Source organism: Rhineura floridana, chromosome 12 (assembly GCF_030035675.1).
Source record: "Rhineura floridana isolate rRhiFlo1 chromosome 12, rRhiFlo1.hap2, whole genome shotgun sequence".
Taxonomy (NCBI): Eukaryota; Metazoa; Chordata; class Lepidosauria; order Squamata; family Rhineuridae; genus Rhineura; species Rhineura floridana.
Genome location: NC_084491.1, coordinates 42,862,856 through 43,149,064, shown reverse-complemented (window position 1 = coordinate 43,149,064; position 286,209 = coordinate 42,862,856). Strand labels below are relative to the sequence as shown.

General features: G+C 45.4%; 5 protein-coding genes across 9 annotated transcripts; 2 read left to right on the top strand and 3 right to left on the bottom strand.

Annotated features, from left to right (window-relative positions):
- Positions 1-8,978: 8,978 nt before the first annotated feature.
- On the bottom strand, positions 8,979-20,780 carry HTR3A (5-hydroxytryptamine receptor 3A). Its single transcript, XM_061592490.1, has 8 exons — positions 20,625-20,780; positions 18,733-18,777; positions 17,072-17,181; positions 14,465-14,634; positions 13,319-13,479; positions 11,550-11,760; positions 10,428-10,661; positions 8,979-10,183 (listed from the first exon to the last, which is right to left on the bottom strand). Exons 1-8 carry the CDS (start codon positions 20,778-20,780, stop codon positions 9,894-9,896), a joined length of 1,377 nt encoding a protein of 458 aa, XP_061448474.1. The 3' UTR covers positions 8,979-9,893.
- A 23,963-nt stretch (positions 20,781-44,743) lies between these two features.
- HTR3B (5-hydroxytryptamine receptor 3B) lies at positions 44,744-63,755 on the bottom strand. Its single transcript, XM_061592488.1, has 9 exons — positions 63,719-63,755; positions 62,946-63,106; positions 57,058-57,102; positions 54,758-54,867; positions 53,579-53,748; positions 52,765-52,922; positions 47,292-47,502; positions 46,630-46,830; positions 44,744-45,474 (listed from the first exon to the last, which is right to left on the bottom strand). The coding sequence occupies exons 1-9, from the start codon at positions 63,753-63,755 to the stop codon at positions 45,215-45,217; spliced, it is 1,353 nt and encodes a 450-aa protein (XP_061448472.1). The 3' UTR covers positions 44,744-45,214.
- A 16,588-nt stretch (positions 63,756-80,343) lies between these two features.
- On the top strand, positions 80,344-120,985 carry USP28 (ubiquitin specific peptidase 28). 4 transcript variants are annotated; one of them, XM_061593282.1, is made up of 26 exons: positions 80,344-80,505; positions 87,182-87,259; positions 88,401-88,533; positions 89,329-89,446; positions 90,288-90,450; positions 91,685-91,771; positions 92,290-92,427; positions 93,151-93,224; positions 94,268-94,347; positions 95,155-95,303; positions 97,069-97,196; positions 97,686-97,781; positions 98,806-98,970; positions 102,557-102,768; positions 105,514-105,584; positions 106,598-106,826; positions 108,326-108,517; positions 110,532-110,680; positions 110,841-111,026; positions 112,406-112,501; positions 114,343-114,521; positions 114,906-114,984; positions 116,237-116,316; positions 117,042-117,165; positions 117,668-117,863; positions 119,636-120,985. In XM_061593282.1, the coding sequence occupies exons 1-26, from the start codon at positions 80,443-80,445 to the stop codon at positions 119,809-119,811; spliced, it is 3,441 nt and encodes a 1,146-aa protein (XP_061449266.1). In that variant the 5' UTR covers positions 80,344-80,442; the 3' UTR covers positions 119,812-120,985. The 4 variants fall into 4 exon arrangements, with proteins under 4 accessions (XP_061449266.1, XP_061449267.1, XP_061449268.1 ...); XM_061593283.1 differs by lacking the exon at positions 110,841-111,026; XM_061593284.1 differs by lacking the exons at positions 110,841-111,026; positions 112,406-112,501.
- Positions 120,986-123,094: 2,109 nt separating this feature from the next.
- On the bottom strand, positions 123,095-123,784 carry CLDN25 (claudin 25). The gene has a single exon (XM_061592487.1). It carries the CDS (start codon positions 123,782-123,784, stop codon positions 123,095-123,097), a length of 690 nt encoding a protein of 229 aa, XP_061448471.1.
- A 10,358-nt stretch (positions 123,785-134,142) lies between these two features.
- Positions 134,143-157,213, top strand: ZW10 (zw10 kinetochore protein). Of its 2 annotated transcripts, none has more exons than XM_061592749.1 (16): positions 134,143-134,436; positions 135,846-135,980; positions 140,143-140,244; positions 140,347-140,424; positions 140,573-140,732; positions 145,713-145,811; positions 146,974-147,165; positions 147,498-147,667; positions 148,082-148,264; positions 149,597-149,835; positions 151,212-151,283; positions 152,033-152,190; positions 152,859-152,989; positions 153,784-153,915; positions 154,886-155,088; positions 155,597-157,213. In XM_061592749.1, exons 1-16 carry the CDS (start codon positions 134,272-134,274, stop codon positions 155,715-155,717), a joined length of 2,340 nt encoding a protein of 779 aa, XP_061448733.1. In that variant the 5' UTR covers positions 134,143-134,271; the 3' UTR covers positions 155,718-157,213. The 2 variants fall into 2 exon arrangements, with proteins under 2 accessions (XP_061448733.1, XP_061448732.1); XM_061592748.1 differs by having other exon boundaries at positions 145,662-145,811.
- The last annotated feature ends 128,996 nt before the right edge of the window (positions 157,214-286,209 follow it).

The following is a 286,209-nucleotide window of genomic DNA, read 5'->3' as shown; positions in this document are numbered from 1 at the left end:
TTATTGTACCACTCTAACAGTTAGGAAGTTTTTTCTGATGTTCAGCCAAAATCCGGCTTCCTGCAGCTTGAGTCCATGATTCCATGTCCTGCACTCTGGGATGATTGAGAAGAGATCCTGGCCCTCCTCTGTGTACTTTACAAGTACTTGAACAGTGCAATCCTATCTCCCCTCAGTCTTCTCTTCTCCAGGCTAAACATGCCCAGTTCTTTCAGACTCTCCTCATAAGGCTTTGTTTCCAGTCCCCTCAGGAAGGTGGTCTAATTGGGATGCCCATGTAATGTGAAGGTTTCCAGCTCCTCTTCCTTGCTAGCCTCCATCCAGATAAGCAAGAGATGTTATCAGCATTCAAAGACACATTTCAGCCAGGCAAAAACACTGCCAAAAAGGGGTATGGAATGGGGACAGTTCTGAGGGCCTGATAGAGAGGTTTCAGGGGCCACATTTGCTCCCCCCAGGTACTCCCCTGATGTACAAGCACAGCTGTTGCCCACCTGAGACACTGAGCTTCTGCAGGCACAGAAACTGCTGATGGGGAAAGGCTCAGTCACATAATGTTGGCAAACGTAGCAGCCGAGGTGGGACAGAGCTGGCCAGGATGGCAAGATGTAATGTTGAGGAGCACAGAGTGCAGAATTCCATGGGCTGCTTCAAAATAAACCGCCTCTATTTAGCAAAGGAATTCTAGAAGAACCATTCTGGGCTCGAGAGGCAAGGGAGGTGGTTCGGTGGGCCTGATCTGGACCCATACGTGCCTCCACCCGGTGCCTTTTGCCGATTCTTCCCGGGTGTTTTTTCCTTCTTCTCCCCAGGGAGCTGAGCAAGTTTGCCTCAATGAAAGTGAACTCCTTCATTTAAACCTGACTATAGGCTGCTTCGACCCCCTGCTGGGTTAATTATCCTGTAGTTCTAAACTGATTGCTGTACCCTCAGCTTAAAGCCCTCCGTTATTTATTTACTGACTACATTAACCGCAGCGCTTGCGCTCCTTTTATTTAGATACACACTGTACAGCCCTTTGCTGGTGTTATGCGCGTGTTATGCCAACTCCATGGCTGGCTTGGCTCAAAGGAAAGCTTTAAGGTCCTTAGGTGGCTTCTGTTCGTCACAAGGAGATTTGTGCAAGAGAACGTCCTAGTGGATTGCGCCCAGTTTTTAAATACTGGACAGGGAAGGTGTCATTAGGACTTTCTACTGGCCCCAAGCTACCCTGGGCCAGCCTTGGGCATGCAGAATTCAGTTGCTTCCATAAATATCAGCTTTATACAGTCACAACCTTCTGGAGAGAGAGGGGCACCTTCCTTTGTGAGGGGCAATGCCTGGAAAATGTAGACCCAGTGAGCATTTGAGTACTAGCCATGCTGTTTGGAGGGGGGGGTGCCAAGCCAGGCTGCATAATCCCATAAAAATTAAAATGCAGTTAAAAGTAATTATGTGGGATCTACAGGGGTAATTAGTGTCGCTTAATGTAAAGTGTTGTTTACCCTTTAAATTATTGATGAGCTATATAGACATGATTGGCAGCTCTATCCAATAGAAATGGCTCTTGGTTTCGAAACAGCTGAGAGCCTTACAGGGGTGCAGAGGCCTGTCCAACCAAGCATTCCCTGCAAAAGTATGATTGAGGGATGGACCTCAGTAGCCTTTCTTTCTTTCTTTCTTTCTTTCTTTCTTTCTTTCTTTCTTTCTTTCTTTCTTTCTTTCTTTCTTTCTTTCTTTCTTTCTTTCTACTTTCTACGAGAAGACATGCACTCACAGTCCTAACTTTCCCCCATGCCCTTTCCTTGCCCAGAACCACAGGTCTTTCCTGACTTATGGCTTGCCTCTGTGGTTGCAGTGCAGAAACCTACAAGGAAGTAAGCTCCATTCTACCCATTTTGGATCCTCTTCAGAGTAAACCCCACTTTTTGCACATATTTCCAGTCAAACATTTGGCAAACCTAGAGGAAGCATGGTGTGTTTAGAGTTGGCCTTTGGCCTTTGGATCCACAGGATTCAGAGTACCACCACTAAAGTTATGTACTTAATAACTTAATAAGAATAGCCCTGTAGCTGGATCAGGCCAATAGCCCAACTAGTCCAACATTCTGTTCTCATAGTGGTCAAGCAGAGGCCCATAGGAAGCCCGCAAGCAGGACTTGAGCACAACAGCACTCTCCTTTCCTGCGCTTTTCAGCAAACAGTATTTGGAAGCAAGCTGCCTCCATCCATGGGGCCAGAGCACAGCCATTATTATTATTATTATTATTATTATTATTATTATTAGAATTAGGATTAGGATTAGAATTAGGATTAGAATTAGGATTAGAATTAGGATTAGAATTAGGATTAGAATTAGGATTAGAATTAGGATTAGAATTTATTACCTGCCCTTCACCCAGAAGTCCCAGGGCGGGTTACAACAATTTTAAAGCACATAAAGAACGCGGCTGCCAGACTAATGACGAGGACCAGTCGGTCTTCGCATATAACACCTATTCTGGCGCATCTGCACTGGCTCCCTATTTGCTTCCGGGTGAGATTCAAGGTGCTGGTTTTGACCTATAAAGCCTTACACGGCGTGGGACCTCAATACCTTGTGGAACGCCTCTCTCGCTATGAACCTACCCGTTCACTTCGTTCAGAATCTAAGGCCCTCCTCCGGGTACCAACCATCGGGAAGCCCGGAGGGTGGTTACTAGATCTAGGGCCTTTTCTGTGGTGGCCCCTGAGTTGTGGAACAGCCTCCCCGAAGAGGTACGCCTGGCGCCTACACTTCTATCTTTCCGGCGCCAGGTAAAGACCTTTTTATGCTCCCAGGCATTTTAATCTTTTAATTTTCTTAATCTTTCTATTTTTAATATGTATCCTTCTTAATTTGTGTTGTATTTGTTTTTGTTGTGCTTTCTGTTGTTTGTTTGTACATGTTTTTGTGATTTTTTACCATGATATATTGTATTTTACCTTGTTTGTTCACCGCCCTGAGAGCTATTCTGCTAAGGGCGGTATATAAATTGAAATAATAAATAATAAATAAATAAATAATTAAGACAGTTAAAAACAACCTACTCAACATCACAAAAATTAGGATTCTTAAAAATATACAGGTGTTGAAAGGCCAGGGTAAAGAAGTGTGTCTTCAGCATTCAGCAAAAGATGTACAATGAGTTTCCAGGTGCATCTCGGTGGGGAGGGAATTCCACAACTTAGGGGCTGCCACAGAGAAGGCCCTCTCCTAGGCCACCACCCTCTGCGCTTCCAAGGGTGGTGGAACTACCAAAATGGCCCCCTCTGCTGATCTCAACACCCAAGAAGGTCTGTAGGGAAGGAGGCACCTAATCATTTCGGGCTTTCCATGCTAACTTGAACTGAGCCCGGAAACAAACTGGCAACCACCTGGCAATGGCACTTGTAGCCTTCTCCTCCACGAATCTGGCTACTCCTCTTTTGAAGCCCTCTGGGTTGGTGGTCATCACTGCCTCCTGTGGGAGCAGATTCTATAGTTTAACTATGCACTGTGCAAATAAATACTTCCTTTTGTTTGTTCTGTCAATTTTCTCATTGATATGGCTACAGTCACTTTACACCTTTCAAATTGAGATAAACTCCATTCCAAGCTTCCTGTCAGTCATCTGGTGGCAGCAAGGCTGATCTTCGTGTCAGTCAGCTTGATTTTAGTGTGCTGAAGCCCCCTTAGTAACTCTCAGAATCAAATGAAGGTACTTACTTAAGCATTATCACTTCAATATATCTTCATAATATCATTGCAGCCTTCTGAGCTAGAGAAGGAAAACATAGTAGCCTTAGTGACTACAACTGACCATGCCCTGGTACAGATTCTGCTAATAACCAGTCCCTCCATACCTAGCAATATAACTTGTCCACAAAACCCACTTGTGGATTTTGCCTGACAGCTCCTTAGCTGGCCTTCCTGTGCAGGCTCCTGAGATCAAAAGCCCTCCTGTCCTCATCCTCCCTACTATGCTCTGTGGGGTATGAGTGGAGTGAGGTGGGAAGATATGAAACCTGCTGTGGAAAATCTATACCCTCTTCTCTGTTTGGAAGCTTGCATGCTGTGGAATCAGTGGGCTACGCTGCCACCGTGTGGACAGCCCACAAAATGTTTGTGCCTTGTTGAAGGTGCCAAGCCACATCCTCTTTTGAGTTTCGTTTCTCGAGGAAGGTATTTGTAGAGACAGAGGGGGTCAATTCATCACACCCATCCAAGCCCTCCTGTGCAGTCTGCATTCTGGCAGCAATCTGAGATGCAGTTCCATGAAGGATGCAGCACATCATCTGGGTTCTTTGTGGCCACCACGATCAGTGGTTTCTGCATATGTGGCTGTACTTTGCAGCTGTGCCTGTCAACAGGATAAAGGCCACCCTGCATTCTCCACACAAATACACTCCCAAGATTGGTCAGGGAATATCATGCATGGGAGGATTTAAGTGTGCAAACAGTCTGCTGAACAGACCAGTCAGAAAGAACCAACAAACCCTTCCATCCTTGGACCTCTAGCTCCAAGGCAAGGCTTTCAATTTGCCAGTTCCTCACAGCTCAGCTGATATGGTCCATCTCACAGTGTGTACAAGCAGAAAACAGATGAGCAAGGGGTGCAAAAGAAGTTAGGGGACCCAGGGACCAAGCTGCATATTACAACTGGGGTTATCCAGACAGTTGCAAAAGCTTAACATGCCAAGGGGCCTGAAGTGAGATAGGAGGCTGGATCCACTTTCAGAACTGTTAGAGAGAGAGAAACATCATATCCAGGCTGATAGCTGGCAAACTAAGCTGTGGGAGAAGGCAAACAGCAACAGCAACCCAAACCCATTATCATCACCGGCCAAGGGGGGGGAAATCTCAAATCTGTGAAGTCATCCAAAAAATACTGTATTAAGGTGGAACTTCATACCACCCAACGCACCTTTCTTTTAATGTGTCCTTAATGGCGTTACAATGAAAATAAGGTTTAGATCCAAAATCACTGTCTTCAGATTTCCATTGAGGGAGATTATTAGAACTAAATCATAACATGCAATATTGCAGTAGTGTATTAAAGTGCCACATCCAGTACACCTTTTATTTGATGGAGGTGTTGAACCCTCCTCACTTGGAATTCATTTCAGTCCCAGCTCTTAGCTCTTAGGCACTGGATCTTTATGTTTTGCTACAAGAGTCTTCTAGGGGCCAGGCAAATTGGATGCTAGCAACATCTAATTAATCTAGCCCTACCACCAAATGAACCCATTCAAATCCCCGTTGCTAAATATACACCACAAGGGATAACCCCAAATCCAGAGCTGGCCTCAATGACAGAGTGATCAATGGCAGTGCTTGGGGGTGGGGTACAGCCAAAGTGATAGAAACAAATATAGCCCATCCATATCTACATGCAGAAGGAAATCCAGTTTTTGCTATCCTTAGTAGTAAGCATTGATAATAGCCCCCAATCATTTGACTAAAAAGGTGAACAGCCCACAAAACAAAGACAGCTGGATCTTTCCCTAAAATTAGATGCAGAATGGCATGGAAAGAGTAGGCCCCAAAATTTGAGCCGCCTTTTTAGCTGTAGCCATTATCCACCCATGGTAGAACTCAGCCTACCCACGGAGGCAGAGACCATCAAGTGGGATGAGAATGGGTGTGTCCCTCATGCCCTAGGGTGCCCATGCATCCTCCACTCCAGCACTTGCCTCCTGAATGTACACATGGAACACACACACACATATACACACACACACCCCTTGTCACAGCACCAGGAAGAGCCAGATCAATGTGCGGATTGGATTTGTCTGTTGAAGCATTTGATGTTACATGAAGGCAGCTCATTCCAGTGGTTGTTAATTGCTCGTTGCAGTGATCAGGTCTGTAGCACCATCGATCTCGCTAGGATCAATGGGGCTGATTTAGTGTCTTACTAACTCTTTAGCTGGACACCTCATCAATAGCCAGCCACTTACAGATCATCAGCACATTATTGCCAGCCTTGCTACCAAGATCTCACATGGGCACCATGCTGGTTACCACCTGCCAGTCATCCTGAATTTTTCTTGCAGGTGCAGATGAGATGGTCACTATCCTAGCCCGATACTCAACAGTCTTGGAAAAGACTTAGAGGTTTCATTTTAATCTAAATTGATCCAAAGACCATGTTGACTTTTGTCAGTGTTGTGCATTGTGGTCTTGTTGGGACTATCTCATCTCCAGTGGGTTTAAATCCATACTAGTCCTGTACAAAATCGTTGGATCTGGAGTCCAACCTGTGTAGAACCCCCTTGAACAAACTAGTGCTACTTGATGGCCAGTGTGTGAAGACTGTAATGTGATCCATTAATGGAGGAAAGACTCTTCATCCAGAGCCTAGGGAAGGGTGTTGGGGGTCTCTGTGTTGCTAGTCTACCTGGCAGTGGAGGCCGGGGGGCTCCGACATCAGTGGGGCAGTGAACCTGCTCTGGGGTTTAGCTCAAATTTTCAGTGAGCTGTCCAAGGTTACAGAGAGTTTCCTGGTATGTGTAACTATGGGATGTATGTTTTTTGGAGATATTGGGTGTATGCAGAAGCCATCATGGGTGTCCCTCATCATATAGCCCTCAGACCTATAACCCAACTATCTCAACAGACTGACAGTAGCCAGCTGTACACCAAGGGGCTGTCAGGATGGGTATTAATATCATATTGTCAGAGCCAGAGCTCATTTAGATACAGAGGTTGTAATTTTAGGTTAAACACCATGTAAACTTGTCAGTATTCAACTGACACAATATTTATGCAAGTGGATAATCCTGCATTCTGTGGCCACATACTCTATTTTATTTTATTTTATTACATTAATATCCCACCTTTCCTCCAAGCAACTCAAGGTGGCACACGTGGTTCTCCTCCCTCTGCATTTTATCCATACAACCACCCTGTGAGGTAGGTTAGGCTATGACTGGCCCAAGCTCATCCAGCAGGCTGAGTGGTGATTTTAGCCCTGGTCTCCCAGGTCCTAGTCCAACACTCTAACCATTACACCACACTGGCTCTCATATGTGATGTACAGAGTGTGTGGAGGAAATCCTTTGTCACCACAAAATGCATCCACATCTTACATCTGCCTCTCAGGGCTTTGATGTGAGGTTTTGGCAGGGTGCAGGTCCATGCAAAGCAACTATGCTTTGTCAGTTGCTGCAGTTGGAGTTCTGAGCTGGTGGTGATATGCAAGGAGGTGTTGATGCCATCAGGCCAGAGCTTTCGAAGAGCTGGCTTTGAGGAATGGTTGAATGGGATCCTCATCTATTCCATGAAACAGACAGAAGCTTTGATGCAATATTCTTCTAGGCCTTGCTTTGAGTTTTGTTCTTGTCACATTTTATAAGACAACCACCCAACAACTTTCTCTACCTTCCACCCACATATAAATTCTGATAAGTCCTTGTCTTGTGGTAATATTAGACTGACATTGCCAGTATTCAACTCCTTTTGGATAGACTCACTGGGAGAAAAAGTTTGTGCACGCTCACAGAGCCCACCAGACCTCAGAGGAAGCTAGTCTGGATAGAAGTGATGTGCTCATTATTATTTCTTGCAAAAGGAGGAGTCAAGGATGAATGCCCTTCTGCAGCAACAGAGACCCAGAGAGGTTTGAGTGAGGCACCATAAGATCTGCAACATCCTTGCCAAGTGGCAGATGGCCAGGAGTGTAAGTGGTGAATAGTTACTGACACCAGCTACTGTTTGGTATTTGCAACTCTGTGCAAAGAGCTTTTTCCCCTTTTTCTTTGTTTCTTTGCTTCTCCTTCCTTTGGGCTTTGTTGTGGACTTGTGGTGAGAAGCACCCATGCTGTTGCATGTGCATGCATGCACACACTAACACATGCACACACAGCTTAGCAATTTTATGAGGGGAAATTTCTTGACTGTCCTACCAGAATTTGCCGGCTGATTTGAGTAGAACGGACAGAAGAGACACCTTCTAGAAGCCACACTGCAAAGCTTGGAGCTCTGTCCATGGTGCTGAAATATCCCCTCTGAACAAGGTTTGCTCTGGATTTCTAATATGAACCCAGAACATGAATGAGAAAAGAAATAGTAATATGATCCTTTTTTTATTGAATCAATGTTATGACCTTGTAAGAGTGTGGACATTTGCAGGTTACACAGATTGGCTTGGCAGGCAGAATGGGAAGGTAACTAGTTCTTCACTGTATACACAGAGAGATGGCCATGGAACCGAAGAGATCCCTCTGTATGCCACATTCGCTTTATATGCAATAAATGATTGAGTTGTAATTCTCTGCAATTAATGTACACCAAAAGGAAGGGGCTGTGCAACTTTGTAGTGCTTTGTGTAGATCCCACAAATAAATAGCTATTAAGTAACAATACTAGACTGACCTTTTAAGCAATTCTGCTGATGTCCTTTCAGGACATGGTCTTAAAAAGCCAAAGATGATGTATTCTTTAGTTGTCAAATACAATCTAAAGAAAATTAGTCCTCCTTAAATTTCATTGAAAGCAATGGGATTTACAGTAAATTGGATGGGACTAACATGTCCCACTAATTTCAATGAGATTTACGTGCAACTATCTTCCCATAGATTAGGGTGAAAGCTCGCCCATTCCCATGCTAACAGAAACTGATCCAGTGGAAGCCTCCACTTTATCTTCTCTATACCTCCAGTGTCTATCACATGAGATAGTGCTACATTTTTCCTGAGCCTGGGCTGTTTTCAATTAGTGTTTTATTCCCAAATGAATCAATGTTGAGTTAATGTTGTTTTGTTTTTTTAACATACAGTTTTAATGGCTTACGTTATCCAGATATTTAACCCAAGGTTCTTCCATGCCCTTTCATTAATCATTCATAGGGCCTCCCCCCATTTTAGTTGTAATGAGTCACTCCAGCATCTTCAGTTTAATGTAAGAAACACCCAATTTATTGCACAATGAATGGATGAACCACAAGAAAATAATCTACCTGCTTCACAGATGGTTTTCAGGTGAAAAGATGAATTGCAAGTTGCCATGTACTGTACAGAGGGGGTAGATTGTCATTTACAAAATGGGAAAACAGTCTCGAGCATCATGCATCCCTCAGAGTGAATGTCTGGGAAATATTTCAAGGTGACTGGAAAACATAGTCCCAGTGAGAACTGACTTCAGAAGTGAGGATAAGAGTAAAGGAGAGAAAATGCCGATGGAGCATGGTTCTGAGCAACACCTGGCCCCAAACCCAGTAAGGTAATGGGATAGGACTGCAGTAAGTGACAAATTGTGATACTGATCTGGTTGTAGGTCTCACTGAAAAAACTTCCTTTCATAAGTTCTTAACATAAAACCTCTGCTAAATAAAATATGCAAAGGCAGTCTCAGTTACAGGATTTCCATCCATATCCTGACTTTATGGCTTATCCTCAAGATACCACATATATAAAAAGCAGGCTTGATTGCCAGGATGAAGCTCCTTCACTCCAAGCTGGGGTGAGAAAGGTGTTTATTTATTCATTAGATTTATATCCCACCCTTCTTCCCAGTAGAAGCCCAAGATGCCAATGAAAGGATTGAATAGGATGGAAGGCAAGAAGACTGGATTTAAGGTTACATAAAAGATTAATCCCATGCAACTCATGTTCGCCTCCCCTTTTTTACCCATCCAGTTTGGAACCTAGAACTGGAAATATTTTTGCTAGCATGCATCATAAGGCTGTTATTTTTAGGATGTTTACATGCTGCACCTCAATAATAAAATAGACACACACTGACTAGACTTAAGAGACACTTGAAGACAGCAGTCTTAAGATGCATGCCCATGAGCGGTACCTCAGAGCCTGGATCTTAGTTCACCATATCAATGAGTCCAAAGACCTCAGAGAGACAAATTAAGCACAACTGTTTGATGACAAACCCATTTGTATGGTTGTGTAGGTGTGTCTCAGGCATATTGCCAAATGGACCACAGAGTGCCCAATGTGATGCTGTAGGCCAGCACGGCTACCAGGTAGGCCCGGAAGAGGAGGACGTCCAGGACGTAGCCGACCTGCAGCCATTCACGAGCTATGTCACGGAATTCATCTCGCTTCTCCAGAAACTGGCGGATGGCCACAATCTCCTGCAGGATATTTTCAACCACCAGGGAGCTCTCCCCTTGTGGCTGGGTCATTGTATCACTTGCTCCTCCTTCAAAGTCACGTGTGCTTTCACAGCTGTAGTGGTTCAGTTTGGCTGGAAAGAGATAACAGAGATGGTCAATAAAGCTAAAACAAATATGGGGGGCACACTGGGAACCTGTGTCCCACCTGAGTGCCAGAGCCAAGGATCAATTCACACCAGCTCCCCATTTTGCCCATCACAGTCATTTCCATGAGCCATCCATCTTCATAAGAAAACATTCAGTCTGGACAGCCCTATGCATGAAGAGTTGGTTGCATGCTTGGATTCTGATTTGGGATTTTGGTCTTCCTTTTACCTGTGCTGTCATTGTTCTCCATGTTCCTGGAGATGTCGGAGCTCTGAGTGTGGACTGGAGAGAATGCATTCCTGTCTCGGATGCAGAACAAGATGGTGGCACGCTCCAGCACCCAGTATTTCACCCAGTCAGGGACGTGAGGCTGCAGGTCCTGCTTGTGCACTAGCCGTACAATGAGGATGGTCTCAGTCAAGCTGATGACCAGCAAAGCCATACAGACCACAAAATAGACCCCTGTAGGAGGGAAGTTGGGGCCTTCAGCAAAGTCAATGTCTTAGCTAGGTAAATATGCCGCATTAAAGAACCATGCCCCCTCCCCATTCTCCCCAACCCCTCATATCCAGCCACAGCTCTGTTTGGGGGGGTTTGCTCCCCCAGTTTCCCTGCTGCTCTCATCAAGCATCTGTTGGGCTTCCTGCCTTCTGTTGATCCTCCCCCAGTGAGGGCGCCTCTCACATTTCCCACCCCAGATTCCTTACCCCATTCCCCGAGCCTGGATTTGCACTTCAACCACACCTTCCCACACATGGAATGATGTTCAGATACCTCCATGTAGTCTGGGATGTGCCCTGCGTGTGCCACCCATTGGTTTTAACCAACATCCCAGGACCACTTGGCCAAATGAAAACAGGAAGGCTCACCTAGCAAACTTGCCAACAGTCCCCATGGAGTGCATCAGACTGTTGCATTTCCTGATGTGTTTGCTTTTATATTTTTGTAAGCTTGCTGTTTTTATGGATCCATAAGTAACTTTGAGACTTTTTTTGTGTGGAAAGTGACAAATAAATGAAAATCATAACAACAACATCAGAAGATAAGAAGAGCCTGTTGGGTCAGGCCAGTGGCCCACCTAGTCCAGCATCCTGTTCTCACAGTGGCCAACCAGATGCCCATTATGGGAAGCCTAAAAGCATGATCTGAGCGCAAGAGCAACTCTCCGCTCCTGAGGTTTCCATCAAGGGATGATGCTGGTGCAGGGTGATCTCACAAACAAACATCTTCACTATTTTTGTTTCTCTCCTTCAGCTGACTGAAGGCAAAGCACCACCAGCCATCGTGCACATTCCTCCCTTCATGCTTTTGGCCCCTCAGTGAATGTCAGTGAGGCTACTGGGATCTTACCTATCAGTGGCGTCCCGATGGCGGTGGCTGGCAATGTGTCGGACACAATGATCAGGAAAACAGAGTAACCCAGGAGCAGGGTGATCTTGAAGGAGACCCTCTCTCCACTGTCGGGGGGCAGGTAGAACCCCACAATGTCCATGACCATCAGGAAGATGCTGGGGAGCAGGAGGCTGACTGCATAAAAGAGGGGGCGTCTCCGGATGACCACCTGCCAGGGCACAAAGAGGCATGCAGAGGCCTTGGGTCTTGGCAGGATGGAGGGGGGCTTGCCTAGTTGAGACACACACTTCCAAGGCTGGCTGGCTGGCTCTCCCCCAAATCCACTGTCTCATTTAATGCTGCCTCAGCCAGTCCAAAGTGACACCAGCCAAGAGCTCCATTGGCACCAAGGCATCTAGTTAAGCTGGGAAGGGGCATCACAGCCTCCCTTGGGATGTGGATTACTGCCCACTCTTTTCTGTGGCTGCTGAAATATTTATGCCTTTTGCTTGCTGGAAATGTGCCTGTCAGGCCAGGTTACCCCTTTCTCGCCTAGAAGGGGCCTGAATGCTTTCCGTGCCCATATTTTCACAACACAGAATGGGCAGGCAAATGGCCCTGGAAGGCTCTCCTTTGTAATCTCAGAAAAGCACAAGGGCAAGATGCAGGGATTTCAGGAAAAGTCTGATAGGGTTTGCAAGAGATCTCAAATCTGAGTGAGGTACTTCAAATCCCCAGCCGTTAACAGCCATCTGGTAGAGACGGAGGAGAAATTCGATTCAGTTTGCATTTAAAGCTGAATTTATCTAATTCTCACTTTCCAAAACAGTAAGAGAACCAAAACACAGATATGCTTCGAAATTTAAATGTATCTGAATTTTGCGATCCAGTTCTCCAACCAACCAATGTTTATGAAAATGCATCAGTGAAAATAACATACAAGAATGCATTATATTCGGAGAAATTGCTTGAATACAAAAGTGTGTTTAGTAGGAGAAAATCACTCTAAAATGCAGAAGAATTTTCATTTTTTTAAAAAGCCACAAAATGTTGCAGAACCAAATTTAAGATTGGAAAAATGAGAATCTGAGAGAACCGAAATGGACCAATCTAGCCATCCTTAGCATCTGGTAACATAATTTTTTAAACGTAAGTCATGAGAGATATTCTTTTGAAGAGGCCATGTTTTTCCTGAACATGCATTAAGAAAAAGGCGTGCTCAGAAAAAGCTGGGAAAGAAAATTGGTAAAACGTAGAGATTCAGAAGTCATCAACTGTTGAGTGGGATGTTCTGAAGCCCTAAAGCAAAGAGCGTAACTGAGCGTGAGGATGAGTGAGGGCAAAGTAAATGAAATGGGGGGGGTGCAAGTTGTGCCAAAACCCACACAAAATGGGAGATGCCTTTTGGCTTTTCTGAAAACAAATTGTTTCTGCTGAGCTGCAGCTTCTGTGTTTCTGTAAAGTACAGATTACAATGTGCAAGAGCCTTCATCTACTTTTGTTTCTTTTAATGACTTTTCAGCTATTGTCCTTCTGCCATTGTGCTATCTCTTTCTTTTGATTCAAGGAGATCCAATTTAGAGGAGTTTCTCCTTCCTCCTTTCTCCTCCTCCTCCTCCTTGTCCTCTTAAAAACTAGCATGAAAGCTGGAGCAGCTGCTTCTCATCATCAGAGCTTTGCACCATCCTGCCAGCTCCAGCCTCCTTCCACTAATCCTCTGCAGTCACACTGATGATTCTGTTTCCTGCTCCCGCCCAAGCCACACACACAATCTGCCCAGGCCTTACGAAGAACTTCATCTCGGCATAGAAGTCACTGTCACCAACGCTGAACTCTCGGAACTGGCTGAGCACATGCAGAAGCTCCCACTCCCCCTGGTTCATGAAGACACTCTTGTCGTGTTTTACTTCTTCTGGGCTCCGCCATAAGGAGATGTTAATGTCCCGGACTAAGGAACAGTAAATGGGAAGAAGATTAGGACAGGAGTGCCAAAGATGCCTCTTCCCTCCCCCTGTCCAAGAAACCCCTCCCCTCTCGGTGCTATGCCCATCTCCAAGTGATTGGTCGACCCTTCTATGTGTCACATCAAATGCATAACATTGGATTGGCGGCCAAACACAAAAGCCCCATTGCAGGGGGCTCAGAATGAAAGGCATACAGTTGGCCCATGGTACGCATCATGGAATGCCAGATGAACATTTTTATTTATTTATTTGATTTATATTCCACCCTTCCTCCCAGAAGGAACCCAGGGTAGCAAACAAAAACACTAAAAGCAGTCTAGAACTTCTTAAAAACAAAAGATTTTAAAACATACTAAAACAAAACATCTTTAAAAGCTTATTAAAACAGAACATATCAAAAACATATTAAAACAAAAATCTTAAAAACATTTTTTTAAAGCTTTAAAAACATCTTAAAAAGCAGTTCCACCACAGACACAGAGGCTGGGTATATAAGGAGAGACTAGGTATATAAGGAGTTAAGACCATTTTTCAACTCAACCAGTTAAGATGTTTGCTTGTCCAGTCATTTCAATGGACCTAAGGGCATGCCCAACTCTTGTTGAAATGTGTCCATGGTGAAAATCAGGGCCATTAAAAGGGTGATCTGCCTATGTTGGATTACACCAAAGGTCTGTCTAAGTCCAGCACTCTGTCCGTGGGAGACACATACCCCTTATAGTCTTCTCCAGGATCTGCTAATTGGAGGTGCAAAGGATGTAAATATGAAGCTATCACAATAAGCCGCCATTTATAGACATAACCTCTGTGGCAAGAGCTTAAAACAGAACATTGGAAAATGGAGATCCTTGGCATCCAGGGACACTGGAGAGTACAAACCCCCCTCCCCATTTAGACAGCTCAGTCAGCCTCTTCTCCCCACTTGGAACAAGCCACAGGGTGAAGCCAACACAACTCATCATCACGTACTGTTATGCAGCCAGCTGGTGAAGGTCAGAGAGCAGTTCTGCACATCAAAGGGGAAGTTATAGATGTCCAGGCTGCAGGCAGTGACCACCTGGACAGGCTTGAGGTTCCGTACTTCCCCGTGATGGAGGATGTAAACATAGGGAATGTTGGGGGATTTGCCCACATCCACGCTGCAGGAAATGGAGCAGGGAGAAAAGGCAAAGTTGAGGGGAAATGACATCAACCGTTTGGGCGGCAGTCGAAACCCGCAGAGTGTGGAACTCCACATTCCAGACTCCAAATGCTGGGACACAATGTGGCTGTGGGGAGCCCTCTCTGTCGAAGAGCATAGCCAGTAGCAGTGGCCAGCGCGGAGGAGCAGGTGGAGCTGCATTGCTGACCTGGCTTCCCAATGCCATGCACCGCTCCTGGTTCCTGAGAGAAGGAGGGGCACGGCAGCGGGGAACTTGGCATGGCACAAGGGTATTGTCGGAACTGGCTCCACTGCGGCACCCACACCATGCCAAGCTCCTGCTGGTGTGCCCAATAATTGACAGTGGCCCATGGCATTGGGAAGTCATGTCAGCAGCAGAGTCCCGCTCACACCTCCCTGACGGCCACTGCTGAGTACAGCTGCTCCTCTCCTACTCTAGTTTTCCATTTGTACCAACTAAGAGTCAGTGTTCCATGGCCACTGGGCATACTCAGCCCCCATTAGGCTGTTTTGGGGATTTACACCCATATGATCCACCCATAGGATTTTTTTCCCTAAAGGGTCTTTTTTTAACAGCTGCCAACTTTGGGGTTGCCCCAAACCTGCTCATACAGATATTTGCTTCTTGTGCATGGATGGAAACACAGTCAGCAACCCTCACCACCTAAACACTGGAAACAGGGGAACAATGACTTTGCAGATCTTTGCAAATGCTTCTCAGCACCTTCAAACTGGGAATTCTGTGCCAGCTTCGTCTTCTTTCTTTCTTCCTTGAACTTATATCCTGCCCTTCCTCCCGAAGAAGCCCAGGGCGGCTTCTCCCAAAGGAGCCACTTCTTAACCCCATACCGACATCACCCCAAAGTTTGCACTTTAGTTCTTGAAAGCCGCAGAAGATTCATGTTTCCATGGAAGAAAACCAAACACCCTGAATGGTGTGTGTGTGTGTGTGTGTGTGTGTGTGTGTGTGTGTGAGAGAGAGAGAGAGAGAGAGAGAGAGAGAGAGAGAGAGAGAGAGAATTCTAAATGACTTTTGAAATGGCTCCAGGTTATCATGACCTGGGATCAGATTCTCAATTTTCAAGAGATGGGTTGTGGCTTAGTTGGCCACAAATGTGGCTCCTTTGACTCAGACAACATTAGAACATTAGAAGAGCCCTGCTGGTTCAGCGAAAGGGAGCCCATCTAGTCCAGCATCCTGTTTTCACAGTGGCCAGCCAGGTGCCTCCTGTGGGAAGTCCCCAAAGCAGGACTTAAGAGCAACAGCGGCCTCCCCACTTGTGAATCCCAGCAACTGGCAAGCAGACATATACTGCCTCCAACAGTGAAGAGTGAACAAAGCTGCTGTGGCTGGGAGTCAGCGATAGCCTTGTCCTCCATGAATTTGTCTACTCCTCTTTTAGAGCCACCTACATAAGTGGCCATCCCCACACCTTGCGGTAACAAAATCCATCGTTCAGCAGCGTGCTGTGTTAATAAGTGCTGCAGTTTGCCCATCCTGAATCTTCTAATATTCAGCTTCATTGGATGACCCCACTGGGTTCTAGTCACAGGAGAGAGGACTCTGCTTCCTCCATCCCAGTCTGACCCCATGGTGGGTTAAATGTCTAGCTTGCTCTCAACCTTTTCTCCTTCTCAGCTTTGCATGCAGAAGGCCTCGGCTTCAATCCCTGATGGCATCTCCAGGTAGGGCCGAGAGAGACTCCTGCCTGAAATCCTGGAGAGCTGCTGCCAGTCAGTGTAGACAAAACTAACTGAGGTAGACGGATTGAAGGCAGACCATCCTCCTCTTGCATGAACCTGGTAGCCCTCTTTTCCTCTTCTGAAATGGCATCCCTCTTCTGACATATCATAAAAAAACCCCACAACCAGCCATTTCCCAATGAAGTTGTTTAGCTTCCAGAAATGAGTATGGAAAGGGATATTTTTTTCTCCCCTCCTGAAAGGGGCATTCTGGTATTTGCTAAAGCCTTCCAGTGGCCTCAACAGAAGGATGGTTTAGAACAATAGCTCCATGCCCCCCCCTGCACTTTCTTTTTCTGTCTTCCAAGTATGGGCTGATGGTTCTGCAGCTGCCCCTTCATTCTCTCTCTCTCTCTCTCTCTCTCTCTCTCTCTCTCTTCCCTCAGAATATTTGAATCCCACACCCAACACAGCAAGGGTAATTATGAGTGTTTATAGTTTTCCACTACTGGAACCATCCCAATTTCTCAGCCCTCTCCCCATCTGCAATATACAGTACACAGAGGGCAGAGCCAGCTTTGAGCCAAAAAGCATTGTCAAGAATACGAAGTGAAAAGAGAGGATGGGAAGGGAAGGGAAGGGAGGGGAGGGGAGGGGAGGACAGGGCAGGACTAAATCCTCACATTTCCTTCCAGCCCATCTTTTCAGCAAAAGGAGGACGCTGCACTTACAATTCATTGATAAGAATGTCGGGGACCCAGATGTCCTCAGTAGGGACAGACATCTGTGTGATGTTGTCAAAGTCTGCCGGATTCCATTGCAGAAACTCATCAATCCAGTGCTACAACATAAAGAGGGGGGGGGAGGATTCGACCCAGTGTCTGACTAAAATAAGTGGACTGGGCTCTGCTGAACCCTTTCTGAATGGGGCACTGTTGACCAGCAAAACTATAGTTTTCCCCTCTCTCCATATAACATTGCCCGGACAGGGTCACCTGTCTACTCTAGGGTCTAGGGTTGCCATGTTCGGGGCCTGAGACTGATCCTGTATCTTTAGGAGAAGAGAAAGTCAGCCAAGTGCAGGTGTTCTTGCAAGCCTGTAATGGGAAAAACCACAAGGTGGAATTCTCCCTTCCCCCTGCACAACTTTTAAAGATACAGAAGACTTCTTGGTTGCCAGGCCTGGCCTCCCAGAGGTCTTCTGTATCTTTAAAAGTTGTGCAGGGGGAAGGGAGAATTCCACCTTGTGGGTTTTCCCATTACAGGGTTGCAAGAACACCTGCCCTTGGCTGAATTTTCTCTTCTCTTCAAGATACAGAATCATTCCCAGGCCCTGAGCCTGGCACCCCTAGTCCCCACCCACTTAGGCTGTCTTGGATCCTCCTCACCAGGACAGAATTTAAAGGCATTAGACATGTAGGAGGATATACAATCAATACGGGTTTTTTTGACTGAGTCAAAGTCTGACAGTCAGGGATGGGGCCAATGAGCCCACTCCCCAACTCCACACATCAACCCTACTAGGATTGGATCTAGGGGAAGAGTGCTCCTGGGGAGTTGCTGCTCTCCTGGACAGCCAGAATCCACATCAACAGAACTATATAAATGTGTTATAAGCACTCTAACTTTAAGAACTTGTGCTTGACTTTACTTCTTCTGTCCTTTTTCCTTTTTGTGCCACGTCTTTTTCGGTGGCGGCTGGTGGCTCCATGTCAGTGGGGGAGTGGAATCCAGTCCAGGTTTTAGTCCAAACTTCCAAGGAGCTGTCCAAGGTCTTTTTCAAAGAGGTTAAAATGCAGCTTCCTTACCTGCCTGTCCCCCTGAGGGCAGGGCCTGCCTTTATTACAGATATGTGTAAGCCACTGCAGGAGCCATTTTCACTAGAATGGCAAGGCATAAAATGCCTTACAAAAGTAAATAAAAAAAGAAACCTCATTCACTCCCACCCTCCACTCTACCTGACTCGGTCGCTCAAATATGCTGCAGCGCAAGATGCATTATTCCTCCACTGCTATGAATGTGGTAGGCTTGGTTCCCTTGTCTTGTGCATAGCCAGAACACCAGGAGGGAGACTAGAGTTTATGCACCGGAAAACTGTGGCTGAATTGATTCACCACCCTACACTGTTGAGAGTGCTTGGCGTGATGGTGAATGCGGCTCACCTTGCCAATAGCCAGAGTTGGAATAAGACAGCAAAGCAGAGGGGACCATGGAGCCCAGTGAATGGAGCGCTGCACACAGACCTGAACATCCTGGGGATCAAGTGGCCAATGTAGCATCAGAGGTGACAAGCACTTGTGCTAGGCCAAAGGTGGCAGTGGGAGCCAGGAGAGAGCTCCTGGCTCCAGAAAAGGTGTCTGGTTCCATGGGCCAAAGGATGCCGCCTTCTTACCTGCCTGTACCAGATATATGTTGTCAGGACTTGGTTTTTCTCATCCTGTTGGAAAGAGAGAAGCAGAGATCAGGCTGATGAAGGGCCGGCACCTGAAAGGATTTACAGGGAGCCTCCTACACATACACACACATGATAGGAACCTACGAAGCTGCCTTATAGTGAGTCAGACCATTGGTTCATCTAGCTCAGTATTGTCTACACTGACTGGCAGTAGCTCTCCAGGGCTTCAGACTCAGAACTCTCCCGGTACTACCAGGAGATGCCTGGAATTGAACCTGGGACTTTCCGCATGCAAGGCAGATGATCAGACCACTGCTTGCTTGCTTATTTATTTATTTGCTTTATATCCCCCCCTTCCTCCCAGTAGCAGCCCGGGGCAGCAAACAACAGCACTAAAAGCACTCTGAAACATCATAAAGACAGACTTTAAAATATATTACAACAAAACATACCACACAACTAAAGCACATGATCTCCCACAAAGGATACTGTAGTCTGCTAAGAGTGCTGGGAGTTGTAGCTCGGTACCTAGGATTCTGCGGGAGAAGTCGTGTGTTTTTAAATGTGCTTTAAATGTATGTATGCAGCCTCAGTGGTAGTGGACCTGCTTTGAATGCAGTAGGTCCCAGATTTAAATTAAACTCTGGCATGAGCAGCTAAACAAATCTTGGGTAGCAGGACTGGGGGGCAGGGAAGGGACTCCTCATGAGGCCTCGGTGAACCCCACCCACTTAGTTCTGAGCTGGATGGCCCAGTGGTTTGGGTCAATATAAGGCAGCTATATATGCTCAAATCATGCAGCAACCAACACAGTACATGCATGCGTGCACACCGAGAAAGGCGCAGCAGTCAATCCCAGCTCTGTGCTTGCAATATGTATATGTTGTTCGTTGTATGCACCCTTTACATGTTTATGAGTACAATTGTTTTTAAAAAGCAGCAACCACCCCCACCTGATATGTGCCCATCTAAAAAAAACCCAGGGCCAACAATCTCCATCCATTAGCACAAGGGCTCAGCAGGGGAATACAATGCTATGGTTGCACTAGCAGAAATTTGTTGCACAACAGATTTTATTTATTTATTTCATTTCATTTCTATCCCACTTTTCCTCCAAGGAGCTCAAAGTGGCATACTAACATGGATTTCCCCCTCTCCATTTTATCCTCATGACAACCCTGTGAGGTAGGTTAGGCTGAGACACAGTGACTGGCCCAAGGTCACCCAGTGAACTTCATGGCCGAGTGGGAATTTGAACCCTGGTCTCTCAGGTCCCAGTCCAGCACTCTAACCACTACACCACACTGGCTTAATCTACTGTGCAACAAAGTTACCGGAACCTACTTATTCATTCTCTTGCACAACAACATTTCGCTGGCACAAAACATTTCATCAATGGAACAAGCAACTTTAGCTTAATGCTAACTTGGAATCAACCCCTAGCAAGTGAAAGGGTCCTAAGTGATGCTTTAGAACTGAACGACCCCTCTGCAGTTAGTCACTGCAGCTGAAATTCACAGATAAACCAAATTCCAATTCCATTCTGTAAAAGAGGGATGGAAATATCTGTGCCCAAACCCCAGATATTCCTGGGCTCAAACTCTCATCAGCCTCCCAACTCTCATAGCCAACCTGGCTAGTTTATCAGAGATGATGAGAGGGGCACTCCTGCAACATATGGAGGACCACAGATATTCCCTGTCTCTGATATAAAAGATTCTGGAGACCAACGTCTTTAAATCTCTTGACCAGGAAAACTAGAAAGGGAGTAACTACTCTGCAGAAGGGGAGGGCTTCTCTTATCCTTGTGGATCATGCCTGCAGTCTCATCCACATTGCACCATGGGAGCAGCAGAGTCAGACCATTTGAGAAGGAAAAGGGGACTTACCACACTCAGTATGGCGTAGATCATGACATCGATGGCCACGTTGGTGGTCTTCCTCCAGTTCCGAACAGGCCGGACACCTTTCTTGTAGTTGGTCAATAAATACTCAGAGAGCAAGCGCAGAGCTGGCTTAGTCAAGTTTGCTGGTATGCTGGACATTTTCCGAGAAGCTGAGAAACAAAATGAATGCGTCATTGGGCGTATTTTGTTGGCAACTAACTCTCCCTGGTGGTGAATTTCTGCCTGCAGAAAATTATATTATAAATTTGATCTTTTTTCCAAGCAACAATGTCTAGCAGAGGAGGCTGGTCCATGAAGGCAAATGGGGCCCTGCCCCACCAGCCTCAGCCTGCCCTCGGCCAGCCCACACCTGCCTATTTCCTTGCTTGCAACCAGTCCAGGAGTGGCACTGCCAGTCCTCCTCCTCCTCAGTCTCAGGGCTCATCTACACTGTGGCTTACTGTGTGTTTGGTGCTATTCACATCTCCTTTAAATTTGCATGGTTTTTGTTTTAATGATCCTGAACAATTTAGCAGTAGCATCAAACTTGGCCACTTCATTACTCATCCCTAACTCTAGTTAATTTATGAACAAGTTAAAAAGCACCGATCCCAGTCCTGATCCTTGGGGGACTCCACTTTCTACAACCCTCCATTGGGAGAACTGTCCATTTATTCCTGCTCTCTGCTTCCTGCTGATTAACCAGTTCCTGATCCACCAGAGGACCTCTCCTCTTATTACATGACTGCTGAGCTTACACAGGAGTATTTGGTGAGGTACCTTGTTGAAAGTCCAAGTACACTATGTCACCCGGATCCCCTCTATTTACTGTATACGCTTGTTGACATTCTTGAAGAACTCTAACAGGTTAGAGACAGGACTTACCCTTGCAGAAGCCATGCTGGTTCTGCTTCAACAAAGCTTGTTCTTCTATAGATACAGTCCATAGGGCCTCCCATCCAGCCTGCAGCTTCCCCCCTCCCCTAGCATCACAATTAGGCTCAGAAAATCATCCTGTTGAAGTGAATATGAGGGGTTTTTTTTCTCAAGCCTAAATGCAGTACAAGGGTTGTTTCTGGGAATCACAGCTGGGCAGGGCAGGGTTAACCTTCCCCTCGCCATGCATTGTGACACCCCCAACAAAAACACCCTATATGCCACTTTGACGCTTGGGGTGGGGGAATCCTCCCATGGGCTCTGTCTGAGACTGTAAACTTCTTAGGGCAAAGGCATGTGGTTTTTTTTTCGATGACAATGTATGTCCATGGTGCTATATAATCAAACTATTATAGGTGGTCTGCGCATCTCTGCTGAATCTGTGTCAGGAGCATGAGTGGAATCTTTCCTATGAACCTCTTGATCCTTTCCACCAGAGCACCATTTGTTCTGTAGTCAAATGGAGAACCTTCTGAATACGAAGATTTGCTAGCAGCCTGAAAGTTACATCCTCAGCCCCTGCCCCAAACTTTCCCAGCACGGTGATTTGCCTGTGATGCAACCTTATCTTGCAAGGCAGCTCGTGTCGAAAAAAGACAAGTCAAAGCACCAGAGCTGTGGCTACTGCTGCGACCTGCAACGTGTCTCCCTGAACATGACTCCCTACGACTGGGACACAATTCACACTTCCCAGCAGCCCCTAATTGGAATAGATCTGCAGGTGCTTGGGGGAAAACATCCTTAGAGGAGGCTTTTCAAGCAGTCCCCTCTGCCTTTTCACACCCTCTATAATTCCTCCAAGCTAGCTGGGCTCACGAGCTTCAGGCAGCTGGAGGGTGAACACAGGGAGGGGAGAGCTCAGAGAAGAAAACAAATTAGGGGAATCTGCAGAAAGCAGGCTAGCTGGGTAATTCAACTGTGGGCTTTGTCTCTTCCAAATGACCCTTAAAGATCCAACTGGCATGTGACAAGGCCTACAGCTGGCCAGGATGGGCTCCAGGATTGGCTCTTAGCCTTTTTGCCTCGGGTATTAAGATTGCAGAGGGGGCGGGGAATATGTATCCTTGCTACAAAGACAGAGAGAAAAAGTGATGGGCTGTTTACAGTCCAGCTCTTGAGTGATAAAAGAAGCCCTCAGGATGCATAGAGTCATGGAGATCTTAAAAACATCACACCAAAGAACTCAGACCTTGAGATTCTCTTGGATTCTGCAAACTTAGTGCATGAAGATGGCTGGGCCAAGGGCTAGCTGACCTGGGTCCCCAGCTAGGGATGGGGGAGAAATTACAGCCTTTAATGCTGAATCCATCAAATTTGTACTCTCCAAAACAATATGAAAACCAAAGCACATCTGTCCTTCAAAATTAGCACATCCAAAATTTGCGATGCAGGTGTTCAACCACCCAATATTTACAAAAAATGCCTTTATTAGAGGGAAGTGTGCATAAAATGAACGTATTCATGAAAAGAACATACAAAAATAACATGTAAGGGGAAATTGCTTGCAAAATGTGTACATTAGTCAAAATTGCATACAAAAATGTGTTTATTAGGAGAAATTCACACCAATATGCTGAAAAATCACAAATTGCTCCAGAAATGTGGAGAACTGAATTTAAGACTGGAAAAATTAGGCAATGAGAGCATGGAAATTGAGAGGTCCTTTCATCCCTCCTCCCAATCGATGGTCTCTGGGGAACTGTAGTTTTAGGAAGGAGCTCGGGGGGGTCTGAGACAAATTTATCAGGCCTTTCAAAAGGTACAGCTCCCAAGAGTAAAATGAACCCTCCAATCTCTGCCACCCCCATATTTCCTGCAGGCAGCAGATGGGAGTAGGATCTGTAAAGAGCCATTGGGGGTTTGTTAGTTTTTCACATACCAGGAACACAAAGAATGTTGTTTTCACCTAGAAAGGGCAAGGAGGGAGATCACGTGGCACTTGGAGCAGCCCTGGGCTGACTCACGTCTGGCAGGGATTCTTTCTGAGATAAGCAGGGCACCCTCTGCAAGAATGGAAGGAACCCATTTAACTCTTTGGGACAAGTGGCTGTCATTCGAGGGGGCTGAGCAATTCGGAGTCTAGGGTGTCTCTGTGGCTGATGGCTCTCTCCAGCTCAGGGGTAGCCAACATGGTGCCCTCCACATGTTGTGGACTACATAGTCCATCATCCTGACCACCGGCCATGTTAGCTAGGGCTGAAGGGAGTTGGAGTCCCCATCTAGAGGACACGGCATTGGCCACTCCTGTCCTGGATTCTGCCTCAGTGGCTGTGCCTTACGTGTGTGCAGAAAGTCTCCAGTATAATCTCTGACACTCCCCACTACAAAGGTTCTCTAGTTGCAGGGCTAAGAAAAGTCCTTATATATCTGAGACTAGGGACTTAGTTTGCATCTGAAGCCGAATCTATCAAATTCTCACTTTCCGAAACAATATGAGAACCAAAACACGACCATCCTTCGAAATTCCCACTTATTCAAATTGTGCAATGCGGTTCGCCAACCAAACACTGTTTACCAAAATGCATACGTGAGGGGACAATGTGCATAAAAATGGATCCATGAGTGAAAATAACACACAAAAATGCATTATGTGATGAGGAAGTACTTGCAAAAATGTGTACATTAGTCAAATCTGCCTACAAAAATGTTGTTTATTAAGAGAAATTTGCACTGAAATGCTAGAGAATTTTCATGAGGTTTTTTTTAACAAGATTGCTGATTGCTGCAGAAATATGGAGAACTGAATATAAGGTTGGAAAATTGAGCAATTTCGAAATGGACAGGATTTTCCATCCCTATCTGAGTGCCTGGAAAGTTGTTGCCAGCCAAGGAGGCCATCGTGATCTGGAGTAGCCTTCTCCAACCTAGTACCCTCCAGATGTCCTGGAATGCCACTCCCACCAGCCCCAGCGAGCATGGCCAATGATCGGGGTGATGGGAGTTGTAGTCCCTGCAGGCTGAGCTACAGGGACCAATGACCTAAGCCAGCATAAAGCAGCTTCATGTGCCTTTTCACGGCATTGATATTGACAACTATGAACTCTGTGTGGTCTGTTTATAAAGTCACTTTGGGCCAAATGCAACCATTGGAAGCAGAAGCCCTGTAGAGATAGTACTGCCTGAAGCCTTGAAGAGAGAGTACGGTGCTAAATGGACCAATGATCTGACTCACCATAAGGCAGCTTCCTTCCTATGTTCCAACAGAGGGTGGAGCATCATCCCTGCAAGGAAAGGCTTAAAAGCATTTGGGGCTTTTTAATTTGGGGGGGCGGGAGAGAGACACCTTGGTGAGGGTGGGGAACACGATAGAGGTGTGGAGAAAGTGGATAAAAGCCTTTCACACCCACACCCTCCATTCTCCGAATGCAAGAACTCAGGGTCGTCCAATTGACTGGCAGTGAGTTCAGGACAGATAAGAAAGTGCTTTTTTGCACCATGTGCAATTAATGTGTGGGATTCTCTGCCCCAAAATGGAGAGATGGCTACTTGCAGAGATTCCTTTAGAAAGAGGAGATGAGGCCAATTCATGAGGATGGATTCATCAACTCACCTGTGATGGTTGCATGAAACCCCCATGTTCAGAGGCATTCTATCTCTGAGTACCAGCTACTGGGTGAGCAACAGCAGGAGAGAGCTGTTTTCTTGCCCTGCTTGTGGACCTCTTAGAAGCTCCTGGATGGCTGCTGTAGGAAACAAAATGCTAGACTAGATGGACCTTTGGTCTGACCAAGCAGGGCTCCTCTTATGTTCTTATGGATGATTTATCCCTAGTAATAATAATCATTCTGGCCACTGCCTCACTGAAAATGTGTCCTAACCAGGCTCCACTGGAAGAAGAGTGCTGTGAGCGGAGTGCACCGAGGCTTCTTTTCAGTGGAATTTGGAGAGAAGTTTCTGCCACCAATCCTGGAACTTCATGTGGGGTTTTCAAGCCCTGGCAAAGGGATGGGGAAACTGTGTCCCTCCAGATGTTGCTGTACTACAACTCCCAGGAGCCCCCATGGCCAAAGGTCAGGGATTATGGGAGCTGTAGTCCAGCAACATCTGGAGGGACACATCCTTGCCCAAACATCACCTGTGATTTGGTCACTTTTCCAGAATAATAAGAACATCAGAAGAGCCTGCTGGATCAGGCCAATGGCCCATCTCTGGTCCAGCATCCTGTTCTCACTGTGGCCAACCATATGCCCATTATGGGAAGCAGAACCTCCACACAAGACCCCTCTCCCCTCCTGCGTATTCTAGTACGCAACCGGTATCCAGAAGCATACTGCCTCTGATAATGTTGTGCTAGTGTATGGCAAAGGAGGGGGTGTCTTCCAAATGGTTCCCAAATGAAAGTCATGCTCAAGCCTGTCTTAGGATGGCAACAAAACAACAGCAGATGTCCACTTGTCAGCATTTCCCAGCTACTCTCAATTCTGTTCCCATCGTTTATCAAACCAAAGTTCTCCAAATGAACAGATGATCATTAGCTAACCCAGCGTGCTGTGTTATCAGGAACAGGAAGCATGAACAGCAACGCAATCATCTCTTCTCTGCACCGTTGGTGTCGTCCAAGGATTTCAGCCCCCGCCGTTCTGAGCAACAACAGGCACACGGAACTGGGTTTTCCAAGATCACTTGGCTCAGGCAACTGGTTCTCAAATGGTGATCCTCTGTGTGTGTGTTTGTGTGTGTTTAATGCTTTATTGTACTCAGTAGATCTATGAATAAATGTCACTTTTCCATCTCTCACTCCCCCCCCCAAATTAATTTAAATGGCAAGAAACCTGAGGTTGGAAGAAAAGGCCATAAAATGTTAAAATTCTCTTCCCAAATCTTGGGCATTTTTTTCCTAGTAGGCAGCAAAGTCTGATGATTCAACCACACAAGTGTCTTAAAGATTGCTCGTACGCTCCCTTAATGAAAAACACCCTTCCATCTAGATCCGTCACCTTCTGCTTAAAGGATGCTTTGAATATAAGAACACCAGGACCAGGGGTGCTGTGCTGTCAGGGGAGGCTGGATGGCAGATGTCCAGGGCCCCAGCGAACAGAGTGAGGAGGAGGGCCCACAAAGGCGACAGGACAGGCTTACCACATTTTGAAGTGAAGTACTAACATATTACCAGTGGATATGGGTGGCCCTGATATCAGTGGGGCAGTGAATCTGCTCCGTGTTTTAGTCTGAACTTTCAAGGAGCTGTCCAACGTGCTTTCAGCCCCAACCCCCAGCGTGGCCAATGGTTAGCAAAGATGGGGGCTGCAGTCCAACAATATCTAGATAGCCACCGGTTGGGGGAGGCTGGTCTAAATGTAGCTAGCTGCTCCGCTAACTAGAAAAGACCCCTGCTGAACTGAGGACCGATTTAATTGATCATTTTGTTTCCAGCAGTGGACAGCCAGGTGTCCTGAGCAGCTCACATGCAGGGCACGAAAGCAACTTTTGTTTGTCCCCTGCAGCTGATATTTGGAGGTAGACTGTCTCCGAACCCGAAGGTTCCATTCATTAGCCATCAGTAGACCTCCCATTCTCCTCCATCAATGTGCCTAACTCCCTTTTAAAGTCACCCAAGCCACTATGGCTGCCTTTGCACCTCGTGGCAGCAAATTACCCAGTCACCTTTGATAACAAGGCTTTCTTTTTTCTTTTCACCTTTTCCAACTGTGCAACCCTTCCCCTCCCCACACTCACCTCAAACCCGGCACTGCCCTTGAGCAACCCATTATCACAGAACAAAGGCTTTCCATTAGTGTTCTCTTACATAAACACATGACATGATTGCTGCTGTCCTGATGGGTCAAGATGGGCCACTGGCTTTAAAAATAAACATTCAGCAATCTCCCAAATGCCAACGGAATCCCCCTTGCAAAATCTCCGGTCCACAGCCACAAAAAGAGCAGCCCAGCTCTTTCAAACTTTTGCTCAAGTTCCCTTACCTTTGCATTGCAGCACAGAAGGGAACAGCAGCAGGAGAAGAGAGAGCCACAGGGCAGAGGGCGCCATGGACCCCTTTGGAAGTGTGGTGGAAGGCACTTTCTTTCCTCAGTTCCTCCTCCGATTGCCTTGACACAGCATAAGTCTTCACCCCTTTCTTCTACTCTGTCTTTGCCTCTGCAGAGAAATTAAATGTAATTAAGGAGGCAGAGCGTCCTCTATTCCCCTCCTTTCTTCCTTTCCCTTAACTCTTGGATTTTTAAAAAATGCATAATTAATGCTGCAATCAGCCAGTCCCTCTGCTGCCTCAAGTTTCAGGCAGAGAGGACTCAAAGATATTCACCCACCCACCCAAGCTGATGTCATGCAAAAAGGATCAGGGACTGATGCTCATAGCTGCTGCATCTCTTCAGGCACAGGGCGGGCAGGGTAGCGCTGCCTGAGATGTCTGTGCCAGGCTGAACCTGAGAGGCCGTGTGGAACCTGAGATCCACCGGAGCGCCGGCCTGACAAATGGATGAGGATGTTTTAGCGATAATTTCTGCATTAACGTATCAAGTGTTGTGATAGGGGTGTGTGACCAGGATCAGATAACATTAGCGCCAACCCTGACCAGACTGAAATGCAGAGCCTTGTGTTACGTAGCACAGGAGTTCAAGCCAGAGACCCACAGACTTCTCTCTGTAGAACAAAAGTTATTGATGCGTGCGGGAAGCCTAGCAAGCCCTGGAATGGCTGCCACTTACAATTCACTGGCTATCATTTGTGCAAACCAAGCCCCCCACCTACATGTGGGAGGGGCTTGGGGTGAATTAAGAAAGGCCAGAGGGCAAGCTCTGAGGCCCTTGGGCCACTCTCCTTCCCCTCTGTTTGAGCGCTCGTCCTGTTGTGTGGGGAAGCTGAGCCCCAGGTAACCCAAAAGGGAGGAAGACGGCTATGGGAGAAACCCGTGCGGTGAACTCCAAGGCGTTCTGGGTCTCTAAAGCTGCAGTCTGGAGTATCCTGGCCTTGAGGCGATGTCTGCCAGGAGCAGAATGGATGGATAAGTTCTGAGGCAGCAGAATGGACTGGAGCACTGCAAACAGCCGGTGGAGGTCTGCATCCTTGAGTGCTCCCATCTGTCAAAAACAAAGGCCTTGCAAGCAGAAAATGGGCTGCAACCTCTCTCTGATGTGCTCGTTTTTTACTTGTAGGAGTCATGTGGGGTGGCGTTCAAAAGCAGGCACGTTCCCCCCCCCACTGAAGTGATAGTCCATCCTGATGCTGCAGACCCACCTCCTTCTGCTGCTGCCTGCGGCCCATACATTTTTTTCATTGTTTCTTATCTACCCTTCACCATAAAAATACACACAAAAATAAAAGCAAATACAATCTCCCTATTAGCCAGGGCTGGCCTGAGATATTTCACTGGTCAAGATGGGCCCCCCTCCATCCCACAACTGATCTAGAAGCTGAAGCTTACTTCAACGTTGAAGAAAGCACAGCATCTTCCCCTGCATCAGGCGACAGCAGGCTAGCTTCGAGGATGTACCCAGATGGCAGCAGGCTAGGCTCAGGGACAGAGGGCAGGGTAGCCTAGGAAGCACAGGGAAGATGGTGAGGTATCTGCTACCCCCCTCGCCCCAGCATCTGCCCGTGAGGCAGCAGCCAAATGGCAGAGCCAGCCCTGTTCTGATCACTGTCCCAAGGGAATTCTCCCTATTTGTTGCCTCTTAGAGCCAGTGTAGTATAGTGGTTAAGGTGTTGGACTACGACCTGGGAGACCAGGGTTCGAATCCCCACACAGCCATGAAGCTCACTGGGTGACCTTGGGCCAGTCACTGCCTCTCAGCCTCAGAGGAAAGCAATGGTAAACCCCCTCTGAATACCGCTTACCATGAAAACCCTCTTCATAGGGTCGCCCCTAAGTCGGGATCGACTGGAAGGCAGTCCATTTCATTTTTTTTTTCATTTTTTTTTTTGCCTGGGGGGGGAAATGCCTCATGAAGAACAGGTTAGTGTGGGTTGCTAGAGTTGGCATTCTTTAGGATTCAACTCCTTCTACAGGGTCTCTTGAAGTTATATTTCAGGGTGGGGCACAGATGCCCCTTATTTCCAACGCATACCCATATAAATGCACGCACACCAACACTACAAATGTACACAAACATCCAGTGTTAGTAAGTAGGGCAGCCTGATGGGACCATGTGTGTCACTAGTCCTGAAAGCTCTGCATGGGCTGCCACATCCAATTCATGTTAGTATTAGCATATAAAGCCCTAATGGCTTAGGACCCAAATATCTAAAGATAATATCCTTTCCCACTGTCAATCATCTCAGACCCTTTGGATCAGCATGTGAGGCCTTCTTGGTGGTGCCACCGCCAAGGGTTGCCTGGTTGGCATTGACCCATGACAGGGCTTTATTCAGTGGTAGCTCCCTGTTTGTGGAATGCCCTCCCTAATGAGGTGCATTTGTCTCCATCACTATTGACTTTTAGGAGAAATTTGAAAACATTCCTGTTTACTGAAGCTATTTCTGGCAACCCGGAGGATCACTGGATGAAATAGTGCTTTTAACTGTAATTGTGTTTTTGGAGAGTTTTAGCTCCTTTTAGAATGCTTTTCTTTTTGTTGTTAAACTGTTTTATCGATTTGTTTGCCACCCTAGGCTCTTTCAAGAAGAAGGGCGGGATATAAATTCAATAAATAAATCATGCACAGCCTGCCAATTCACCATTGTTATTGCAGAGACATATTTTGATATCATATTATAGAACCATTTTTCCCCTAGAGCATTCTTAACCAATGCAATGAAAAACCCGCCTGTCTTTTAAGTCAATGGGAGGCAGGTGATTATAGAGACAATGAATACAGAACGTGGGGTTCAGCCTTCAGTGATGGGTGCCAGGGGAAATGAAAGAAATTGGGCACTGATGTTTGCAACACCCCAGTTCATATTTTTACCTGCAAAACGTTGGAAAGGATGCTATTCTACACAAGCAGCGTAAACTGTCTGGAAGTGGTAGACTGGACTCAGCTCTGGCTGCATATTTAAAAAATTCTTATTGCTCCACTTGGAGGAAGAAGGCAAATGAAGCTAAACAGTGTTGGTGGTTGCTTTATCTAAGGCTACCATACGGTTTTTTTAAAACCCTCCTTGCAAGTAAAACAACTAGTGCAAGAGGGAGAGAGGTGACAGCCAAGCCTTTCCTCTTTGCTGTGCTAGTTTTCTTCTGGGTTGGATTCTGAACTCCAAACCACCTCCACCCCCACACAGCAGAATATTCAGAAACGTGGCTTTCTCCTTCACCTGCACTGTAAAGTGACTCACTCTGTTCCACCACGCCATTCTGCTGCTTGTGTAGTCCTGGGCTTCTTCTAAGTCCCATAAAGAACAATTGGGTCCACAATAGGACTGTAAAGATGCTCTTCTCTTCCAGACAGAACAGGAATCAAGTTCTATTTTTAAAAACCTCTCCCCACCATCCTGCCTGACCCCAAACACACATTTCCTATTAATGGAACTGATGGGGAAACGGGCAGAAATTGGAGCCCTTGGGCACTTGCACGGGGGCAAATCGCATCAGATGGCAGCATGGAGTCACTTAAACAAGATAAGAAATTAGTGTGGAGCCCTGATGAACTCAGCCCTTGGCTGCCAATACTTGTGTCATGGAGAAAGTGAGCGTAAAGCCAGCGCTAATTTGATTTCTTGACTCTGTTAGCAGATGGGAACCTCCTCCCGGGGAAGTGGAAACCACGGCTCAGAGCCGTTTGTGCTTATTGAATCTTGTTGCGAATAGAAAGCAGGGAGTGGGTGAGTGCAGGGCAGGGTCCTAGGAGGCTGGCTGCCACTCATACTGGAGAAGCTGCCATTACTTTGGCAAGCAGAACAAACTCCTTCTTTGGTGGGCCGTTGACCAAGGTAGAGAGACGTGGGCTTCTCTAAAATAACACAGGGCTGGCTTATTAAACCAACATACAGCAAAGTGATGCTCCTAGTGAGGGCAGCAAACAATGCTCACCACTTCCACAGTCCCTGCAATGTTGAAGAGGCCAGTCTGAGGGGCTTCTGTCCAAGGAACTCTCTCAAGATGCTCCACATCAAACCTCCACAGCATCGAAGCGTGAAGAATCTGTGCTGATTTCTTGAACTTCAGGACAAGGCTGTGTACGCTTAATAGCACATTGTTTTCCCCAAAGAATCCTGCAAACAGTGGTGACTGGTGGGTCCATGTGAGTGGGGCAGTGGAATCCACTCTGGGTTTTACTCTGAACTTTCAAGGAAAGTTTGGACTGAAACCCGGAGCAGATTCCTCTGCCCCACTGACATGGACCCACCGGCCACCACTGGCTCTTTCCCAAGTGTTGTCAAATCAGCACCATTTGCACCATTCCTTGCTGGCTGTTTCTTTGAGTGACCTCCATCTCTTAACTATGTTTATGTTGCTCCTTAGCGAATCACCATCTTTTCCTAAGATCATCTTGTTGCCAGCTCTATGCCCTCAGTCCATCCTGTGACCCACAACACAACAGCCCATTTCCTTCCCCTTTAGTCAATCTTTATCCCTTGGGCCTCATTACTAATCCAGGCATTGTCATCGCAGACTTCTGTATCAGCAAAATGGGCCATGCAAGTTTTCCAAACAGGACTCAGATCACCCCTCTACGAACCACCTCATGAGACAGGCCCACCAAAGGGTACACCTCTGCTAATGTTTGTAGTAGCCCCACCCCTCTATGAAAATTGGGGAAATCTGCCACTTGCATTGAATTTGTGGAGTGACACATTTTTCACAAACATTGTTACACTGGTGTGGGTTTGCTAGCTCAAGTAAAGCAAGAGGTACTGGTGAGAAGAAGCCAGGAGTAGAGACAGGGAGAAATTTGATTCAGTTTGCATTTAAAAGTGAACCTTCCTAATCTGCACTTTCCAAAACAATATGTGTGTCATGAACCCTGCTGGGAGGGGGTGGACAAACGAGAGAGACACACAGGATGACTTGGACTGGGATGAACAATCTGGGGAGGGGCCATGTGGTGAAACGGACTTAGAAGGTGCCCCAGCTCCAGTCCTTGACAGCTCAGCCCCCACAACTCTGGACACTCCTGTGCGAGCTCAACTTGGCCCATCAGATGCTCCCCAGCCGGGCGCCCTCCCACTCTCCATGCCCAGACTGTCAGCAGTCCCCCTCCGTCAGAGGGGGGAGATGAGATGGTGGCCAAGGCCCTGCCTTCGCCTCGCACGAGGAGACGACTGAGGCGGGAGATTCAATAGACTCAGTTAAGGTGGAGCCTTTGCTTACACGTGTGCTCTCAGCATTGATAGTTGGCACACGCAAGTGAGAAGCCCACCCAGCCTTACTTAAGCTAACTCGGGAGGGGGGAGAGGTTGCTGAGTCAATGCCTTAGAGCAGCCTTTCCCAACCAGTGTGCCTCCAGATGTTGTTGGACCACAACTCCCATCAGCCTCAGCCAGCATTGCCAATGGCTGAGGCTGATGGGAGTTGTAGTCCAACAACATCTGGATGCACACCGGTTGGGAAAGACTGCCTTAGAGTCTCAAAGTCACATTTAGCTAGTTCTAGATAGATGCCGATTTCTGAGTAAGCACAGTTCATGAAGATTCATGAAGCACACTGAATTGAAACAGTCTCTTACTACAATAAAAGAAAAAAACACAACCGTGTCTGAGTCTGAGTTCTTCAACTTTGGGCAGGACTACATGTGCTGAAACACAACCAACCCTTTGAAATTTGCACTTCTCTGAATTTTGCAGTGCAGTTCTGCGGCCAAGTAATATGTACGACAATGCACATATCAGGGTGAAGTGTGCATAAAAAATGCACACATTGGTGAAAATAACATTAAAAAAAGAATTATATTACAGGAAACTTCTTGGCAAAAATACACATTTTTCCCTTCCTAGGCAACCTTTCCAGGGCCACAAGCTGGTAGTGGATGGGGCCGGAAGCAACAGTCGGTGCAGCAGCTAACTAAACATTACCTTTGTGCAGGAGAATAATTCTACACACAGGCACACCCCACACCCCCTATGATATCCTCCATGCAGGAATTGTTAGGAGAGTTCATGGACGCATTCCAGCCAGGAGAAAGCACTCTTGGTGCAAAGCAGGGCCAACAAGGGGTGCAGGCCTGGGAAGGGGTTTGAGGGTTAGAGAGAGGACTGGAGGGCAGCATTTGGTCCCACTCCCGTACTAAATGTTAAGGGGGAGAGAAGAGGAGGAGGAAGAGGAGGAGAGGGGGAGATGATACTTTCTGGCTGAAGCTGGAGACATCATGAAAGCTGATGAGGCTTCTGAAAAGGAGGTATTTTTTCCTTCTTCCTGGCTCTGCTTGCTTTGGATATCTAATTAGTCCAATGGACTGCCGTTTCGTATTACCCTCGCGTCCACGCCTTTGCCCCATCCATCTAGAGCTGTTAACAGGATGCCCGGCAGAATGGATGCCTTCTTTGTGGGCCATCAAAGATAAATTGGCAGCATCCTGATCAGATTTACTTTCTGAAAATGGTATAATGGGATTTTATTAGCTCTCTAATCTGCTGTTCAGTAATTGGTTTTTCTGGGAAATCAAAGGAACTTGGTACCTAGAGACTGCCAAGCTTAGAGAAAAAGGAGCCCCCCTTGAGCCAAGGCAAACTTTGCTCTTTCGGAGCAAACAAGCCAAGCACCCAGCAGCATGTCTGAGACGAGGTCTCTCGTGACTCAGTTTTGGGTTTTTGGAGAACCATTGGCCTCTCCGTCCCCAGAGTTCTGTCTCTCCCCCCTCATCTACAATTAACAGGGGAAAGAAGCAGTAGCTGATGGGGAGATGGCCACAGGGAAGACAGACAGAGCCCAGAGGCAGAGCACATCCTTGTTTGCATGCAGAAGATCTCAGGTGCAAAATGTGGATGATACCTGACTCCACCACAAGAAAGCCAATAAACTGAAGCTCAGTTCAGACAAGACGGGGGTACTCTATGAAGGCAGTTCACCTTCCCAAGGTGGTGGTGCTCATCCTATGCTAGATGAGAATGTACTCTCCCCCCCACCCGAACGAACAGGTTCAGTGCCTGGGGGGGAGTGCTTCTTGATCCATCTGCTTCGGTGGTGTGTGGTGCTTTTGACCAGCTCACCCTTATGCCAGCAGTGACCCTACCTAGATAGAGATAAGTTGGCCTCAGTTAGCTATTTCCAGGTTAGACTACTGTAATGCAATCTCTCTGGAGAAGGCTTTGAAGACTGTGAAAACTGCAGTTAGTACAGAAAGCTAGATTGCTAACTGAGGCTTGGTGTTGCGGTCATTGGACATATGGCCTCCATATGAGCCAAAATCCAAAGCAGGACCTCAGCTGCAGATTTGAAGACTCCTGTGGGAAGAGACATTCCTTGAGATGATCAGATAATCTGAATGCTCTCCCAACAAACAGAAAATGAGCACACCAGAGGCAAAGGTAGCCCAGGCTGCCCCCTGCTGTGTGCTAGCCCCCCCCCATTTTCAGTGGGTTTCTTTGTACAAGAGTGGATTTAAAGTGGCACTCCTATCCTTCCCTGCTTCCTGGACTGATCTGGTCCTATCTATCAGCTCTTCTCAGGACTCTACCACCTTGTTCTGATGCAGGGGGTGGCCAGGGTAGTACCCATGTTTTTTTTAGGCATTTTCCTCCTATACTGCCTTGTCTTCCACAGGGGAAAAAATAAAGAACAAGTAAAAAGATGTTTGCATATTGGCCAGCTATCGTTTAAAATGCTAGCACAGGCAAGTCCTTGGGTTCCACAAAAATACTAACTGAAGCAAATTATTTGAGAATCAGAGACAGGGTTGGTTGGTTGGTTGGTTTTATCCCTAACCATTTTTGTTTTGGAGGGCTGTTGATTTCCTTGTCCCAAGATGCAGCGACATTTTTCTGTGTGATGCAGGAGGGAGGGGTTCGACCTGATTACACACAGAGACAGACTCAAATGCACAGACACACACGTATATATACGCACGTAGACTTAAACATGCTTCTTTTATTTTCTCCAGCATTCTTAAGGACTCTGTTTCAAACCCTGCTCCAGCCCCCCACCTGGCACTCATTCAAGAGCGGCAGGCGAAAATATGCTCCTTGCTTTGAATATTGTTTCAGAAATGACCCTCTTGATTATTTTATTTTTTTAAAACCCTGGCTGTACTTCTAATCAACAAGAGAGAGAATGAGAGAGAAAGAGAAAATTGCAGATGAAGATTAGTGAAAACATCGATCTAATTTTGCTGCCATCATCACTTTCCTCTCAATATTTCCTTGCAAATGTGCTCCATACCTTGTGGCAAAACCAAGCAAGATACGGGAGCTAATCTTTTTTGGCCCAAATTTCAGCCAACTGCCCAGGAGCTGCATGCCAGCAATGGGCTTGGCACACTCACAGACACAGGACACACAACACAAGGGACACACAATATATATCACATGTCCTTTTTGGTCCGACGTTATTATTATTATTATTTATTAAATTTATATACCGCCCGACTAGCAATAGCTCTCTGGGCGGTGAACATAAAATAGCATAAAAATACAATGAATAACAAAATAATACTAAAATACAATCAACAATCCAATACAATAAACATTTTTAAAAGTAAATCAGTGTAACTTCAAATGCTTCAGAGAATAGGAAGGTTTTGACCTGGCGCCGGAAGGAGAGCAGAGTCGGCGCCAGGCGTACTTCCTCGGGGAGCCTGTTCCATAGTTCGGGGGCCACCACTGAGAAGGCCCTAGATCTTGTCATCACCCTCCGGGCCTCCCTGTGAGTTGGAACCCGGAGGAGGGCCTTCGTAGCAGAACGTAGTGCACGGGCCGGTTCATATCGGAAGAGGCGTTCCGCAAGGTATCGTGGTCCCGCACCGTATAAGGCTTTATAGGTTAATACCAACACTTTGAATCTAGCCCGGAAACATATTGGCAACCAGTGCAAGCTGGCCAGAACAGGTGTTATATGCTCAGACCGCTTGGTCCTTGTCAGCAATCTGGCCGCCGCATTTTGCACTAGTTGTAGCTTCCGAACTGTCTTCAAAGGTAGCCCTACGTAAAGCGCATTACAGTAATCCAAACGTGAGGTTACCAGAGCATGTACCACATGGTTTGAACTTCTCCACCCACCCCAGGGCTCTGTCTAATTGTTTCCCTTTTAGCCGCCACTACAAAAATTGGCGGAGTTGTAAAGGGCCAGAAAAAAATTGCTTGGGGGCCATATCACACACACACACACACACACACACACCTGCTTTGGAGGAATCTGATCCCAGGAAAAGTAAGGGAGAAGGAACGCGGTTACCCCTTGGGTCTCCCTCTACTGCCCATTGTCAGCAGAGCACGAGTGACCCCCATGCTGGTGCCACCTGATGGGTGTCAAAAACAGGACCCCCTGTGGCTGCACTCCAACCTGCATCACCAACGTGCCTGAGGTGAAACAGAGGCTTGTAAATGGCAGTGCGGCAAGCTATTCCTTTCTTTGACTGAGACAAGGTTCCCATAAAGGCTAATGGGTTTTTGAAGGATATCAGGCAGGAGAGGATATGCTGGGCTGGCCAGCCTTCAATGTTATGGAAATTTACACAGCCTGGGGCTTAAATTTCCACAAGGCTGCAATGATCCGCCATTCTGGAGCCGTCAGATAGTCAACAGGCTTGGTTGGGCTGAAGGCCAAAGTAGATGGGGTGCAGGTGATGCAAGAGAAACAGACTCTCAAGGGAGATTTTAACAACAAAACAAAACCCTGAAATGCAGCTATGGGGAGGGGGGGTGAACATTTGATCAGAGGCACAGTTAGAAGGGTGGGTGGCTAGATTTCCTAATCCTATCATTCATAATCCCTCCCCCTCCAAGGTTCTTACAGAGGGAAGAGGTGGAAAACCCTGTAACAGATTTTTTCCTACAGGTAGAAAAGTAGCTGGGGAGGGGGCATTTTTGATTGAGAAGTTAGAAGGGAAAGCACCCCTTCCCCATAGCTGCTTCCATCAGATTTGGTTAGAGTGTTGGACTATGACCTGGGAGACCAGGGTTCGAATCCCCACACAGCCATTAAGCTCACAGGGTGACCTTGGGCCAGTCACTGCCTCTCAGCCTCAGAGGGAGGCAATGGTAAACTACCTCTGAATACCGCTTACCATGAAAGCCCTATTCATGGGGTCGCCATAAGTCGGGATCAACCTGAAGGCAGTCCATTTCCACTTTCCATTTCAAAAGAAAACTTCTCACATTCTCTTCTAGATTGGCCCTGAGGGACCCTTTACATCTGCACTAGCAGTATATTTCAGTTATTTATTCTTATTTATGACACGTATATACCGCTTAATCATTCACATTTCTAAGCAGTGGGAGAGCTATTTCCCATGACTTTGCCCCACAGTGCTACTCTTAACAGTTAAAAGCTCACAATGGCCACATGGGCAGAGACAGTTGCCTGGACCCTGCCTGCCCACTTGCCCGTCTCTTCCTGTCTCAGAGGGGCAATGATCTCCTGGGGGGGTGTTCAAAGAAGTCCTGCTCAGAGTAGACCCACTGAAATGAATGAACCTAAGTTGGTCATGTCCATGAACTTCAACGGGTGGGGAGGACTAGCACTGAATGCCATGCATGGCAAGGTGGATTTGCCCATATGAAGTTGATTCCCACGCTGGTTCTACAAATATGTAAAGGGTAGCTCATTCCTACTGCCAGGATTGACTTTACCCACCTGTAAGATGCCAGACGATTTGAACTAGGGGCTCAGGTAGCAGGTCCCAAGTTAGATTACTACAATGTGCTCTGTGTGGGACTGCCTTTGAAGATGGTTCAGAAACTGCAGCTTGTGCACAATGCAGCGGCCAGATTGGTAACAGGGACCAGACGGTTCGAACACATAAAACCAATTCTGGCCCGCTTGCATTGGCTGCCTGTATGTTTCCGAGCTCGATTCAAGGTGCTGGTTTTAACCTATAAAGCCTTACATGGCTTAGGACCATGTGACCAGGTGATGGGCTCCCCAACCCTGGAGGAATTCCAAAGACAGCTGGACAATGACATGTCGAGGATGCTTTAATTTGGATTCCTGCACTGAGCGGGGGGTTGAATTTGATGGCCTCATAGGCCCCTTTCAACTCTGCTGTTCTATGATTCTATGACCTCTCATGCAGGGAACAAGACTGTGACCAAGTGAGCTACGTGCCTGCTCAGGCTGCCATCCAGGCACTCACTGCTGAGAGGAGACGTCAAGGCCCGACTGCCTCCCTTCTTAAGGTACTTTAACTTGGAGTTGGACCAAGTTAGCTTCAGTGGCGGATGGTGGCTCCATATCAATAGGGCAGTGGAATCCACTCCAGGTTTTAGTCCAAAATTCCAAGGAGCTCCTTGAAAGTTCAGATGAAAACCTGGAGTGGATTCACTGGCCCACTGACATGGAGCCACCAGTCTCCACTGAGTGGCCTGTGGGGTGGGGTGCAGCTGTGGAGCTGCCCTCCTAGCGTCAGCAGCACTGCAGTTTACCTGGACAAGGCTGGGTGGGGCAGAGCAGCACTGAGGTCAGGGCTGTGGGTGGACACACGACACTGGCACAGCCAGTCCAGCACTCCCACCTGTATCCTCCACATAGCTTTGCCCTCTCCGCCATCCTGCCCCATTACTCGATCTAGGGCCTTTTCTGTAGTGGCCCCCGAACTGTGGAACAGCCTCCCCGAAGAAGTACGCCTGGCGCCTACGCTTCTATCTTTTCGGCGCCGGGTTAAGACCTGGCTATGCTCCCGGGCATTTTAAGCGTTTATGTTATAATTTAAATTTTTTATTTTTTCTTTTTTTCTTTAGTTGCTGCTTGTGTTTATTGTTTGTTGTCTGATTTTATTGTTGATATTTTGTATTTTAACCTTTTTGTACACTGCCCAGAGAGCCACTCGCTATGGGCGGTCTATAAATGAAACAAATAAATAAAATATAAATAAATCAGCAGCACTGGCATCAGGAGAGTGTCTGCCCCCCGACTCTTCCCCACCACATGAGCTGCTGTTGCCAGACAGCTCTTCAAAAAGATGACAACTTCAAGCAGAGAACTCAAGTGGACATCCCTTCCTGTAGGGGACTGGCTGAAGATGTTGCTGACCCAACCTTTCCTAGGCTTTATAATGGCCAGAGGGCTCAACCAGGTAACCCGAGGAGCCAATGGGGGCCTGGGTGGCTCCCTGTGGCCTGGGTGGCTCTATAGGACTGCTGCTCTGGGCTTGGAGCCTCAGCCCAAGGAAAACATCTCTTTGAAAAAGCCACACAGATTTGGCCGTGCCTGCTTCATCCAGAACAGACCCACCCTCCGTCCTTCTCCAGCCTCAGAGTTGGCCTGGGGCCCTTTGCAGGGCAGCCTGCCTGTGCCTCAGCCAGACTCCCAACAATGCTCAATCTCAAGGCGAGACCAAACGCACAGAGCGGTCTCTCACACCAGGGAGTTGGGGAAGAGCAGCCCTTCAGATTCAGTACCCAAAGCTGTGTGGAAAAGCTCTCCGTGCCATCATGAAGAGTGGCGATATCACAGGAAGCTGCTCAGGCCTAGAGGCACTCCCAGCAAGAGAAAATGAACAAGAACTCCTAGAAAACTGAGCAACTGATGGCACTTTTCCCTGCTCCTGTGCATCTTAATTCTTTCCTGCTTCTTTCCCACTGCGGCCTCTCCTTTAATGTGTCTCATTTGGGGAGGCAGAGAGCAACTCTCAGTGGGCTATTAAACGTGGCGCCATATCACTGGTACGGAGAGGCAGACAGCTCCCCCTCCAACGCTGGGGATTCCTCCCCTCTCTCTTGTCCCATGGCCCCTGGGTACGGTGGGCTGTAATTCAGTTTTATGGCGCTGCCAAATGAAGCACAAATTTAAGTGTGGGTTGCTCCCCCCACCCCTGGTGCGCACGGGCAATCCGATCAGCAGAAACCTAGGAGGCCTTTGCCAGCAGGGGTGTGAGCCAGAGGTAGGGTGGGGTGCTCTGTTACACATTGTGCTAATCTAATTGCTGTCATGGGTCATTTCAGACACTGATGGGTTTTTGCTCCCTCGCTAAGAGGCAGGCCATTGCCAGCTTCTCGGGCAATGCGTCGCCTGGCTAATTATGAAGCCATAAATGTCTCTTTAGGTAAATAACTCACCATAAATAGAGGTGGACTGAGAGGTGAGGAGAAAAGTGGGGGCTGCTTTAAGGCGGTCACAGTCCAGCACTTTGGTATGTCAAAGGAACCTGTGGCAGAAAAGGTCCAGGTGTGTAAATGATGCAAAGGGATGGAAGGAGCTGGGTGTGGCAGAGCCAACCACCTTGTGGGTGGAAGGAACCAACCCAGAGACCAGTTTTTGTGCCAGAGCTCAGTGCTTTGTCCACATGATTCAAAGAAATCACAGAGAGAGAGAGAGAGAGAGATTTACGTGGCTAGGGACCACAATACCTGATGAAATGCCTCTCCTGACACGAACCCACCCATACAGTACACTCAGCATCTAAGGCCCTCCTCCAGGTGCCTACTCCGAGGGAAGCTCAGAGGATGGCAACAAGGGAGAGGGCTTTCTCAGTGGTGGCCCCCAAATTATGGAATGATCTGTCTGATGAGGTGCGCCTGGCGACAACACTGTTATCTTTTCGGCGCCTCTTCTCTTCTCCTTTTCCTCTTCTCCCAGGGATTTTAGTATGTGTTTTCAATTTTTTTTAAGTGTTTTTAAATTTGTATATTTGTTTTTACTGTTTTTAATTGTTGTAAATCACCCAGAGAGCTTCAGCTATGGGGCAGTATACAAATATAATAATAATAATAATAATAATTTCAGTTTTAGGAAACTTAAGCCTGTGATTTGCCCAAAATGCATAAGTAGGAATAGGCGAGCCTGTCCATTTTGGGTTCCCTCCATTTCTCTCCACATTTCCACATCAGTTTGCATTTCTTTTAAAAATGTCCTCATGAAAATTCATCTGCATGTTTCTCCAGCATGTTGGCCAGATGTTCCTAGAGCTCCCACAATATGCCTGAAAGTATCACCCCCCTATCTTTTGCCCCACTATAATTGGTAATTCAGAGGTATACTGCTTCTGGTTCTGGAAGTTCTGCTCCACTATCATGGGTGCAATCAAGGACATATCTTAAATCAAGCACATAACTGGAAGTAAAATGTGCCATCCCATCTCCCCAGATGTTACTGATCTATAAAACTTGTCTTGGTTTTAACAGTTTTTTGTGACTGCAGTGCTGGAACAGTCTCCACTGGGGGGGGGGAGGCATATGGAGAGAGACAATGGTGAAAGCGTGTGCCACCTATAGGAGAGGAGAGCTCATTGCACCAGAAGCCCAGTGCGACCAAGAATTACATGCTGACTTGTTTGTGTCTATTGTCACCTCACCAAAATTAATAAAATTTAATGTAAAAACAAATAATGCTGAGATCGTTGATATGTTCCTGGTCTGCCAAAATTCTGCTAGGATGGGACTCCTCGTGATATAAGCATTTGCTGGAAAGACCAAGGACATTTGAATGAATGGCTGTGGGATGGGAGCTGAACATGATTGTGCTACATTTCATTGTTTAATTATCAACTGCAGCAGAACTAGGTTTGGGGCATTGAAGCCATTGCTGATTTTCTTTGTTGGAAAACTGCTCTAGAGCAGCCTTCGCCAACCTGGTGCCCTCCAAGTGTTTTGGACTACAGCTCCCATCAGCTCTAGGCAGCATGGGCAACAGTCAGGGATGATGGAAGCTGTAGTCTAAGAGGGCCCAAGGTCATCACAGCTTCCCCATCTGAGGGTCTCAGCCCATCACCTGTTACCTTTTTAACTGGAGAGGTGGACATGAACCTGGAACCTTCTGCATGCAACGCTGGTTCTCAAAATTGGATGCTGCCTTATTCAGAGCCAGGCCATTAGTTCATCTAGCTCAGTACTGCCTACACAGGCTGGCAGTGGCTCTCCAGGGTTTCAGGCAGGGGACGCTCCCAGCCCTACCTGAAGATGCCACAGACTTCCCCATCCATGAGATGTGTCAGTGATCTCTATAAGGTAGGGATGGGCGAGAATTTCAGTTCAGTTCACATTTCAAGCCAAACCTATCAAATTCGCCATTTCCGAAACAATATGAGAGCCGAAACACAGCCACCCTTCCAAATTTGCACTTGTTCAAATTTTGAGATGCAGTTCACCAACAAATGTTTACGAAAATGCAAATATTAGATGAAGTGTGCATAAAAATTGATATAGGAGTGAAAATAACAAGCAAAAACGCATTGCATGATGAGAAATGGCTTGCAAAAATGTGTACATTAGTCAAAACTTCCTACTAAATTGTGTTTATTAGGAGAAATGTGCACTAATAGGCAGGAGCATTTGTGACAGGAAACATGAGAAATTGAGAGAACAGAAATGGACAGATCTTTTCATCCCTACTATAAGGCAGATTCATCGACCGGGCTGCCACCTCTAAGAGCATGCTAGTTTAATGAAATTGTCCAGCAACCCTAGACCAGCCAGCTCTTGTCTATGCCGGTGGCTCTGTGCTGACAGTGGCATCTCCATCTACCATGTATTTCACTAACCCCCCCCCCCCAGCAAAACAACAACATCAACCTAGGCATATGCACAAGATTACCAACAAAAAAAGTCAGTGCACTTAAACATCCTACGTCTGTCGCCTTTTTTTGTTAAATTGTGCATGCAAAGCATATCTAAAACTAATAGTCACAAATGAGCCACCATCAGTTGCCTGAAGCAGCATGAAAATATATGGGGGGGGCATAATGTAGCTGACAGGTGAGGGCAGGGAGGCAGATTCAGGAGAGCTGGATGTGGCCCCCACTGCTTACCTCCTGAGGAAGTGGGGCCTGCAGCAAGTCACCCCATGTTGATGGAGTGAATCTGACAGTAGCTACCGATGAATACAGAGGATAGGCAAAAGTTCTAAGCCATCTTCCCCCTGGCCTCATGGCAGCTGCTGGATCTGTAGTTCAAAATAGCTGGAGGATACCAAGCTGTGGAGGACTATTCTAAAGGTGCTCCCTCTCCCCAGCCTTTGGAGTCGAGGCCTGTCAAGGCAGCACCTCCCACTCAGCTAAATTCACTTTGCAAAACGGCCAGTCCAGAGAGACTCTTTTTACCTGCTGCTGCCGCCTCCATTAGTGCTTAGCACTAATTGCCCATGAAATGCTCCCACCACCACTAATGAAACGATGAGAGTCAGGCGGTTTTCAAATCACCTCCTCCTCCAAAGAATCCTCCCCCCCCTCCAACTCTGGAAAAGGAGGCAAAGCAGCAGCCACAGTGCGGCCTTGGAAACACCTCTCGGGGCCACACTTTTCCATCTCAGCCTGGCAATGTGGGCCTCCTTGTTCCTCGCGCTTAGCCTCTGAGAATCCTTGGTGCCCAAAAGTATCCAGCAACCTATGTGTGCTGAAAACGGGGTGGGTGGGGTGGGGTGGGGTGGGGTGGGGTGGGGTTTTTTGTGTGTGTGTCCATCATTCTGTAGCAAAATATGCAGCTGATCTCTTACACGCAAGTTTCCTGTGGGATCTCATACTTCGTAGATTGGTCACCACTAACCCCCCCTTTTTTTTGGCCTGACAGCTACGTTCACCCATGAATAATGAATGATTTTTCTGTTCCTTTTGGTTGTCTGAAAAGCAGGCAGGCTTTGAGTGCTCAAGGGGCACCTGCTGCTTTTGCATCCAATAATGCTCGCTTCTCATTCCCTCATTGATGTCGCTTCACTCAAACTCTCACATTGCCCTTTCTAATAGCCATATCTTTCCTTCTTTCACCATATCCCGATCCTTGGCCCCAGGCAAGTTATCTCACATACCATGTTCTGAATGAAATATAGAAAACTGGACAGCTGTGATCCCAACGGCATCAGCTGGGGCTCGTAGGAGTTGTAGGCCAAAACGTCTGGATGGCATCAGGTTGAGGAAGGCTGCCCTATGGAAATCAGTGGGGCAGATGACTCATGACTAACTGAAGCCTCACTGATTTTGGAACCAGGACGTTTATTGCTGTAAACTTATTACAACCAATTTCCATACATCATTCGTGTAAACTCCCCATGCCAGGAATGGCAGGGGAGGGTAGAAGGGAACCGCTGCTCAAAGAGCTTCAGTTTTTCTTGCTGTTCTTTGTCTTAAGTGGGGTGGGGGCCAAACAAAGCCTAGAAGAGGCCTTTCCATCACCCAAAATGCATTTGCATGGATCTTCTGAGTGAACTAAGCACTGGAGATGAGGTTGGTGATGCACTGATTGGATTGGGTTTGGAGATAATACTGCAATCATGGTTTCATGGAGACAGAGGTTTAATAGGAGAGGAGAGACATTCAATAAAGCATGAAAGTGGAGTCAAAGGGATGGTGCCCACTTTGCCCATCCCATCATGTTTTCTGCTGGAGCCCCTGAAGGCCTGCTAGGAAAAAAAACCCTCCCAGAAGCTGCAAAGCGATGATGCTATTTTGCCAGAGCACTGAAGGCAATACAGTCAAAGAGGAATCGTTACCTACAGTCAGTGCCTTAATGCAGGGGCAGCCAATGTGGTGCCCTCTGGATGTTCTTGGACTACAGCTCCCAAATCCCTGACCATTGGCCCAGCTGAGAGAATGCTTGAGTGCCGAAGTAACACCCACATTTTTAATTTGTGCTGTCCAATGTTAGAAGGAATAAGGATGCGCATAACAGTATGACTGGGAATGCCACCTAAGATGCCTACACGGCAACTCCCTGGTACCATGTTGGCCAGCCCCTGGGAGCTGTCCTTACTGCAAGCTCCATGCTCCCCACAGAGAACCCATTGTGACTGCATACACAGCCAGCACTAGGAGGTAGGCCCGGAACAAGAGTTTGTCCAGCTTGTTTGTGAGAGAAAGCCAGTCGTCTTCTGCTTGGACAGCCTTGTCCAGGGCATGGAGGTGGGAGCGGATGGGGAGGAGTCCTCTTTGGATCTTCTCCATTGAGGGTGTGGCTGTTCCAGTGTGGCGGCATTTCACAAATGAGTCTTCCCTAGTCAGGGGGATCCCTGCAAAAAGGCAAAAGCACCTTTACCATGATGGAAGGAGGGGTGAATGAGGAGTTGCTTCATTTTCATTCCTAACTTAACCCAACCCATCCTTATATCCCAGCCCAGGGCAGGTATAATTGCTGCTGCTGCTGCTATAGTGATGATGATGAGTATTTAAATTTATGTCCCTCCCAAAAGGAGCGCAGGGCAGCAAACAAATGATAAAACAATAAAAAACATATATATATATTTTAAAAAACACCAGTTCCAGTACAGATGCAGACTGTGATAAAGGTCTCTGTTTAAAAGGCTTGTTGGAAGATGAAGATCTTCAGTAGATGCCAAAAAGACAACAGAGGCAGTGCCTGTCTAACATTTATGGGGAGTGAATTCGAAAGGGTCGGTGCCACAACACTAAGGCCTGATTCCTATATTGTGTGGAATGGACCTCCTGATAAGATGGAGCGCAGAGATCGACTGGGTATGTAAGGGGTGAGACGTAGCTTTATTCCTTGTTGACATGCAGCATGATTCATGAGGTTTGTGCTTGGCTAGTCCTTAAGAACCCAAAAATTTTGGACTGCTGGATCAGACCAAAAGTCCACCTAGTGCAGCCTTCCCTAGCCTAGTACCGTCCATGTGTTTTGGGACAACAGCTCCCATCAGCTCCAGCCTGTGCACCTGGGGCTGATGGGAGTTGCAGTGCAAAACATCTGGAGGGTCCCAGGCTGGGGAACGCTGTTCTAGATTCTAGCCAGTTCCCACACTGGCCAACCAGATGCCTCCAAGAATCCCACAAGCAGGGCATGAAGGCCAGAGCCACCTACCCTCCATCATCGCTCCTCCATGATGTTCAAGACATAGACTAGCCTCCATGCCTAATCGCTGTTGGTAGACCTATCCTCTTCCTTGAATTTGCCTAGTCCTCTTTTAAAGCCATCTAAGCCAGAGGCCATTGCCCCATCTTGTGGCAGTGAGTTCTGCAAGTTAAGGATGCATATGTGGAGATGGACATTTGCCTGCCTTGAATCCAGTGTCAATCAGTTTCATTGGCTCGCCGCCAGCATCATGAGAGACGGCAGGAAAAAAACTTCTTTCTAACCACTTCCTTTACACTGTGCATCATTGAATAAATTTGTTTCCTATCTCCCCTCACCCTTTGGCCTTTTGTACCTGCAACACAGCCGGATTTTTCTGCTGTGCTCCTAACAGCCTTGGAGTTCTCACCCACAGTGTCATCAACGCTCCTGCGGCAGCAAGAAGCCAAGAGTTTCCCCCGTACAGGGTCATTACCCAAATAGAGGAACTTGATGAGAAAGATGGATTTGGATAAGCTGAGGACCAACAGAGCCATGCAGATGGTGAAGAAGATGCCTGAGGCAGGGAAGAGAAGAAGGGGATATTTGTGAGCCAGGGCATTGGGCCTGCAGAAGACTTGTTTTCTGCTATGAATTTTCTTGGTGCAATCACAACCCACTTTTCATTGTTCTGGTAATAGTGCAGTGGCCTAGAGACTGGGCTTCACACATCACAGCATCCCATTTAGAATCTTGCCCCTACCACGGTGGCTTTAGGCAATCCATAATCTCTCTGCCTCAGTTCTTCCACCTCCAGTATGGGTATAATATTGTACCTTACATTATAATTTTAAGGATTCCCACATTACACATGTGAACCAATGTGATTCCCTTGCACTATTCAGACTTAATTATTTCCTTAATTCTTAACTGAGACTGCCGCCCTGGGCTCCTACTGGGAGGAAGGGCGGGATATAAATTTAATAAATAATAATAAATAAATAATAATACCATTTGTGCTACCCTGGCTCCACTCACTGATCAGAGATGTGCAGACTCCTGTGCTTGGCAGCTCATCTGACATGTTGACTTTGAAAAGAGTGTAACCAACCAGCACGCTGGTTTTGAACGTTATCCTTGTTCCAGAGTTCGGGGGCAGGTAGAAACTACCTAGGTCGACAACTAGCAAGAAGACGCTGGGGACCAGCAAGCTGACCACGTAGAGCAGAGGTCGTCTGCAGATAACAATCTGGGGGAATCAGGTAAGGAAAGAGGGCTATCGGTTAGCACAGACTCAGATACTTATGCTGTCTCTGGAGCACTGACCTCTCTTTCTATGCAGTTCCACCTTAGCTGACCTTCTGGGCCATGATAGTGACCCCAATCCTTATGGACATAAGAAGAGGTCCAGCAAGTCCAGGGGCTTCTGGGAAGTCCCTTCCTGCTACTGCTCCATAGCAACTGACATTCAGAGACCTCTGAACTTGCAAGGTCCATGTAATAGCCATTCCACTCATTTTCAGGGCTAACAGTAACAGTCTGATGTGGCCTTCAGAAGAGACAGCTTGTTATAAATGCTTCCAATACGCACTGTTCTGTTGGTAACTTCAATAGCTTACACTGACATGCCAAAGTTCATGGTGAAGTTATTCCAGAGAGTTCTCTTCATGATGCTGATGTTGATTAATAGTTCCTGCTTCGATAGTGAAGGGGGGAACAGCTCATTCATAAAATTTAAAAGGAACTAAAGTTTATGTACTGTAGAAACCCCCCCCAATAAGCCTTGCTGTGAAATGGAAATGAACTGCATTCAAGTTGATCCCGACTTATGGCTACTCTGTGAATAGGGTTTTCATGGTAAGCGGTATTCAGAGGGGGGTTACCATTGCCTCCCTCTGAGGCTAGTCCTCCCCAGCTGGCTAGGGCCTGCTCAGCTTGCCACAGCTGCACAAGCCAGCCCCTTCCTTGTCCGGAACTGCCAGATGGGGGGCAACTGGGCTCCTTGGGACTCTGCAGCTAGCTGTACAAGTGGCAGGGCATGTAACCCCTGAGCCACTCCCTGTGGGGGTGATCTTCAGCTGGCCCTTGACACCCAGGAGACATGAGTGGCGATTTAAACTCACAGACTCTGGACTCCCAGCCAGGCTCTCCTCCCCACTGTACCTCACATTATATACCGCTGTGAGTAGGATACTGAGCTCATTGAGGGCCATAATAATTTCCACAAATGAAAACCCATCATATTTGTCCAATGCTCATAAATGTGTGAGGACCCCACTTTACAAATAAGGTATATGGGATGTGCACTCCTAAATAAGCTTTGGGCCACCCAACAATACATCCTCACTGGCAACTAGTAGCAGCCAACTTCAGCATCATGCACAGTCCAGTATGTTCATCTCCTTCCTGGCCAGATCCTTGTGGAGCTGTCCAGGGTCTTGAATTGGCACCTGCGACTCTCGTCAGCCAAATATTTTTCTTCCTGTCCCATCTAACAGGCAAGGAAACTCATTGCCTTTAAATTCCCCAACAAAAGGAAGAAAGCAAAAGAGGAGAGCACTTTCGATTTAGTTGCGCTTGCCATTAGACACCCTTCAGGTGCTAGCAATATTATGCCACCATTTCAATATCCATTAGCGCCAGGTAATAATAAGTACACAAAAGTATTTGCAGCCCATTGGCGCTAATGAAGGGAATCAATCTCATTCGGTGCCCGTTCAGCAGCTGCATGCTGGAGATGGAATATTGTCCAAGGTTTGGTGCCAACAGTCTTGTCATCAGAGGACCCCACCAGCACTCAGTCTTGCCTAGCTGCCTCTAGTAGGCAAGTGGAGACTTGACAGTCAGACCCAGGCTTGCAGCTGGAGTTGGCTTCCCTTTCTCATTCCTTCAGCAAAGAAGCTCCAAAACTGTGGGGCTTACAGACTGCACAAAGGAAAAGGAAGCATTTCTAGCCACCCCCCACCCCAGTGCTAGAGTGAGGAGGATGGAAATGCTGAATGAGTGTGTTTGTGTACGACAGTATGTGACTGTGTGTGAGAGAGAGGGAGAGCACTGTGTGCCTGCATGTCTGATGAGTGTGTGTGCTGTATGTGTGTGGTTGTGAGTGCTGCATATGTGGTGACAGTACATGTGTGCTGAGTGTATATGTCTGTGTGGACTATATGTGTGCTGTATGTGGGTGGGTGTGCATTCACATTGGATATGGCCATTGCTGGCATGTGGCCCTTGCAGGTGGGGCTGACTGTTTTTGCGGCCCTTGTGCCACCCCCATTATAGAGCATAGAGGAGGGGGAAGGAGACGTATGTAGCACTTATATCTGGTTCCTGGACAGGTCTGGAAATTGCAAGCATGCAAAACTTAACATCCATGGGAGTGAGACATGTCTATTACTTTTTCAGATAAGCTATTTGTGTTTACTGGAGGTGTGCAGCTGATTTACAAATTTTCAGAGATCAAAGGCAAGAGCAGTTTAGTGATCTACCTGTAAAGCAGATGTCCTAGGGCAGGGATATGGAACCTGTGGCCCTCCCAATGCTGTTGAACTACAACTCCCATCAGCCCCAGCTAATATGGCCAAAGGTCAGGAACAATAGGAGTTGCAGTGCAACAGCATCTGCAGGGCCACTAGTTCCTCACCGCTGTCGGGGAACAGTGAAAAATCTTCCTTTTCAGCGGTCTAGAGCCCAGCAAAGCTCTGGTGAGGAGCAAACAGATCCAAGAACAGCCTACCAGCCCCACACATCTGGTCTCTTGCCTTCTAAAATTTCTTTTTAAAAAGTCCTCAGGAAAATTCATCAGCAATTTTGTATGCAATTTTGCCTAATGTACACATTTTTACAAAGCAATGTTCCCTAATATAATGCATTTTGTACAGTATTTTCAAAAGTATATACATTTTTATGCACATTTTGTCCTATTTTATGCATTTTTGTACACACTATTTGACTGGAGAACTGCACTGCAAAATTCAGGGAAGTGCACATTTCAAGGGATGGCTGAGTTTCAGTTTCTGTATTGTTTTGGAAGGTGCAAATTTGGTCAGTTCGCCTTTAAATGAGAACTGAATCGAATTTCTCCTGTATCCCTATCATCCCATCCTATAGATGCTGCTTCCCTTTAAATGCCCGTCATTATTCGCTCCAGCATTAATAAAGTTTGCGGGCTCATATCTTTAAAATTAATGAGGTGTTTACTTTCCGTCAAGAAGCTCATCAAAACAAGAAGCACATCCCTCCCCCACCAGCCCTTCAGTGAATGGCATAGAGAAATCGGTTCCCTCCATTCCCCGTCCCTTGAGAAGAAGCTGAAAAAGCTTTCAAAAGGTCTGCACAATTTGCCTGCCATGTTGTTGACTTTTACCCACAAAGAAACCAAGCACATTTCCTTCCCATTAACAAGCTAGATCTTCTTGACTGGGGTGCATGGGAAGGAGATTTTCCAGGGCATTTGAGAACAATTCCTGACCTGCCCCTATCCACTTTATTCATGCCCATCTCAGTGCTAGTCTAAGGGCAAGTTTAAATTGGCACCCCTATGAGTTGATTAATTTATGAAGAATGGCTGGATTCCCCCTGCCTCCTGGAGAAGTGATAACTACAACAGGTGAGTCAGGAGGGCAGGAGGGAGGGGATTTAGTAGCCATGCAATCCTATGCATGTTTACCCAGAAGTAAAACCTAATGTATTCAACAGAACTCACTCCCTTGTAAGTTTGCATAGGATTGCAACTTAATGATTAGTGGTGTGTGTTATGTGCTTAAAAGGACTGTCTCCTTCCATATGATTCTTCATGTCCACTGAGGCCAACAGGAGAGGTCCGTCTGCTTTCCCAATCACCATCAGAAGCATTAGAACATCGGAAATTGCCTTATATTGAGCCGGGCTATTGGTCCCTTGGGCTCAGTATTGTTGATATTGACTGGGAGGAGCTCTCCAGGGTTTCAGGCAGCAAACATTCCCAGCCCTACCTGGAGACAGTGTGGGCAACAGGATGCTGGTCTAGATGGGCCCTTGGCAGTGGCAGCTGGTTGTTTCAGCACCTTGGACAGCTCCTTGAAAGTTTGGGCTAAAGCCTGGCACGGATTCCACTGCCCCACAGACATGGAGCCCCCACTCGCCACTGGCCCTTGGCCTGATCCATGCAGAAGGCAGTGCAGGAGATGCTGAGGGACTAGAAGGGAGGAGAAAGAAACGGATGACAGAGCAGGGCGGGAAGCTAAGGAAACAGGTGGTGAAAGTGAGGGAATGTGCAAGAAGGCTGGGAAAATCTACTCACAAACAGCACAGGCAGTGAAGATGGGGGAAATTTAGGAAGCTGCTATGCACCAGGTGAGATGGTTCGTCCATTCGGCCAATGCTGTCATCTCTGGCTGGCAGCAACTTTCCAGGGTCACCAACAAGAGATCTTTGCCATAACTTGCTTCCAGATCCTTTCAACTGGGGATGCCATCATGGACTAAACCTGGGACCTTCTGCATGCAAAGCAGGTGTTCCCGCACAGAGGTGGATAATTCTGTCAGTCCCCATGGAAAAGTACATGGCAGCAGCATCCGCTCACAAGGGAGCCATGCCCTAAACAGTCCTTCATGCAGAAGCATGGGCCGTGGCCTCTTCTGATGACCCCCCCACTCTTGGACCTGCTAAAGACAATTTAGTTCAGGCATAGGTATGAAGGAAGCATAGCACCTTTCCGGGGGTGGGCATTAAGAATGTGCTTCTTTTATCACAAACTTGGGGAAACTCTTAGGTCAGAGGTGGGGCACCTCAGGCCTGGGGGCCAAATGAAGCCCTCCCAGCTTTTCTCTCTGGCCTTGCTTTGCACCCTCCTTTAATATGTTTCCTTGGCTGGAATGCATCTCTGAACTCGGATAATGTCTCTTGGTTGCCTGGTTGGAGAATAGGAAAGAGCATCTGAGTGTGTGTGGAAACATTTTTATACACATTTTTGTTGTTGTTAGATAACTGTATTGCAAAATTTGGAGAAGTGTGAATTTTGAGGAATAGTGGCTTGTCAGTTTGCCTATCATTCCGGGAAGTGTGAATTAGGAAGGTCTGCATTCAAATGCAAAGCAAAGCAAATTTCTCCTTAACCCAAAGATTAAGCCCTGATGATTTCACATCAGTTCTGATTGCAGAAAAGTAATGTTTTTTTATACTCCACTTTTTGGCCCATAGGCCACTCAGTGCAGCTTCACAAGGAATTATATATATATATATAAAGCAGAAGCACTTTTTTTTTAAAGACAGCTATAAATAAATGACAAGCAGGCATCTAATCAACAATACAAAAACCTGACAACAGTAAAATTTTAGCCATGTAAAGCCCGTTGAAAAGGGCTGTGCTGTTAACCGTTTCTTCCTTGCAACATCTAGAGGGGCCTAAATGACAAGGTTTAGCCAGAAAGCCTTTGCATTAGTTGATGCAATTAACAGAAGAGAAAGGAAGACAAAGAATGGAAGGGAACAAGGTGCCCAGGTCACAAAAGAAAACGATGTCCCTGATACTCACATGAAACCGAATCTGGGCAAAGCCTCCAGTTTGAGTTTGCAGAACACGCTGTTCAGAGAGCACAGAGACCAGCTCCCATTCTCCATTGCTTAGAAACAGCGGCTGGTCACTCTTGATCTCTTCATATCTTCTCCACAAAGCAAGATCCACATCCTGAACTGAGAAGGATGCAAGGGGAAAAAATATTACCCCCAAAATGAGTCATGGTCATGGCACGTTCAAGATTAAGTCCACTAGGGAATGGAATGTTTGCTAGCAATGTGGAGAACTCAGAAGGAGCAAACGGAGTTAGGGAGTCCGTTGCTGTGGTGGAGAGAAGCCAGCCAGCGCGTGGCCATCTGTCATGCCAAGGTATGTCTGCCAGCCCTTTCCCAATCAGACCCAACTCATGTCCTGCAGAGTGAGGCAAATGTGAAGCAAAGTTCAGGCAGCTTGTGTCAATATCAGAGCAGAATCTCTGAGTTGCTAAGAAGAGCAAACAAGTCTGCCCCAAAGCCTGTTTTAGGGGCTTTGATTTTCTCTGGGCCACTGAGAGGCTTCTGCTCCGCTCTGCTCTGGTTAACTAGAGCTGGATAGTGGTGTTGCACAAGCAATCATGGAAACATAGAAATCTGCCTTATACTGAGTCAGACCATTGGTCCATCTAGCTCAGTAATGACTAGATCTCTCCCAGCCCTGCTTGGAGATCTTGGGGATTGAACCTGAGACCATCTGCATGCAGAGTAGCTGCTCTGCCGCTAAGCGACATCCCTTTCTCTATTAACTCTCAGGTCTTGGGTTCAGAACTCTCGAGATGCCACAGGGCCCACCTCACCTGTGTGCAAAGCACTACTGAAGGTCAGGCTGCAGTTCTGAGTGTCAAACGGGAAGGCGTACATTCCCAGGATACATGCTGACACCACCTGCATGGGCTTGTAGTTCTTGATCACTCCACTGGCATTCAAATAAACGTATGGGAGATCAGGGGTTCTGCTAGCATCCACACTACACCAGGAAGGGGGGAGGAGGGAGAGAGAGAGAGAGAGAGAGAGAGAGGCTGGATACAGCAGAGGGGCAGCCCACAATGCCTTGCACATTACCTGGAACGCTATTTTCCTTTCTAAATCTGTAGTCCTTTGTTCAGACATGAGTGACTTTTGCAGCCTCTGAGCCTGTAGGAAATAGGTCTCAGCACAAATTGGCTGAGGTATAAAGCAAGCAGGGTCAGGTCCAAGGAAAAAGGTGAGGCAGGGCTGGGTCTGGGAACACTAGAGTCGAGGAAACAGGTGAGACAGCAAAGGAATTCAGAACAAGCATCAAAACTTAGGTGGGAAGGTTCACAAGGCACAGGGAAGCCAGCATTCAATCAAAGGTTAAGCTTGGGGAAAGATAGTTTGCCCTCCTTGATGCATGGTGCTGTAGGTCTAGGAAAAGAACTCTTGAGCAGCCTGCCCAGAATCTTGTCATACTTCCTTTTGCAGAGGCTACTGGCAAACTTGCCAACAATGCAACATTAATCCCAGTCTCCTTTCTTGGTCAGTAGAAGAGCTCCTGGCCACTTAGTATTTCTTATCTCAGTAGAGTACTCTTAACTGCGAGCACAAAAGGAAGGAAACCATATTTACATGAGTATGTGTGCACAGGTATGTACGTGTACATGTGTACAGACCACAATCGAGCTTGCATGTGAATTTGTTTGTCTGCAAGGCTTCTTTCTTTCTTTCTTTCTTTCTTTCTTTCTTTCTTTCTTTCTTTCTTTCTTTCTTTCTTTCTTTCTTTCTTTCTTTCTTTCTTTCTTTCTTTCTTTCTTTCTTTCTTTCTTTCTTTCTGCATAGGGCCTCCAAGGTGGTGAATAACAATAAAGCTTTTTAACTTTTTTATAATACAATGAAATGGCATCTAAAAACAACAAGATCAAAACAGCTTAACAATTGCATCCTGAGGTGGAACTCACATGAGAGCTGGATGAGACCTTGAGTCACCATCTGCCCAACCCAACCAGGTCCAAACTTACGATTCACTAATGATAATATCCGGAGCCCAGATGGAGTTGATGGGCAAAGAAATTTCTTGGATCCCATCGTAACGACTGGAATTCCAAGTGAGATATTCATCCCTCCAAATCTGCAAAAGAGAGAAGGGATACATTTATCTGTTTCCAAACAGTACAGAAGGTGAATGCATCATGGTGGAATCTGAGAACAATCTGTTTAATTCTTGTTTATAGGAATGGAGGAAACCTGGGGCTGAATTTAAAAGTGTGAGGGTGAAGAGGGGGGTACATGGGTTACTAGTAAGACCTTACTTACTAACAATTAACAGCGTGGAACACCACCTTTTATTATTATTATTATTATTATTATCCCGCCCTTCCTCCAGCAGGAGCCCAGGGCAGCAAACAAAAGCACTAAAAACAATTTAAAATATCATAAAAACAGACTTTAAAATGCATTAAAACATCTTTAAAAACATTTTTTTAAAAAGCTTTCAAGACATCTTTTTTTAAAAAAGGTTAAAAACATCTGTTTTTTTAAAAAAAGGTTTAAAAACATATTAAAAAGCAATTCTAACAGACGCAGACTGGGATAAGGTCTCAACTTACAAGGCTTGTTGAAAGAGGAAGGTCTTCAGTAGGTGCCAAAAAGATAATAGCGATGGTGCCTGTTTAATATTTAAGGGGAGGGAATTCCACAGGGTAGGTGCCACCACGCTAAAGGTCCATTTCCTTTATTGTACAGAACGGACCTCCTGCTAAGATGGTATCTGCAGGAGGCCCTCACCTTGTAGACCAAGTGTGGGGGACCTGTGGCCCTCCAGATGTTATTGGACTCCGACCCTGTTGGGTATGCTTTAATTTGGATTCCTGCATTGAGCAAGGGGTTGGTGGCTTTATAGGCCCCTTTCAACTCAACTATTCTATGACTCCATCAGTCTCAATCACTATGGCCAATGGTCAGGGTTCATGGAATTGTAGTCCATCAACACCTGGAGGGCCATGGGTTCCGCATTCCTGTTGTGAACCAAAGCTTTCAAAGAAGGGCTCCCTCATTAGTCAGGATTAAGTTATATTGTCTTTTCACTGCTGTGAAACACTTCTCGGGCTTAGTGAGCTGCCCGAGCACTCAGGGAACTCAAGATCTCCATGATGCCTGTGTTCTACCTCCACTGTCAGAGTCTGGGAACTGCAGTTGGGGAGAGTAATGATGCGCTCTGATCCTGTTTGCGGGCTTCCCATAGGCATCTGTTTGGCTCCTGTGAGAACAGAATGCTGGAACTAGATGGCCTAATCCAGCAGGCTCTATATATATTCTTAAGATGCACAGGTCTGCATCTAGGAATCTAGTGATCATTCTGGCAGGCTACGTTGGACTCATGGGGCTGCCCTAGCTCTGCCCAAGGGGTGCAGACAGGCTTCTTCTACTCAGTTGCTTTGCCTGGACTACTAGACACATTAACAGCCCTGTGCTCTCCCCTCGGAAAGAATCTGCTCGCCCCATCCCTCGCTGACAGGAAGGCTGCCATAAACTTCCCATCACTCCATGAAGTGGAATTGAATTGTGGGCATGAAGGGAACATACAGGGCAAAATAGGCTATGTGGAGGACCGGGTGAGAGTTATTTTATTTATTTAAATTATTTAATGTGGAACAAGCTACAGGGCAGTTTACAACAGGCAAGTATATATTTTTAAATCCATAAAATAACACAATCCTTAAAAACTCATAGCAAATCCCTAAAAAAAAAGGATTAATAGCAGGAGCAGCAGGAGCAATCAGGTCTCTCTCCTCTTCCAAATGCATTGAGGACTGCAAATGTCAAAGTAAGCAGCTTGAATTGGTCCCAGAAGATAACCAGCAACCAGTGCAGCTGTTTTGAGTTAGGGGTAATATGCTTGCTGCGTCTACCAGCATTCTTGTCACAATGTTTTGCACTAGTTGCAATTTCCAGACCATCTTCAAGGGCAGCCCTGTGTAGAGTGCATTACAGCAGTCTAGCCCAAAGCATGTTTAACCATGTCCAAGCTACTCCATCCAGAAATGTCCACAGTTGGCACACCAGCTACATCTGGGCATAGGTTATCTTAGCGACTAAGGTCACCTAGGCCTCTAGTGACAAGGATGGTTCCAGGTGCACCCCGAAACTATACATCTACTCCTTCAAGGGGAGTACAGCAACCCCATTAAGAACAGGCAGTTCTTCCAATTTCCAGACATGGGAACCACCCACCCATAGCACTTCCATCTTTTCGATTCAGCTTCAAGATGAAGTTTCCCTCAACTCACAAAGGTCCTCTCTCCATCTTCCTCTGCCTTACCTGCCGATACCAGATGCTTGTTGTTAGCTTCTGATTCTGGGCGTCCTGAAGAAGAAGAAAACATAAATTGTACAAATCATGCAAACAACAATGACGATTAGGGTGTACAAGTCTAGAATGAAGAAAATATATTTGATGCAGTTCTACTTAGAAAGGCTGTACTGCCTATGGTTAAACAGGGCATTTACACATCCCTTCCAACTATTCCACCCCCACCCACCCCCATTTGTAAATTCAAACAGAAGAACCTGCAAAGACTTGGATCCTCCCAGTTGTTCTAGGTCCATGACTCCAACACCCAGCTGGTATTGAACACGAGAACCAAGCAACAGGCGTATGCAACTTATATGCCTCCACCTGTCTCTGACCAAAGATGGGGACTGCCGGGAAACCAGCCAAGGGTCCGATTATACTTCCTGGCCTTTCTACAGAGGGAATGAGGAACCTATGGCTCTCCAGGTGTTGTTACACTGCAGCTCCCAGCAGCCAGCATGACCAGGGATGATGGGAGTAGTAGTCCAACAGTATTCAGAGGGACACAGATGTTCCCAAGCCTAACTCCAAAGGCTTCTGGGTCAGGCTTGCATGCTAGTTTGAGCAATCAGGACACCACTTCTCCTGTGTGTTGTGCTGCCTAGAATTCTTCTGCCTTATTTCTTCTCTGCCTTGGTTGGCAGGAGTTGCGTCTGACACTGACTTAAATAAGAAAAAGGGGAACTGACCAATTTGTCCAGAACTGAATGCAGAGTTCTCTGGAGTCCCTGCTCCACCATGGTCATCTCCTTCACCTGGCTGTGCCATCTTGTTGGTCCTCACCTCTCAGGTATCCATGTCTGCCTGATGCTCCTTACAGTAAATTATCATTGACAAAATGGCACGCTGCTGGCACTTGACACTCTAACCAAATCACCCATTTCTCTCTCTTATCTTTCTTTCGCTTCCACTCTAATTAGTTACTCTGACATTAATCAGGTTGCTAAGAATAATGCATATTCTCTGCAAATGCAGGGCTTAAAACTAGAAACTGGAGACTATATTCCTTACTGGAAGGCTCACAGTCCGGAAGCTTTTCCACCCCCCAAACAGAATGACAGAGCAATCCCATATCGCATTTAAGGGGCAGGTATGTTGCCCCTCTGCTGGTGGAACAGCCACCATATCCTGTGTGTGCCCAGCCCAGGAGGAGAGGGGGGAAAACACAGCTTAGAAAGTGCAAAAATTGTGTTAAAACAGTAGGCACATCTCCCTCATGCCTAGGAACCCCCGGACCAGAAATGAGGACCAAGACTTCTCCAGGGAGGCAATGGCCAGGCCACACCCACAGAGCAACTCACATGTTCATAGAGTTCAAGTATACCAAGGGACCATAAACCTATTCAGATGTTATTCACCAAAGTAGTAAAAACAGGTCTGCAGGGTCCTGGTTCTTCCTAGCCCTCACATGTTTCGGATAAAAGTCTGCATAGGGGAGCCTTTTGTAAGCTATGGAGGCTCCCCGTATGACGGGAAGTTGTATCCAATGTAGCACTGGATACCTCGTTCCATTAGTGTGAGGATTTATACTTGCACAATGGAACTTCCCCCCTCTCCTCCCCCCGTGCACCCCCTAAATCCCCAAACCTCCAAAGCAGATTTGGGGAGGGTGCCGGGCACATGCAAGGGGGGGGGAATTCCATTGCACAAGCATAAATCCTTGCACTAATGGAAGAACTGTGACAGATACCACCCTGAGAATTCTGATCTTCTACCTTAAACATGCCAGGGTCTGAAAGGACCTGCACAACCTCAAGGGCACATTTAAAAATACAGCCCTCCATCCTCACTGTATCCACACCCTTTTTTCAGTGAGCAATGGTGCCTGAGTAGAAGGGTTACCAGCTTCAGATTCAGAACTCTTGGCCCCAAAGATGTCACTCGTTAATGTGAGTTTGGAATAATTCAGGGGAAAGCAGGAATCTCTCATCCTGTTTCCCTTCTTATCTACAACCCTTTCTTAAAATCCAGGGGCAGGGAACTTTTTTCAGCCTGAGCCCAAAATTTCCTTGAGGGGAACCTTGCAGGGTCCACATGCTAGTGATGGGTGGGCCAGATGCAAAAGCCATAGGTGAAGCAACTAGGGTTGACAGGTCTCCACTATTTGCCCAGTGACTCCAGACCTCTCCAGGTCTCTGGATGAGTCACCTTAATCTCTAAACTCTCAGCTTTCATTTGTTTTCAAAAAATTAAGTTTCTAGGTGGTCTGGTTCATGAAATATACACCAGAATATCAGCTGCCACCACCCCTGCAACTTTTGTTAAATGAGCTAGTAGCTGGTTGCTCTAACCCTGCCCTTTCAAGTTTGTAGCCAATAAGTGAAGGCAGGGTTGGGATTGACAAGGGATTTTTTGAGCTCCAGGCAGTAGCTTGACCCCATTGCAAGGCCAGAAAACTCTTTTCTCCTGCTTGTCTGAAAATCTCATAAATTGAGTAACTATATAGTTTTCAACAGTAGCAAGTATTTTTCTCTCTTGTGTGCAGAAGCAATGGATGCGACCCACCTACTCAAAAGCCAGAGATTTACTCTCTCTTTCTCACTCTCTCCATTCTGGCAAGCAAGAGGAAGCTTATCACAATTCAAGACACATCCCAGGCAGCAGCACTCAAGGAGAGCATGAAACAAGGCTCGTGAGAGGGTGTGGCCCTAGGAAGAGTGGGTGCAGCTTGGGGAGAATCCTGGGGGCCAGAAAGAGAGGTCTGGAGGGCTGCTTTTCACCTACAGGCCTGGGTTTCGCCATCCTTATCACAACCCTTCATGTGTACAACCCCTTGTTGTATGAGGATCCAATTCTTGCCTGCACCTCCACTTACACCACCATTCATGCTTATCGCTGCTGGAACTGCTCCCTTTGATTTTGGCAGCCCACCGGTGGTTGAAGTCCCCTCCACTCCTTGTACCGGAGCTGGTGGTGGGGTGGCAGAGGGAAAGTCTGAAAGTAAAACTTGATTCTCTTCAGAGTTTTCCTCCATGCCAGCTGGCCAATATAATTACTTCCCTCTCACTTTGTGTGAGCATGTACAGAACCCTTCCATCTTGCTTGTTAAAAACAGAGGGTATTTGGGAGAATTGGAATTCATTAGTCTTCCTAACATAGGAAGCCTACTTTAGTCTTAAATTGGTGGTTAGCAAACATACAGATAATTCCTCCACATTCTTATTTATCTTTCCCCAGTTCGGCATCCTGTTGGAACAGATGCCTCGGCGTCTGTCTGGGAGGCTCTAGTCAGCGGAGTGGAATACGAAGGTGCGTGGAATTCTGCACTGACGAAACTCAATCTAAACAAATTGGAACACTTTCTCCGTTGACTAGATTATCCGTCTAATCAGATTTCCCCAAGGTCCTCCTAATAACTGGAGATTCTCAAACTGCTCCCTGCTTTTTATGTGCAGGAACAGGAGGCAAGAGATCAACAAAAGAAGTCGCAGGCAACAGCAATGACGGGGCGGGAGCACTTCATATGCCGCAATGGCTGTCAAATGGTTCATCTATTACTGTGCACACCTGCCAAGGCCTTGGCTGCATCAACCGCTCGACGGCTTCTGACAACGGTGATTACACAGCCAAATCTCTTCTCTGATCACTGGGTGGTACAAATGAGGTTGTCTTCAGTGTAAGTTCATTATGCAAAACAAAATGAGCAAAACCCATCCCTCGCATCACAATGGCAAAATACTGGCCTTGTACAGTCACAGTGCCTTCCATCTTAGGAAAACAAGGCGCAACCTAACACTGAATCAGACCACAGGCCTACCTTCTTCGGTACTTGCAACTCAGATGGACAGCAGCTCCCCATGGTTTCAGGCAGAGGCCCCTCGAGTCCCTGCCTTATCTGGAGGTGCTAAAGCTGGGACTTCCTGTGTGCAAGGCCGATGCTCTGCTATTGGACTATGGCCTTTCCCCCTCACATATACGTGTTCAGTGGACAAAGGAAGGTTGTGGGGCCATATGAAGGTGCCTTTTATGTCCAACTATTTTGTCCCCCTAGCCCAGTATTGCCGACTGATCGGCAGCAGCTCCCCAGGGTCTCCCCAGGGTTTCACGTCATGGTTACTTGGCCATTTAACTGGAGATGCCAGAGACTGAACATAGGACCCTGTGCATGCAGAGCATGTGCTCTTCCACTGAACAGTGCCCCTTCCCCAATAAGTAGATGCATCAAACGGAATGTTTATATTTTGCTCGTTAGACCATGTGCGAAGTGTGCCTAAAGGCTAAGTCTTACACCGAGCTGGGGTGCAGCAACAGAGCCTGCTGTGAGTGCCAGCAGGGAAGGGCTGTAGCTCAGTAGCAGAGCGTCTGGTTGCATTCAGAAGGCCCCAGGTTCAACCCCCAACTTCTTCTGGTACAGACAGGGAAAACGTCTGCCTGAAGCCCTGGATAGCGGCTGCCAGTCAATGTAGGCAATACTGAGCCAGATGGGCCAACGCTCCGACTCAGTGTAAATTAGCTCCCTATGTTCCTAAATCAGGGTTTAATCCAGAAGTGTACAGAACAATAACAGATCAGAAAGCACGTGCAGAGGGCTGCTCTTTCACTACTGCAAAAACACAGCCTGCTCCCATACATGTAGAAAACAGCTTCTGGCAGGGTTGAGTCCCTGCAGCTAACTCTCTCTTTTAAGAGAAATTCAACACTGATCCAAAGAGAGGATCCATCCCTTCATTGCCTGCAAGTCTTTTCCATTCTTCTTCATCAGATCCCGATTCCCAGTGCAACAGCAATGGAACATCCATGGCAAAATCAATCAATTATTTGGGCATATTTTATGCAAAAACGGCTTCTCCAAAAAATGAGAAAAATTCACGTCCTCTTCAGCACCTGAACATCAGGAAGGGAAGGGTGAACCTGTCAGTTTTGGTTTCTCTCAGTTTCTCATTTTTCCAATCTCAAGGTAAATTCTCCACGTCAGTTTGTGATTTATTTATTAAAAGTCCTCATGAAAATTCATCAGTATTTGAGTGTGAATTTCTCCTAATATACACATTTCTGTGGAGTCTACATGCTTTTGTATTGTAATTTTTATAAGGCTGAGAGGGACAGGCTGCTGTATCCATTTTGGAACGGTTTCCTGGTCAAGCTGATGGAGTTGGTTTGAAAGTATGTTTAAACTGTAACAGTACCTAAGTCATTTTAAATGTTGCCCTATTTTTAAGCATTATTGACAAAATGCTTGCTGATTAGCAGTTTATAGAGCAACTGGTTTTAATGTGTGTTCAGTTGTTTGTAATGTTTACTGGATAAAAAATATATATTTGATCAATTTATTTATTTAAAAGTCCTCATGAAAATTCATCAGCATTTGAGTGTGAATTTCTCCTAATATACAAATTTCTATATGCAATTTTGCCTAATGTACACATTTTTGCAAAGCAATTTCCCTTAATGTAATGGGTTTTTGAATGTTATTTTCACTAACATATGCATTTTTGTACATGTTGCATGGCTGGAGAACTGCATTGCAAAATTCGGAGCACTGTGAATTTCAAAGGATGTCTATGTTTTGCTTCATGTGTTGTTTTAGAAAGTGTAAATTAGGCAGCTTTGCCTTTAAAATGTAAAGTGAATCAAATTTCTCCCCCATCCTTACCACCCGGTCTCTGGAATATTCTCCGCTGTAGATCTTCCAAAACAGCAATTTCAAAGCAGATAATTGCAGGGTTTGCTATTGTTTGCTACATGATTTGATGCAGAATTACTTTCACCCGACCCACATTTATACTTCATTAAGTACAGGAATGCATCACACGTGGGGTCTAGTCCCTGTTTAAAGCCATTTCCCCGCACAGAGAGTGCTGTGCTATTCCACCCTGCAGGCCAACAGCTTTAAATGAGTTAGAAGCTCTCTTTACCACGTCTAGTACTGCATGGACAAAGAGGTCGAGATAGACAGTGGTGGACCCGGCCCAGTTTCTGACAGGTCTCACTCCCTTGCTGTAGTTCTTCAGAAGCCGCCGGGTCAGACGGTGCAGTGTAGAGTTCCTGGGTCGTTGAGTGGCTGCAGCCAAGGCTCCTGAGAAGCAAAGAAACTCCAGTAATTAGGTAATTCTGACAGAAACATCAGGAAAAACTACTAACCCTTTTCTTGGAAAGAGCTGATCCTCCTGAAGGGGTTGGCCCCTTCTTGGTAGGATACAGGGCTTGGCAGAAGCATGAACTTAAATCATGGCATGGGCCAGCCAACACTCTGCCCTACCACCCTTCATGACCCCTGAATCTAGCAGGGATCCAGACATGGAGTCAGAGGTTGTTGGAGCACCAGTTGGGGGACCGAGTCAGGTTCAGGGCTCAGAGCCAACTGCTGAACATAAGGCGACCATTGAGCCCGAGGCTGTTGGATGGGGGCCCACTGAGGAACCTCCCGGACCACCAAGGCCAGAGCCCAGACCCTCCTGGGCACCTTCCCCTGAGCCTGAAGAGCCAGATGGCTCCCACTGCACATCACCAGTCTGGTGGCACAGGGAGTGCACCAGGAGGGAGGCTATGGGACAGAGGAGGAGTGTCTTCAGGCCAAAAGCGTTGGCATTTCAAGGCTCTGAAGCTCTCTACAGTGGAGGTGGGGGTGCAGCCCAGAGGAGGTAGCTGGAGACAGAGGCATAAAAGGCCTGTCTGCTCTGCTCCCAACCTTTGTTGCAGGAGGTTGCTCCCTTGGAGCTGTCCATGGTCCAGCTTTGCCTCCTTCTCCATGGGCTCTGGCATCAGACCAGAATGCGACACCACCCCATAGGGTCCTATCCTCTTTCCCGTCTCAGCCAGTAGTGGCCGGTGCCCATTAGGACTGGAAGGGCAGAAAGCAGAGGAACCAACAGAAGGCCAATGGCCAGCACAGCCAACTAATTCTAGTGTCCTCCTCCCTACAGAGGCAACATTGAGACTAAGGAGGAGGAAGAGGCTGACAGCCAGGGCCACCCCTGGAGGGGTTGTTAACTGAGAAGGCAGACAAGTAGAGGCTGGCTGAGGACAAACTGAGTTTGATGGGACAGAGCTCCATTGACCCTAATGGAACAGCCTCCACTGGTCTCAGCTGATGCTCAGTTCTTGCCGCCATCTTTCCTTTCCTTCACCCTCCGTAAACGCAGTTACCCTTTACTGCTGTTGCATTTTGATGCAAGGAACAAAACAAACAAGTCTGAAGAGTGTTCCTCGTATGTCAACCGTAGTCCTGACAGCATGAAAAATTACAAACTGTGATTGCATTCAGATTCTACGAAAGGGTCAATCCTGAAAGACAGATGGTGAAGAATATCCAGTAGTATCTGTACACCCCCAGGCCAGCCTTCCCTAACTTGGTGTCCTACAGATGCTTTGGACTCCTACTCTCAAGGGCAGGCTAGGTAACGGATGGGCACAATGTTTTATGAATGAGCAGAAGAGCATCAGAAGAGCCCTGTTGGGTCTGACCAAAGGCCTATCAAGTCTAGCACCCGGTTCTCACAGTGGACAGCCAGATGCCCATGGAGAGTCAGCAAGCAGAACCCGAGCATTAACAGCACTCTCCCCACTCATGCTCACCAGCAACTGGTACACAGAGGCAACAGTGGAGGCAGAGCATAGCCATTGTGGCTAGGAGCCGTTGGTAGCCTTATTCTCCATGATTTTGTCTAATCCCCTTTTAAAGCCGTGCAAGCTGGTGGCCATCTTGTGCCCTGTATTTCTGTGTTGTAATTCTATGCATACTTACTTATTTGGGTCCAATAAGCCCCACTGAACACAATGAGCTTACTTCTGAATAAATATGCTTTGAATCAGGCTGTAAGATGCTCAAGGCTTCTGTTCCTACAGTGGGATGGAGGAAGGGTAAAGCTCAGATTGGTCATTGGACAGATTTGCCATCAGTTGCCTGTGGGCAGCCAGGAGAGCAAAGGAGGTTTGGCTTTGCACCGCCTGTCTGGGCTGGCCTTCCTCCTCTGACAGATCATGTCACAGGGCTACCAGTTTGTCCCAAAGTCAGTTTAATTTTTTGGATAATAGACTGTGTTTCCTGTTAATGGGCTTTTTCATTCTGTCTTCTGCGGATCTCATTCAAAAATCTAGACTAAGAAAGTGAATGTGGAATAGGATATTGTGAGCCCAGAAAGCCATGTGGTTTGGGAGCTAATGAGATTGAGTCTGCTCCTGTACACATATACTTCAGTCTTTTCCCCTCCCCACTCTTACCTTCCCCCCCGAACGAGCTCTTCTTGGAACTAAAAAAACAAACACAAAACTGTTTGCATGGTGGCAAGTCTATAAGGAGAGAAAAGATCCAGGGATGCCGAGTATTTGGGCGGAGGGAAGGGAGAGGAAGATATGGAGACCCAAAATTGCAAGTGACACATTCCTGAGTGGCCCCTCAGAAATGCAAAAAGATTCCACTCCCCCCCCCCCGCTCACCATTCCGGCAGGCCCTTAGGGAGCTGAGCCTCACCAACTCATTGGGCTGAAGCAAATTGGCAACGTGTGTGAGCAAAATCTAATCTGCAGCGTCCGAGATGTGCGTTTGCTCCCACTCGCCGAGTCCCTGATAGCTGTTTTGATGAGCTGCTGAAGGTACCAGAGTTCCAGCAGGAAACTGTAAATGAGATGTCCTCTCTCAGCACGCCAGGGCTGCTTATGCCCATTTTTTATGAAGGATGCCATGTCAGGCGCCAGTCTAGGAAGCAATCCCGGTCTTTGATCAGTATCACAGCAACTAGAACACTAAGGAGGGGGCTGCAGGTGTTATCCCCAGCGGAGTCTGTGGAAGGGCTAACTTTGATCTCATCACAGCCAGGAGGCAAAAACGTATTTCCCTCCCTAGCTGGCATCAGAATGGGAAAAGGAGCACCCTGGCAATACTGTGAAGGCAAAACCAGAATCAACGCCTTCTGAAGAATAAACTTACTTTTTAAACTTCAGGCAATAGTCCCTAGAAACGTGGCTATGTTAATGTGAAATGATGTGAGGGCATAGAGCAATATGCTGTACTTGGTGCCACAGGGTAGTTTTAAATGTGCATGCATTTATTGGAGGGGGCATGGGGAGAGCCAGAAAGGAAAAATTCTCAAAGTGCCAAAATGTTTTATTATGCCCAACGCATTTTGGAATTAAGACATTCTTCCCTCATGGGCAATGCTTCTTGCTAAAAACCTGCGCAGATAAACTTCTCTAGCTTTCTCCTTTGATGATTTCTATTGCATTTCAAGAAGCATGCATTTGAGCAGATGCAATTCCATGCTCCAATTCCATGCTGCAGCAATCTTGGTTCAAATCCGAGTTGCAGCACCAAAATTGTGGAAGGAAAACTCCTCAGATATTTGAGGTGCTCCAAAGGACAGAGTTTATTGATATTGGTGATATTGGTGACCCCTCTCCCAATGGTCCATTGGTTTATGTATCTATCAATAAACTCTGTCCTTTGCAAAAATGGACTGCCTTCAAGTTGCTCCCGACTTATGGTGTCCCCATGAACAGGGTTTTCATGGTAAGCGGTATCCAGAGGGGGTTTACCATTGCTGCCATCTGAGGCTGAGAGGCAGTGACTGGCCCAAGGTCACCCAGCGAGCTTCATGGCTGCGTGGGGATTCGAACCCTGGTCCCTCAGGTCATAGTCCAGCCCCACCCCCCAGATCTAGGAGACAGCCTGAGAGTTGTAGTTCAGAGAGAATGGGAGTCAACCCAGGGAGTATCCAATTTGTATCTCCGCTTGGTCATGATCTAACCTGGATGACCCTGAGCCAGTCACAGACTTTCAGCCCGACCTGCCTCGCTGCATTGTGGTGGTGATGACCCAATGTGGGGTTGCCAGGTTCAGGGCCTGAGACTGATCCTGTATCTTTAGGAGAAGAGAAAGTCAGCCAAGGGCAGGTGTTCTTGCAACGCTGTAATGGGAAAAGCCACAAGGTGGAATTCTCCCTTTTCCCACTCAACTTTTAAAGATACAGAAGCCTTCTTGGTTGGCAGGCCCGGCCTCCCAGAGGTCTTCTGTATCTTTAAAAGTTGAGTGGGAAAAGGGAGGATTCCACCTTGTGGTTTTTCCCATTACATTGTTGCAAGAACGCCTGCACTTGGCTGACTTTCTCTTCTCCTAAAGATACAGGATCAGTCTCAGGCCCTGAGCCTGGCAACCTTAGGCCCAGTGGTGCTTTTTAAGAACAGGCGAGATATGTTCCCAGTGATTGGCTCCAGTTAGTAACCTAGCAGCTGTATTTTGTACTAATTGCAGTTCCCAAGCAGTTTTCAAAGGTCAGCCCTGTGTATTACATGCTGCAGTAGTCTTAGGTTACCAGACATCTCTGCCCAAAAAGGGCTGCAGCTGATACACCAGCCTTTCCCAACCAGGGTGCCTCCAGATGTTGTTGGACCACAACACCCATCTTTCCTGACCATTGGCAATGCTGGCTGATGGGAGTTGTGGTCCAACAACATCTGGAGGCACCCTGGTTGGGAAAGGTTGCGATCCTCAGCTGGTGAAAGGCACTCCGGACCACTGAAGTCATCTGGGCCTTCATGACAAAACTGGATTTTGGAACACCCCCAGATTGTGAACCTGATCCTTTAGGGAAGGGATGGGGGAACTGTAACCCTCTACATGTTGTTGAACTACAACCCCCCATCATCCCTAACCATTGGCCATGCTGGCTGGGACAGATGGGAGATGGAGTCCAACAACATTTATAAGGCCACAGGTTGTCCAACTCTGCTTCAGGGGAGGTGCCATTCAAAAATATGGGTTTGTGTCTGTTGCCTGTTTTAATCTTGATGCAGTCCAGAAAACAGTGAAGTGTGCCTATGTCCTGCTGAAGAACCAGCGCTCTCTGGCCTGTGCTCAGAATGGAACTAAGGCAGAGATTTTAACCTGCTACACCGATTCAGAAGTCAAAACCGGATGTTTCCATGGGGATAGTGATGCTCAATGGAGTTAATGATGGTGCTAAAAATAGCCCTAATAATGATCCATTGTTGGCTGTGGAGCAATATGATTTCAGGCTGTGTGCCCACCTGTCCCCATTGTGGCTACCACCAAGGAATGTGATGCTTCTGGGCTCCATTCCAGCAAGAACTCTGGAAACGAACAACGCGCTCGAGCTGATATCAGGGACAGAGCTGTGTATTTCTTTCAGCAGCCTGAAATCGTTGCAAGCGAGACTCCTGAAACTCAACTGTCAATGGAGCTAAATGAATAGTCTTGCTGATAATAACACCCTCCCTGTGTGGTAGTACACAGGAAAAGTAAGGCTGAAGTGGCTGTGTTTCAAACATGCCAACATGTTAATTTCCTTTATCAAACATTAACATACCTTAATCCTGTATTCTTTGGGACTGTTGCAAACATTCCTCACTGACTCTGTCACAGTTCAGGGACTTTGTGCAGTTCCCACTCATTTCAGCGTGGCTTTGGGTTGTGATGGAAGAGGGAGGGACCAGCAGAAATGTGATGCATCAAGGGCAGGGACCAGTTCGGACAAGGCATTCGCCAAGCGACTCAGCCAGAGAGGGCAAAGACCTGCTCATCAAAAATCAGGAACATCTGCTTGGAACCTCATCCCTGAGAATTATGCATTTAGGTAACTGACTTCTGCACCCAAGACTCCCAATTCTCTGCAGTTGTGCAAAATCACTGTTAACAGTCATGCTCACAGGGAATGTCCTTTCCTTAATGGGCTCACATAGGGCAACTCTACACTTGTTCCACCTCATCCAACTACACACAAGGGGTGAGTTCACCTCGGTTTGCTTTTACACGTGCACATAAACCAAGTGACAAACTTTCCCCTAGGCTGTGCCACTTCAGACTGCAGGAGGAGGCTGGCCTATTCGGGTGCCCCCCTGAAGAAAACAATGACCCCACTGATTTGTGTGTGTGTTTGTTTGCTTGCTTGCAAATGCTTGCAGTTGTACGCTGCCCAATAACATTGCTTCCTGGATGGCTCACAAGCATAAAACCCATAACATGCAAGATTGAAATATCAAAATTTTAAATATAAAACCCAGCAAATTGCAGCATAAATATTTTATCAGCAGAGAAGAGCAAAAAAAACCCCAGTTTCACAGCTTAAGTAAGGGCACATGGCAATAAAGAGCAGATTACAGTTGAGATATTAAAACAACAGATTTTAAAAGGGGAGAACAAAAACAAAAAGTCTTCAACCGGCACTGACATAACCAGAGAAAAGGCTCCAGGCGAGGCCCATAGCAACAGGGTTGCGGTGGTTCACAATGACCAAAAATGCCCTCTTCCTACTACTCATCACCAAAAAGAGGGCATGCAACACAAAAAAAGAAGACTAAAAGAGGGTACAGATTTGCATATGATTTTCATGTGCTAATGTATATGTACAGAGAAGCATTTAGAGATCATTACTTTACCTGAAATAGAATTACAGTACATCTCTCCTGAGTGGGGAAGGCTGTGAACAGGTGTCTGCTCAGTGTGCTATCTAGGTGCTGCAAACAGTTGATGAGCAACTTCAAGGTTCCTGCAAGTGTCGCTACTTATGATTCTTTACATTAAACTGGATTTAGACTGGACAGCCCTTCAAACAGAGGGCATCTTCAAACAGGACTGTCTTCTGGCACCCCCTCCCTATTGACAGGGCACCCAGTGTAGGGCCTCTGAAGAGGGTCTTGAGGGTTGGGTGTAGGTCTCGATGGGAGAAGGTGATCTTTCAGGTATCCTGGCCCCAAAGCCATTGGGCTTTAAAGGGCAAAAACATTAGCTTGAACTGGGCCCGGAGGTGGACTGCAAGTTAATGCAGCTGGTAAAGCCAGAGTCATGCGATCAAATCAGTTAACAATCTTGCAGCTTTATTTTGAACCAGCTGCAGTCCCCAGACATTGAGAAAGCCAGCACATCAGAAAGAAAAGGTCATCCAAACCTTCTCACCAGCTGCCTATTTTTCTGGATTCCCCCCCCCCCCACTTTGTGTTGGTAGAGTCCAAGTCAAGCATTCATTGGCGATCACTCGTGGCCAAGTAAGATTGTCTTCCAAGATAAAATCTTTAACGGTGGGTCCGTAAGTGACTGTGCAGGCCAATTCTGGATCCATACAGCCTCCCACAGTGAGGACACGACGATCAACACACAATCTTGACAGAAAAAGGCTTTGATCCAATGGCATGGATACCATGACGATTGGAAGTCTTTTATCTGCTGCAGCCTTCGTCCGCCTTCACAGCCGTTGTAACCCAGATTGTTATCCTCCGCCTATTCTGCCGTTGAAGACTTTCTTGGATCGTTCTTTGTCTGGTTCCTCTCCCTTGACCTTACTGCCATGGGTGACCCTGCTGGGAGTACATGACTCCCGACGGCATCGCTCACAGGGTTTATTGGAACACGCAAGCCCACTCACCACTGCAAGGTGACGATCCAGCGAGGGGAGGTCAAGCATTATTCCCACTTGGTTCTGCTGTATGCGTGAAATGGGGCCTTAGCAGCTGTAACATCAAGCAAAGTTTACCCTCCTTATTGTCTTTCAGGAAGGGCTGCAAGGCTTTTAAGTTTTGCCAGTTAATTTGTGGGCTCTTTTTCGATAGCATTGTTTGTTTTGCTTGTATGTCTTTTATTCTGTGTTTTAACCTTTCTGATTCATCAGCAAAAGCTGCCTTGAGCTGTAGAAAGCTGGCTAAGAAATGCTTTAAATGAATTAGCGGTAACTTAGTAGTTATATTCAACTTAAAGTCATCAGGTGAAAAGTTACTGAGCACTGTGTGTGATTGATGGACTCTTTCTATTGTATGAATCAACACAACAATCATACCTTTCCCTTCCTTTCCTTTTGCTCTCTCCCCTCCCTTCTATTGAAATCAAAACTGTAACCTCCTCAGGGCAAAGACCTGCTTATGTTATCCTGCCAGATACTGTGTACATAGATGGTAACGTAATAATAAAATACCTGGAATCTTACCTGCAACAAAAATGAGGAGGAGGAGGAGGAGTGTCATTGTCTTATTCATCATCATCATCATAGCTGCCATCTGGTCGCTCACAGAATCAGAAGGTCTGCTTCTGCAGCATCTCATCAGAGGAGCAGGTAATTTCTGAAGCAGGAAGTGCACCCTCTCTCCTTGCCTGTTTCTCCATTGTACGTCAATGAAATGCCCAGCGCAGTGACTATTTCAAGACCAGCTATGGCTCCGACAGCGTTTTCTGTGCTCCCACAAGGTCTAAGGCTCGCCACCTCTTCAACCTGGGAAAGTGATCACAGATGGCATTTTAATTCCACTGATGTGCTGGTGCTAAGTGGCTGATGGAATCCAATGCACTTGATCTGGGAATGGAGGGCTGAGGTTGTGGTGGAAGATATACGACTCCTAACAGGATTCCATATCATGCTTTTACCTGAGAGGCTGTCTTACGCAATGGTCTTTGCAATAACAATAATTGCATCCCAAATAGTTCCTCTACATCAGACTTATGCATTGGCATCTCTGGTGTTTGACAGCAATTAACCACACTGTCTTGAATTACCTTGGGTAATGGAAGCTTTCTATTGTCTAATGAAGAACAATCACTAACACTGTAAGCCAGGGAGGGGGAACCGAGTGTCAGAATATCCAGGCTGGGCCTGCCATCTTCCTGTCTCAACCCCCCTTAATTAAAAGACATGCTACGCTGTGATGAATGGGAGCATTCTGGCAGGCTCATCTCAGAAGGTAGAAAGCCCCTTTTCCAGCAAGATTGTTCCAGGCTACTGGCCTGGCACTGAGGCTTGGCTAGCAAACAATATTTCTTTTAACAAGTGCCATAAAATCATAGAATAGCAGAGTTGGAAGGGGCCTATAAGGCTATCAAGTCCAACCCCCTGCTCGATGGGGGAATCCAAGTTAAAGCATACCTGACAAGGTGCTGTCCAGATGCCTCTTGAATGCCTCCAGCGTTGCAGAACCCATCACCTTCCTAGGTCACTGGTTCCATTGTCGTACCGCTCTAACAGTTAGGATTCAAAGGAACTCTTAGACTGAGCCAGCTCAGATTCTTGGTGCAAATGGGCCTTACATGGTGTTTTTCCTCTGAGCTCCTTTTTTTGGCCCAAAGAACAGGTCAAGGGAAGTTCAGCAGATCTCTTTCTGCTTTTTGTGTTCAAACAAAATGTGGTCCAGCAAAATAAAGCAGAAACTAATATTTGCATAATGGTCTAACATTTCATTGCCATTTGGATTTGGCATGCAGGATTTTGAATTTGGGTTGTAACTTATGCCTCAAAATTGCAAGGGATCCTGGGGCACCCCTCCGGATCATCTGGTGTCGCCATTTGGAGCAGTGAATTCTCTGAAGCCTGGGATAAAGTACTAAAATGGAGAGGTGACACCTTACTGAAGGCCCAAAAGGATTTGAACCAGCTTTATACTGAGTCAGATCATTGGTCTACCTCGCTCCTTATTGTCTACACTGACTGGCAGCAGATTTCCAGGATTTCTGATCGGGGTCTCTCCCAGCCCTAACTGGGGATTGAACCTGGGACCTTCTGCAAGCAAAGGAGGTTCTGCACCCTTCCTTAAATTCCTCCTTGATATCCTAGAGGTTGAAGCCAGGAAGAGATTGGATAATCTCTTTCCATTCCATTCCAGAACCTTCTGAGCTCCTTTCCACTCTCTTTCCCTCTGCCGCACCCTGCGTTCTGCTCGGTAGGAAAGCAGCAATCTAGCCACAGCCTCTCCGGAATGGCCGTCTGAATTATCGAGATGGTGAAAGGTTTATTATGCAAACATAATAAATGTAATAAGGGATGTGTTTATTATGCAAACAGCAACTGAGTTATGTGTCCTTTAAGACTACTAAATAGTTTTTAATTACTGCTATATCAGTAAATCCCATAAATATGCAAATGCAATTAGTTCACAAAATAGGCTCTAAATATCTTTATTCCTCTCCAACAAAGTTCTTTGAAGTTAATCGCCATCTCCCTTTGTTCACTCCCTTGGCAGTGGAGCCAGAAATGATGAGAGTTATGACAGATGTACAAATTTGGTGGGGGGGAAAGCATGCTTTTCTCCCCTCCTTCATCCGAATGCCACATCTGGACAGGCAAAGAAGAGCTGGATGAAGAGCCACTCCCTCTTCCTAATAAAAGCTTCATTGTTTTGCTAGCAGCTGCACCAGAGTGCTCTGTGCTGTACATGACAAAAGTATAACGGCAAGTGGATCTTGCAACACAATGCTGCTATGTGGAGGGTTCCTTTTCAGGATTCTAGACACTCAGACTGCATACACACAATACCTTTAAAGTCCATTCCCCACCCACCCCCACAAAAAATCCTGGGAACTGTAGTTTGTTAAGAGGTGTGCCTGGCGCCAACACTGTTATCTTTTCAGCTCCAGGTCAAGACTTTCCTCTTCTCTCAGGCATTTTAGCATGTATTTTTAAATTGTTTTTTTTAAAATGTGTTTTTAAATTTGTATATTTGTTTTAAATGTTTTTAATTGTTGTAAACCGCCCAGAGAGCTTCGGCTATGGGGCGGTATACAAATGCAATAAATAAACAAGTGTCTGGGAACTATCTCTGTGGGGAATAAACTACAGTCCCAGGATTTATTTATTTATTTATTTGTGTGTGTGTATTTCTAAATACCAGCTGCTGGAAGCTGCAGAAGGGGAGAGTGCTCTTGTGCTCAGGTCCTGCTTGCAGGCATCCCATAATGGGCATCTGGTTGGCCACTATGAGAACAGGATACTGGACTAAATGGGCCACTGGCCTGATCCAGCAGGCTCTTCCTATTAAGTTTTATGCTTTTAAGGTGCTTTAAAGATATGGTACGTATGGTGTACGTGGAGCCTCAGTTTAATTTCCCCTTCCCCAGTGCAACAATCTCAGTATTTCTTGTACTTCTGCAAACCTTGGCTTCCCTTCCGCCACCCGCAGTCTCCTCATATCTCCCATGTGTGGTGGGTGCTGATTTGTCTACAAAAAGGCCAACATTTAGGCTGCATACACACCATGCAATGTGGTTCTAGTGCGAGGTGTCACCACCATGCATACTTCTACAGAATTAGATCAGCCCCACTCCAACCTGGGGGCACTCAGCTCCAATCAGTCCTAGCCATTGTGGCTGTGCATCAATCCCAGCATCACATGGCTATGCTGGCTGGGGCTGGTGAGAGTTGTAGTCAAAAGCATCTGGAGGTCATCACGTTGGAGAAAGCTGATTTAGAGAAATGAGCTTAACACAGCTCATATTGAGCAAATTCAAAAACTGCATTTGTTTTAAGGAGAAAAACCTTCTGGCCTGTTTATTTATTTATGAATTTTCTACTCAAGCTTTCACCATAAAACAACCTCAAGGTGGCTTACAATAAGAAGACACAATAATAGAGGCAGCTCTAAAGCAAGACAAACAGAAAACTGCTAGACGATAAGTTAACATACTAAACCTGCAGATAAAAGCCATTAGAAGATCTAGAGTGGCCATGTACCCTGCTTTACAGAGGGCAGTCCTCTGTTCGAAGGGCTGCCCTCAGTTTTGTTTAGTCCCTTTAAAGATTAAAAAACCCGAAGGAAAGGAGGAGAGGCCTTGCAGTTGCCCATCAACAGCACCTGGACGATGGACTGAGCAGGCACCATATGCCATGAAAACCCTGAGAAAACCAGGAGGACTCCATTGGCTCCTGAAGGGTGAGAGTTGGCACATGGTGGACCTCTTTGCAAAGGAATTCCATAATTTGGGTGTCACCAGAAAAGTACCCACCTTACTTTAACAGGTTGAGGCACATGGAAAAGGCCTTCTCTTGAACAAACTTAACATATGGATAGTTTCTTTTGAACAAAGCCAGTCCTTTAAGATACAAAGAGTATTAAAGGTCAAACCCAGCACTTTGAATTCAGCTTGGAAACAAATTGGGACTCCATGCAAGTCTGCTCCAAGGCTCATAGAAGAGGTGAGTCAGTGAGCAGAAGCCATCTACTGGCCCTCCAGCCCCTTTACAAATTCACAATATATCCCTGCCCTGTTCAAAATTTGTTTGCACAACAGCTCAAAAAGTTCTTCTAAAAGTTTTGCTATTGTGCACATTTTGTATAGTCAGAGTGCCATCTGGAGGCCAAGTTGGATTTTTCTGGCCTAGATGGTTTGTCTTCTGATAAACATAAACAAAACATTTTGCCAGCACGACAAGTATACTGCTAAGTAAATTTAGCAATACGGCCCAACAGTCCTGTACCTTTGGCCTTTCATGCCCATTAGATCCCACTGTTTACAATAATCACCCCCCCATCTATTTATCTCTCCTTATGTACCTATCTGAACTGAGAATAACACTTCAGGCATTTGATGAAGCGGACTCTAGCCCATGAAACCTCATGCCAAAATAAATGTTAGTATTTTACCCGACACCACAAGACTCTTGGTTGTTCATTTTGTCTGTTTTTTGCTGTAACACAACTTCACATGACCAAGCAATTAAAGAGAGTATGAGCAAAAGCGGCTCAGTTGACAAGGGGAAAATTTGTGCCCATCCAGTAAGACAGAGCCAGGAAGATCCCTAAGAGATGAGCAAGCTTATAGACGACTAGGAATGGGGGACAAGTTCAATTTTGTTTGCGTTTTAATGAGAAACTACCTAATTTGCACTTTTCAAAACAGTATGTGAGCTGAAATACAGGTACCCTGCAAAATTTGCACTTCTCTGAATTTTATGATGCAGATCTCCAACTAATATGTACAAAAATACATATATTAAAGGAAAGTGTGCATAAAATGCATATATTTGTGACAATAACATTAAAATTGAATTATATTAGGGAAAATTGCTTGCAAAAATGTGCATAATAGTAAAACCTGCATACACAAATGTGTTTATTAGGATAAATTTTGCATTATTATGCTGATGAATGTTTATGAGGATTTTTTAAAATCAGAGCCAGTGTGGTGTAGTGGTTAAGGTGTTGGACTACGACCTGGGAGACCAGGGTTCAAATCCTCACAGCCATGAAGCTCACTGGGTGACCTTGGGCCAGTCACTGCCTCTCAGCCTCATGAAAACCCTATTCATATAAGTCGGAATCGACTTGAAGGCAGTACATTTACATTTTTACATTGTTATGGAAATGTGGAGAATTGAATTTAAGACTGGAAAAATGAGAATGTGAGACAAACCAAAACTGACTGATTTATCCATGCCTACAGATGACCATTCGTAGACTTGACTGGCTCTCAGAAATTGCTACATTTGGGGGACCAATGTATGAAGCACTGATACCATCTCCAGTCAGTGGGTAGCAAAACTTACTGTGCAATCCTGTCCTTGTACATTTGGAAGTAAGTCTCACTCTGTTTAAAGAATCATACTCTTTATTAAACATGCCTAGGATTGCAGCTTTAGCTAAGCTGCACTTACAGCAGTTCTGTGTGTGTCGCAGTCTGAACAGGATGTCTCAGCTGACTCATTGAGTACTCTGCTGGTGCAATGGTTGCAAAAGTTATTTATCTATCCACACAGTTATACATATCTAAACATATGTTTTAGAAACCATAACTTCACTTTTTTTGGGGGGGGGGATGGAACAACCAGTTGCAAGGCACTTTAGATTAGGGATGGGGGAGAAATAAATTTGATTCAGTATGTATTTCAAGCCAAATTTGCACTTTCTAAAACAATATGAGAACCATAACACAGCCATCCTTTGAAATTCACACTTATTTGAATTTTGCAATGCAGTTTGCCAACCAAATAATGTTTACAAAAATGCATCTATTGGGGGAAAGTGTGCATGAAAAATGAATGCATGAGTGAAAATAACATACAAAAATGCATTATATGATGAGAAATTGCTTGCAAAAATGGGTACAAAATGTGTTTATTAGGAGAAATTTGCATTAAAATGCTGGAGAATTTTGATGAGGGTTTTTAAAAAAAACAAAGCCGCCAATTGCTGCAGAAATGTGGAGAACTTAAATTTAAGACTGGGAAAATGACTAACAGAGAGAACTGAAATTGACAGAAATTTCCATCCCTAGATCAGATTATCAGAGCCTCTCAGGGTGTATCAGTTATTGTAACATGGATGCCATCTGATCTGAGAATACTAAGACAAGAGAAAATATCTGGGATCCACAGACTTGACACCTTATCATCAGGCCTCAACCTGGATGCTAATAATACCTGACAACACTCAGCTACAGCAGATATCCTATTTCTGAATATCCCAACCTCAGCTTTCTGTAGCTACCACTCTATCGCTACCACCTTGGCCACAGCATCCTTTGATTCGCAGCTGAAGAAGGCAGAAGCGGAAATATTTTGCTGAAAGATGCTACTATTATTGTTTTGTTAGTCACTGCAACACACACACACACTTGTCAGCTGCCAAGGTAACACTCAACAGCTCAAATCCTATGCACAGGTACTTAAGAATGAGGGTATGCACACACTCTGTGATAATGTGCATTCAGTGCTTGATGCAAGCACCTTTTTGAGGGTGCTGTACACATGACATCATCCCCATATCGTTCCTGTCCTGCACTCTTTGTTGATCTAAACAATGTTCTGCAGAAATAGTTATAATCCATTTTGTGTCGAGAATGCCATTTTCCAAGTGCTTGCTGCATATAAGTGTACACAGAGAGAGCTTTCTCAGATCACCTCCTATTTGGGCACATCTAACTGATGTTGCAGGTCTGTGCCAGGTTTAGCTTGTCTATGAATGAAATAGGCAAAAGAGGAAGCTGTACAATAACTTAGTTGCCTCTAGATACTGATATGTATATCCCAGTAAATCAACACACAAATTTCCAGCCCCTATCTTTTGACTCTTTTGAAAGGTATGTGGAAACTAGGGATGGAATGATCTGTCAGTTTCGGTTTTCTCAGATTCTAATTTTTCTATTCTCCACATTTCTGCAGCAATTTGTGATTTTTTTTAAAAAAGCCCTCATGAAAATTCTTCAGCATTTAAGTGCAAATTTCTCCTAATGAATACATTTTTGTATGCAGTTTTGACTAATGTACATATTTTTTACAGGCAACTTATCCTAATATAACACATTTTTATACATTATTTTGACCAATATATTCATGTTTTTGCACACTTTCGCCCAATACATGCAATTTTGTAAGTATTCATTGCTTGGTTGGAGAACTGTATCACAAAATTTGGATAAGTGCTCCTTTTGAAGGATGCCTGTGTTTCAGTTCTCATATTGTTTCAGAAATTGCAATTTTTTTAGATTTGGCTTGAAATGTGACCTGACTTGAAATTCTCACCCATTCCTACATTGTAGAGATCACTGATGTGTCTGTGGCATCCTCAGGTAGGGCTGAGAATGTCCCCTGTCTGAAAACACATCCCCTAGTGGAAACACTAATTGACGGGAGGGGAGTTTGAAAACACACCCACCTGTGCGAACCGACACCACAGATAGGAGCTACTGCTTTAGATGACATTATTGCATGAAGGTGTGTATAACTGCAAAGGGCTGTGTACAAAAGTGCACTATGGAAAATGACTCCTGTGCATTTCAAAGGCTCAGTGCCTTATTTATTTATTTATTATTTGATTTAGATCCTGTCCTTCCTCCCAGCCTTCTGTTTTAACTTTTAAGGGCCTGCTGAAAATCTTTCTGTTCCGCCAGGCTTATGCAGGCAATTAAGAAGATGCTTTTTTTTTTGCAACAGTTGACCTTTGTTTTTATTGCATTTTAAATGTTTTTATTCTATGATGGTGGTTGTTTTTAAATAAACAGTGGTATACAAATATTTTTATAAATAAATAAGTGTGTACACGGCCTAATCCTCACTGAACACAGTTAGTCTTACTTTTTATTATAACTTTATATGAAACTACCCAATAACATTGTCCTCGGGGGGGGGGCACACAAATATAAAATGATAAATTACAATTAAAAAGCAGTATGATGAAACACAATTTAAAACAAAACATGGTGGTGTTGTTTTTTTAAAAAGTAATTGTAAAACAATTTGCAGTCTTAAAAATAGCCATTAATTTCATTCTGTCTTCTTTGAGCAGAATTTATTTGGGCAAAACCTTGTGTAGATAAATGGAAAGAGCTGTTGGGTGTGAGGTGACTTGATGGTGTATTTGTTTGCATTAAAAAACACCGCAACTGAAATCAGTTCTAAAGTGTCTTTGGGCTGGATATCAAATTAATGAAAACACCACTTTTTTTAAAAAAAAGTGTGTGTGTGTGTGCGTAGCATATTTTTAACAAGTGCTTTTCTGATGGGGAGATTAAGGGCCTGTCCATATGACTGTACAATTTGCAAAGTTGTTGCTTTGCGTCATTAATTCATTGTTGTCTGTATGACATTGCATGATACATTTTCCTGTACTGAATCAAATGCATTAACATCCATGCGCTGGGACGCAAAGCCACAGACTTTCCTGCAATAGGCAGTCCATGGGCATTCCTCCATCATATGCCAACCCCCCTGTCTCCTTCCTACCCAACAGTACATCCATAAACTTGCACATGCTTGGAATTTTTTTAAAAAAAGAATATATGTTTCTGCGCTAAAGCACATGAAAAGCAAAGAACCGTTATGGACTAATCACTGAAAAGGGTGGACTTAGGGGAGCTGGCAATGCTAACGCAATTTATTGTTTGTTGTTATGTGTCTCCAAGTCGACTACAACTTATGGTGACCCTATGAATCAGTGGCCTCCAATCTGTCATGAACCACCCTGTTCAGATCTTGTAAGTTCAGGTCTGTGGCTTCCTTTATGGAGTCAATCCATCTCTTGTTTGGCCTTCCTCTTTTTCTACTCCTGTTTTTCCCTGCATTATGTTCTTTTCTTGTGAATCATGTCTTCTCATTATGTGTCCAAAGTATGATAACCTCAGCTTCATCATTTCAGCTTCTAGTGATAAAGCAATTTATACCCCCCAAAAAAGCCCACACATATGGATGCTTGATAATGGGGTTTTCACAATAATCCCACCACAAACAGGACAGGCATGGATCGTGAGGCCACCCACCGACCATTTTGCGGGTCATTCGGTGCGGGTGGGCCCTAAAGTTTTGCCTCAAACACAGCGGAGGGTGGGAGAGGGCGAAGGGAAGAGCGCGAGGCTGGGAGCTAAGCGCCTGGCCACAGCGGGAGGCGCGCAGAAGAGCTGCAGCGCGCGAGCATGCGCTTGGGAGATGCAGAGGCGAAGAGATGAGGGCGTGCGCGAGGAGGAAGGGGCGTGGCCAGGCTGAGAGCGACTCCGGCGGGCGCTGAGGATTTTGTTTTTATTCAGGCAGGGGGCGGAACGAAGGGTGGGCGGGGAGAGGGGGCGTGGCGGCTGTCCACCCATTGCCTCGCGCTGAGTGGCCGGAGCTGTGGGCGTGGCTTGGCGTGGGCGGCCGTTGCTGCCAAGCGGGCGCGCGAGGCGCCGTCCGGGCGCTTTCTGTGGCTGTGGCGGCGGCGGCGGCGGCGGCGGCGGCGGGTGCGATGACGGCCGAGTTGCAGCAGGCCCAGGAGGGGGGCGCGGCTGCCGCCGGGAGCCAAAGACGGGTGAGGGGGCGTCGGGGACCCGCCCGGGGGAGGCAGAGGGGGAGGGAGCCCGCTCAGGCGCCTGCCTTGGGCCGCTGGGGGGTGGCTGCCCCCCGCGCGCGGCTGTATACTGGGGAGGAGGCGGAGGAGGATGGCGACGGGGGGGGGAGGCTCGCGCCTTTTCCCCTTTCCTCCCCCCCCAAAAAAAACTCCGTCTCGGGTCTCGATCTGTACGTGGAACCTGCCAAAAAAGCGCCCCTTGCTGCTTAATTTATTGATTGACTTTTTTTTAAAAAAATGTTTCACTATGTAGTTTTGATTGTTGGCAACGTTATTGCGGACATCTATTATTTATTACTGTATTGTTAGCGGTGACATTTCCGTATTATTTATTGTCACCACTACAATTGCTACGGCTGTCCTCTACTGGCTGGTGCCTGACAACTCCTCTAAGGCTTCCCGCCTGTTGGCTCGTTCAGTTTTCGCTTTTATGTGCATCTGCGGGGAGGCAGGCTTGGAGCGGCCCCTTGCAGGGACCCCGGACGCGACTACAGAGATGGGGCAGGCACCCGAAGCAGGCGACGGGGAGGCAGGACGGCGCTTCAGCTGCTACAATGTAGTGCGTGTTGTGAGGCCGAGGTGGTCTGGGGAAAAATCCTACCTTGAGGGCACTTTTTTTTTTTTAGCAAGGCTTTGTTCTAATACAAAAGTAAGCGTGCAGCACATGGAGTTTCTTCCCTCTCACCTCTTTTTTTGCCTAACAGACCAACGTAGTTTTCACCTGTGATCTTTGTCTACTTGTTGAAGACAATATCCGCCCCCATTAGCCCACATCCCTCCCATTACAGAAGAAGAGGGGCTGGTGCTTCTTTGGAGGGGTGGGGTGGGTTTCCTCCCTTAGGACGATTGGATCGTCTCTGGTTTGAGCTTTTTCTCAGCAATGTCCTTTAAGTTTAACTTCGCACTGAGATACGACATATTCCAGTTTATAATTTTGGTGTGTTAGAAGAGGAGGCAGAAGAGAAATGAACCATTAAACAATTGTCTAACAGCAGTAAAGACCTGGATGACGCAGAATAAACTTAAACTAAACCCAGATAAAACAGAGGTGCTGGTGGTTGGACATCGAACTGAGTTGGAAACAGGGAATGTTCCGATATTAGACGGAGTTGTACTCCCTTTAAAGACTCAAATCCGTAGTCTCGGTGTTCTCCTAGACTCTGCCTTGACTCTAGAGGCTCATGTTCTTGCAATCTCTAGAAGCGCTTTCGCCCGCCTGAAGCTAGTTCGCCAATTGCGTCCTTTTTTGGAGTTTTCTGACTTGACCATGGTTACCCATGCCTTGGTCACGTCTAAACTAGATTATTGTAACTCACTTTATTTAGGCCTTCCCCTTAGAATACTCCGCCAATTGAAATTGGTTCAGAGAGCAGCTGTTAGGATGCTAACTGGGGCAGACGTCCGAGCTCACACGACTCCGCTTTTAAAACAACTACACTGGCTTCCAATCTCCTATCGAGTTCAGTTTAAAATCCTGGTTTTAACGTTTAAAGCTCTATCAGGCTCAGGTCCTAGTTATCTATCAAATTGTTTGTCATTTTATGAACCGGCCCGTCCTTTAAGGTCTTCTTTAGACCCTGGTCTTAATATTCCCTCCTTTTCCCAAATTCACCAGACGGGCATTAGGAATAAATTGTTCTCAGTGGGGGCACCAACTCTTTGGAATGCTCTTCCGCAGGAAATTCGTTCTTCCCCTTCTCTGTTCAGCTTCCGTCGCCATGTTAAGACCTTTTTATTTCGGTTAGCTTTTGAATTGTAATGTGTGATACACTGTATATTTCTTATAATGTTTTATAACTTGTTTGGTATGTTATACTGTACTATGTTGTTTTATTATGCTATTGTTTGCCGCTTAGAATTCCTTGGAACTGAAGCGGGATATAAACTTTTTAAATAAATAAATAAAATAAATAAACTTTATTTGGGGACTTTATCCATTGAACTTTCAGGAAGGGACCCATAACCAGTTCTTGTACAAAACTACTTGAAAGCGGCGTAATACTTGCTGCTTTTCTTCCCTCCCCACCCCTCAAGTGTGTGTGTTTGCACGGTGTATCTGACAGTTGTGTACCCATTGTTCTTTCCTCTGCTGGGCTTTTGGCTTTCTCACACACCTTTGACATTTATAGATGTGGCTGCCCCTCCCGGTTCTCTGCTGCTCCTGAGAATCCCCTTTCAACATTCCTGCAGCACTGATCACAATGATGTGGATAATTAAAGTTGTACAAATTTGTGGATTGCTTTAAATGGATTCTAGAGTTAACACTTTCAGGTGCTGGTCTTAATTCAGCCTAGCGCTGTCTGAGGGGGCTTGGGCCCAGCAGAAGTAGTGAAGGCCCTTCTTTGTTTTTCTAGGAAAGTTTAGCTGGGCAAGTTACAAATAGTAGACAAAATATAATCAGCTGACTCTAATATATATATATATATATGTTTTGTTAATACAATAAAAACCTCTGTTTGGTTAATCACAATTACGTTCATATATATTTTTAGGTGATTAATGGAATCCTTATAGGGATCCAGAGCAAGCTTGAGTGAAGTTCTGTTTGTTGCTTTCAAATCTGTCTTTTATACAGATCTGGTGATTCTACCATATGAATGTAGGGGACACAATTTCAGCTGAACAGATCTACTTTGCACATTGAATTTTTAACTTGTAGGAAAGTGCTTAACCAAAACTGCATTTTTTCAGACAATGCAAGATTTCTGTATTTTTGCTGCAGCTTGTCTACTTTCATTTTCAAATCTAACACAAAACAGAGAATAGTAACCAAGCACGAGGAAGGTTTCATCTCTTAGGCATTCACAAATCTTAATTGGCAGACCTTTCCTGCTCTTTTAAGACTGTCAGTTCTCTTTGTCTCATTTATGTCAAAATAAGAACTCTGTTCAGGTGATAAGCAGGATCTGTTTTTGATGTGGCAACCCATTTTGTGGAACTCCCACCCAAATGAGGCTCTCATGAATGTGATAACTATAAATCTTTTATTTGAACTTAACATGTTTCCTATTTACCTCAATGGGTGTAAGTTTCTTTTAGAAGGAAATATACATTTTATAGATTTTAGAAATTAAGCCTTAAAGTCTGGCCTTCACTGTTCTAAACGCAAGCACCTAGTCTTCATCATTAGCTATCGACAACTTCAAGTTTTGTAACTTGATCAACTGATGGTGGATGAATTTTGTCACATGACTTAAAATAAAAGTTACAAAACCTCTGAGTAATGAAATTCTTTTCTTAGTTGCACGTAACAGTGAGTATTAATCACAGTCTAGTACTAATTTCATTGTCATGAGATCAGATTATTTTCTGAGGAGCAGACAACTTCAGGGCAGGCTTGTAGTATCTTTACGGAATGATGGTGTTCCCAATATTATAGACATGACTTGCTGTGTCCCATTGGATGTTGTGTGTGACCCTCAGTGTATGATATCCCTGTGATTGTAGCTTAATCTTTTTTTAGAAAGTGAGTTTAAAGCCGATGAAAACTGTTAGTGGATATCAAATGGAGGAGAGGAGAGAGCTTAAAACCTGATTAATATATGTCTTTAGTTAGGCTTTTCTTAGACTTCTTTATACCATATGGAAATACTACACCCATGTCATTTGCCACTTGCTATCAAGCCTTCTCATCCATCTTGAGTGCTATTCTGGATGGTGGCTTAAACTGGCCCCAGTTAGGCATGCACTCCCCCCAAATAACGAAGCATGCAGTCTAGGATGTCTTCTGCTCTGAGAAGGTTCAGGTGGTGGTAGCCAGGGCTGTTTTTTACCAGCTTGGTATCCCAATCACGACCCTATCTAGAGAGGACAGACCTATGACATCCAGCCAGATAAATGGAATACACTCTGCGTGGGGCGTCTTTAAAGATGGTTTTGGAAACTTCAGCTGGTGCAGAATGCAACTGCCTGAGTACTGGTGGGGGCCAGGCAGACAGATCATTTCACACGTATATTGTACCACTTGTGCTGGCTCAACTTGATTTAAAAGTGCTGGTTTTAAACTTTAAAGCCTTAAGCAGTTTGGGATCGAGTTACTTGAAGGGCTGTCTTCTCCCTTATCTGCTTCCCTGCACTTTTCAAATATGAGCAGCCAAAGCCCAGCTTCTGTCCCCGCTTATGAGGATAGCTCGGCAGTTGGGCACAAGAGAGAGGGCATTTTGCCAAATGGGGTGCATCGCATTCCCTAATGGACCCTTAAAGACTTGCTTGTTTTTCATGTTAACCTAAATAGGTTTTATCGGGTGTTTGAACTAAATAGTTTTAGCTGTAATTATTTATTGGAGTTTAGTATTTTATTGGGCTGGATTTTTTTTAAGCATTATATCTGCTATTTTTAGTAGTGATTTTTGTGTTCTGATATTTTTGGAAATCATCTTGGGAAGATTTTAACCCTTAAGGGTGGCTTATAAATAGTTTAAATATATAAAATGCAAATCAATTCTTGACAAAAGAGCACTGGTTAATTTTAACCAAGGCATCGCTGATGGAAACGGGTTGTGACTAGAATGAGTCAGTCCTGTGTTGTGCCCAGAGCACACTTTTGGTGTGGCACACGAGCTCCGTGAGCAGGAAATCATTAAATCTATGGTCCAATACTTCTTAAACTGGATTTTTCCCCTTCTAGGACCTTGGATATGAGATTTATATGTGCCAGTAGCTGGGTGGGGGTCTCTTACCAGTGTTCTCCTTGCTGTTTAAACATGTTGTTTGAATATCCACAAATTCGAAATGTTTGCCAAACTTTTCTGCAAACGAACTATTTGATTTGCACCATGTGGATCTAGTGTTATTTGTTAATATGTGAACTTTCATGCCTTTTCATTTTAAGTAAAAATAATTGGCTAGCTTCCTCTTAAGACCTTGGGAATTAATGGGATCTGTTTGCTGACTTTTCTTTTTTTTTTTTTTTTGCATGACCTGAATGGAATTTTAGGCAGCTGCTTGAAATGCAGTTGCATTTGGCGTAACATGGTCTACAGGCTTCTATGCCATTGCTCCCTAATCTACTTGCCTACTTCCTAGAACCTCTAAAGTGGTGGAGAAGGTAGACTATACTACCTCCACTCGCCAGCTGATTACAGGGCAGTTTGGAGTGGGTCTGGTGTGCTGTACATCTCTGGCACCTTGTTGTAAGTGAGAAATGACAAGCCTAAATGGCATGTGCAGCCAGCCTAAAATAGCTCCTCATCAAACCCCTGCAAATTCTTGGGCTTCTTACATGTCTGATAGCATCTGCCGCTGCTGCTTTTTTGGTGGAATAAATATACCGGCTGCTGGTCCCTTGCCCTCGCCTGCTTCATTTTGGTAAAAGGGCATTTTAGCTGGCATTTCTTAGGCCTGGCTATAATTTCTCCTTCAAAGGGCATATGTTCCTTTTTTATAAGGAAGTAGCTTTCATTGAGGCACATATGGAACAGGTTGTATTTAGGCTTATTGATGCCTAGTGGTGCTGAGAGAGCATGTAAACTTTTGAGTTGGTGAGAACGCTTAACTCAGTGTCTGTCTGATCATGTATATGCATATAGAAATGTCCTTAGCAGAGCCCACCCCGCTACTTCCTAGGATATTCTCTGCCTACCATAGCATGAAAGACTGGTCTTCTTAAAGAAAGTAGGAAAAAAGAATATTTTATGAATTTATTGATTATGAGTCTTTCCCAACTAACTTCTACTCAGAGTAGGCTGAAATTCATGGACCTAAGTTAGCCATGCTTGTTAACTTCAGTAACACTGAGTAACACTGGCATTTAATACAACCCCATCATTCCCCCTTGTGGGGGAGATATGCCTGTGCATAAGAACGGGGATAACTACAGAAATAGGAAACATCTTCATGAGTAACACCTACCAGAGTATTTCAGTTAGTTATGTGAAGGCAAAAATGTCTTGGTTCAGTACCCTAGCCTACAGAGACATCGGTTGAATCTTCCTTTAAAAAGAAAGTGTTTCAAGTTTAGTGAGCCCTTCCAGTTTGTCTCCTCCTCACTTGCACGTGGAAGAAACAAACCATAATTCCTGGCTTAGCTCTGTGTGCCATCAGGCGTGCTGATTAGTCTTGCTCAAACCACAATTGGTATATCGAGAACAAACCCTGGTTACATATCATGGTTTGGGAGCAAAACAAACCACGATCACTGGTTTGGATGTAAACGGTGAGCCAGGATTGTGGTTGTTTCCTCATAGTGTGCACTTGGGCACATTCACGGTAAATCATTGGTCCATCTAGCTCAGTATTGTCTACACTGACTGGCAGTGGCTGTCCAGGGTTTCAGGCTGGGGTTTCTCCCAGCCCCACCTGGGGATGCCGGGGCTTGAACCTGGGACCTTCCGCATTGCAAGGCAGATGTTCTGCCACTTAGTTATCACCCCTCTCCTCACTAACTGTGGTTTGTTGTGACATGAATTGTGTCAGCGCCAACTTTCCCCAACCTGGTACCCCAATGTTGGATGCCAACTTCCATCTGCCTCAGCCAGCATAGCCAGTGGTTAAGAATGATGACAGTTGTTGTCCAGCAGCATCTGGACGGCGCCAGATTGGGGAAGGCTGTTGTACAGCAATGTAGGTCTTGTGTCGCTGTGGGTATTCTGTTCTTCTCTTCCTGACGCGTACTTTCTTCGTCCCGTTTTAATGTAGGGTGGCAGCGTGCTCATTAACCAGCTGAGAGAGATCACAGGTATTCAGGATCCTTTGTTCCTCCTTGCAGCCCTGAAGGTTAGTATTCTTTGACACCGACGCTTTTCTGCCACATTGGTGGCACTGTGTGTCTTGTGTGAGATTAAGGATTCAGCGCACGTGCTTAGATCATCGGAGTCACTCACCAAGCACCTTACCTATCCCTCCTACTTTGCTGTTGCATCGTAATCACCTTCTCTCCCCCAGGGCTGTGGAGTTGGTACGCCAAACCTTCGACTCCGACTCCTCTATTTTTCTACTCTCTGACTCCGACTCCACCCAAAATTGCTTCCAACTCCACAGCCCTGGAAAGGGCTGTAAATGTCTTTTTAAATTGGAAGATCTCAGAGGAGCATTTTTATCGCTGCCTGAATATGCGCTGATCTTGACATCACAGCATTTGTCTTCATCTGGGTCCTTTGTCATACACTGACTCACAAAATGTTTTCCATCTTGAGTTATGGTGAAATGCTCAACTACAGCTGACTTCATGGGAAGCTTCTCTGACATTGTGAATTTATATTTTTAAAAATTTGTAAATCAAAATTTATTTTGAAGTCGGAGTTGGTACATTTCTTCCGACTCCACCCAAAATTGCTTCCGACTCCACAACTCCGACTCCGCAGCCCTGCTCTCCCCCCTCCATTTGCCTTGCCACCTGAGCTCTAGTTGTACTCTTGGTACTGCTTGTGTTGTGTTGACCCTGTAAATCCGAGAAAGGCAGCCATGTTTTCCCAAAGGGATTGGTTCAAGTCAGGAAAAACAGCAGCCTAATGACAGCTGGCCATGCTGCCTCTCCTGACCTTAAAAAGCACTCCCTTTGCCACAATAACAAGGTTCCACGGAGAGAGCTGCTTAGTGGCCATTGCTCTGCCCTTGTGTTCTTCCTCCTGAGATGATCACAGCAGTGCCTCGTTCTCTTCTGACCAGGGATACATTAGGACTCTTTTAGTAGCATGTATGAAAATGCGATTCCTGTTTTAAATGTTTTTTGTTGTCCTTCAATAAAACTGTACTCCTCTGTAGCATAGTGTATAGATAGGGCAGGATGGGAAATGTGATGTACTTTTAATTTTTCCAGCTTGTACCCTGCATAAGCAAGTGATGGCTTGAAATATCTCATTCTGTGCATAATTATCATCTTGCTGTGTTGCACAAGGGTCTTATTCTTTGTCATTAGGCTGCTGATGGAAACTTAATGCAGGCAGTTGGCTTCCTCACTGAGCACCACGCTAAAGAGTCGGGCCAAGAAGCCGTTGCTACAGAACCATCTGCCTGTGAAGGAAGTGTGGCTGGCAAAAATCAGGCAACCGGTAGGTGACACCTTTACCTGCCATAGTCTTAGTGGTTTGTCTTCCTGTTTGTGAGGAATGATATATAACAGGTTGTGAAAACCTGAGCCATAGTGTCAGTCCCATTTATAAAGAGATACTTTACTGGGGCTAATGAGAGATAAGTAAGGAGCCACTACTGGTTGGATTAGTTGAAGAGTATTAATCATTCCATTTTCATTCTTAAGATGATAGGGTGAAAGGGCTGTAGATTGAAATGGAAAGATTGCAGTCAGATATCAACAGAAACAATGTTTTTGTAATTATATGCATATGGGTGAGAGCACAGTAATTCTGTTAGATGGGAAATGAACTTACATGTGGCTGGCTGCAGACCAGTTATTTCACTGACTGCATTCAAGGCCCTCATCTAGAACTCCAGACACTTGAGTAGCACACAGGCCTCTGGTCAAGCACAGGCTTCATAACCCGCTAATATTTTGGTCATCTGTGGGATGTGTACACATGTGTCTTCATAGCTGGAATAAGTTTGAAAACCTTTGTGCTAGTAACCATCTTCATGTGCCCATCCAAGCTCTACAGGAAGCCTTTGGATTGGAATGATGCTTGGAGCATGTCCTCCTACATGCAAACCCCTACAGACAGCCTGCCATTGCCAGTGCTGTTGGAAATGGTCAGATGGGAAAGCTTGAAAATGCCTACATGGTATCTTTTTAACTGCTGCCTCCCTGTTTGAAGGCCGGTAAAATACTAAGACTTGAGGTGGGGAGTGCACCTTCACTCTACCTAGGTAGTGATGGCTATTGTGGTTTCCAGGTCCAGTTGAAGCAACTCAAGATGGTAAAGCTGCTCTGCAGGAAGCTGTTTCTTCTGGAGCTTCAGATTTTCCAAGCATTCAAGTCACAGAGAAGAATCATAACGCAACAGTGAATGTGTATGCTGTATACTCCTTTGTTTCCTGTTGTTGTTGTTGAATTTCTATCCCACCCGTCCTCCCAAAGGATCCCAGGGTGACAAACAACCAAGCAGTACAGCAATCCAGTTAAAATAAAATAAAAACATACTTAAAGCATTTACAAACGTTAAGAGCATCTAAAAATAATTTTAAGAACAGTCACTCTCACAGATCGCCAAAACAGTCTGTTTCAGCCGTCAAAGTCTGGGTGAACCGGAATGTTTTTAACTTCCTCCTGAATGTTAATAATAAGGGAAATAGATACATCTCACTGGGGAGGGCATTCCACAAACAATGAACTGCTGTCAAGAAGGTCCTATCTTGGGGCAGCTCCAGATGGGCAGCACCCATTGGTAGCATCACTGTATCTACTCCCTGAGGGTCTTTGAAGCCCCTTCAGTTATAAAGCAACTTTGTTCACTCTGTGGAAGATTTATATTTATTGACACTGTTGGTCCAAGTTACGTCTGGGTCAGCAAACCTTCCTCCTCTTGTACATGCCCCAAACAGTCTGGTCCTCTGCCACTCTCCATGTTATCTCAGGTAATGTAATATGATGCACACAGAATATGAACGGAAGTCAGCCAAACAGATGCACCCTACTCCAACACCACCCCAACAGCTTATGCTCTTAGCACGGTTAGTTTGTCTTTGAGTGGGTAAGAGAGGCAAATATGGCTCCCATTTTCAGGGACGCTTCCGGCACTTCTGTAATGCCCAATGAGAAGCATGGGGAGCTTTGTGTGGACAACATTTAATCTCTTCTCAAAGTACAATATGGTTTCTGTGGTGTAATTTCTTGAATTGTGTTATCTGGCAGAGGCTACGAACCAAGTGTGGCGGAAAGCAACAATCGCTCCAAAAGGAAACGATGTGATGTCTGGGGAGACAACTCTGCCCAAAACGAGTGGAGGAGAGCAGGTGAATGGCCAGTAGGGATGAGGAATATTGGAAATACTTGCTGGTTCAGTGCAGTCATGCAGGTAAGATGGTGCTGCTAGTGTTGGTCATCTGCTAGGGCAGGGATTGGGAATCTGTGACCCTCCAGATGTTTTTGGACTGTCAGTTCCCAGGTTACCTGAAGGATTACCTGTCCCTGTAAGATCACTTGGATCGTCCAGAAAAATGATGCTCATGGCACCATGCTGTTCAGAACATTATAGGATGGTGACCCAGAAACTGTCACTTTCATCTGTTACCCCTGCACTTTGGAATGCCCTTATCTCTGCTTATAAACTGCTTAGAGGTCTTTGCATTCAAGCAGTATTTAAATTTTGTTAAATAAATGAGTGAAGTAACATCAGGTATTTGCTTCTGTTGTCTTATAACACCAAGTTGTCTTGTGCAGGCTTTCCCTGTACTATTGCATTTCTGTTCTTATCACATTGTTTTTATATTGCTTAGGATTTTTTTTAAATAAGTGGTTTTGAAATACATTCAAAGTAAATAAATCATCCTTGACCATTGGCTGTGCTTGCTGGAGTTGAAGGGAATTACAGTCCAAGCATGCCTGGAGGGCCCCATGTTCCTTCCCCATCCCTGTGCTCAGCAGTGCTTCTAGGGTAGCTGATGTGTTGTCTCATTCTGAGGTTGGCTGTGGCCAGTCAATGATTCCATTGAATTTAACATGCTCTTTAACATCTGTCTCTGTGTGATGTGCGCAAGATGTGTAAGTGGTGTTGTGGTTTCCACTTAACAATTTTCCAGTTTGTGTTTGAATTCGAGGTGCCGCACATATCCTGCATATCAAGAAAAGCCAGAGTTCTGTCAGAGGCAGTGGAGCGTACTGAGCGCTCATTCTAACAGAGAGCCATGACAGTTGGGCTACACATTTTTTTAGTGCTGTGGGGGGGAACAGAGGGGGGCGAGAGACCTTGGGCTTCTCATGGAAGAGCATAGGCATTGGAAAAGGGTTGATCCCATTAGCCACGGGGATCTAGCAGGGCTGCTGGAGTGCTTTTAAATTCCACTTCTTTTAGTGGGAGAGCTAGGCACGTGCTGACATCTTTCTCTAGCGTGATTAAGGTCAATGCCAAAATGGCAGTTGGTCTACACTGTTTTCATGCTTCTGTAACATAAAAAATGTGTAGGAAATACATAACGTTTGAAGCTTCAATGAACGTTGATCTACAAAGGGTGTTGTGTGCTGAACTGAGATCCGATTACAGACTTGCTTTGAGCAAATGAGGCGGTGGCTTAATTTAGAGTTTTTGTCAGTCTCTCTTCCAGCTGCCAGAATTCCGACGGTTGGTTCTCGGCTACTCCCTCCCAGAGAGTGTACTTGAAAATTGTCAAAGCCCAAGTGTAAGTGCTCTCTGGACAATGACGGTTTGCTCATCTTCCTGTATCTGGCTGTTGTATTTCAAATTTGAATGAGCCTGGCTGGATTGTGAATCCAGAACAAGTACTGAGGTTGAAGACTTCTCCGGAGGAGTTTGAGGAGACTGGTTTGGTACTGCCTCAGCTTGTACAATGTTTTCTTCAATAACTAGGTCAGAATTTTAGTCAAAGTGAGGGGCTTTGTATGAATGACCTTGCACATTCTTTCAGTGTACATTTCAGTACATTAAAAGCTCTCCAGTCGCTTTATCTGCTGGCTTTCAGCCTCCTCGAATATTACCATGAATTCCAAATGGTCATCTTAAGTGTTGTCATGTGGTAGCTTCCCAGTATTTGTCATTTTCTTTATTTTAATGACTTGTGCCCTGTCTTTGCTAGCAATTATCTTGTCCTAGGCTCTATTGCTGTCAATAAAATGCTATTTGTTTGTTACAGAGGATTGCGTAGGTTCTTTCTCCAATTCATTGTGCTTTTTCATGCAGAAGAAGAGGAACATTGCATTCATGCAGGAACTCCAGTATCTCTTTGCTTTAATGCTGGGAACACTCCGTAAATCTGTAGACCCTTCTGCAGCCCTGGAACGTCTCAGATGTGCATTCAGATCTCCAGAGGAGCAGCAGGTAAAGAGAGTAATATCATGGCACCTGGACTAAACTTGGATTGTGCCAGTTTTCTATAAAGTGTGTGAGATTTTAAGGTCTAGCAGAGGCAGCTGAGTCCTTTCCCTCCCTACATCTTAGAAGGGATGGTTTCCAATCTTTCGGTGGTATTCTAGCTTGCCCAGTCAGCACAAGAATTTCTGCTTCCCCTTCCTTCCCAGTGTGTGCCTTGTGCCCTCCCTGAATCTGCTCCAGAGGGCTGGGGGAACCCCTAGAACAAACTTAGGAGGAGAGGGGGAGAGCATTTGGTTGCGCACACAGAAATCCTTTGCACTGATGAAGCATTGTCCTGCACACTGCACTGGATTCCACCCTCTGAGCCCAATCAGGAAGAAAAGCTTAGTGGTTTGAGGCAGGAGGCTTCCATTTGTCCCCCTTTCTCCTGCTGTTACCTTATGAGGATTCTGGGAGTCTTCCTAGACCTGTTTGCTTGTGCTTGAAAAGAACCTTGCATATGTTTAGCAATGGCTTGTGTGCAATTATAAATGTGACAGCTGTTCTCATGCATAGACCCTGCTCTGCCTCTGTGTTACAATTCAATGTAAATATTCTCAAGGCAGTGCACAGCAATCAGAAAAATATAACAAAAGGCAGATACAACATTAAAACAATAACTGTTTAAAACAACAGATTAAAGTGGCTCATAATGGTCATGTTTTTTCTCTAAATCTGTCTCTCTTTTAGCAAGATGTGAGCGAATTTACCCACAAACTTCTGGATTGGCTAGAAGATGCTTTTCAGCTGGCTGTAGATGTTAAGTGAGTTCAGAGAAACTTCTGTTTAACAATAACCTTAGTTCATGACAGGAAACTAAACACTTATTTCCTCTTTTCATTGGGTAGAGTAATGTTTAACATTGTGAGGTTATAGCAGTGTTTTCCACTGTGTGCTACAGCTTGTTACAGGTGTGGGTAAGAGATCTTGTAGGAAGTGAAGAACTTTATCTCATATTTCAGTATATGCTAAATTTATTTTCTAAGCAAATGGGACATCTTCCGGATCAAGTCATTTGCCCATATTAATAGCTCCCTCATCAGCTAACTGAGTTTCCATGACTACAGCAATTTGATGTAGTTGGCTGTTGTAACCACACTGGCTGTTAAAACTTCTGAAGCATTTTTTATACCTAGATTCAGTATGGCTAAATGTGAGTATCTGAAGCGAAGTTTGAGGCTCTGATTACTGTAGTGCAGTTGTATAACATCTGAAGCATAGTTGCCTAGCGCCTTGTACTTAGGCTATGTCACTTCAAATTATAGGTGGAAGCCCACAGGGTGGAGTGGTCCCTTATGGGGGAATAGATAGGCTGTAGCAGACTAACTTGTTAGGAAGGAGGATTCTAGCTTAACTTTCCTGTTGACTTGCTGGTTTTGAGTGAGGCAGGCAATCTTGTAGGGAGGAGCGTTCCGTTGTATGATTCTTCACCTGCAGCCCAGGCAGAGGGTTGCTACCTCAGTGGGACTTAGGCCTAAACCAGCCTTTCCTAACTAGTGGGCCACCAGATGTTGGACTACAATTCCCATCTTTCCTGACCATTGGCAATGCTGGCTGAGGCTGATGGGAGTTGTGGTCCAACAACACCTGGTGGCCCACTATTTGGGAAAGGCTGGCCTAAACCATGCATCTCTAACAAACTGAATATTTCAAGTGTACATCCTCTGCCCTTTTATACAAGTCACTTGCCATTTTCTAGTTCAGGCACCTAAGGAATGTTGACAAAAGCCTTAGACATATTTTTTTAAAATAAATCTGCATCCCTGAGTCCAATGAACTAAGTTTGACATGGTTTTTTTCCCTACAGTGGTAGCTCCCAGGACAAATCTGAAAACCCAATGGTACAACTTTTTTATGGGACATTTCTTACTGAAGGTATTCATGAAGGTAAGCTGGATGGGTGTGTTAACTTAATCCTTTATTTGATTTTTGTCCTTGATACGAATTTAATACATTATAGCTGGGTTCTGTTGCAGCTGGGTCTGTTGTGGCCCAGTCCAAGCAAAGTTTAACACATGTAGCTCCCTTTTAGCTAGAAGAAAATGTACACAAGTGCATTAACCTTCTCTCTGAAACTGAGGAAAGTTCTTGGCTGATTGCTGGTATGAAGGTCCTTTTCAAAGGCTGGAGCCCTGAACAGAAATATTCCCAGTAATGGGCTGGGGATTCACTGTAGCATTTTATTGCTGTGGGCTTCCTTTTTTAACTACTGAAGCAAGCATTCATGCATGCTATTTTTCCACATTCAGATTGAAGACATAAAGTTCAGAAATAAGTGAGAGTATCCAACTGGCTAGAATGATCAGTGAGCTGACTCACTAGGAATTTTCATGTGTTTATGAATGACAAATGACTGCTCATGAGATGCCACACTAATCTTGACTCTTTTTTTTAAAGGGCTTTTCTTATCTGCATACTGTATACGAGCATAATGAATACTTTATTCCCCTATTTGTCACTAATCTTGGCTCTAAATCAAGGAAAACTAGGAAGAATTAATCAATGAAGCAGAACACTGTCCTGAAGGCATATTAGGAACTATAATTTACATTCCCCAGTCAGTTGAAAAAAACCTTATTTGATAGCTGTAATAGGAACCTCTTGCAACATTTAAATGTCTGTAAAGGGATATACCGGTGCATGCTTGTTTTGTGAAAAGCGTGGTTTTGTTACTTTTTTCCTGTTCATGTTCAGGCAAGACCTTTTCCAAAATAGAGACCTTTGGCCAGTATCCCCTGCAGGTAAATGGTTATAAGAACTTGAATGAGTGTCTGGAAGGAGCCATGATAGAGTGGGAGACAGAACCATCATCAGCCAATCAGTCAGTGAAGTATGGGCAACAGGTTAGTCTTGCACAATTCATCCATTTTACATATAGAAAATATAGAGTAAACACAAACTTGACCATCCATCACAAATGATAAAGTGTAAAATGTCATGTGAAGCCCTCATTTCAGATGTGGTTAGTTAAATGTATAGCATATTAGTGGTTGACTGATGCAAGCTACCGTGCCTTGTGTTGTAAAATTGCTGATGACCCACCTAGGCGTTTGCCTTGTAGTAAAGGGGTCTGCTTATGATGTGTAAGTGTGATAAAGTGTTTCTCTTTCTATTGAAGCCTACCTGTACCTGAGTAGGGAAGAACCACTGCCTCCATATTTTCGGAGGGTAAAAGTACAGTTCTTAACTTGATGGTATGCTTTTTTTGTAATTCATCTTTTCCCTCTTAGTGTATACTGCATTTTCCTTTTCGCTCTTTAAGAAAAAAATCCTGCTGCCTCCACCTATCTTGCTGTTTCTGCTTTTCAAATTAAACCATGACCCAATCATATGCTGCTTATCTCTGACATATTTGAAAGCTATGCAGACCTATTTTAAATTACCTAAAGCTTCTCTCTTTATAAGAATCTTGCGGTTTGAACGATCAGCAAAGAATGCAATGGGAAGACAGAAAAGTTTTTCTCTTTCCCTTACCCCGTTTGCTATTTAAGAAGGTGGCAAGGGGTTTTCAACTCGGAAAGAGAGTTTTGCATTCTGGCAGATAGCTTGAAAGAAGGGAAACTCTGCTGCTGAGACCCTGCTGCACAACATTGGCACTCGCTTCTGCAGCGTGTGATATTCCTTGACAGGGTTGAATGGCGTTATGTCAAAAAAGAGAATGGGAGCATTTCTGACTTTGCCTCCTGAAAGCTGCCTTGGGCATGTAAACAGAAGGGCTCTGATTCAAGACATGATTCAAAGATGGTGGTGGATGTATGGAAAACATCTAAAGGGCCAAGTGAAAATTGCAACTGGGCAATGATTTTTGTGTGTTCTAACGCTTCCTCGGATCCCAAGCTGGGGAACTTAAATTGCTCAATGTGCTCTGCCTTATACCCCAACTCTGGGAGCTTAACTGGGTAGTTTTAAAAACGGAACTACCTGTTCAGTTAATGGGAGTTAGTTCTGCTTTCTCCTCTAAAATGTAAATTATTAGCTTTGGGTAAGACTAAGGATTCCTTTCTAAGAAACCTATGAACTTTTTAAAAAATGGTCTTTACTGAAAATACAGCACATTTAGGTGGTGAGGTAAAAGTATAATGTTTAAAAAACACAACAGGCCGGCTAACTACAAGGAGCTTTAGGAGTAGTGTGTGGTCTTTTCATGCAATTTTTGTCCGGCAGTAGATGACGAGCTTTTTAAAAGCTGGGAAGATGGAATCATTGGCAGGATTTTTCCAATATGGCTTTTAGAGCAACAGTTGAAAAACATCAGTTCAATGTCTAGTTGAAATAATTTCTGAAAGGATAGCTGTTTTTAAGTTGTGATTGTAAGGCTTGTTTGCGTTGTGCAGTAACCTTAAGCTCCTGGCCACACCAAGTGATTTAAGGTAGGCCCAGCTTTACTCCAACATCAGTATTCAGAAATGGCCCACAACTAAATTTGCTAAATAATGATTTTTTTCCCCTGGGCATTGTGTGACTTTCTGTGGTAAATAATTTGGTGAGATCTCTGGTATCCTAAATATTTTCTGTAATAAGTGCTGCTTATAACATCACTGCACTGTTATGTGAAGAAGGCCTGGTATCCTCCTGTCTTGAAACCTTTTTCTGTGTTGCATGTTCCAGCGCTGGTTTACGAAACTTCCTCCAGTGTTAACTTTTGAACTTTCCCGTTTTGAGTTTAATCAGTCACTTGGACAGCCAGAGAAGATACACAACAAGCTAGAATTCCCACAGATAATTTATATGGACAGGTAAGATGTTAAGTGATATTATTGTGTGTGTGTGTGATATATTTAAGCCTTTTGAGACCTATCCCAGTCTGTGTCTGTGTTAGAATTGCTTTTAATATGTTTTCTTTAATAATATGTTTTAACTCCTTTTTAAAAAAAAGATGTTTTTAAAGCTGTTTCTTTTAAAAAATGTTTTTAACATTGTTTTGTTTTAATGTATTTTAAGGTCTTTGTATAAAGTTTTAAAGTGTTTTTAGCATTTCTGTTTGCCGCCCTGGGCTCCTGCTGGGAGGAAGGGTGGGATATAAACCTAATAATAATAATAATAATAATAATAATAATAATAAATATTTGAAAAGCTCAAAGCTTCAGGCTTTACTTCAAGGCCTGCTACAGTAATATTGACATGGCTGCATCAGTCTTTGCAGTGATCCAAATGTACTTGTGGATAGGATGGTTGAGAGGATTGATGCTCAAACAAGAGACCATGCAACAGTATTTCTTATTTAGGTTCATATATGGTAACAAAGAACTTATTCAAGCCAAAAGAGAAAAGATCAAGAAACTAAAAGATCAGATAGCAGTTCTGCAGCAGAAATTGGAAAGGTAGGTGGTCAGTTTCTTCAAAATACAAAACTTCGTATTTCCCTGTTTAGATTGATATCTCTGGCAGGCAGCCTGCGGTGCCAAGCAGCAGCGTCAGTATCTCCTTTCTCAACACGCTGCCCTGGGCACCTTTTTGGAGGAAGGGTGGGATATAAACGTAATACAAAATAAATTTTAAAAAATTGAAAGAATATGATCCAATTGGACTGGCCTTCTTTCCACTGGATGTGGGTTCTGCGAGTGTAGCTATGACAACAGCCTCCACATCTCTCCAGTGGCAACGAGACGCCTGCTCTTAAGGCTCCACCCTACCCACCAGCACACAAGGGTGCCAGATGCTGCAGCCCAGCAACGATTAGTATGGCTGCTGGCTGTGCTAACTAACACGGTCCAGAGCAAATTCCCTGAGGGAGGTATGCTCTTACCCAGTGCACACAAGGGCATGAATTGAATGCCTGGCAGTGAAGGTGCTCGTGTGAGTCATGATGGCTTGTAGTTGGGGAAGAAGTGGACCTTGGAATTCCATCATGAGTGATAACTTACTGTAAAAGTTGTTGGGTAATGCAGATGCACAACACGCATACTACATACCGTGGCTCATTTTTGAGATAAGAAGAGCAAGTGGTCTTTGTTCATGTTGACTGACTTTTAGAAAGCCTTCCAGATTGGTGCCTCTTCCTTTTTTGAGTTACTTTCCATGCTGTTATAAAAGGCAGTTCTCATTAGTTGCTTATCATGCAACCCTTGTTAGCAATTTAATTTTAAATGAAATTGAATGTACAGACCTACTAAAAAATAGTCCCAGAAATGGACATCTGGTTAACACTGGCACGTCTGCCAAACATTTAAAGGAAAAACGCATTAGATCGCTAATGCTTATTTAAATAAATCTTGTAACTTTGATCCCTTTATTGTAATTTAAAGCGTATGGGGATTTATTAAACCAAATTTGGAAAGATTGGTGCCTTTAAAAAGTAGGATATAAATGACTAGCCATAATTTGCTTCGACTTATTCGTTTCAAGGTACACAAGGTATGGTTCTGGTGTGGGCCATTTTCCTTTGCCAGATATGCTGCAGTATGTTCTTGAATTTGCAAGTACCAGGTTGCCGACGGTTGCACCCTCCACTCAAGCCTTGACACCAACAGCTGAATGCCAAACATCAGAGACCCCTCGAGCACAAAGCAGGTAACAGTGAGTTTCCCATGACCTCATTTGCAGCCTCACTTTCACCCTAGAAACTTTGGAATCCATTTCTATTCTTCCTGTTTCCTTGTTTGCCATCTTTCCAATGAGGGACTTTGTTGAAAGCTGGGTGATACCATGGCAGCAGAGGTTAGTTTTGCATCATCTCTCATGGACAGGTTCCTCATTTCTCATGTGCTGTGCCCACTGGCTGTGTGTGCTGTTGTTTAATGCCAGATCGGTACACAATAAGATCACACTCATCCATGATTTGATCATGGATGAAGATGCTGATTTGGTGTGCATTACGAGACCTGGGAGGGTGAGCCTGGAGGGGTTGATTTGACCCAGCTTTGTCCACCTGGATACTCGGTGCAACACCAGCACAGGCTGCAGGGGTGGAGGGGGGGGAGGAGTTGCTGTGGTCTACAGAACTTTGATCTCTGTCACCAGGAAACCACTGTCTCTTGGAGCTGGCTGTGAGGGCCTGCACCTGGTGTCGGGCCAACGAGACAGGAAGCTAGGGTTCCTATTGGTGTACTGTGCACCCTGCTGCCCGGCAGCTTCTCTGACTGAGCTGGCGGAGGCCATCTCAGCTGTAGTATTGGAGGAGCCCAGAAAGATAGTGTTGGGTGATTTCAGTGTCCATGCTGAGGCTGCCTCTAGTGTTCTGGTTCAGGACTTCATAGCCTCCATGACAACCATGGGGCTGTCTCAAGTTGTCACCACTCTGATGCATAAGGCAGAGCACACCCTTGACTTGGTTTTTGCTCCAGATGGAGGTCTGAAGATGGGGGTGGTGGATGTTACCCTGTTGTCATGGTCAGACCACTTCCTGGTAAAGTTTGGTCTTATGGCTCCAATACTCCCCTGCAGGAGTGATGGACAGATTAAGGTGGTTCACCCCCAGAGACTAATGGAATCCACTGGATTCCTGAATGCCCTGGGGAAGTTCCCAGTAGATAGAGCAGGTGACCCTGTTGAAGCCGTTGTCACGCTGTGGAACAGCAAGGCACGTCGGGCTCTTGACATGGTTGCCCCTGAGCACCCTCTCTGGCATTGTAAAGCCCAGTTTGCACCTTGGTACACCAGTGAGCTAAGGGCAGTGAAACAGGCTAGATGATGGCTAGAACGCAAGTGGCGAAAGACATGCTGTGAGGCTGATCTGGCACGAGTAAAACATAACCATGCCTACTGTGCTGCTGTGAGGGCGGCGAAGAAGGCCCACTTCTCTGCCACCATTGCATCCTTAAGGAGCTGTCCATGGGTGCTTTTCCATATTGTCAGGGGTCTGTTGACATCAACTTCAGGAAATCAAGTTTTAGACCCTTCGGAGGCCCACTGTGAATTGTTTGCAAGGCACTTTGAGGGTAAAGTTGCTCGCCTCCTTAGCAATCTTGAGGCCTCATCCACATCTACTGTAGTCCCCAGTGAGGTGTCCAGCGCATTGGGATCAGTTTCAGTTGATGCGGCCTGATGACATGGACACGGTGCTTGGATGATGCAGCCAGCAAAGTGTCCTCTTGACCCTTGCCCTTCTTGACTTATTAAAGCTTGCCGAGGGGGGTTAACCAAGTGGATCCAGGGTGTGGTCAACGCATCGTTGCGGGAGGGAGTGGTTCCAACCGTTCTGAAAGAGGCGGTGATCCAACCGCTCCTGAAAAAGCCCACCCTGGACCCATTGGTTTGTGACAACTACCACCTGGTCTTAAATACCCCCTTCTTAGGGAAGATGATTGAGAGGGTTGTGGAGCAGCAATTGCAAGTACTCTTGGATGAAACAGATTATCTTGACCCATTTCAATCTGGGTTCAGGCCTGGTTATGGGACTGAATCGGTCTTGATCGCCCTGATGCATGACCTTTATTGGGAGAAGGACAGGGGGAGTGTGACCCTGTTATTCTTACTTGATCTCTCAGCGGCTTTTGATACCATTGACCATGGTATCCTTCTGGGTGGACTTGGTGAGATGGGTATTGGAGGCACTATTTTATGGTGGTCCTGATCCTATCTCCAGGGTCGTTTTCAGATAATAGCATTGGGTGATTGTCTTTTGGTCCCCTGGCAGTTGTGCTGTGGGGTGCCACAGGATACCATCTTGTCCCCCATGCTGTTTAACATCTATATGAAGCCCTTAGCGGTCATCAGGAGATTTGGGGGCGAGGTGTCAGCAGTATGCTGACGATACCCAGCTCTACTTCTCTGTCACATCTGAATCAGGAGAGGCCGTGCAAGCCCTGTACCGCTGCCTGGAGTTGGTGGTGGGCTGGATAAGGACCAGTAAACTGAGTCTGAATCCTAGCAAGATGGAGACGCTGTGGGTTGGTGCTTCCCGAGTTCAGATAATTGGTCAGTTGCCTGCTTTGGATGGGGTCGTACTCCCTCTGAAAAAGCAGGTTCGTAGTCTGGGGGTGCTCCTGGATCCATCTTTGTCGCTAGAGGTTCAGATGACCTCTGTGGCTAGGACTGTCTTTTACCAACTTCGGCTGGTAAGACAGCTGTGGCCGTTTCTGGACCGGGATAGCCTGACCACTGTTGTCCATGCACTGGTAAACTACAGGCTGGATTACTGTAATGGCCTGTATGTGGGGCTACCTTTGAGGTTGGTCCGGAAGCTGCAGCTGGTGCAAAATGCGGCAGCAAGACTGCTCACTGGGGCAGGGTATTGCCAATATGTCACCCCGCTGCTGAAAGAATTGCACTGGCTGCCCATTGGCTGCCCATTTGCTACCGGACTACGTTCAGGGTTCTAGTTTTGGTGTACAAGGCCCTATACAACTTGGGACCAGGATACCTGAAAGACCGTCTTATCCCTTATATACCCAGTCGATCACTGCGCTCTGCAGGTGAGGGCCTCTTGTAGATACCATCTTATCAGGAGTGTTCTGAACAACATAGGAAGTGGATCCTTAGTGTAGTGGCACCTACCCTTTGGAATTCCCTCTTCTTAAATATCAGACAGGCGCCATCTGTTATGTTTCCAGTGCCTACTGAAGACCTTCCTCCTTCGCAGGCCTTTTAAGTAGAGCCCTTATACTACTGTAAACCGCCCAGAGAGCTTTGGCTATGGGGCGGTATATAAATACAATAAATAAATAAATAGTCTGCGTCTGTGTTGGAATTGCTTTTTAATATGTTTTGAAACCTTTTTTTAAAAAAATAGATGTCTTTAAGGCTTTTTAAAAATGTTTTTAAAGATGTTTTGTTTTAATATGTTTGTAATGGTGGTTTTGCTTTAATATATTTTAAAGTCTGTTTTTATGATGTGTTAAAGTACTTTTAGTGCTTTTGTTTGCCGCCCTCAGCTCCTACTGGGAGAAAGGGCAAGATATAAATCTAATAAATATTCTTATTCTTATTTTTCTTATTATTAATAATAATAATTGCTGGTTTAAAAAAAAGAATAGTAAGATTGCAATACTTCAAATTATTGTAATCTTATATATGCTGTTTTGGGGGCCTTTGTCCAAAAAAGCAGCATAATGAATTTCAGTTGACGGCTGGTGAGTACACTTTAAAACAGTGCCATGTTAATTTCCATTTGCTGAGAACTGTAGCATCAGTTACCTGTCTATCCTTCTCTTAATAGGGTAACAGTGATACAAGCTGAAAGTGCCAGAGGTGTAGCCTCTTCCCTAGCCACATCTCACCAGGGACTAGTCAACAAATCCCTCCAGTCACCCAGACCTCCTGTAGAGATGCCAGAATATCCCATCCCCCGTCAGATCACAAAGGATGAAATAAGTCTTGTTATGACCTGCTTGCAACGATGGCGAGAAGAGGTTGAGCAGGACATAGAAGGTCTGTGCCTGGATAATGACTTTTTTCCTTAAAAAGCGGAGCTAGATTCACCAGCTTTCATTGAGCGTGTAGGGCTATTCTACTCTGCCCCAAGAAAATGCAAAATAACCCATGTCAACCTTCATGTAAATTTGCTTGTTCTGAATCACTTGTTCAACTTGCGTGCTTCATTCCAAGTTGGAGAATTTATCAAGGAGTGGAATATTGTAGGATGCATGCTGTGAGGAGGATCAGAAGGATGCATTTTTCACTTACTGTCCTCTGCTTTAGCTGTCAGAAAGGCAGGAAATAAATATTTTACATGTGGCCTTCCCTCAATCCTGCCTGCGCTTTTGTTTAATATGCCTCTATAATAGTGGAGGCTAACTTGTTTTTAAAAAGTGAAACTTCTAGGAATTAGCCCCCATGCCATCTACACACACCAATATTTTTCACAAAACTTTATAGTAATTGGATTGTAGGTTTGATATCCTTGGCCTTCTCTTGATTACTTTAAATTGTTTATAACCTCCTCTTCGTTGTTCATGCCATCCCAGAGTGAGAAGCAACATTGAAATACAACAAATGTAAAAGGGATAACATGCTAAGAAAACGACACCAGCCAACTAAGGGGCATCACTTCAGTCAAATGTCTGGATAACAGCCACACCTGGTGTCAAAACTCCATCAGCGTTTGGTGCTGCTTGCATCTGAATGGGGAGAGCATTGCAGAGTCAAGTCGCCACATCCTGAATCTCAGAGAACTGTGTCACTGTGAAGGGCATCTCCCAGTGACCTCCAAGGCAGGAGCATGCGGTCTTTCTGGTATCTGGGTCCCAAATTGCCTTAGGGATTTATGTCAAAGCAAGCACTTTAAGTCTGACTTGGTAGCATAGCAGCCGACTGTGGAGAACTTTCAACACTGGGTGAATGATCTCCATAAGCCGACTCACCACAACATTCTGCAATAACTGCAGCTTCCCAACCTAACCCAAAGGCATCCCCCGTGTAGCATTTATTGCAGTAATCCACCCATGAAATTTCTAATGCATGAACTAGGATCTCCCTGTTGTATAACTGACAAGCCAGCTGAAGCTGGTGAAAGGCAGTCTTAACTGTAGATGCTCCTAGGGGCTCCATTGACATTGATGGTTCAAAGAGTGCCTTCAGATTAAGAGGGTTGAGTACAACTGCATTGAGAACCAGCTGTCTCCCCAATTCCTGGACAAGGGAACCTCCCCCCTCCCGCATACGCACAAGTGTCTGTCATGCAAGGAGTCAACTTCAACTTACTGACTCTCTTCTAGCCTACCACTGATGGGGATTTTTTATATACAAACAATAAGCAAAATATTTTTTATAATGCTATAAAAGTTTATAATATTTTAATAGTTTAGTAGCCAGCTAGAAACTTTTTCTCTTTGGAGCTGTTTTCCCTGACGGTGCTGGCATGTATGGTACAACTTGAACTCTGTAAACACTGTACTGAACATCTCTGTGCTCTCCAAGACATAGGAAGGATTGCTTTCCAAGATGTAGGAAGGATTGCATTAACTGGAATGCTTAGCTCATACTGAAAATGTACTGGTATATGAAGTACTGAACATTGCCAAATTGACTAGAACATAATGCAATACATATGCAATGCCTATGCTACGTCTATGTAATACCTATGCAATACTGATGTGTAAACTGATTCGTTAATCCTAGCCTTTGTCCTGGAATGTATAAGAACCCAGACAAGCAGTGCCATGGAGCAGCTCTCCACCAACATCATGGGAGACTGACCGTGTGCACGTAACGGAGAAAGGCCTAACTTTGCTGTGTCTTCAATTTCATCTAAGACCCCCGGTCCAACGAATCCCAAAATTTCCTGTCACCACTGCATCTGGGTACCGATCCAGAACAGCCTGTCCTGACTGAGATGTTACAGGGAAATGGTTGTGTGTCATCAGCATTCTAATGATAGTTCACTCCAAATCTCCTAAGAGCCACTCCCAATGGCCTCATATAGGTACTAAATAGCTTGGGAGCAGAATCTAACTCTGTGGCACCCTACGGTCAAACTGCCAAGGAGCCATCACCCAATACCATTGTTTGGAAACAGCCTAAGAGATAGGAGCTGAACCACTGAAAATCAGCGCCCTCAATTCCAACTCCTTGGCACTCCTCCAGGAGGATGCTGTGGCCAGTGGTATCAAAATTTGTTGAGAGTTTGAGGCAAATCAACAGGGTTGCACTTGCTGCATCATTGATGACCAGAGCTAACTCAGACCTGTGACCAGGCCTGAACTAGACTGGAAAGGATCTAGATGATCAGTTTCTTCCAAGAATGGCTGGAGTTGAAAAGCCCCCTCCTTCTCAATCCCCTTTCTAATGAAGGGAACATTTGTGACTGGGTGATAGTTACTAAGATCTTCCGGGTCCAGGGAGGACTTGTTGAGGAGCAGGTTCACCACTGCGTCCTTCAAGGCAGTGGAAACCCACCCCTCACACAAGAGTGCATTGACTTTAGCGTGTGATATTACAGGTTCAGGTAGATATTTGTATTGCCCCTGTCTTAGAAATGCCTGCCATTTAAAACAAGATAGACATCATTTTAAGGACAAAGCATGCTACATCTACATGATCCACATACATCTTGCTGGTGTTTGTACTTTCAAGGTGTAATTATGTGTAGAACTTGACGTAAGGATTTTTAAAGGGGGCAGCAGGGAGATAACACAGCAGGAGCAAACATGAATATTTGATTGTTTTGATTAACAGAATTGAAGAACTCCATTGCGCTGCTTTCTCAGTCCATTGACCAGATGTACTCTGATCCTCTGCTCCATCAGGTAGAATGTCTTGATTTGTCTTTGGAGGTTATAATCTTCTGTCCTTGTGCTAGCACTGATGCATGCAAGCAGTGAAAGCTGTTAAATGAATTCACTTACACGTTTCTTGAGAGCAAAATTATGCTATTTGGGGATTGCGGGGACATAATTGTATTGCAGTTGTTGAACCTAAATATTTCCCTTTTTGCCCAAAGGAAATCTAGTAAAACTAAACGACACATCTTGAGCTAAATACCTACTTTGGAAAGAAGGGCTGGTCTGTAGTAATCAGCATAGAGAATCTAAAGCCCTATTCTGCCCTAAATCACCTTATTCTGGAATGGATTGCTAATGGGTTTCATTAACCATAATATCACTTATCCTCAAACACAGGCACTTTCTATTTTTCTGCCTCACCCTAATGCCTGTACTTATTGAAATGAATTGTACATGTTGTTAATATTCATAACTGGTAGACTTGATTCAGCTTTCTCTCCTTCCGCCTCCCAAAAAATGCATTGCTGTGACCATTCAATCATTTTACTGAAAAGATGGGAGACCTGCCTCTCCGTTGCTTGGAGGGGTTTCTGCCCTTTCCCTTGAGTATGCAGTGAATCAGTAGCTGGACATATTCTGCTCTATACACTGTCTGGCTCTTGGCTTCCCTTCTCAGAGAACTTAGGTTTCAGGATTCTGCCGTCATATTAGTGGACTGCTTGTGTTAATCTTGCTTTTCCAGCAAGTGGCTTGTACCTTGTGCCAATCTGCTGAAGTGTTTTCTGGGCAGTCAAGCTTTGAACCTAAATCTGGCACTGTCGCAATGCCTCCGAAGCCCTGATTGCTGCTAGCTAAAGCCCTATTGCTCCAGGAAGAAAGGAATATCTGTGTATATGTGTGTGTGAAACCATGATTGTATGAATGGATAGTTCTAACTGGCACAACAGCTGGGAATGTGCCTGGTTGAATCTCTCCTGAGGTCATGTTACTTCACCTGCTAAAAATAAGCCTGTTGTGTATGTGTGCATATTTTGCAGGTCCCTTTTCACTTGCATGCTGTCTTGGTCCATGAGGGCCAGGCCAATGCTGGCCATTACTGGGCCTACATCTACAACCAGCCCCGAAAGAGCTGGCTCAAGTACAATGACATTTCTGTGACAGAGTCATCCTGGGAAGAACTGGAGAGGGACTCTTTCGGGGGCCTGAAAAATGCCAGTGCCTACTGCCTGATGTACATAAATAAAAAGCTACCACACTTTGCTGCAGGTAAGAACTTTGAGATGCTTGCTTTTGATTTGCTCCATAAGCACCGCTCTGCAGTGTATCCAGTCCCTGCTTGTGGCACATGGTTGGTTTTTGATTATATAGGAGGGTCTGTAGAGACTTGGGTTTGGACTAAGTGACCTCTTCCAGCTTTGTGCTTCTGTGCATACCTGGTTGCATACATTGCTGCAAAAGGGTGCAGTGCTAGAGTGTAAGAGGTCTAGTCTGCCTTCATTGGCGTTTGAAATGACAACACAGGAGAAGTGTCAGGCATTTGCTGCCTTCTGCCAAGTAGGGATGAGCACTGAGAGTGATCCTAACTGGATCATAGTAACAGTCTCGGTACATATGGGGCTGGAGATCTTGGCTTAGCCCAGTTTATGCTTCCTTCAGGCTGATGGTGTGCTGTGGTCAGACATCTGTGTGCCGGAGAGGTCTAGAAAGTTAGGCTGTGCAGGGTGCACAGATAAGGGCGCAAGGAGCACAAAGCCAAGCAGTTGGCCATTGCCATCAGCCACAAGGTGCAGTTGTGGTGCCTGGCTCTTCCTTCTTCTCTCCAGTCCCGTTGGGGTGTGGGAGGTGGTGTGTAGCATGCACAAGCAGGCCAGCTGATCTTTTACCCTTCTCCCTTCACCAGCCATCTTGCTACCTTGAACACTGGAAACAATCATTGGGGCCAGTTGGGTTGAGTGGAGGTATTTTGCTTGCTTACTGCACTTACATCCCGTCTTTCCTCCAAGGAAGCTCAAGGTGGCGTACATGGTTCTCCACGCTCTCCATTTTATTCTCCCAACAACCCTGTGAGGTAGGGTTGGTCCCAAGATCACCCAGTGAGCTTCATGGCTGAATGGGTATTTGAACCCTGGTCCCCCAGGTCCTAGTATGACACTCTGACCATTCCACCACACTGACTCTCTGCCCCAATAACAATGATGTGCGTTTTGGATGGAAGCAGGTTCAGTTTAATTATATCTCCTACTCAGATTGCCTCAAGGGTGTTTCTGTGTCAAAAGACACTATAGAAAGATATTAATAAAGTTCAATTCCCTCCCCACCCCTCTCAGACTTGGCTGCAGATCTGAGCTGGGATATGCCTAAGAGTTCACAAAGAAGCAAAAGGAATCCATACCTCAGCGGGCTGGGAAGGCAGAGAAGGAGTTTCTCATTAATTAGGAACTAAGGATTTAGGAGAAGGTGGGACTTTCCACAGGTCCCTTCTGCACCATTTACCTTTTGAGCTTAACAGTAGATGTGTGTTCATGTGTTGTTCATCATGATAGGGTGGTGTGTCAGTCCAAATGCACTCCCATAACTGTCTGCAACTTCTATCCAAGGTTCTCAGATAACTAGGCTGGGGACGACCCACACTATTAATAAACGAAGGTTTAACTTTGGTTATTCTTTCACAAAGTGTTTTGGTTTAATGGTGAACCCAACAGGTGCTCAGAAGTAGGATGCAAGGGCAAGCGAGCACCAGCGTCTTCTGAATCTTTTCCCCTTAGACAATGTCGATGGGCAGGTCCACCAGAGAGAAGTGGAAGCTCTCCCTCTGGAACTCCAGCACTACATACAAGACGACAACTGGAGGCTTGAGCAGGAGGTGGCAGAGTGGGAGGAGCAGTCCAGCAAGATGGCCCAGATAGATCAGTCGTCGTCGGTGGAGTCTCAGGATCTCTCTTCCGAATCGGGACAAGGTGAGAGAAGCAGCCTGTCTCTTTGAGAGCGTCTCCACATGTTGGTTGATCATCCCTCAGGTTTAACCAGGTTGCTGAGAGCGATGAAGCAGGCTGGTGTACTACAGAAGGCTCAACAATATTGTCCTGCAAAGAATGCAGGTAGCCTAAACCTTCATGCAAATGTGGCTGAACACGGGTATTGTGTCTGCTCTGTGGCAGTCAGGAACAAATCTGCTCCAGTGACTCTGTATCCTCAGGGTGCTGTCCAGCAGAGCTGTACCAAATAGCTTAGAGCAGTGGTTCTTAACCTTTTCCACTGCCAGCACACCTTAGATTTCTAAAATACGCTCTCACACCCCCTGAAAAAATAATGTTCGTTTTTTAATTTTAATTTTTTAATTTTATTTTAATGTGTGATTTAGCCTAACTTAGCTAAGGTAAATGACAGTTTTCCAAAATCTTTGAACAACGCCTCGCACCCCTAGAAAAAATGTCTTGCATCCCAGGTTAAGAACCACTTGTTTAGAGCTCCCTTCTGCTTGCTTTGCAGGACAATATTGTTGAGCCTTCTGTAGTACACCAGCCCAGGAGAAGAGCTGGTGGAGCGTGGCCCTACTAACTTTCCTGGGTCTCTTAGTGGCCTTTGAGATAACTGACTGGCTTTCTAGCATAGCCTTATACCAGCATTCCATGTGGTTTGATTTTGGCTACAATGGCTGGCAGCAGCTCTCCAGGGTTTCAGACAGGGTACATTCTGACTGGAGATACCGGGGACTGAACCCGGGACCTTTTGCATGCATAACAGATGCTTTCTCTACCCACGAACAATGGCCTTTCTGCCGATTTTTTTAGGTAGGCTTTGCTGGTTGGGAGTTGGAAGCACAGTGGTTCCATTCGGATTTGGAGGGCCAATTCCAGAGGCGGTGATGGGGGACAGCGGTTTGGCCACACAGAGCACCTAGACCCATGGGGTCCAGCATGGCTTTGCCCCATGCTTCTAAACATGTATATGAAACTACCAGGAGAGGTCATCTGGGCATTTGGAGTTAGATGCCACGGTGCCTCAAATCAGTAATGAGCTGGATGAGGACCAAAAGATGAAGGTTCTGTGGGTAGGTGATTTGTCTCTTCATACAGATGATGTCCAACCTGCATTGTATGGGGCTGCACTCCCCCTACAGCAGAAATGGGGCATCAGTGGCCCTCCAGGTTGTGTTGGGCTCCGGCTCCAGCTGCCCCAGCCAACGTAGCAAATGGTCAGGGATGATGGGGTCTGCTGGCTAAAACATCTTGATTACACCATGTTGGTTACTCCTGTCCTAAATCTACCTTTTGTTACTGGAGGGCCAGGTGGTTTCTGTGGCGAGTCTTTCATCATTCTAGGCTAATGCGCCTCTTTTGGGTGGGAAGTCTGGTCAGTTGCCCTTCTCCTATTCACAGTATCTGGGATGTACTACTGTAATATGTCATACGTGGAGCTGCCTCTTGAAGATTGTTCGGAAACTGCATTTCATAGTGTAACTGCTAGGCTGTTGACTGATCCGTGGGTACATATCATGCCAGTGCTGAAAAGAATTCCATTGGCTTTTGGTCTGTTCCCAATCACGGTTCAAAGTGCTCTGTGTGAGCATTAGTCCCATATCAACTTGCCCATGCGTTGCAGTAATCTTCAGAGGCTCTTCTCCTGAAGCGCCTGCCATTTTGAGCTGAGGTGGATTGGTTGCTGTCTGTAAAATTCCCTCGCCAGGGATGCCTACTTGGTTCCAGCCTTGTTGTCTTTTTATGCTCCCAGGCTTGTTAATTAACTGCTCACAATACATATGCTGCTGTTTGGTGTATTTTTGTCTTGTTTGCTGGAAACAGCCCTGGAGGCTTTGCTGAAAGTTGGAATATGAATCTTTATGTCCCCACTCTAGCCATAGCGCAGAGCCAGGCACTACCCAAGTCCCAACACTCAGTTTTCATGTTTCCCCAAATGTCTTACTGGAAGTAGAGAGTAAAACGTAGACCATTCTTATCTCTCTCTCCTCAGGACAGTCTTGTTCCTCCTCCTCCTGTGAACGGATGGCGCATTCCCTCTCCTCTGAACATGCCATGATCGCCAAAGATCAGACAGCTCAAGCCATTGCCAAGACAGCTGATGCATATGAGACGGCTGGTGGGCGGGCAGCTCTTGACAAGGTGAAGATAGCTGTTGCCTTTGTAGCCACGCGTTAGCAAAAAGCCTCCTCTTGCTGGTGCTTCTCCTGCCGCATCTTTCTCGAAAGTTTTTGCTTTGCTAGTCTGCCTTTTATTTCTCTTTCTGACTTCATACTGTTTTCTTCTCTCTGTGCTGCCACAGTCAAAGGAGGCAGAGCCAGTGAAGGACCTCCCGCAAGAAGCAAACTTCACCACTCAGGCAGAAGAGCTGCAGGATGCTCAGGGGACGGAGTCTTCTGCTCCACCTAGCTCGCAGATCTCCGAAGTGGATATCCCCAGCGTGGGAAAGATTCTAGTTAGATCAGATGCAGATGAATATAATGAGGAGGTACACAGCTGAGTGCCTGTGTGTGTGTTTTGCAGTAAGCACAAGTGTTGGGGGCAAGCTGCTTGCATTCTGAGGTGTCATGGGTTAGGAAAAACGCACTGCCAATCTTAGCCACTGGCCTTACTCGGTGCATTTTCCCCATTTGGATTGATTTTTATTTATTTATTTATTGTTTGATTTATATCCCGCCCTTCCTCCCAGCAGGAGCCCAGGAAGTTTTCCCTGAGCCCATCTCTCAAACTTTCCAAATAATTGTGCTTAGGACTGGAGACTCTCCCACCAGTCTTTAATTTCTTGTGACCCAGAAGGCTCCTCAAGGTGGCTTACATAACAAGAAAATATGATTACATCAGGGTCATTTTTCCTCCTCTTACACATGCATAGTTTTGAGATAGGCTTGTTGTGAACAGGAGAGAAAATGCTGTCTCATTCCAAACCACTGGCTGTTAGGTGGTCAGTTGCCTGGTTGCAGACTCCTTTTTCTTGTATGTGGGGGTCTTTTTGCCATCCAAGGGCACAGATGGTGAAGCCAGTGTCAGCAGCTGGTTCACTCCTTGTTCTGAAATCACAAATATTCTGAAAATGTGGCAGCAGTCATACTCCTAAATCTTGTCTGCTTTCCTCTCCACAGAAATGCTCTTATTGGCACCATCATGTTTGGGTCCAGATGGTGTTGGGGGTTGTCAGCACATGAGTGAGGACTAGTAGCTTAAATAAGCTGGCTGATAGTTACTACCATAGAGTAGATGGGTCTACAAATGACACCACTATCGTCCCATATGGGAAATGGGGAAGGGAAAGGGGTTGGATGATGAGCCCAGGAGTTTCCCTTAATTTCTGCATATTTGTCAGTGAGGGAAACAGTTCTGGTAGATCTAATGCCACAGGCTTGTCAGTGTGTGGGGGGAAAAAACATCCACTACTCTGTGGCAGTAGGTTACTCTTTCCTGTTCTCTTTTTTTAGACCCTCTCTTATTGCATACGTAGACATTTAAACCATAGTTGGTGAAAGGGCACAAAACTGATGTGTCTACGTATGTGTAGACAAATCCAAAATTAAGATAATGACCATAAATTAGACTACTTCAGCCTGTTGCCATCCAGATGTTTTGGACGGCAACTCTTGTCATTTCTGACGATTGGCCATGCTGGTTGGGGCTTATGGGAGTTGTAGTCCACATCTCAAAAGCATTTGGAAGGCATCAGGCAGGGGAAGGTTGTCATACATGAATCCTCTAGGTAGCGCTTGGCTCTCTTCCATGACTCTGGACTCTGCATTTCTTAACTCTTCCTGTTCAGACCTTTCTTCTTGTTGCAGCTTCTTTCTTTTTCCTCCCATCCATCTTTCTCTTTTCTTCTCTTCCTGTTTTTTCTGGCAGATGATGCTCAGTCCCGCCATGCAAGGTGTGATCCTGGCTATTGCTAAAGCTCGTCAGACCGTTGATCGGGATGGGTCTGAAGCGGGGCTAGTTAAGGTACTGCTGGCAACGTGGGCATACACACTTGCTTCTGACCAGTGGAGAAATGCAGTGCAGCCTTTGCTCCAGATTCCAAGTGACTGCTTCTTTCTCCCCCCCCCTTTTTCTGGCCTGTGATGTCTTGATTATACAGATTGTTTGTTCTGTGATTAGATCAGTACTGTGACATGATATACTCCTATCCACTTTGAGGAAGCAGATCCTTCATTGGCTGTGAAAGCTCTGCTAGGGGAAGGGGAGGAGCCCTCTTGATACTTGCCCTCCACTGAGATAGCAAGGCTCCTACTGCTCTTAAAGCATAGGCATTAGCATGAATGTTGTGAGGAAGGATCTTTTCATGGTTCCAGCATTTCTCTCACCTCCCACAAAAGCTGTTTCATAACTCCCAAGAGCAAGTTCTTCCTCCTTTTTGCCTGATTTTTACACATGCATGCACACGTGCGCGCTGTGTGAAAGCATGCGCTCACACACACACAGCACCACCCCAGGAGAGGAGTTTTATGTATGTGTAGAGTGTGAAAGTTGTACCTGTACCGAGCAGAAGGTACTAGACACTTTGGGGTATGAATGTTCTCCAGGCCAACTCCAAGGAAGCGGATCAGTAAAAATACTGTATTGGTATTTCCATCTTGGGGCTTTACACGAGGAGAAGAAGCTTCAGCACGCTTTGTAAGGAATGTGGGAGAGTGGTCACATGATCACTTAGTACTGATGTCCTGGGGGGCTAACTGGAATACTCCATTTGCCACTATGAAGCCCAGCTGGGTTCTGAAGGGCAGAAGACCTTACAGCAAGTAATGTGTGCAAAGGATAGCTGACTCCACCTAGGGATTGTGCTCACCACTAGTGGATACTCTGTCTTGCAGGATGTGATCCTCATGACCAAGAGAAACACTGGATTGGCTTGTAAAACTCCGTTCTGGCCCCAAAGAGGGTGACATTCTAATCTTTCCAGGCTCAGCCTTCCTGTACAAGAGAATGGCTTCCTCCTGTATCTAGAACAAAATTGAACTAGACATTTATCAAATTTATATCCTGCCCTTCCTCCCAGAAGGAGCCCAGGGGGGCAAACAAAAACAAAACATCCTTAAAAACATGTTTCAAAAAAGGCTTTAAAAACATTTTTAAAAGCTTTAAAAACATCTTAAAACAATTCCAACACAGATGCAGACTGAGATAAGCCTATTTAAAAGGCTTGTTGAAAGAGGAATGATTGCTTATCTCATTCTCCCCTTTTCCCTCTGTAATGGTGCTGTATATTTATTCAGAGACCATTTGTTTGGTGTCTGTTGAACCTGTTCAACTGTAGGAGCCTCCAAAATGAAGGCTTGTCTTCCCAACTGAGGTTCTAGAAGTCTCGGGAACCCTTGTTGCCTCAAAGTGGATAGATGCAATTGCCATATTTTTTTAAATCCTCTCAATGACCAGAAAGAACCCTCAAGGTAAGGTCAATGTTTTGGGCATTTTCTTAGTTGTCTTGCAGCATATAGGACACTTACTCAAGGTGCCATCTGCCATCAAAAGTGAAACCTCCATTACAGTTGCAGGGATCCATTTATTCTTATTGCTGGAGTTGTGCACTGAAGGATTTTGTTGGTATTGCTGCACCAGAGGTGTTATCGGGTGCTAGCGGATCCTTTTTACATAGTTGGAGCAAGACCCCATTACAGTAATCTGCATAGCACATCAAGGACCTTCCAGTTGCTCAGCTTCAGAGGACTTGGAATTTGGTCGTGAACTGTTGTTCAGAAGGGTATTCCTCATAGAGTAAGAACGGCTTCTATTATGGATTCATAATTGAGTCAGAGTAATGTTAGTCCAATTCTTGGCTTTGCTAGGCATTCCATGAAGAATACTCCAGGCTGTACTCGCTGTCCACAGAGACTCCAACACCACAAAATGACCCCAGGCTCCAGCATGTCCTCGTTTACCTCCTGCAGAACAATGCTCCAAAGCAAGTGGTAGAGCGGACCCTTCTGGAGCAGTTTGCAGACAAAAACCTCAGCTACGATGAAAGGTTTGTTCAGAGCATGTAAGCTGGAGCATGTTCATTGTAAATAAAACAAGGACACAGAGAATTGTTTTGAAAGCACTGTATGGCCTCTCCCCCTAGACTTCACTTGGTGGGAGAGGTATTCAGTAACCTAGTAGTAGTAGACGTTTATAGGGATTTTCTTCTTTTATGTTTTATTTTTCTGTTTCTGCCTCACTGCCCTGCCCGCCCAACCATGGGCCAACACTGCAGCAACTTCCAGCAATTCAGCACTGATATATAGAGATAGAGAGATAGACTGATACAATAAACTAGGAAATAGAACAAGCTAAATCCAAGTTATATGTCAGTTGACATTCTCTGGCTTTTGGAAGTCATTTCACTTTGCTTTCTCTTTTCTGTCAATAGATCAATTAGCATTATGAAGGTAGCACGAGCCAAGTTGAAAGAGATTGGCCCTGATGAGGTAGATATGGAAGAGTACAAGGTAAGGAGTTTGGCCCCACAATTTAATGTTCTGTTTGTATCTTCACACATCAAAGCTGCAGCCAGAGTTTGGCATCGTAATTGTCATGTGAGCAAATGCTGCTACTCTTGTGACTGTAAAAAAATCCATTTCCTTCAGAGAAATTGTGAGAACTTGTGTTTATGGTCATTGAGTTGCTTCAGATCTGTGTTTTCAGGGTGATTTGCTCTGTCTCAGAAGTATATATTCCCTCTTGCCCCTCCCGATGGGGACAGTACTGGATAAAATCTGTTCCACCTCATACCTAGAGAGTAGGAGTTGGACAATTGGGAAAAATGTATATATAAAGCTAGTCTGATTTTTCCTACTGCCTTTTCGGATGCTTACTAGGCATTAGTCTTTTCCTCTGCTGACCCACAAGATATGGCTAAAGTGGATAATAGAATACTGCAGCCATTTGGCATGGATCAGATATCCTTGTTCAGTTTGCGATGTGTAGTGATACCCTCTGATAGCAAATCTCGTTATTAGAGGTGTGCATCGGCCACGAGATTCTATTTAGACCCTGATTTGACTCTTGGAAAACAGCCCACCTCAGTCGGTGTGGCCTATGAGACAGTTTCCCCTAAAATGCCATATGTGATGTCGGGTATGGTGCAGGTGAAGATGGCAGCTGCCAATGCGCACTTGGGAGCCTTAAAGTGTACTCCCAATTGTTCATTGGCAAGGGATGCTTTCTATCACGAACCACCAGCTGATTGGTGAGAGCAAGCCAGCTGGGATCAACTGCACTATAACTGGCCACTTCCTGGCTTTCCAGGTAAAATCGTTCCCTCTGATTACCAGCTTGATCTGAAAGTCACAATGGAGCTTTCTCTCTGCCCTATACCCCCCTCTGGCATTTGCTCTGGTGTTCCCTCATCAGCCCGTTCAGGCATTATGCTAAACTTAGAGATTACTTTCATTTTCAGTGGAAACTTGTCTGAAGCATTTTAAAATGTCTGGATCTCTGAGGTGCTGCAGAGTGCTTCCATGTGGAAATCCAACTTTGCCTCTGACAAGCCCAAAAGTCCTGAGAGACACTCCTTTCACCTCGGGAGTCTTCTGTATCTGATACCCACAAGGAGGGTAATGCGCATAATAGGTATAATCTTGTAATTAATAGGTGAGCTGTGATTATCCAAAAGCAAGAGAAGAGGCGTTAGATGAGATAAATCAAATTGCACATACTGAACCATCTTACAGATTTTGACCATTTTCTTTTTCTGGGCAGAAATGGCACGAAGACTACAGTTTGTTTCGCAAAGTGTCCATTTACCTGTTGACAGGCTTGGAACTCTACCAGAACAAACAGTAAGTTTTTGTAAACTGCTTCTAAAGGTTCTAATGAAGATTTCTTTGAAGATAGCTGAGGACCTCAAGCTTGGGTGGATGTAGTCTTAGATCCAGTAAGGACGGTTGAAATTTGTGGTGGTCTGTAGTAGAAAGTATTGCCCATCTGGTGATTATTCAAGAGGAGAAGAAAGAGGAACTGCTTCTGTCCGTGTATTATGACTCCATCTGCACAGGTATATCCCACCACAAGCACTTTTGAGTCAAATGGTTTCATTTTTTTTCCTGAAAGGTAAACTGGTAAGACTCTAGGAAGACCGTAGCAAACTTGTAGAAAAATATACTTGAAGTTCCCACCAAGACCTTTTGAAAATGAACAAAGTGTCCACGCTCTACACAGGGAAGGTGGTAAAGGGCAGAACCAGCATGCTCATCCTAGCCCCTCGTGTGGTGAGGGAGAACAGGAACTCCTGAACAAGGCACTATTGTGCTTCTGTGGATTTTGGTAAATGTGCTAGTTTCTGGGCCAGCTCTTACTCGACCAACAACAGCCTGTCATAGTTATTCACATTCCAGAAGGGCTTATTCTCTGAATATGAGGAAGTAGTTAGCAGATGGGTATAGAAGCATGTGTCCCAAGCAAGTATAATAACTGAATAGCTGGTGTGATGTAATAAATGTTTGCTTACACCAACAGTGGTAATTCTGAAGATCACAACTCTCACTCTTTTTCTTATTCTTGTAAGGTACTATGAGGCTCTGACCTACCTGGTCTATGCCTATCAGAGCAATATGGCCTTGCGGATGAAGGGACCCAAAAGAGGCGCAGATGCATCTTTAATTGCTGTCTACAGACGGAAATGTCTCATGGTTGGTTTTGAAAGGAATATCCATCCTCCCTTCCCGCCACCCCTCCCCATAACTTGTTGGTAGAGTGATCTGCTTCCAGATTGTTGCTTTTTGATCTTAGTCTTGTGTTTGGATGCGTTATTTTTGGAACTGGAGTTTCCATTAACACCTTTAATATGCCTAAAGAAAATGTTACGGTCACCATCTAGTCCCTGCAAACAGTTCCACCTGGTCCTCCCTGTATGGTTGTAGTTTGTTCATGGTCTAGGCTGTGTGTGCAGTCGCCCCCCTGGGTCCTGAGTGAGTTACTGAACGTTTCCCTGAAGCTGGCCCTCCTCCTCGGTTCTTTATGCACTTTACAGGGAAATAACTGGCAGCTGTTTTGTCTGTTCTTTTCCATGACAATGTTTTAAAAAATCCCCAGATGTTCAGTTGTACTCTAAAGCTTGCTGCAGGAAATTATAGACATCAGGCACTGTCGTAGAATACTCATAAACTTGTCAGTAATGTTGCTTTGCCACAGAAACTGAATGATGCTGCGGCAGCTCTGTTTGAAAGCAGCAATGAGCTGAATGTGGACGAAGGTGTGAACATCTTGAATGAGCTGATCATACCCTGTATGCACCTCATCATAAACAATGATATCTCCAAGGATGATCTGGATGCCATTGAAGTCATGAGAAGCCGTTGGTGTGCTTACCTGGGAAAAGACATGAATGGTAAGAATTGCGTCTTTGTCCTCATTCTGGACTAGTACCATCCTCTGCCTCTCTCCTAGTATTGCTAGCCTTTGTGTACTTCCTGTTTGTCTCGGTTCTTCTCGCGGCTTCCAGTGATACGTCTTTGCAGATGTTGTGGGCTAACTTAATTGTGCATTATGGTCAGCCCTAGAGCAAGGGTTCCTCATATGTGACTCTGCAGATGCCACTGATCTACAGTCCCCATCATCTCTGACCCTTGGCCATGCTGGCTGGAGCTGATGGGAGTTTGAGTCTAACATCTGGAGGCCCACAGGCTCCCTATCCCTGCTCTAAAGTTTACTGAGAATACTTTGGCTTGTTGAATTACTAGATCTATATATTCGAAACATGGAATTGGATTCCTTTGTTGCCCCTGTTGTTCACAAGTAAAAATATTACTTACCTCTTAACTGCCATGCTTTCGTTGGCATTCCAGTTCTAGCAATTTCATGTTGTGTCAGATGGCATTCTTCGGTGAAGTGAGGAATGGCAGCAAATGTTTTACTGCTGCCAGCAATTATTTGTACACCGCACATCTGTTCCTGGCGCATACTGTCTTTTCTATGATCAGCGGTACCCACTGATCAGAAAATTTATTTTAAAATCTTTATGCCGTACATTAGTCTTTAATCTCCCACCTGTATGTGAGGATTTTTAAAAAAAATATTGAATAAATTGAGGTAAAAGAAACAGATTGTGATCTGGAAGTTAAGCTGTTGTACCTTTTTTCTCTGCTTTTTTGATAAATTTTGTTCACTTCAGCCAGCAGAGGGTGAAGTGGGTAAAGTAAAAACTCTTGGTCCTAAAACACTTTTTCAAAATAGACATAAGATCTGGCTATTGCAATTAAATTTTCTCTTGCGACCTGGGCCTTGCTTTCATGAACTTGTGGACAATTAGATTTCTCCTTTAGATTTCAACGCCTCTCCTGACACGAACCCACCCTCACACTACGCTCAGCATGAAAGGCCCTCCTCCGGGTGCCTCCTCCAAGGGAAGCTTGGAGGATGGCAACAAGGGAGAAGGCTTTCTCAGTGGTCCCCTCCAAATTATGGAATGATCTTTTTGACGAGGTGTGCCTGGCGACAACACTGTTATCTTTTTGGCGCCAGGTCAAGACTTTCCTCTTCTCCCGGGCATTTTAGCATGTTTTTTTAATTGTTTTTTTTTAAGTGTTTTTAAATTTGTATATTTGTATATCTGTTTTTAATGTTTTTAATTGTTGTAAACCGCCCAGAGAGCTTCGGCTATGGGGCGGTATACAAATGTAGTAATAGTAATAATAATAATAATGCAGACTTGGGTGAGCAACAATTCCTTCTATACAAGCAGCTTGTCTTGACTGCCAGTGCTACCTTGTAAATGCACATGGCTGTGGATTGGGTACTTGTTAAAAATAAAACATCCTGTGCACTGAGGGTGAAGTGCTCTTTCAGGCGTTTGCAGGTTTCGTGTGTTGGCATCCATGATGGTAGCACTGCCTTAACTGTAGTGGATTTGGGATGTGCTCAGTGAGTGTCCTGCTTTAACCTGGAAATGCCATTATGCTGCTGTGAAGGGGCGTGGGAGGAGAGTCGATTGAGGTAACTTCCAGATTTACATCCAGTAAGCCCTAATGCAGGGCTTCTGTGTGCAAGAGCTTTTCTTCCCCCTCTTGCAGTTTAAGGGAGTTCTTTCAACCCGAGGTCAAAGCACAAATTCGTTACCATCAAGAGTTTTTTTTAATTGACTGCCCCCCTCTTCTCTTACAGAGGACCTGCAACTGAAGCTAGGTGAATTTCTACCCCGTCTACTGGATTGTTCTCCTGAAGGAGTAGTTCTGAAAGAGCCACCCAAGATCCGCCCCAACTCTCCCTATGACCTCTGCAGTCGATTTGCAGCTGTTATGGAGTCCATTCATGGGGCCTCAACTGTCACCGTAAATTAAAAATTTCATGCCTGTACTGTATTGAGCTCTGGAGGCCACAGCCACCTTTGGAATGAAGCAGTCAGGAGTGAGATGCTACATTGAAACAATCCACACCCAGACCTAGCCAGTACTGTGCCTAGAAAAGAGCTAAAAGGAACACGACATCTTCTGGTGTGCACCACATATGGGTAGGGACTAATTTGGAACATGTACTGAGCTTTCACAGTTGTATTTTGCCTCACAGCATTTGTCTTGGCTTTCTGCAAGAACACAGGAGGAAGACTTTTATAAGAAATTGCCATTTTAAACAGAGTGTATTGTACATAGATATACTTCTTATTGTGCTCACTTCATGTGGTGTGGCCAGTGGTTTAATATGCTCATTGTGAGCATTTCACGCACACCTTGTTATCTTTTAAACACGCTCTCTGTGTATGCTGGTCCATTGATGTGTAACATGCCAGCAAAGTGCTACTAATGCTGATAGCTGCTGTGCTAAAACTACAGATGAAAGGGCCAACACATGGGAGTGCATTTAAAACACCCTGGGGCACATGTCGATGTCCTGTTTAAACTGCACCTCAGTGGCATGGAAACTGGGCTGGTTCACGGAAAAAGCCAGACTGAGTCAGAGGTAGGGGTTTAAGTGATAACTCACATGCACCTTTTTGTGGAAGAAACCCTTAAAACTGGAGCCTACACATTGAGTTCCCAGCTTTCTTCTAGTGGTGAAGTAAGAGAATGAGCTGGCAGCCTGTATGGTACACGAAGAGACATACATGCACATTGTGTCTGTGTGTTAGCACCTCAAGCACAGTTGTTGCTGGTGCCCCTGGGAGAAATGGTGATGGTGTCAATGTTTTATGATGGCTGCAAAACTGCAGAAATCATTGCAAGACAAGTGTAGAGGCGCAAAGGAAAACCCATAAGGAAACTGCTTTCTGTGACCTGCCAAAGTATATTTCCTTCAATATCAGTCGCCAAATTTTCATTACCAGGGTAGTATTGCAGTGACAAGTTCTCTAAAGTCAGGATGAAACCTTTTAAATAACATACAGCTTAAGCGGTTTATTTTCCTGCAGATATTTCTAAACAACCTTTGTTTTATTGGAGCACTGACAAATCAGGATGTAAATGGAAATACATATTTCATAAGCCTTTTTCTGTTCTAATTAAAAGTGCAATAATTTTACCCTGTTTAAATTTGGAGTGGCTTGCTTTGATTCTTCCGAAGGTTTAAAGCATCATCTTTCTCCTTTTCTCAACTGTAAGTGACTAAGTGTGGTGTAGTGGTTAGAGTGTTGGACTACAACCTGGAAGACGAGGGTTCGAATCCCCACACAGCCATGAAGGTCACTGGGTGACCTTGGGCTAGTCACTGCCTCTCAGCCTCAGAGGAAGGCAATGGGAAACCATCTTACCATGAAAACCCTATTTGTAGGGTTGCCATATGTCAGAATCGACTTGAAGGCAGTCCATTTCCATTTCAATACAAACCAGTGGCTAAGAGGGTGTTGTTTTTTACATAGACCACTGCATGGATATCTATGCCACATGACTTGGAGTGCATCCAGCTTGCTTTTGGTTCTATGAATAAGTGAATTGCTCCACCGCTTCCAGCTGAGGTGTGCCTCATGATTTAGCCTGGGATGCTGATACCCTTGCCAGTCCAAAACACTGACTGGCTGGTGTGGGGTGGACCACTACACACATATGCTGAACCCCTATGATGACTTAAGGGTCCTGGGGGGAAATTTGTTTACCTTTCCCAGGATACTTTTGAAACTTCAGATCTGGATGTTGGCAAGGAGTCATCAGGAGCCTACGATAGGATCTTGGTATTTTCACTTTGCTGTGGGCCTCTTACTTTCGAAGCCTGTCCTTATACCACCACTTTCCTATAATTGATTGTGTTTTTTTGGGGGGGGGGATTAGGAAAAGATTTGGGTTAACCAAGAAAGAGAAATGTGTCTCAAAGGTGTCAGAACAAGGAACTGTTTTATTGCAGATATGCCCAACACATTTTGGCATCATTGCCTTTATCAAGGGCGTATCTGTAAGATAATAACAGTATAATGGTTGCTACGCCACACATAAAAAAACCTTTTGGAAATTTAAAATAAACTCAGATAGTATGAATACTCACATTCAGACGGAGTTTCACAATAAGGAACCTATTTGAATTTAAAAGCAGTCATATCTTACAACACATATAAACATACACTCATTTATTTGCAAACCTGATCAAGAAACCTGTGTTACAAAAGAGCTCGCCTGGCAAAACCTCCCAAGAGAGCTACCTAAGAAAGGGATTTTTTTTTTATCAAGTTTGCAAAGAAGAGTATGTTTATAGGGGTTATAAAATATGGCTGGTTAAAATAGTTTCCTTAGTGTTAAATTACGTCTGAATCTGAGTTTTTATACTCGTAGTACTTTTGGAAACTTTTAAAGGCTTTTGTTTTGTTTTTTTTTACAATAATTTTTATTCAAATTTTCATAATTTGAAATTTAATATTGCATTAATCAGATAGAGCTTGTTCGGAAGTCCGTCCGGCATTGCTGGCTGGACCTTTTCTCATAAATTAATGAAATCCAGTCCTCCCAACAAAAACAAGCTTTTGAGGTTGATCTCTACGTTTCTCCCTGCCCAGGAGAAATTTCATCAGTCAAAAAAAAAAATGTTCTGACTGATTTATATCTGAATAAGCTTCTTTTGAGGCGGGAGCCGGTCTCAAAAGCAGGCACAAGCGAAGTCACCCTTCCCGGAAGTCTCAAAACTTTTAAAGGCTTTTGTATGTGGTTTACCAGTTGTTGGATTCTTTCTTACAGGTAAGCCCTTAAAGTGAATTGTGCTGAAACATGTCAGACGTGTCTACAATAAAACATTTTCTTGTTTTGGCATCTTTGAGGTCCACTCTTTTCTATACTTGTGGATGCTTCCTGTTCTTTTGTGTTTCCTACAGGAAAGTGTTTGGATTCTGGTACTCCCCCTCCCTTAATATTAAACTTACTACACTAGTGCATTTTGAAGAAAAATACTTTATTTCTATACATTCATGTTTAAATTCCTCGGGTTGCCGTTACTGAGATGACTATCCCTTGTTGCCTTTGAAAATGCAGTGCAACACGGTAGAACATATGTAAGTACAAAATGTTTACCTTCTCAGCATATTCTTCCAATGTAACAGGGAAAAAAATGCTTTTTAAAGGATCCTTAAAGGGATTCAAGTCCAACCTGTCAGAATGGTTTATGTATCTAAAATGGTTCTTTGAAACCTGTAGAGAGACTGAATTACGCAGCTCAGATTACAAGGTCTGTATTTCTAGGTGGTGAATACAGACAATGACTTGGCTTCCTGGGGGCCCTTTGCACTTCTGGCTTCTGGTGGACTGCTAACTGCTTGGATGTCGTTGTGGTCTCCAGGAAACAAGCTGAGCCGATAAGAAGAAAGCCACCTAGTATAAGGAAAAACCCAGCAAACCAGCCCAGGAATAATGCTTCACCAAATTCCCACCTCGGGACAATCTCTGGCACAGTTTCATCCCAGAATTCTCGTACAGTGTTGTAGGCGACCCAGGAGACGGGCACAAGGGTTGCCATTCCAGAAATGCAGAATACGATTCCACCAGCGATTCCAAGCTGTTTTTTCAGTCCCAGGTCTTGGTCCCTTATCTTCACACACGTTAACCCCAAAATGGAAAGGGAGAATGCAAGAAATCCCAGGCCATTTGAGAGAACCATTATAATCCTAGAGAGCTTGAACTCTAAGGGCAAGGCCAGTAGAGAGTCGTGGCTTTTGCACTCCATAATGCTTTCATCTTGAATGACACAGACATGCCATAGCCCCATGTTCCAGACCTCGACTTCATTTAAATCCAAGTTGAGATTCTTCCAAAGAGGCACAAAAGTTGTAACACAAGATGAGATCCATCCGAAGAGCGAGAACATTAATCCACTCAGCTGGACTAGGCTGCTGGGGTGCCAAGCCATATTTGGACCCCTTGTGTATGTGTGTAAAATTGTCTTGTGTATGTTCTCTGCGTTCCAGATGAACTTGGTCCTTCTGGGAGAAGCTTTGATAGAAGTGCTATGGTGTCATAAATATGCTGTAGGAGGAGGAGGAACTGAAGATAATGATGCAAATATCAAGGTGTGGCCAAGATTTTTATGGCTGGTTGGTTTTATTTTTAATCTGGGGGGGGGAATACAAATCCTAATTCAATCAACTGGAAATCCTTATTGACAGTTCCGCCTTGCACTTGAATTGTTAATTGAATTGAAGTAATCACATGCTGAAAGAGACTTGGTTGAACAAATGTGGCTGATGGATCTGTTTGCAGAAGTTGTTCCATCAAAACATGGCACAAAGGGTCTGTTAGCTTTCCAATTCATCCGGCTTTCTGTAGCATGAAATTCCAATATGTAGATGTTTGTTTTCACACATCCTTCTAGAGTCAGAAACACTTTGTTCAGTACCACCTCCACAGATTTACCATATTACTGGCAGATCAAGTTGATCTTTACACCAGTTAGCTTTTTTTTAAACTCATACTTTGCTAATCTCTTCAAGTTTCCTCTTCAAGTTTCTGTTGGTCTCTGGCACAGTTTCATCCCAGAATTCTCGTACAGTGTTGTAGGCGACCCAGGAGACGGCTGTTGGTCTCTGTGCAGAATGCTTGAGAATCCAGAAGTTCTGGCCAGGACAGAAGGGAGATGATTGTGGAAGGAAGATGGTTATACATGGATGGAAAATGCGTTGAGCTAGATAAGGAGGGTGAAGAGGAGAAGAATGAAACAAGCCATGGTCTCCCTCTGTCCTTAAGAATAGAAGGATCCTGTGGGAAGATCCAAACTGTACCTGGCAAAATCTGAGGCTCTGACAAAGAGTAGTCCGCCAGCTAGCCCTTGGGCTCAGTAAAAGTTTCTTTAAAAGGGTCCCTTGAGTCCCACTTCATCTGCTTTATTCCACTTTCGGCACCAGGGCGTTTCAATTCTCAGAAAGTTTCCAAAATACTGGCTGTTCTCCAGATACGGAATAAATACCCAAATCCCAGAGGCAGCAGTTTATAGTTTTCACTGCTACTCAAGTTTCCAGGAGAGCACTTGAGTCAGAGGTGATAGACCCAGTTTGGTGAAGGAGTGGTTTATGAAGAGCCACTTGCTGGCGAACTTTTGCAGTCAGCGTAATGTTGATACCACTTGTCTTTTTCATGCTTTCTTCAGGTAGCTTACTGAGAACTTTGCAACAGTTAATAAATTTAAGTGCTGTTTTTAACAGTCTGTTCAAGGTGGGTGGAACGGGGCTGTTGGCAGAGACAATGATCTGCTGAAACTCATTTTGTTTGCGTGGGGCTGTATGCATGCACACCACAATAATTGTGAACCGATGCTTTTTTTAATGTGGACTTTTTAAGGAGGAGGGGACTGAAAATAGTCTTTTGCTTCTTGGGTTGCAGTATGTTTGTTTGTTTTTTGGCTTACTATAAACCAATAGCCTTAGATCACAAATACTGATGTAACCCAGAACTCAGTAACTATCAACTCCTAAACAAACTTTCCCCAACGTGGTGCCTTCCAGATACAGTAGGGCCCTGCTTTATGGAACTTCGCTTTACGGCGCTTTGCTAATGAGGCGGTCTCAATTTGATGCAATTAGACTAAAGCCCCACTCATACGGTGTTTGTTCTGCTTTTATGGCGGATTTCAGGTGTCTCGCACCATTCTATTCAATGAGTTCTGCTTTTCAGCGGGGATCCGGAACGTAACCCGCCGTATGAATGGGGCCCTACTTTACCTAGACTGCATGGAGTGCTAGCTGGAGGTGACGGGAGTTCTAGTCCAAAACATCTGGAGCACTTCAGGTTGAGAAAGGTTACCTGAAATGAACACATGCCAGCCCCCAAGCTTCCTTGGAGTAGGCCTTCATCTACTCTGTACTGTTTCCCCATCTGTTCCTCCATGTACAGATTTGCCTAGCCTTGGGGGATTTATAATCTATTTCAGGATAACTATTACTTATCTGTCTACTTTATTATTGAGTAAGGGACTAAGGGTCAAGGCAGATAATTTTTCCCTGGATGCCAGTCCATCATGTGGATGGTAATAGTAATTAGAAGTTCCCTTTTCTTAACAAGTATGGAGTGAACATCCTTTTCTTTTGGGTAACATTCTGTCCTCGCTTATTGAGGTTGTAGCCTTCCCGTAAAACCTAATGTTTAAAAAGCAAACTGCTGAATTTATCTTGTTCTGGGGCTGCTGGGTTCCGTCTGCAGCTGCTCTCCTGGAGGATGCCCAGGTGAAATACTCTGTTTTTCTTGCAGGTACAGCCTTTTCCTTTTCCCACAGACATTACCACTTCCTGGTTACGAGACGGAAACAGTTACGTTTAATGCAGAGATATTTGTTTAAATAAGTAAGTACACAACTGGAGTGATCAGGTAGCAATTCCACTGAAATCTGCTTCATAATCCCTGCCGTATTGCACCCAGCAGTTTGTGCTGCTGTAAACCAGAAAATCCCCAGCTCAAATAGCATCTCAGCTATGAGGCCTTAGGGGACATAAAAGAGTACAATCTGCAATATTACTTCTTTAAACTTTAAAGATCCTTTGCAAATACATTCATAGTCTGATGAGCTTAGAAACAATTTCCAAGACAATGATAGCAACCCAGCAGCCATGGTAAGTTTTGCTTTACTGAGCTGAGATCTAAAGAAGAAATAAACTGCAACGTAGGATTTGGTTTTAAAATGGCCTTCCCAAACCTGGTACCCTCCAGATATTTTGTACTGCATCTCCCATAAACTCTGCCAGTTAGGATTGATAGGAGTTGTAGTCGAAAACATCTGGAGAGCGCTGGGGGTTGGGAAGCTTAACTTAAGAACAGGGCTTTTTGCCAAGAAACATCTTCAAAGGGGGCATACTGTTCCAATTTTAAAACCAGATAAAATCTGTATCACTTAAAACAGTTACTGCAAAATACTCAAAACACAAAAAGATAGGGTAGGCACTAAGATATCTGTGTAGAACGTATTCCAGAAATGGGTCTCCATCACTGACAAGCCCTTCCCTGCTAGAAGACAAGGGCATCTGCTGCAGAACCTCAGAGGAAATTGATAGGTTTGTACAGAGAAAACAAGAATAAACACTCTGGTCTTAGGCTGTTAAAGGCTTCTGCAGTTTAAAACCAGTGCCTTGAATTGCACCCAGATACATACTGAATGGGTTACATTACAGTGAAAATACATAAGTACCAGTGATGTATTATCAGTGTGGTGGGTCCTGTTCAGCACCTTAGTTTCAGGACTCTTCCCCCTTAAGGGTCTCCTTGCGTAAATGAATGTGCATGGAGATTCAGAAAAGAGTAGACTATATTTGTCATTCAAACCCCAAATGTAAATTATGGTTGAAGCAGATGCCTCTTGGTACAGTTTACCCTGAACTCTGGCAGTAAGCAACTAAGTGATTAAAGCCTCCCATATGTATTAATAATCCTGGAGGCTTTTACGACAAGGGCTAAGCAGTTATTTATAACTAACAGGTTAGCCATTGCTATTTTTAAACTCCCCTCCCTCTCTCCGTTTGCAGACAGGTTTAAATGTAGTCTGCAGGTTCTCCTGGCTTTTATCCTCTCCCTGAGAGCCAGTGTGGTGTAGTGGTTAAGGTGTTGGATTACGACCTGGGAGACCAGGGTTCAAATCCCCACACAGCCATGAAGCTCACTGGATGACCTTGGGCCAGTCACTGCCTCAGCCTCAGAGGATCATAGAATCATAGAATAGCAGAGTTGGAAGGGGTCTATAAGGTCATCAAGTCCAACCCCCTGCTCAATGCAGGAATCCAAATCAAAGCATTCCCGACAGATGGCTGTCCAGCTGCCTCTTGAAGGTCTCCAGTGTTGGAGAGCGCACTACCTCTCTAGGTAATTGGTTCCATTGTTGTATGGCTCTAACAGGAAGTTTTTCCTGATGTCCAGTCGAAATCTGGCTTGCTGCAACTTGAGCCCATTATTCCGTGTCCTGCACTCTGGGATGATTGAGAAGAGATCCCGGCCGTCCTCTGTGTGACAACCTTTCATGTACTTGAAGAGTGCTATCATATCTCCCCTCAGTCTTCTCCAGGTTAAATATGCCCAGTTCTTTCAGTCTCTCCTCATAGGGCTTGGTTTCTATTCCCCTGATCATCCTTGTTGCCCTCCTCTAAACCTGTTCCAGTTTGTCTGCATCCTTCTTGAAGTGCGGAGACCAGAACTGGACGCAGTATCCAAGATGAGGCCTAACAAATGCTGAATAGAGTGGAACTAATACTTCATGCAATTTGGAAACTATACTTCTGTTAATGCAGCCTAATATAGCGTTTGCCTTTTTTGCAGCCACATCGCACTGTTGACTCATATTGTTTGTGATCAACGACAATTCCAAGATCCTTCTCACATGTCGTATGGCTGAGCCAAGTATCCCCCATCTTATAACTCTGCATTTGGTTTCTTTTTCCTAAGTGTAGAACTTTGCATTTATCCTTGTTGAATTTCATTTTGTTGTTTTCAGCCCAATGCTCCAGCCTATCAAGATCTCTTTGAATTTTGTTTCTGTCTTCCACGGTATTAGCTATGCCCCCCCCCCACTTTTGTATCATCTGCAAATTTGATAAGCATGCTCTGTACCTTCTCATCCAAGTCGTTAATAAAAATGTCGAAGAGCACTGGGCCCAGGACCAAGCCCTGTGTTACCCCACTCGTTTATTTATTTATTTATTTTATTTCATTTTTAAACCGCCCATAGCGAATAGCTCTCTGGGCAGTGTACAAAAGATTAAAAGTACAGAAATACAAAATATCACAATAAATACACTGAAACAAAGAGATTTAAAATTGTAACATTAAACGCTTTAAAATGCCTGGGAGCATAGCCAGGTCTTAACCTGGCGCCGAAAAGATAGAAGCGTCGGCGCCAGGCGTATTTCTTCGGGGAGGCTATTCCACAATTCGGGGGCCATTACAGAAAAGGCCCTAGATCGAGTAAGTGTCCTCCGGGCTTCCCGATGGGTTACTTCCGCCAGTTTGAGAAGGAACCATTGATAAGCACTCTTTGATGGAAGGCAATAGGAAACCCACTCTGAATACCGCTTACCATGAAAACCCTATTCATAGGGTTGCCATAAGTCGGAATTGACTTGAAGGCAGTCCATCCTCTCCCTGTCCTCTGGATCTAGAATATTTTCTAGGCCACAAAGGGATTTACGATTCACTTAGTACCATCACAGTCTCCTAGCTAGCTTGAGAATATGTTTCACTTGGTGTGAAACTAGAGCCTGTGGTTTTGGCTTCCTAGCAATATGAGATGCCCTTACATGAAAACAAATAGGTACATCCCTTCTGGATGTAGAACTCCCAATGAGAGCTGGGAAGTCCCTTTCGGACCCGATGAAGAAGGCAAGATGCTGCCCTTGCAGAAGGGGTTTTAGTGTTTTGTCCTTCAGTGGGTTGCTGTAGGGCTGTGGTGCATTTAGGTGAGGTTCCAAATCCTTCTCCAGCCATGGAGCTTGCCTTAGGCACTTGGTGCTTGTTCAAAGCCTTTTTGGGAGGAATGGGATCACTTTCAGCCTAGTAGGCAAACACCTGGTTATTCTGAGAATGATGATTCCTGCAGGGAATTCACAGATTTTACAGAGCAGATCTCCTTGTCTTGGCATCTTGTTGGCCAAAAAGGACCTTTTCCAGAGTGTGGTACCCCACATTTTTTCTTATACTGTAAATTCCCCTTTTATGTGGTGCCAGTAGGGTTGACTGCCTCCTCCCGTTACTCTACTGTTGCATACTAGACAGTAACAGCCCAAGACTTGGGAGGCTTGAGGACGATGGTTGCAAATTCTGTTCCTCCCACCCCACAGTGATAAGTCTATAAGCTGAAAAATCGAGATTGCTACCCTGTTCAGTAATTCCCTCAAATTTGCTACCTCAGGCAGCCTGCTTTATCCATGGACGAATCTGTCAATGTCTGTTTTTCTCACGTTCCTAATATTCAGGAAAAATCATAAACTGATGTGGAAAACTAAATTTAAGTCCTCAGGAAAATTCATTGGCATTTCTCACATTTTTGTATGCAATTTTGCCCAGTACACACATTTTTGCAAAGGAATGTTCCCCAGTCCAATGCATCTTTGTATGTTTTCACTGACATTTGCATGTTTAGGCATGCTGTCTCCTAGTCTATGCATCTTTGTTAGCTTGGCGATCACTCATGACCGAGTAAGATTGTCTTCCAAAATAAAGTCTTTCCATGGGACTTTTGTTATGGAAGACGTCTGTGCGTGATTTTGTTTTATGTGGGGAGATCGGCGCACCACGATCAACACACAATCTTGACAGAAAAAGGCTTTGATCCAATGCACAATACTTGGCTGGAGAACCGTATTGCAAAATTTGTAGAAGCATGACTTTTGAAGGATGGCTGTGTATTGTTTGGGGTTGTTTCGAAAAAAGCAAATTAGGTAGTTTTGCCTTTAAATGTAAACCGAATCAAATTTCTCCACCATCCCTAATCCAGACAGAAGGTGGGGCTGGCCCTGCCTCTGACCAACAGGGAAGGGACCATAGTTCAGCAGCACGAGGGGTGTGCTTTGCAAACAGTTGGTCATAGCTTGCATCCCTGACAGCTTCCATTAAAAGGATCCGGTGGGATGAAAGGCTGAGAGCCCCTGCCAACCTGAGGGGACAGCACAGAAATGACCTCGCCCGGTGTAAGGTGGCAGTACCCTTTTGCATGCCTTTTTCTAGGGGAGGTCAAGTAATGGAACAGGGAGATAGGTCAAGGACTTTGTAAACTAGCTGTCTTCAACCTGGTGCTTTCCAGATGCTTTGGACTATAAATCCCATCGGTCACAACTGTGCCTGCTGGGGCTGATGGAAATTGTAGCCCAAAACATCTGGGGGATGCTAGGTTGTGCCGGCTGTTCTAGAATGTTCCGCAGTCCTTCCAACTTCAGGGGGGTGCACCTTGGCTTGTTCATATTGTTTCCATCGGCTCTTATTAATACAGTTCGTGTGCATATATTATATGTGTGCACACCGCTGTTTATATACTGCAATATCAGAGTGGAGTACAACAATAAAACATAAAAGGTAATTAAAAACAGTACAAATCAAGCACTGTTGTATCAAACTTGAAATATCCGTGGACTATAGTGCTGATGTTGATCAGATCTGGGGTAGTCCCTCTGGGTGTGGGGGAGGGAGTTCAGAAGGCTGTAACTCTGTTTTCCAGGTCACAAGGTCCTTTCCTGGATGTGAAGAAGTTGACTCTAGTCATAGCAGCTGCAATGCGGAATGTATGGAAGTGGGGATATTTCTTTGTCTACTCTTTTTGCTTTGATGGGAGGGGGGAGGGTTGCCTAGTATTTCTTTAGTTTGGGGGGGACATTTTGCTGTGATTTTGAGGAGGATGCTTAATCTATTTTGAGGGGTTGTTGCCTGTTTTCTTTTGGGAATGTGTATTGTTATCTCACTTTGGGGTTTTTTTGAGAGGGGTGGTTCTGAGCATCTCCAGTTCTCCTATGAAGTGGGTAATTTTGTTGTTCTCATGGCAGTTTCTTCTCTTTCCAGATGTGCCCCAGGCTTAAAACACTTGGGTGCCCATGGCGTGTCACGTTGCTGCTCAGGCATCCATCACTCGGCTCCTTGTGAGGACTACTGCTGAATGTGTTCTCGCCTGGTCCTTTCCTTTCTCCTCCTGGCCTGTTCCATGTGCGCACATCTCCTCCTAGCGCCTTCATAAGGACATGTAAATTTAGACTCTTAATCTGTGCACGTGGTGGTAGGTGTCATACAGGCCTTTCCAGGTGGAGAAAGTGAAACTCAGGCAGCTGAGGGGGTAGAATAGATTCCTTGGGCTTCTGAGGAGGAGGAGAAAGCCAGAAGCCTTTCCCCTCTCAGGCCTGTGCCGTCATGTGCTTATCCCTCCTGAAATCCCAGTGCTGCATCATTCTAGTTGACAGTTGCCATTTCCTGCATCCCACACAGCACAGAGTGGAGCCTGGTTCCTTGGAAGTTGAGAGGGCACACACAGCTGATGTGGGAGAGGGTAACAGGAGCACACCATGTGCTTCACTCTCTGAGACAGAAGCCCCAAGAGATTAACCCTGTGGGCCCTGGAGTCTCCCAGCTGGCATCTCTCCTCCTTGCCCAGGGCTCTCTGATTAAATTAAATCTTGAGGTAATACTGCATGTCATTGAGACAGAGTAACGGCTGACCTTCTTCTCCCAGGATTGGAAGGCGGATGCCGCCTGGCTCCCTCCGTCTCCCTCACCAGCTCCTAAAGCACAAACGGAAAGGTTTTTTGCCTTTTCTGCAATGGATGGGAATATGCCACGGAGCGCAATGAATCTGGAGCTGAAAACCTAGCAAGGGCCTTTAGATTACTGGACTGGGGGGAGGAACCCCAGGAAAGAGAGGGATTTGCTGCAGCTTCGGGGCTTGCAGCAGCTAGCCCTCATACCACGGTCTGCTAAAGAGATGACGTAATGTCATTGTAATGTTATATTGAAATGTATTTTATTCTTCTGTGTTGTAAGCCACTTTGGGCACATTTGTGTGGAAAAGTGGCATACAAATAGAATAAATAAAATGGGGAAGGTGTACCACTTGCCACCATTCATGAAAGGGCAGCTGCGGGATCTCTGGTTTTGGGGAGAGAGCTCTCGGAGCAAGTCTTAATGCACATTATCACCCTATCTTCTTTGGATCTCAAGCAGAATTGGCTATATAGACAGACATAGATATAGGTTCAGGTCTCCCCAACCCTCTAAATGCAGAAGGCCTCACAGAATAACAGAGTGGGGAGGGGCCTATGAAGCCATTTGGTGCAACTCCTTGCTCAATGCAGGAACCCAAGTTAAAGCATCCCCAACAGGTGGCTGTGCTGCCTCTTGAAGGCTCCCAGGGCCGGAGAGCCCACCACCTCTCTAGATCATTGGTTCTGCTCTTAACAGTTAGGAAGTTTTCCCCGATGTTCAGCCGAAATCTGGCTTCCTGTCACTTCAGCTCATTATTCCGTGTCCTGCACTCTCGGATGACTGAGAAGAGATCCTAGCCCTCCTATGTGTGACCACACTTAAAGTACTTGAAGAGTGTGATCATTTCTTCCCTCAGTCTTCTCAAGGCTTTCAGTCTCTCCTCCTAGGGCTTTGTTTCCAGACTCCTGATCATCCCTGGAACCCGTTCCAGTTTGTCTGTATCCCTCTTAAAGTGTGGTGCCCAGAACTGGACACAGTCCTCAAGTGGAGGCCTAACCAGTGCTGAAGAGAGGGGAAGCAATACTTCACGAAATTTGAGACTCCTTCAGTCTCCTCTCCAGGTCAGGCTGTCCGTTGTACGTAGCTGTGCAGGATTTAGCATGGCAGCCAACACATCTCGGGTGTCATTTAGGATGGGGGTGCACAGTGCCTCCTTCCTACTGTTTCAGAACACATTCCTTGGCGTTACCTATATCTCTGGTTTATAGGGGGTACTCCTTCAAAAAACAAACAAACCCGAAACCACTGTCCACAATAAATGCCCTTAAATGCTAATTGTACTTTGCCGTGTGATCCCAAAGAAACGCTCTGAGCCTGGCTGTAGCGGTTGTCTCTCTCCGCCACCTTTCTTCCTCTGGGGTCCCTGCTTCGTTACTGTGGGCCCAGCCCTGGAGAGCCCTCTTTACTCCGCCCTCAGATATCTGAGATCTGTGTTTTCAGGACCCACCCTATCCTTGTGATTGTAATTTGTTTTTAACAGTTCCTAATGCTGTATTTTGAAATGTTGTGACTCGCTTTGGGACGAAGGGCCGATCAATAACGAGGCGGAGGAGAGAAGGAATTGGGGAAGGGCGGCCTAGGGAAACGGAAGCCCAGGCGCAGCGCAGGAGAAGCCCCCTCCCACTCACGCCCAGTGGCACCCCAGGCCCGCCCCGACTCCTTCCCACCCTATTTGGCCGGACGAAATGCCCCCCACTGCCCCCGCCCCCCATTTAGCAGGCAGAGACCTATTTTCGTGGCTCTGCTCCTGACAAACACCGACCCTATTTTTGGCCATTTTGAGAGATTCTGTGAGTGGGCACAAACGTACACTAGAATCCTTCCTTAATACCTCACTGGGGGAGTAGAGGCACCTTGATGCCCGCGTGGTGTGGGTCACAGCTGGGGGAACGTTGGGCCCATTAAACGTTTGCTGAACTGCAAGGGCTGATGGGAACTGTAGTTCGGAAAGATCTGCAGGACCAAAAATACCGTTTCAAGGACAACCGGAAGTACTCATATGGATTGCGACGAGGGTTGTGTGTGCCGCTCTACATTTTCTAACTATGGGCGGACCTCCAAGGAGGCCGCAGTGCAGTCTGGGAACGGAAGTTTCAGGACTTGCCCGGCGGGAACGGCTGACGCGCCTTCCCATTCCCGTGATGCCTTGCGCACGCGGCTAAGGCGGCTGACGGGGAGACGGCCCTGGTCATGGCGGCGAAGGCTGAAGGGATGGCGGCGAAGGCTGAAGGGATGGCGGCGGTGCCGCGGAGTTCCTCGCTGGTAGAAGCTGTGCTGGCCTGCTCGGGCCGCCTGCAGAAGGAGGGCCTCAGCGGCCGCATCTCCCACCTCTCTGGCCGGGTGGAGGAGCTCAAGGTGCGGGGAAGTGGAGAAGAGGGGGAGGGGCCGCCGTGGGAGCCAGTCTCTTAAGAGGCGTGTCCTTGGGCACAAAGGGGGAGGGGCTTAAACGGGCGCCGCCCCCTCGAAGCTTTCACGTACCCATTAATAGAGGGAAGCCAGAGTGTTTCTGAACTCGTGCAGAATGCGGGGTGGCAGGTGGGAAAGGGAGTTTATTCAGGGCTCAGTCCTGGCGTGTGCAGTGCTTGCTTGCTTGTTCGATAAAGGGCTTTAAAGCCATTTGTAATAGATCAGGAAGATAGGAAGCTGCCTTATATGGACTGAGACCGTTGACCCATCTCACTTCATACTGTTTGTACTGACTGGCAGCAGCTCTCTAGGGTTTCATACAGGAGGATCTCCCAGCCCTACCTGGAGATGCTTCAGGGGCTGAGTCTGGGATCTTTGGCATGCAAATCAGATGCTTTACTACCGGCTGTGACCCTTCCCTATATAGTTAGGCTTTAATCCAATACATTTCTGGACCTGGATAGCCTGGCCACGGTTGTTCATGCACTGGTAACCTCCAGGCTGGATTACTGTAATGCGTCCTGTGTGGGATTCACTTGAGGTTGGTCTGGAAGTTGCAGCTGGTGCAAAATGCAGCGGCAAGACTTCTCACTGCGGCAGGGTATTGCCAGCATGTCACCCAGCTGCTGAATGAATTGCACTGCCTGCCTATTAGCTACTGGGTTAAGTTCATGGTGCTGGCGTTGTTGTACAAAGCCCTATACCGCTTGGGACCAGGATACCACCTGAAAGACTGTCTTACCCCTTATATATCCAGTCGATCACTGCACTCTGCAGGGGAGGGTCTCATGCAGATACTCTGTTATCAGGAGGTCTTCTCCGCACAACATAGGAAGCGGACCTTTAGTATTGTGGCATCAACACTTTGGAATTCTCTCCCCTTTAATATTAAGGGTGTCATCTCTGCTATCTTTTCAGTGTCTATTGAAGACTTTCCTCTTTCAACAGGCCATATATTTTGCTTTAATATTTTTTAAAGACTTTTGTTTTTAAGATGTTTTAAAGTGCTTTTTGTGTCTTTGTTCGCTGCCCTGTGCTCCTTATGAGAGGAAGGACAGGATATAAATTAAATAAATTAATGTCTACTCAGAAGTAAGCTGCATTGGGTTCAATAGGACTTACTCCCAGGTAAGTGTGTATTGGATTGCAGCCTTAGTCATCTAGTTCTTCACCTTGTGTCCTCAGACATGCCTTTTATCTGCTTGTGGTAAATTGGGTTGCTTGCATTAATCTCTGAAGGACTGGAAAGTAGAGAATCCTGCTTTTGATCAACTAACTGGGTTGCATGACCAGTGTGGTCTTGTGCTGCTCTATGATGGGATGTAGCTTTGTGGTGATTTGCCTTTCTGCCCTTCTAGGATGAAGTTTGCAGCATGATCAACAAAAGGTATGTAGAGTTTCTGCCCAGCATGCAGAGTACCAAGGATTTGGAGTCCCAAGTGGAGGAGCTATCTGGCAACATCGACCAGCTGAAGTCCAGGATAGAGAATGAGGTGATAATGCAAAGCAAAATTATGGGCCTTTGTCCACATGACTTTAGCCAGCTGGAACAACTAGGAAGTTTGATATCGCTAACCCAGATATTGGGGGGGGGGGGGAGGACCACCCTCTTGTAAAATCATGAGATTCAAAAATAATTGGAAAGTACCGTATATTCTGGCGTATAAGATGACTTTTTAACCCCGGAAAATCCTCTCCAAAGTCAGAGGCCAGGCCGGGATGACGTGGGCGGGAGGACGGACGGCGGGGCTGAATCAGAGGGGCCGGGGGGAGCATTTCCGAGACACAACAAAGCTGCAGTAGCGGCCAATGGTCACGGCTTAGAGGGGAAGGGGCGCCTCCATCCCCTCCCTGCATATACCCGAAGGCTGCCCCGAGGGAGCCCGGCCGCTTGGCTCCCTACTGCCCCCGGCTTGCCGAGTGGCAGGGAAGAAGTTGCCGGAGCTCCTTGTTCGGGCCTCCGCCGAGCGAGCGCAGCTGCGTCAGGCCCGGCATGTGGGGACTGGAGCTCGGGGGCGGGCGAGATGGCTGGAGGTCGCTGCTGGATCCAAGGAAGCCCTTCTGCGCCCAAGTCTGCTTGGCCCCGGGGAGGAGGGCAGGTGCTGGGCAAAGGGCGTGATCCAGCGGCCGCAGGGAGGGCCCGCCTTAGGGTCCCCGGTGAGCCTCCTGGCAAAGCGGCAGGGGGTATTGGAGCCCCGATCTCCTGGGTCCTCTCGACGGGGCTACGCGGAGGGCAGGCGGCGGAGGTGCTGCGTTTCAGGTGCCATTGCAGCGCCGCTGCTGCGTGGGAAGCCGCAGAAGAGACCCTCCCTCATCCCTCCCCCCCCTGCAAAAAAAATCAATTAAACCGGGCGCCGGAGAAAGAAAGGGGAATATATATATTATATATCCATTTGACTTCCTGCCAAACGTGAGTGTAAGGAACTAGAGCTCTCTCCTCCTTGCAACAAGTCTCTCTCTTCCCCCCCCCCCACTTTCCTTCCTTCAGCGTCCCCCTCCTGTCCAATCCTTCCTTCTTCCAACGCCGTTTTGGGTTCAGGAAAAGATTAGCCAAAGCAGGCCAGTCCGGAGCAATTCTGCTTCCTCTGGTGAAACTGACTAGACTTGTTAATTTCAACGGGTCTGCGCCAGGCACGTTTCTTTTAAGCCATTTGGGGTCGGAGAGGGTGAGTGGGGGGTGACCTTCCTTTTCCCCTCCGTCCTTCCCCCTCCCCATCTTCTCTTTCTCTCCTTCATCGGGTGAGCAAAATATTAAGTTGGATCGGTCTCTTTTCTTTCCTTTAACGGGAAAATGCTTATGGGGGTTATCCAACAATTCAAGTTACTTTTAGAGTAGACTTGAGCCCATCGGTTTCAAATGGGGTGTGTGAATGTTTGTCTCTTCTGAGCCTGACTGGAGCGGCGCTCGTGACCCCGCTTACCTGGGAGTAAGCCCCGTGAAAGTCAAGAGGACTTACTTCCGAGTAGGCATGGCTGGGGTGACGCGGTCTCCCTCGAATTAGAGTTGGGAAATGTGTGATCGGCTGCGGGCTGGCCTCCAGGAAAGTTCTACTCCAGAGGAGACCCACTGAAACTAACGGAGCCCGGCCGTGCCTGTTGATTTCAGCAGGCCTACTTTGTGGCCAAGGTTGGGTCCAGTCCTGCTTTTGATTGCATGGAGCGCTTAGGCGTTTTTTCCCCAAGGAAATTCATGCTCGAAAGAGTTTGCGCCGCCCAGTTCCGCTGCATCGTTACTCTAAAGTAAGCCCCCCGGGGGCTTCTTCACTCCCAAGCAAAGCCCGGCAGGAATCGCCTTTATTCGGAAGTAAAGAAGCCCCCCCCCTCGCCTGCCAAGGTGAGCTTTTCGCATCGACTCATCCCGTTAGCAGCCCAGCCCTCTGCACGTTTACTCGGAGGTAAGGGGGATCCTCCGCCCCAGACGCTTAGGATTTTGCAGCCTACTTGGAAGGAAACCCCGCTATGTTCAAGGGCGGTTACTTCCAAGTAAAGGTGTGTGGGATCGTGGCCGTGAAGCTCTGGGCAAGCTGCTTTTAATAGCTAAACTTACTTTGAGGCCGGGTGTGTTCCTTGAGCTGTGCATTCCCCGCCCCCGACTACGGTAATTTTTATAAGGAGATTTGGGGGGGCAGTGTAAATTCACAGCCCCCCCTTCCCCACGGATCTGATTCATTGCTGCAGAAACAACACTGGTGTTCATTTTCTTCTTGGAAAATTAGAGTAATGATCATTCCCTTCCCTCCTTTTTGATGCTGTTTCTCAGAAATCCTATTCTATAGAGGGTGGGGGCCCTTTCCAGGTCTTCTCCCCTCCCCTCAAATCTATAAGCCCCCCCTTTTGTTTTCTCTTCCTTTTAAAAAAATCTTTTAAAAATATATATGAAAAAGATTGTGGTTGGATAAAGTTTTTTTTTAACTTAGGGGTTTTTTGGGGGGAGAACCCCGACCTCCCCCCTTCTTCCCAGCTTGTGTTGTTTCTCTGGGATGCGGAAGCAGCTTTTTGTTAAAGGCCTTTGGTGTTTTGAGAAATGGAAGAGTTCTTTGCAGCTGACTACAAATGTTTAGCCAAAAAAAGGGGGAGATAGGAGGTATGATGTATCTTTTTCTCCCTCCGCCCCCTGAATGTCCAACACTGTTGCTAGCTGGGGAGGGGTCATCTCTCTGGTTTTTGCTGGTGGTTGGGCCATTGTGGTTGGGACAATGTTCTGTTTGTTTAGCCCTGTTCAGCTAAGATTGTGGATGGTGTCCCCACCGCCCATCAGTGCCTGAAAGCCATGTTTGTGCATGATAGCTCTTCTTTATTATTAGTTTTAGTGGGAGATGCTTCTGCTTGCCTTCCCAAAATACGTTGCATCCCTGTGGAATATTTTAAGTCCACCTTCCCCCAAGTGTGCATTCTCCCTGGCTCAATTTCTTCTTTCCTTCCCCCTCTCTGTTAGATCCAGGAAGTGCCCGTCTCCTCTTGAGGCCTACACCAAATCTTTGCCACCCACTATAGATACATTTTTTTGCAAATTGAATGCACCGCAGCTCCCCGAAATAAGTTAGCAATTCTTATTCTGTCCCCTGTGTGTGTGTTTTGGGCTTGGTTATTTATTTTTGTCTTTCCCCCCCCCCTTGTTTGTGAAAAGAGAATTGTTGCAGCTAGGTCTGTCCAAGCTAACTTGATCGCTAAGACCTTGGAAGGCGGCAGGGGAAGCTGCATCTGTGTGTGTTTAAATGCAGGGCATGTGGGCAAAGTCATGGCAATTCTGTATGCTTTTTCTGAAGCTAAGCTGTTTGAATTTGCAGTGTGGTGGTTCTGTTAGAATCGGCCTGGAAATGGAAATGTTTGGGGCACAGCACCCTCTGCCAACCCAGGGCCCTCTAGATGTTTTGCACGACCACTCCCAGCCAGCACAGTTGGGAGTTGTAGTCCGAAACATCTGGTGGGCACCAGGGCAGGGGAGGCTGCGATGCAGGCTAAAAAGAAGCAATGGCAATCATAGGGACTAGTGTTTTGTGCAGTAGACTATTCCAAAGTTAAAAGGTGCCAGCACAGGCTGATGTCATAATCTCATTTTTAGGGTGTGGAGCTTAAAAACACCCAACTCATCCCTGGCACTTGTTTCGCTCTGTACCACCCTGTCCCCTAGCTAGGTTTTGTTTCATTTTATGTGGCGCGGTGTAGCGGTTAGGATGTATGCCGAGTTTTATTTTATGCTAGTGGGGTATAGTGGTTAGAGAATTGGATTAAGACCTGGAAGGCTGGGGTTCAAATCCCCTGCTTTGTATACAACAACCAGCCAATCGCCAGTAAGGTACATCGCTTGCATGTCATAAGCAGGGGTAGTCTTATACGGCGAGTATATCCCAAACTCTATATTTTAACTGGAAAAGTTGGGGGTCGTCTTATACGCCCAGTCATCTTATACACCAGAATATACGGCAGTTGGATTATTTGCAGTCTTGATTTCAGAACATCACAGTGCAAGGCCTTTCCTTCTTAAATAGTAGCCAGAAATCCCTAGATGCCTGAAAGCGTTTATGGGCCTGAGGAGTATACTTTCTGTGGTCAGCCCTCCAAAAAGTAGATATGACATGTAATAAAAAACCCCAGAAAAATAGTCTTTGCATCCCATCATTCTGCAAATCATTGGGTTTTGTGCCTCTTCTCCAGGTTCAGCATGACCTTAACGTGGCCATTGCAGAATTTGCTGAGCTGAAACAACAGCTGGAGAGAGACACGCTAGTTCTGAGCGTGCTGAAACAGCTGCAGGAGGTGAGGGGGAGCCTTTGTCTTCCTTGGTTGTCTCGTCAATCTATTTCAGTATGCTTTTTCAAACCTCGTTCTTCATAGTTATGGTTCCTTCTTATGTTATAGTTTGATACCGCTCTCAAACAGTTCAATGCCTTGTTGCCACAGAAGAAGTATGTGTCAGCAGCATGCCACCTGAACAAGGTAACTCCAGGGGCTTTAGGGACCAGTGTGGGTGTGGTGGCCACCTCTGTCCTTTGTGGGCTGCTATCTATGACCCTTTGAGGATCGACGTGATTGGCTTCCATGTCTGCCGCTTCTTACTCTTTGTACTTCTCCTGCTTTCTCTCAGGCCCGGAGGAATCTGAAAACGATGGAGTCGCGCCAAGGCTTTGAGTTGAAGATCCTGAAGGCACTCAGCAGGGAGCTCACCATGCAGACCCAAAACATCCTCTACCTCTTGGGTCAGGAGTGGCAGCAAATGGCTGTGTGGAAACTTCCTCAATCTAAAGGTTTGGGGACTTGTAGGTTGAGTGTTTGTGAGTGTCTGTAGTTTGGGGGGGTGAGCAAGGAACAGTTTGATGCTGGCTGGCCTCTGGGGAAGGGGAGTGTAGCTCAGTGGTGGAGCACGTTGTGTGTGTGGAAAGTCCCAGGATCAATCCATGGCATCTCCAGTGTTTTTTTTAAAGGTGATGGAGCAAGTGATGGTAAACTGTATCAGGCTGAATGGACAGATAGTCTGACTTGGTAGCAGGCTGTTTCCTGTGTTGCTGCGGCCTAATCTCATTAGAAGTTGGAGTGATGGTCACAGTCTAGCAAATACTAATTGGACAGTGAAAAAGGGATAAGAGAAAAATCAACTCATTTGAAATGTGGTGTTGGAGGAGAGCTTTGCGGATACCATGGACTGCGAAAAAGACAAATACCGTATATTCCGGCGTATAAGACAACTTTTTAACCCAGGAAAATCTTCTCAAAAGTCGGGGGTCGTCTTATACGCCGGGTGTCGTCTTATAGGGCGGGTGCTGAAACTTCCGAGCCGGACTGGAGAATCTGCGGTCGCCGCATATGGTGGGTGGAGCTCAAAAACGGCCGCGGCCGCATCCCCGCCGTATGCAAGCAAGCCGGCTGGCTGGGTGCTGGCCTCGAGCTGGGGGGTGACAGTCACCCCACCTCACGCGAAGGCAACCCTGTTGCTACCAAGCGCCCCCAATACTATCGCCCCCAATACAAAGACTCACAGGTAGCTGCAGCCTCCGACAGCAGGGCGGGGTGCCGTAGGGAGCGCACCTCTGTCTCCTCGGGGGGGGGAGTCGTTCGCTGTCCTCCCCAGGTCCGGCAAGCTTGTAGAGAAGGGCTCGCTCAGGCAAGGCAAGCGCGCACGCTCCCGCGTCTATCGCCTCCCTATTTTGACAAGGACGAGCCCAGTGCAAGCGCGCACCCGCCGGCCTGAGGCAAGGAGGCGGGAGGAGAGGGATGAGCGCGGAGAAGGCCCTCTCCCTCCAAGACAGCACGGGCGCTGTGCCCTCCTTAAGCTGGCAGATTTCTTCCACTCTGTCTGACAAGGCGCGTTCCCTCTCAGACCATCACAACACACGCGCGCCCACACTTCCTTTAAATCAGGTTGTGATCCAGTAGTGTATTAGTACTGTATATTCCGGCGTATAAGACGACTTTTTAACCCAGGAAAATCTTCTCAAAAGTTGGGGGTCGTCTTATACGCCCAGTCGTCTTATACGCCGGAATATACAGTAATTGGGTGTTAGACCAGAACTGTCACTAGAAGCTAAAATGATGAAACTGAGGTTATCATGCTTTGGACACATCTTGAGAAGACATGATTCACTAGAAAAGACAAACATGCTGGGAAAAGCAGAAGGGAGTAGAAAAAGAGGAAGGCCAAACAAGAGATGGATTGATTCCATCAAGGAAGCCACAGACCTGAACTTACAAGATCTGAAGTGGGTGGTTCATGACAGATGCTCTTAGAGGTCACTGATTCATAGGGTTGCCATAAGTTGTAATCGACTTGAAGGCACACAACAACAACAAATAGGGAATAAATGTGGTTCTGTGGAGTTATTGTGGCTGAAGGTTCTGAGTGTGGTACAGGAATCCTATTCCTGCTTTGCTGTAGACTTGTTCATGGCTGTGTTGCTTTTTCTCAGCCATCGATCCCTGTCTGGTGTGGGCAATGGGACTAGTGGTGACCTACCCCATGGGACTGTTGAAAAGCAAGAAAGAGATAAAAAGTATTTCATGTGTGCTGGAAGTGCTATAGAAACTAATAGTGGCTCCTTTTGTCCCTGGGTAGATGCACACCACTGTCTGTTAGCAATTTTTTAGAAGCAATCAGTGTGTGTAGAATGTGGTTAGCAATGCCCATTTTATTGTCTGAGTTTTAACGTTTATATTCTTGCACATGTTTTGATACACTTGGAAGAGTTTAGAAATTTATTTTCAGCTCCGAGGCTGAAGTTTGTAGGAATCAGCATCAAATCTTGAAGTGTCTGGAATTTGAGGGAGGATTGATAAGCTTCTCTCTGCTGGCCTGTGACTACAAAAACAGGGGTGAGGTTTGTCAAGGATCTGGCAGGCCACGTTGCATTACAGATCAGTTATGTTCAGTTTGGTGATCAAAATTGCACAGGTCAGCTCAAATGTTACGGAAAATCTCTGAAGCTTGTGGGATTTTCCCCCTCACTTTCTGCTGAATCCTCTCTCAAAGCCTCCCATCCTGTCTGCCTTTTCCTGAATGCTGAGAGACCGCTCTCGGGGCCGCATGTTTAAAGCAGCTCAGGCATGCTCTGTAGGTTACATCTTGCAGCGTTTTCGTCCCCTGGCACTCTATTTTACATGTTACTTTTTTTTTTTTTTACAATAATTTTTATTCAAATTTTCATAAATCATACAAAACAAAATCATAAAACATTCAAAGACAAAAAACAAAACAAAACAAAAATGATTAAACAAAAAAATAAAATGTTGACTTCCCATTTGTCGCAGATCAAATCAGTTGTAGGTCTACAATATATAACAATCCTGTCTCTTAAATTATATTATAAAATCACTTTCCTCCAGTAGTTATCTTAATTAATCATCAAATCTCATAAACATTACTTTATTCTTTCCACAAAAAGTCAAAGAGAGATTTCAATTCTTTAAGAAATATACCTATCAATTTTTCACCAAATAAACATGTCGATTAATCCATCTCGTTAATAATAATAATAATCTTATTGTCATAACCATAGTCCAAATAAACATATCGATTAATCCATCTCATCAAATCTGTTAAGTCCAATAATTTCAATAGCCATTATTCCATTATCCCTATTAATTCCATCTTCCATCTTCAATAGTCCTGTTAAGTCCAGTAATTTCAGTGTCCAATCTTCCATTATCAGTATTCCATAATAATCTTGCTGTCATAGCCATAGTCATATAATAAGAGTCTGATGGGAATTTCCTCTATCCCAAATATTTTCTTGCCATCAATTCTGAATAAGTTGCTGAAATATTGTTGTAAAGTCATATCTCTGTTCTTCTTTTTTACAAAATGCACTGGCTCATCTCTTGAGAGTTTTTCCATTGTCACATGGCTGCAGTTAATTCCATAGATTTTCTCTATATCAAGCTCCATCACGTCATTCCAGTCCAGAAGATTATCCAAGCCATTGATAACTTTATCTCTAATATCTTCATTAATTTCTTCAGAGATAACGTTAAATTCCAAACAGTAGATTTTATTTCTAATATCCATAAACTCCAGATCTTTTTCCAATTCCACATTTGTTCCAATCTCCAGGGCTTGTATCTTCCCTTTATTTTTTCTTTTCTCATCTCTGCTCTCATTCTCCTCTCTCACAGGATCCCCTATTTCTTTAAGCTCCTGCGTCATTTTGCTCAGTTCAGTTTTCAGCTCCTTACTGCCCTGTCGCAGGGTTTGTTTCGTTATCTCAATCTCATCCATTATTTTCTGAAACATAATTACTTCCAGATTCTCAGCCACTTTCTTGATTGCCATTTTTAAAACCACGAAAACAAAACAAAAATAAAGAAGAACCACTTCTTATTTCAGCAACAATTGGGTTAATATTCCAGGCTTGATGACATCACAGTATAAACAGAGCAGCCTGCCTTATCTCTCTATGTTCAAGAACACAAAACAAATTTAGTTCCCAGCATCAAAACAGTTAGTGGCGTCGTGAAGAAGCAGATTCGTCAAAATAAAATAGACCAAAAAGAGAATAGTCCCAGACAATATAATGTTCCTCGGAATAGAAATCCCTCTTCTGTTTATATCTTTAGAATGCACTTCCAGGACAGCTTTTTGCAATAGAAACAGAGATAAGCTGTTAATTTCGTGAATAACAGAGAAGAGTTATAGCTCACCCAGAAGTTCTTTAAAGCTGATTCATTTGACAAATCTCTTTTTGCTGCAACAATTTAAACCAAGTAAAAAAAATAATAGAAAGAAGGGTGCTTGCCTGTTAGTCCGTTTTCTCTTTGAAGAAAAGATAAACATATCGCATTAATCAGATAGAGCTTGTGTGGACTTCCAGGAAGGGTGACTTTGCTTGTGCCTGCTTTTGAGACGGGCTCCCGCCTCAAAAGAAGCTTATTCAGATATAGATCAGTCAGAACATTTTTTTTTGACTGATGAAATTTCTCCCGGGCAGGGAGAAACGTAGAGATCAACCTCAAAAGCCTGTTTTTGTTGGGAGGACTGGATTTCATTAATTTATGAGAAAAGGTCCAGCCAGCAATGCCGGACGGACTTCCGAACAAGCTCTATTTTACATGTTACTGAGCTCCAGCAGAATTATGACAAAGTATAATTAGGGACAAGGAAGCAACTGTGGATTCAGGAAGGATGAGTTTTCTCTGCCCTGTTTGAAGTTTTATATTGATTTTTATCCTGCTTCATAGAACAGTTTGTCCCAAGAGATCAGAGCTGCTAAAATGGGAAGCTGCCTTATTTTTATTTATTTTGGAGCTTGCAACTATTATTAAGATTCATTCTTTAGAAATATATACAGTATAGCTCAGTATTGTCTGCCCTGATTTGCAGCAGGGTCTTGGGCCAGGAGGGGTCTATCCCGCCACTGGCTACCTTGCTCTTTTTCCCCCCACTGGATATGTCAGGAATTGAACCTGGGATCTTCTGCATGCAAAGTATGTGCTCTATTGCTGAGCAATGGTCTCTTGCTAAACTAAATGTTCATAGGATGTTGATGATGATGATAGATCTGGATCCCACTGGCTGCTATTGAACAGGCCACGGCAAGCCATTTGTGGAAACTGTCTATGAATTGCTGGAGAGGCAGGCCGTGCAAAACTTGTCCTCAGTGTCCTTGTTTCTGTGTTGGTGCTTCTGTGGGTTTTGAAGCTGAATGTTTGCGGTAATGAGGGCGTGTTCTGTGCCACTTCTTGCTTAGAAATGGTCAGCCTGGAGTCAGCCATGCAGACAGAGCTGCGTTTGTTCACAGAGCCGTCCAAGGAGGACGTGGTCACTGGCCCGACGGTGGCCTCTGTGCTGCAGGCATTTGCCATCCTGGGTGAGCTGCGTTTAAAGTTCAAGCACTTCGGTAAGCAATTTTTCACTTGCAACGACAGACTCTTAGCTGTAGTTCTGTATCTGATTGTGGAAAGTGGGTTGAATTCTGAAACCGTGTACTGTTTGCTTTGGACCAGAGTTTCCCGTCTTCTGATATCTTGGACGTAGCTTTTTTTCTAGATTAAAATAGGAGGCAGCCTGCTCTTAATCAGTTCCTAAGGCAATGCTCCTACCAGCTGCAGCATAGCTCAGTTACTTTTACCTTCCATACCTCTGCTCCCTTTTGCCTAGATAGCCAGGAATGGTGCTGTACTTTCTGGGCAAAAGTGATGCTCTAGTAAGTTATAGATGGGGGGATCCTCCTTCTTCCTTCTGGATAAAGTCATTGCCCATCTGTTGGGAGTAGGTGGAGAAAACACAGGGTATTGCAAGGGGTCTGAGAGCTCAATCACGTTGGTGAGGGGGTCTGGAAGCTAAGTCTTAGGAGGAACAAGAACTGGGTGGTATGTTTAGCTGGGAGAAGAGGAGACCTGATAGCCATCTTGAAATCTCGGAAGGGCTGCCACACAGAAGACGGAGCAGACTTGCTCTGTCTTGCTCCAGAGGGCAAGTAGAACCAATGGGTGGAAACTGTAAGGGAAACAGATTTGGGTTAAACACTACGAGATGCTTCCTAATCTTTTTCGTTTGACTGCGAAACTGGCAGCCATGGGAGGTTGTGGGCTCTCCTTCCTCGACTGAAGGTATGTAAAGCAGAGGGGGGTGGCCTCCTGTCAGAGCCGGAGTAGAATGCAAAATTCCTGCATTGAGCTATGGGTTGGACTAAATGATCTCAGAGGCCCTTTCCAACGGTGAGATTCTATTATTTAAAGTCTCGGAGAACAAGATGATACAAAGATATTCAAGGAGTTGTAGGAATAGTTTACTTAAACATAGCACTGTTGCATTTTGGCAGCAAGCCTTTCTTTCCCCTTGAGGACATGATTTTAGAATTCCTCTTGCTTGCTCTAGAAGAAGTTACTCCCCACCCCCACACACCCCTTTGCAATACCTTCACTCTAAATGGAGCCAGACCAGCGAAGCTAAGGGATGTTGCAGCAGCCCAAGAGGAAGTGCCGCTTGCCTGCCTCTTCTGCTTTGCTCTTCAAGCCCGGCGGCTGACAGCCCCCTCCTCCCCCCCTTCCTTGTGCCAGGACAGTTGCTGCTGAAGCACATCCTCAAGCCTCTCATCTCTCACCCGTCATTGCGGCCCTTGCTGGAAAAGCACCCGGATGCTGTCACGCTGAGGTTTGAATCCGTGGGCTCTGACCTTGGCCACCCGTCCCCTGTGGAGGTGTTTGCAAGGATCACGCTGGTGCTTGAGGCTCTCCACAGACATCAGTTAGGTAAGGAGATGCTTGCCAGTTGGCGTAGTGGAAGATGGCACGTCTGGAGAGTAAGGAGTGGGTCTGGTTGGTGAGGAGGATGCCATAGAGCCTGGCTGCGGAGTCTGTGGCCTTCCAGGTGTTGCTGGGCTGCAACTCTCATGTGGCCTGCAGTAAGGGATGATGGGAGCTGTAGTTCAGCGATGTTTAGGGGGCCAAAGGTTCCCCGGCCTTTCCATAGAGGCTTATAAAGCTATGGAACGGAGCAGCACCTCTGATTTCCAGGTGCAGGGGACAGTTGCCGCGGGGCATTGAGCATTCTGCCATTCTGAACACTAGAACTGTTTCCTCAGATGTTCCGCTTGAACACCATGTTGAAGAGGAGGAGGAGAATAGCTCCAGGCCCATCTTGGCAGAGGTTTTGGGCGATATGATCTGGAAGGAGTTGTCGGAGTGCCTCATTCACGACTGCTTGGTGCATTCGATCCCAAACAACAGTAGCAAACTGGGGCAGTATATTGAGGTGGGTGCTGCAGTCTCTTGGGCTGAGGGACGATGAAGGGTGAGGAAGGCCTCTGGGACAGGTACCCAAACTCTCTTCCCTTGGCCCTTGAATTGCTGTTGTAAAAATGTGCTTGGTAGGTGAAGGTGAAAGTTGGAATTACACACACTAACTGGTCTTTTCCTGAACATGCTTGATTTTTCACTGCTGAAGCACACTGAACCAATTATTAGCAAGCTGCTGTAGCACCTGATAGATGCTGAGGATTCAGTTTCCCAGACTCTACTACTAAACAGAATGATTCGTTATTTTCTTATTTGATGGGGATTCAAAGCCCAAGTGCTCAAGACAGGAATGCTGAATCCTCCCTCGTTCACCCATCAGTAATACTTGTGGGGCAGACTGTTCCTTCTTCCTTTTCTCTCCCCACCCCAGGTTATTAAAGCTACAGAGGAGTTTGAGAAAGCCTTAAAGGACATGCGGTACCTAAAGGAGGATTCCACCGACTTGCTGACGTACGCCCGCAATGTCAACTGCCACTTTGCTAACAAGAAATGCCAGGACGTGATAGTGGCAGCAAGAAACCTGATGACGTCAGAAATACACAACACCATAAAGGTATCTGAGCTCTATTCCCCAATGCTTAAGGGTTTTTCCCCAAGTGGACGGCGTAATCTTCTGTTATTACCACACTGTTGTTTTAGCATTAAGTCTCTTTTCTTCTTAAACATTTCAAAGTGTGTGAGTGAGGCCGTGCCCTGGGATGGGATTCTTTTTATTTTCTGAGATCAGGAAATGGAAGATCCTTGGACAGAGTACAAAAGACAAGTTGTGTACCTTTGCGTAGATCAGTTTTGCATGTTTGGAGCCTGTAGGACTGCACTACGAACTATGCCTAGGTTCGCTTCTGTGTCCTCATAATAATCCTTCCTTTCAAATTGGGCTTTGCATTCTGTTCTTCTTTGAAAGGTTCAGAGATGCTTATGCTAGGTGATGAGCCATAGCGGCTTCCAGATAAAAAACACATATAATTAAAAACATACAAAGTCTACATTAAAATAAGATTAAACCATTTCCAATATTAAAACCATACACACATACAGCTAAAAGAATTCAGACTAGTTTAAAAATGATATAATAGACATGAGCAATGCAGCACCCTTCACGCCCTATCCTTAGCCTTCAATGCCAAAGGCTTGTTAGAATAGGAAGGTCTTTGCTTGTCGGCGGAAGGACTGCAAAGAGGGGGTCATTCTTACCTCCCTAGGAAGGGAAAAGCTTCTGCTTTGCGTGCTGACAGTCCCTGGTTCAATTCCCGGCCTACCTGAACCCCGGCACTGCTAGTCAGCGTAGACCAGACTGAGCTAGAGGAACCAACTGTCTTAATTCGATATAAGGCAGCTTTCTTACGTTCCTAAATCTGAGATGCTTTTCAATGTTCTTCCTTCCAGGCAGTGAAGTTCCAAATTCCAGCCTCACAGAGTCATGAAGCACTCACTTGGTGACCCTGGGCCAGTCACTGTCTTTCAGCCTACCTCACAGGGTTGTGAGGGGGTAAAATGAGGGCAGGGGAGAAAAGAACCATGTATACCATTCTAAGCTCTTTGGAGGGTGAAAGGAGCTTATTATTACTATCATTATTGCTATCATTGCTATCATTATTATAATAATAATACATTATTACAATTCCCCAAAGATAGCCATGAAAGTCAAACTGGTTTAAAACAAGAGTCCTCTGTCATCCTAAAGGCTAACAATTTTCTTGTAGTACTCTTTGGGCTGCCACACCTTTCTTAGATTTTGCTACAAGATACTAACACTGGTACACCTCTGGAATTTCCTAAAGTGGTTCCTTTGTGCCCTAAGTTGGCCCTAGGTTTGTGCTGAGGCTCCTGTGTCCCCCCCCCATTGTTCATGCTGAGCTGCTGTATCTTTCCTTTTCCCTCCTAGGTTACTCCAGACTCCTCAGTAACTCCGCCCAAACTGCCTGACCCCAGAGCAGGTGACCAATTAAAAGTGCAAAAAACATCCGAAGCCCTTCTCAAACAGGCAAATAATCTGGAGAACGAGAAAAAGCTGAGCCGGCATACCTTTTCATTTCCTGCCTGCCGCATCAGCGAATCTGTACAGAAATTGATGGCGTTGGCTTATCAGACTCTCCAGGAGGCTTCAGCCAGCACGGATCAGTGGTGAGGACTCCAGGGGAATTGTCTGGGCTCAGCTAAACTCTAGCGGCCAAAACATTTCTGGTCTGGTGTGGTTCGGTTTCATTTTGTTTATCAGTGGTATGCTGAAGGGGGAAACAAGCTCAAAAGGTCACTGGCAGCTGAAGTTTGGAGTGAGCTGACTTGGCATCTCTGGGATTTGTCTTGTCCTCTCCGCTAAGATGGTGCCTGGAGCTGCCTGCTGTGAGGCACTCCTGAAATTATTGAAAGAGACTTGAGTATCCAAATGGAGAAAAAGAGTGTGATTTTTTTTAACCCCTTGAAGGAGAGAAGAGTGAAGGCAACAAGACAAAATGCCTCCTGCTGGGAGGAAGGGTGGGATATCAATCAGTCAGTCAGTCAATAAATGCAGATGAATTGAGAGCAGTTCTTATTGTGGCCAAGAATTATTCACAGAAAAGGCCCCGGTTTAGCAACACAAGACATTCCCCTGCCCTCCAATCTGGCGTTTTAATGTTGGTGCAGATACTAACAGTGTTTAATTTGCAATGTTCATATTTTAAAGCTTAAGCCACTCTGAAAGTCTTTGGACGGAGGAGCCCTGTACACATATTCATAATAAATAATTTTATTTCCATGTACTTGATTTGCACAGCTTCCTCGATTTCTCTCTTGGTCCCTCATTACTATGGAGCTTCGCCGCTCACTGTCCCCGCTGGTCCCCGCATCGTCCCAGTCCCACTTTGTTCATTCATTCATTCATCTGTTTTTATCCAGTCATAGCCAGGGTGGGGAGACTTTTTCAGACCAAGGGCCACATTCCTTCCTGAGCAGCCTTCCAGGGTAGGCCCAATAGTGGTGGGCGGGGCCAGAGTCAAAAGTGGGTGGAGCAACAGATGCAACTCTTACCTTGGTACAGCAGGGTACATTTCTTCATCCAGACAAGCTCTAAGGACACATTTGAGCCAGACAGTAGCACTTGAAGAGAGTGCAGAGCAGAGCTGGTGAGGGGTGTGTCCTTGTGGGAGCGAGGGGCCGGGAGAGAGACTCAAGGGCCAAATAGGCTTGGAGGGCCGCATTGGGTCTCTGGGCCTGAGGTTCCTCGCCCTTGTCCTGTAGTATATTATAGTTTACAACTTCTAGTTTAATGTGCTGCGTTGGCACAGGACTGGCCCTACAAATTGGTTTGGGTCATGCTGTTCTGGGCCTGCTCTTCGAAAGACCCATGCAGACTCAGTGAGGATTTGTCGCCCTCTCCACAGCCTGCTGGATGAGCGTGACTCTAGGTCTGCCATGCAGCCAGCGAATGCCCGTCTCGCAGGCATTTCGTGCTGCTGTCGCTGTGGTGCTTTTAGCTACTCAACCCAAATAATGTGCCTGCTTCTCTTCTTTTCCGCCAGCTGCATCCAACTCTTCTACTCAGTGCGGAACATCTTCCATCTGTTCTGTGATGTGGTGCCCATGTATCACAAGTGAGTGGCGTGAACGCCTTGTTGGGAGAGGCGATAAAGGCAGTTAAATGCAAGATAGCCTAAGTGGGCATTGCTGTCTCCGTTTCCTGAGTTTCCTCCTTTTTTGTTTTTGTTTTTTTACTTCAGGGAGGTAATGATGTCGCCTCTTTGAATGCTCCTTTGGAAATGTCAGGAACTTGTTTGTGCAACAACAGTTTTTCAGTCCGTGTGGTTCCAGGAGAGCAGCTAGTCAGAGGCCATTTCATTTCATTTATTTCATTTTTAAACCGCCCATAGCGAATAGCTCTCTGGGCGGTGAACAAAACAATGAAGCCATGAAGCGAGATGCAGCTGACAGACTCCTCTGCTGGCAGCTCACACCGCTATACGATGCCAACTCCAAACAGGGCTCTCCGTGAACCCAAAGGAGCTGCTTCCCACCATCATCACCTATCTTTGTTAGAAGTTTTCCGCCACAGGGATGGAGGAACTGTGGCCCTCGAGGTGTTGTTGGACTCCAGCTCCCTGCAACCCCAGCAGCTGGCATGGCCAAGGGTCAGGGATGATGGGAATTGGGGTCCAACAACATCTGGAAGGCCCATAGTTTCCCCATCAAGAGAGCATAGATGGAACCGCATTCTTGCCATGGGAAGCTGATGGCTTTGTTTTCTTTGGGTGGTTGTAATGCCAACGAGAATATCAAAAACTGCCTTGTTGCCGTCGGAGCTCTTTTGGAATAGCTGCTGTTCATCTTCCTTTCTCCTGCCTAGAGAGAACCTTCAGAAACTTCCCCAGCTGGCTGCCATCCACCATAACAACTGCATGTACATTGCCCACCACCTCCTGACCCTGGGCCACCAGTTCCAGGGCCGCCTGAGCGATGGATCAGCCACCTTCATTGACCTGGTGCCTGGTTTCAGGAAACTCGGTGAGCCTGGAATGGACTTACTTGTTTGTCTTAGTTTATGAAATAGTTATACTCCACTTTCCAGCCTAGCTGGGCTCCCAAAGCAGCTTCCAGTTCAGATGCACACAAGGACTCAATTATAACAGGGACATGTGTTGGGGTGGGGTGGAGGCAGAGTCTTTAGGCCATTGGAAGTTTGTGATGCAGTCCAGGTTCCTGGCTCTCCTTTCTAGAGCAGCTTTCTCCTAACCTGAAGCCCTCCAGACTCCCATCAGCCACAACAAGCAAGGGCAGTGCTCAAGGAAGACGGGAATTATAGTTCAACAGCATCTGGAGGGCACCAGGTGGGGGAGGACCGTTCTAGGAGAAGGCAGCAGCAGCAGGGTGGAAGGAGTTGCAGATGACCCCAGGACTGGTGATAGTAAATTTGCCAACCCACACAAGCACGGCCCCTCTGCAGACCTTCCTTTGCATCATTTTTCTGTGGGGCTCACTGCAGGTGCAGAGAACCCTCCCTTTAGGGCCCCCTAAACATTCTCCTGGGATTCTTTGCTGGGACTTGCTATTTATCAAGAAGTAGATCTGTGGGTAGGTCAGAAGCTTGTCTGGTGGTGTTTGGCTCCTGGGACTCCAAGGCTAGGGTTGAACTTCCTTCTCGAGGGTAACCCTGCTTCTCTGCCTTCCCACAGGGACGGACTGTTTCCTGGCCCAGATGCGAGTGCAAAAGGGTGAGCTCCTGGAGAGACTCTCAAGCGCAAGGAACCTCTCCAGCGTGGATGACGAGGACAACTATTCAGCGGCAAGCAAAGCTGTTCGGCAGGTCAGTGGAAGGTGAAGTTCAGCAGGGAACAGCCACGGGCCATTGCGGCACCCGTCATTTGCAATTGGCACATCTACTGTGAATCTAAAAGGCAGATTCACTGCCTTGCAGAATGAAGGAAGATTAGGGGAGCCCTGGTGTGCCCCATCTAGTCCCCTCCTTCTCCTAACCTCGGCTCCTCAGATGCCTCAGGAAGCCTCCAAGCAGGACTTGGAAGCAACAGCCTTCTTCCGCTGTCATCTTCCCTCCCAGGAACCAGTCACTGGTACTGAGTGGTATACTGCCTCTGAACCTGGAGGTTCCACTTAGGCAACCTGTGGTTGTATTCAATATTAGTCCAGCTCACACTAAACCCATTGAAATTGATGGACGTGACTAATTGGGGTCCATTAATTTTAATGTGTCTGCTCTGAGTAGGACTAACATTGGATGCAGCCCCTGGAATTTGGCTCCTTCCCCTTTTCAAAGCCACCTCTACCACTGACCACCTCCACATCTTGTGGCATTGAGTCCCGTAAATTAGTTAGGCAGAGTGTGGAGAAACGATTTCTTTTCTAACACTCCGGATTTGCTGCCGGTCCGTTTTCGTTGGATGGCTCCAAATCCCTGGTATCACAAGACTGTTTCCGTGCACTTTCTTCACCCCACGCATAATTTTCTGGACTGTATTGTGCCCCCATTCCTTCCCTCCCATTCCAGCCGTGTTGTGAGATATCTTGGCTGGCCAGCCTGGAGGCCATTCCCTTGCTCTGTCTCTGCACGTCTTGAGTTCAGAGGGTGCTGTTTCTTTCCAGGTCCTGCACCAGCTGAAGAGGCTTGGCAAGATCTGGCAGGACGTCCTTCCGGTGAATATCTACTGCAGGGCCATGGGGACTCTGCTGAACACAGCCCTCGCCGAGATCATCAGCAGAATCACCACCTTGGAGGTGAGGACTGCGCAGGCCACGGGTAGCTTCTCAAGGTGGCTGGGCTTCTCTTAGTTTGAGCAGCCCAACTCCTGTGGATCCGGTCCACATTTTAGCAAGTTGGAGCCACAAAGACGTGAGAGGCTCTCCTCATATCAACATTGGTTTATTTCTTCATTGCTTTTTGGCCAAGGCGCCCAAAGTGGTGAGCAGATTGGAACACTGGTCACTTACCGCGAAGGGTCTTTTCCTGGCAGACTTGCCCACATAGCCTCACACTGGGTATCATCAGTCTCCTCTAGCCCAGGCAGGAAATCTCTCTTGTTAATTTGCATGCTCCTCCTCCTGTCCCTCTCAGCGTCTCCTCAGTTCCGTTTTCCTGCCAGCCCAGGCAGACGTCTCTCCTCCGTCTTTTGTTTCTGGCTTCCTAGTATACTTCCTCTGGTTTTTGTTTTCCCTCAGGCGTTTCTCTTCTCTCTATTCACACTTTATTCCCTTTGTTTCACTTCAACAAACAAACCTGCAACAAGCCCTTTGCTAGTCGGCTTTGTTGGTTTTTCCCATCAGGAGTTTTTTGTTCTTCCTTGCTCTCCGCCTTTCCCCGTCTGTGGGCCTGGTGGGAAAAGTGCAAGAAGCAACCTCTCCTCACAAGAGGAGCCAACCGATGCAAGAGGATGCAGCAAGGCTACGGCCAAAACAGCAGACCTCCTCTGGAGGCAAGCTGAGCACCCGTTCAGGGCTGCCCCGCGGAAAGAAGGCCCGGCTCTTCATCAAACTTCAAGGGAGGTTCTCCTCTTGCATCGGTTGGCTCCTCTTGTGAGGAGAGGTTGCCGCTGCTACTTGGAATAGCTTTGTTGCTAATCTGTGGAGAGGCCGATGAGTGAAGCTTTGCGGGTTTCTGGAAAGGGGGCTGGGATGAGCAAGCCAAGGTCCTTCCAGAGAGCCTGTTAATCCGCATCCCCACAGCCTCTCCCTCTCGCTCACGTTGCAGGATATTTCTGCTGAGAATGCAGACAGATTGCACGCTCTCTGCCAGACCATGGTGGACGAGGGCCCCCACGTGTTTGTGCCTCTGCCGGAAGAAAAACAGAACGTGCCCTTCCAAGAGGAGGTCCCAGTCTACGTACCCAAATGGATGGCCTTCAAAGAGCTCATGTTGGTGCTACAGGCTAGTCTGCAAGAAATAGTGGACCGGTGGGTGTCCCATAGATTCCTTCCTTCTATTCCTGTTAGCCCACCTAGAGAAGAAGGGAATGGCCGGAGCCAGAGGTTGCCAACGCTAAAGCAATGGCACAATGCAGTCGGGCTTCCATGACAGTTCTGTGCTCCTCCCCCCCCCCCAATCAAGAGGAGGGTTTTCACCAGAGAAATCCACATTTTGACTATTGTAACTGCACTTTTTTTGCTTGTTTTAATTCTTCTAAAATCTGGGTTTTTCAAAGAACTTGGCATTTTTCTAAGCAAAGATTCTGGAGAAGGAAGCAAGGGGCAGGGGTTGGGGTTGGGGCAGAGCAGGGTTCTGTTGCAACATGCAAAGAGTAGGAAGCTGTGTAGGGGGTCTAAAGCCCAACCAGCCCACTGACCACAGAAAGCCACGGGCGAAAGGGGTTGGCAAAGGCCTCGTGCTCCCTGCCCTTCCTTCTTCCCTTCTTCAGCTGTTTTAAGTAACCACTTGTGCCCTTTTCCTTGTTTGGTCTTCAAGGTGGGCAGATGGCAAAGGGCCTCTCGCAACGGAGTTCTCCCCAAGCGAGGTGAAGAACCTAATCCGGGGCTTATTCCAGAACACGGAGCGGAGGGCTGCTGCGCTGGCAAGAATTAAGTAGCTTGAGCGCCTCTGCTGTTCCAAACATGTTGTCTTCCTGGGTGTGCACAGCCCGTGGGTGTCTCCCACTCACGCAGTTTGACCGTATCTCCTTGTCAAGTACTTCCTGGCAGTTGCCCGCAGCGGTTTCCTGCAAGCCAGGCTGACACGCACAGAGAAGCATCGCCTGTCGCATTCACCAAGCCAGCACAACCACTTGGGCACCCTCCCTGGCCTCCCAAGATAACTGCCTGACATGATGGGATCCCAATGCGTCGGCGACCCAGAGGGAAATCTGGCTTGTTGGATGTTCACTCCTAGCGTGGCCACATTCAGGTCTTGCCAACACCCCCTTTTTTCCCAGCTTTGGGTGTCCTGCAAAACCTGTTTGGTTCTGGTGGCACTCTTGGCAGACGTGCCTGGCACTACCTATGGCTGGGACCTGCGGGGGAGTCAGCAGGTTGGGGGAGCTCTTGTGATTCCTGGTGGAACGGTGTCTCTATGCATCTTCTTTTGAGGGGAGGTACCTACCTTTTGTGCATCTTACCTCGTCTCTTGTAAACGGCTTCTAAAGCACACAAGACTTTTAAAAAAAAATCTCTCCATGGCCTTTTGCGGGCCGCAAAGTGCCAAAGCTTTGTCTTTCCACCAGCCGCTGCCTTTAGCAAGCCTCATGCAACAAGAGGAAAGTGGGTTGTTGTCTTGAGCCCTCTTCTTCTTTCGTTCTTTACACATAGGGCCTATGCGTGGGGAAGTGGGGTCACACCCTCAACATTTGATAGGCGGCTGTCTCCCCTCCCCCACCCCCTGGGCCTGCCTTGGAGGGATGTCGCATAGATCTTGTGACATCCACAGTGGAGAAGCCTGTGCCTGTTCAGCGATGTTGATCGCAGGAAGTCTGTGCGCAAATGGCTGGAAATGGATAGGTGTCCCTGTTGCGGATGTTCAGGGGACAAGTGAGTGGCATGTTTGGTATTGGGGTTGGGGCCAGGGACTTAGACCCACTTCCCCTCGCTACCCATGAAGAATGTCAGGAGGCCTTCCGTCTGTCTCTCTCAGTGCTCTTTATCAACTACAGTGTTCTCTCTGACTTAATGTCTCCATAATTAATCAAAACCGGCTGCTCCTGAACTTTCTCCCTTTTCATCTATCAGATGAGGCAGATGCTCCCCCCAGGCCGCCACCCACAATTCTCTTCATATATAGAATTGGAGGTCGACCATTTCTTAATGTGGAAGCCCTCTGTCTTACGGTGACCTGGGGAATGGAGAGTGCTTTTGGTTAAACACCCCTTTTTGGTTTTGGTTTTTTTAAACCACCTCCACTCAGAGGCTAAAAATCAGTTGCTCTCCTGTATAGCGTTGGTTTGTAAGATGAAATCCAAAAGAGGAAAAATGTTACTGGATTTATCAGAAATTATTTTGTATTCTGCTTTAAGGAGCTAATTTGGGTTACCGTCTCATACTGTGGTCTTTTTGATTTTCACTCTGTGGAGGTTATTAAATAGGCATATATAAAGCTCTAGCCTCAATGACATTGTCTTTTTTCCTGTGAAATATGGCCAATGCCTCTGGCTTCTATGAACCAAAAGTTCTCTCTGCAAGACCAAGAGGGTCTTGCCTTTCACCTCCTTTATAGACATTGGTTGTAACCTTTTCCTTCAGTGGCAAAGAATCCACACAACAGCCCTGCAGCTGGACCAGGCCCAAGGGAGCCCGTCGAGTTCAGCATGCTATTCTCACAGTGGCCAACCAGGTGCCCCCAAAGGACGCCAGCAAGCAAGGCTTGAGCACAACAGCGACTCTCCTGCAGGTGCCCATCAGGAACTGATATTTAGAGGTGTGTCCCTGAAGCTGGAGCGGCCATTAGATTTGTGTAAAAAGCCAGCTGTGTTGGCAGCAAATTCCATAGTTTTAACTGTGTGCTGTGTGAAGTTTTTTTTGTCCTGAAGTCAACGCCATGTATACTTTCATCGTCTCCCCTCCTACCCCGCCCTTTTTCTAAACTAAAGAGCTTCAACTATTGTAACCTTTCCTCAAAGGCAGTAGCGTCATGGCAAATTCAGAAGTGTGGGGTCCCTTTATGATAGTTACATCATGCCCCCTCACTCGCTCTCTGCCGTTGTCTCCACAGTCCCCAGTCTTTCCTGTGCAAGTCTTCTCCCACAACACTGGACATCCCTAGGAGCCAATCAGCATGAAAGAGGTGTGTGTTAGCTACTGAGAAGAGTCTTCTCAGTGGCTGACTCATCTCCTTTTGCTCTGTGGCTCTAATCAGCAGGAAAGGACAAGGAAGCATGTTGGAAGATTATTCTCAGTGGCTAATACACTCCCTGTTTATGCTGATAGGCTCATTGGATACTGGAGACAGGGACCTGGCTGGGACCTTGCTCCTAAAAAAAGTAAGAGATCTAACCCCCCCCCCCGGGATGCCAGACAACTACAGCCACCCCTGCGCATAGGGGAGCTGCTCCAGACCCTTGGATCATTTTGGCTGCCCTTTTCCAACTCTACAACATCCTTTCTGAGATGTGACCTGAACTGTACACTCTTATTCAAAGTGCAGTCACACCATAGATTTGTATAATGGCATTATGATGTTAACATTTTTATTTTCAGTCCTTTTCGTAATGATCCCTAGTCTGGAATTCTCCTTTTCTCTCTCTTTTTTTTTGCAGCTGCTGCCCTCTGTGTTGATACTTTCCTTGAGTGATCCAGCACAATCCCAAGAACCCTCTTCTAGTTGCTGCCTGTCAGCTCGACCCCACCATAGTATACGTGAAGCTGGGATTTTATTTTATTACCCCATTTTACATTCACTCCCTTTGAACCACATTTGCTGCCCAGCCCCCCAGCAGCAGCTGTCAGAGGAAGCGCTTGTTGCTCCCTCTTCCAGCTAAAAGCTGTGGCTGTCACAGCTGTGCTGCTCAGCAAGGCACATCTACGCTTGCTTCTTCAGTGGAACGCACTGGCAGGGAAGCGCACAGGATTTCAGCCTTGAAGCAGAAAGTTCTACAAAAACAGGTTCTCCACTCCGCAAACGGGCTTTTCGGAGTGGCCAGCAGAGGGCAGGAGAGGCTTCTTTCTTTGAGTTCCGGATTCTGTGCAGTTGCAGGACCAGATGACGGACTCAATGCATGAGATGCGGAGGCTTTTCTGCGCTTGTCTGTGACTGGTAAGTCTGGAAGGCAACAGGACGGAGTTTGTGAGCCATTGCTGAGCTGAACGCTGCATTTCTAAACAAAGCTGCTGGGTTTGTGTTTGTCTAGTAAACCAATCCTGCGCCCATGAAATCCTCGTCCCCTGGGATGGTCCAAAGCATCTTGAGGAAAGGACAAGGCGGCACCCCTCTTTTCCCATATACCAAAGGCAACTGGACTAGCAGTTGAAATTTGCTTCAGCGCTTGTGACGGCCACATCCTTCACCTAGGAGGTGCAGGGCAGGCTGGTGTGCACAGCTCTGCCCTCCAACACTTGAAGCAGCTGCCTCACCCTGCCTAATGGTAGGGCCGCCCCTAATGCTGGCTGTGGCAAAACGGAGAGGCATTGTGAAAGGCCCGTGGTTCTCGTGGCTGTGTTGTGGTTCTGCCTTATGCAGGCTTGGTACCAGCATAGCTCCCGTGGAGGGCACCTTTGCGTATTGTAAAGAAATGACAGTGCCTGGCCTATCCTCTTTTGATGGGTTGGGGAGAAGGGTGTGAGAGACCTCACTCCTTTTTGCTCAAGAAATGAAAGAGCTCGTCTGCACCCTCCATTGCAAGGTGAAAGGACTCCAGAAGCGCCCTACAGCTGGATCAGGCCAAAGGGGGCTCATCTAGTCCAGCATCCTGTTCTCAAAGTAGACAACCAGATGCCTCTGGGGAGTCCACAACCAAGATATGAACGCAAGAGCGCTCTCCCTGCTTGCTGTCCCCAGCAATGAATTCAGAGGAAGAATGCCTCCTGCCACTGGGACTAGGAGATAGTCATTGTGACTAGTAGCCTTATCCTCCATGAATTTGTCTAATCCGCTTTTAAAGCCATTCAGTTTGGGGGCTAGCCCTTCATCTTGTGGTCCCCAACCCCCCTCACTTGCCTTCTTTCTAAACCAAAAAGCTTGAAATGCTGCAACCTTTTCTCATGGGGGAGTTGCTCCAGCCCTCCCAGCCCCCTTATTCATTTTGGTTGCCCCTTTCAGAACCTTTTCCAGCTCTACAATCATGTTTTTGTGGGTGGAGACCAGAACTGAACACGGTATCTCAAATGTGGTTGATCTCTATAGTTTGGCTTCTTAAGGGTCTGGAGGAAATGCTTCTTAAGAAGTATTATTTTGTTTTAGTAATGGATTTGTAGACTGCCTTTTTGGGTGTACACCCACCTAGTTCTCCAACCCCAGCGATATCCCTGTGAATAAAGTGGTCTTGTGAAAGTGCTGTCCTAAGGAAAAAGACTGAATTAGTGCAATTTAAAAAAAAATATATCCTCAGGATGCTTCCGTTTGTGTACTTGGCTGGGTGGAGGGTTCCCCTGCAATGATGGCTGTGTGAACTGGCTCCAACTCTCCTAAGGGCACGAGAGTAGCTCTGTCAGCCTAGCTTGGCCCCAGTTCCTTCCTATCCACTCACCTCCATGACATGATGGATCCAGTCCAGGAACGCTGCCACCTTGGTATAAACGCCACCAGGCTGCTCAGCCTCTTGTTCACATGCAGCACCCAGGCTCCCAATCCCCACCAAGCGCCAGGTGCCCTCAAGCAGACAAACCAGAGCTCCTCCACTCTGGCCCTGTAAAAGAGATGGGCAAGGAAGCTCCTTGGCAGAGGACCTGCTTTGCGTGCAGAAAGCCCCAAGTGCAGTTCCCAGCATCTCCAGGCAGAGCTGGAAGAGGCTCCCTGCCTGCAACCCTGGACAGCCACTGCCAGTCAGTGCAAACACTGAGCTAGATGGGGCAGTGCAAGAGGGAATCTAGACTGACGAGAAATCTTATTTTCGTTTGGAGGACATGATTCCGCTAAGGCCGGGGTGGTGGGGCCGAGGAGAAGGGGAAGAGCCACAGCTCAGTGGCAGAGCACCTGCTTTGCAAACAGGAGGGCCCAGGTTCAATCCCTGGCGTCTCCAGGGTGGGCCTGGGAGTGTACCCAATCTGGAATCCTGGAGAGCCGCTGCCAGTCAGTGTAGACAGTACTGAGGTAGGTGAACCAGTGGTCTGATTTGATATCAGGCAGGTTCCTGTGGACAAGTGTGTACCTGTCCTGACCTCTCTTAATGCCGACTGATCTTCCGCTTTGCCCAGCGCTCTCCTGAAGCCCGGCCACTCTGCTTTTTAACAAGTTTATTTTGACTATGGGAGGAGTCTGTTTTTACCGAGTTTGCTTGTTTAAATCATCGATACCCATGCAGACCCATAACAGTGCTATCTCGGTGGATTACAAATAACAAAATGTTACAATACAATAATAAATACTGAAAAATAAAACAGGCCACAAATTACAGTGTTTAAAAAATCAGCAGCAGAAGGGAACAGTAATTGATGAAATAACAACAGAGTTGCAGTATCGCCTCCCTCAACTTCCCATCCATGAACTAGAAAATGATTGATATGCATTTGCCTTTTCTTGTGAAATGTCCACTTTGCTGTAGGCACAGCTTGGGCAAGGCTCTAGTCCTCATTTGTTAAACAGGCACAGAGCTGTGGTGGCGGCTTTAGGGGCTTAGCTCTGCCCTTCATTTTCTTTGTGTGTGTGCGCTCATATGTGTGAAAAAAATGGAAAGTGAGAGTCTCGATTTTCTTGTGGAGATGTCAGGAAAAGTATGTGGGCACGGTTGTAATCTGTTGCTGAAAGTAAACCTGGTCCTGACTTCTGCTGTTCTGACTGAAGAATGCAAAGGCAATGGGAAACGTAGCAAAACGCTAGGCGCTTATTTTTAATTTTTTCTAAAATCAATACAAAAAAACCTCACTTATTTTAAACTACCTGTTGTTGCATCCTGCTTGTTCTGTAGTGAGTCCCTCACCCTTAGGGGCTGTCCTCACCACAATATTTCTAGCACCATCCCCCCCCCCAATGCACCTGCAAAGCTGCCTTCTTCCCAACTATTACCTTGCAGAGCTTGGTGTTTCCATCGAAATAGCGGGCGCAGAGCATCCGGGGACTGAGCTTCCCTGCATCCCCACATGAACTGTTGCATTTCTGGGCACGGAGCAGGATCATTGGCATTTCCGTCAGTGCTGCAGCAACATCAACTGTGGCTGCAAAGGAAGGAGCAACATCCTTTCCCAGGCCACGATCCAAGGGATTACCAGGGAATCAGCTTTCCCCCACCCCGCCCACCCAGGCAAGCGATGGGGGTTTCCTTGCATTTCTGCCTATTGCCTGGATTTATTAGAACCATCTTGCTTCCCTGCATGGTCATGTTACTATAGTTAATTTGTAAGCGGGGTTTTACCCTGAAAGGAGGCCAGGAAGCATTTCAGATGATGATGATAATTTAGCTACGTTGTTTGTAAGCAGGGAGTTCATTCTGGCCCAAGTGTTAACCAAGAAACTATTATGAAAGGGAAGGTTGAAGGGGACCCCCACACACATACACACCCAGTGGCATGATTAGTGCTGGGGAGAAATGGAATGAATTTACTCCAAAAAGTTGAAGTGCTCCTCTAGGACAAATCATGAATGCTGATATTTTTGCAGTTCCACTTGGATAATAAGCATATATATGCAGGAAAGCAGAACCTCCAATATATGGGGTGGCTTCTGTACTCATCCCTACCTATTGATCTCTCTCTCCACCCCCAAATTTATTTTTATTGCCTTTAGTTTACTGAGTTTGTAGGTTTCTGTATTCTATATTTCATCTTGCTTTATGTTATTGTACAACTTTTGGTTGCGAAGCGGTTTATAAATCTGTGTGTGTGTATATGTATATAATATAATATAGAATCTCCTGTTGCTTGCTACTTACCATTTTCTGGCCTTGGGGCATCCTGAGCTGAGATCCAGCACGTGCTGCCGTTGCGGATATCTTGATGGTACTGAGGCAAACACACAGCCCGGACAGTATCTTGGAGGGGAAGGAGGATATTTATTTATTCTATAGCCACTGGCCGTGGGCTGCCTAACCACGCGCACCAATGACGCAGGAGTTCCTTTTGGTTGCCACCTTTAGCCTTTGTGTGGCAGCCAAAGCTTAGCATTAGAGCTTCTGCCCTGCATGTAGACGGTCCCAGGCTCAGTCTTGAGGCAGGGCTGAGACTGTCCCCTGCCTGAAACCCTGGAGGGCCGCTGATGGTCAGTGTAGATAATACTGGGCCAGATGGACCAAAGGTCTAACTCGGCCTTTGCCAACCTGGTGTCTTCCAGATGTTTTGAACTACAACTCCCATCCGCCCCAGCCCTGACTTCTTGCAAAGCAGCTTCCCGTCTTCCTAAAGTTGCATCAGAAGTTACTTTTTTTGAGAAGCACATCTAATATGCTGAGGGTACTCTGGAATAAGAGGTGGCAATGGGTTTCTGGTTCTAGGGCAGAGGCAGGGGACGTGATGCCCTCCAGTCGTTGTGGACAATCCTCCCATCTTTTCTGGCTGCTGGCCATGCTGGAGATGGGAGTCCCAAACAGCTGTAGGAGGGCACCATGTTGGCTACCCTTGCACCAGGGCATTTCTGGGTTCTGACTCCTGATGTCGATTCTCACCTGTAGCCTTCTGCACCTTGACATAACTCCTGATCCCGAGTTCCTGGCTCCCCTCTGACTACAGCTCAGCTCCGACAGGCTGAGCCCATTTGTTGCCTCTGACTTTGGCAGATTTGCTGCAGAGATTTGTTTTACTGGAGTAGTGTTGGATGTCTCTCCCTTTCCCTGCCTCTTTTTCCCTGCTGATGTGCAAATGGCAGCCCTCTCCACTCTCTCTGCCCTGCTTAGTGACATTTGCTTTCAGTGTGAGATGCCTTCTTATAGTAGGATGTAGGGTGGACATGTGTCCTCCTTCACAGAGGGCAGTCCTCTGTCTGAAAGGATGTCCGGCCCAAGTCCAGTTTAAAGATAAATGCCATATGAAGTTACCCATTAACAGTCAGCAAACCCTGGACAGCAGACGGAGCAGGCCCACACAGGCCACCTGGTCTAGGTCTTCACCACTATGTTGAGATGAATTATAGTAATTCTTTCTAAATGTGCATCTAGATATATTCAGTTGCATACGCAAATCTGGGTCCTCTTTTGACTTTTTATTTTGGTGATGTGTGAGTGGCCCACCTTCGTTGGATGTGGCTGCATATAGACTCAGCTCACCTGAGAAGCTCAAAGGCTCCTTCAGCTTCAGCATAGCAATGTCGTAGTCGTGGCTCCAGCTGCTGTAGTTGGGGTGCGGAATCACGCTTTCCACGGAAACGTCTGCCTGTTCTTTGACACTGGTGTGAGCTTTGAGCCCAGCAAAGGCTACCAAGCTGGAAAGCCGAAGATGCCTGGAACTGGAGGGGGAAAACCTGAGCCTCCCTGGTGTTCCAGTTCTGCCTCGCTGGGCCTTTTTGCTTCCAAAGGGATGCACCACCTCCAGCGGATGGAGAGGTCAGACATTCACAAAGGCCTCGAGACCGACCAGGGCCCTGCCACTGCAACAGTGCCCTCTGTCTCATTTGGCATGGAAGATCCAACATCTTGGGAGCAGGGGGGGACTGCACACCCCATCTCTTCTATGCCAAGAATTTGAGAGTTCAGTACTCAACACCTCCCTGCCCCCCCAAAAAGAAATCCTGGAAATGGGACTGTATCAAGTGCCAGCCATGGGAAATACCAGAGACGGGGAAGGACCAGAGCTCACTAGTGGAGCACCAGCCTTGCATGCAAAAGGTCTTAGAGTCAGTCCCCAGCATCTCCAGGTAGGGCTGGGAGCTGCTGCCAATCAGAGCAGACTAGATGGGCCCCAATGGTCTGAGTCAGTATAAGGCTGTTCTGTGGGCTCCCCTAAGAGTGACGTCCCCTAGGGCTAACACCACCATTTCCGTTCCTCCCTCTAAGCAGATGTCCCCAAATGGCCATCCTCCTTAGTGGCTTCCATCTGCAAAGGGTTTACAGGCCCATGTCATTTTGGCTGAGGCGGCCACAACAGCTGCCAACTGGTGTGGGCCATTGGTGGGGGAGGGGTGGGCTTTCCTTTTCACTGGAGCCCCTTCAGTCAGAGCCAGGTGCAAGAATAATGGGTGAGAGTTGGAGCCAGATGCAAAATGGCGTCTCTGGGGGCAGAGTCAATTACCTACCCAGGAGCCATGCATTGGGATGATCTGTATATGCAAGTACAAATCTATGTCTAATCACAATACTGGCCAGCAGAGCTTCCCAAAGTTCAGTTTTGGAGCTGGCTGCACCCCCTTTCCTGCTGTTGGGAGTGGGTCAGATTCCCCCAGATGTACATACTTGTGCATGCAATGGGCGGCAGAGACGATCCATTCCTGTGACACCACGGAGCCAGTGCAGACATGTTTGGTGTCAAGATGGAGGCTGACCTGCCAAGGCCAATGACCCGGAGGTGAGTCTTTCCCCTCCATTGTCTTGGGAGCCTTGGAGCAGATGCCGCACTCTGTAGGGGAAGGAAGCAATCCTCAGATGAATCCTCTGATTAACCTGAGAGGAAAATGGCCCTTGATGGGAATAGCCCGGAGGTATTTGTAAGGTTAAGAGGGAGCACCAGTGCCGCATCTCAGCGTCCTTTGTTTTAACCTTGCAAGGGATGCTGAGACATACCTCTCTGTTTGCACCACTGCACTGGGGCTGACACCCTGGCCCAAACAGCCATTTGGGGATGTTTGTGCAATTAGACCAATGCTGGTCTGAATGAGGGCAAAAGGCATTTTTCTTTTCCAAAAGAAGCATTTCCATGGCTATGAAAAATGCCTTGCATGTTCTTGTAGGGGTATTTCTAGTCTGAATTTTCATAGTAAAAAAAAATAAAAATCCTGGTCTGATCTGCTCATCTTCTACACATGTAGCACTGCTCTTGCCATTTAGTGGAGAAAAATTAGATTCTAGGACTATATGCTTTTTTGTTATTCTTTGGGAAAGTTTCAAGTTCCTAGATCTCATGGCCACAGGCAAAGCATCTGGAAAAGTCTGGAAAAGCCCTTGCAATGTACTATGGCAATTGCTTGCTGCCCTGTGTCCCCTTCCTGCAGTAGCCACACTCTCTTCCTCACATGGTTTCATTCCCCCAACCCCATCCCTGCAGATCTTCTCCCCCTCCGCTATTCCTTGCTCAGAAAGTTCTGCCAAAACTCAGTCCCAGCAAAGAATGGGAATAAACTGTGTGTATGCTAATGCAAAGAAAGGGTTCCACATGCAAATGGCTGCATACATTTTGTTTTGCACCCAATGTTGGCATTGCCTTAGATTATCAATTTTTGGAATCAGTGATGGAGGCTAACACCATCTGACTCAGCGGATGGCAGGAAATTGCTTCTTGAGGGAACATGGGGGTGCCAATGCATGGCACTTTCTGGAGGAGCCCAAGGGCAGATCTGACTACTTACCAGAACATTTAAGAGCCACAATACGACCTGAAGGGCATCTGCTCCTAAATAAAATACAGCAGTTTTTAGATGCTGTGAAACCCAGAAAGACCCTTAAGTAAGCACAGCCAAGGCCCTTTCTGGAAACCAGTGACCTGGAGGAAATGGCCAACTTCCCAAAGAATCCTCTTGATTGACTAGATTTCTGGGCCATTTTCCATTCCAGTAAATCCTAAGGTGACTTATAAATAATAAACAAAGACAGCAGTAATCATGGGCATGTGGCAGGGGGAGAAATGGATTCAACTGCACACATGCATGACTAGAGTGTCTCCTTGTCTTCCATCCAGCAGGCCAGCACAGAGTTTAGTTTGCTTGGGCACCCACCTTCTTTGCCACACGTTCTCGATGTTTCCCGTCCAGTTGGGCAGAATCTGAACAAACTCTTGGGCGGTGTTCAACTTCACATCTGTTAGGTTCACCCCTTTGTGGTGGGTGATTCTGCAGGAGAGACAGAGGAAGTTGAGGAGCCCGTTGCTTCAGATTGGAGAAATCATACCATTTCATATATATCGAGATACCTTTACAAATGTATAAAGTCATTAGTTTCTCCTGTGGTGGCATTGTCTACTCCAGTGATGTCCTCCGAATGCTGTGGACCTCCAGCTCCCATCAGCCCTTGCAGCAAGCATGGCCAATAGTCAGGGGTGATGGGAGTTGTAGTCCAGGAACATCTGGGGGGCATGATGTTGGCTGGTGACCCAGTCTATGCTGGCCAGCAGTAGCTTTCAGGCAGAAAGAGAGAGGTCTTTCCTGTCACCAGCTCCCTGATCCTTTTACCTGGAGATTGCTGGGATTTATTTATTAATGGAATGCCTACACCAGCCAACAACTCATGTATTCAGGACAGTTTGCAAATAAAATGATAACAAGCACGTGGATATAAAAATACATTCAAAAATAACAAAAAACAGTAGTTAAAAACAACAGAATTTAAAAATCAGACAGACAGACAGACAGACAGACCTACCTACCTATCTAATCTATCTATCTAAAAAGGCTTTTATAAAGCCTTGGAGAATAAAAAGGGGGTTTAATGTTGATCTAAGACTGGCTGGAGTCTGGAGAGTAGAAAGACCCAATAGGAGAAAGTGAGTAATGTGCTATTGGGGGATAACTTGTGAGTGTGTACGTTGTTGTTGCCACCCAAAGTGAGAGTCTGGGTTGTGATGTTTTAGAGCATTCAAAAGTTGCTTAGTACCCCTCAATGTGAGAGACTGAACTGCTGCAGAGTCCCTACCTGAGTTGGGTGGGAGACAGGAAGAAAGTTGTTACGTAGCTGTTGTGCAATGCTGCATCGCCCGAGATGGAGGTGTGTGACTAAGCTGGCAGCAAATTATGTGTAATGCTGCCAGGGAGCTTTTATGGGGAGAAACTGTGGTTGCAACTTCTCTTTTCATTTATTTTGTTTAATCATTCATGATGTTTGTATGTGGATTGTTAATTGTATTTTTGAATTTGTTTTTTATTTGTAATGTTTACTTTTTTAATGTTTATGAGAATATTTTGTTTTCGTTTTAATTATGTGACTTAAAATGTGGATCGTATTTGTATCAGGTTCTCATTTGTAATTATATTTTGTAATATGAAGGCAGGTTGTACATTCCTTAGATATTCCTTTGGAAATGCGAAGTGGCTTAGGAATGGTTTAAATGCATTCCAATAAATAAACAATAAGTATAGACAAGTTTCTCTGGGTAGAAATCTCCAGAGACAGAGAGACTGCCACAATTGAAAATATGCATTTGTGTGTGCATTTGTGCGCATGCAAGAATGTGTTGCAGCAAGAGCTAGAAGACTGTACCATTTCAACGATGCAAAACAATGTAGCATCTGGATTGGCTCTGCAGATATCTGGGGCTGTGGATCGGATCCTCATCCGATTCAGGGTCTGGGCTGGTGCTTCAAAGCAGCCCCCATCTGACTCGGGAGGATCCAGAACTGACCCAGTTTGGGAGCCTTGCACAGTGTTTAATTACTTAAACATGCAGTTAGTGGGAGGGAAAAGCAGGAGCCCGCAGGCTACCTGTGTGTCCCCTTCTCTCCACTCCTTGCCACCAGATGCCCCCCCCTTTGTGGCAGGTCCAAATTGCTCCAGGTGGCCCTAATCTGACCTAGGGTGACCTGATGCTGCCTCAACCCAATCTGGCCAAATCCTGGGCTGACCCAAATTGGTCTGATTAAGTTCAGGGTTGGGTTTACAGCACTACTGGTAACGTTTCCCCTCTTATCTTGGCTCCCTCCAAAGGCCCTGTGAGCTGGCGGTTCGCTTTGTCCATCTGCTCTTCACAGGAAAAAAAATGGTGGAAGTGATAGAGGAAAGATTTGACACACCACCTCTTGCCACGCTTACCGAGCATGGCCCAGCCACCTGCAGATCCTCATTCCCAGTGAGATGTCCCAGTTTTCATGACATACCAGCAGCCAGTTGGATTGACCCTCCACCTGCACTTCCAATAAGAAGGTGCTTCTGTTTATCCTGAAAAATACTAAAATGATTGGATTAACAACCTCGTCCTTGTGTGGCTTGATCTACTCTTGCTGAGCGAACCCTGTATAATTTTTCCTTTGGATGTTTTGGGGACAATCTCTGAGATGGGACAAAGAAATGAATGGATTCTCGCATCTCTCTTTTGTAAATTCCATTGCTTGTTCACTAGACCTTAATGAACGTATTAGAGGTCTACAAAGCTTTTTTAAAGGGGAGAGGGGATTGTGGCAGCAGGGGCAACGAGTATGCAGCCCTGTCTGCTTCTTTAAGCTTTTACCTTGTCATTTGCAACAGATCAGTGGTGGCTGGTTGCTCCATGTCAGTGGGGGAGTAGAATCTGCTCTGGGTTTTTGTCCGAACTTTCAAAGAGCCTTGGACAGCTCCTTGAAAGTTCAGACTAAAACTCAGAGCGGATTCCATTGCCCCACTGACCTGGAGACATGATAGAAGTGTATAAAATTATGCATGGCATTGAGAAAGTGGATAGAGAAAAGTTCTTCTCCCTCTCTCATAATACTAGAACTCGTGGACATTCAAAGAAGCTGAATGTTGGAAGATTCAGGACAGACAAAAGGAAGTACTTCTTTACTCAGTGCATAGTTAAACTGTGGAATTTGCTCCCACAAGATGCAGTAATGGCCATCAGCTTGGATGGCTTTAAAAGAAGATTAGACAAATTCATGGAGGACAGGGCTATCAATGGCTACTAGCTGTGATGGCTGTGCTCTGCCACCCTAGTCAGAGGCAGCATGCTTCTGAAAACCAGTTGCTGGAAGCCTCAGGAGGGGAGAGTGTTCTTGCACTCGGGTCCTGCTGGCAGGCTTCCCCCAGGCACCTGGTTGGCCACTGTGAGAACAGGATGCTGGACTAGATGGGCCACTGGCCTGATCCAGCAGGCTCTTCTTATGTTCTTATGTTCTTATGGAGCCACCAGCCACCACTGCAATAGATTCACACTGTGAGTCTCACTAGGGGTCTTTTAGTTATGTAGATCCCTTAGCACAGATGAGTTACTCCTCAATAGATTAGTCGTATACACAGTCAGTTGCCCCCCACCCAGCCAATCTAGCATTGCACCTGTGCTCTAAGCAGAGATGGATGAATCTGTCAAATTCGGATTCTCATTTCTCCCTTCATAAATTCCGGTCACCAGAGTTTATTTTTAAAGGGTTCATGAAAATTCACCAGCACTTTAGTGCACATTTCTACTCCTAGACACTTTTTGGTATGGATTTCCCCCCAGTATACACATTGTTGCAAGCAATTTCCCCCCATTGTTAACACATTTTTGTATGTTAATTTCACTAGTATATGCATTTTAATGCACCCTTTCCCAAAACATATATAGTCTTGTACACATGTTTTGGCTGGAAAACTGTATCACAAAATTCAGTGTGGATTCCGAAGGGTTCCTCCATTTTGCTTTATGTTTTGTTTTGGAAGTGCCAATTAGGTAGATCTGCATGAAAATGCAAATGGAACCAAATCTCTCCCCTGTTGACCTTTTCAGATGTGGGACCCATCTTTTAGTCCAAACATGCATTTGAGGAAACACTTCTTTTTTTAACCATATATTTATATGGTGATAGTGCTGCTGTTCTGACTCCCTCCCCTCTTTAGGCTTTAATTATATAATTGCACAAATAAACCCGCAGACCATTCAAGATAGAAAAGCTGGTGAGCTATGTGGTGTCTGTCCATGGGACTCCCACAACAAGGCCAGGAAAATGGAGATTACATATCTGGGGGTGGGGAGGGGGAGCAGGTGTAAAGATTCCAAACCTTTTTTGCTCTCAGAGTCCCCTGTGAGGCTGCCTTGGTCCTCCTCCCCCTCTTCCATAACTTCCCTGCACCTTGTTAGAGCGGCCTCTGGATCCTGGTGGGCAACCAGCTCCTGAAGAGGAAGGGGCTTCAGCCGTTGCTTCACTAAGAGGAAAATGGCAGGAGAAGAATGGGGTCACTCAGCCATTGTCAAAAGCAAGGCGGGTACCTGCTGTTCCCAGGAGGAGGGGTCTGAACATCTCCCCGACTAGCTCCTCCTGGCCTGACCCAAATGTTTTGGAAGAGGCATCAAGAACCCATTTACTGATTTAGCGTAAAACGTTTCTCAACTGCCCTTTAGCAAAAGATTCTTGGGTTGTGTCTGGAAGTGTGACATAGAACTGGAAGACAACAAATAAACATAGCAAACTACAAGAAGGAGGGGAGCCAAAACTAAAACCAGAATAAAATGCATTTTTAAAAAAATCTAAAATGCCTGGGCAAATAGCAAGTTTTGGGGAAGAACAATTGTTAGTGATACAGCACCTGTTTTTCATGTGGAAACCCCTAGGTTCAATCCCTGCCATCTCAGGTAGAGCTGAGCAGGTAGGGCTGGGAAAGACCTGTCTTTGCCTGAAACCTGGAGAGCCACTGCCAGTCAGTGTAGGCAGTACTGAGCTAGATGGGATCTATGATCTGACTCAGCATAAGGCAGCTTCCTCGGGTCCAAGGTCTTTGTGGAAGCACAGTGTACCTAACGGAGGTCCTCGGAGCAGGGCCTCTCCAGAAGAACTTAAGATCTTCAGGGAAGGGCCATAGCTCAGTGGTACAGCTTCTGCTTTCCATGCAGAAGGTCCCAGGTTCAATCTCCGGCATTTCCGGTAGAAAAAGAAAAGAAAAAAGATTCCCTGCCTGAAGCCCTGAAACACCTGCTGCTGGTCAAGACAGACAATGCCAGATTAGATGGACCAATGGTCTGACTCAGCATAAGGCAACATCTTACATCCCTAAGACAGGCACTCTTTCAAAGTTTGGGATCCCAAGCAAAGAACAGCAACCCATATGCCACTTCCCCCCCCCCTAGTGACGACTGGGGCCAGGCTATGTAGGAAGCAGCTTCTTGTGACGTGTGAGAGCGCCTTCACTCTGCCCACTGAAGCCGGACTATGCCCAGCCCTTGTATGTTCAGGACAGAACCTCTTGCTTGGCCTGTACTCACCCAGAAGCCAAGCCCCAGCAGCCATTCCAATAAGCAAGCCAAAGGATCCAAGGAGGAAGAGGCACCTCTGGAGGGTGCAGGAGTTTGCAAGAGATGGTTCTGAAGGCACTTGACATAAAAGGACCGAGAAACGGGATTATAGGATGAGAAGCTGAAATACAGCGGGAAGGCTGTAACTCGGTGGTACAGCCCCCAGGCTCTATCCCAATCAGCTCCAGGTAGGGTTAAGGATGTCCTCCTGCCCGAAACCTTGGAGAGCCAGGTAGTGTAGACATGTGTGGGCTAGACAGATTCAGGCTCTACCTCAGTACAAGGCAGCCTTCTTTCTTTGGTCCCATAATCCTATCATTGCTCTGGGATTCATCCCGAGAAGTCTGGACTTCAGGAGTTGAAAGCAGGAGAAAGAGAGGAGGAGGGTAAAGGAAAGGAGGGTATAAACTTCAGCACAACGCCAATATCAGCAGTTCCATTTCTACGCCCCACCCGCTTTTATGAATCCCAGACGTGACCCTGCCAAAGAGCTCACCATGCCCTGCAGGTATCTGTGACCTCTCATCCCTCTTTGCCTCTGCGAGGCCAGGCTTGTGGCTTTCAACCTAAGGGTCAAAATGGCACATTGCATTCATTCGCAGGAGGAGACTGAAGGTCAGTCCGATTTCTGGGCAGGGACACAACAACCTTGTAGCAGCTTAAAGACTAAAATGGTATGATGGCAAAAGCTTTCATGGATTAGAGTCCATTTTATAAGAGTTATACCCTGTTATATACCATTCTGCCAGCCAGATTATGAAGCATCAGCATTTCTGGTGTCAGAAGATTTGTGTCCATTTGTTCTTTTGCGTAGAGATTGACTTGGTTGTCCTGTACAGAAGGGACATTATAGGCAGGCTGTGCGTGACATAGAGCACGTGGGAAGCCGAGTCAATGTTGGACAACGTAATTGCATGCTATTGTGGGGATGTATTCAATGTCCTTATTGTTTACTGTGAAATTGCTTTGAGATGCTTCATAGGAAATGCTTCATAAATAAACAAACAAACAATATTTGATAGGAGAATTGAGGGTAAGAGTCCGATTTGCCCAAGGACACAGAGGTCATGGTGGACCACAGGCTTGAGTCCACACCTCCTTAGCTGACGTCAGGCACTCCCTGCATTATGTATCACACCTGCACCAACGGTAGCATGACCTCAGGAGTAGGGAACATCTCTACTCATTGGCCATGTGTGCTAGGGCAGATGCTAGTTGTAGTCAACAACATCTGGAGGGCCAAAGGTTGCCTACTCCTGCATGACAGAGTGCCTCACTCAGAATGGTAGGAGCCAGTTGTTGGTTCCTTCTGGCTCTGTACCTAATTCTAAGTTCTCCAACCTTTCACAGAAATGAAATGATGTTTGGTACCCAAAGAATAAATCCAGGAATCCCCATCTCCCTGGTTGAAGGACCTTTGCTGCCTGGCTGTGCATATTATCATCATTATTAATCTTATTCTTATCAAAATATGTATCTCGCCCTTCCCAAAGGAGCCCAAGGCAGCAAACAACAGAACGTTAAAAACAGTGCAATTTGAAATAAAATAAAGAACATATTTAAGACATCTTAAAAATAGGACATCTAAAAACATTTAAAAGCAATTGTACAGTATACCTTCACAGTTATTAATTTCACAGTTACCATGACCAAAATCTCTCAGTAATGAGGGAGATAGGTGCACCTTTCCAGGGAGGGCATTCCACAAAGGGGAACCACCACTGAGAAGGCCCTTCATGGGTCAACACCAACTGGGCAGCAGCCTGTACTGATTTACACTGCAATAATGTAAAAGTCAAGCAGACGGTTATGTGGCTTAAAGATATACCAGTGTTTTTAGTGCTTTTGTTTGCCGCCCTGGGCTCCTACTAGGAGAAAGGGCCAGATATAAATCTAATAGATAAAAATAATAATGATAGAAACAGAAAAGCATAAGATAGTATGTTATCAGCTGTTCAAAACATACTCTGGTGACAGCGGCATGGGAAAGGGCAGGTTGCGCATTGTATGCTGCCTTGGCATTCATGTGCATCTCTTTACATGAATGCGCACTAGAGGAACAAAGTGTATGTATTCTGGGAAAAGGGGAGGAACCCTGAAGAATGATTTGACAATGGTGGCAACACACGCAAAGAACATTTAAAGAAACCATCCCCCCAAACAGCACAAACAGGGGAAATGATTTTACCAGGGACAAAACCCAGAAGACAGCGCTTCTGTCTTTGAATAAACAGGGACCGTTGGGAGGGTGTGTGGCGATACCTCAGCCACTTGTATTTCCTGCTTGCCACTTGCTCTCCTGCCCTACCGCTCTGTTGATGGCTGCAAATGAGAGCCACACAGTGCTCCTTACTGCAGTCATTCTGCAGCTCCTGTTACCGTCAAAGAGAAATTTAACAGGGATCTCTTACCATTGTGGGGAATGCCAACAGGGCAAAGGATGCCTGGAGCTTCAGCTCATAGCTTGGGAATGCAGGAGTGGAGGGCTGGAAAGGGCTGAGATGATGACCCATCATTAAATAGGCCGCTGGCTCAGTTTTTGTTCCTTGTGCACGCACAGCCCGTTGAGCGCCCCACCCTCCGAAATTGAATAGAGCCGTTGTCTCTGTCAGAGAGGTCAGGTGGTTGCTAGACTTTCTCTTAATCTCCAACTTGTTGATGGAAGCCCTGGAAGGAGAGACAGGTAAGTGGTTGCTTAGCAACCCTTTCTCCCTCTCTCAAGCCAGAAAGGATGGCTCCCCTCCCCAAATGCTACTGGGCTACATTCCTGGGGGGGGGGGGTCACAAAGAAGCTGAGCGATATTTGCAGTTGATGAAATGGTATCGAAATCTGGTGTGTTGGACAAAACAGTGATTCTCTCTGGCTGGAGTCAAAATGTTATGGAGAGGCAACAATTATTATTATATGAAAGGACATAGTCTTCTGCTCCCATCCCTCCTCTCTCTCTCTAAAGGTCGCACCAGATGCCATGAGGTGCCCTTTGAGACCTGGTATATATGCTTTCAGGACCCACCCTATTCCAGCGTCTGTGATTTATTTTAACTGTTTTTAATACTCAAATTTAAATTGTTGTAACATGCCCTGGGACCTGCTGGTGAAGGGCAGGTAATAAATAAATCCAATAATCATTATCATTACCAAAGCTCTACAGCTGTGCTTCCAACACATGGGATCCTTTGTCTATATGACATACAGAGCAACCCAGCTCAGGGGAAGTTATCATACGTTGTGCTGGAGGAAGAGAAGATGGCATCCAGTTGCCATTCAGGAGCCTCTGGGTTGGCTGAATGCTGGCTCAGATGGGAGCTGCGCACAGGGACCAGAAGCAGAAGCCTGCTGTCCCAAATACACCTACTGTGGAGTAAGCCTTCTCCACTGACTTCTACTGCAAAAAAATTCTTACACCTTTCTCCCAGTGTAACTTTTGCCTGGATTGGGACCTGCAGGAGAGCTCCGAACATGAGTTGGATGTGGCCTAAGTCCCCTCACCTCATCCCCTCCCCTGGCACGCCCCCTGACACTCCCCTTTTCCAGGCCTTATACTAGCTTACACTGGCTCCACTTGCTCGGGTCTTGGCTGAGCTGGCTGAGCTGGACTGAGGGACATATGCCGGCATAGCCCAGCTGAGCCAGGACCCAGACAGCTCAGCTAGAGATCAGCCACATCCAGCTCTCCTCAGCCTGGCATAAATGCAAGTTGGATTGTGCCCGTAGTCTCCTAGATCTAGCAGAAATATAGCCATACCAGTTTTTAAAGCAAATTGCTATGGCAGTGATCCAGAAAAATGAGCAATCCACTTTCATGGTATCTGGTAGTGAACCCCACCTAAAACTGTTGTCTTCCCCACCTCCCAAAAGCGGTTGCATAGGGTCGCCATAAGTCGTAATTGACTTGAAGGCACATAACAACAACAACAACTAGCCTTTATACTGCAGGGATGGGGAACATCTGTCACCCTCCAGATGTTGCTGGATTCCCATCATCCCTGACCATTGGCCATGCTGGCTGGGGCTCGTGGGAGTTTGAAGTCCAACATCTGGAGGACCACAGATGTTCCCCACCCCTCCTTTCATGGCTGCAGAAAAGACAAAACTTTCCTCTTCTCCCAGGCATTTTAGCATGTGTTTTATATTGTTTTAAATTTTTAAATTGTGTTTTAAATTGTTTTTTAAAAGATGTATCTTGAATTGTATTTGTTTTTAGTTACTAAACCGCCCAGAGAGCTTCGGCTATGGGGCGGTATACAAGTATAATAAATAAATAAAACAAAAACCGACCCACAGGTGACATTCTTCCTTCATCACTACATCTCTATGTGGGGGGGAAAACGGTGCTGGCTGAATTTCTTCCACTCATACAGCTTTTAAATCCTCAGAATCCCTCAAGGCCACCAAAGATGGTAAAACAGGAACCTTGTGGCCTTCCAGACATCGTTGGACTCCAATTCCCATCATCCCTGGCTGCAGGTGCTGCTGGGAGCTGGTGTCCAACAATATCTGGAGGTCATCCCCCTCTCTGCTGTAAAAGATGTGCCCTGTATCACCTAGGAAACATATTGTATATATTTACAGACTCCTCAGAACTGTGCATTTTATGTTAAAATTTCAGACGACATTATTTGAAATATTCCAAATGTCAAAACTCTGTGTCTGCTAGCAAAGTTGTTAGATCCCGCACCAATATAAGGCAATTTGCATTCTACCCACCCAAATAGGGAGATTTGATTGACATTGATGGGTCTTATTCTTCCTTCTTTGTCAGATTTCTTTTTAAAACTTCCTAAATGCAAGAGAGCTCAAAACTGACAATATTGGGAACAATTCGGAATGAAAATAATTTCTTTTTTTTAAATTCCTAGTAAATTGGAGTTAAAAGAATTTTTTTAATGATGCCTTACTCCAAATTTGTTCTAACTTTAGACAGATACCGCCTCAAGTGAGGAAATGCAGCACACCTGTTCAACAAGTGCTATCTTAGCTGGCCTCGTGGTTGTGACTTTTTGAAGTCCACTTTCCCAAACCTTCATTACTTTCTCACCCGGACAAGGACAGCTCTCCTTTGCGGCTGTCACTGAAGGCTCTTGTTCTCCTTAAAGGCCACCAACAATGAGGCCTTTATTTTTTTGCAGGTGGTTGCCGACTGAGTAGAAAGAGAACTTCAAACACACACACACAAACACACAGGTACATCTTCCTGTGTCCAACCCCACCCTGCCAGTGCTCCAGCCAATAATTCTGATATTTTAGGGGCAAATGCAAAGTGAGGTGGACAATCTATGGTCAGATTGCTTGAGATCTTTCTTTTTTAGCCTGATGTATGTGGAGGTTTTTTTGGGTGGGGGAATTGCATCACGGTCTCAGTTCTGTGAGGAGGGAGGAACTATTTCCTTTGGTACCATTTCCCTAAAGAAAATATCCTCTTCCTCCAAAGCCACAATTAGCTGTGGAGGGCAAAAGGGGAGGAAGGAATTAGGGTTGCCAGGTCCATGGCCTGAGACTGATCCTGTATCTTTAGGAGAAGGGAAAGTCAGCCAAGTGCAGGTGTTCTTGCAACACTGTAATGGGAAAAACCACAAGGTGGAATCCTCCCTTCCCCCTGCAAAACTTTTAAAGATACAGAAGACCTCTTGGTTGCCAGGCCCAGCCACCAGGAGGTCTTCTGTATCTTTAAAAGTTGTGCAGGGGGAAGGGAGAATGCATGGTGTGTATGCAGCCTCAGAGGCATTTTGAAGTGGGGACAATGGTAAGTGCTGGGCTGGCCCCTTGTAAGAGAGTGGGTAGGGGCAGAAGTCCAAAATCTAGGGAAGTCTAGGGTCTCTGGCAGCCCACGCCAGGTCTCTCTGCATCACCATGACAGCTTCCAGAAACAAGGAGCGGCTGGTTGGCTCTCTCCTGTGGCCAGAAGGAGCCATTTTTAAAGTGACTGAGCAGGGGTCAGGCAGTCCAGAGGGCTACTAGAGTGTCTGCAGATCCTATAAAGCCTCAGAGTTGGGAAAACCTTGAAAAGGATGCCTAAGATGTGATTTTGTGCTGTGAAGCTGTTTTCTTAGCAAACAAGCAGCTTTGTTTCCCCAGGTATTTTTTTTGGGGGGGCTTTGCTTCCTGCGTCTAAATTGCCATTTTGACACGTCATCTCCTGTCCCCTTCAGGATATATTTTTCCTTGGTCTTACCCAAGAGGGCCAGCAGATGGTAGTAGGGAGCTGCACCTCCAAGCAATGTTGCAGGTTTCTTTTCTTTTTTTAAAAAATGATAACAAGCTAAGTATTTTTCCCTAAAGCTAGATAAGAAGAAACCGCTGTGTGTGGCAAATAAGACTGAACAGTATAAAAGAGTTGAAGTCCAGAAAACCTTATGTAAACATAAACATTGGTTCAACAGTTGAATAGGAACATCATGGGAAGCCACAACAGCCATCCTGCCTGGCAATGACAATTATGGGGCCAAGCTGGAACCAGAACATTCTTGACTAGGGGTGGCTGAGTCTGTCAATTTGGGTTTCTTGTTGTTCCACTGATAAATCCAGTTCTCCCACATCAGTCCGTGATTTTTTAAAACTTTTATTTATTTATTTATTTATATGCCGCCCCATAGCCGAAACTCTCTGGGCAGTTTACAGCTCTCTGAGCAGTTTCTTGAACTTTCACCAGCATTTTAGTGTGAATCTAACGTACACATTTTTGTGTGCAATTTTGCCTATACAAGTTTTTCAAAGCAATGTCCCCTAATATAATGCATTTTAGTGTTATCATCTTCACTAATATATGCATGCTTATGCACACTTTAATATATGCCTTTTTGTACCCATTACTGGGATACAGAACTACATTGCAAAATTCATAGAAGTGTGAATTTTGAATGGTGTCTGCATTTTGGCTCACACATTGTTTTGGAAAGTGCAAATTAGGTAACCTGTCTTTAAATGTGAAGTGAATCAAATTTCTCCCCTATGCCACCGCTGACCATATGCTCAGAGGCTAGGGTTGCCAGGCTCAGGGCCTGAGAATGATTCTGCATCTTGAAGAGAAGAGAAAGTCAGCCAAGTACAGCTGTTCTTGCAACACTGTAATGGGAAAAACCAGAAGGTGGAATTCTCCCTTCCCCCTGCACAACTTTTAAAGATACAGAAGACCTCTTGGTTGCCAGGCCCAGCCTCCAAGAGGTCTTCTGTATCTTTATACACATCTGTATCTTTAAAAGTTGTGCAGGGGGAATGGAGAATTTTATGAGACTTATGAGACTTTTAAAAAAAAATTGCTGCAGAGAATTGGAATTTAAGACTGGAAAAATGAGAAACAGAGAGAACCAAAATCTGAGATCTGTTTTTACAATCGTTTTAATTTACCTCCTCAGCAGAAAATTTAGGTTAACCACTGACCTTGGGTATCATGTTGCTATTCTGGGGATTCAGGGAAATCAAGCTGCTTCTGTGACTGTTTCTTATTTATTGAGTTCACAGAAGGACTCTGCCGCACCCCGTTGACGTTGTGAACATCGTGCAATCAAATATTAAGGTTAATCTCAGAGACCATCATCTGCCTACACCACACCACAGCCCAGCCTTTCCCAACCAGTGTTCCTCCAGATGTTGTTGGACCACAACTCCCATCTTTCCTGACCATTGGCAATGCTGGCTGAGGCTGATGGGAGTTGTGGTCCAACAACATCTGGAGGCACACTGGTTGGGAAAGGCTGCCACAGCCTCTCTGCACAGATTAGCACCTTCCTTTTTCATGAACAGCTGGAATTAACTTCCACTTGAGGGCCCTGATGCATGTGCACCAAAGGGAGTCAAATTGCTGGGATCTAATATACCCGGTCTCCAGAGCTTGGAAAAGTTACTTTACTGAACTACGACTCCCATCAGCCCCAGCCAGCATGGCCACTGGACTGGGCTGATGGGAGTTGTAGTTCAAAAAATTAACTTTTCCAAGCTCTGCCGGTCTCTGTAGCTACAGTTGACAGAGACATCAGTTGAAGAGACATTTATGTTTGTTTTTGGCAGAAGACCTGAAAACAAACAAACAAACACACACACGAGCTGCAAACCTTAGAAGTGAGCTTCAAAGCTAAGGCAGAATTAAGCAGGTAAATCAAAGAGAATTCTTCTCTTCTGCTTTGACCCATCTCTGTTGTAGGTTTCCATTTAACCCACCACCTCCCTGACTTCCTTAACACTCACTTAGGAGCTGGTCTAGCTTTTCCTGTGGTCAGGTGGGCAGCAGAAGAAACAGCTCGGAAACCCTGAGTTCACAACAGAAGATAAGTCTGAAGTACTCTCCTTCACTGCAAACTGGCCTCCTAATCTGAAGGCAAGTTAGAAATGTGTTAGTTGGTGTGTCATGACTAGGGTTGCCAGGCTCAGGGCCTGAGAATGATTTTGTATCTTGAAGAAAAGAGAAAATTCAGCGAAGGGCAGGTTTTCTTGCAACGCTGTAATGGGAAAAACCACAAAGGGAAATCCTCCCTTCCCCTGCACAACTTTTAAAGATACAAAAGAAGTCCTGGTTGCCAGGCCCAGCCGCCAATTCCCCACGTCTGTCCTTGAGGGGCTGACAAAACACTTTTGAGTGTTTATTATGCCTTGATCACAGGAACATTCTCCTCTTCCCTGTACAGCAGGTGCATGCTTCAAACAGGTTCTGCCAGGAGCTCACCTCACTCTCTCTCCCCTTGTGACTCTTTGGGATTCACTGCTGTGGCCTCTCAATGCTTCCTCAATGTGGCAAATGTCAACATGGAAGGCTCACAGATGTTTGCTCTGTCCCACGTGCAGAAGAATCCTTTTCTGAGAGACTGAACAGAGCCAGAGCTTTAGATGAAGTCATGGAGCTGGGCTGAGAAATCTTCCTTCCCCCTCCTAACTAGCTGGCAAAAAGAACAGCCCCATCAATAGGATCCAGAGCAGACTTCCTCATAGGATCCAGAGCAGACATCCTCAACCTGGGGCCTTCAATGTGTTGTTGGACTGTAGCTCCCATCACAGGAAGATAGGAAGCTGCCTTATGTTGACTCAGACCATTGGGTCCATCTAGTTCAGTATGGTCTACACTGACCGGCAGAGGCTCTCCAGGATTTCAGAAAGAGGACATTCCCAACCTTACCTGGAGATTCTGGAGGTAGAACCTGAGACCTTCTGCATGCAAAGCTCTGCTACTGAGTTATGGCCATCATTCCTGAGGATTGGCTATCCTGGCTGGGGTTGATGGGAATCAGTGTCCAACAACATCAGGAGAATGCCAGGTTGGAGAGGGCTGGTCCAGCGACTAGGTCCTTCCTGGGGCTGCCTGGTTGACTTTTTTTCTTCTGCCTTGCAGGAGACAAGTCAGCCATGCTTAGCAGCCCTGCAGGCAGCAATCCTGTGAAGTTGTACAGCCTCTCCAATAGCAAAACCAACCCTGATTCCTCCAGTTCTTAGTGTGTGATTAAAAATGTGGTTTAATGTATTTTAGTGCAGCCTGAAGCTATCTAGGATCAGATCAACACAACAGAACTTGCTCCCACCTAAGTGAGCCCAGATTCACAGCAGTGTCTGAGAAGTGAAGGGCTGATTCCATTGAATGCTCTCTCCATTTTTCAATTTGCCAACATTTCTGTTCTCATTACCCACACCAAGGCTTTGGGATAAAGCAGAAGATGAATCAAAATGAATGTTCAATATTATACTCTCCCCAGGAGCTTCATCTTTGCGGAGACCGATTTTGCAAAATTGGCCTCTGAATTTTAACATATTCCATCCTAGGGATTCCAGAAAAGTAGAAGCTCACTGCTGTTATAACCCTGGGGACATTCTTCTGTCACTGCAGGCAGTGGGAGTTGGGCTGCATTCAGTTGTAGCTTCTTTATGTATATGCCGCTCTTTCAGAATGACATGCGGCTCGTCCCCACTATTCATATCGCTGTCTAATCTGGCAGAATACTGCTATTCATAGGCAACTGCGTAAGCGCAAACCAGCTCTATTTATACACTTTTTTTATAGCATTTGCTTAGGAAAAAAAGAGCGTCTCACAATGGCTGTTAACTGAAGTTTTCCTGCATCAAAAAAGGGGAAGGGGAAAGAGTGTAATGCTGCAAAGAGGAATGTAAGCTCGGCTCGTGTGTTTTCGGATGCCTCTGTCTATCTTCCAGAGGGCTACCAGAACAAGCTGGGCTGGGGGTGGGGGGGGTTCTTCCCTCAACCCCCCAAAAGTGAGGTATATCCAGAGCTTGGAAAAGTTACTTTTTTGAACTACAACTTCCATCAGCCCCAGCCAGCATGGCCACTGGATTGGGCTGATGGGAGTTGTAGTTCAAAAAAGTAACTTTTCCAAGCTCTGGGTATATCAGGAATCAAAAACGCTTTTGCCTCATTTGCTGTGGAGTTCTGAACCTAGGGGGCAATTAACATATTACTATGGTAGAGGCTTTGGAAGGACATTTTTTAAAAAAAATAATTTTAAAAAATCACATTAATGTCAGCTAGTGAAAAAGTGGCCTCAGGCAATTCAAATATTATTTGGCTTTTAGGCTGGAGAATCCCAAAACAGTTTTGAACTGTGTAGAGCCAAAAAAACTCAGAAGACATCTAGATGTAGAACTGTGGAGCTTAGTGTGGCATGCCCCGTTCCCCCTGTCCCATGATTCTTGTCTCAGACCCCTGATTTATGGGGTGCTTATTGCTTTTGCAAACTGCTTGCTTAGTACTGGAGTCTGAAATGCTCTTTAAGAACAGTGAGCTCAGATTTGCAGGCTGCCTGAAGTTTTTCACTCTGCCTAGGACAGAGACTGAGAAAGGATGTTTAATTGGTCAAAACAAGCAGGAAAAAGAGGTTTTTCACACACTGAGAGGGAGGGGGAAAGTCCTCCTAGCTGCACTCCCAGCTCTGGCAAGAACAGCTCCAAGATCACTGTGAAATAAACAAACACCAGAAGTATGAGTTCTAAAGACACTTGCCCCTGGGAAAGATAAAAAATCTCACAGGTATAGGCGCCACCCTTACCCCCTCCCAGAGGGTCTTTTGGGTATAAATAAAGGACCCTTGATCTGGGCAGATAAGCCTCAACACCGGCCAGAAGCCCCAACACTGGCCTGCAGGGAAGAGCGGCACAGTGTGGATCCAAACAGGAACATAAAACTCTCTGCCTGCTGCTGATTGAGAGGGCTTCCAGCACAGAAAAACAGAGAATGTAAGATCAAAGCTGTGTTCATCATTATCTGCTGTAAGTGATGATCTGCTGTGCTCATCATTATCTGCACATTGCCTCTCACTTTTGCTAGCCATTGGAGAGGGAAAGGAAGGGGCAACCAAGTTCTGACCACTGAAAATCAAGTTCTGACCACTGATAATCTTAATTCAGCACCCCCTCCAGCTTCTGAGGTCTCACCACCCATAAGAAGACCCCTGCTGGATCAGATCAAAGGTCCATCTAATCCAACATTCTGTTCTCCCCACAGTAGCCAATCAGATGCCTCCAAGAAGGCTGCCAACAGAGCATGAAGGAAATAACCCTCTTCCTCCCACTGGTATGTAGAGATAGACTGCCTCTGATCATGGAGGTTTCATAGAGCCTTCATAACTAATAGCCATCGAGTTACCTCTTCTCCCCCATGAATTTGTCTAATCTCCATTTAACACCACCTTTCCTTGGCCTATTCTGCACCTTTCCCAGCTCTAAGATGTCCTTTTTAGAACCATGCCCAGTATTCCAAATGTGGCTGCACTATAGATTTGCATAAGGACATTACAATACTTGCAGTTTTATTCTAGCTCTCTCCTGATGACTTGCCACAAAATTACTCTTATTCTTTCAAACATAGTAATTGCTTTGTTTTGTAAAAATTAAAGTATCATTATTCTGTGGAGTACAATGAACAGCCCTGTGATTGTGTCCATTGTAGACTACTCCAGACATCACCTTTATACTTTATATGTACTCAAGGGCATAGAGGGGGAAATCAGGTACATCAGAGGGGGGGAAAACTTTTCTGTGTGATGGATCTTGGGAGAGCATCATTTTTAAAAAGTTTGCACAATGTCCCCCTTGACAAAGTTTTCTTCTTTCACCAGGAGTTTCTCTCTCTGTGGCTCTGATGAATCCTCAAGTGCTTCAACTCGGGATAGTTGGGAAGTTTATTCACATTTTTAAATTAAGCAAACCAGTCTAATTCACCTCTCCCAAACTACCACACAGATTGGAAAGTGATAATCCTTTGGATTTGGCAATTTTCCAAATTTAGGGATACAGTTTGCGGCTCAAAAAATGTTTAATATGTTTAAAAATGCACACATTAAGATAAAATAAGTTTTAAATTAGTCTTTCATGATTATATACGTATATAAATGTTCATACTTTAAAAATAATAATCACAGATTAATGCACAGATAGGATCAAATGGATTTATGAATGATCTCACATGTGAAATTGACATGGGCTTGAAAGAAATTGATCTGCCACCCTGAGCCTTGCTTTTCTCTTCTGATCAAAATGAGATGGATCATGGCAAGCAAACCCTCCCCCCTGCCCCTGACTTGCTTTTCATTGGTTGGTTGCTTGATTCTTGAGGCAATTTACTTAGCAATGATTATGGAAGCATTTTCAAGGGGGGTAGTTTCTGTTGGAGAGCAAGCTGGACTGTCATGGTAGCCCACAGCAGCCATTTATTTAAAGAGGAGGTCATTCCTTGAAAGCAAGAAATGCATATAGGATCTTCTGTTGCCCCAGAAGAGACTTTCACTGCTTCTTTGCTGGCATCTTCAGAGTGGAAAAAAATGTCAACAAACCTATTGGTGAGCTGTGAGGCGTCCTTCCCTGGCTCTCCCTGTCAGGTTCCTACCTGCTCGTGGTTACTGCCTGTCTCTAGGCACCACCAGGGACTCCACCAGTCCGGACCGCTCTCTCTTATGATTTCTCTCCCTGCTCTAGCACAGATCTCAACAGATCCCCCTGCTAGGCAACCACCAGTAACGTCCCAATACTAGTATTCCCAGAGACTCTGAATACTGGTATTGTTATTCTCTTCACCGCTGCCACCATTTGTTACAGTTCCCCTTCAGCCTTGGTCATTACCTTACCCTCCCTTCTGGTCTGTGAAACCCCAGCCAAGGATCAGGCCTTTGGTAAACCAAATTAAGTATTTATTACAGATAACAAAGCTAACAAGATTAACAAGATTTCTTCTTAAGGCACATAAGCATATGGTTTTACTCAATACTAATCCGAACTCCACCTCCCTCCTGGTCAACAACTCTCTAAACCCCACCAAGCCATCCACTCTTTCTCTTCTCCCCCCTGATTCCACAATTCACCACCTCACATTTCCCCAGATTTACCTGTCATCCTTTCATTTATACTGTCAGCCATTTTAAACATTCAGCCAATCATCAAGCATTCTATTGCCCATTCACTCCCCCTCCTCTTTCACTACTTACCATGTATACTCTAAACAACCAGCACTTACCATATATACACTAATATATAGGAACATCACATGAGCACTTGGGGCAAATTAGTTACCCTCTTGTAGCTGCAGGGTAGAAATTCAATTCTGTTTGTATTTAAAGGCAAACCTACCTAAATCACACTTTCCAAAGTGACATGCAAACAGAAACATAGCCATCCTTCAAAATCTGCTCTTTTCTGAATTTTGCAACGCAGTTCTCATCAAGTAATGTTTACCAACATGCACATATTAGCAAAAAGAACATACAAAAACACATTATTTTAAGGGGAGTTGCTTTGCAAAGATGTGCATATTGGGGAAATTGCATAGAAATGTGTCTATTAGAAGAAATTTGCATTAAACTGCTGCTGAATTTTCATGATGCCTTTTTGGGGGGGGGGATCACAAACCGATGTGGAAATGTAAAGAATTGAAATTAAAACTGGAAACATGAGAAGCCAAAATTGACAGGATCGCCCAGCCCTGGCCTTTAACCTCCCGTGGCACTCTCAGTCAGGGCACTTACAAATTGCCAAAAGGACTGACTTTTTAGATCGGGGTGGTCAGACTTTAGGCTTCTAGGGTCTACTTTGTTTTTTTACAAGAACCCCAAGACTCACCAATCAGGACCTGATACAAAAGACAGATGCTTAGAATTAAAAAGAATCTGAGCTCAGAATTTATTATTTTTTAAGTGCCAGAAACAGAGCTCACAGTCCTCCCCCTCACACTAAATATGCACCAATGGTTACCCCAAGGGTGGGGGCAGTCTTTTTTTGCTGTTATTGTTAAACAATTGGGAGTTAGAAATCTGAGCCAATCTACTTCAAATCACCCAGAGATCGACCAATAGATCTAGATTTGTCCATTCCTGTTTACACCATGTTTTCAATGAATGCTTAGGAGAGAAATTATAGGCCCTTCCATCAATTATAGGCTGACACCAGGCCTCAATTACTGATTCATTGCAGGCTGGAAGCCAGGATTAGAAAGTTTCCACCTGTGAATACAAAGTGCTAGACCCATCTGCTTGTGAAACACTGACACTCTCTTGCCCATCCTGTAGAGTTGTTAACATGATTTTGAATTCAGCGTGACCTTCTTTGTAAAAAATGTGTGTTTTAAGCACTCATTTCCCATTTTTTCTCTAACTTAGAAGATAGCTGTCCTTGGGTGACTGGAAAGAGAGGCAAGAAATTTGATTCAGTTTCCATTTAAAACTGAATTGATCAAATCTGTACTTTTCTAAACAACATGAGAACACAGCCATTCTTCAAAATGTGCACTTATCTGAACTTTGTGATGCAGTTTTCCAACTAAGTAATGTTTGCAAAAATGCATATGTTATGGGAAAGTGTGCATTAAAATGAATATATTGATGAAGATAACATGCGAAATGCATTACATTAGCAGAAATTGCTTGCAAAATGTGTATATTCATCAAAACTGCATAGAAAAATGTGTTTAGTAAGATAAATTCTCACTAAAATGCTGGAGAATTTTTATGAGGATTTATTTTTAAAAAACGCAAATTGCTACAGAAATGTGGAGAACTGAATTTAAGTTTTGAAAAATGAGAAACTGAGAGGACCAAAATGGGCAGATTCTTCCATTCCTGGGTGACAGAGCGCTTTAATCCACTTCAGCTGCACAATACTAAAGTTCTTCGGTGCCTTCTAATCCCTCCTGCATAACAGTGAAAGTTTGGAGGCCCCCTTAATCAGCGCTCTGTAGACTAAAGGAAAGGAGACTTGTACAAGGAAGCTGGCTTTCACCTCCCCAAATAGTTCCATCCCCCCATTACTTGTACCACCGTCCCCCTGATCTCTCCTGCTCATCCTGCAGAAGGGCATTTCTCATAAAAAGAGTAGACAGTTGACTGAAGAAGCACAGTAAAATGAAAAAGCAGAACAGGGTGCTCAGGACTTTTAGATTTCTTGAGAAAATGAAATTATTGGCAAAATGTCATTTCCACTCAGGGTAGCCTTGGCCAATGGAGAGTGCTCACCCCATCTTTGGGCATTCTTTATATAATTTCTCTGCGTGAAGGAAGGGTGGCCAGGGCAGAAGAGCTGCTGCATGGAAACTCAATGCTTTCCAAAGAAGTTTCCAGTTAACTCTTCCTTCTCCAGAGTGAAACAAGGTTGCAAAGATACTCTCTTGGCATAGAGCAAGGGTGTGATGAAGAACCCAGTGAAAGAAGGGCGGAGGAAGGGAGAGAGAGCTTTATAATTTCATCCCAACTCCCAGCTTCCATGTGTTGAATTGAAGGTCTATCAGAATGATCAAGGGGATGGAGTGACTCCCCTATGAGGAAGTGTTGCAGCATTTGGGGTTTTTTAATTTAGAGAGAAGGTGAGTAAGGGGGGACATGATAGAATGAATGGCATGAAGAAATCAGATAGATAAATAATCAAATAGAACCAGTGGAAGATGGTGGCACTCTGGGTTTAGTCTGAGCTGTCCATGGTGCTGAACATTTTTCTCCCTCTCATTTAATGCTGGAACTCATGGACATCCAATGAAGCTGAATGCTTGAAGATTTAGGACAGACAAAAGAAAGTATTTCTTCATGCAGCACATAATTAAACTGTGGAATTCACTCCCTCAAGAGGCAGTGATGAGCACCAATTTGGATTCCTTTAAAAGAGGATTAGACAAATTCATGGAGGATAAGGCTTATCAAAGGCACTAGCCACAATGGCTATGCTGTGCCTGCACGGTTGGAGATGGTATGCTTCTGAATACCTGTTGCTATAAACAGCAGGAAGGGAGAGTGCTCATGTGCTCAGGTCCTGCTTGCAAGCTTCCCATAGGCATCCAGTTGGCCACTGTGAGAACAGGATGCTGGACTAGATGGGCCATTGGCCTGATCCAGAAGGGCTCTTCTTATGTTCTTATGCTCTTGTCCTAGGGTAGCCAATGTTCAGTTTGCCATGCCACTGTTATGACCTCAGGTTCTGACAAACCTTCTTCAGGGGAAAAGCCTTCTTCAAGCCTTGGGGGATGAATCAGGAGGTGAGAAGGCATTGACTGCAGAGCTGGCCACAATCCCCTTCTCCCAGAAGCTCCAGCACAAGAGGAGGTCATTTTGCCTACATCTGTCTGGCCTAAGGTTGCATTGCTGCCCTCCAGCTCTTAAGACTTCAGCCCGGAAGTGCTAACAGGTACCTGGAATGGAATTTCCCAGTTCCTTAGGACAGAGGCAGAAAAGAACTCTATCCCCTGGTCAATGGGATTGTTTTCAATACTCTTAAAAGATTCCTTGTCAAGTCATCACTAAGACTTTAGTCATCACCATTGTTTACTGAGCAGATTCTAACACGGTGATAGTGAGGGTGAGGGCAGGCCAGCGATATTCCATGGGGAATGCGTGTCCTAAAATGAATACCAGTTGTAGCAGGCTTGATAAAAAAATATGGGAGCAAGCAAGCATTCTCAACAAACATCTCCTGACTTGAATTCACTTACAGGAAACACTTAATTCTTCTGCTCCAGTATTTTCACAATATGGATTCAGGAGGCTTGAGGGGGAAAAACAGGGTGTGCACATAATTGCTTTTCTAATACTTAAGCATGTGTAAGTGATCTGCAATGTCATTTTCATAAATTAATGGGGAAGCGTTTTGGAGGAATGCTGAGCAACAATGCGTTAGCAGTCGGGAGTTTCTGGGAAATCAATAGCTTATGTATAATCAGGTTTCCTATAATCACCAGTTAACTAAACTGCACTTTTGATAACATTGTTTTGAAGGGAAAAATTGAGATTGCAATGCTGATTATAAAAAGGTATGCCATTTGTCATTACTGATTTACTAGCTACAGGGTTGCCAATTTGAGGGGATGTTGGTTGGCTTGCTGTTTTGAGCTCTGACTTTCCAAAAAGGCCAGGGATGCCACAATGCCCTTTAACTGTGCATTGAGAGAGCCTTTTGCTGCTTCTAGGGCTGTGCTATATCACTCTCAGCAGTGGCGGAGGCTGGCTCCGTATCAGTGGAGCGATGGAATCCACGCTGAGTTTTAGTCCAAACTTCCAAGGAGCTGTCCACTAGCCACCATAGTAGCGGCTAGAGGGGCAGTGCAAAGAGTACAGCACCAAGCACCTGCCTTCCTGCATGTTGCTGCCAGTTACGGAGAGGGAGAGTGGTGAAGTGTAGGGAGTTCAGCACAGGGTGGACGTGGTGACAGAGCCAATCTAATTATCCTGCCACTACACCCGCACCATGCTGAGCTCTCAGGGTCTTGACCCTCCCCTTCCCCTCTCAGTAACAGGCAGTAATGTTCCATGTTGGGAAGGCATCTTGCCTGCCCCTCTCCCCGCCAACCATGACTGGTCTCAGGTGGAAGATTGCAGGTTTCCCAACCACAGTTGCTTATTCTCCCCCCTCTCAGCTTTCTGATGCCCTCTGGGGAAGGGCCACAGCTCAATGGGAAGGTGTCTGCTGGGCATGCAGAAGCCCTGGAGAGCCACTGCCAGTCAGTGTGCGTCATACTGAGCTGGATGGACCAGTGGTCTGACTCAGCCAAAAACTGCTCCCAATGTTGCCCTTTCCTAACTGTGCCACTGAAAAAGTTCAGGTGGAGGAATATTCTTATCTTAAACCCTTTTTCAAAATTTCTGGGACATTTATCTAGGGTTGTGCATGGTCCATTAGACAGGGACAAAAAGAATATTTATTGCTAGTTTCTGTCAAACTTCATAAATTGTAAGAATTATAAATTGTGCTGAGATGAGGAATGGGACAGAGATGTGGTGTGGTTTGCCTTTGAATGCAAATGTACCTAATTTGCATTTTGTGAAAAAAATGCATGAACTGAAATGTAGCCACGCTTTGAAATTTGCTGGGAGGGGGGGTTGCTATGCAGTTCTCCAATCAAACAATGCGTACAAAAATGCAAATACTAGGGCAAAGTGTACATAAAAATGCTTATATTAGTGAAAAGTACATACAGAAATGCATTATTGTAGGGGAAATTGCTTGCAAAAATGTGTTTATCAGGCGCAATTGCATACAGAAAGGTGTTCATTTGGAGAATGTCCACTAAAATGCTGAGGAATTTCCATGAGGAGGAGGAGTTGTTGCTGTTGCAAACGTATGTGGAAATGGAGCAGACTGAACTTAAGGCTGAAAGAAAGGAAAAATTTGAGAAACAGAAATGGACAGATTCCCTCATTCCTAGCTGAGACACAAACTTGATCATCATTATTTATGGCTGATATAGTGCCATCAATGCACATGGCACTTTCCAAACCACAAGAGGATAGGTCTCTGCCCCCAGAAGCTTACAGTCTAAAATTCTGCACTAAGGAGACAAGTGAGGGAAAGGGGGAATGAGACCAAAGCAGGGAGTAAACAAGGAGGATATGTGTTTGTTCCAGCTACACATACTTAGTTTTAGTAGGAAATGAGAACCGGGAGTCGTTCCAAAAGTTTCTGGAAAAGGTGGTTCTTGAGGAGGACTTGAAGGAAATGAGAGTGGGGCATTGCGTAGGTATCCTGGTGGGCAGATCCCAACAATCAGGGACTCAAGGGAGAAAGGGAAAAGTTTTTGAGGGAGTTGGAGAACCTCAAGGAATGGGGGGTGATGGTGTTGGAGGAGCAAAGGCCATAGGCAAATTCTTGGAGATTGCCTAGGGTCTGGCATCAAGTGGCAAGTTAAAGGATGTATCCAATGAAGCACAAAGTGAAAGTCACTTAGTGGTGTATTTATTCTGCTGGTGAAATGTTTTGCGCCAACGGAACATTGTTGCACAAGAGAATGCATAAACAGGTTGCTGGTCACTTTGTTGCACAACAGATTGCGCAACAAATTTCCGCAAGCACAGCTGTTGTGTTGGATTCCTCTGTTGCCCAACGTTAAAACTTGCTCCTGCACAAGTGCCCAAAGGATGTTCCATACAGCCCAATGGAAAGGTTTATAGTGAAAGCAACCATCAATACTGACCATCAATATCGTCACAAGAGGAAATTTCCTATAACTCTGATGAAGCTTCTACAACTCTCTAAAGACCACAAAAGCTCCTTAACTTTTTTGGGGGGGTTGGGGGGGGATACACAACATTATTATCTTGTTTCCACAATTGTTTGCCTAGCATCAAAGCTGTCTCCTCCTTAAAAGGGATGCTACCAAGAGGCATATTATTGTTATGAAACATCTACTTCCAACTCTAAAAAGGCCTCTCAGGATGGGGAATGGGGGGAGTAGTCTGCCTCTCTCATAAAATGTCATCCTGCTCTTTGCTCTCTGAAGTGCCTTTGAAGTCATTAAAGATGGAAATTAAATCCTGTCATTGCACATTTTAATTGCCCATAAAACGAGCTGCATATTTAATGAATATTGTTGTTTTGGAAGGAAAAAGAGAGAGAGAGAAAGAGAAGGAAAAACCTCAACTGCATGTGAGATTTCCAAGTTTACACCTTCCCCTCTGTCTAGCAAAATTATTCCAAAAAGGACCTGATCAAGAAAAAGGCAGTGATACCAGCCAGCCAGCAATTGCACTGTTTTGTGTCTGCTTTATGGCCCTGGAATCTGGCCTGGCAAAGGAGCAAAGTCACTTTAATGCAATTGATAATATGCCCCAATCCAGAGCTTTGTGTGCATGGGATGTAACTTTAATTATGGATTTGTTTACCAAAATGAGGGAGGGGGAATGTTTTAGACGCTGCCCACCCACATCACAGTGATAGAACATAGGTACTATGTCATCATGCCCTGTCAGGTGCAGCACAATGTAAAAATGACCAAAAAAACCCCCAAACACCATAAATGTAAAAAAAAAGAAGTGAAAAAGTGAACACCTAACACAATAATAACCAGGAAACATGTACAATCAAAGCCAACTGATTGGTATTAATTGCCGAGAAAGAATAAATGAGTGTGACATTTTTGGCACTCTCTAGAGCAGCCTGTCCCAACCAGTGTGCCTCCAGATGTTGTTGGACCACAACTCCCATCAGCCTCAGCCAGCATTGCCAATGGTCAGGAAAGATGGGAATTGTAGTCCAGCAACATCTGGAGGCACACTGGTTGGGAAAGGCTGCTCTAGAGCCACCCATATACAGACCAGAGAGGGCGGCTCAGCTGGACCAGGTGATCTGGTTTTACATGACTGCATCTTCAGATCTGGCTTCTTAGTGGCCATGCAGAGTCATGAACCTCACCTCGCTGGGACTGCCACCTTTTGGAACATGTTGTGTACGCGCTTCCGCTTCTGACCTCTCTGGCCTTTTGTTTGTTACTCTCTGGACCTTGACTTCTGCATGACCCAGACTATGCACCGGCCTCTGGCCCTTCCAGTTTAGAGGCCAGACTCGACAGGGCCCAAGATATTTTGCTGCCTGAGGCAGACCAGCCAGTGGTGACTCCACCCCACCTCAAGTCATGATAGTACAGAAGGCTACTACTTTGATCCCTGGTCCCTGAGGCAGGAAATCCCACCAAGGTAGCCCCCTTTCCCTGGCAGTAAAATGACAACAATAATGAATGAAATAATATTTGCTGTGTTTTCATTACACCCCCAAATCATCTGCCTGAGGGAGGTGCATCATTCTGCCTTATGGTTGGACTGGCCCTGGCTGGCTAGCTGCTATGCACAACTGCAGAAAAACGGTGGGCATCTTCCAGGCTCCTATCTCAGTTCACATGGGGGTGATGGTGAGGTGAAACAGACTTGGCCAGCAGTACCCTGAGTGAACTGTGTGTGCACCCTTGCACTCTCCCCAGAATGCTTTGCAAAACACATTGGGCTTCCGTAGTATAGATCAGCCTTTCCCAACCATTGGGTCCCCAGATGTTGCTGGACTACAATTCCCATCATTCCTGATTATTGGTCATGCGGGCAGAGGCTAATGGGAGTTGTAGTCCAACAACATCTGGGGACCCAAAGGTTGGGAAAGGCTGGTATAGACACACAGCCAATCTCAGCAGGGAAGCCAATGATTTTCAAAGGCAGAAAGTTTGACAATAACTGATTTCAGCACTGAAAAACATGTGCATGGGTGCGATTGTGAGGTGGGGAGCACAGTGAAAGATCTGGGATCTCCCATGCCTGGACCTTGAGTGTTGGAGCATATACCTTTTTGTGCTTTCCTGGGACCCGGCATTATCTTGCTGGACCACACCAGAGCCTCAATCTAATCAGAGGATGAAGCATGTAAGGAGAGGCGGTAGCAGAGGCGGGGTGAGTTGGGGGAGGGAAATTGCTCTGGGAAAAGGTGACTGTCTCAATGACACCCAAATCACCCTTCTGTCTGCACTCACAGTGAGGATTGGGCTTTTGTGATGAACTGAAGCTGGCCAAGGCATCGGGTTTTAAAGGCTCATTGATCCTAATGTGCTGCAACAGCTTTCTAATTAAAAGCCATTTGTGCCACTCTTTGGGACATCAGTTATCACCATTTTAGTGGAGGAACATTAACTAGCTGAGATCTTCTTTTCAATTTAAAAGGGGCTGCTGAAACTCTACTGCTTTAAGGGTTTCAGCAGCATTTGGGATACTTAAGAGCCAGAGAGAGAGAGAGAGAGAGAGAGAGTGAGTATCTATTGGGCAGATGGGACATTTGTCCATTAGGCAGAGTGGCTTGCAGGAAGCCTCTTGGAAACTTTTCCTGTCAACCCCACCCAGTAGCTATTGCTGCATATCAGCTCTCAACAAACACCCCTGCACATTCCATGCATTTGGATAGGGAGGTGGCAGAGGGTTCTCCGGTTAGGTGCCAGGACTTGCCAACTCCCCGAGTCTTATGGGACCCCCTTGGAAGAGGAAGGGCTGCTCCCCCAGACCCTTGTCCATGCTGGGCTCAGGAGCTGTTCACTCTTCATAGTGGGATCTCTGGGGCAGCCACTAGGTAGGATTGACCTACCTATTCCATTTCAGGCTTGAATCCTGCTGATTCCAGGACCTTGGGTCCCTTGCCACAGTTTCCTGGGACCCCTTGGGCTCCCCCTATGCTACAGAGCCCAACATGATATACTTCTTGGGCCTTAAGAGGAGGTTACAAACCCAAAACAAGTGTTCATCTAGCAGACTCCTTTCCCCAAGCTCTGCTCCTGAGAATGAGATCTTGAGTTAAGTGCTCCCAGGATAGAAATCATAGAGTTGGGGGCATAGGTACCTCCTTTATACTGAGTCAGGCCAAGGGTCCATCTAGCTCCATACTGTTTACACTGACTGGCAGTGGTTCTCCAGGATTTCAGACAGGTGATATTGCCAGCCCTACATGGAAATGCTGGGGATGGAACCCGGGACCTTCTGCATGCAAAGCAGATGCTTTTCTGCTGCGCTGTCACATTTTTTAACTCCAGGACTCTAGAGGCAATCTAGTCCAACCCCCTGCTGATACAGGACATCCGCCACAACAGCATCCCTGATAGGTGGCTGTCCAGCTTCTTCATAAAAACCTCTAACAGTTCAGAGATTTTACAGATGCGCATTGTAGGTGGCCTGGTGGGTGCAACAACCTATCCCAGGGTAGTCACTGTACCTCCACCACCTGGGGGCAGATGATGAGTGGTGGGGCTGACCAGGGTGGCGTCCCACTCTCCTATAAATTCCCCGTTCCAAGAGCTTGTGCTTCTGTCCAGGGCTTTGTTTGTGTAGCATCTTCTGGGAATTTCATTCTTTGAGACACGTGTTTCTATTAAACATTTCTTATCTGCTTCACGTGATGCATTTCAGTTGCTCAGAGTCAAAACCTGTCATTTTCACTGACAGGCTGGTGGTGCACTATCCATCTTGGGAAATGAGAACAATTTGATCAACTTCCTGCATGTTCCTCTCTCTCTCTCTCTCTCTTGCCTGGGGCTTCTGCCAGCAAGCGGCTGCTGACTCACTTGGGGATTTCAAGCATCCCTTAGGAAACTTCCGAACGGCAAACTTTAGCTGAGTATGGCCGTTCCCTTCCAAGGGGGAAAGTCAGCTGCAGATGCTTCCTCCTCTGCGGTCCTATCTGGAAAGGGGCATCCTCTGGTTTTGTTTCAGAGAGTGGCAGAATCCAAAAGGAGATGCAATTGCAAGGAAGCATCTTGTGCCCCTGCAGAGTACCTGGAAGAGCTTAAGCAGACGGATGCTATTCAGCAGCGTTTGATCACAGTGTTTAACTCCTGGGCTTTGTCAAGAAATGTTCTTATGATCTGGATTTTAATTTTGCGTATAATGGGAGAGTTCCAAAGTTATATTTCTATAAGGACAGGCACTGGCACTCAGTATTTCTTTTACCTGTCCCCTATCATGGTAAACCACCTCTGAATACCACTTACCCTGACAACCCTATTCATAGGGTTGTCGTAAGTCGGGATCGACTTGAAGGCAGTCCATTTCCATTTCATCCTTAATATCACATGGTCTGAGGGGTGCTGATAACTGACTGGGAGAAGAATGTGTCCTCAGAATCAGCTTTTGATACGCCTGCCCCCTCAGAAGTCTGGCCACATCTACACCATACATTTAAAGCACTATGATACCACTTTAAACTGCCATGGCTTCCTCCAAAGAATCCTGGGGATCGCAGTTTGTTAAGGGTGCTGAGAATTGTTAGGAGACCTCTATTTCCCTCACAGAACTACAGTTCCCAGAGTTCCCTGGGAAGAGGGATTGATTATTAAACCACTCCGGGAATTGTAGCTCTGTGATGGGAATAGGGGTCTCCTAACAACTCTCTTCACAAACTATTTTTTTCATAATCACATTTATTACCAGCCCTTCACAAGCAGGTGGGTTCGCCACCACCAGTGGGTTACAACCATTTAAAATTCAGTATTAAAAACAGTTAAAACAAATTACAGGAATAGGGTTGGTGCATTGCAGGTGTCAAAGGCCATGGTAAAGAGGTGTGTCTTCAGTCCTCGGGATTCTTGGGGGGGGCAGCCATGATATTTAAAGTGGTAAAATCATGCTTTAAATGCATGGTACAGATGTGGCCACTGTCTTCAGGCTTTGATGGGTTGACTGTAAAACCATGACCTTCCCCTTCACTGCTCCTAAAACAGGCTGGGGCCATTTAAGAACAGAAGCTCCACACATTAGGGGCAGGTCTAACTGCTCAAAGACAGTTGCAGTTCTATTTAAGTCTCAATCTGTGTTTGCTAGACTGACGGTGTAAGCTTGACTTGTCTGCTAGTGCCTCCCAGTTTAGACTTGACTTGGAGCTTCCCAAGGTGCTACCCACCTTTTTTGTTTACCTTTGGGGCTTTGGCCTTCTAGTTGCCTGACCTTACCTATCGGGACTTGGTCTTTCCCTGACCTTTATTTGACCTAACTTTGCTTCCTGCATCTGAAACTGGGGCCGGTGGTACATGAGTCCCTGAGCTTCCTATCTAGAGCTAGATTCCTGTCCTGTACCAGCAGCCTCTACTTGAGATAGAATAGATTATCATAGACCTTCTTCAGCTTTACCAAGAAGTGCCAGATGTGTGTGTGTGGTGGGAGTTGTTGAGCAGTGAGACCTGTAGGAACAGCCATGTATGACCACCTGAAGAATGAATTTAGAACACTGCATGCAAAGGAGAATAATGTGCCATACATTTACAGGTCTTAATGATGTAATTCCATCTTTTAACTAGAACATAATTATAGGACGTTTTTGTAAACAAATGCACTGACTGAAAGAAGATAATTATGAAATGCAGCTATAAAACTAAATTGTAATTCACTAATAGGCAAATCATATGCTCAAAGCACAAGTTACCAAATTCTTCCAAGCTACACAGGAAGTGGATTGGACTGTGCAAGACCAACCCAAATTGTGTTTGCATTTTTACAAATTTGTAGGGCAGTACAATATAGCAGAGAACAGGTCAGGTCTCCTGTTCCCCTGGTGCATTCACTATAGCGGCCCAATTTCCTTGCTTTTTAAAGTTTGTTAGAAATATCTGTTGGCTACGAGTATGTTCTTAAACTGCAAGGTTTTTTTTTTTTTTGCCTATTAGAGAATTTCTCTGAATTTTAATCTGAAAGGTAAAAATGGGATCCTGTACAAGTTTGCTGATAATGGATTGATCATTTGCATGCTTGTTGAGTTCAATGGGATTTACTCCCCTGCAATCATGCTTAGGATAGGTGAAACTGACCACAGGGGAGGAGAGAGGGCAGGGATAGGGGAGGAAGAGGGAGGGGAGGAGGAAGGGCAGAGGGGAAGAGGGGGATGGCAGCAGGCAGGAGGGGGAAGGGAGGAAGAAGGTAGGTTTGACCATTTTCATGCTTTTTCAGTTCAGTGAGATTTACTTCCATGCAATCATGCTTAGGAAAGGTGAAACTGACCGTGGGGGAGGGAGGGAGTGGGCAGGGGAGGAGGAAGAAGGAAGAGGGGAAGGAGGTGAAGAAGGGAGAGAGAGGGAGGGGAGGAGAGAGGAGAGAGGAGAGATGGGAAGGGGAGGGAGGGAGGGAGGGGAAAGGCAGGTCTGATTATTTGCATGCTTACTGAGTTCAATGGGATTTACTCCCATGCAATCTTGCTTAGGATAGGTGAAAGTGTCCACATAGGAGAAGGGGGAGGGAGGAAGGGTAGGGGAAGGGAAGAGGGGGAGGGAGGGGAGAAGATTGGGTGGGTGGACACTGGGCAGGGGGGAAGCCCCTTTCCTTTCCAAAAGGAAAACGTTGTGAACAGTATAATTCTTTTTCAGGGTTTCCCCACCTTTTTATTCTACAGCAGGCACATGTAGTCTCCCACCCAAATTTAAACCAAAGATGTCGCTGGCCACATCCACACCAGATTTGTATTCCACTTCAAACAGTTATGGCTTCTTCCAAAGAATCCTGGGAAGTGTGGTTTGTGAAGGGTGCTGAGAGTTACTAGGAGAGACCCTATTCCCCTCACAGAATTACAATTCCCAAAATTCTCTGAGAAGAGGAGCTGACTGTTCAAGCATCCTGGCCACTGGAACTCTGTCAGGAGAAAAGGAGTCTCCTAACAATTCTTTGCACCCTTCACAAACTACACTTCCTAGGATTCTTTGGGGGAACCATGACTGTTTTAAGTAAAATAAAGATCTGGCATGGGTGTGGTCCCCTGATTAGCCAAGTCAAGCAGATGTGAGTCTGGCTTTTAGAATACAGACAGTTGGTTCTTACAGAACAGCCTACACTATCATAGACTCCAATGTTAGTTTTCTTAAATTAATTAAAAATCAGCCATGCATTTTCAAAACTTTTAAACTGCAGAGGATAGTGCTCAGAGTATGGGGCAAGGTCACTAATAGAATTACAGGTGCTCTATAAACATGGCTGATTTTTAATTAATTTCAACAAATTATTTAAAAAGTCCATCAGGGGTCTGGATTTTTCCCCTTTGTTGCACACTTTGAATACTGGATTCTCTCTGAGTGTTTTGTGTGATGCCACGAAAACTTAGAGGGTTGTTAAGCAAGGGTTTCTGAGTTCAGGGCTATAAGTTTTGTAAGGTTTTGTTTTGAAATGACCTTACAGGAAGCAGCAGAATGGCATGGGGGTTATTTTCCATTTAACACAGGGGAATGTGAAAAATCCATGCAGTCTCGTGGCTGTATAATTAAAGTAGATGGAAGCTCCTGCCTTGGCTACTTTCACCAACAGCTTGAAGCCCTGAAGAAAGACAATAACAACTTTTGAGAATTCAGATGTGGATTCAAGATGAAGCATGAGTTCAGGTTCAAGGCAGCACCTTGAATATCTCCATGTCACCCTCAGGCTGGTGACTGAAGAGGCAAGCTTGAATGTTGCTTCAGCAGCAGACAGATCTTGGAGACTTAAACAGGGCAGCTGGCCAGCCTGTGAGGCTGGCTTCACCTATGTTGGGGGGTGCCCCTTGTAATTAAAGGGACTTTGCCTGATTCAGCAGATGTTGGTTCCCACTGTGTTCGGAGGCTCTGGCTGCTCTGTGGAGGTGGCAGCGACAAGATGAGTTCCTCATCCTCTGGGGTTTCTGGAGAAAGAGGATCATCTAGGGTCGGCACGGAGGTTAATTCCCTCTCCCTCTTTGTCACCTCCTCTGAGTCCTGGCCTTAATCACCTGGAGCTTGATCCTGGGACCATGACACTGGATGAACCACTGGAGGCTGCTGCTCTCAAGGTGTGGTTGTGTCTTCCCTCACTGCCTATCCTGGGCCCTCTCTTTCACTGCTTGAAAAAAACAGGCCAAGTTCAAGGTGTTACTATTGATACAGACAGCCCTTCACAGCTTGGGGCCAGTTTATTTGCAGGGTCACCTTATGCACTTGGAGGAAGCGGATTATCTGGATCCATTTCAATCGGGCTTCAGGCCTGGACATGGGACTGAAACAGCCTTGGTCGCCTTGGTAGATGATATGAGGAGGGCGTGGGATAGGGGCGAATGCACCTTCCTTGTCCTCCTTGATCTCTCAGCGGCTTTTGATACCGTTGACCACATTATCCTCCTGGACCGCCTGAAGAGGTTAGGCATGGGGGGCACTGTATTGCAGTGGTTCCATTCCTTCCTCTCTGGTAGGTACCAAAGAGTGGCATTGGAGGATGAGGTTTCGGATCCTTGGCCTCTCACTTGTGGGGTGCCACAGAGTTCCATCCTCTCCCCGATGCTGTTCAACATCTATATAAAGCCGCTGGGGGCAATCATCAGGAGATTTGGGCTGCAATGTCATCAGTATGCGGATGACACGCAGCTCTATCTCTCATTTAAATCTTCACCGAGGTTGGCTGTAGAAACCCTGTCCAAGTGCCTGGAGTCAGTGAGTGGCTGGATGGGAAGGAATAAGCTGAAGCTGAACCCTGACAAAACCGAGGTACTGTTTGTGGGAGACAAGGGAAGGCTGGGGGATGTGGACCTGGTGCTCAATGGGGTACGATTGCCCCTGAAAGACCAGGTCCGCAGCCTGGGGGTCATTCTTGACTCCCAGCTGACCATGGACGCTCAAGTCTTGGTTGTGAGCCGGGCGGCGCTGTATCAACTCCATCTGATACGGAGGCTGCACCCCTACCTTCCCAACCATCTGCTCCCACCGGTAGTACATGCCCTGGTCACCTCTCACCTAGACTACTGTAATGCGCTCTACGTGGGGTTACCCTTGAAAACGGTCCGGAAGCTGCAACTGGTACAGAATGCGGTGGCTCGTCTGATTAAAGGCAGCCACCGGCAAGATCACATCACTCCAGTGCTGAAGGAGTTGCACTGGCTACCGGTTGTTTACCGGGCCCAATTCAAGGTGTTGGTTTTGACCTTTAAAACCCTATACGGTTTTAGCCCAGTCTATCTGAAGGAGCGCCTCCAGCATCGTCAGGGATGCCGCTCAAAAAGATCAGCCTCAGAAGACCTTCTCTCGATCCCACCGGTTAAAACAGCTAGACTGGTGAGGACTAGAGAGAGGGCTTTTTCAATAGTGGCCCCCACCCTGTGGAACTCTCTCCCAAATGATCTCCGCCATGCCCCTTCTATGATAAGCTTCCACCGGGCCTTGAAGACCTGGCTCTTCAGGCAGGCTTTTGGGGTGGGTTAGATTTCTTACTGTTATGGTTTTAATTTTTAATGTTTTAATGTATTGTTTTATCTTGTACGTCACCCAGAGTGGCTGGACAACCAGCCAGATGGGCAACTAATAAATTAAATAAATAATAATAAATAAAAATAAATAATGCAAAGCTGCACAAAAGTCCTCCCTCTGGGCAAGCAAGAAGCATTGTTGCAGGTCAAGGATGCATGCCAGCCAGACAAAAGCACTCCAGGAGGGTGTGGCACAGGGCTGTGGAGGAGTGTGGCCTTGGAAGAGTTCGAGGGCCAGATGGAGAGGCTTGGAAGGCCATGTTTGGCCCCTGGGCCCTGCAGTTCCCCACTGCTTCCACAGAGGATTGTTTGGTTAGAAAGAGAAAATATCAAGAGACTATTCACAAACATAGAGGCATCGTGCTGCAGTCCTAACTGTTAAGAGAAATATATAACATACCAGTGGTGGTTCGTGGCTCCGTGCCAGTGGGGCAGTGAAATCCACTCTGGGTTTTAGTTCATACTTTCAAGGAGCTGTCCAAGGTAAAACCTGGAGTGGATCCCGCTGCCCCATTGACATGGAGCCACCAGCTGCTGCTGCTCCTCGCAAACTCCCCCACCATCTCTACTCTTGCTGTGTGAAATGAAGTTGGGACAAGGTTTGGGATTATAGAGAAAAATAGCTGATCACATATTATAAGGTTTTTCTGGTATGTCCCACTTCTTAGCATCAAATGCGAGAGCAGCTTCCTGAAAGTCTGTTACAGATGGTAAATGGAATAAGATTTATCATTCTAATGTGGGTTTGATTGGTAATGTGGTACTTTTAAACTCTGGCTTTATATATTGCTGGTGTCTGTGCTCTAACATTAATAAGGGAAATTATTATCTACAATATCCCTTTGGATCCTTTGCTTTTATTGCTGCGATGTGGGAGAGTTAAAGAAGATGTCAAACTGATTTTCAATATATATAATAACACTAACTAACGGGGAGATTGCAGGGTGATGGAGAAACACCAGACTGTTCCACAAAAATAGAAATCTCATCGAAGCTTTGGCTGGGGCCAGACTTGACAAAACTAATCAATTTTAATTGGAGGGAGATAAAATAATAGTGTGGAATGCAAATTGGAAACCAACATTGAGCCAGCAAATTCTGCTTCTGTTTGCTTGCTTAACCACGTCTTCTTTAATTCTTTATTATTGTACTGATTATAAAGCATCATTTCTGTAAAGAATGTGTTTTGTACTGAATATAATGTGGTGGTGATGATGACGAATTGTATGTAAAAAGAGAGAGTTGAATAGGAGGAAGATGAAGCAATCCGCATAGGGCCTGGGGAAAATGCACACATGGCGCTGAGGGACAAAGGAGTTTTCACATTGCTGGTTTCCCCCTAAAACACTTAACTAAAGTAGCACTGAGGAGGGTGAGCTATAGGCTTGTTCACACATTAACTGAACACGGGTACCAGCTGTTTCTACACATGCACATGCTTTGTGTGAAAGAGTGCACACTTGTTGATTGGTACAGCTCAGCTGTTGAGTACACAAATACAGACTGTATAGTTGTTGAATGCTATATGTGAATAACTGTACAAGTGTACACCTGAACTATTTGGGTGCACAGTCATGTGTGAACACCTCTTATAACAGATGGTGTCATTTGCTGTGAATGGGAGGTTGCAGCTAGGGCTGATCCTGGCTGTCCGCAGGGTGCAGGGGCTTGTTTCAGGTGGCACCAGTGGAGACTGTTGGCTCCAATGTCAGTGGGGCAGTGAATCCACTGGGTTTTAGTCTAACCTTTCAAGGTTATTTCAGCACCTTGGACAACTCCTTGACAGTTCAGACTAAAACCCAGGGTGGATTCACTGCCCCACCGACATCGAAGCCAACAGTCTCCACTGGGAGCACTCTGGTTGTGTGGATATCCTAGATGAGGATAGGAATACTATCATAATACTAGAACTCGTGGACATTCAAAGAAGCTGAATGTTGGAAGATTCAGGACAGACAAAAGGAAGTACTTCTTTACTCAGCGCATAGTTAAACTATGGAATTTGCTCCCACAAGACGCAGTAATGGCCACCAGCTTGGATGGCTTTAAAAGAAGATTAGACAGATTCATGGAGGACAGGGCTATCAATGGCTACTAGCCATGATGGCTGTGCTGTGCCACCCTAGGCAGAGGCAGCATGCTTCTGAAAACCAGTTGCCGGAAGCCTCAGGAGGGGAGAGTGTTCTTGCACTCGGGTCCTGCTTGCGGGCTTCCCCCAGGCACCTGGTTGGCCACTGTGAGAACAGGATGCTGGACTAGATGGGCCACTGGCCTGATCCAGCAGGCTCTTCTTATGTTCTTATGAATGATGCAGCCAGACCTTCTGAAGTGTTGGCACTAGGTATTTAGGGGCAGTGTCTGGGCTGCAAAAAGTCCTGGGATAGTATTGGTTGTGGAATGTCAACAGTTAGCAGAAGGAATTAGTAGGAGCCACCAGTGGTCTGGGGCAAAAACAGGTCTATGTACTGTTTATTGTTGTTGTTATGTGCCTTCAAGTCGATTACGACTTATGGCGACCCCAAGAATCAGCGACCTCCAAGAGCAGCTGTTGTAAACCACCCTGTTCATATCCTGCAAGTTCAGGTCTGTGGCTTCCTTTATGGAATCAATCCATCTCTTGTTTGGCCTTCCTCTTTTTCTACTCCCTTCTGTTTTTCCCAGCATGATTGTCTTTTCTAGTGAATCATGTCTTCTCATGATGTGTCCAAAGTATGATAACCTCAGTTTCATCATTTTAGCTTCTAGTGACAATTCTGGTTTAATTTGTTCTAACACCCAATTATTTGTCTTTTTTGCGATCTGTGTAATCTGCTAAACTCTCCTCCAACACCACACTTCAAATGAGTTGATTTTTCTTTTATCCCCTTTTTTCACTGTCCAACTTTCACATTCATACATAGAGATCGGGAATACCATGGTCTGAACGATCCTGACTTTAGTGTTCAGTGATACATTTTTGCATTTGAGGACCTTTTCTAGTTCTGCCATAGCTGCCCTCTCCAGTCCTAGCCTTCTGATTTTTTAAAAAATGTGCAAAACATCTATGATGGCACTGAGGGAGATATAAAGGAGATGGGTCTGCTGTCTTGGAAGGTTATGACACATCAAAAGGGGCTCAGAGCACAGTAAAAACCAGGCTCATACTAACCACATCCACCTAATTTATGAACCTAAGAACATAAGAAGAGCCTGCTGGATCAGGCCAATGGCTCATCTAGTCCAGCATCCTGTTCTCACAGTGGACAACCAGATGCCTATGGGACCTGATCACTAGACCACTCTACCCTCCTGCAGTTTCCAGCAACCAGTATTTGGAAGCATACTACTTATTCCATCAGTGCAAAGATTATTCTGCTTGTGCAATAGAACTTCCCCTATGCGCCCCATGCCCTCCCTAATCTGCTCTTGAGGTTAGGGGGAAGCCCCAAAACAGGTTTATAGGACACATGGCCAGAAGAAGATGGAGGGGAGTTCTATTGTGCAAGCAGAAATCCTTGCATTGACGGAACGAGTTAGTTGAAAACTGCCCATAAACATACCAGAAACCAAAAACTTTAGAAGGTACCGTGGAAATGTACCAACCTCCCCCTTTTCTCGAATTGCCAGGTGGAACTCTTCAGGAACTCCAGCGTGACTCCTGTGGGAATAGATTAATGGCCCATTCCCAGCAAATTGTTTTGGGTATGTGCCCTTAGCAGAGAAGTGACTATGGAGACCCCTCTCTAGCTGTGGAACTGGATATGAAATATTGCACAATGAAATTGGGAAGAACAGGTCGACTCTTTACAGTCCTTCAAACTTTTGCTAGGCAGAGGAATTCTCAGAAAATGCTTCCATTTGATCAGGTTCAGTTAGTCGGAAAATTAAAAACAGTTGTCATGGGTTGCAGTTGCAAAGGTGTTTCTTTCTTACGACAGCTGTAGAAATTGTAGTTGGGCTGGATGCATTCAGGTTTTACTCGTGCATTTGGGTAAGCATCTTGTGTATTATGTGTGCCATGCAACACACACACACACACACAAAGCTGACTTATGTCAGATCAGACCATTTAATTAAGTATTGCTGACACTGACTGACAGCGTCAGGGTTTGAGAGGGAAGGCACTCCCTGCTATACCTGGAATTGGACCTGGAACCTCTGCGTGTAAAGCAGGTACTCTACAGCTGCAGAGGGACAAGCTAACTATAGAACAAGTAGAGCATCTGATGAGCCCTGCTGGATTAGACCAAGGGCCCATCTAGTCCAGCATTCTGTTTCTACTAGCGCTTAGCCAGGCCCCTCTGAGAAGCCCTCAAAAAGCAAACTATGAAGGCAGTGGACCTCTGCTGTTGTTTGCTCCCAGAGCCTGGATTCCAGATTTCAGAGCCATGCTGCTAGCCAGTGCTGGCTCCAGTTTTTGGAGGGTCCTTGGACAAGACACCCTCCATGGGTAGTACCTCCTCACTGCCATGTTCACAGCTGCTGCTTAGAATCATAGAATCATAGAATAGTAGAGTTGGAAGGGGCCTATAAGGCCATCAAGTTCAACCCCCTACCCAATGCAGGAATCCAAATCAAAGCACTCCCGACAGATGGCTGTCCAGTTGCCTCTTGAATGCCTCCAGTGATGGAGAGCCCACTACCTCTCTAAGTAATTGGTGGCATTATCGTAGGGCTCTATCAGTTAGGAAGCTTTTCCTGATGTTCAGCCAAAATCTGGTTTCCTGCAACTTGAGCCCATTATCCCGTGTCCTGCACTCTGGGACAATCGAGAAGAGATCCTGGTCCTCCTCTGTGTGACAACCTTTCCTGTACTTGAAGAGTGCTATCAGTCTCCCCTCAGTCTTCTCCTCTCCAGGCTAAACATGCCCAGTTCTTTCAGTTTCTCCTCGTAGGGCTTTGTTTCTAGTCCCCTGATCATCCTTGTTGCCCTCCTCTGAACCTGTTCCAGTTTGTCTGCATCCTTCTTGAAGTGCAGAGACCAGAACTGGATGCAGTACTGTAGATGAGGCCTCACCAGTGCTGAATAGAGGGGACTACTTCATGCAATTTGGAAACTATACTTCTGTTAATGCAGCCTAATATAGCATTTGCCTTTTTTGCAGCCACATCGCACTGTTGGCTCATATTCAGCTTGTGATCAACGACAATTTCAAGATCCTTCTCACTTGTTGTATTGCTGAGCCAAGTATTCCCCATCTTATAACTGCTTCTCCTCCCCTTCCTCATGATTGCCTCCATCTGCTTGCTTGCCAGCCAGAAAACTAACGAGGAAGCAGTAGCGACATCTACTGACCCTCCCTTGTCTACTGCTCCACCACCATTGCTTGGGCCCAAGCGAGAGTAAGATGAACAAGCCAATTGCAAAGGTGAAGACACAGATCCATGGGTGGGTGAGGGTTCTCTTCATTGCTCCTGTCTTGCTCCTTGGCAGATGCCTGACCCTGCTGACCCCATGATGCCAGCCCTGCACATGATGCTTCTGGGATGGAGGCTCCTAGGAACCCTCCAAGGGGCTAAAGATTTTAGGAATCTTTGGTCTATAATATGGAATTTGGCAATGAGGATGCCAACTTAGTTTTTTTTTTTAATAGAACACTTCATGGTTACAAAGGAGAATAGAACTGGAGATGTGTTGTTGTTGCTGTTGTTGTTTCAGTTTATATCCCACTCTTTTTCTCAATTTAGCCCAGGGTGGATAGTTAATTTCCAACACAATCCAAACCTCTGTCCCTTGAGATGCAATCCTTCCATACAAAGTGACAGAGAAGCAATGCAAGGCATGGCATGAATAATTACCTGGAAAGGTTTGCATGTCTCAGCAGCACCCCAGAGCAAAAGAGAGACTCTTCGGTGGAGTATTGTTGATTCCCCATGTGTAGTAATGAGAGCTACGGAGGTGGTGCCTGGTTCAGTTGTGATTGGGTGTTGTTGTTGGTATGCAAATGGGTCAAAGCCACAAGCCAGAACTTCCATCAACACCAAATGACTCTGCCTGCCTTGTGGGGATTGCAATTTAGTGCAATTTGTTAAAATCCTTAAATCTGCCTATCTGTAATGCATCTTAATGGGGGATTTGCCGGCTGGAGAAATATGTAAGATTAAAGGCACAAATCCTTCACAAATGGCTTTCCAACCTTTGCATACAATTTGTTGCCTTTCCAAACTCATTGGGAAGTCATGATAGCATATTCTCACTTTATGCAGGACTTTGAAAAACTCTCAGCTCTCTGGATATGCGATGGGGGCTTGGCGACTGAATCCCAACAGGAGAGAGCCTACAGGTTCACCCTTTCCCACACCTATTTTAAGTGGAGTTGGATGTGGCTTAGACTGTTCAAAGCAAGCTTTCAGTCTACTTCACCATAAATGCAGGTCCTGGTGTCATCACAAAGTTTAGTTCAACAATGTAATTGCAACCTCCAGCCTGTGTTTGTAGACATGGTGCAATGGCCTATTGTGGCTGGGAAAAGAGACTTGCTTTTTGCAGATCACTCATCTTCAAGATAAGATCTAACAAGCAAGTGCAGGAATTGAGATTTGATAGCCCACGGAGTGCCAGTTTAGCCTTTCCCAGCCATCCAAACCTTAATGATAACTAAAAATGTAAATGTACTGCCTTCAAGTCGATTCCAACTTATGGCAACCCTATGAATAGAGTTTTCATGAGGCTGAGAGGCAGTGACTGGCCCAAGGTCACCCAGTGAGCTTCATGGCTGTGTGGGGATTCGAACCCTGGTCTCCCAGGTCGTAGTCCAACACCTTAACCACTACACCACACTGGCTCTCTATTGATAACTGGGTGGGTCCAAACAATGGGTGGAACATAAAGGTGCCCAAAAACAGGAAACAAAAAAACAGATTTTTCAGCTTTCTGAGCCTGCAACAGAAGGGTGTCAGACGGTGCAGATACTACTCACTTAACAGGCATTAAAATGCGTGAAGGATTCTGTTGAAGACCAATCAGTCTCTTTAACTATGAACTGTTGCGCTCGTGCTCATTTTTTAAGTGTGTGCACAGATACACAGCTGGCTAGATGACAGGAGTGATCCACTGATCCCAGGGGACATTTCATTAAGAGACAGAAGGAAAACGTATCCAGCAATAAACCTCCTCCTGCTCAAATGGCTTCAAATGGCCGTGCTTATTTCGTTCCTGTTCCTGGTGAGAGGGTCCGTCATCTGATGCAGGATGCTGTTTTGGAAAACAGCAGTAGCTGTCTATCTGGAGAAGACTGGGATGAGAGCATCTTGTTTAATAGTTCTTTACTGTAGCTATTCTTAGCCAATGGACTGGAGCAAAGTCTGAGCCTCTTCCTTTGTTCTCTCCCAGTGGGCCTTAGTTACTTCACTAAAGTTGGATTTCAGAAGGAGCTCTCCTCCAACCAATGGAAACTGGTGGCTGCAATGTAAATGGGGTAGTCAATCTGCTCCGGGTAGTAGTCAAATTTTCAAGGAACTGTCCAAGGTAATGAAACCTATTCCCAAAATAGGTTCAACACCTTGGGCAGCTCCTTGAAAGTTCCGACTAAAACCCAGAGTGGATTCATTGCCCCACTGGCACGGAGCCACCAGTCTCCACTGGATGGTGGGGAGACAGAAGTTGCATTCAGGGAGTATGGCGTACGTGTGTGCATGAGTGCATAGCAAACAGAGGCATCTTTCTTCTGGAGGCTTAGATCCTGGCAGGGTGGTTGAGGGTATCAACGAATGCTCCTCCATGGCATGGAGATCCAGGGTCCATTTGGGGGGGTGCAGGAGGAGGAAGGCCCAGCTGAGACGTGGAACTGTGGAAGGAACAGAAACCTATCATGGATGGAGGCAGCAGTATCTTCCCAGCAGCCAGGCAGAAGGAGAAGATTAGGAGACTCACAGTGCAGCATCCAGAAAGAGGAAGGAGAAGAATAAGATTAATGGCAACTTTGATCTCTTTGGTGAGGATGATTAGTAATAGCAACACATTTATATAGTATACTAGGCAAAATACAGGGAAGGTTCCTGAGCCCGCATGATAAAATAAATGACAGGGGGGGAAACAGAGGCAGGAAAGGCAGAGAGAAGGAATGAGAAATAGACTTGCTTACTTTTTCCCCCTGGCAGAGATCCTCTTCCTTTATCAGCTGCATGCCAGGTGGAAATGCAGCACACAGACGTTTCATCCTTCTGGGATCACAGAGCCACAGCATGTGATTATGGGCTCCCTCCACTGTTGGAGGTGCCATGCCTCAAAATACAAGCTGCTAGGAATCACAAGTGGGGAGAAGGCTGTTTTTGCACTCGGGTCCTGCTTGCAGACTTCTCTCAGACATCTGGTTGGCCACTGGGAGAACAGGATGCTGGACTAGATGGGCCCCCTTTGGCTTGATCCAGCAGGTCTTTTCTTAAATGCTTTCCTTGTGAGGAGTAGACAGCTTGCTCAGAAGTCAAGGAGTATGAGACACACTCTGTAAGAAAAAAAAACCTTGCTAGAAAACTCCCCCTCCCCATTAACATCGGAGATAAAATGTCTGGTTTAGCCTTCTCCCATGTTGTGCTCGTTTCTACTTGTGAGGTCATCGTTTTTGTATACCAGGAGCCTTCAAAACTGGGATCCTCCTCCCCACCTCCACCTGCATTCTGAGATGGTACAATCCATTTGGAGTCCCACAGGTCTTGACTGCCTTATCTTTCCTGTCTCATTCTGCTGCAAGAGTAGACCAGGCCTCAGAGAGCTAGCTAGAAGAGTCACAAGGTGGAACAAGCTGAGGAAGAAGAAGGATCTCCTGAGGAAGGATAAGTCATTAGCTCCCTTCCCTCCTGAGGCTTTCAGACAATTATTCTGGTCAGCTGGGTGTTCACACACACACACACACACTCTCTCTTACATGAGGATGACACATAGAGGCCACCCTGCAGAGTTACAGCTACCCCACAGAGTTCAAACTCTCTTCATAGTAATTCTTTCTCTTCCAAGAACCCTGGAAGCTGTAGTTTTGTGAGAGGAATCCTTGTGAGGAAAGGCCAAAGTAGCTGATGGCAGGGCCCATGCTTTGCATGCAGACGGTTGCAGGTTTGACCTCCAGCATCTTTTGTCAAGAGTGATGGGGAACCTGTGGCCCTGCAAATGTTGACGGCCTCCAACTTCGTGTGACATGATAGGAGTTTATGAAACCATGCATGGCATGAAGAAAGTGGATACAGTTAAGTTTTTCTCTTTCTCTCATAAAACTAGGACTCAAAGAGGTCACCCAATGAAGCTGATCGTTGAAAGATTCAGGACAGGCAAAAGAATGGACTCCTTCACACAACAGCGCATAAAGCTATGGAACTCACTCCCACAGGAGGCAGTGATGACTGCCACCTTGGGTGGCTTTAAAAGATGATTAGACAGATTTATGGAGGAGAAGGCACTCGATGGCTACTAGCCATAATGGCTATGCTCTGTCTCCATAGGTAGAGGTGTTATGTTTCTGACTACCAGTTGCTGGAAACTGCAGGAGGGGAGAGTGCTGTTGCACCCAGGTCCTGCTTGTGGGCTTCCCGTTTTGGGTACAGGATGTTGACTAGATGGGCCATTGAACTGATCCTGCAGGCGCTTCTTATGCTCTTAATGCCCATCATCCCTGACCATTGGCCATGCTAGCTGCTGGGAGCTAGAGTCCAGCAACATCTGGAGGGCACCAGGCTCCTGTGCCTGGTGAGAACAGGGTGCTGGGCTAGACTGTCCTGATCGAACAGAGCCTTTGTAGGGTTGCCAGGTTCTTGGCCTGAGACTTATCCTGTATCTTTAGGAGAAGAGAAAGTCAGCCAAGTGCAGGTGTTCTTGCAACACTGTAATGGGAAAAACCAGAAGGTGGAATTCTCCCTTCCCCCTGCACAACTTTTAAAGATACAGAAGACCTCTTGGAGGCCAGGCCTGGCAACCCTACTTTGGATGGAGCCAGGGGCATTGCTAGTACTTGAAGGATTTGAGACATAGGCCCACATGACACAAATATTTATAGGCATAGATGCTGGTGGGCACATTAAGGTGGTTGGTAGGGTCTGTCTCCCCAGTACTGTGCTTTACCATATTCCAGCTGCCCTTTAAACAATTTTTTTTTAAAAAACGATTTTTTAAAATTTGGAGGAAAGGGGCAGGAGGTGTGGGTCCCTGGGCCACTCCTAAACATTGCTTGTGACTGATACACAGACATTCCTGCATATCATCCCCTTCTGGAGACTAGAACTAGCCAGAATGCAGTTCTCAAAGTTTCACCAAGTTGGATTAATTTCTCAGCCAATGAGATAATTATTCACCACAAGGAATAGCTGTTTTCTAACTTGCTTAAATACACACATTTCAAATGAGCCCTATTAACAAACCCACATTTCCTGAGGCTGCATCCAATTCTTTTTCCCCCTCTTTTTTTTTGCCACTTGTGAAGTCATTTGAGATCCAATTAGTTGTGATCATATCAGGACAATGCTCTTGGCTGGCTTCAGGAAATAGTGCGACAAACTGAATGTAGCAGCAGGGAGGGGGATGCATCTAGGGCTTACTTGCACAGCCGGATCAATATATTTCCCCCACTGATTTTTCCAAATCACGCTCTCTTATGGAATGAAATTACATAAGCAAGATCGACATACAGTACAAACCTGTCTCCAACATGTGCAATGTTTTCTCACAAATGGGTGGTTACCGCCGACAGCTTCTAATCTAGGGCAGGGATGGGGAGCCTGTGGCACCCCATATGTCGCAGAACTCCAACTCCCAGCAGCCCCGGCAGCTAGCCTGGCCAAGAGTCAGGTCCCCATGCCTGATCTAGGGTGATGTTTTCATCGTAGCAAAATAAAGCTGGTTCCAAATACATGATCCACTGAAAGTTTGGCTGCAGTTTCAGAGGTGTTGAAGAGCAAAAAGAAGGGGTGAAACAGCCCCCCTTTTGGATGTTAAGGGAGGGGCTGCGATGTTCCAGGGGCAGAGGCTGACACCCACTGGAGCGCCATCCCAGGTCTGACAGGCAGATGGTATCTTTTCCCCAGTGGAGACAAATAGGGCCTTCCCTACCAACCTCAGCCAGCCCCACCTGCCTGCCTTCTTACTTACAACCAGTCTTGGGGGCGGGGTGGCCCTGGCTGTCAGCTTCCTCCTCCTCAGTCTGAGTGTTGCCTTTGTAGAACTTGATGGGGGGGGGAGGAAGAGGAGGAGGAAGATGGAGACAAAACTAGAATGAGTTCTCTCTGCCTGTCCTTGGCTCTGGCTCCACCTACCAGTGGGCTGCCCTGCCTTCCGCCCCACCAGCTCCAGCATGGCTCTTCCCCCTGCTCCCAGCATGCCCCATCCTGAAGAGCATTCTGGGGGGAAAGGTGTTGGCTGCCAACTGATGGGACCTAGGAGAAAACTCTGGTGAAGCCCCTCCCCTAAAAATGTGTGCCCCTTTACTCTTGAAGATACCCCCAAATGCTCTCCCTCCCCACAAGAATTTTGCAGCCTGCATACAGAGGCACAGAATTGGAGGGGGGCATTTGACAGAGGTGCATTTGCACATACGCACCCCTGCACCTAGGGTGCCTGTAAGAAACGTGCCTAGGGATTGCACCTGGGACTTTCTGCATGCAAAGCAGGTGCTGTACCTCTCAGCTAGGGCGCTTCCCAAAACCTGCTAATCATCTCTCTCTTGCACTGCAGAATCACCACAGCAAATGGCCAGAGGGTGATATTGCAGTACCAACTAGGGTTGCCAGGTTGAATCCCTGAGACTGATCCTGTATCTTTAGGAGAAGAGAAAATGCAGCCAAGGGCAGGTGTTCTTGCAACACTGTAATGGGAAAAACCAGAAGCTGGAATTCTCCCTTCCCCCTGCACAACATTTAAAGATACAGAAGACCTCTTGGTTGCCAGGCCCAGGCTCCAAGAGGTCTTCTGTATCTTTAAAAGTTGTGCAGGGGGAAGGGAGAATTCCACCTTGGAGTTTTTCCCATTACAGTGTTGCAAGAACACCTGCACTTGGCTGACTTTCTCTTCTCCTAAAGATACAGGATCAGGATCAGGATCAGGCCTTGAGCCTGGCAACCCTAGTACCAATGTAGCTGGGATCAGGGGACACACATGACCAAAAAGATTCCACCTGGTCTTAGAAAGCCCAAGAACACCACCTTGGCATCATTTTCTAGTTCATTCATTCCCTTTACTTCACTCTTCCTGCTTCCCATCCCAAGGCACTCCATTATTAATTGCACCTCATTTACAGAGGGTTTTTTCAAAGTCTTCAGTTGCCTTTGAGCTGCTCCATTGCAGCTATCCGAGAGAGAGAGAGAGAGAGAGAGAGAGAGAGAGAGAGAGAGAGAGAGAGAGAGAGATGATTTCCATGGAGAAAATGTCTGTGCATCCAGAAACAAGACCCTACTCCACTCAAGGGCTGTACTTCCTTGCACTAGCATATAGAGTAACTTATCCAATATAAGAGGCAAACTTAAGGAAGGTTTCTGGAAGAATTAAACGAGGTCTTTCCAAACAGAGGCATAGGGTTGCATCCAAAGCCAGAGCTACTTGGAGTACACCCACTGAAGTTCATGAACAAGACTATATTAGGTTCCTTAATTTCAGTGTGTCTGCTCCGAGTAGAGCTAGCACTGGATATAATCCATCATTTTTAAGAAGTGTATTGAAACTGGAAGCCCACTTCACTTTATACACAAGACAAGCGAAACTGGCAACAAAATGTTGCAACTTGGTATGCTCTTGTCTGGTCCAGTGCTCCAGCCAACCAGCCATACCTTCTTCCAGGATATCCCATTGCATTTCTTCCTTGGCTTTCCATTCTCCCTTGCCAAGAATCAGCATTCTGTAGGCACTAAGCATGCTTAGTCCTCACCGGGCTATTTTAGAGTTCTCCCCTAATTTTCCTCCTTAATGAATTTTTGTACTTCCTGCAAAGATTCTCTGAGCATGCTGATACCTCCTCCGCCTCCTTCCATGGCTCCATTCTGCCTGTTGACACACACCAGCTGAGTTTGTTATGAGAAAGGGTGATGATGACGACAACATATTTTCTCGATCAGCTCCCAGAACAACAGGCAGGAGTTTCATGTTGGTTGGAGTCCAACAACAACATTTGGAGCACACCCGGTTGGGGAAGGTTTGGAACAAACACATATTCTTCCCCGGATTACGATAGCTTCCATTTCTCTCTGTCGGCTGCCTGGTACTGAATTATGGATTATAACCCCTTTGGGGCAGGGATCTGCTCTGTTGCAAAGAGCATCCTCTCTTATAATACACGCACTCTGGGCCATCAAAGGAAGCTGAATGTTGGAAGGTCCAGGATAGACAAAAGAAAAATACTTCTTCACACAGCATGTGTTTATTATTTATTATTTATTAGATATATATCCTCCTCCCAGTAAGAGAATTTCTTCCTAGAAGAGGCAGATGGCCACCAACGTGGATGGCTTTAAAAGGGGATTAGACTATTCTTGGAGGAGGAAAAGACCATTAGTGGCTACTAGTCATGACAATGGTCGGAGGCAATATGCTGGGAATTGCCGGTGGGGAGAGTGCTCTTGTGCGCAGCTTCTGCTTGCGGGCTTCCCATAGGAGGCATCTGATTGGCCACTTGAGAACAGGATGCTGGACTAGATGGGCCATTGGCCTGATCCAGCAGGTTCTTCTCATGTTTTTATGAAGCCTTCTGTTCAGGCGCCGTAACATATTTGGGTCACAATGTTGTTGGAAGATCGAGGGCAAAGAAAAGGACATCCTTCTTTACATGGAGCATATAGTTTTACAATAGTTAAACAATGGAATTGGTCCCACAAGGAGTCTTTTAAAGGAAGATTAGGCAGATTCCTGGAGGATAAGGCTGCCAGTAGCTCCTAGTCAGACTGATGGTGGTGCCTGCTGCCTCCATGATCAGCGGGTGTATGCCTGTGAGCACCAGTTGCCGGACACCGCAGGAGGGAGAGTGCTCTTGCGCTCAGGCACTGCTTGTGGGCTTCCCAGAGGCATCTGGCTGGCCACTGTGAGAACAGGATGCTGGGCTAGATGGGGCCCCTTTGGCCTGATCCAGCAGGCAGGCTCTCCTTAAGTTCTCTTGTGTTTTGTAAAGGCCCACACGTTGTGGGTGTTATCTGAAAAAAGGAGGAGACAATTACATTTCACAGAGAAGGGCTGCTGTCAAGTAATGCACAAGGCTGCAGAAATGGCTGAGAGTACCTACTTTGACCATGCCTGCATGGAGCCACCTTCCTTCCATGAATAACAAAATGCCTTCCGTGCCTTTCTTTTTTTTTACACCCAGGATATTTGAGGGGCTTGTGAGTCTTTCTCATTCTGAGAGGAGAAATACTCAAAGCACTAGGCCTCCAACTGATACCCTTTAAGCACCTGTCACTCTTCACTCAAAAAGAAGCAGAGTTTCCTAGGAGAGCGAGAAGAGCTGAAGTGAAGGGTAAATCAGTGTAATGATTTGACAGTGATGGCAGCCTTTAGCAGGGACAGGTTTGGCATGCCCACCTTGTTGTGAACACCTGATACCCCTTTCTTTGGCATTCCAGTCTTGTCAAACCAATCCTTGCTAGATCAAGCCACGCCACTTCAGTGGTCCCCATCGCTCATGCTCTGGCATAATGGTCTCATAAGGTCTCATGAGAAAGTGGCTGAAAAGCTCTGTGGCTGTCATTTGGGAAGAAAGGAGTGGACATAAATACCACTAAAACAATTGAGGAGCAATTGCTTTCTCTGCTGCAATATTTATTAGAGCTCTTATTCCTTAATAGGCTTTAACATTTAGGCTGGAAATGAACACAACATACTACGTTGGGGGATATGATATACTCTGATGGCTTAAATAATGGAAGAGATGCTAATGACATGAACGGGTGGCATCCATTCTCCAAGGGGTGGAACAGAATATGCAAAGAACTTTCATTTGAGATGGGGAGCAATTATGGCTTTGCCTTTGAAACTGAAGGAGGAGCCCTTGGGCCACGAAGTGCAACTTCACAAAGGTTTAAGGCAGGGCATGTGTGTGGAACTGGTCCCAGGATTTCTTTTTTTAAAAAAAAAAATTGCGGATTGCTGCAGAAATATGGGTAACTGAATTTAAGATTGGAAAAATGAGAACTGAAACTGACAGATCCTTCCATCTCTAATGCCATTAAAAGGTAGTAAATTTTTAGTTGCTTAAAGCTTACCAGTGGACACTGTCTTGGGCTGGGCTGGACTGGAAGGACCCCACACACACACTGCTGGATCTCCAGTGGGCCCTCTTGGCTGCCACCTACAGTGAACATTCCAGCCGTTCATTGGATGGCCAGGTCAGCTCTGGATAGAGGTTTAACGCTGTTATCATTCCATTTGATGCCATTCAACTGCAACAGCAGAACAAATCATTGTGTGTGGGGGGGAACGGATGGTGGAAGGGGGGAGGCCTCCACCAACCCCCAAACACTGAAGGATGATTGCTTTGCTTTTTGTAAAGGCAGTGTTGCTTCTTCAGAGCTATAAAGATCCCTGGGTATACTAACTTCACCCTTTGCAGGTTCACTTGGCATCTGACAGATCACAGTACCCCAAAGACACACACGTTTCAGTCTGGTAAGACAGCCTTTTAAAATCACTAGGAAATAGCAAAAAGGTGGAGGGTTGAGAAGAGCCTGGAGGGTCTGTCATGATCCCACAACACTGGGTGATTTAAAAAGGTCTCCAGAGACTGGATCTGTCTTGCCAGGCCATTGACTTTCTTCACATCTGCTCCCAAGAAGCCTTGCTCGCTTATGGCACAGCACTGTGCTATTCCTACCTTAAATCAATATTTAATGTTCCACTATGAAATAACTACGTTTTGGATGGCAGCCTGTGAAAGGCATGCCTTTTTATCAAGAAAAGAAACAGTTGCTTTGAACCCTATGCTTTCAGAAAATACACCTTTAGGGGAGGCTGAGGGTCAATGTGTTTCAAGCATCCACATTATATGCCAGGGATCTTGTTGGGAAACAAGCTCTGACACTTGTTGCACTGAAAAAGAAGAACACCAACAAACATACAAAAAATGTAATTCTCCATCTTTGGAGCTGCAGTCCTGATTGCAAGTGTTGCCACCACTCACCAGAGGCACATGTTACCAAATTCTTCCAAGCTACACAGGAAGTGGATTGGACTGTGAAAGACCAACCCAAATTATGTTTGCATTTTGACCAATTTGTAGGGCAGTACAATATCTCAGAGAGGAGAGATCACGTTTCCTGTTCCCCTGTGCATTCACTATAGCTGCCCAATTCCTCTGCTTTTTAAAGTTTGATAGAAATATCTGGGCTATAGGTACATTCTTAAACAGCAAGGTTTTTTTTGTTTTTTTTGCCTATTAGTGAATTTCTCTGCTTTTTGATCCAGGAGGTAAGAAATGGGATCCTGCGCAAGTTTGCTGGAAATGGATTGATCATTTGCATGCTTTTTGAGTTCAGTGGGATTTACTCCTATGCAATCATGCTTAGGATAGGTGAAACTGACCATAGGGAAGGAGGAGAAAGGGGGAGGGGAGGGGAGAGGGGAGGAGGAAGAGAGGGGAGAAGGGAGGGGAGGGAGAGGTGAAGGAAGGGGGAGGGAAGGGGCAAGAGGGAGGGGATAGGAAGGAGGAGGAGAGGAGGGCAGGTTTGATTATTTGCATGCTTTTTGAATTCAATGGGATTTACTCTTGTGCCATCATGGTTAGGATAGGTGAAACTGACCTTGGAGAGGGGCAGAAAGGGGGGAGGAGAATGGAGGGGGAGAGAAGGGGAGGAAGGGCAGCGGGAGGAAGGGAGGGGAGGGGAGAGGGAGGGGAGTAGATTGGGTGGGTGGGTGCTGGGCAGAGGGGAAGCCCCTTTCCTTTCCAAAAGGAAAACATCACAATGTCATTCTTTTTCAGGGTTCCCCCCACCTTTAATCACATGTAATCTCCCACCCAACTTTAAACCCAAGCTGTCCCTGGCCACATCCACACCAGGCCTTTATTTCACTTTAGACAGTCATGGCTCCCCCCAAAGAATCCTGAGAAGTGTAGTTAGTGAAGGGGGCTGAGAGTTGCTAGGAGAGCCCCCATTTCCTCACAGAGTTACAATCCCCAGAAGAGAGGCTGATGATTCGACTCCTCTGGCCTGCCCCCGTCTGCCCATCCTCTTACTTGCAACCAGCAGATGGCCCTGCCTGTCACTTTCTTCTACCTCCTTTGTCTCCACTTCCACCAGTCCTTGGCCACTTCCCCTTTACCTTCAAGCAGCTCCACCAAGCCCATCCATCACCAGCTGCCACTGACTGGGAGGGGGGTGAGATAGACATTGGTGCTTGATTACTAAGATCCCCAATTTGAGATCCCCCTATCTTTACATCCTGTGCTAAGTTGCCACTTGGCAAATGTTTGTCCCTGGTGACCCCATGGCTAGACAGCACAGCTCCCCCATGCACAGGTGCCCATAGGGCAATCATACACCTAGGATAGGTCTATGTGGAAAACAGCTGCAATGAAATGCTAAAAAGACAACTTTCTACAATAAAAGGACCCAGCAACACGTGTTTGGCTGCCTGCCAGAAATTGGAGCTGTCTTCCCACAGGAGGACAATTTTTCCCTGTTAATAATGTTTTTGTTTTGTCCTCATAATTGCAGATCCTGCAAATCTAACATCTCATTAGATGGGAATCAAAAGAAACAAAGGGGATCAAAATTGAATTGTAGCTCCTTACTGCTGATTGCCAAAGCGTTTTTGGAGGGTTTCTCCTCCTCCCCCTTGTCGGAGAGCTGGATGTTTAATAACGATAGACAGGAGTCTCCAGGATAGTGAGCACTGCAATGCCTGGAACTACTGATACCATCCCAGTAGTCCTGGGATAATCCTCTCCCCAATTAAACCTGTTCCAGCCTCTTATCTGTTGACCTGTTCAAGGGGCGAAGCAACAGAGAGGTAGCAATCCTTTCCATGGCCAGGAGCTCTTAACTCACCTCTGATGGCAACTTGTGAACTGTAGCAATACTGTGAACTCCAGTGGGTGGATTTTAATTCCTTAGAGGAGGGATGGTGAACCTGCTGTTGGACTTCAGCTCCCATCAGCCCTTGCAGCCAGCATAGCCAGTGGCCAGGGATGATGGGATCTGCAGTCCAACAGCGCCTAGAGGCCCACAGGTTCCTTATACCTGCCTTAGAGAAATAGGATTGTAGCCAATGTTAATCCTACTCAGGGTAAACCCATTTAATTGAATAGTCACAACTAACTTGTGTCCATTAATTGCAGCTGGTCTACTCTGAGTTTAGCTCAACTGGATACAACCCTGAGTGAATAACTCAAGACATCCAATTCCTTTTTTGTTGTAATGCAGACAAAGCAATTTCTGCACCTTGGACAGCTCCTTGAAAGTTTGGACAAAACCCCTGAGTGGATTCCCTGCCCCACTGACACTGGAGCCACTGGCCTCCACTGCCTGTGCTACTGAGCTGTGGTCCCTCTCCATGAGCAACATCTCCACTGGCTCAGCCCGTGAAGGTATCAAGCTGCCTTATACTGAGGCAGACTGTTGGTCTATTTAGCCCAGGGTTAAGGATTCACAAATTAATGTATGTCCTCAGAGTTCAAACCATTTTCTTTCATCACAGGAAAGCTGGGAATTCTCACCTTTGGACCCCTCCAGGAAAGTACGTGGTTGAACACAAACAAATTCTTGGCTTCCTGCACAGGCTCTTTATTGCACCAAACAAACCTCCTGTCTGTGTTTTAATTATCTCCTCCTGCGATCTCTCCAGTTGCAGGATATTATCCTTTTAAACCTTCTTTGGCTCTAAAGCTCCCAGACTCCTCACCTCCTTCAGTGTTATTCCCGTGTGGGCTCTCTCTCTCTCTCTCTCTCTCTCTCTCTCTCTCTCCCTCCCTCCCTCTCTCTCTCCCTCCCTCCCTCCCTCCCTCCCTCCCTCTCCCCCTCTCTCTCTCCCCCTCTCTCCTTCACACTCAGGCTTTTTGCTCACACCCCTAACAGCAGCTCACACTCACTCAGCAGCCCTCAAGCTCCACATCTAGCCCCTCTATTGTGCTGGTCACTTCCAGTCCAAGCTGCTCCATCACCATCACCCTCACATCCAGTAATTGATTGATTGATTGATTGATATCCCACCCCTTCCTCCCAGCAGGAGCCCAGGGCAGCGAACAAAAACACTAAAAACACTGTCTGTCCTGACTGGCAGCCGCTGTCCCAAAGCCTAGCTCTGTTGAGTTATGTTCTCTTAACCGGAGATGTCAGGGACCGAAGCAGTGCCCTTCTGCATGCAAAGCAAGGGCTCTGCCTCCAGTCGCCTCTCACTAAATGCTAGTTTTCAGCTCTGTGCTTGGCTTCCTTTCCATCCATTCATCGAGGTCAGCAGGGTTCAAAGACTAGCAGAACTTTCTCAGCTGGGAAAGACACGCCAGGGTTTGAACCAGGGATTCTCTTTCATGCGCAGTTGATGCTTTACCCACAGAGCTATGGCCTCTCATCACCTGCTGAAAATGGTAGCGCCAGGGGCTAGTTCCCCTTTCCGGTTGCTGGAATGTCTGGCTGGAGAACACGGGTGATATGACACCCCAACATGCATTCCCCAAACTGCCACTGGGCAGAGAAATGCATGATGTGGAGTTGTTGCGTCACCTGTTGCATGACCTAGGCATTATAGCGAAAGTAGGAGGAACTGGATGTTTCAAGCGGCTTTCGGGAGCAAAAGGCATTTCTTGCAATGCTGAATCTGAGGCTCATCTCCACATCGCAAAATGGGAACAACAGCCATGAGCTCCTTGAGGTGCTTGTAAGAGCAAATAAAAGAAGGGCTTTAACAAGAGCAATGTAAATGATTAATTGTGGCACTAAAGTTAAGATAACCTGCTTAGCTAGAGGACAATAGCTTGGAATTACGCGTGATAAGTGATGCTGCCATTGCTGAGATCCAGTTTTATTAGCTTTCACAAACTTCCTCAGCCACAACATCAAAGGTAAAGAGGGGAACAAATCGGCACTCTGGGAAGTGCTGCTGCTGACTCAGACCATGTGGCAGGAGAGGAGCCCTTGTCATTACATGCAGGGAGGCCTGATCATCCAAGTGCAGCCAGGCCAGGCCTCCTTTGTCAGGAGCAGAAGATCCCTCTCCTACAAAAGGTGAGTCGTTCTACTGAAAATGGCAATGGGGGGGGTGATTTCAAGCACATTCACTGAAGGGAGATATCTGGGTGAGAAGTCAATGGAAACACCAATTGTTATGATGATATGAAGAACATAAGAAGATCCTGTTGGATCAGCCCAGTGGCCCATCTAGTCCAGCATCCTGTTCTCACAGTGGCCAACCAGATGACTCCTATGGGAAGCCTGAAAGCAGGATCAGAGTGCAAGAGCACTCTCCACTCCTACGGTTTCCAGCAACTGGTATTCAAAAGCGTACTGCCTCTGACAATGGAGGTGGAACATAGCCATTATGGCTACTAGCCACTGATAGCCGTATCCTCCATGAATTTGCCTAAACCTCTTTTGAAACCATCTAACTTGGTAGCCATCACTGCCTCTTGTGGAAGTAAATTCCATAGTTTAATTCTGTGCTGTGTGAGGAAGTACTTTCTTTTGTCTTTCCTGAATCTTCCAACATTTAGCTTCATTGGATGTCCACGAATTCTAGTGTTGGGGGGGGGACTTCTCTCTATCCACTTTCTTCATGCCATGCATAATTTTGTATACTTCTATCATGTCACCTTTTACTCCAAACTAAAAAGCCCCCAGTGCTGCAACCTTTCATAAGAACATAAGAAGAGCCTGCTGGATCAGGCCAGTGGCCCATCTAGTCCAGCATCCTGTTCTCACAGTGGCCAACCAGGTGCCTGGGGGAAGCCCGCAAGCAGGATCTGAGTGCAAGAACACTCTCCCCTCCTGAGGCTTCCGGCAACTGGTTTTCAGAAGCATGCTGCCTCTGACTAGGGTGGCAGAGCACAGCCATCATGGCTAGTAGCCATTGATAGCCCTGTCCTCCATGAATTTGTCTAATCTTCTTTGTCCGGAAATTACAACTGATACAGAATGCGGCGGCATGTTTGATTAAGAACAGCCGTCGCCATGATCATATAACTCCGGTGTTAATAGATCTACACTGGCTACCAGTTGTTTACCGGGCCAATTCAAGGTGTTGGTGTTGACCTTTAAAGCCCTATACGGTTTCAGCCCAGTTTATCTGAAGGAGCGCCTCCAGCATCACCAATTATGCCGCCTAACGAGATCAGCCACACAAGACCTTCTCTCGGTCCCACCAGTTAAGACGGTGAGGCTGGTGCGGACCAGAGAGAGGGCCTTCTCGGTCGTGGCCCCCACCCTCTGGAACTCCCTTCCTTTTGACCTCCGCCATGCCCCTTCCTTGATAGGTTTCCGCCGGGCCTTAAAGACCTGGCTGTTCAGGCAGGCCTACGGGACCTCTGGGGTGGGTTAGTTTTTAATATGGTAATATTATTATTGTTGTGGTCCTCATTGGCTTTTATTGTATTTTATCATGTAAATGTACGTCGCCTAGAGTGGCCGTTAATTCGGCCAGATAGGCGACTCACAAATAAAATTTTATTATTATTATTATATTTTAAAGCCATCCAAGCTGGTGGCCATCACTGCATCTTGTGGGAGCAAATTCCACAGTTTAACTCTGCGCTGAGTAAAGAAGTACTTCCTTTTGTCTGTCCTGAATCTTCCAACATTCAGCTTCTTTGAATGTCCACGAGTTCTAGTATTATGAGAGAGGGAGAAGAACTTTTCTCTATCCACTTTCTCAGTGCCAGGCATAATTTTATACACTTTCCTCGTAGGGGAGTCGCTCCATCCCCTTGATCATTCTGGTTGCCCTTCTCTGAACCTTTTCCATCTCTACAATATCCTTTCTGAGGTGAGGAGACCAGAACTGTACACAGTATTCCAATGCAACTGCTTTCAGTTTCACTGAATGCCCATGAGTTCTAGTGTTATGAGAGAGGAAGAAACTCCTTCAGCACCTTGGACAGCTTGGACTAAAACCCAGAGTGGCTTTATGGCTTTACTGACATTGGAGCCACCAGTCTTCACTGGTTCTGTTTGATTCATCTGGTTCATGTCCTGTGTGGGCTTCTGCTCCAGGGGTGCTTTTGAAAGAATTAGAGCTGGCAGGTGGGATGAGTCAAGGTGCATTGGGTCCATCAAATCTTCAACATCCCTGAATGGGACACCTTCTTGGGTGATAATACTCAGGGGCTTTCACAGGTTCCATCTTCATCTCCATAGGTGCTGGGACCAGTGATGGTGTCGTGTTTCTCCAATGAGGTAAAATCCTGAGACATGTAAATGGGACATGGTCTTGAAACAGTGTGATTCATCCATCCTTGTATCAACCATGATGGCCATATGGAAGCTCAAAAATGAAATTCCTTTGCATTCTGGTTGCTGAGCTATTGCCTCTATGACTTGCTTTTCAGCTTCTAAAAATAATCTGGTTGGCCACTATGAGCTGGACTAGATGGACCTTTTGCTTGATCCTGCAGGGTTCTTTGTAGCTAGCAAGTCTCTTCTTACATTTTTATATCAACATACTTTTAATTGGTTTAATTTTATCAGCTTATCCTGAAAACAGTATCCCAATAGGCCTTCTTCAAGACGGTGGCAACCAATTCCCTGTTTCCTGGTGGCAAGATGCTACGCTGGTGACCTTCTAAATGTGCATCCACTTGATTTTATAGTGTTGAAATTAGTCAAAACTACTCTTCTGATGCAGCCAGCATTAAAAGGACCTTCCTTCTTTCTTTCCTTGAGGCTACCCCCAGAGGACACCAGCTCAGCTAGTATGATTAAAATCCTTCACAGTGTACAGCAAGCTTGTTCTACATGAAGAAAACAAAGATCTTCAATATTGGACATGGGCTTTTAAAGAACAACAAAGCACCTTCAGGGAAATGAAGCTAACAGCAAGCAAACACGGTTGTCTATCCTCTACAAATTAAACATTTAACAGCACGCTGCAAGTCTATTCAAAACTGAGGCCTGCAGAAGTGACAAGTGCAGAAGTGCTGGTTAAGTGTCACACCTGGTTTGCTCCTTCTTCTCCCACCTCAAACCAATAAGCAAGCAAACACCCACAGAATATAGATGGAGAGAAGAACCACCATCACTTGGGAGTGAGTCGCATTGATTTTAAAGTGACTTGCTGACCTTTCAGTCAGAAAACAAGAATGTGATTTGCAAGTGGGGAGAGTGCTCTTGCGCTCAGGTCCTGCTTTTGGGCTTCCCACTGGGATCTGGTCAGCCACTGTGAGAACAGGAAGCTGGACTAGATGGGCCATTGGTTGGATCCAGGAGGGGTGGGGGAACTGGTCCTGCTGGTTCCTCTTATTTTCTGTTGTGTGAGTATATTTAGGATTGCAACTATTTACACCTGAAATATTGTCTGTCACTGCAGGCAGTGTGGCATGGCTTAAGGCAATCTACTTCAGCCAGGCGCCCTGCAGATTTTGGATTGCAGCTTCCATCTACCCCACTGGATGGACATTGTATTCCCAAACCTCTGGAGGTTACCAGGTTGGACAAGGCTGGTTTAAGACGTGTGTTGCTCATTATAGAAAAAAGTTGCTATTTGCCTGGAAAACATGCTCCTCGCTTAAATTGGTGTTGACTTTGGCAATTAAAGAGAAAGCTATGTATGAACAAAGGAATAAGCCTGACACTTACCTTTCAAGAGATAAGAGATGCCTTCGGATCCAGCCAGTACTATGGGCAAGTTAAAAGAAAAATTATAGACTGTTGAAACTACAGTTTCAACAGCCACACCAGACCATAGTTTTCTTTCCCCTTATTCCCCATCTTCCCCAATATTGATGTGCCCCAAACCATCTGCTATTCACTCCAAGTTTATAGCATGTGTTTTGTTTTGTAAACCCCAAAGCAACCTTCACCTACCTGGCACCCTGCAGATGTTTCGGATTAAAACTCCCATCTGTTGCAGCCAGCATGGCCATCCTGGCTAGGGCGTATGGGAGCTGTTTTCCAGCATCCAGAGGGCACCCTGACCCTCCAGCTGGGGTTAGAGCTGCTTACAATCATTATTTAGCAACTTGAACTAAGAAAAGCTTAACAAGCCACCCCTAAAAGATAAAACAGGAATTCCCAGGGGCTAGTCTCTGTCATCTGTAACAGAGACTTGTGGCACCTTAAAGACCAACAAAATTATTATTTCATAAGCTCCTGTGGACTAGAGTCCACTACATCAGAAATGTCCCTGGTGCACACAGACAGTTGGAGCATATGAAGGGAAATCAGGGAGAGACAAATAGCTAATAAATAATCTTGCCTGAAGACTTCAGCAAATTGCTGTAGAAAACTCACCCAGGTGAGTGGAGCTGCACACTTTAGAGAAGAGGCATCCAGAGGACCAGATGATGCAGCTCATTGCAGGCTTCTTCCCCTTTGGCAGGGCTGAAAGTAATTTAACTTTCTGAGAGGAGAGGTAGACACCTCTCTACAACTCTCTGAGAGGAGAGGTAGCAAGAGGTACTTTGCAGCAAAAGCAATAACTTTCCTCCCAGCCTCCCAATCGATAGCACTGTGCTGGTCCAGTTATTAAAATTCAAGTTACTATCAATATTAAAGTTTCATTTGCAAAATGATTCCATTGATCTAGGCAGACAATAACCTCTTAACAGCACACCATCTCTGATAGAAAGACCTCCACAAATTCCATGTCAAAGCCATTCTGCCAATTCCAATCAGAAATTGATGCTTTCTGTCTGAAGGCCTACACTTCAGACATATTTTTGCTCCTGTTTTGATCTCTTTTTTTGCAGTTGTTGAGGGGAAGGAAGGAAGTGGCTTTTTAAGGATAGGTTTCTTATGAAAACATTATCACAGGTATTAAAACCAATATTTAATACTTGGGCTTGTTGGAAGTGGGGCAAGAGCAACTCCTGTTTTGTTCTTTTGTTTATGTCCCAGAAGGGAGACAGAGTGAGGGTCCTCCAGATGGATAGGCTTGATTACCTTTTACCTGTGATGCTCTGACTGACTTCCTTCTGTCGCTAGACTGTGAAGCCATTAGGGAAGCTTACCTGCCCCTCCTTCTTCCGCCCTTTCCATTCCTTTCTTCTCCGGCTGTCCATGAGAGAGGAGACATCCCTTTGTCTCTGCTCTCTCTCCGAGCATGGGGCTGACTCCTACACCTGGGAGTTATGCCTCCAACTTAGCTAGTTAGTTAGAACTAGGTATGCCTTTTCTATCTACTATGTATTTCTCTAAATAAAGTAGCTTTTCTTATTTTACTAAGTCTCCAGTCTCAGTGATGCTGATGCAGGGTAAAAGCCTGCTTTCTTAGGCAAACGCACGCACTCGCTGGCACACTCGCATTTCAACATCTACTGTTACTCTCTGCTGCTGTGGTGCTGCTTTTAAACGAAATTAAGCAACACAACTACATACAGGGCAACAGGCCTTTTGGGGACAACTCAATAAATACTGATTTTGTGTCACAGAGGAAGCAATTATGTCTTCAGGAATGCTAGAAAACCAGCCTGCTTTTCCCCCAAGAAAAGGGGGGTTGAGTTTCAAAGACCAGGGCATGAAAATGGAAGTCTCTAAATTATAAGACAATTGTCAAAAGGATGGTATTTGTTGCCAACAAAATATATCTCAAAAGTTTGATTCCTGCCCCCTCCATATCATAATTAGCCCACATATAGTGATGCTGTTTAGTAGATGTCTTACAGTAAGGACATTGACACAGCAGTTTTCAAGGTACAGAAGTATACTTACAGAGAATACTTGTTTAAATGTTGTTAAAAATGAAGAGGTTGATGTCACATGCTTAGGCTCATATGGTAAAAACTTGAATGATCTCTACAACAGGATGGGAAATTAGATTGGGACCTGGTGTGAGCCGCCCTGAGTGCCCTATTGTGGGGTAAAAGGGTGGGATAGAAATATTTTAAATAAATAAATAGTGGTAGATCACAGGGTGATTGCACCAGATTTAGGCAAGAGTTTCCAGTTCTCATAGCAATGAGAGAGAGGCTTCTTTCTTTCTCAGAGCTTTACCACCTTAGCAGTTCTTCCAGTTTGTTTTCTATCTCTTTCTACATGATTCAGAATCTGGGATAGCACGGCATCTTCAACACCTTTCCAAATTTTATGTATCCTGTCTAGAGATGTTGGAGAAGGCCAACGAAAACGGAAACAAGAGTAGAAATTGCCAATGTTTGCTTATTTGTCCCATGTCCAGAACAGAAATCAATCCAGAGAATATGATTGGTGTTCACTATTTTTGCTTTCAGTCTGCAAATGATACGCAATTGATTAGGTCCCACCCCACCCCTTTACATTGTGTTGAAATTGAATTGCATTGAAATGAAGGGGGGAAATAACATAATGACAACATAAATTAAGTAATAAGGTATGTAAATTATATAATTTTGCTGCAACAGTGAGATAAATAAGGCATGATTTATTTATTTTAGGGGGGGAAATCCCACTTTTTACCATCTTGGTGTCAAAAGGGGCTAACAACAATAAAAAATATACAAAATTTAAAACATAAATTAAACCTCAGAAATGTGACATCTAAAACAAAAATTCAGAAAAATTTAAAACAGAGAAGCATTCAAAATGGAAAAACCTCCCTAAATAAAACAGTTTAAACCAGGCATCAGAAACTCAACAGGGATTATGATTATCTTAACTTTCAGTGGGAGGGATTCCATAAAGTTGGGCCTACAATGCTGAAGACCAACTCCTCATTGACATGTAGCTTTTGGCAGAAGATAAACTGAAGTGAAACAGAAACAGTGCTGCATGAGACAAATATAGGGTGAAATGGAAAATAATGCCTTTCTTACATCCCTAATCCTATCCGCAGCAGTGAGCAGTGCAGTGCAGAGCTAGTTTGGACCTGCACAGGCATTCTCTTTCTACACTTTCTATAAGCTTCCCACCATTCCCTGTTTCACCTCATTGAGCCACGTGCACAGCTCACAATGGACAGTGGGGATTTTTGAATTGTCGACCTACAGGAAGTGCTGCTTGATATGGAACTGTATTGCATTTTTTGTGCAGTTGTTTGTTCAGCCATTGGTTGTCTCTGGCCACTCACTGTCTGTAAGGTGCATATGTGTCCTTGAGTCCCAGTTTTGTAGCTCGAATCCTCTCTGCTTCTCCAGTATACTGACTTTGAGAAACTGCATGCTCAACAAATAAAATTAGGTGATGGAAATGAATAGGCAAAGAACGAAATAAAGCTTTCAAGCTGGTGACTGTATAATTAGGTCCCAAAGACATAGTTATAATAATAATAATAATAATAATAATAATAATAATAATAATAATAATAATAATAATAATAATAATAATAATAATAATAATAATAATAATAGTGTGCCACTCTGGAAGGGAGATTATGTGGGTGTAAGACCAAACAGTTTCTTCTCTGGTGTTAATCCATGTCATCCACATACCACACAGTGTTCTAATTAATCATCAGCAGTGAATCACTCATAATTTCCTGTGGGCACAGTGTTTGCCTGGTGGCACCTTCTAGTGGCATGATGGAGCAAGATACCATTTGTCAGCCTCCAAAATGTGGGGTGTTTTTTGGATTTTTCTGCTTCAGACCCCAAAATGTCATGGGGTTGGTCCAGGACGCAGGTCATTTTAAAAATGGGTTTCCAAATGTCTTTGCCTGGGTATCCTCCAAAGTACACTTCACTCTGACAATCTCATGTAACACAGAAAAACTGCATCCATTTTCCTTTTGACAGCTGCTGGAGGGTCTTTACTTGTTTATTCCAATAATTTATATGCCCAAGTTTCTAAGAAGTGTACAATGAAGATTACAAAAAGCAAACCTACAATTTATAATTGAATTAAAAGTAATTATAAAACCTGAAAACTTATATGCAGTACCTGCTGGACTGAGGGGAGATATGATGGTACTCTTCAAGTACATGAAAGGTTGTCACACAGAGGAGGGCCAAGATCTCTTCTCAATCGTCCCAGAGTGCAGGACATGGAATAATGGGCTCAAGTTGCAGCAAGCCAGATTCCAACTGAACATCAGGAAAAACCTCCTAACTGTTAGAGCCATACGACAATGGAACCAATGACCTAGAGAGGTAGTGGGCTCTCTGACACTGGAGGCCTTCAAGATGCAGCTGGACAGCCATCTGTCGGGAATGCTTTGATTTGGACTCCTGCACTGAGCAGGGGGTTGGACTTGATGGCCTTACAGGCCCCTTCCAACTACTATTCTATGATTCTATGAAACCTCCACCTGCTGCCCTTAGCAGCAGGTAAGCTTGCACTACCTGCAAGGCAGAAATGAAGGAACCATCAGGCTCAGTGTGGGGCTAGGTGATGCACCCCATTGGCTCTCACAGGGAGCCAATCCAGGCTCACAGAGCAACATGGGGAGGGGACTTGGAGTAGACCAGACAGGAAACCTCACTTCTCTGGGCTGTGCCAAGTCCTTAAATCCCAGCTATGCCACCAGAGACACATCAATGTTGGTGGTGTCTTTGGCTGGAGCGGATCTAGCAGCTGCAACATCAGAAGCAGCAGCATGTGTGAAGACCTAGAGTGGCGTGAGAAGACCTTGCAAGGAGTGGCTTCAGGTTTTCAGGTTGTGCAGGAAATGGCCCAAGTGTCTGAAGTTCAACAAGGAGGGGGGCCTGAACTAGGAGGGAGTTTCACAGCATCAGTCACACAATACTGAGTGCACAGCTCCTGGGGTGTATGAGGCTATGAGCCGTGCTTCTGTGCCATGGGTGGGCCAGCCATTCCCCTGGAGATCTCAGTGATCAGGCAGGGGTATAAGGAATCAGGCAGTCCTTCAGGTGTCCCAGACCCAAGATGTTAAGGGCCTTGTAAAACAATATAAGAACATATGGGCAGCCAGTGCAAGCTTTTAAGCATTAGGGTTAAATAAGCTCCCTTGTCCTCAGATGCCTTATGCCTGCTGCTAATTTAGGGGCTGTCTTGCCTCTTCCTTGTGGAAGATCACACCTTGTGTGATCACACAAGATCACACCTTGTGTGATCACACAAGATCACACCTTGTGTGATCGGAATTATTTTCCATCCTTGCCTCTTCACCCGCTCCCAGCTAATTAGTTTTGATCACTGGAAGGGTTTCTGTCTCCTCGGGGCCTTTCCTCCAGCTGCTTCATTTTCATTATTTTCCTCGCGAATACTGTTAATCTGGAGAGCTCCCAACACAGCCACAGCCACAGGCGCAAACAGACTCTTTCTAGGAAGCTCTGGGATAAGTGGCATCTGTAAGCCAAGATGGAAAAGCTTCAAAAGGCATCTTATTATACGATGGGAATTGGGTCCGATCACTTAATGGATCCGATTTCTTTTGGAAAGCAAACATAATAATGATATTAAATAAATAAGGAGCTGCGTGAGTTTGTTGAAATTTTCCTTTCCAAAACAGCTCACAGTTGTAGACTGGTGACAGAGGACATATTTCCAATGTAGAAGGTCCCAGAATGTTGGACTAGATGGTCCCTAACTACTACATGCTATAGGTAGCTTGTCCTGGGGCTATAAGGAAGAGCCCTGGTACTGGGGTAGACCATCTGCTGTGTCTGCAGAAGGTCCCAGTTTCGATCCCTGATGACATCTCCACGTAGGACTGGAAAAGACTCTTAGTTTGAAATCTTGGAGAGCAGCTGCCAGTCAGTGGAAACAACAATGAGCGAGATGGACCAAGCTTCTGACTTGGCAAAGGGCAAGCTCTTATGTTCCTACGAAAGGCCTTTGCAAATTCTTTAATGTGTGAAAAGAACAAAGCACTTTAAAGATTAACATTATTTGGCATGAATTTTCATGGATGACCATTTGCTTCATCAGATGCATGAAGTGCTGTCTTTTTTTATCAGACACGTGGGGGGAAGGGCATCAAAGGGAAAAAATGTAAACAGTGGGGACAAACGGTGTTGAAATGTGAGAGGTGCAGCCTGCCACCATTCTACGGCAAAGCTTAATGCATACAAAATAAACTATTCATAGCAACATGAGTTGCCTGATCATGTTAGTTAAAACCTGTAGTGGGAGAAGAAACCATTTAATTGATTCAGACCTAAGTGCATGGAATCAAACTTTTTTATTACTTCTAATTTTACTATTTCACACCGGAGTCTCCTAGATGTCCCTCTGTTGAAGAATGGATTTTTAGGTCAGCAGCAGTCTAGGGAGACGAGAGTCTTTCACAGGACTTTTTGCTGGTTCTGCTGCAAATTAGGGTAACAAAGCTACCCCTCTGCAAGTTGTAAGTGCATGTAGGTATGGAGAGTATGCCATTTACTGTCCTCTTGTGAAGCAGCAAGCATTTCCACGTGTTTTTGCTCATCTCAAGGTGGGGGGGGAAATTGCAGGTCAACAACCAAATAACGTTAGAGCAGCTTCTGTGCTCAATATGAAAATGACTACCAGTCCTTTCTGTTTCTAAGGCTGCAATCCAATACATATCTACTCTGAAGTAGTGTTCAATGGAATTTACTCCCAGGTAAGCGCATACTGGATTGCAGCCCAAGACACTTGATCCCTTAGCTATTGCTTGTTACCTCCACCAGTTGGGCTGACACTGCCCAACTCTCTGGTCCTGTCAACAGTTTAGACTTGTCATTTGCTTGGGGGAAAGAACCCTTTTAGCTAAAGATAAGATGGCATTGATACAAGGAATGAAAGATGCAGCTGCAGGGAAGAATTATCATTCCCTGAAACAATGCAAGGGAAATGCACTCTGCATATGTCCAGAGGCAAGCCAATTTCTTCTTAACTGTTTTCATTTCAAATGTTCCTGGCAAGCGAGCCCTTACAAACCACAGCTTACATTGTTGAGTTTTGAGTTAATGTTCTACTCTGCCGTTTCCCTCCCCCCCCCCAGGTTGGCAGTACCACTCGCTGAGGCTAGTGAGAGCAAACCTTAGTTTTGCAGGTTGGATTAGGTTGTTTGCTGATGAAATGGCTGCACTCAGTGGGGTGTAAAATGTTCTAGCTGTTAACTTCAGCCAGCTACTTCCCAGTGAAGAGCATTGTGTCAGTTGAGCTCTACAGCAGTGATTCCCAAACGTTTCCAGCCGTGGACCCCTTGAAAATTGCTGAGGGTCTTGCTGGATGGCTTCATGATTTTTCCTGCCTGTTACAGCTATTATAATGTGCTGTGCTAGACGTGTGATATTTAATTGTATCTTTATTGTTTCTTTTATTTCTTATGTTGTGAGAGTCAGTGTGGTGTAGTGGTTAAGGTGTTGGACTACGACCTGAGAGATCAGAGTTCGAATCCCCACACAGCCATGAAGTTCACTGGGTGACCTTGGGCCAGTCACTGCCTCTCAGCCTCAGAGGAAGGCAATGGGAAACCACCTCTGAATACCGCTTACCGTGAAAACCCTATTCGTAGGGTCGCCATAAGTCCGAATCGACTTGCAGGCAGTCCATTTTATTGTATAACAGTTTGCATTCCATAGAATTCAATCTGTAATAAAATAACAGAATCCATAAAAACGCAATAGGAATATTTAATGTAGACATGCTGTGGGCCACCTGAATGAATATCGCAGACCACTGGTGGTCCATGGACCACAGTTTGGGAACTCCTGCTCTAGAAGTACCTTTGGTGAATTTTTAAATTCATTTATCAAAAAGAAATATATATATACATAAGATTTACAATAGAAAAAGGATATTAAAGCAAGCCATGCAAATACTAAAGTCCAAACAAATACACATATGAAAAAAGAAGAAAAGAAATTAAAAGGAAAAAAGTAAGAACATAAGAACATAAGAAGAAGAGCCTGCTGGATCAGGCCAGTGGCCCATCCAGTCCAGCATCCTGTTCTCACAGTGGCCAACCAGGTGCCTGGGGGAAGCCCGCAAGCAGGACCCGAGTGATTTTAAACAGCAGTCACAAAAGCCAGGCAGTAAATCTTCTCTGGATGGCAAGCATTTTCCATCTTCCGAGTCTTCCATGGGGTGCTAATTGACCTTTAATCTTCTCCCACTTTGGGGGTCTAGATAGAAATGAACATACCCTTGAGGTTTAGACTAGTTTGAAAGATGCTGGAAGCTGAAATGATATTTTACAGGCCCTTCTCTAATAGTTCTAACTTTATCAGAGAGCTGCGAAGTTTGATAAGTGGAGTGTGGATGTGTATTTAAAGAACTCTCTTTGAAGGGAGCTTTGCTGCTCAGAGTAGTTTTAAGCTCTTCAATGCATTTTTTTTAGAAAGAAGCTGGCCCATGGCAATGTGATAAGAACTTTCTGCCAGCTGATACAAATTTGTATCAAAAGCAATTAATGTTGCATTGTTTATTAGGCAAAACGACAGCAATCTCTTCTCAGGAGTAATGTCATACTATTTTGCCTTTAACGAAGCCTTCTACTCCATCAGCATGCTGCTGGCTTTGCAACAATTACAAAAAAGAATTTGATTCCTCCGTTGGGCAATATGAGAAATGGCACAGTGACAACCAATGGCCAGGAAAAATCTACCCAGATAGGAAATGAGAAGCTGTTCAGAGTCGCCCACGATCCCATTCCTTGCCATTCAGCTGTGTAAGCAAGACTATAAAAGTTAAAAGCTATAAAAGATGTGGAAATGTTAAAAGCTATAAAAGATGAAGAGATGTGGGGAATTGAATTTATGACAGGAAAAAATGAGATATGAAGAGGAACTGAAATTGATAGATGCATCCATCCCTATTGGTAACACATGGATCGGCATAAAGAAAGATGAATCCGGCTGGTGGAAGCTTCCCTGCCTGCTTGCCTAGAGATTATTCTTACTTGCCCCAGATGACCTGGCAAGTGTGGCTATTGAAAAGCCTGCTTTAAATGGTGCTATCAATGCATAGTCTGGATGCATCTGTGCAGCAATCTGGGGAAGCTTAGTAGAACAGGATCTGGTCAGTGGAGGCTAATGCCATCCTTCCTGCAGTCTTCCTGGCCTACACTTCCTGGTTTGGAAAAGCCCCATGGGATGGATTACCTCATAATGACTTCACCTGGGTTTTAATCGAAGTGTGGGCACCCGGGAGGGCAGTAGAGTGTAGACCATCTGTGAGATGATTCTCATTAATTGATGGAATGGTTAAAAAAAAATGCCAGGATAAATTTTCAGCGCACAGCTATGAGAGGTTGGTTGGAAACCGCATGTGAGAAAAATAGAAGAGAAAGAAAACAGATAATAGCTGAACTGGTTCCACAATAAGCATGGAAGTGGGTGCAGAATTCTACCACAGGTACAAAGTGCACATGACTCAAGGACATAAGTCGGATTTACACATATCATACATATCATATGAAGATGACTGGGAGTTAGGCGTGTCAATGGACTCTTGTGTTTGATGGGATCTGGAAGTTCTGTCAGTGGTGTTAGGTCTTGAATAAGACTGATTCACACATGGAAGGCAATACGTGATGTTTCAGCCATCAGGCAAAGAATGCTCATGTGTAGTGAACTAGGTCTTAAATAGCATGTTGGTAGAAAACAGAAATGGAAACAGTGTCTGTTAACTATGCTCCTCCTTCACTCTATAGCTTCATATTCATGGGATAAAATCCAACAGTTCTTTGGCATGCAAAGTGGCTGTGTGCATATCCTCAGCTCTGTGCATGAATAAGAGTTTACCCATTCCTGTCTGTGGGGTGGGGAGTCTTGGGCTGCCCATTTGCTACTGGGCCAAGTTCAAGGTTCTGGTTTTGGTGTACAAAGCCCTATACAACATGAGACCAGGATACCTGAAAGGTCATCTTACCCCTTATAATTCCAGTCAATCACTGCCCTCTGCAGGTGAGGGCCTCCTGCAGATACCGTCTTATCAGGAGCTGGGTCCAGCACAACATAAGTGGACCTTTAGTGTTGTGGCCCCGACACTTTGGAATTCCCTCCCCTTAGATATTAGACAGGTGCCATCTCTGTTATCTTTTCAGTGCCTACTGAAGGCCTTCCTCTTTCAAGAAACTTTTTAAGTAGAGACCTTATCCCAGCCTGTGTCTGTGTTGCAATTGCTTGTTAAGGTGTTTTTAAAGCCTTTGTATGTATTTAATTATATGTGTGCTTTTAGCTGGAAGCCGCCGTGAGTTCCGGTTTTGGGAAAAGGGCGGGGTAAAAATAATGATAATAAATAGATAAATAAATATTTCATAAAAAAGATGTTTTTGAAGATGATTTGTTTTAATGTATTTTAAAGTCTGTTTTCAAGATGTTTCAGAATGTTTGTAGTGTTAAGAACATAAGAACATAAGAAGAGCCTGCTGGATCAGGCCAGTGGCCCATCTAGTCCAGCATCCTGTTCTCACAATGGCCAACCAGGTGCCTGGGGGAAGCCCGCAAGCAGGACCCGAGTGCAAGAACACTCTCCCCTCCTGAGGCTTCCGGCAACTGGTTTTCAGAAGCATGCTGCCTCTGCCTAGGGTGGCAGAGCACAGCCATCAAGGCTAGTAGCCATTGATAGCCCTGTCCTCCATGAATTTGTCTAACCTTCTTTTAAAGCCGTCCAAGCTGGTGGCCATTACGGCATCTTGTGGGAGCAAATTCCATAGTTTAACTATGTGCTGAGTAAAGAAGTACTTCCTTTTGTCTGTCCTGAATCTTCCAACATTCAGCTTCTTTGAATGTCCACGAGTTCTAGTATTATGACAGAGGGAGAAGAACTTTTCTCTATCCACTTTCTCAATGCCATGCATAATTTTATACACTTCTATCATGTCTCCTCTGACCCGCCTTTTCTCTAAACTAAAAAGCCCCAAATGCTGCAACCTTTCCTCGTAAGGGAGTCGCTCCATCCCCTTGATCATTCTGGAGTGTTTTTGTTTGCCGCCCTGAGGTATTACTGGGAAAAAGGGTGGAAGGATGATGATGATGATGATACAACTGGAGATGACTGGCCATTTCTATTGCTGTATCAGAGTAGTGATCCCAGCTGCTAAAGCTCCTGGCCACAGCTTTGATTTACTTTGCTGGATGAGCTAAGACAGCCTTTACCAACCTGGTGCCCTCCAGATGGGTATGTAGGTGGGAAGAACAACTTCTTGGAGACCCTGAAAAATCCAAAAAGAAGGGGTTGGTTGGAATTGAGGGTGGAGTGAAGGATGGAAGGTGATGACTCTGAAAGCTTCTCCCCATTGCATCACCCACAGAGTTTTGCAGGGCTCCAGGGAGGCAAGATGTCCAAATGCCGCTTGACAAGGTAAAAGCCTGAGATGGTAGAGGAGAGTAGCCTTCCCCAACCTGGTATTCTTCAGATGCTTTGGATTACAACTCCAGTCCCAGCCAAGTGGGGGAAGAATGATATCTCAGAGGCAGAGCACATACTTTCCATGCAAAAGGTCCCAGATTCAGCCCTTGATCTCTCCAGGTAGGGCTGGGAGAGACTCCTGCCTGAAACCCTGAAGAGCTTCAGCCAGACAAGACAAGCAATACTGAGCTAGATGTATAAGGTAGCTTCCCACATTCATCTGGTGGGAATTGCAGCTCAAAACATTTGGAGGATACCAGGTTAGGGAACCTCAGAGGAGTTAGTGCAAGTGATGCAGGGTGGTGGATACCACTTCTGAATTCTCCCCTGAACTTAGAAGGCTAGCAGAACAGGAATAAGTCTGGATTAAGACCTTTCTCCTTGGTGTGGTGGTTCTCTGCTTGCAAGCTGCTGGTTTTGTGTTTGATTGTTGTTAAGAAAGAGAAGCATTCACAAACAATGTCCCCCACCTGTGGTCTGAGAAGGCCCTTTCAAATCAGTGTTGTTTCAGTGCTCAGTGTTTTGCCAACAGGGAGAAACAACATCCAGCCATCTGTCTTTTTGTAGTGTCACATTTTAATACTTAGCTCAGTTTCAGGCTAATAGAAATGCCCAAAGGATTGGGTTCGTCATCTTATCAGGTGGGCAAATGAACTGTTGTTGGCAGCTTTCAACAAGGAATGTTTCACTGGGTCTCGGACGGAATTGCTGAATGACTTTCCCAGGTTGCTGCTTCCTTTTTTGTTCTAACAAATCAAGACAGCAAGATAAAAAACAGCAGCCTTTGGCAGTGCAACATTTTTCAACTGAGAGGCTCTGATGCTCAAGCCTGCCTTTCGACCAGGAAAGGGGGGGATCTGCAACACTCCATAAGTTGTTGGACACCAACTCCCCTCACACCTGACCATTGTCCAGGATAGCTCCTGGGGCTGCTGGGAGCTGGCAGTGAACATCTGAGGAACTCTCTGAACTCTTATCTTTGTGAAATCTTGGAGGATGGGTGAAGTGCCGGATGATTGGAGGAGCGCTAATGTTGTCCCTCCCTTCAAAAAGGGCAGAAAGGAGGAACCGGGGAACTACAGACCAGGCAGCCTGACATTGATCCCTGGAAAATTCTGGAGCAGATTATAAAGCGGTCAGTCTGTAAGCACCTTGAAAACAATGCAGTGATTGCTAGAAGCCAGCATGGATTTATCAAGAACAAATTCTGCCAGACTAATCTTATCTCGTTTTTTCATCGGGTAACCTCCCTGGTAGACTGTGGGAATGCTGTGGACATAATGTATCTCAGCTTCAGCAAAGCTTTTGACAAAGTGCCCCATGATATTCTGATTAGCAAGCTAGCTAAATGTGGGCTGGATGGAACAACTATCAGGTTGATCCACGCAGAGCTTGGAAAAGTTACTTTTTTGAACTACAACTCCCATCAGCCCCAGCCAGCATGGCCACTGGATTGGGCTGATGGGAATTGTAGTTCAAAAAAGTAACTTTTCCAAGCTCTGACAGTTGGCTCCAGAATTGTACTCAGAGAGTGCTTATCAGTGGTTCCTTCTCAAACTGGAGAAGGTAACGAGCGGGGTACCCCACAGCTTGGTCCTGGGTTCAGTGCTCTTCAACATTTTTATTAATGCCTTGGATGAGTTGCTGTTGGGAATGCATATCAAATTTGCAGATGATACAGAATTGGGAGGGATAGCTAATACCTTGGAAGACAGAAAGAAATTCAAAGAGATCTTGATAGGCTGGAGCATTGGGCTGAAAACAACAGAATGAAATTTGACAGGGATAAGTGCAGAGTTCTATACCCAGGAAAAAGAAATCAAATGCACAGTTATAAGATGGGGGATACATGGCTCAGCAATACCACATGTGAGAAGGATCTTGGGATTGTTGTTGATCACAAGTTGAATACGAGCCAACAGTGTGATGTGGCTGCAAAACAGGTGAATGCTATTTTAGGCTGCATTAACAGAAGTATAGTTACCAAATCACATGAAGTATTGGTTCCCCTCTATTTGGCACTGGATAGGCCTCATCTTGAGTACTGAGTCCAGTTCTGGATGCCACACTTTAAGAAGGATGCAGACGAACTGGAACGGGTTTAGAGGAGGGCAACAAAGATGATCAGGGGACTGGAAACAAAGCCCTACGAGGAGAGACTGAAAGAACTGGGCATGTTTAGCCTGGAGAAGAGAAGACTGAGGGGAGATATGATAGCACTCTTCAAGGACATGAAAGGCTGCCGCACGGAGATGCTGATGGATCTCTTCTCCATCGTGCCAAAGTGCAGGACATGGAATACTGGGCTCAAGTTACAGGAAGCCAGATTTTTACATTATATTCACCAGCATATGTATGTTTGTGCACTTTTTTTATGGGAGGACTACGTCTCAAAATTTGGAGAATTGTGGATTTCAAATGATAGCCACGTTCCGGTTTGTGTATTGTCTCACATAGTGCAAATTAGAGAGGTTTGCAGTAAAATGTGAACTGAGTGAATTTCCCAACTTGGCAGAGTGCAGCCCCTTCCAAAACAAACTTCACATGTTAATTTCTGTGAGAAACAAATCTTTCTCCCAGTATGGGAGAAAGATAACTTGCTTTATTCCTCTCCCATGTCTTGCATCATTAATCTCAAAAGTGTTTGCACAATGAATTCCCGGATGACATTCAAGAAAACATGCATATGCAGATTGGTTATCTTGGTTGTGACCGAAAGAATTCAATAAGCAGCACCAGGAACAATATATTTTCACCCTGTTGCATAGGAATCATCAATTCCAAGACAGGGTTTTGATTCACTCTGTTACCTTTAGCAAAGGAAGACCATACCTCCTATATATATTTAAATCTCCTAAACTTACACTGCTTGGAAGTGTGAGATGCTGATGCTTTTACAAATTCCTTCAAAGGAATAAGAAGGGTAATGCAAAACCGTTCTCCTTTTAGCTGGCATGAAATCTGCTTTACCTGATTCACAGCAAGGCAACGATGTGACTTTGCCACAAACTTCAGCATCATTAATTTCTTCCCTGTGCTGTTTCTGACACTTGCTATCCCCCTCACTTCCCTCTCCTGTTCTCCTCACATTGCTTACCAGGAAAGGTAAACATAACCTTAAACAAAAGTCAAATAAACCCTGTTGTGTCAAAGTGACAAACCATGGACAGAATTGTATTTGAGTCTTTGGCCTAGGCGAGAACTTGCAGAACAACTCATTAGCGCAGGCAAGGGTTGGTTGGTCTGTTGGGATCCTGATTAATATACTTTTCGGTTCTGGGTCATTTTGTGTGAAAGATGCTTAAGCGAGAGGGAATGTGATGGCAAAGCAGTCTCCTCTCTGTTCTTATTCCACTGGCCTTGTGCTTCAGGCCTGGCTTTGTTGCCGCGTCTTGCAGAAGGTGAACTGTGTAGGCAGTGCGTTGTGATTCTATGAACAGGACTGCAGAGAGGTCAGGCCAACAGTGGTCTTGCCATGGGAGCCATCAGAAACAGCGAATCAGCTACCTTGTTCCAGCTTGTGTGGCTCAGATCTCTGTTGTACTGCTGAGGGTGTAGTGGGATTTCCAAAGCAGCAGGGGAGCTGTCCACCTGTGGCATCACAAAGAATCAGAAGCAGAGCCGGCTGAGGTGCGGCATCAGCAACTGCTAGCTCCTAGCTGAGCAGCTTTATAGCTGCCCCTGCTGCCTCGCCTCTTCCTAAAGCATCAGCAGGATCCTGATCCAGAGCATGTTTTGGCTCTGACTCCCTCCTCCCAAGCAGGGATTCTGGAAGGGAGATGCCTCAAGCTACCACCTTTTTATTCTCCTGGGGGGCCTGGGTGTGATTTCAGGTTATCTGGAACTGGGAGGGGGTGAAACAAGCACCTTCTCCAAGAGGGGCACCTTCTTGGGTGGTGATTGTTTTGTCAATTTCGGATGTCTCCATTTAATCCTGGGACTGGAAACAACACCCTATGAGGAGAGACAGAAAGAACTGGGCATGTTTAGCCTTGAGAAAAGCCTGAGGGGAGATATGATGGCGCTCTTCAAGTACCTGAAAGGTTGCCACACAGAGGAGGGACAGGATCCTTTCTCGATCGTCCCAGAGTGCAGGACACGAAATAATGGGCTCAAGTTGCAGGAAGCCAGATTTTGGCTGAACATCAGGAAAAATGTCCTAACTGTCAGAGCGGTACAACAATGGAACCAATGACCTAGGGAGGTGGTGGGCTCTCCAACCCTGGAGGCATTTGAAAGGCAGCTGGACAGCCACATGTCAGGGATACTTTAAGTTGGATTCCTGCATTGAGCAGGGGTTGGACTCGATGGCCTTATAGGCCCCTCCCCACTAGAGGGAGAAGTTCAGTACCATGTGGACTGGCTCTGCCCCACCCCTCAATGAGCTCTCCATGACTCTCCCCTCCCTCTCAGTTATCAGCAGCAACACTCAGCATTGGGGAGCTGAATGAGCAATGCTGCCTGCTTGTCCTGCCCTAGAGACCACTGCTGGGGATGGAGTTCATCTTCCAGAGATAAAGCCTTATCTGGTGGGGGGGACACACCACCAGACCAGGCTGAGTATCTCTGTCCATAAAGGGCGAGAAGCAGGGCACTGGTGGAAGGGAATAGATGTGTGTCCCCTCCCCTTAGTCCCAGCAGAAGGGACTGTGGCAAAGAGTTGGTGTGTTAGCTCGACAGGCCTTCTGCATTTGGCTTCCATCGTCTGTTTTCTCAAATACTGGAGCTGCTCTGCAATTTCCATTCATGATGGCTGGATTAAAAACTTTGCCCTGTCAGTCCCACAAACAATATATTTAAAGCGTTTGGGGGTGCTTGACTTTTTTTAAAAAAATCATTTTAAATTGCTAATTTTAAAGCTACAAATACTTCTCCAGGGAGAAGGACAGAGGGTTCTTTCTATACAGAGCTGATATATCAAGGATGGGGAATATATGGCCCTCCGGATGTTGTTGGACTCTGGTTCTCAGCAGCCAGCATGGCCAATGGTCAGGGATGCTGGGAGTTGACACGGCCTCTGGAAGGACACAGGTTTCCTATCGCAGCTACAAAAACTTCTGCATGGCTCTTTCTGCTTCAGACTTAGTTTATTTATTGATAAAGTGGAGGACTTTGCCTTCCAAGTGGAGGCCTCCGTCATGCGCTCCTCCCCTTTGATATTGGAATCAGCTTATGAAACTTCTTTCCTTTCTGATATACTCCCCCCCCCCCCGAGACTTAGTGATGGCCCTTGGCTAAGCAATCAAGATTTGTTTATATAATGATTTATACACCTTTTGGGACATAGCTCAATCCTCAAGGGGAGGTTTCACATGTGATAAAGTGGCAAGCGAGTTTCCAGAACAGAATAGCTTCTGCTTTTAAGTACTTGTAGGCTGTCCCACGGGCGCTTCCCTCTCTCCCCTTCCCTGTGAAATGGAAGATCGAGAACAGATACAGTGAAATGACATTATATTCACTAAGTCAGTTTCAAACATATTTCCTGTTATCTCAGTTGCAGTTTCCCCTGACAGCTGGAACAGTTACCTTTGGGATGTACCTTATTGTTTCCTGGGAAGCTTAGCACCTCGTCTTTGTCAGTCTCTAAATGTAAAAGAGCTTGAAACATGAAAAGAAGAAAAAGAGCCAGCAAAGCAGATGTTCTTCTCCATTAGACGCTTTGATAGGCATCCTAAGTTGCTTGATTTCACTGCCGTATTAAGGATAATTTCCTATTTCACAGCATAATGCTGGAGGTGGTAGAAGCTGACAGGCACTCTCCACTCCCAGGGACACCTCTTCCTTCTAGCGGAAGCTTTTTCATCAAGCGCAGAGATTAAATAGCTTAGGAGCAACCACAAATGACAAGCTTGATGTGGCCTGAATCTGCTTAGCTTCCCAAGCATGGGGATAGGAGTTCTCTTCTCTGCGTTTTATTCCAGGGCTGAAATATGCAGAACATGCAGCACTGTCTACGCTAAAATAAGAGTTTTGCAAAGTGAGCGCTGCCTCCCACTTTACGTGGTTAATATGTAAAATACTAAAAAAGAACCAATTGCTTTGCATTCCCTGATTCCCTAAATGGGAGACTGTTTCACAGGCTGCCTTCTTTTGTGAGGAGCAAGAATTGGAGATGCATGGTGTGTTGATAACATCTCTTTATTTATAAATATACAGTCTTGAGCAATGTCATTTCCCAAAGCAACAGCATGGTAGCTACTGTGCCTAAACCCTTAGGCCTGCTTCTTGTAGAGTGGGTGCAATTATCTAGGAATAGGGAGAAATATGGTTCGGTTTGCATTTAAAGCTGAGTTTATCAAATTCTCACTTTCCAAAACAATATGAGAAAGGAAACACAGCCGTCCTTTGAAATTTGCACTTATCTGAATTTTGCAATGCGGCTCTCCAGCAAGTGCTTACCAAAATGCTTATACAAGGGGGGAAATGTGCATAAAATGAATATATTGGTGAAAATAATATACAAAAACGCATTATATTGGGAGAAATAGCTTGCAAAAATGTGTACATTAATCAAAACTGCATACAAAAATGTGTTTAGTAGGAGAAATTCACATTAAAATGCTGAAGAATTTTCATGGTTTTTTTTTTAAAAAAGAAATGACAAATTGCTGCAGAACTGAATTATAAGATTGGAATAATTAGAGACTGAGAGAACAAACACGGACAGATCTTTCCATCCATAGTCGTATCCAACCTACTCAGAGTAGATCCACTTAAGTGAATGAACCTAAGTTAGCCATATCTATTGATTTCAACGGGCCTACTCTGACTAGGCAGAGCTGGTCTAGCAGAGTGGGGAGCAGAGCCTGGCTGGGAGTCCAGAGTCTGTGAGCTCATATCCCTGCTCGTGTCTCCTGGGTGTCAAGGGCCAGCTAAAGATCACCCCAAAGTGGGTGGCTCAGGGATTACATGCCCTGCCACCTGTGCAGCCGTGGGCAAGCTGCAGAGTCCCAAGGAGCCCAGTTGCCCCCCATCTGGCAGTTGCGGACAAGGAAGGGGCTGGCTTGTGCAGCTGTGGCAAGCTGAGCAGGCCCTGGCTAGCTGGGGAGGACTAGCCTCAGAGGGAGGCAATGGGAAACCCCCTCTGAATACCGCTTACCATGAAATCCCTATTCATAGGGTCGCCATAAGTCGGGATTGACTTGAACGCAGGCCATTTCCATTTTTACTCTGACTAGGATTAGCACTGGATACAACCCGAAAGGTGCAATCCAACTTGTATTTGCGCCAGCCGGGGGGAATTGGATGTGGCAGACTCCCAGCTGAGCCGGCAGGCTCCTGCCACTGCCAGGCGCTGCCAGCAGAAGCCCCTTGTCCTGGCTAAGCCGGCGGTGGAGAGTTGGTGGAAGCCAGAGGAAGGCATCAAAATGGAGCATTCTGGGGATATGGTGGAGGAGGAGACAAGGGGGGGACTTATGTGGCATGTTTCTTGTGTTCAGAGTGCTCCCACGGGTCACAATCCAGGTAAGATTGGCCGGCAGAGTAAAATTATTTCCATGTCTGTCGATGGGGAGTGCTTATTCCCCAGTAGGGGTATTCGCAGGAGCCAGCTCCTGCTTTTCCAGCCCCCACATGTGGCTCCCAACTGAGCCAGTGTTCAGCCAGCTCACGTGGCTCCCAAATGGGGAGTGGATGCTGCAGAGCTTTCTGCCTGTTTCTTCACTGGCATCCCATGATTCAGATTGCTCTGTTAGTTTTCCCTTTTGCCTTTGTTAAACTGTTTCTTTCTTCCTATTTTGCTCCCAATGCACACTCAAAGAGTGGGGACTTGTAATTGTTAGGGTGACCACTTAACCCACTGCTGTGGGGGGGAAAAAAAGGAAAACGTATCACCAAATAAGAGGCCACAGATCTGCATCATTTTTGAATGAGCTTTTGCCTGTTCTGGGGATGCAACCACAGTGATGCTGTAATTTGCTAAAATATTCCAGAGTAGCTTCTCCTTACACAGATGAAAATCCTCACAAAAAACTGTGAGTGGTTTTTTTTTCAGGCTCAGCCCTAATTTCATAAAATGAGGGGAAAGGGGAAGGGCGGATACTTTTGTATATTTATTCATCTAGTTTCTAAGTTCAGTCATGTCTGATTCCTCACCGTCCACATACAAACCCACATTCCCCAACTGCAGAATCATTTGCGCTTTGATAGCAATAATTTATTCAGTCTTTCCCTGTATGCAATTCGATTTCAGACTAATTATTTTTCCATCTAAAATGCTGCATTAATAACTTTCTTTTTGTCTGTTTACTTCAGCTATTCTGCCTCTGAATCCTTCAGATGTCCGGAAGGTGAGAGATGTGTGGGGTGAGATTATGTTTATTAATATTAAAGCACACTTCAGGGTTTATATTTTTTAAAAGAAAGAAAGAAAAAAAGAAAATTCCTTCTGCCTTTTCTTCCTTTCTGTGACTCCTCCAAGCTGTGATACTAAACATTCCTCCCAGGGAATCCGCGCTCAATATTATTAGCAAGGGCCAATTAATACCGCTGCTGTATCCATAAACTAATCAACATCCTGCTGGAAGTATATTAATTAAAATGTGCATGCAAACATATGACTGGAAATACACACGCACCCACACACATGCAAAGACATTTTGCATGCGAATGCAATGAAAAGACAGCAACCAACATGATTTGCCTGATAACAAAGTGGGGATTTTTTGAGTTGACACAATTCATGGCCCACCATGACCGAAGGGTGAATTAACAAGGCGTACAATCCTGTATCACATGTCTACTCAAAATAAAGCCCCATTTGGCTGAAAGGTGAGTACAGAACTGCAGCCCAACATGTTTGCATGTGTAATCTCTCTCTCTCTCTCTCTCTCTAACCAGCCAGCCAGGTGACTAATAAATTATATATATCACTTATACCCCACTTTTTCAGCCTATGAAGACCCTTAAAGCAGCTTATAACAGAACAATACCAAACAACACATTATAAAAAGACTTTACTATCAATCAGACATTTAAAGAACAGCACCGCCCTGGGCTCCTACTGGGAGGAAGGGCGGGATATAAATCTAATAAATAAATAAATAATAAAAAACAGTGCCAGCAGAGAGGTCATTGATCTAAAAATACCATTTGAGTGTTTACTGTCACTTGAAAGGGTGTTTCATGTCACAGGGCCATGAGATGGCAGAGAAATTTTAGTCAGTTGCATTTAAAGGCAAATCTACCTAATTTGCACTTTCCAAAACAATATGTAACCCCAAACACAGGCATCCTTCAGAAATTCACACTTCTACAAATTTTGCAATGTGGTTCTCCAGCCAAGTAACATATACAAACATGCATATAATATCTCAGTTAACGAATCATCCAGGAAGGAAGCTCCTTTTAATGAAGGCTTTTTTTAAAGGTCTCTGTTATCTTTTCAGCACCTACTGAAGACCTTCCTCTTTCAACAAGTCTTTTAAGTAGAGACTTATCCCACTCTGTGTCTATACTGTAATTGCTTTATAAGATTTTTGAAGCTGTTTTTTAAAAAAATGTTCTTAAAGATGTTTTGTTGTAATATATTTTGAAGTCTGTTTTTATGATGTTTTAGAGTGTTTTTAGTGCTTTTGTATGCTGCCCTAGGCTCCTACTGGGAGAAAGGGCAGGATATAAATCTAATAAATACATAAATAATAAGGTGAAACTAACTAGCTTGGCTTTGCAATGGATAAACTTTCAAGCCTGTGCCTTTGCTTCAAGGTGAAACTGACCAGCCTGTGCCTTTGCTTCAAGGTGAAACTGACCAGCCTGTGCCTTTGCTTCAAGGTGAAACTGACCAGCCTGTGCCTTTGCTTTGCTATCAATAAACCAATAAGCCTGTGCCTTTGCTTTGCTAGGGTGAAAATGGGAATCCTGTGTGTTTGCTTTGCATTAAAGAGAACTTTTGCTTTCTCCTAGGGATGGGGAGGGAAAGATCCAATATGATTCAGAGGAGGGGAAGGAAGAAAGAAGGAGCGCCTTCAACGCCACCAATTATGCCGCCCGACTCGATCAGCCACACAGGGCCTTCTCTCAATCCCGCCAACAAAAACAGCTAGATTGGCGGGAACTAGAGAGAGGGCTTTCTCAGTGGCGGCCCCCACCTCCTGGAACTCCCTCCCACAAGATCTACGGCACGCCTCTTCCCTAAATGTCTTCCGAAAAGCCTTAAAGACCTGGCTCTTTCAACAGGCCTTCGGGATTTCCGGGGAGGGCTAGATGCTATGATTAAATGCCTCATGCCCTGTATTGTTATTGCTTTTGCTGTCACACTGTTCTATTTTGTATTTTGTATTATTGTATTGTGTTTTAATTTTTCACATGTAAGTCGCCTAGAGTGGCCTTTGGTCAGATAGGCGACGCATAAATTAAATTTATTTATTTATTTATTATTAGGGGGTGTGGCTGGGGGCTGGGTAGGCACCCTTTAAAGCCCCTGTTGAAGTTGCCCCCACCATCTATGAGACGGTGTCAGAACCTATCCCTGTTCTTTCCATGTTATTCCTCTCTTGGATACCAAAGTTTCTGTTAAAGAAGTAATCTACTTTGTTAACTGAGGTATTACTATATTAGTGAAAATAACATAAAAAATAAATGTCAGGGAAAATATAAACATAAGGCAAAATAAGCTTTGAAAATATGCATGTTAAGCAAAAATGCATAAAATGTATACATTTGGAGAAATTCATACTAAAATGCTGATGGATTTCCATGAGAACTTGTTTGTTTGTTTAAAAACATGAATGTGCAAACTACTGTGGAAATGTGGAAAACTGAACAAGAATGGGAAAGTGAGAAATGGAGAGAAACAGAAATCAGCATTCACCCTAACCTGTTACCATTGTGAGACACTTTCTTTATCCCCCCCCATATCTTGTCTGCTGCCACCGTTCCCTCTTTGTTGGTGGCGGTGGAGACTGGTGGCTCTGATGTCAGTGGGGCAGTGAATCTGCTGCAGGTTTTAGTCCAAACTTTCACTGACATTGGAGACTGGTTGGTGCCTTCTTATTATGTTATGGGCAAGGGTGTGCAAGAAAGAAAGAAAGACAATAAATGACTGGGGAGGGGACCCATTCAGAATTGTGCCAGTGGAAACACACAAGGTTATAATCTTGGTTGCCCAGCTGTGTGGAAGATTAAATTCTTATTGGCACTGAAGTCTCTTCTATTGATTGTTATTTAGCTCTTTATCAGATGCCAGTTGCTAGGATCTCAGAAATCCTTTTGTATATTATCAAGGTAGCCTTATGGGTTCTAAGGCTCTTATACACATTTCCTGGGACTTTGTCCAATATTCAGATGATTAAATTAAAACTTTACAGAGTAAAGTTTACACGGTTGCCCCCTTTAAAATTCATCAACTCAAGCTGGATTCTAGATGAGTGTGCTCTTTTACAAAATAACAACAGTGTGTACACATGGATGCATGAACACACACACTGTGTTGCCTTTGTCATCCATTAAGAAGTCATTTGGCTGCATCTCAGAGGCCAATGTTTGAACAAAAGCTGAATTGTGATTCCAGTGTTGTATTCTGAAACCATTAGATTTATTTAGTGAGAAATTGACAATGGGAAAGAAAAATTATACTGCAACATTGCCGCCTTGCCGAGGGCTGGCTGTCATTCCATGGTTATTGATTTCAGCAGACTTTTAGATTCTGAAGTGTAAGGTAATGGGTTTTTAAGGGTCTGGCTTTGAAACGTCAAGGGAGCATGTTTGAAATGTTCATGGACTGGTCGGAGATGCTTACATGTGCTGCAAGGCAAAGTTGCAAGTTAAGGGCTTCATGGGTCTGGGATGGAAGAATCGCCTTTGCATCGCTAAGTCAACTTGCTTTCAAGAGGCAGCTGCTCCTATCCAGCAGTGGTGTCTGGTGCTTCCATGCCGGTGGGAATCCACCCTGGGTTTCAGTCTGAACTTTCAAGGAGCTGTCCTGCCTGTTGTCGGACTCAGTAGCAGACACGTCTATGTTTTTCTCTCTCTTTATTAAAGTTATAGATACATCAAAAGCAGTGCGCCTCATTAACCTAACTACGCTTGCTAGGAACTTTGGCCCTAAGCTTGCACTGACTAAACATGCTAAAGTAGCACTAAGATGTTGACCCAGCAAACTGGGTTCCCCCCCGCCAAGTCCCCTTAAGTAGGCTTGGATTGCGTGTGCACATGCAGGCACCTCCTCAGCTTCGTCTGTTGAATTTCCCACCTCAAATGCCCCCAAGCATGGGGCAAAGGTGGTTTGACCTCAGCTTTCTGCCTGCAGAAACACATTTCCACATTGATACCTTTGCTGAGGTACCACAGTGCCATGCATACTGAAGCTTAATCCAGACAAGACTGTGGCACTGTTAGTGGGTGATTCCCTAGACCAGATGGATGGGATGTGGCCCTCAGTCGATGTGGCTATACTGCCTCTGAAGGAGCAGGTATGTAGCTGGGGTGTACTCCTGGATGCATCACTGTTGCTTGAGGCTCAAGTGGCCTCAGTGGCACAGAGTGCCTTCCGTCAGCTTTGATGGGGCTCAGCTGCAACCCTAGCTGGACAGGGACTGCCTAACCTCTGTTGTCTATGCTCTGGTAAGCTCTAGGTTAGACTACTGCAATTTGTTATATGTGGGACTGCCTTTGAAGACAGTTTGAAAACCTCCATTGATGCAGAATTTGGCAGCCAGATTGTTGACCAGGGCAAGTCACTCTGAACACGTTCAGACCAATTCTGGCCTGAATGCAATGGCTACCAATGAGCATCCAGGCTGAATTCAAAATGCTGGTTTTGATCTATAAAGCCTTATGTGGCTTTGGAATCCAGTACCTGAAGGGCCACCACTCCCCATATACACTGAGCTGGACCCTGTGATTGCCATCTGGGGCCCTTCTTCATGTGTTTCCTCCACAGGAGGTTCAGAGGGTGACAACACAAGAATGGGTCATTTCAGTGGTGGCCCCCTGCTTGTGGAATGCTCTGCCCAGGGAGGCACACCGAGTGCCATCTTCATCTATTAGGCACCTGGCAAAGACTTTCCTCTTTGCCCAGGCTTTTGGGTTTTAATGCGGAGGGTCTCAGCTATTGGTGGCCTCTTTTAGTGGGGTGGGACCTGCAGACATGTCCTTTTTTTGTATCAATGATTTTTTTAGGGTTTTATGGATTGATTGGCTTTGTTTTGGCTGGTTTTAAGGTGCTTTGGGTCACTACTCTGCCAACGGCATCAGGCAATAAACTCTTGAAGCCAACTGAAATTAATGGCTTAGGTTGCGCTGAATGTTGAATTCAGGCTATTTCAGACATTCGTGTGAACTGAAGCTAATTTCATGTTTCCTGTAGATTCCTCCTTGGGAGCTTTTTGGTAGAACCCCCCCCCCCAAATCATCCTTTGATGGATTTTTTACCAAAAGTAAATCCATTTCCTTCTCAACATCATCAACAACAAAGTTAAGTTTCTCAAGGCCTACATAGCCATCCAGGGGGCCAAGGGATACGGCCCCATTCATAACAAATTCTCAGATGCACGTAATGGTATATTGAGAAAATGACTGTCCTGGGCAAGAGTTTTGCCTAGTGAAAATAAACGAGGAAATGATTTGCCACTGTTTTTTATTGATTCATTGACACTATTTCTAACGCATCTGTTCTTCACACGTGATACCAAAGTGGAGTAGAACCATTTTTTTTACAAAAACACTTTAAATAAACTTTATTATTTCATACAATTGATACATAATTTACACCTCAGTATTTAAAGAATTGCTTTTAAAAAAACTTTTATACAATTAAACCACTTTACTATTACAGAGCTAGAAAAAATATTATAAATGAATATAGAAATAACATTTACTTAATAAAGGGAGCAGATATTTCAACTGGTGTTCTTCATTTTGTTTAAAGTTTTTGACTCTTCCTTAAATGTATTAATTTCATGTTTTCATAAATACATATAATCAATTCTCTGCCCTGAAATTCCCAATTCCCTTTTAATATAGTACATTGCTGGGTTCCACTTATGCTTTCTCTAAACCTCTCTCCCTCCATTAGCATAGGTGTTAGTTTAACAATATTTAACTGTTCTCAGGTCTTCCTTATTAGGCTTATTTATTAGGGTTCCGATTCCATCCCACCCAGAAAAGCAATCAAACAAGCACAGCTAAAGGAGTCGGTCCAATCACAAAGTATCAGCAACCATCCAACCCCCAATCAGGTAGTTATTACATCCTTGTGAAGGCCTGTTGTGAAAAGTAAGATTTCAAATGTGCCAAGGACCCATCAGAGTTGGCGCCAGTCATATGGAAAGGGGGAAAGCACTCATAAGAACATAAGAAGAGCCTGCTGGATCAGGCCAGTGGCCCATCTAGTCCAGCATCCTGTTCTCACAGTGGCCAACCAGGTGCCTGGGGGAAGCCCTCAAGCAGGACCCGAGTGCAAGAACACTCTCCCCTCCTGAGGCTTCCGGCAACTGGTTTTCAGAAGCATGCTGCCTCTGACTAGGGTGGCAGAGCACAGCCATCACGGCTAGTAGCCATTGATAGCCCTGTCCTCCATGAATTTGTCTAATCTTCTCTTAAAGCCATCCAAGCTGGTGGCCATTACTGCATCTTCTGGTAGCAAATTCCAAACTCCAGAGCTGGGACCCCATTGCAGAATAATAATTAGCAACTGCTGGCATTTGGATAAAGTTGCAATCAGCCCAGGATCCAGTCAGTGGAATTAGATGTACAAAGCCAAGAGAATTCCTTTGTAGACCCTCAAATGCAAAGGTGAAAATGAATACAATTTGTCAGTCACTGTAACTGTGGCTCTGGCCCATTTATAGGTATCCCTTGCAAAATCAATAAAGAACAAAGTAGAAGACCGCCCCACACCCTCCTCACCAAAAAAACATATACATGCAAGATTCTATTAAAGACAGGATTTAGCAAGCTAATGGTGGTTGAAAGAGTCCAGTGAGAAAATTTACAGGAACTTTTTGCACACACAATTTCTCAACTACTTAAACGCTTGCATTGGCTGCCTGCATGCCACTCGGCCAAGTGCAAGGTTCTTGTATTAATTTACAAAGTCCTTAACTTGGCACCAAGATATCTAAAGGATGGCCTGTTCACTTATATCTCTGTCCAATCACTGAGCTCTCTGGGGGAGTCACTGTTAGTGGGCCCCCACGACTCTCATACACAATTTGTAATTTTGCACTTAGTATTGTGGGTCCAGTTCTGTGGAAATTCCTCCCAGCTGAGATCAGACAGACTCCCCTCCCTGTGCTGAATTTGCAGTGTTTGGTGAAGACTTTTTTTTTTAAAAAAAGCAGACATTTTAAATGTGTTTTCTGATTTTCTAATTAATTTTATGCTATTAATTTTTATTCCTATTGGGTTGTATGTATCCAATACTAGCCCAACTCAGAGTGGACCCATTGAAATCAATAGCCTTAAATTACTTATGACTGTGGATTTGAATGGGTCTACTCTGAGTGGAACAAGCCTTGGCTACAGCCCAAAGTATCTTTGGATTGACATACATTAAGTATTAAGTGGTATATAAATGATTGAAATAAATAAATAAACAATCAGTTGGAGCCCCTCCCTCGAGCCTTACACTGTGTCCCTTGTGAGCTAATTAATTCTAGTCTTACTTTTCATCTTCTTTTTCTATTGGCCTTCCCCACGCTGGTGTCATCCAGAGGTGTTAAACTACTCTCATTATTTATTTATTTATTACTTGATTTATATCCCACCCAGCATCATGGCCGTGCTGGCTGAGGCTTATGGGAGCTGCAGTCCAAACAATCTGGTGGCCATCAGGGTAGGGAAAGCTGGTCTGCACTTTCACCCATGAGAGTGCTAGGTTTGTGCAGAACTTTCTAAATGTAACCATCAGCATTCTCAGGGTTGAGCTGCTTCTCTTGACAACAGGAGAAGGGAAAAAATAGTTTCTCCGAAATGTAATGTGAACCTCTAACATCAGAGAGAGGAGCCAAAGGGAGACAATGAAACAAGGAATCTGATTTCCATCCTGTCTCCATTTGTCGGACTGCGGTGAAGAGGAACATTCTCTGCCAGAGTGCATTCTTGGAGGCCTGACGTTGGCCGTAATTTATGGCTCCCAGCTACCAATCCCTGCCCATGCGGTAGCAAACTTGAAGCAGTTAAAGAGCCTGGCGAGCACATCTCCTGTTGAAGAGGTTTCACCCCAATAGGCAGAGCTTTTTGTGTGTGTGTGACAGAGTACTCACTGTTACAGAGTACTGGGACCTTTTTGCTTGCTGCCCATGCCAGCCTACTATCAAGTGCTGGTGGCACCTGCTGTTAAGATTTGAGTAGTACCCACACCTCAGCAAAGAAAGAATTAACCCTGCTCTCTGCTGAGACCAGTGCAAAAAGGATCAATATGGTATGATGGGAGAGAAGGATGAGTTCACCAGGAGGACTTTGATGCTTCCTTGGGCTAAATGGTGAGGAAGAAACCCAAAGCACACAAGGAAGATCCTTTGTGGTGCCTTAAGGTGGATCTCTGCAGTTGTGAACAAGCTAAGGGTCACAACCTGAGCCAAAGGAAGGATGCTTCTGAAAATCTCCTCCTTAGAATTTCTTCCTGGGCTTTAGAGACCTGGTCTTGTTTTGTTAAATGGAACTGATCTGTTGAGGTCAGGTTACTCTGTTCTTCCATGCTGTATTTCCAAATTTTGCAGAGCACTGTGCAAGCACAGCTTCTGGCCAACGCCATTCCTCCATCTCATTTTCCCCTCCTGCACATGTCCGATGCACACATGCACTGAGAAATCACAGCCCACCCTCCCAAGAGCAAAGTTTGGATAACTGTACTGAACAGTTGCATCAATATTATTTTTGTGAGTTTATCTGTCAGGGTAGCTAGACCTTGAGGTTTCCTCAGATGAACAGGCGGGGAAGACACACACAGATCCGCATGCTGCCAGTGACCCTGAAGAGCCAATAGATGCAGATATCCCTGTCCCAGAACTGAAGGTCCCCACACCAGCTGCCTGGGGGGTCCTAGCTAGATCTCAAACACCCCCAACTCCTCCAGGACCAGATGAGAGGACAAGCCAGGCAGGGACTTTAGAAGCACCACTGAAGTGCCTGGCTAGCTCCCTGGAGAGGAGGGAGAAGCAGTGGAAGCTCCTGCCAGGATCAGGGCCTGTTCAAGAGCCAGGAATGGGTGGAGCCTCCAGCTCCTATATGAGCTCCCAGTCTACACTGCTTCATTGCTGAAATATCTGCTCTTTCCGCAGTTTCAGTACCCTGAGATTGGGAAACAGATATTACCACTGTACAGGAGCACATTAGTAAAACTCTGTGCAAAATGGCTCTTGACGCAAATAGTGATAGCAAGATTGCTGGGGGGGGGAGGTGGCACAACGATTTAATATTACATAAAATGCATTTTGTTAATATGTGTGGGAGGCAGATACAAATGAATTGGGGAACCTGAAAGGTATGGCAATCTGTGCATGTTTCAGCTCCTGAAATTTTCCAAGGTAAACCAGAATATTGGGGAGTGTGGAACACCTAGAAAAATAAGGACATGAAATGGGGGAAATCCCCTTTACTCTCAGCCAAAGCTGTGCCTTGAATTACTTTCTGCTGATTTTTGTTTTTGAGCCATTTTTAATAGCAACTTTACCTTCAGGCAATGAACATTAAGGGCAATGTTTCCTGAAGACTTCATTATTTCCTCTCGGTGTTGTCAGCATGTGATCAACTCTCATTGGTTATGTATTGTTGGAGTGCCATCCACTACAGGAACCCTGATTGGCTGGGATTGTCCATGTGACTATTGCTTGAAATTACATGTCAGGTTTTTTTAATAACACCCAAGAAGCAGGGATGGCTTGAAAAAACAATGGCAGTGAACAAGCAAAAGCAATACAGACATTTCAGAATGTATGTGGGTGGGTGGGTTGGGTAGATTGAGGAAGCGTTGCTTCAAATATTTATGGGGGGAGCCATGACTGTTGAAGTGGTAAAAAAAAGGCTCTTCCTTTGACCTGTTCTGAGATCTTCCCATCCTGGCTCTTCTGCACTAATTCTCCTTCTTGTTCGCTATCCTTCCCTTCCTAAGCTGGCGTGTCCTCTTTACCCATGGATGCTATGCCCCAAGGCAGGGACTGTGTTATTTCTCATTTTTGTCCAGGATCTGCATTTCTGTGTCTGTTAATAAACCAGTGGGTTCTATCCAATGTTAGTCATATTCAGAGTAATACCCATTGAAATGAATGGACATGAATAACTTAGATCCGTTAATTTCAATGGATCTGCTCTGAGAACAACTTAGTTACCACCCAAACATTTGATTAATCAGACTGATGTGTTCTGATCCTTGTAGATCCTGTTTAATCTTATTTCAGCTAAGCTACAAAATGAAATACAGAAAGAACAGAGGCAGTGATAATTATGTAATTAACAAAGGTGATTCAGAAAACAACTGTGTGTTGATAACACAGAGAGGAACCAGTTAACACATGCAGTGTGGTTAAAAATCCATTGTCTCCATGCAGTCCATAAGTGATATCATTTTAACCCCTTGATGAATAGAAATGTCTCATTTTCATAAAGGCCTAGTGGCCGAAGGAACAGTGCACGCAGAGCTGACTCATCGAGAGAAGCTCATGGTGAAACCAGCATTTCTGAGAGACTGTTGCAGGGTTTGTTGCCAAACCTAAAGTTCCCAAAGATCTGGAACCCAAGGGTTGTTGAAGCCAATCCTAGTCCTACTCAGAGTAGACCCACTGAAGTGAATGGGTATGGCTAACTTGGATCCATTAAATTATGTGAGTCTGCTCTGAGCAAAACCTAAATGGATACAACCCTTAAGGTCTAAAAACATATGATTACGGAGGACGCATAGCCCACCTGTTCTCCTGAGCTGAAATGGATGGCCAGCTAGAGTGCTCATTCCAGAGATGGACTCCTTCATGCTCTCTTTCTCAGTCCAATGGGAAAGGAGATTGATTCTATAACTCTTCCAGCACATTCTGGAGCAAGGAAGAATAAGGAACAGAAGCAGGTCTTTCATCTCCCTTCCACTTTCTCCCTTTATTCTGCCTCCACCTGAGTATCTTGCTTGAGGTCCTGCTTGCAGGCTGCCCATAATGGGCATGGGGATGGCCACTGTGAGAACAGGATGCTGGACTAGGTGGGCCCCCTTTTGCCTGATCCAGCAGACAGGCTCTTCTGGTGTTTTTATGACATCTCCCCTGCACCCCAAATTTAACTGGGAAGCTCCTCTTTTTACATTTGTTATTCTGTCAAGTGCCATGCATGTTGATGGCTCTACATCCATAAGTAATGGTCAACAATCATGGGAACAGCCATAGAAAGACCTATCCTTTAAAATTCACATTTATTGGAATTTTGGGATGTAGTTTGCCAATTAAACAACATTTACAAAAATGCATCTATTGGGGGAAAGTGTGCATAAAAATGAATATGAGTGAAAATAACATGCAAAAAGGCATGATATGATGAGAACTGGCTAGCAAAAATGTGTACTCTTGTCAAAACTGCCTACGAAAATGTGTTTATTTGGAGAAATTTGCAATGAGTTTGGTGGAGAATTGTCATGAGGATTTTTTTTAAAAAAAATTGCCGATTGATGCAGAAATGTAGAGGACTGAATTTAACATTAGAAAAGTGAGAAACTGAGAAAACTGAAATTGACAGATCTTTCCATCCCTAGCTGTCTTTGAAAAAGGGATTAGACAAATGAACAGAGAAGTCTATCATCAGCGATAGCCTATGTTAGCTAAGCAGAACCTCCATTCCCAGAGGCAGCCTGCCTCTGAATACCAGCTGCAAGGGAGCAACAACAGGAACACCAGCGACAAAAACCTGCTTGTGGGTTTCCCAGAGGCATCTGGTAGGCCACTGTGGGAAACAGGAAGCTGGGCTACGGAAAGGGTCATAGCTCAGCAGTAGATCATCTGCTTTGCATGCAGGGCTCAGGTTCAACCCCCAATGGCATCTCCAGATTGGAGAGACCCCGGAGAGCCACTGCCACTGAATGCAAAGGCAACATTGAACTAGATGGAGCCATGGTGTGACTCAGTACAAGGCGGCTTCCTCTCTTTCTACGACTGTGGACCCTCCTTTGTTGTTCTTTCTTAGTGTTCTTAGATGAGAGAGTGGGTCTACCAGGAAAGCTCCAGTCCCTCTTTCTAGGAATAAGGGTTGTCTTCAGCTACATCCTACTCAGAGTAAACACCTGGAAATTAATAAATCCAAGTTAGTCATGTCTACTAACTTCATTGGGTCTACACTGAGTAGGAGGAGCACTGAATACTACCCTCAGTCTTTGTCAAGGCAGTTATAATAACCCACACAAGGAATAAAAATCAGGAAACTTGCCAGCATTCAGCCAAGTGTCCAGGACGTTTCCCAGAAAGAGACCCCTTCCTCTGAATTATAAATGCTTGGGGAAGTAGGGACAACACTTGCAATTTCATAGAGCAAGATTCTCTTAATAGGGCAATTTCCCTTCTTAGGTGGCCAACATAAATACTACTCAAAATTATGCATTAGCCACAGGGGAAGAGCATAGATGGGCTGTTTTATGTTTTTATGGTTTTCGTTATTATTTTTCTTGCACAGAGGTAGTAAAGTGTGTGTAAGAGGGACAGAGATAGCAGCACCTGCTCTGAGCACAACCTAAGTGCAAATAAAAGTCATATTATACATATACAGCTGCACTTCTCAAGACAGTATTAAACACTGGAATGCTTTCGTTTTCATTTGGTATAATCAGAGATGTTTTCAAGGTGGAAGATGAAAAACTAGGCACAGAGGCTGAGTGGGTGCATCTGATCAGGCACAAGGAGACTCTTGGCAACTTTTCAATGGCTCCCTGCCTGCAGCCTAACACAGTAAATCATGTTCAGTCACTGGATACCAGAGAAGACACCAAGCCCTGTAATTCCTTGACTCCGAATATGGAATTTAGCAACTTGAGATGCTCATTTCAAATATGATTTTATTCTGAGCCTCACTCTTTGTAAAGCTGGAGGAGCTGCAAGACTCAAATATCTCAAATTCCCTCTCTGACCAGCAGGTTAAGGTTCAGGGTAAGGTTAGTGAGATACAAGGTGAGCCATCCAACCAGGTTAACAAAGTCAGGAGTGTCTAGCTAAGGAACTGGTCCAAATACATCCTTATCCACTTGCTGTGCTTTTGGGGCTCTGTTGGCTGAATGATGGGCGGAGGAAGAAAAGGAAATCTCTCTTCTCCACTGAATCCTGATTCACCTGCTCTCTCCCCTACACCCCTTGCAACTGCTGTAGAACTGGAGTCCTTGGAAGGATGGGGGCATGATTGATTCAGTTTCCATTTAAAGGTGAACCTATTAACTCACACTTTCTGAAACAATATGAGGACCAACACACAGCCATCCTTTGAAATTTGTGCTTACCTGAATTTTGCAATCACTACTTCTGATTTGATCTGAATGGTCTTCAATAAGCCAAACTTTCCCACAGTTTCTTTGAGAAATAGCTTGTTTTGTGCCAAGTCAATTCAGGGAGAGTCAGAAGGAGAGTGTATGTGCTTGCTTGCTTATTTATTTAATTAATATTTACCATATTTACAGCCTTTGTCCATATGGGGTACAACAACCCATCAGTACTGAATACTGTGGAAGAGGAAAGCAGAGGCCTGTTTCTTTGTGCAGGTGCTTCTGATCTGGTTTGCTGCAGAAAGCAGGCATATTTTCTCTGAGCAACTACTATGAATAAATGTGCCGTAGTTTACCAGTCACTCCCCATGGGGATCCAGCCAGGAGTGACCGTTGGTTCATACTTTGCAATGCTCTTTTTGCATATTACATTTAATCTCTGAGCCATTGCCTTTAATCTGTCTGATTGGCAAGGGGGTGATGTATAACTGGGAGCCTGCCTTGCTAATCGCTTCACTGGAATTTCTGCCTTTGGTGGGCATCCGGCCTGCTTGCTTTATAAATGAAGGTGACCTAATTAACTTTACTAATCACAGGAAGCAGCTGTTTGGCCATCCGCCCCCAGGGGGGGTGCCTGCCAGATTGCTAATCCAGCCTGATGTAATTGCATAGATCTCAATCAAGATGTCAACCAGTTAAGGCCCTGATTCTTGTGAAAAGGTAGGCAAGATCAGAGCGAGAGAGAAGAGGTGCCAACCCTTCTAATCTCTTCTGAAATTTCTTCCAAATGAAAAGGCCACTATTTAGTAGCCTCCGTTATTAGAATTCCTTAATTTATTGGGTTTATCAAGCTTGAAATGTCAACTACTTGCAATCATTCCTGATAAATGAAATTGTTGACATTCTTTGGTAAAGGAACACCACCAGCATTCTCTTTTAATATTACTCCGACCAGATTTTTATTTGTTTTCTTACTGAATTGTTTCCTTTCATAGAATCATAGAATAGTAGAGTTGGAAGGGGCCTATAAGGCCATCAAGTCCAACCCCCTGCTCAATGCAGGAATCCAAATCAAAGCAATGAATCCAGGAAGCAAACACAGCAGTTGGCTCCTCAGGGAGCAAAAGGCATCTCATTTGCAAGCCTCAAGTTATCCACAGACCCTGGGCACTTATTAATGGTTCAATGCAGCCTTCCACAATCTGGTGCCCTCCAAATATTTTGGACTACAACTCCCATCAAGTGCCAGCCAGCACAGGTGTTGTATTAAAGAATGACACAGAAGACTGTTTGTTCCTTATTTATTTATTTATTTTATAATCCTGCCCTTCATCGGAAGATTCCACGCTGGCTTACGTACACATAACAATAAAAGAAATGAATGCAAACTATAAAACATCATTAGCAAAGACACTAATAAGCACCAATAAACAGCAAGCAATCATCAGTTAACCACTGAGATTTAATTCACCCCCTACCAGGAGCCTAGGCAAAGTTGCACAACTTCAGTCACCACTGAAAGGTAAGCAGTGTTGGTGCCCTTTGCACCTCAGAGAGGAGGCCATTCCAGAGACTGGGTACCACCACATATGACCACATATCATTATGATAGCTACCCCAGTGAAGATGACCTTGAGACAGTCATTTGAGCCAAGGCCACAAACCTTGTGCGGATAAAACAGGAAGGGGGGGGCACAAGACCCTGCATGGCACTTTGAGGTTCTTGGAGTAAGAGTGGGATAAAAATGCAGTATACAAATAAAATGTGATAAACCAATAAACCTCCAGGTCCAGAGACAATATATGTAAGGCACAAAGTGTCGTCTCCATGCCTGACTGCACACGTTATCTCAGACGCATCTTCCTGGCTGCTGTTGGCCGCAGAATGCTAGATTTGATGGATCTTCAGTCTGATCTGGAAAGGCGCTTATGTTTTTATAGAGCCATTTTAAGGAGCATGTCCCCATTCCTTCTGCAGCCGGTGAGAGGCTGCCATGTAAGATCTACCATATTCTACTTGGCCCACAAAATCATTTCCTTGGCCAAAGACAAGAGAGGCTAAGTGTTTTTAAATGGTTCAGTTGCAGGGCTAACTCAATGCATTTTTCTTTCTGAGGTGAAAGACAAGATGGCTCCTCCTGCCCTTTTCCTGTATGGAAGCCAACCAGACTGAAGTTAAGTTGAATCTTGCTTCAACACTGGCAATGGGATGGCATCCTCTACTTCATCAGATCCAGCAGACTAGTGGGGGGGGGGGAGGGCAGAACAAGCCATGTACTATACACAACTCTGTCCACAACTCTGTCAAATGGTAGGGCCAGCCCTGTTCAATTGTTTTTAAATGTTGACAACAACAACTACAGCAAAATGGGGAAGAAGGAGTTGAGGATTGGAGATCTCTGTGTATGTGTGTCAAAATATTTTAATTAGCTAGTGAAGAAGCTCCTTAAAGTGCATTGATCAACATACACAATCAATCTCTCCTCCCCCGCCTGCCCTGCTGCCACCAATCTCTGATCAAGTGGAACCGGGGTACAGGAGGGCTAATGGCATTTGGAAAGAGCTTGCTTGAACTTCTTCATTATGGCCCATTCTTCCGGCCCTTGATGCTGCTAATTAATGGCAACTGCACATGGGATGGCTTTCTTGTCATCAGAACCGCCCTACTAATAAGGTCTTGTTAAATGATCAGCTTGCATCCTCAGCCTACCCTACTACTTGCTGCGGCTGGGGTGAGGTGGGGGAAGAAGGTCTACCTATGTTTTTTTTTTTAAAATGCCTCATTCATTTACTTGTAAATTGGATGCCAGAAAAAGTGAACAGCTTTGGGGGAGTTCATAGGTTGCAAAAATCCACTTGCCGGCAACCTCTGTCTTAATTCTGGGGAAATGGAGAATGTTGGATAAAACTGAAGTTATGCTTTTCTAATTTGAGAGCGGAGTCTTTGGATGGATTTTCACCATGGGCACCTAGTATTCAGGGCCCGAGTGCCTTTCTAAAACACTTCTGCCCATGACATCTACCATTTATTTAGCTTCAACAACGTGCCAGTAGCGCTGTATTGCCAAAGGCAAAAGATCTCCAGGGCTGTAACATGACAATTACTGGGACGAATGCTTCTCTCTGGGGCCTTCTGTGCTCTTAAGGGATTTCTGGAAGCAAACGCCTTCCATTGCCCATTGCTTTCTTTGGCACAACTTAGCAAGTACCTTATTAAGAGGAGTTCAGCAACAGAAACACCACTGAATCATCTCAGCATCATGACAAGACCTCAGTCAATTACAGAGTCACGCTTCAATATTAGAGCTAATCATGTTGTTCACATAATGAGGTGGCTCTCCCTGCTCCCTTGGACTCAATGCCAGGAAGCAGAGATGGGCTTCCTGAATGTGGAGTGACCGTACAACAGTTTTAAATCCCTCACGGGACCTCTGGATACAACAGGCACGTCTGTGTTTGACTCTGATTTCTCTCTTGTTTCAAATGACCTGTATCTGGCTCACAGTTTGGGATGTTTTGAAATGTATTACATTTTTAAAAATGCCACTATTCCTCCAGGGAGCTCAGACTGGCATCCTTCACTCCCTATTTTATCCTCAACAACCACAAGCCACTGAGGTAGGTTAGGCTGAGAGATAGGGATTGGCTCATTGTCACCCAGAAAGCTTCATGGGGATTTGAACCTGGGTCCCCTGATCCCAGCCCAACACTCATAGTCCCTGCACCACACTGGATCTCCATTAACAATGACTCTTCTTCTGTGTTATCATCTGTGGTGGCAGCCAAACAGAGGGAACAAGATATTAGTCATGACACCAGGGCCATGCAGACACAAAAGATTTAAAGGGGTGTATCAGAGGTTCCTCCTCACACGAGAAATGTGTACCTTTGTCAAAACACCCTACAAAAATGTATTTGGAGAAATTCACACTAAAATGGTGAATTTTCATGAGGATTTAAAAAAAACCCGCAGATTGCTGCAGAGATGTAGAGGACTGAATTTAACATAAGAAAAGTGAGAAACTGAGACTGAGAGAACTGAAATTGACAGGTCTTTCCATCCCTGCCACCCCCGCACAACAGAGAGATACCAGCAGATTCAGAAGCACCCAAGATTTGCAGAGCTACAACAAACCTTTTTTGTGGGAGGGGAGAAACCCCTCAGTGGTGGGAACAAACACTCAAAACAGTCCAATGAAGACTGAGCATGCTCAGTGGGGAGAGGATGCTGGCTGGCTGGCAAGAGACAGAGGAACAAAGGGGAGGGGGAATGCAATGGAGTATCCTGAAGAAGGGCATGATTGGCGGGCTAGAACCCTGGATAAGAGCACTCCATGATGCAACATCTTGTTGCAGTTCCTACTTGCTGTTACATAAATCACTTTGAGAGCTGTTGCTTGAAAAGTAGTCTATTAATATTGTACATAAATATGTATAAAATTGGTTGTATCCATCCACGGGTCGGCTGAGTTGAGCAATGAGGATGGGCTGAATGGAGATCTGAAGACAGGGCTCTTCTGCCCAAGTCCTCTGTGCCACAGTTACCCTTCTGGGATCCTGGGATCTTGACAAATCCTAAAGCAGGCCAGCCCTCAAGCCTTGCTGAACCATCTTGAGGTGTACCACTGACCTTTTAAAAAGTTTTTATTTAACAGTTGCAGGAAGAAGAATTTATTTTGCATCAGGAGTTGCAGAACATCACAGCAGCAAGCAAGCAGCGTGTGAGTGCGCGCGTGCGTGCGTGCGTGCAGACATGCAAAGGGTTTCTCCTGAACTTTACCTTGGCTGCCTCAGGGGAGATCAACCCATATATTGAATAGACTTGGTTTGCCTTTTCTGGAGCAAACACCAGCACTTGCCTCCTGCTCCTCATCAGAGAGAAATGAATGTAGAAAGCAGAAGAGAAGGTGAGGAGGTTCCCTTTACAAGTGCCTTCCAAAGGCTGTTCTTATTGCTCCACATTTCCACAAGCAGCAAAAAGTTCTAAGAGCAGGATGAGTCAAGTTTGGCTTCCTTGGGTGGAGAGACCACTGGAGGCTTCGAGCATTTTTGTGAAAAAAAGCTAACATTTTCAAATGCAAAACATACGTGGGGGCAAACAGCGAGCTGTCTTGCAAGGCAGAATGCCCACCAGCCCACCCCAGATCTTCAGGAGCCTTGCACCCTCAAAGTGCCTCCCATCTTCATCCAACTCACCTCACCCAGCTTTCTGCCTCTTCTTCCACCTTCCAAAGTGCTGTTTGTTTTAGTGCTATGCTGAAATTTTCTTCTATGCTTGTAAAAATCATTCTCTATCAATTAATGAGAAAAGAAGATGCATTTGAAAATGATCAAAGGGGAGATCAATGTTCTGGTGAAATCTGTAATGGCTGGGGTGTGAGTTTTTGTTCACTGAAAACATGATGGGTCAGCTTGTGAAACAGTGAAGTTATAGGGGCTACTGGTGGTCTTTTGCCCAGAGACCCTCAAAAATCCAGAGCCACTTCCATACCTGCACCATGGGCACTGTGAAGGGATTGCATCAGCTGACTGATATAGGGAGATACTGAGTTTCCTTCTGGTAGCCACAAGAATGATAATTGGGCAACCGTCGTAATCTCAGCTGGGTCCGACAATCAGCAAACAATTTGTGCAGGTTTGGGGATTTATTCTGTCTGAGGCGTTAAGGCACCACCACAATCCTCCTGCTCCCAAAGAGTTGCAAAAACGGATGACTTTATTAATAAATTCAAAGCATTGGATCCAATGCTGCTATTCCACTAGTGAAACAAACTTTCGCCCATGCAGACCCCATGCACCCTTAAAATCTGCTCCAAAGGGTTGGGGGACCCTCTGGAGCAGATTTTGCGGGCACTGAGGGGAAAGACAGGGGTTTTTGTCGTATAAGGGTAACTCTCCTCATGAAACACTGAGTACAACCCAAATAATAAACAACACATCTCTACAAAGGGACTCCTGAGTTCTGGTCTCCAAGTCTACAGAAATCCTTTTGGAAAGATCTCATCAGATGATGTTTCTGGCTATTTTTTTGTACTGTAATGGGGGGGGGGAGAGAGAGAGAGAAGTTAATGAAGCTGTATAAGAAATGTTCCATTACTCTGTGGGAATAAGTTATTACAGTTGTTAAGTTTTGTTGAAGTTGTATGTTATTTGAAAAACCAATAAATATTATAGAATAGAAAACTCGAAGCTTGCACACTCTTTTGTGATATTTAGTTGGTCTGCTATTGCCTTTTAAAAAAAACACTACCTCCAATAAGCATGCACGATTTAATTGTGCATTGACAATATATGGCCAAATGACATGACAGAGATGACATATTTCAAGCTGCACATCAGCAGATGATGGGTGTAAAAGTTCTGAGAATCCACAGATATATAGCCATGTGAGCATGTAGTTAGTCCTCAAAGGAAGCTCAAAGGAACAGTTCTCTCCCTCTAAGGATGGAGATGCAAACCCAACAATTTATGCCAATTGTCCGCGATGGGCTGAACAGGGATGGATTTTCTCTCATTGTTTTTCTGGTTGCTTTGTGAAGCTGGGGCCTGTTTCTCCTGCCTTTCCCTTTCAAGTGATCTTCAAAAAGCTTTTGTACTATTCCCAATATGAATACATATATTTTAATTATACTTCTAATTAAAAACAAACAATCTCCAGTGGGCCATCAGGTCAGCTTTCCTTTGATTCCAAATAGATCTCATGCACTCAGCACACAGGGTTTGTGATTATTCTACTGAAACTTGACAGCCCACCAAAGACAGAGGGTGTTGTTGTGCAATCATATTCTGTGAAATGTAAAATGTGTGAAGGGGTGAATGCAGGACCTGGAAGAGGATGAATTCAAAGCTGAGAACACAGAGAGCTTCTCCAGCACCTTCCTTTTAAGATGACCATCCTTGAGAAGATAAAAGCCAGTCAGAAGGCTTCATCATCTAGTTATAAACCAGAAAGGGCCTTTGTTGTCCCAGGGAAAAGACCTACTGGCCATAAATATAGCCCCAACCAAAGCTTTGATGCCATTGCTAAGCTAACTTCATAAGCACACCTGGCCTTCTAACCATGAAGGCAAGCTAGAGTGCAACTTAGCCCCTGTGAAAGATTAGTTCTGTCTTTGCAAAAGAAATGTTAATGCTTCTGTTTCATGACTGGCAGCATCAAGGTCAGAAATCTCTCGAGTGCCGTCAGGAAGCTCAGCCGTGCACTTGGATGGCCGTTCCGAGAACCTGCCACTGGACTTCAGACAGTTACTGCTGGAAGGCAGTTGCTGGTAAATGATTGCAAATTTCCCAGTGGGCTTGCAAACCTGTCTAGTTTGTGCTCTGCTGTCACCTTTAACCAGTAAGCTGCCTGCCACTGATTTACATTCTGAGGAACAGCTCTTGTATCAATAACGTGCATTGCATGTATGCATTTATAGGAATTTAGGGAGCTGCCTTTTACCGAGTCTAGCCATTGGTCCAGCTTGGTCCATAATTTCTACACAAGAGATGGGGAAACATAGGTCTTCAGAGGGTGTCAGACTCCAGCCCCAGCCAACATAACCAATCGTCAAAGATATGCGGTTTGTAGTCTGCAAAATATGGAGGTCGATTATTTCCCCATCCCTGGTGGAGTCCAACAGTGTCTGGGGGTGAGTCTCATGGGTCTCAGGAAGGCCTTCCTAGCCTTGACACCCAAAATCCTTTTACATGGAGATGTTGAGGACTGAAGCTGGATCCTCTGCTATTCTGCTCAGAGCTTGGAAAAGTTACTTTTTTGAACTACAGCTCCCATCAGCCTAATCCAGTGGTCATGTTGCCTAGGGCTGATGGGAGTTGTAGTTCAAAAAAGTAACTTTTCCAAGCTCTGATTTCCGCTCCATAAAGGGTTCATAGGCAAGGTTCGAGTAGGAATTCAAGCAAAGGAACAGGACCTTGGATTGTACCTTGTTCTTGACCACGCTTCCCCAACCTGGTTTATCTTCATTCTTTCTAAAGTGCACCTCTTAGGGGGAGCAATAATCCAGATGAGGCCTGACTAGATTGGAATCAAGCTACTGCTCATGACTTGGAAACTCTGGTTCTGGGCTAAACAGGACAACAGTCTGATTGAATATAATCACTATATATCAATATATAGTTATATTGATGCCAGCATGTCTACTGAAGCTGAATGACTGTGGCAAAGTCTCTTATGTTGTTGTCATATTCCCTGGATACAGAATAATTGTCCTAGCTGGGTAAAGAAAATTTAAAAGACTGGAACAATCTTGCAATCAACTTGTCAGTTGCTACTGTCCATACCACTGTCAAAAGCTACCGTTCATTTGCAAAGTATTATTTATTTATTAGATTTATATCCCACCCTTCCTGCCAGTAGGAACCCAGGGCGACAAAGTATGTAGCATACAGCTCCGTACCAAAGAATGGACACCATCACCCCCTGGTCTTTTTCACTGTATGTAGCTTTCTCTAACAGCTTCAGTTGGAAACTGTTATCTGAAGGAAGCAGGTATCCCTTTGTACATGTCCAAATGTATAATTAATCTCAGCTTGAGTCTGAAGCCCCTACAGAGTTCAAAGGAAGAAGTTTAAGAAGAAGTTGCACAGTTCAGACTGCAGAAAGAGAAAAGAGTTTGCGGAATAACCCTTAAGGGGACAACAAACCTGTGCCTACCATCAGAATCTGTAGGGGGCCACTTCTTGCATCCAAGAGAAAGCAAAGTGGAGGCTGCCGAGAGGATGGTTCTGCCGAGATGGTTAACCGAGAGGTTAAAGCCTCCGTAAATTTGTGAAATATAATTAAGTTTGCACACAGGTTTCTGCATTCTTCTTATCGAGTTAGATACGGGGATGGAAAGTTTGGGGCTCTGTCTTCTGCTCAGAGCAAGGGGAGCTCTATCTGATCCAGATCAAATTTCTACTCTCCTCAAGAAGATATGTCACTGACTGTAAGGCTCAGTGAATTGAAGGATATATATATCCACTAAATTGCATTTGGGCTTCATGAGAACCCTTGGAGGTTGGTTGCAAGCCCTAAAATAACAAGCAAACTCTAGCAGAAGTTTTCAGAATAGAGAGGAAATAATCCATACTGATGCTGCTTACCACTCAGCAAAACGCAGCCCAATTGTCAAGGTCTCAGCCAGTTCCTCAAAGTCCCTTCATGGCTCCACAGGCAATAACAGGTAATTATGGTTATGGATACAGTAAACTGCAGCTCTCTTGCCTTTGAAGAATGAAAAGCAGGAAGGGGCTTGGGGCAAAAATGTAGAACAGATCCAATGGGAAAGCAGAATGCAGCGGTGACTGACACCGTCTTGTGGACTGGGACCCAAGAACCAGGGGGAGAAGGTATGAGGACAAGAGATTGCTTGGAGCAACTTGGAAGCTCGGATCTTGCAACACGGTGTTTTGCTGAAGGAGGAAGACAGTGCAGTGAGGATTTTATTTATATGGAAGTGAGAGCAAATCTATGGGGATATGCCTATTTAAAGGGTAGGTGGGTATTATTATTTGTTTGTTTGTTTCATTTATGAATTGCTTCCCATGAGGCATCCTGAAATGATTTGTGTATAGTATATATATATGCATATAGTAACACATATAAAGACAGTTATATATATATATATAGTTTAAAACAATAGCAGATACATAAAACTAATTCAAATCCCACATAGATACCAACTGTTATAAAGGTTTTTGAAGGCTTGCTGAAACAGGCATTGAAAAGACAGCAATGAAGATGTCTGTCTGGTACGCAGTGGGAGGGAGTTCCAAAGGGGAGGGGCCAACACACTAAAGGCCCGATTCTGACATTGTGATAGGATGGTATCTGCAGGATGCCTTCTCCTGCAGAATTCAATGATTGGTTGGGGATGTAGGGGTGAGGTGATCTTTTAGTTATCCTGGGCTCAAGCTGTATAGGGCTTTGTACACCAGTACTAGCATCTTGAATCTATCCTGAGATCTAAATGAGAAGGGCAGCACACAGGTCCTTATCTCCCATTCCATTTATTTTGGAGCTGGCTAATGACCAAGGAGGCTCATGTTTCAGCTCTTTCCCTCCCTAAATTTAATCTGTGTGTGTGTGTGTGTGTGTCTGTGTGTCTGTGTGTCTGTGTGTGTGTCTGTGTGTGTGTGTGTGTGTGTGTGAGAGAGAGAGAGAGAGAGAGAGAGAATAAAATCATGGCATGCAAATTCCTAAAGGAATTATAAAATGCACATCGAAATATATCATTAAACAACTTATAAATGAAGAGGTAAGAAACCATTAAGGCTGCAATCCAGTACACAGGAGTAAGTCCCACTGAACCCAATGGAGCTTACTTCTGAGTAGACATGTATTGGATTGCCACCGGAAGGAAGGAAGGAAATAAAAAAGCCTTGTGCCAATATATATAGGGTGAGTAAAAGTAAATAAGAGAAATAGACCCCATGAGGCTCACTTGAGAAGAGATAGCAAACAAATGTTCTCAAACTGAAACCCAGGAGCATCATTACAAAACAAAACCATCTTTCGATTAGTCAAGTTGCTTGCAAAGCTTTAAGATTTGTCAAATTCTTTTAAAGAGTCAGCATCTGTAGCCCATTGGCACACTTTTCAAAACTGGAAAAGCTGAGTCTGTTGGGCCAGCTGCTGGGATTTAAAAAAAGATAGACAGACAGCAGCCGTGACAGGAGAGGTGGAGCTTCCTGTCTGGTCCTCTGCCTTTTTCTGTCAGGAGGCTGATCAGTATTCCGAGCCAGGCTGCATTTATCTCAGCCAGAGTGAACTGGAGATCTCACTGAAGTGACACAGTACATGTTGAAACCCTGCCTTCAGCAAATACCCCACTTGCAATGACCACAATAGTCCCTATAAATCAGGAGGTGTATCTGAGCTCTGCTGGGAGAGGCCAAACTGGGGCCAGAAAGAAATACCATGACAGATTTGGTTTGACCTCCTCCATAATAACGGCTAGATTACTTTCTAGGAGCGATTTTGGCAGGGGAGTAGAATTTAATTCAGGAGCAGGAAAGAGGCAAATGGAACAGCCTGAAATCTTCCCAATGAGAAATATTGTTTGTATCAAGGACTCTGGGGCTCCCGCCATGAGCCTGATGGTGCCCTGAGACTGGGGCCTGCCTTGGTGAGCTCCAGTGTGCTCTCAAGACCTCAAAGCTATCTAAGGATAAGCAAATTTTCCCAGTTCCATTCCTCTATTGAATGACTTTGAAAGAGGATTAGACAAATTCATGGAGGATAACCCTGATGGCTATGTCTACCTCCACGGTGCAGGCAGTATACTTCTGAATACCAGTTGCTGGAAACTGCAGGAGGGGAGAGTGCTCTTGTGCTCAGTTCCTGTTTGTGGGCTTCCCATAATGGGCATCCGGTTGAGCACGGTGAGAACAGGTTGCTGGACTGGTTGGGCCACCGGCTTGATCCAGTAGGCTCTTCTTATGTTCTTACGTTTATTTCCACAGATTCACCCTTCCCTGGCTTCTACAGAATTTGTTTAATTAATTCTGTTGTTGGATCATTCATTGTTTGCCTCCATTTCCTCTGCATCATGCCCACCACCTTTCCCATTACTGATGTGCACTTCTGCATTTATAGATCATGGCAAAAAAGCAAAGTTGAAGTGAATGTATGTATGATTACATAAAGCTTACATCAAGAACACCCTGTATCTTCTTCTGCATGGCAAACTACACCTGTTGAACACCTTCTTCATACCTGTTTAAGGTGAGGGAGCCCTGCCATCCTTTGCATGACAAGCTGCTGAATTCTTCTCCACAAATAGTCAAGGTTCAGGAACTGTGTCCTCTTTTCCATCTGTCCACCATAGAAGGAACTGAAACTTGTGACAAACTAAGTGTTGACAATGCTCTGCACTACATTCAGCTATTCAAAACAGAACAATAGAGGAAGGGATGGATGAATTTATCTTCAGTTCCTCCATTTCTCATGTTTTCATTCTTAAGTTCCACTTGCCACATTTCTGTAGCAATTTGCTTTTTTTAAAAAAAGAAAAGTACTCATGAAAATTAATCAGCATTTTATTGCACATTTAAAATACACATTTTGCAAGCAATAATATTTTTATTAATACATGCATAATGCACATTTCCCACAAATATATATGTTTGTACACATATTTGTGTTGGAGAATTGCATTGCAAAATTCAGAGAAGGGCAAATTTTGAAGGCCTGAATTTCATCCCTCGTTCAGGAACTGCATATGAGGTAGGTTCGCATTAAAATACAACCCAAATTGATTTTCTCTCCCATAATAGAGGATTTCCAATGCACTGATTTCATGTTATGTGTTTATTTTGAAGACTTATAAACTGCTTAATCAAAGCACTTTCTAAGCAGTGTATAAATCAAATTGTGTATAAAACACAACTAAATCCACAAAACAATTAAAAAACAAATATACATCAAACTATCATTGCTAAAACACGGATAAAAATCAGTCAAGCATTTAAAACAAGAATAGGTAATTTGGAACTCCAAAATGCAAGGAGACTAGGATAAGGAACATATATTCTTATGTTTTTATTTTGAGAACTTCCCTAGCCCTTATTAGCTGGCATTGCAAAGACTCTAGACTGACCAGGCCTGCTACATATTTCAAGGGGTGGGAGAGGTTCTGGGGAGGGGTTTCTTGCTTTGACTAGTCAACAGAGTGAAATTCAAAGTGAATTTTGAAGGTCCTGCTTAAATGAAATCTCTAAGGAATTTCAAGGGAAGCAAGCAATGTTTCAAAAAGACTAAAGAAACTCACATATCCTTGCTGTTAGAAACCAGTCAGAGGTAACTCGTCCTTTCCAACTGATGCATCCATGAGATCTCTTCCTTTGCACAATGTACACAAACCCTCTTCACACCTCCTCTGCATGTACATTAAGAACATAAAAAAGAGCCTGGCTGCTGCTGGATCAGGCCAATGGCCCATCTAGTCCAACATCCTGTTCTCACAGTGGCCAACCAGGTACTTATGGGAAGCTTGCAAGCAGGACCTGAGGGCAATAGCAACAGTCCCCTATTTGTGATTCTAGGCAACTGGCATTCAGAAGCATACTGCTTCCAACAGTGCAGGCAGAAAACAGACATCATGGCTAGTAGCCACTATATCCTCCATCACTAACTCTCATGGGAGCTAATTCTATATTTTAACTATGCACTATGTGAAGAAGTACTTTCATATATCTGACCTGAATCTTCCAGCTTGGAATTGAGATGGGAACTGTGTGTGTGGAGAAACAGGGAATGAGACTGCAGTAGTGGTCCCACCCCACCTTTTGCAGGAAAAGCCCAAAGGTCTATAAAGGGGACTATCTGTATACAGCTGGTGCCCCTTTCCAGACCTTTGGATTCTATACACAAAACGTTGTGAGTGTGACCAGCTGAGAGTTCATTGGGAGCAAAGGCCCAATGTGTCACCTCATTCCATCTTCTGTACATGTACATTGTGTGCACGGGCAAATGAATGAGGAGGGCTATAGTGAGTCTTGAATGGTGAAGCAATGCTAGTTATAGAGCAGAACCATGCCGTACATTTAATGCACATCTAATGCACATTGAAAGCACGACTCCATCCCCACCAAAAAAATTCTGAGAACTGTAGTTTTCCCCTCACAGAGTTATAATGCCCTAGCTCCCTTTACAAAATATAGTTCCCATGATTCTTTGGGAGAAATAATGTGCTTTAAATGTATGGTGTCGACCTGCAGTTGACTCACTTGGTGTATTTAGGCCATTTTAAGGCATTCCACAGCAAAGTTCCAGAAAGTGGAGGTTGCTATTCACTTTGCTGAAAGAAACGGGGGGGGGGAGCACCAATAATTACCCTAAAGCGAAACACTCATATCCCAGGTTGAAATGTGCCTTCCATAGATACAGTTTAATTATCGCTGCATTTCATTAACTCAGAAAATTAGCCTTCTGGGAGTGGGGGGAGGATTTAAAAGCAAAAGCACCTATTTGGGACAAGTCATTACTAATAAGAATATGAAGGGAAGACAATCAAGTCCAGCACAATTAAAATGAATGGAATCTTAGCCAAGAGTTACCTCCAAACTCTAATGAACCTTTTTATTCCTTTGTATCTGTTTGCAAAAGGAATCTAAAAAAAGAACCCAAACCCCAATCAGAAACGGCAAGAGGCAGGCAAAACCCGAATCAAATACGTCAGCAAAAAAATTGCGGCCAATGGAGAATTGTCTTATTTTTGTTAACAGGAGCAGGAGACCGGGGAGGGGGTGGGATAATGGGATGCGAAATCATAGATCACCTGGAGGAATTCCAAAAGCAATTGGAGAAGATGAAAGCAGTGTGATTACGCTGCAAGTCATGTTGTTGCTGGCAGTCCCTGGGCAGCAAAGGAAGGGGAAAAGAGTCCCCTTCTACCAGGGATAGTTCCGCTTTCACTTTGTTATTAGAGCTCCAGGGCAAAGCATCTTTGGTGTAACAGAAGAGAGAGCACTGATATATGTGCAAACATAATTTCCTGAAAGAGGAATTTGAAGAAGACCTCAATCTGCTGCAAGACCTCTTTCACATTAATGTCTAACTCTAGCATACTGGCAAGCAGAATGCAGGTTTGCCTACTTGCTTCTGCTATTGCAGCACATTTTCAACCATTCCCTTGCAAACTACTAGACCACTCAATAAACTTTTTCATTCAACAAATCAAAGCACATTTGATAACACTTCCCATCAATGCCAGCAGCATCATGAAAGCCGTATAGAAACATTTTTTATAAAACAAACAAATCTGAAAATGGTCTCACATTGCTCTGAACTGAGCTCTCTTCTAGGATTCTACATTTATGCACCCAGAGAATCGAAAGCCAAGATCCAAAAATTACACAACTAAAGGATCAACATTCTTTGAATGATCCCCCAAATACTTTGCTTCTCTGTCTACAGATATAGATAACTCCTTCTACTTCTAATAGGGATGTAGGGAGGCATTGTTTTCCATTCCACCTGTATTCATCGCATGCAGCACTGTTTCTATTCTGCTGCCCTTCATCTACTGCCAAAACCCATCATTTGTCTCATCTCTCTGCCCTTATAAAATCTAGCTCCTCACTGCCATGATCACCACCTCCTACTGCTCCTCTTCTTTATAACGTCTACTACCTATTTGCTTGCCAGGTAGAAAGCCTATGACCAAGCAGATTGCAATAGTGAAGAGGGGAAGTAGATCCAAGGAGATCAACGGCCCCCTTGCTGGGGTTTGGGCCCACAGCAGATGCCCGACTGCACCAACCCTTGATGCCTGCTTGATGTGACAAAATGCAGATGCAAACATGTATTTGGATACATTTAAACTGCCAAATCTGGTAGACAACCAAGTTCCATCCCAAACATTAATACAAAAGCTGCAGTTCAAGATATTTCTATACTGAACTTGGCAAACACTGAACTTTTCAAGCATCCCTATCTAGCGGTTGAGGAGAATGCTCAGAGGGCTGCTGCTGAGGGTGGTCCCTTGGCAGCAGCAAAGGGCAGCGCAAAGAGTTCCCTTCCACAATGGGAAGCCGAAGGGTTGCCCTTTTGAACTTTTCTTTGCCTGGGTACACACCATACATTTAAAAGAACAATTAGAACACATGACTTCCCTGAAGAATCCTGGGAATTGTAGTTTACCCCAACAGAGTTCAGAAATTCAGAAATCTGGAGAATGGAGAATTAAAAGAAAGACCGCTAACATCCTTTCAAAAAGGTACAGTAGGGCCCCGCTTTACAGCGCTTCGCTTTACAGCGTTCTGCTAATACAGCAGTTGTGAATTGTAGAAAGGCCCCGCTTTACAGCGCTTGTTCCGCTTTTACAGAGGTTTTTTGCCGCCGGGTGCCATTTTGGTCAATGTAACTCAATGGGATCCGCTTTACAGCGGTTTTCGCTTTACAGCAGGGGTCCAGAACGTAACCCGCTGTATGAGCGGGGCCCTACTGTATTATGAAAAGCAGCCAAAAACTGGTCTGGTCTGTTAAAAGGTGACAGGAATTAACATCTTACCTGTCTCAAATACATTAAGTATACAGATTTGGTTGTTGGAGTTCACAGTGAGTTGCTCATTTTTCTTTTTTCAGATCCTTTCTTTTTCCGTATGTGCTTACAGTCTCTTGAAATTATTTCTGTTGGGGGCTATTTTGCACATATATTTTGGACAAATGTTATATAAGTGAAATTGGCAGGAGTGGATAGTTTTGATGGTGTCAGGGTCACTGAGCAAATATGGTACTACCTGGAGTGTGAAAACACATCACAATTTCACCTTTAACTAAGACAATTTTGCTAATGATACACTACAGAGATGCAAATTAAAAACCAAATGTGGATATTAGATTTGGAAAATGTGCTTTGTTATGGAAAATAGGTTCTCTCCCCATTCCTAATTATCTTTGATCCCTTTCTCTCTTTTGGTAATTCATGGCCCTGTGCACAGGAAATGTGTATTGTTATGGAGACCATTTATCTGTGAAAGAACCTAACTGCTAAGTGATAATTTAGCAGATGTGGGACATAAACAAGAAAGTAATCAGGAGAGTAGAAGCAACCCCAGGAATTGAGGACAAACAGGGCTAGAAAAATACCTGCTAGCCAAAGAATGGAGAAAAATTGCTGGAGGACCTTGTCACGGCCCATTAAAAACCCTCAACCATAACACCTGACATACTGTGACTCTTGTATTGCTCTAGCTCTGTTACAACGTTAGTCAGGCTACCTGGAATATCCTCCCAGGAGACAAAATTCATGGAGGAGGAAGTGGAGTCCATCCATGGCTATCAGGCAAGATGACCAAATAGAAACTCTATCTTCAGCAGCAGTCTGTTTTGAAATACCAGTTGCTAGAACTATTGCTGACAAGCCCTGCTTGTGGCCACTGTGGGAAAGGAAACTGCATGCTGGATTCATCCATTGGGACCATTCTTCTATTTTTATAATCTGGCTTGTGCTTTTGTTTGTGTTGATCTGTAAAGCCCTATGTACACTTTACATGTAACTTGTAAGCATTAGGGTGCCATGCCTCCATCGGATGAGTCCTCGGAGGAGGAGGAGCAGGGGATTGGCACAGCAGACCCAGGAGAGGGAACAAGCAGAATCACCCAAGATGCAGCTCCAAACCTCCACCCACTGGAAGATGATCCGGACATAGCTGAAGCCCCTCAGCCAGACTCACAGAGTGAACAGGAGGCCCCTCTGTTTCCTGCAGAGTGAAGAAACCTGCTAGTAGCAGAGCAATGCAGGCGTTCTGTCCGTTTAAGGCTACAAGCTCCTGGGAGTTGGAGGGCTGGTTGCTAGCACCTGAACCAGGGAGGGGAGCTTAAAAGGCAGTGAGAGGCCTTTTGCCCTCCCCTGGAAGCAACGTTGGATGCCAGCATCAGACCCTCACCAGCCTTGCTAGACCCTGTTGAGTCTTGAAACCTGGATTGCCTTGTTGGAACATCAAACCTTTGATTTGCTAACTCACCTTGTATTTGGAAGATGAACTGGTATGTGAACTGAGACCCCTTGACCCCCTCCCTTGCTTATCCATATTATCTTGAAGCCTTATCTGCTTTACAGCCAAGCCATTGCTTAGGCAGCTGCGGGCTAATTGTTTTATAGCGCCATTAATCACCTCTGTGCAGCCGGCAGAGAGTGACATAGGGATGCTCAGCAACAGCCACAAAATTTGCCTTGCTTCTGTAACATTTGAAAGCAAAGCAGCCTGATCTCTTTCAGAGCTGCTATGTGTCATTCTGACTCAATTTGTTACTCAGGTCTGAATCTGATTTGTTAAATCCAAACCTTTGTTTTGCCACCGTTGACTGTAGCATGGCTATTACTTTTTCCTCTTCACATAAGTGGATGAAATTTGCAGGAAAAGGAGTCCCTCTAGAGTGGATTAAGCCTGGCAGATTTCAGGCAGATCCATCCAGGGTGTGTGTGTGTGCAGGGAACCTTTAAAGATTGTTTTAAAAATGAAAAGAAAAATATATAACATTATCATTTTCTGCCAGAACTCAATGCAAATTGGAAGCATGGCTGCTCCTTCTGATGGGATGTAGCCTGCCAAATTTCAGAATGATAGTGTATCAGCAGTTCTGCAAAGGCAGATGTTACCATTTTGGGCTGGGAAAATAGAATTCATGTTCCCTCTCCTAGTCTTATTTGTGGGCAATTAGTTTGAAAAATGGGGGCATGAGGGAGGTGCCCCAGTAAGAAACCTGCCGAAGATCAGACAAATAGGTCCAGAGGCTATCATGCTCAGCGATTTTACTTTTGTAATAAAAAATGGGAAAAGATGCCAGTTTTTTCTCATCACTCCTCCCTGTCCAGAAGTATCTTCTGTAAAGAGTGTGTGTGTGTAAGAGAGAGAGAGAGAGAGAGAGAGAGAGAGAGAGAGAGAGAGAGAGAGAGCGCTCACGGCCAAAACCCAGGGGAGGCTCTGCTCTACTTCCACTGCCAGAGGCAGTATGCTTCTGAGTTCCAGTTGCTGGAAACAACAGAAAGGGGGAGTACTCGGGTCCTGCTGGGGCCCTTCCCAGAGGTATCAGGTTGGCCATTGTGAGAACAAGATGCTGGACTCAATGGGCCATTGGCCTGATCTAGCTTCAGGGCTCTTCTTATGAGAACGATGTTTATTCCTCCCACTGTGATGGGAGTACACTGGGAAAATAACTCACTTTGATTAAATGGTAAACCTGTCCATCAAAATGAAAGACCCCCTCCATCCTCTTTACGTCCTCTCTTCTGCACACCTCCCCTCTTGAGCTCTGGGCTTTTCCTAATCAGCTTGGTTTCATTTCTAAAAAAGAAAAGAGTACACCTGTAGCTTTTTGGAAAAACGAAGGCAACAGAGCTACTTAGAAGATTCAGGAGTCTCTGAATCAACTTGACATGCTTTGCTAATGGCATGATGTAACTCAGGAATGTGAGACTCTGCCCTGAGTCACCCCAATTCACCTCATTATTTGGGGTACGCACAGAGCTGATGCATACTCAGAGGGTTTTAAACAATGTTGGTTCTACTCAAAGTAGGCCTATTAAAGTTAATGGGCATGGGTCTACTCTGAGTAGGGTTAGTTGGATACAACCCCTGGTAATCATACACTTCCAGCCCATTGCCCAGAAATGTGTCCAGACATAGCATTTGGACATCCAGTGAGATGATGGCGCCAGCGTGGCTGTGTTGGCTGGAGCTAATGGGAGCTGTCTTCCAAAAGAATCAGACAGCACCAGGTTGGGGAAGGCTGGCTCATGCTTTGTAATTTTGCCAAAACTGTGGCTGCGGAACAGAGTCGGCACTATGCCATTCAAGTTAGTCCAACTGCGCATGAATTGTAAATATAATTACTTCCTGGCTTTTGCCAGTATTGTTTGTTTCACTCAACCTCTGCCCACAGCAGTCCCCCCTCCCATGTTTGCTTCACCCCACTTCATATAAAATGGCGATTAAGTGTACCAACAGCCATTGCTAATTAGCAGGGCAGTTTCCTTCATGCTCTTTGCTGAGAGAAAGAGAAAGATAGAGTGAGAAAAGGAAAGCTTAAATGGATCCCAAACGCCCCTGCCCACCTCCAACATATATCGGCTCCTGCCTTTTTGAAAACTGACAACAGCAGAGCACCTCAGAGCTCCCTTAAAGAGTGCTCAGACACTCTGTGACCGACTCTGAATCAGAGTTTATAGCCTTCAATGATAAGAGCTAATTAGGGCACTGGCAGCTCTAGATTTATTGCCCAGATCCAGACTAGAATGGGAAGGGATGTTGGTCAGTTTAACAACTTTTTTTATTGCATTTCACGAGTGGTTTGGACAGTCTGCTCTTCCACCCTCACTCCCACTGCATTGTTCCCAGTGGAGACTGGCGGCTCCAATGTCAGTGGGTCAGTGAATCCACTCTGGGTTTTAATCTGAACTTTCAAGGTGCAACAATTCTTTGAAAGGAAAGTTGCACCTTGAAAATTCAGACTAAAACATGGAGTGGTTTCACTGCCCCACTGATGCTGGGGCCACCAATCTCCACGAACTGTTCCCACCATGTCCTCTCATTATGTGCACCTACCTCTGACCTCAAATGCTGGTGCTTTTCACAGCCATGGCTCGGCAGCATCTTGTTTGATTAAATTGGCAAAAGCTTTGAATCTCCTCTTTCCGGGACAAAGGTGCTGATCTACTTTGCACATGCACATGCCTCCTGCTCTCACAAAGAGCTTGGTCAGTGTAGTACCAAATGCTGGCATGCCTAGTTGGAGCTGCTGTAAAATGGCCGTGAAGTAGTAGATCCTGATTTCAAAATCTCCACTCATAAATCCACTAAATGTTCTTAGGCAGGTCTCTGATCTCTTCACTTCAGCCTCTTGTCTGCAATATGAGGGCAGTAATGTGGATCGTCCTTGGAGGGTGGTTGTAAGGAATACTGAGACAGTGGAATACATGAGCTCTGGGTGCCTCCAGGCTGTCAGTATTTTGCAGAAGGATGCAAGCACATAACAAAACTCTAGGTTTGAGCAATTGAAGTGGATTAAAGCACTCTGTCATCCTAGCACAACAAATTATCTTTTTTTAAAAAAAGGACTTCTTGCAGTTAGGAAAGTGACCCAGAAATACGTTGCAAAGTGGATGATGAACGAATGATTAACAGCAGGAAGTCATGTAAACACCGTATAGGAAAATCAGGGTGACTGCTCAATAAAGAGCATGATCTTGGCATGATCTAACTACCGCATAAGCTCTGTGCAAGCAAATCAGGATGGATGCTGAGTCAACAGGTCATCCGGAGGAGCCCTTTGTCAGAATTCAAGTGCATTTGGAAAGTCCCCTCCTGACCCAGGACTCCTATGCTGTAATTCTAGATGTGTGGGAACAGGCTGCGGCAAACACATGCTCAGAAGCACTCTTGTTATTGCCTGTTTTCTTGAGCAATGAGAAGCTACAGGGACAGCACAACACACATTTGGTTTCCTCTGGATGAGAGACTTGTGACATTTTTTGATATTTGCTTATTTTAAGCAGAGTAAAACTAGAGGCAAACAGGAGGCACTCCTACAAAGCAGCAAATCTGTATCCCACATCAGATCCTTTGACTCACACACAGGAAAGACACACACACACACACAGAGCCCCCTCCTCCCTCTGTTGCAGAGTAGTGAAATTAGGCAGTTGAGCTCCTGAGTGAGCTTTGGGTGTTTGAATCTTTGCTAAAGATTACACATTCCCTGGAATTAGTCACACGGTGACTTCTTTCACTCCACCTCTGGCTGCGTACACACCATACATTTAAAGCACATTTTCCCTCAAAGAATTCTGGGAATTGTCATTTTCTAAGGGTGCTGGGAATTGTAGCTCAATGAGGGGTAAACTACAGTTCCCAGGATTCTTGGGAGACGGAATGTGCTTTAAACTCAACCAGTTGTTCCCTCCTCTCTCTCTCTCTCTCTCTCTCTCTCTCTCTGTCTCTCTCTCACACACACACACCGTCTACCCCTCTCCTCCACGGTACTCATTCAATCACACTCAGAGATTCCAGCTATCTCCTAACCATTAGTCCCATCAGCCAACCATTCTGGGTCATTAACCCAGCCATCTGCCTAGCAATGGAATGGTCAGCCCTGTCTCAAGTAATGCCCTGAGCATAATCAGTAAGAGAGGCTGGACCAGGGCATCATAGCAACTGCCTGGCAGGATTTTTGTTTTATTTTTTAAATCAGCCTCTGTGTAGCAATAAGATTATAACCCATTTAGCCTCCTGGGCAAAGGAAAGTAACTCTGTGGCTTGCAGAAGGGCATGAGACAAGATGATGGAGAAGCTGTTTTGCAGGTCTGTTTCTCGTTTGCACAGCAGATAAGGAAAGAGGAGCATTATGAGCCAAGGACTGTATTTGAAGAAGCACAACTGGACTCAAAACCAGCCCTAATTTTAGAAGCCTGTCTATGATCAAGAGACCTTCAGCTCAACACACAGTGACAGTGGCCACAGTTTGGGAGACACTTTCCTTTGTTTATCTAAATCCAGGAAAGTCCAAGGACTTTGCCTTGAGGAACATAGAAAGCTGCCCCATACTGAGTCAGACCCCTGGCCCATATTGTCTACACTGACTGGCAGTGGCTCTCCAGGATTTCAGGCAAGGGTTGTCTCCCAGCCCTACGTGGAGATGCTGGGAACTGAAACTTTGCCTTTCTGCTTGCAAACAGATGTTTTCCTGCTGGGCACTTCCCAGAGCTAATTTAACTTTAGGAAGTAGCTCTAACATTCATTTAGAATCAATACCTTTAATAGGGTTGCCAGGTCAGAAGCACCCCAAACTCTGAGATTTTGGGATGGGCCCTAGTGATGCCACAGGGTGTGGCCTGAGTGATGTCACTCCCCCAGGCCTCTTCCTACTCCCACTCCCACCCCATGATGGGGAATTTTTATTTTCAAACAATAAGCAAAATATATTATTTTATAAAGCTATAAAGGTTTGTAATATTTTAATCAGTTTAGTAGCCAGCCAGAACCCATTTCTTCTTGTAGCTGTCTTCCCTGACTGTGTTGGTTTGTATGGAACAGCTAGAATTCTACAAGATAAGATAACACTGAACATCTCTGAACATCTCTGTAGTCTCCAAAATGTAGGAAGGATTGCATTAACTAAAATGCTGAGCTCATTAGCTGGAGTACTCAGCTCATGGAGAAAATGTACTGGGATGTGAAGTTTTAAAACATTGCCATATTGACTAGAACATAATGTAGACTATGCAATGTCTATTGCAATGACTACGCAATGACTATGCAAATGACTATTTAATACTGTAATGCCTATGTAATACTGATGTGTAAACTCCTGATTCGTTAATGCTAATTTCTTTGTCCTGAAGTGTATAAAGCTCCAGGCAAGCAATACCATCTTGTAGTTCTCCACTCACTCAGGGGGAGACTGACCAAGCATACACTTTTCATCCAATAAAGGCCTACCTTTTTGCTGCAAGCCTGTATCCTCAATTTCCTCAAGGACTCCCAATCCAATGAACTACAAAATTCCCCATCACCCACTTATTCCCCCAAGCACCTTCCTACCGCCACCCCACCACAACCGCTGCCTCTCTCGCAACCTGACAACCTCTTGCTCAGCTTCTCATGACCCTATGACCACTTGTGCAACCCTGTGACCCCTCGCCTGCCTGGAGATTGGGCTGAATCCCCTGGAAACCCAGGGAGGACCCCCAAAGCCCAGAGTCTCCGGGTAAACACTGGAGAGCTGGCAATGATAACCGTTAAGCACCTTTAAATGTTCCCTTAATGCATATCAGTAAGTTAAGGAAGGATCTATAAATGAAGAACCAAGGCTGTAATACTATCAGAATTATTTGAAAATATACCTTATTGATTGATTGATTGATTGATTGATTGATTGATTGATATCCTGCCCTTCCACCCAGCAGGAGCCCAGGGCAGCAAACAAAAGCACTAAAAACACTTTAAAACATCATCCTAAAAACAGACTTCAAAATACATTAAAACAAAACATTTTTAAAAACATTTTTAACAAGCTTTCAAGACAAATGAAGGGGGACATTTTTCAGCAAGTAGCATCCATTATATTGGGTTGTAAAGTGCTCAGAACTTTCCAGAAGCAAGGAATGGTAGTTACTGTGTGTATTGTAAAATGATATTGCCTTATCTGTTAATATGTGGAATCCTTTCGATGCCCTAACGAAGGGCCTGAAACTGCTTAAAGTAGGAGTGGTTCTGCATTATCTGTAATGACTAGCTAGTTCCTGGAGGAAAGGTGGTATATAAATATGAAATAAATAAATAGGAAGTCCACAAAAACAAATGCAATAAATTACTTGCTGTGTCATTGACATTGCTTATTCTCAGAAGTAAAATATTTTTTCACCATGATCCTGTCTTTAATATAGGAAAACAGCCTTGGTTAACTCAATATATTTGATAGACAATTCAGAGGTTGTTTTTTTTAAAAAAATATTGCGTGTAGGCTTTAACATATTTGCATCAATTCTGATTTTCTTTTCATCTGGGTTATTTTTATTTTTTAACGAAACACTGCCATTGAAGTGCTATTTCATAATTAATTTTTGTAAACTTAGAGCAGTGTGGAGAATGCTAATGCTAGAACCTATGTATGACAACAGGTTCAGACCAAATAAAAGAAAGCATCTTCATACAACGTGTGAATCAGCAGATCCCATAAACTTATGCTGGGGTATACACCCCAAGTTCCTTATTTGCTATTGTCATCTGAGGTCATAACACATTCATGAGTGTTGTGCGGACACAACAATTTGGATTAGAGAAAATTGTTGAATTGGATAGTCCCCCAGTTGTGGATATACATATATGTGTGTGATATGGGTATACCAAAGCTCACGCAGGAGTTCAGTGACATATAAACTTCAGCTCTTTTTTAAAGTTTTGTAAGCTGTCTTTTGAACTTTTGTGCAAATAAGGAGCTGGAAACTAGTAACCAACTTCAGCATCATGAAGTGGAGATGATGGCTGGTAGCTTGGGTGTCTCTTTAGAAAGGATTAGATAGATTAATCATGCCCTAGCAACAGCTGCAAACCATGGTAACTGTAGTTGTCCATGCTTAGAAACAGTTTACTTTGGAATATCTGGACGCCTGAGTCAAACAACTGGGGGAGGCCAAAACCTTCATTACCTGCTTGTGTTGTGAGCTTCCAAACATGTGGATTGTTGAACTGATTCAGCTCAGTGAAATACTTTTGAAATCCAACAGTCATGCAACTGGGAATGTTGTTCTTTTTTTCTTTTCTTTTTAAAGAACATACACTTTTCAATAAAGTCAAGACAATGTTTTTAAGGGACCCTGCCCTCTCCTCAAAACCCCCAAAACCTTACACTGCTGACAAGTCTGTTTTACTGTTAGTTAACACTGTAGGCTGGATTAATGTCATTATCAATAGGGGCTACTTGCTTTTGTAATGTGAGGTGCAGCATGGATAATCCCTGACTACATGCAGTCATTTGAGTTGCATGCTTCGTTAATTTTTTTTAACTGGATCTCCCAGCTTAGCAGGGTTTAAGAAATTGGTACATGTACATTGGCAGGTCGTTTTTTCTCCCTTCATCAAGTCATTCTACCTCAAATAGTATTCTGTCCTGAAGCCATACAAGAAAAAAGACTCAGCCAGACATGTTTTTGAAATTATTACTCCGAAGTCCAGTTTGTGGAGCAAGTTGTGCTGTTGACTTCACATAAACGGATTGTGGGTAGAAACAAAAGGAGGCTACCTTGCTTATTCCCCAATGTCTCTTAAATGATTTATCTTGCAAGCCTTTACTCTGGCATCCAAATATCAGGGGGTCAGACTTCTGCCTCCCTCTGGTTCTGCCAAAACAAGCAGGAACATCATTTTATATGCAGAGTTTAACCTACCAAGGCAGGCAGGCTTTATTAAGCAAAGCTTGCATTGGGGAAACCAGTCCAAAAACGCCGAATGCAGGCAGACACAGGAAAATTTTGCTTATTGTACTGGAAATGGAGAACTGTCACCTCTCAGGAAGCGTACCATTTAATCTTCTGCCTTCAAGCCCCAGAACTTCCTAATAAATTCTAGAGCCCTTCCAAACAGTAATTTTATTGTGCAACACATTTGCAACTCTTGCTGTGTATGGGGTGGGGTGGGGAATCAAAACATCTCTCTTCTGTTAGTATATTTAATCAGAAGACATCTAGCTCTATCTCTCCTTTAAATCTTCACCGGAGTTGGCTGCAGAGTCCTTGTCCAAGTGCCTGGAATCCGTGAGTGGGTGGATGGGAAGAAACAGGCTGAAGCTCAATCCTGATAAGACCGAGGGGCTACTTGTGGGTGACAGGGGAAAGTTGGATGTTGCTGACCTGAGTCTTAATGGGGTAAGATTACCCCTGAAGGATCAGGTTCGCAGCCTTGGGGTTGTTCTTGATTCCAAGCTGTCCATGGAGGCTCAGATTTCGGCAGTGAGCCAGGCAGATTGGTATCAACTACACCTCATACGGAGGTTGCAACCCTACCTCCCTATTCATCAGCTCCCACTGGTGGTACATGCCGTGGTCACCTCTCGATTAGACTACTGCAATGCGCTCTATGTGGGGTTACCCTTGGAAACGGTCCGGAAACTACAACTGGTGCAGAATGTGGCGGCACGCCTGCTTACAAACAGCCGCCGCCGTGATCACATCACGCCGGTGTTAATTCATCTACATTGGCTTCCAGTTGTTTTCTGGGCCCAATTCAAGGTGTTGGTCTTAACCTTTAAATCCCTATACGGTCTCGGCCCAGTTTACCTGAAGGAGCACCTCCAGTACCACCAACTAAGCCGCCCGACCAGATCAGCCACACAGGGCCTTCTCTCCGTCCCACCAACGAAAACAGCTAGGTTGGTGGGGACTAGAGAGAGGGCATTCTCAGTGGCGGCCCCCACTCTCTGGAACTCCCTCCCGTCCGATCTTCGCCATGCCCCTTCCCTAGATACATTTTGCCGAGCCTTGAAAACATGGCTCTTTGGACAGGCCTTTGGGGTCCCCGGGGTGGGCTAATTTTTTTTTTATATATATTGTTTTAAAATTGTCTATTGATGGCCCTAAACTGTTTTGTACTGCTGCTTTTAAAATGATTATTGTTGACTGCACTGTATTTTATTATGTATTTATATTGTATTGTTGAACTTTAATGTTGTACGTCGCCTAGAGTGGTTTCGGCCAGATAGGCGACACAAAAATTAAATTTATTATTTATTATTATTAGATGAGAATTTAAAGGTAAGAATTATAAAGTGCTGTGCATTGTCTCCCCAACCCTACATTCTAACCATTACACTGCACTCTCTACCACCTATGCCCAGGAAATGTGTGCCTTTTTGACATCACCACATGTGCACAAACTCTCACATTACTGTTGCCTCCTGTCCTATTCACTGCCTTCCATCTATTTCCCCCCACTGTAACTTTTAAACTGTAATTTCCTTGGGGCAGGTATCTCATTTTCTCCTTATGCTGTCAAGTGCCATGTAGACTGATGGTGCTGTATACCACAGGGCTGGCTGCAGCAGTGCAGTGGCAAATTCAGAACTGCAGGGTCCCTTCATGTTAGTGACAGCCATGTCCCCTCCTTTTTTTGCTGCTGGGTTGAGAATGAGATCCTTGTTAGTGCCTTCTCCCACAACAACAGACATCCCTAGGAGCTGATAAGCATGAAAGGGGAGAGTGTTAGCTATTGAAAATGTCTTCTTAGTAGCTGACTCACCTCCTTTTACTCTGATCAGCTCCAATCAGCAGGAAAGGACAAGGAAGCATGTTAGAAGACTCTTCTCAGTGGCTAACACTTTTCCCATTCATGCTGATTGGCTTGTAAGATCCTGGAGATATTGGGAACCTGCTGGGACCCTGCTCCCAATAAGTAAGGGGTCTTAGACCCCCCCCCGAGACCTTGGACAACTAAACCCCTGACTGGCTGATTCCCAGTTCAGGGGCCTGATACAGCTCTCCAAGCAGATTTTACTGGCTTGCCAGTACTCCACCAATTTTGGTAGTGCTGTCAAAAAAAAAACACCCATTAGACCCAGAGGGGCTGAGGTAGGTGAAGCCCAGCACCCTGATGGGAATGTAAACTGCATCCTCTCCAGTCATCAGTTCAATCATTTGATGAGTGGAGTGGGAGGAATCAACCCCTCCCCTCCTCTGCTAATCTGCATGGATCAGTTGAAGAGGGGGGCTGCCTGGTGTGTACATGCAAGAGTGCAGAGTGGTGACACCCGTTTGCAATTGCCAGAGGGTTGGCCAGGGGTGATTGCAGCCCCAGACCAAGAAAAGTCAGCCAGGCCTGCTGTAAAAGTTTAATAAGAAGAACGATCATAATCAGAATGCGGGATGCAGGAAGCCCAAATGAGGCGATGAAGGGGAGGGTCTCTTTTATGGGTCACTGCTAGCTAGGAAATGTGATTTCATTCACATTTAAAGGGGAAGCTACCTAAAAGTCACCCTTTTCACAACAGTACGTGAACCAAGAACATCGCCAGCCTTCAAGGTTCTCACTTCTCTGAATTTTGCAGGGCAGTTCGTCAGCCAAGTAATGTGTACAAAAAGGAGTATAGTAGGGCACAGTGTGCATAAAAAGGCATCTGTTACTGAACATATCATTAAAATGCATTAGCATTAGGAGAAATTGCTTTGTAAAAATGTGTATATTAGCCAAGACTGCATACAAGTGCGTCACTCCCCATGGCATCCCTGACTCCAGCCTCATGTTCCAGTGCCAAATGAAATCTGAGTCTTACCTTTAAGAAGTTCTGCTGGAACTTTGGTACACTGTAGTTTTTGCCTTTTAAACCCTGCAACGACGTTAACCTCGGCAATGAGAATATTTATAAGTAACAGAAAGTTTATCATCAATGCAGTTAGCAAAGAGTAAGAAATTCCTGCACAGATGTACTTTCAACTGTAATTGTATTTTTATTGGAAGTTCTTATTGTTGCTTTTTAATAATGTTATTACCTTGTTATTTAATTTGTGTAGATTGTGTTGGAATGTATGGTTTCTATATTTGTGTTTATTCTTTGTAAGCCGCCTTGGCCAAAAGGCAGGATGGAAATAAGCCATAACAACAACAACAAACAACATGACAAGTTTCCTTAGTCAGGCCATTATTCCTTCCAGCTCAGGGCTTTCTATACAGATTGGCAGCGGCTCTGCAGGAGTCCAGGCAGGAGTCTCTCCCAGCCATGCCAGGGATTGACCCTGGAAGCGTCTCTGTGCAAAGCAGGCGCTCTGCCGCTAAGCTGTGGTCCTTCCCAGAGACTCTTGCAAGAGCAGAGCTCAGCAGGGAACGGTGGCTGGCCATTCGACTGCGGTTGGCTGCCGGCATCCAGCCTCAGTTTTTGCAGCCACACAGCATGCAGTGGCAATTAATGACCATGCCAGGGAAATTGATCTGAGAATGTTTGCAGCTATTCAGCAGCAAAGGAATTTGCAGCTTGCAGACAAAAGAATCCACTCTCCCTCCTCTAGAGATG

Excerpts from the sequence above, each read along its gene's own strand:
- HTR3A (XM_061592490.1), bottom strand. The coding sequence starts at position 20,780 with ATGTCCAGCATACCAGCAAACTTGACTAAGCCAGCTCTGCGCTTGCTC. Across the intron at positions 18,778-20,624 it reads TCTACGCCATACTGAGTGTG|GATGAGAAAAACCAAGTCCT; the intron begins GTAAGTCCCCTT and ends TCTTTCCAACAG. Across the intron at positions 10,184-10,427 it reads GGAGAACAATGACAGCACAG|CCAAACTGAACCACTACAGC; the intron begins GTAAAAGGAAGA and ends ATCTCTTTCCAG.
- HTR3B (XM_061592488.1), bottom strand. The coding sequence starts at position 63,755 with ATGGACAGCTCCAAGGGAGCAACCTCCTGCAACAAAG. Across the intron at positions 57,103-62,945 it reads TCCATGCAGTACTAGACGTG|GACGCCCAGAATCAGAAGCT; the intron begins GTAAAGAGAGCT and ends CTTCTTCTTCAG. Across the intron at positions 46,831-47,291 it reads AGTCTGCACATCTCTGATCA|GCATCTTCTTCACCATCTGC; the intron begins GTGAGTGGAGCC and ends TCCCTGCCTCAG.
- USP28 (XM_061593282.1), top strand. The coding sequence starts at position 80,443 with ATGACGGCCGAGTTGCAGCAGGCCCAGGAGGGGGGCGCGGCTGCCGCC. Across the intron at positions 95,304-97,068 it reads CAGTGAAGTATGGGCAACAG|CGCTGGTTTACGAAACTTCC; the intron begins GTTAGTCTTGCA and ends TGCATGTTCCAG. Across the intron at positions 110,681-110,840 it reads GGCGGGCAGCTCTTGACAAG|TCAAAGGAGGCAGAGCCAGT; the intron begins GTGAAGATAGCT and ends GTGCTGCCACAG.
- CLDN25 (XM_061592487.1), bottom strand. The coding sequence starts at position 123,784 with ATGGCTTGGCACCCCAGCAGCCTAGTCCAGCTGAGTGGATTAATGTTC.
- ZW10 (XM_061592748.1), top strand. The coding sequence starts at position 134,272 with ATGGCGGCGAAGGCTGAAGGGATGGCGGCGAAGGCTGAAGGGATGGCG. Across the intron at positions 134,437-135,845 it reads GCCGGGTGGAGGAGCTCAAG|GATGAAGTTTGCAGCATGAT; the intron begins GTGCGGGGAAGT and ends CTGCCCTTCTAG. Across the intron at positions 135,981-140,142 it reads AGTCCAGGATAGAGAATGAG|GTTCAGCATGACCTTAACGT; the intron begins GTGATAATGCAA and ends CCTCTTCTCCAG.